This window comes from Pseudonaja textilis, chromosome 2 (assembly GCF_049901715.1).
Source record: "Pseudonaja textilis isolate UNSWEBS1 chromosome 2, rPseTex1.2, whole genome shotgun sequence".
In the NCBI taxonomy this organism is placed as follows: domain Eukaryota; kingdom Metazoa; phylum Chordata; class Lepidosauria; order Squamata; family Elapidae; genus Pseudonaja; species Pseudonaja textilis.
Window position 1 is genome coordinate 206,259,350 of NC_141991.1, and position 288,358 is coordinate 206,547,707.

At 37.6% G+C, this 288,358-nt stretch overlaps 1 protein-coding gene and 1 pseudogene across 1 annotated transcript; both read right to left on the reverse strand.

The window, feature by feature from the left end:
- Positions 1-34,574: 34,574 nt before the first annotated feature.
- Positions 34,575-156,434, reverse strand: PRR16 (proline rich 16). The gene is made up of 3 exons (XM_026720383.2): positions 155,464-156,434; positions 83,527-84,437; positions 34,575-37,199 (listed from the first exon to the last, which is right to left on the reverse strand). The coding sequence occupies exons 1-2, from the start codon at positions 155,644-155,646 to the stop codon at positions 83,679-83,681; spliced, it is 942 nt and encodes a 313-aa protein (XP_026576168.1). The 5' UTR covers positions 155,647-156,434; the 3' UTR covers positions 34,575-37,199; positions 83,527-83,678.
- On the reverse strand, positions 37,167-45,258 carry LOC148127339 (uncharacterized; annotated as a pseudogene).
- Positions 156,435-288,358: the final 131,924 nt, after the last annotated feature.

The window sequence follows — 288,358 nt, forward strand, 5'->3', positions numbered from 1 at the left end:
TACCCAAAAATTTTGGCAAAAAATTAGAAAATGGTTGGAGGAGATAACTAAAGAACAAATAGACTATAAACCAGAGTTCTTCCTGTTAGGGATCTCTGATAGATATTTATCCAAAAAGACAAAATATGTAATAATCCATATTCTAACCGCAGCTAGATTAGCGTTTGCTCAATGTTGGAAATTACCTCATACACCCTCAGAGCAAATGGTTATTCAGAAAATTTGTGAGTGTGCTGAAATGGATAAATTAACGATAGCATTAAAAAACAAAGAGTCCTCAACTTTTTACAACAACTGGGACTCATGGTATAATTGGCTTACACAGAGACAAATTATGTAAATGATAAAAAGTAACTTAAACATAATGGAAAAGAGGAGTAGATTGGATATGATGAAGAGAAATGATCCTTACAGACTGTCACAAAAAGATATCATTCGTTTTTAATTGTATTTCTACCCTATTCTCCCTCCCCTCCCCTTCCCTTCTCTCCCTCTATATCCTTTCTCTTTCCCCCAACCAGCCTTTATCCGATGTGCTAGGCTGGGTGTTTTCCTTCTTTCCCCCTACCCGTTTTTCTTTCTACTTTGTAAATGTATTGTCGATGTGTTTTTAAATTGTAAATTTAATAAAATCTATTTTTAAAAAAAATCTTTAAAGGTTTTCCAACAAAGATTAACATTACAGTCTCTCAGATTTCATAGAACCTATCAAATCTATTTAAATTTGTTTACCCCCTCGGAGTATAATAAGAAGCTATATCTTGAAATATATATTGATGCCTTGATGGCAGCAATGAGATGCATGTGTTGGTTTATTCTTGTCTGCCATTATTAATGCAATGATTTTTGCAACCCAGATATAATAATCCTACCGAACCATTCTACAACATATTATATCAGCTTCCTTCCTGTAATTCATAATGATCGGAGAGTTCTGATAACACTAAATAAATGTGATTCAAATATGATATTAGATTTATTAACCAAAAACTATACTCAACAGCTGCATTTCTGATTAACCTAAGCAAAATTTGAAAACCTTAGAGAATGTCAATTGGAAATGACAAGTTACTGGGTTCAGACAAAAGCCAGTAAGATAAGAAATCAACTGAAATGATAAATCTTAACCATCCTGATTGAATCAATATACATATGAACACAACATGTTTGATTTTATGATTGAATTAACACATATAGGATTGTGCTAACTAAATGTTATATCATTCAGATATAGGTCAAAAATATATACTGGTACCTATTATCCCTGAGATTGTGCTTAAAATTATCAATTTATCTGTACCAAAACCATATCAAACTTGAATAAATTAATACCAGACAGACCTAAAGGGAGAATGCATGCATAAGAGAAAGATTGAGTGAATTCGAGACAGAGAAACAGAAAGAGATGCCCGTTTACAGATGTGTTTACAAATATTCATTGCCATGGAATTATTAAAATGCAGTTAATAATTAAATGCTCTGTTGAAAATCTACTAGACTAGGGTAGAAGGAAAGATCTTTCCAGACCCAGGAAGGGACTAGTCTCAGCTCCAGTCACAAGTTGTTCCAAGCAGGGGTGAAATTAAAATTTCTTAACAACTGGTTCTGTGTGCGTGGCCTAATTTGTGGGTGGGGCTTGGTGGTCATGTGACTGGCTGGGTGTGGCTTGTATGTAAATATTGTAAATATCTATGTAAAGATTGAATTTTTTATTTTTTTAAAAAAATAGCAACTTTTACCCCAAATCAGGCAAAGCAGGCAGGCAGACTGAGCTGCTTGCAGAATCACAGCTTCACTTCCAGATCTACCTTTCTGCAATCTGCTGCCTGAGTCTGCACTGAAAAATAGAAGCTTCAATCCTAAGAAAGGTCCAGCTCTGCTCTAAAGGCCACTTCTCCCTCCCCCAGCCCCTTGAATACCACCCCTGACTGGGCCTCAGAAAAGCCTCCTGGGCGGGGCGTGTGGGGAGGGGAGGAGCCATCCAGTGGTGTGATCTGCCGATTCTCCAAGCTGCACAGAATTGTAACAACCGGTTCTATGGAACTGGTCCGAACTGGTAAAATCCCACCCCTGGTTCCAAGCCACAAGGTCCACTGGGGAAAATGCAGCATTAGCCATTGATGATAAGCATTGGCAACTGGACATGACAGGATCTTCAGGCACTGTTTCTCTGTGGATCAGAAGTTCCAATCTAGAAAAGGAGAGGTACTACAGCTGTATGTATCATCAGCTTTCTAATGGCAGTCGGGAAAACCACACATGATCTTTCCTAGCAGCTTCTTATAGATGATAATAACATGAGAGATAATGTAATATAAGGTTAAATATTGTGAATTTCACACCCTACTTGAATAGAAATGTTTGAAAACAAATGTTCCAGCCAATTTTCCAATTACTGCAGCATTTCCAACTGCTTTTCTGGGCAAAGACTAGCTGGGTAGATAACTGCTTTTCAGAATCAAATTTTGTTTCCTATCTGGTTTCTCTATATTACTTGCTGAAAGTGTCAGCTATCATGAACTACAAACTCATACTGAGTGGTTTATTATGATTTCCAACATACAGAACGCCATATAGAAAGTATATTTCTGCCTGATGGCAGGAGGCTGATGAAATCAATCATCTTGTGAATATTGAAAACAGATTGCTTGCTAAATGAAATAGATTTTGAAAATATCTATTTTGGAAAACATCCGCTTCAGTTCCCCAATTGTGCTATTCTTGGCTGGTTTGTGAATGTGTGTATACTGTGCATGTGTGTGCATGAGTCTTTTTTTTTTTTTTTGTCAAACTGCTATATCTAATTGGATGTTTCCAAATAGTGATGTTAGCAAGAAACTAGGCAACCAGTATCTGCTGGTTGCTGTGGAAGAACCATGTTGAATAAAATTCATTTTGCTTGCAGTGTGGATCAGTACTGTTTGTTCATCTGTATGTTAATTGGTTTCTGTCCTTTGCACATTGTTGCATTTCAGCCAGCTGTTTCTGTGTGTTTCCATTCATTTTTGCTTTCATTTTTTTTCCAAAAGTACTTGGTTTAATGACGGGAAAGTAGGCATGGCAGTAGCACTTTTATGTAAAATAATGTAGACGCACTGAGCTTTCAGGGCAGTTATATAACACTGGCTGCTTCCAACTAAGTACGTCACAACTATGCTGGCAACAGGAAGTTCTGCTCTGTTGTATAATTCAGTGGTATTTTAAGATGGATAGTACTAATATTGATCACATTAAAATCTGACATATTGTGAAAATAGAACATGTGATAGTTTCAGTGTCAAAAAAAGAGAGAAGCAGCTGTCCTTGTTTATTTATTATGTAATAATATATTTTAAGAATCTAAACTTCAAGATGTTATGAAATTTAGAGAATTTTGGATTAATTTAGCAGGAAATTCCATATGCCAAGCCTGAATATTGTTAAAGAAATTAATAGTTTAATGGATTGTAGGATATTGCTAAAGGACTAGAATAATTTCTCCCAATTTAGTTCCCTAAGTATGGTGGACTGCAGTTTCAGAATAATAGCGAATTTTAATAAATCTTGAGGGGATTAATTCTGAAGGGATATGCACTTTTCTTCTATTACTATTGCAATAATGATGTAATCTATGTGTGCTAATCTGGCAAAAAAAATCACTTTAACTTTTAAGAGACTCAAGAGAGAAAACAAAAAAAAAGCAAGCCTAAAAAGTGGCTTTTTGAGGAAAAGCTGCTTATGTAAGTCAAATTATGCTAAATAATGCCTAAGGCTCATCTACTCAAAGTTTGATTTCCACAGTAGTCAAGCAAGTACCAATTTGGTGTAGTGGTTAAGGCATCAGACTAGAAAGCAGGAGTCTGTGAATTCAAATCCCATCTAAAACCATGAAAGCCAGCTCCGTCGCTTTGGGCAAGTCACTCTGTCTCTCAGTTCAACATATCTCATAGCATTATTGTGGGAAAAACAGGAGAAAGAAGGTACGTTGGATATGTTTAAAATAAAATAAATCTGTCAAAAGTCCACCTGGACAATATACCAATACCCATCACATTACTCCAAAGGTACTCTTTGCCTGAAGGTTGCAGGTCAACATATTTGCAGGACACCTAATTGGGAGAAGGCAATTTAACAGCTGTTAGTGATACTCTGTCATTGTTCTTTTTACACTAGTACCAGTGTACTTACTAGTACCCACAAAAAGTGGCTATATAACATTAACACAAAGTTTCTCCTGTAATCACTGATTGAAGTATGATGCCTTTGTATCTTTCCCCTAAATTTAACACTTAAAATAATATATAGTTTCCATTCTGATTCTGCTTAGTACATTCTAAAGCTACATACTATATTTTAAAATAGGAAAATGATAAGTTTATAATATAATTAAAACAGTAATCCATAACAAATTAAACTCTATCATTAAATCTTAAGCATCTTACACATTCCTTTTAATATTTTATCCCATTTTATAATCATATAGTGTTCCAGTTTTCTAACATTATTTCAAATACAAATACAACAATACAGCCTTATGTACTTTTGCAGAATCTCTTTTAAAATTATATTTTTACCCATTATCTCTGAATAAATCCTGTTTCTTTACATCTTGTTTCAAACCTTTGTAACTTCTCTTCATTTTTCCCCTCCTTTCTTCTCCAGTCTAGCCTTTTTACCCACCCCCATCTCTTGATCTCCACCCTCTTAATCTCCACCCTCTTCTGTATTCCTCTTTTCTGTTGCTTTGACATTGTATCGATTTTTCACCTTATTTTTCCCTTTTTTGGTTGTTTTTTTAGGTCTTAAATTCTCCATTCTCTTTTCCCTCTTTCCCTTTGTGTTAATGAGAAAAGATAATAGATAATTGAAATAGAACAGACAAATGATACAAGCATAATGATTTAAATTGAGATGAAATAAATAAGATAGAATTAAGAGAGTAAAAAGAGAGGAGAAGCTATATAGAAAATGTAGAATGATGAATAAGATACGAAATGGTATATAATGTGAGCATGAATTTGATTTATGTCTGTATAAAAAGATGTAACCCGGGACTAAGCCGCTTTCCAAAAAGAAGTTTTATGTTTTTATGTTTTGTGTTTTGTTTGTGTATGTTTGTTTATTGAAAATTAATAAAAAAATTATTTTTTAAAAAAGGTGGCTATATAACAATAGCATAGTTGAGGGTAGATATAAATTGTTGTGAGAATCTTTTTTTATCCAAGTGCAAGCGAAATGCTTGAAGTGCAAACTTGTGTGACAGATCCTGACACAAGGTAAACCCTGCTATGAGGAACAGCAAGGTGTATTCTTCAAATAAACAATAATTAACATTATTAAAAAGCAGCACATAATTAATTACTTCTATATTTTTACTTCGAAGAAAGAATGTTTAATTTCAGGTGCTGTAACAACTTTCTGTATAATGTATTTTGGCTGGTAAAGAACTGCTTTTTTTTCTCAATAGCTAATAAAAAATTTGGTATATTCTTGTTGACAAAGATTGAAAATATATGGTCTAATGATTTGCAACTTGGAGGTTCAGAATATATATTATACCATTCATTCATTCCCATTGGAAACTAACATTTTTGAGATTTTTTAAAAAATTAATTAAAATTTAAATTATACATAAAGCAAATTCATATTTTTCCTCATTTAGGGGTATTTTTTTTTATCATGGATCTTGGTTCCTTTATCAGCAAAAGAGCAAACTTGGACTGAAGGAATATATGAATTAATTGTTAAAATTAATATCATCACTGTAGCCCCAAATATTAAAACATGCAAAACTAAAGTTACCCTTGTACGTTATATGGAGATGAAATATGGGGTTTAAAGCATGCACCATTACAAGAGCAAATTCAAAATACTTGAGAAGTATTTTGAGTGTGAATAAAAAATCTCAGCTGCTGTAGTTATAGCCACACTTGGAATGTACACACTTTATTTTTTGTAAAAGGGCATATAATTATTGGTGCAAAATTATTGCTATGGTAACTGACAGGCTTCCCAAATTGTATCTGATCGAACAGACTAAATCTCACTCAGAGGCATCTTGGATTTTACAACCACAAACTATATCAGGGACTCCATGTTTTTTGTCCAACTACCTCTGGAAAACAAGTTAAAAAGACTGCTTCACACACCCAAAAATTGAATATAGAAGCTTAGAGAGAGATAAGTACTTTTAGTAAGGCCAGCAAAGTGGGCCAGATTTAAGGACCCCTCTAAGGAATTCAGCCTGCAGGCCTTGAGTTTGACACTCCTGATGTAAACACACCTTCAAAATTGCAAATCATTTAAACATATAAAGGTCCAAGCATCTTAGGGGGACATTTACTCCAGCAAAACTAACATAATGATAAAATAAGGAAAGTTTCACCAAGTTTCTTACAACAAATGTACTTGTATTTGTGGCCCTCAAGAGATAGAAAACATATATTATTTGATTGTTAATTGTATAAGAGACAAATTAATATCTTGGATTTCACATTGGATAAATATGTTACATTAAAATAACATTTCATATGCAATCAGAATCCAAATATAGCACAGTCCTTCATCTGCACAAAATGTTACAATTTAGAACTACTTATGTGGATCTGATTGGGTGTCACAGAAATATGATTTACATTTCCTTTTTAGTTCTGTTTTGTTTCACATGTTCTTATTATTGCTCTGTATTTTGTATTTCAATACAGCCTAAGAGCTAATCAATAAAATATTATTGTTATAAATAAACCCATTTAATTTCATTTTGGAGATGACTTTTAGGGTTGAAAAAATCAAATGTACTATGGTTTTCATGGATGCTACTTTAAGGACCAGGCAGGTTTACATGGGAAGCCTCAAATCTTTGGATGAAGATTTAATGGCCCATTAAAGAAAGTATTAATAATCCTACCTACACATTTTATCCTGTTTTAAGAGTGAGATTTCTCTCTATGTGTATTTGAATAAATGGGGAGGGGTAGGAGGAGAAACACCCTAGTTATAGGTTTGTTTCCCCAGAAACACAGTAATTTACAGCCTGCTATAGTCTGTCTTGCATTAAAACATTTTCCCCCATTAAGTTTTTCATTCTCTGTCAGGAATATTATATATATATCTGTGACTTCATTAATGATCTCCCAGTTTCAGCATTTGGAAAATGTAAATGTAGTTATTGCGGCTGTATGGACCATTCTTCCTTTCTAATTGTGAATTCTGCAGGTTCCATATGAAGAGATTTTAGATCCAGCACAGTACCCTGTAATCTAGATTTTCTCCTTGCAAGCGTCTATGCAGCTTTCACCATGTTCTTCCACGCTTGACACATGGTTTCAAATCTAGCCCTCCTTTTTAATATGCTGACTATATAACTATCAATCCCATTTATGGCTTTTCGGCGTTGATTAGAGTTTGCAAAAGGCCTCTTATAATTTCTTAAAATTTAATTAAAACCACATTTATTTCTTCTTGCAGCATAGTAATGGAGAAATTAAATAATCTTGGCTTCAGTTTTACATCTCTGTGTACTCCATAGTATTAGCTTTAGACTCATTTATCTATTAATTCTTTTTTTTCTGGTCATTTAAAAAGTAACTAGTGCAGAAGTTGCTTGCTCATAATTTTAAAAAAAACCCTTATGTTACAAGGAGCATGTACTGAGATATGTTAATTGGAAGCATAAAAAGGAGAATTGTTGGAATGAAAAGTTAGAAAAGAAGTACATCCATTAAAAACATTTGCTTGGTTTTAATTCTGGAAAACCTCTTAGAAGGATCTAACCTTGTAAAAGGATTGCCGTACACTAATGAAAAAATCTAGGGAATTGATTTCCTATTCATTTCTAGTTTTCTGTACTTTTAACTTTTTGTAAAAAAAAGTATTTAATAAAATTATATACGTATAAAAAGGAAGTATAAACAGAAAGACTATGGCGACTGTAAAAAGAAAGACAAAAGTAATATGCATAGATAGAAAAAGAATGAGGTTGTAATGAAAATAATTTCATTACCAGAGATTCACTGAAACCCAAATCTCTCAAACCAGGTAAATGGGTAGAGAATGAAAGCTTGCAAAAATAAACTCTGAGATACCAATCAGGACTTGAAGTTCCCCTTTCAGAGAATTGAACAGACCCATTCTTGCTTTTGTCTTGTATTTCTGTCATTGTCCAAGGTGTAGTCTGGGTTGGGAATCAGATAAACTCCAAACCAGGTAGTGAAGATGTAGATTAGAACTTGATTCTGTTTGAAAGCCTATGATTTGAGCTGTCAGACTTTTTGTGCATGGGTGTGTCTTAAATTTTCTTATGTGTGTGTGTGTGTGTGCGCGCACGCGCGCATGCCCATGTCGGACAGAGGGAGGAAGAGAGAAGAAGAAGAAGAAGAAGAAGAAGAAGAAGAAGAAGAAGAAGAAGAAGAAGAAGAAGGAGGAGGAGGAGGAGGAGGAGGAGGAGGAGGAGGAGGGATATTCCATCCTGAGGAACTGCAAATTGAAATCACAATTCATTTCTTCTGTTTGGGTTTCCTTTGTTCCTTTCAAATTCATTCTAGTTTTTTAACCTTAATATGCATAATGGAAAGACTTAATGAAATACATGGTGTTCATGCTGAAAATAAAGGGACCAGCACATACCTTTCCTGGTCTGATCAAGCAATTGAATAGATAGAGTTGATGTGCAATTTATTTATTGTTTGATGTAATTTATTAGATTTTTATTCTGGCTTTCACGGGGCAGGGTCTTCCTTGATTCATAACTTCTGCTAAAGGAGTAAGTGACAACCAAGGTTAGGGGAATCACCATGCCCTGGTCACATCCAGTTGGGCCATTGCAATATCCTCTAGGCGGGCTTCCTTGAAAGTCTTCCAGTTGGGAATACAGAGATACATACAATTTAGGTTACCCCATGGTTTCCCCAAGTAACACCATTGCTGCATAAGCTATATGATTCCCAGGTTTTTTCCAGGTAAAATTCAAAGTACTGGTTATTAATCTGAAACCTTAAATGGCACATGCACTGGTTATTTGCAGGACTGAATCCTTGAAGGTATCTGCCTGCTCCATTAGGTCAGACAGGGTAGGATCTTTCAACTCTCTTCTTTCAACTGTTGCTACCTAGCAGGGTTTAAACAGCATGCCTTCTTCTGCCTCTATATGTGGAATACTCTGCTTTCTGAGGTCCACCTGGCCCATTCTCTCCTAGCCTTCCAGAAGGCCTTTCACATCCCCATTATTTTTCTAGGTTTTATGTTTTTACTTTTATTGTTTTGTTATTGCTTGTAGGATGCCTAAGGTTATGTTACATGAGATGTTAACTTTGAAATAAATAAATATTAAATGAAAAAGGACCCTCCCTCGTTCATACTCAGTAAATAATACAGAGATGGAACTTTCTAAAGAAAATGTGACTGGTGACAGAATTACTACAGCAGTGCTTACCAGGAAGTGTGGAGAAAGTGCGGTAGGATTGTGGGTAGAGATTGAGGTATCAGCTAATAGGTGTTGGTAGCTTAGTTCTCTATATCCTAGGTCTATATGAGTGTATATGGCACATCAGAGTTGTAAAAAGGAACAAAGAAAGATTAAATTTAAAAGAAGCAAAGAAAATACAAATCAATTTTGAAGGCAATAAAATACTCTTGGGAGAAAAGAACTAAACAGGGACCCTCTACAAGAACGATTGGCAATAAAAATAATAAAATTATTTGAAAGAAACTGAAATGACAAAATTCTGGGAAGAAGCATGTTGAAGGTTTGTATGGGCGTGACAGTGATATGTTAAAGAATGGCATTGAAATGAATGCTATAAACATTGATATCCCAAAAATAAAGGCTGAAATTATTTATGAAAAGTCATAAATACTGGGATAAAATTTAAATTATAAGACTACGAATGTAGAGGGCATAAAGGGAGTAATGTGGAGTGGAATTTGGCTTGTTCAATATATGAGTGAAGACTGCATTCAAGTGTGATGGCTAGGCTATTATATTATACAAAGAGAAAAATGACAGCTAATGCAAATATTACAAAGCAATTTGCTAAGCAGTATTTGATAGCTATTTGGTAGAATTTTGATTGAAAGGGTATGAGAGGTGACAATGAGCAAAATTTGGGAAGTGCAGTGCGGCTTTATATCAAGCTGGGATTATACATAAAAGATTTTTGCTTTTCAGAAGGTCATGGAGAAATGCAGAAATGTGAGATTTTATTGCAAGTTGGGGGTGTACATTAAAGATTTTTGCTTTTCAAAAGGTCATAGAAAAATGTAGGAATGTGATATTTTACTTTGTGTTTGTTGATTAGACAGAGCATAGAGAGATTAAATGAATAAGGTTATTTTATAGAAGTTTTCCATGCATATGGAATTGGGGGTACATGATAGAAATACAGCACGTCTTAAAGATACAAGGAATACTTAGTGAATTGATCAACACTGAGCAAAAAGCAAGACAAGAATGTGCATTATATCCTTGATCATTTATGTAGTCATGGATAAGATATAAGGAATGTCTATGATGATACTGGAAGAGTATCTATCAGGGATATATGTGTATATGCTACTTGCAAGTAAGGCTATATTTTTGGCAGAGAATTATAATAATTTCCAGCAAATGTTAGATAAACCGTAGTGAATAAAGACCTGAAAATCAATGTGTCCAAGATCAAGGTAGTTATATGTGACTGGAAAATGGGAAGGATGATTGCAACTTGTATATGAATTGTGAAAACTTATTACAAGTAACTGAATTTGTGTACCTTGGTATCAGCCTAAATAGACAGTATAACAAAAATAATATAGATAGGTGTTAGATGTTAGATAGATGATAGAGACAGAAAGACAGACAGACAGACAGATAGACAGACACACTTGATTTGACTCAGTGACTCAGGTTATTGCTTCAGGATGAGATACTAAAAAGGAAAATTTTCCTTTTTTGAAAGCATTAACAATGGGAATGACTGTAGATTCCAGTAGTATGCCATAATCGCTCAGTAGTAATATTCTTGCTGGAAAAGTCAAACTACTTTTCAAAGCAAATGGACAACTTCCCTAATACATACACATTTTCCTTAGAACCTTAAAATTAAAAGAAAGAGATTTAGGAGGGCTATGAACACAATTTTCCTCTAAAGAAAAACTCCTGCCAATAAAGTCATATACTTTCTGTTTGTGGGTAGGGGAGGAAAGGGAAATAACAACCATAGACTGTAATATGCCAGTTGTTAAGATTTCCTTCTTAGTGTTTCTCTCTGAGTTTCCTGGAATTATCAAATAGGCAAATTGTGAAAGTCTTTGGCTGAATGCAAGGTTGTTCTATGCTGATTTAGGAAGACAATTTGATTGATTGCTTTTAGCCAGTATACAATAGCATAAGCCTCTGGGGATGGCATTTGCGCTAAAACTATATTTTAAAGCCATTTTAACAAACTATTAAAAAGGCATTAACTTCATGGAGAATAGGTTTTATCGTCTGAAGGAATGAAGCTGCCCAGGCATCTTGTGTTTATTATAAATTACAAAGTTGTTGTTTTCCATTTAGAAAAAGAGTTACTTGGTGTTTAGAGATTCTTCTTAATTGGAGGTTTAAAACATGATTAAAACTGCAATGGGTCAGTGCAGAAAACTCATTCCTGAGGAAGGAAAGGAAACTGACTGACCTTTTGATTACCTAAAAGCGTTGAAATAGCCTAGGTGAAACTGATTAGTGGAGGCGCTGATAGAAATCAAAAGATGAAATTAAAATGGAAGGCCTAGACTCAGTGAATAAAAGAAGAACTGAAACAGAAAGCCAAAGATTGCATTAGAATGCAATGCGGGGTTCTCTCTTTCCCTCTTCCTCCCTCTCCCTCCCTCCCTCTCACTCTCTCCTTCTCTCCTTCCCCCTCCCCGTCTGTGTGTATGTGTGTGTGTGTGTATACATATACATACATACATACCTGTTCTGTTTCGCCTTCCCTTTCCTCCAAAAGGTGAAGGAGTACACACACACACAAACACAGGCAGGCAAACTGGCTCGGACTTCACAGAGCTAATTCTTTGGAACTGATAATATTCTTGGCATTCCACCATGTCCTGCCTGTCAAGTCCGAGCTGGCAGCAATTATAAAATAAAGTTTTAGTCACAGAGATAAATAGTTCTTTTACTTCATAAAAACCACAAGGTAGTCCACAAAACAATCATTCACGAAGAAAATCTGAAATAAGGTTAAACTTTGTCCCGTACAAAGTTTAAGGAGAAAACACACCCACTTTTATCCCCTGTGGGGTGTGGCTCAATGACTCAGCTCACTCTCTGACCCTCCCATGCCTCCTACGTTGCTGCTCACGTTTCTAGGGATGACACTGCTTGGGGTCAAGCCAATACTCCTCCTCTTCACTCCCTGTCAGGGGCTGCTCCGACATGCCTTCCTCCTGATTCATCTCAGGCTGTTCATCTCGGTTGTCTGATGGAACCTGAGGCATTACCAGGGAGGAAGGTCCTGGGGAGGAAGGCATTGCCAGGGAGGAAGGTCCTAGGGAGGAAGGCATTGCCAGGGAGGAAGGTCCTGGGGAGGAAGGCATTGCCAGTTCCTCCTCTCATCTTCCAGGTCCTCTTCCTCTGACAGCATAGGCTCAGGAATCGGGGCCACAACACATACATATACATACATACAAGACAGACAGACAGACAGATATATAGATATAGATATTGCCAGGAGTTCCTGTACTGAATAGATTTTGCTATTAATATTTGATTGATTGATTGATTGATTGATTGATTTACACTGTTATCCAAACTTTATTACTTTATAAGGCAGGAGTCCCCAACCCCCAGTCCACTGTCTAGTACCTGGCCTTGGCCCATTGGCAACCAGGCCATGCAAGCAGTAGGTGAGCATGTGAGCATGCAGAACTGCATTTGCACAAGTGGTATGCAGATAAAACCATCCACTCCACCACCATCACCATCGTTGCTGCTGGTGCCAGTCTACAGAGTCATAAAGGTTGGGGACCGCTGGTATAAAGAAAAATGTTTTGGAAAATGCCCTGTTGCCAGAGACTTGTTTATCCAGAGGATGAGGTAGGGCTTTCTCCTTATTTTCTCCTGGGAATTGCATTTAGATTCCACACCTGGTCCTTCAGTATTCATTAATGCAAATAGACTTAGGTCATAATTTAGATTTTATGTTCAGCATATTATATGTTATTTTTTTTTAGCCATTCTGAATACTCAGATGGCATAAAAAGACAGGAAAAGAAAACTTTACTTCATTTACTCCAATATGTATAATGACAGAATTTTGTTTGTCAGGTTGACTTTCATTAAAAGCAAGCAAATTTTAACCTCTTGAATTTATTTTAATGCTAATAACTCAATTCATATACTATAGTCTGTGATTACTTCTTATTTAATGGCTCTAGGTATAGCTTCTTAGTTTTTTGGGGGGTGGAATATATAGCATTTATTAAAATAAATACAGTAAGTGAATGTGGGAAAATACTGTAAATGCTGCAGAATAGAAAGAGGTTAACTCATTTGTTCCATTCAGCAGGTGATTTTGGTGCATTCAGTAAACACAGAAATACCTTAAAAGTATTGAATTGGGGAAACCACTACATACATTAATTATCAATGTAGTTATGATTAAATCTCATGGCATGATTCACTCTCTAATTATAAACAGTGGTTTTAAAAAAATAGATTACATAAATTCAAATAATTGGATAGTATTTATATCTTTGTTCTAATTTACCAGCAGTTTTGTTCAATGTAAGGGTGATTTTAATTTTTGTGTAAACTATTGCTGCTTGCTATTCATACGTACTTTTTGAAAATGAATATGAAACTACTGGCACTAAATTAATTCTGTTGAATAAGAGTACTGGACCCAATTTATGTATTACATAGATAGTAACAACACACAAACAAATGAGAATAAAAAGTTGTTCATTCAAATCCCGATTTCTTTTCAGGTGAATCAACCAGACCACAATTCAACACAAGGAAAATATAGTAGCATTGTCTCAGTTTATGAGGTGCATTTACTCAAGAAGACATGAACCAATGATTTTCACATAAATAGGTTGTAACTATAACTGATGCCTATCCTAGGTAACAGGGGGCATGGAAATTTATATTGTAAATGTTTTGATGTTTCAGAAGGAAGAGAGAAATTCCTGTTTCATATGCCTCCAAGGCAGCAAAAGATAGGAAACTTTTGATAAATCCACTGCATCATCTGTGAAAACAAGGATTCTGCTATTCCTGAAACCAATTTTGGTCTGAGATTTTATTTTAGTTTGTTTGAACTTTTAAATGAGTCATTTATCTCTGAGCCTATAAGTCTGCAGTCCGTGGAACATGTATTGAAATAGAATATTACCTGTTCACATGTTTGTTCTAATTTTAGAGGTGAGAATCTATTTTTTCTCCTTCGGGTGCAGTTATTTTTATCTTTCTGTCTTGTGGGAAATGGATGTTTGTATTAAACTTTGAATAATCTGAATAGAAAATGGCAACCATCAGGGACATTGCCCACAAGATAGTTGCAAAGAAGTTGGAATTCTTAGATAGGAAAAAAGTATAGACACAAAAAATAATCTGGAATAAGGCACTATAGGCAAAGTTATGAATGTGTATTTATGTAAGTCTGCAAAATGTGGCATTTGCAATAGATCTCATTACACCTCATAGAACAAGTTGCTGCCAATCAGGTTCTTTCATGGCTTGCCTTGGAGTATCTTTACTAGAAGCAGCAAGTGGAGAAAAGGAACCAAAGACAGACAAATACGTGCTGATCTCTATGATTCCTCAATGGCGTTTTCGTTACCGCACTATTGCCAGTGATTTTTTTTTCCTATCTCATGCTGGGAAAGAAATAATTAGCAGCCACATGCCCAGAGGGAAAAGATGTCCTCCTGTTTCGGGCAACTGCATGCTTATTGATTCCACTACAATAGAGAATAAATTATTCTTTTTTTTTTGCTCTCTTTGATTTGGCTGCCTCTTGTAGGCACCAGCAGGAATTTTGATGGGGAAGGGCTATGGGTGCCAGAAAGCTGCAGTGTAGACTATTGGAATTTGTTTATAGAGTAGGCCTGTGCAAAGTAACACAGATTGACTTTGACAAAGAGATCACTAGGGTGGCAATGTTTTTCTCTATGTCAAAGCAAATCAGCAATGAGATTTGCCTCAAAGAAGCAATTTGTATCATCTCAATTTGTATCAGCTATGGAACAACGCTGAGGGAGAAACCCTGCTCCTCCTGTGTTCAAAATGCTTTCAGCACTGGGTCATGCTGAGGAATTCTTGGCTTCTTTTTCTTACAACTAGATTGATAATATTTCATTGAAAATTGGTTGATAAATTTAAAAAAGGAAGTTTTGGAACAGTACAGTAAAATCTGGTTTTAATGGACTAATCTAGGGAAGGAAAGGATCATATCTTCATTAAATGTGAAAGTGTGTCACTCTGGTGATTTGCCTCATTTGCATAATGGCATAATTATGCAAATGAAGGAAGTAACACTGAAATGTGGCAGGGTATGATGATGTTCGTACTTAAATGATTCAAATTATGTAATTATATAATGACACAAATGGATGACAATTTTTTACAATGATTTTATTAAAAATTACAATTAAAAATGTACAAACTAATGCAAACTTAAAAATAGAAAGTGTGGAAAACATAAAATCAAATAAAAATTGAGAAGAAAGAATATAGTAAAAAAGAGAATATATATATATAAATCTATATATAAAAGAATATATATATATATATATATATATATATATATATATATATATATATATATATATATATATACATACATACATACATACATACATACATACATATGAATATATATATAAAGAGAATATATATATATAATATAAATCTCCACATCACTAGCCAGGCAAACACCTGGGCACAGATCCCCCCCGATGCCTCCAGCTCAAACACACCCCAACCAGGCACCCAGATGAAACCGAGCTTCCTAATAAATAATAGCCATCCATTCACTCGGAGCCAAGCTGTACTAAAAGCCTCCAATACAGGAACACAATGTTGCCACCAAACCCCACACACACAAAACAGACAGAAGATATTAGAAACACCAATCAAGCAGAACACAGCAAACTCCAAGACCAATAAACACAGACCAAGACTCCCAACCAATCAGGATGAAGAAAAAACCATTCTGGCACAGCAGTAGGCTAGCCTCAAATTTAAAACGGAAACAACTGTAGAAGTCTGACTCCCAGACAAGCTTTTAAAGTCGTAGCAACATTTCGGCAGAATCTCATCTGCCATCATCAGGCTTCTGTATTGTGTTTGTGAGTCAGACTTTCACAGCCATTTTTGGGGCTAGCCTGAAACTGAAACGGCTGTGAAAGTCTGACTCACAGACGAACACAATACAGAAGCCTGATGATGGCAGATGAGATTCTGCCAAAAAAGTTGCTACAACTTTAAAAGCACAACTATAATGATGTGGGAAAATACCTGAACAAAGCTGAATACCATACATGGAAGTACCCACGAAAACTTAAGAAAACAAACATATATATATATATATATATATATATATATATATATATATATATACACACACACACACACACACACACACACACACACACACACAGAGAGAGAGAGAGAGAGAGAGAGACTTTGTCTTTCATCTCAAGTGTAAACTATTTTAGTAATTTATCTTTTTTTAAACACAATGGGTGATCTTTTCTTCATATATCTCATCTCTTATCTATAAATCAATCTTTATAGCTTCATCATTCATTCCTGATCAACAAAAAGTCCATTAAGCTTTACTAGAAGTAACAACATAACAATTTTTATGAAATAAAGGAAATACTCCTTTGTTTTACCTTTAATTATTTTAATCTCTATTCCCCCTCAACCAATATCCTAGAAACAGAACTGAATGGAAACCACTGTCAAGCAACTGTTTGGAGCACTTGTGGATGATCTCAAGTCCTCTTCTTGTCTAGGAAGGAATTCAGAAGAGCTGGTCTACTTGACAGCAATTCATTCTGTTAGGGTGGTTAAACATGACCTAAAATGGCACCATTTTCAGTTCATTATTTCTTCCCTGAAAGTGTGAAGTTTGATATAGTTTGGATTACATTTAACTACATTATGCATTCCCTACCAAATTCGAAACAGGGTGTAGTAGAAAATTTCATTCACAGAATACAGGTATGATTATTGTGAATGACATATATCACTAATTTTATTTTGTAATATACATATATAGATGGAGCACACAAGTCAAAATGACCAGAGCCCTTTGTCATCTTATAGAAAAGATGCAGGGCTACTGTAATGGCTGCCATCTTGCTCTCACACCTCACTCCTACCCCAAGCAGTTATGAACAGAGCTCTACATGCGTTTGTTTCAGTTGTAACTACAGTTGAAATTCTTTCTGCTAAAACAACATTTCCAAGCCTGGGCAACTTCTTGGTGCAGAGAAAAATTAAAGAGAGGCCATGATGTCTGGAAATTCTAGGAACTGTCTAGTGGTTGCTCAGGTTCAGAAATACTATCATAACTTAACCATAGTACTAACTTTATTATCGATCCTGACCATGCATGAACAAGAGTTTGTATTTCCTGGCAATTTAGTCTCCTTTATCGACTGGATTTCTCTAAGGGGACTAGAAATGTTGCAGCCACAGAAGCTTTGTTATCTTAAAATATATGATCAAAATCCTATATAAGTATACCACAGAGTTTTAAAGAGGACCATACTAGCCATGAACAAAGTGGTGATTTAATCCAAGCCTCTTACACAAGAAAAGGTTCAACATTATAGCTCATTGAATCACATAAGGATCTATGTACATAAAGGGATTATTTTATAGCTTCATCTCAGAAACCAGGCTGTTTAACTATAGTGGTGAACCTATACTAATAAGAGGTTTTGATTCTGTCATTGATGGATGTAGCTGCATATTCTGCACCTAAACTGTCATGCCGGAGGCAATGTGATACAGCTATTAAAATTTTACTAAGTTTATTACCATGCCTAAATAAACTGTGGAAGCTCCAAAGACAATTTAAAATCTTTTATCAGTAAATAAATAAAAGGAAATAAAAACCATTTTTTTTCAAAGAAATCATATAAAAATAAAAGATCAGGACTGCTGTGAAGTGCCAGAAATCTCCTTAGGGCTCCTTCTACAGCACCCTGGCCCATCTTTCCAGGAACTGTCTCATAAGAATTTTCTTCTTTCAGCAACGTCTCTCAAGACCCAATCTTACAATTCCAGGTAAAGGTTGTATTATACTGTTGGATTAATTAAAAAGTACACATTATTGATTCAAGAGACCAAAGCAATTCAGGTGCATCTAACCATGAATGGATATAAGTCGACAGAAATGATGTATTTTCAAAAATAACGTAGCTCCATAATTATTAATCATTAATTTGCTTCATGGTTTTGCCACACAAATAACATACATCAGCATGAAAAACTGATCCATTGTATGTGGGGTTTGAGACAGGCTATTAAATCAAGGTGTCACTGCATATTTAAAAATCATTCAGGTATGTTTCAAACAACGGTGGCATTTTTCTTCTCTTTCAGTGAAGGGAATATTTGTTCTTTAGGTCATCAGCTACCTTATAATAATTTAGCATAAAATGTGTGGTGTGTGTGTGTGTGTGTGTGTGTGTGTGTGTGTGTTTGTCTATGTGCTATTTCATTAAAGCTATTTTTATTCATGTCCAAAGCTATAGAATTTCAGTTGATAATTTAATGATAAAATCATCATTTTAAACAGATAATGCACTTCTAGGATTTCATTATTTTGATCAAAAACCTGTTATGTAGAGAATATGCTGTTGACCCTCTCTTTTATCTCACTTATGAATTTCTATTGTTCAAATCCTATCATTTCAGTTCACTTTCACTAGAAAGCTTAATACAATGTCAACATAATTTCCATTGGGCTTTATTCCAAACAGCCAATTTGAGATGAGTCTGTCAGAGGCAGTTATTATGCACATCTAATATCACACTAAAAGATACTCTGTTGGCTAAAGTATGTGGGGCATGATCTAAATGAAATCTTGTTCTTTTAAGGATCTCTGGGCAGCATTCCTACCATATATGCTTTGTGACACTGAAAGCAGTTACCATTTCAGATTGCTACATGCTGCTTCATTAGAGTCCTCTTGTCTATATCAGTTCGATTATTTCCTCTCGTCTTTTGCAGCAGGAATACTTGCAGTGCAAGTTATAATAATACTTTATTTGCGGTCACAGACCAAAACACAAGTACAACAAAAGAAGAACATGCGAAAATTAATCATGAGCAATTGGTCACAAAAACTTGACTAAGGGGAATTACAGCATTCTCCTCTGATGGCTACAGCTCTTAAAAAAAAATGGAAACCAAAGAAGTGATATATGAGGAGTCATCCCCGAGACAATATAAGAACAAATCATTAACATTGGGTCTAGGAGGGTCTGTTTCAAGAAGAGACAGTAACTTAGATCTGCCTGCGTTATACATAGGGCAATATAAAAGGACATGCTCCACAGTTTCAACCTCAGCTCTGTCACAGGGGCATAGCCGCTCGTTAATTGGGAGTCTCTTAAATTGCCCATCCAGTAGTGCTGAGGGCAGAACATTAAAGTGAGCTAGGGAAAAAGCTCTTCTATACTTGGGAATGGTTAGAGTGTAAAAATAGGAAGCCATACTCAGTCCATAATTATTAAATTGGCTGAAGATCAGAGGGGAGCAATTTTTGTTAGCTCTGGCTCATAGATATTACAAGTCAATGTCCACAAGCCATTGGACTACCCTAAACTGGGTGTCCTTAAGGCCATAATCTCCCAGGGCATCCCCCGTAAAACCTGGCAGGTGTAATTTCTTCATCAGCTCCCTCTCCCAATGAGAAATATGAGAGTCAGCAAATGCCAGGGAGAGGTAGCTACCAGGAACTGCCAGAAAGAGCACCCAAAACCACCATTTAAAGGTGTTAATCCACATCATACATTCGACTGATCAAGTGCCCAGTTCCAGGTACATCAGAGCAAAACCAACACAAGGAGGAAGACCCAAAAGCTTCCTAAAAAAGATAGCCTGGGTTCTTTCAATACAATCCTTGAAGCCCCGTATCCATATGGGAATTCAATAAAGAGTTTGAGCCAAAGTTTTGGCTTTGTAAATACGCAGCGCAGAAGGAATAAACTGGCCTCCTTGGGTATAAACAAATCTTAAAATCTGCTGGTGACTACAGGAGGCCGAGTTCAGCATCTGGGTTTGATGTCTAGTCCAAGCACCGGTGTTCTGAAATTGAATACCTAAATACTTAAAATGGAAAACCTGCTTAACAGTATTACCATTGATAGCCCAGTTATACAATTTCCAGGCTCTAGAGAACACCAATACTTTGGATTTGTCATAATTAATAGACAAGTGGTTCTCAGCACAGTAGGACCTGAATGCAGAAAGTAATTTTTTCAGACCTCGCCTTGACAATGAAAGGAAGGCTGCATCGTCAGCATAAAGGAGAAGCGGGATCTTCGTAGTTGACAACTTTGGGGTGTGGGACTCAATATGTCCAATGTGAAAGGCCAAGTCAGAATAAATTAAACAAAAGAGGAGCCAGAACACAACCCTGCCTTACTCCGTTCTTAATAGGGGTAGGATTTGAAAGTTCTCCCTGCAGACCACACCTGACCCGACTAGAGGTCTGGTTATACAAGGATCTAATTAGGAACAGAAGACGTCTATCGATAGAACTTTTGAGCAGTTTTGACCACAACAGTCCCCTAGGGACTAAGTCAAATGCTGACTTTAGGTCGATAAAAACAGTAAAAAGTTTGCCACCAGGTATGGTAGTATATTTATCGACCAGATGCGCTAAGACAAAGCAGTGGTCCAGTGTGGCACAGTCCATTTTAAACCCAATCTGTTCAGCACCAATCATATTGGATTCCTCAACCCAGGTGAGGAATCTACATTGGAGATATTTAGCATACAGTTTTCCAATAATGGAGAGCAGACTTATGGGGTGATAGTTGGCTGGATTGTTCCTATTTCCTCATTTAAAAACTGGAACAATAATTGCTAAACTCCAGGAGGTAGGGATCCTGCCAGAGGTATTGATATGCATGAAGAGTCTTGCTAAGAGAGGAATCCACCACTCGGGTTTGGATTTTAGAAGATCAGGGGTTTTTGCATTAGGGCCAGGGACTTGCCTGACTTGAGTTCGGAGATGAGCTCAGTAATCTCAGCATGAGTCACGGGTTGCCAGTCAGGAACTACAGGAGGCAGCTGTGGCCCAAGCACAGTCAAACTTGTTGACGCCTGGAAAATTGCCAAGAAATGGTTTTCCCGATCTCTGTTGGAAATACAGCAGAGAGGGAGTTCTTGATGACCTAGCAAGGAGCTGGCAACAATTTGTCAAAATAATCAAGTGTTCTTCTGCTGGATGGAGAGGAGAAGTAGGTCCCACTTCTCTCTCTCTTTAGCTTTCTTTTTCTTAGCAATTAGTCCTTTATACTCCCGCTTCAAGCGATAGTAGTCCTCTGGTGGGCATTTATCCCCTCAATTATGATAGATCAGATAAACCTGATTAATCTGGTTCCTGAGCATCAGACACTCTTTGTCAAACCAAGAATTACTTCTTGAAAGATATGGACTACTCGGCCTATGGACGGCTCCAAGCTCCCTTTGAACACTATTAATTAGTGATTCAAAGGCCGAGATTGTCCCTGGGCCACTACTTGTTAGGGCCTGATTGTATAGGCTGAGACACTCTGGAGATGATAAAAAGGAGTGGAACTTTCTTTCAGTATTAGAAAACCATTTGATCCTCCTTGTATACGAGGCCACATAGGGATCTAATATCTGGGGACCCCTAGGGAGATGTATATTTGAGGAAAGCCCAATGATTGTAACCAGGGGGTAGTGGCCACTCTCTGTAAGGCAGTCCACATCAAAAGCATGGACTGCCTTTCTAAGAAGCTGGGATACCAGCACAAAATCAATAACTACTTCCATGTGAGGAACTAAAAGTAAAATCACCAGCTAGATCACCTAGGGTACTCCCATTAAGAATTATCTTATTGTGTTGGGCTGCTAAAAGGGCTAACTGAATGCCAGCAAAATTTGTTAATTCATCCTTAGAATGTCTGGCTGAAATCAGGTGTCCTATGGCCTGGAGCGTTTCTTGGGAGTAGAGTGCCTCAATTGATGGGGGAACTTGGATTCCCAGTCGGGTATTAAAGTTGCCCCCTATAAGGATGTACAGTGCTAAGAATTTAGTTTCCATACAAGTAATGTAATTCTCCAGCACGTCCCATTGAGCCTTAGTATCAGCTTGCCTCATCTTCGGGGGAAGATAAACATTGAATACTAACAGTTTGCTGCATCCTTTCTTAATTAGGAGCGCCATAGCTAAAGAGCCACAGGAGGGCAGCTCCACTGTCTCCACTTTCAAAGCAGTAGAGACCAAGCAAGCTAGACCACCCTTAGGCCTTCCTGTCATAAATTGTCTGGTGGCGGCCAAGGAAATGACCGTAAACCCTGTAAGGGATGCTCAGGTCTCCTGAAGCAGTACCACATCAAATGAGTGAATATAGTTGGTGAATTCTGTGGTACCACACCTTCTCCCCTAACCTGCTATGTTCTACGAAAGGCACATAAGTGTGCGAGGTTTTTTTTTTTTTTTGCCAGATTTAATAGGAATTCTGTGTGATTAGTTTTCCCCAGAGCGCCCTTTGGATCTGAAAAGATATACCCGTTGTTAAGTGGCAGGGTCACCCGTTGTTAAGTGGCAGGGTCATCCTCTTAGGAGGCAATGGCAGGGAAGGAGGGGGGGAGGTGAGCCTTGTTCATGGGGCTGTAGGACTCTAAGTGCACTCCAGTTCGTACTTGTGGCATTAATTGGTTGCTTAGCTGGCAAGTATTCAGCAGAATCAACAGACGGAGTTTGAAGTAGCCCTGGATCTTCAAATTTATAAATTAGATATTTTGGAGAGAGTGCCAAGGGAGCTTCCATTGGTAAATTAGTAGATACTCTCTGGAGTCCAAGGGAATCCTTATCAGGTAGTGAAAGACTCCAGAGCTTAGATTTAACTGCATCCAGATGCTTTATGATTTGGGCCCTTTCTGGTTGTGGAAGTGCACAAAAGGAGTCGAAGAGCTGTGTCTCCTCCTGGTTCCAGAAAGTGTCTTGACATAAGTCAGTCTCATAAATAGATGGAATCCCAGGGGCACTGACCAAGGGCTTACTTACTAAGGAACCATGGGTGCCCTGGGCTGGTGTCACTTCCTTTGGAGCTATTTCTTCCCAGCTGATCAAGTCAAGCAAAGTTTCCTGGTAAGAAACTCACTGCGGGGGGTTGATTTGACCGGTTGTAGGAAGAACAGTCAGGCTACTATCTGAGAGGACGCCAACTGGAGGTTTTGCGAAATAGGTGTATAATTAGTATGTAATATAGTATCCGATATGGCATTCAAGTTTGGCACATTAATATGTGCTGCTGAGGATCTTTTGGGGGCAATAAATCTCCTGCCACTCACAAATTGTCAATTACTCAAGAGTGGCTTAAACGACATATCTTTGAAGACTCTTCTTGGCAGAATGCCGAAGGATCTTAACAAGGATCCTCTTCTGAAAAATAGTTTTGAGTGTTAGAATTGTCAAAACTGAGTAACACTCTAGTGCAGTGTTCAGAAGACAGTAAAAATTCAACCTTCTTCAAATCGTCAGCTTTTAGCCCCAATAACTGTAATATATGGCCCCTCACCAGCTGTGTTGAACCCCAGTGAGGTAAGTTGCCGTTAATGGGATTAATGATGAGGGCCACCTGTTTTGACTGTAAGACCAGGTGACTGTTTGTGTCAAAAGATGTAAAGTTCAAACTATTGATAGGATTACGTTGGCCAGTGCTTTTGTTGAGGCTTGGCAGGGAGAACCCTGCTGCCGCATCAGGCTGTCGAGCAGTCAGCCCAGGGCACCCATTGGTAGTCCAGGAAACTAAGTAGTTAAAGTACTTATTATTTTATCAAGCTGGAGCTGAATCCTTGCTGTAGTTTCTGCCACCAAGAAATATTGCTGAGCTAAAAGTTCTGTAAGGGTGGGCTCATTTAAGGATTGGTTGGGGGTGTAGTTTAGGTAAGCCTTTGTTCTCAACTTGGGTGGGGGGGATGCCCTCAACCGTCGGAAGATCGAGACAACTGGCAGCGGCCAGACAAAAGGGAGCAGGAGCTTTCAAACCAAGAGGCCGAGCTAAAACAAAGTCCTCAATCTTGGATTGCTTCAGAGAAGGTTGAGGAACTGGGTCAGTGAGAGATCTGCTCCTTTTCCTTGTCTTCATTATATTAAGTAGCACAATAAAGGAGAACTGTATAACATAGCATAGAGTCTAGTCACTGAAACACGTCCTTAATCCAGAGGAAAAGAAGAAACGAGTCCTAATGCAAACAGTGGCAGAGCTCCTCACAAGTATACCAAGGATCCTGCCCTCCCGATAGAGCAAGGAACATGAGTAAATAAAAATGATAAAATAATAAAAAATAGTGGATAAAAATAGAATAAATTAGATAAGAGAAATCACATCAAAGCTAGGCATTGCTAGATTTCCAGCTGAAGGAGTAAGATGTGTAGAACAACAACAACAAAGAAACAGCTGCAAGGCCCTCCTATAGCTGAGGCCCACCTCGGGTTTTTTTTTTAGAAATTCAGCTAAACCATAGCTGAAATATAACTAAAAGTGGATTAGTAATCACACTGCAAAAATTTCAAAAATATAAAGGGTTTAAAAATAAATAAAAATTTGAAGACTAAGTTATGACAGAAAAATAGCCTTAAAAGCAGGTAATAATTAGAATAGGCTAATTTAATCTCAGTTAAGCAGAGATTTTACTTGCTGCAGCAGGAATACATAAGCAACCAGGATTCTACCAGTTCGCACCTATTCACTAGAACCAGTTGTTAACTTTCTAAACAGTTCAGAGAACTGGTTGTTAGAAGAAATCTCCTTTTGTTTTTTTCCATTTTAAATGATTAAGCTTTTAATGACAAGGAACCAAGGTGAGTGACATTCAGCAAGGCTTCTTGGCTAGCTAGAAAGATTGACATTCAAATGTTAGTTCCTTTCTGAGTTTTGGTCTAAAACTGGCTTTTGGTGAAGTTTAATGCTGTGCTTGGTGACATTTAATCCTGTGTTTATTGATGGGATAATTTTCCCTATTCAGCTTTGTTTGGAAGGAAAAAGGTTAATCTCTGTTCCTGAAAATAAACTGGCTTGAGAAATCTGGCTAGTTGCTGTGTCTCTTTGTTCTGGTAATTGATTTAACAAGCAACAGCTACTGTTGTGATTTAATTATTTGTATTGTGTTTGAATTGTTTCCTGACTCGTAGTTTCTTTTTCTATCTGGGGAGCAGGGAGTCTTCCTTCACTGCTTTAGTGATATCTGGCACTGTCCTGTTGGGGTGTACTTTCAAGAGGCAGGATGCAAGCTTGGCACTGTTTTTTTTTTTACTGCCTTTGTGGGGAGCATGTGATCTTTCCTTAAATCTGGATGATTTCCTTAGGATATCTTATGAGGCGAGTGAGACCAGCTGGTGTCTTTAAGTGGTGCAAATGGATCTAAGGATTGCTTCTCCTGGGTGTGCTCTTTCTGGAGAGCTTAAATTATCTCTCTGAAAAAGGGTTTCATTTTATGACCAAGAGTTGGCTGCTGATAGTTATCATTGCATTTTAACTATTTTAATTCCTCAAGATGCTCTAGCACCCTGCCTGATTTGTAATTCTGGCTTTCAGGTATTTTTAATCTAATGATTGGTATTTAGAGCAGCTTTTTGCAAGCAAAGAAGCTGTTTGTATTTTTGTACAGGTAATCCTTGACTTACTACAGTTCATTTAGACAATGGCACTGAAAAAAGTGGTTTATGACTGTTTTTCATACCTATAACCATTGCAGCATCTCACGGTCATAAGATCAGGTGAGGAGAAGTGCCCCTTGATGTGAGTGATGTCGAGTTAGCCACACCCAGACAGTCACATGACTTACCAAGCCGTGCCCACCAACTAAGCCATGCCCACAGAACCGGTTGTTAAAAATTTTGAATCCCACCCCTAATCATAACTCACTGCTTCCTATTGTTCAAGAATAATCATGTTCCAACTGACTACAGAATCTGAGACATTGGTCATTTGAAGCCTACCTAGAGATGTTTGGGATAAAGCATGGAAGATGATAAAACATGATAAAACATCAGTGAGTAAGAAAGCACTGTAGAAGTCAATAACACTTTCATAAATGATAACTGTCAATCATATGAACAAAACAAAATTAAATTCATGTGAGAATACAAATTTATCAACATTTTCCAATAGATAAGTCAAAATGTTCTTATATCTTTTATTATCTACCTTAAGATCTGAAGATATTTATTTTGGTCTGAAGAATAGATTACTACAGTATACTCCCATTATTGTCCTAACATTGGGAAGTTTCTCCTTCTTCAGGAAACAGGTAATAGTGTGGTTTATCAGAGTTTATGAATGGTAAGATCCCATCTATTTTTTTCAATTTAATTGCAATATTTTATTTGGTTGAAAAAAAGGATGTGTGTGTTCATTAAATTTTCCAACTAACTTGAAGGCATTCAGTTTGAATGGATGATTTATTGACTCAGTTTTGACTCAGAATTTAGAATTTAATATATAATGCCCCTCTCCCCAAGCTATGGGCAACTGAAGGAAATAGACATTGTAGTCTAATATTTATATAAGAATGCCAGAATGGAGGAAAAAATACCACCAAGTAGTCCAAGACAAAAGCTCCATTGAGATTACAAATCAATTTGCAAAATGCTGAACCTGAATCAGTCTTCTTTACCAATTCTTCCAGGAAGACATTGCTAAGGGAGAACTTTCCACAATATATTTGATTTGTATTCTCCTAACAAAAGAACTATGCAGCCAATTAGGGTTAGAGAACCTTGGAATTTGTTGCTTTCAGCAAAAAGGCTGCCAACAAAATTGCTTTCAACAAAAAGGCTGCCGTGGTGAGGCCTGACATGATGAGCATGAACATTCATTAGAAGGTAAAATTATGATTTTGCTGCCCTTCTCCTCCTCTAGTCTTAAGGTTCCTGGCTTATTCCCTTTCTCCCTCATTCCTTCCCAGGTGGATATATTTCATGTTTTTTGTTTGTGTATGTGTTTCTAAAAGGATTTAGAGATGACTCTGGAAATACGAAAGGAATCATCAAACTATTAAGGTGGCGGGATATGGGTTCATAAAAGTCGGCACGATCTTGAAAAACAAGGAAAGTGAGAAATAAACTCAAAATTACCCTACTGTCATGCCCCTGCCAGAATCTGATTCGGAGGGGAAGACTGAACAGCTGACAGTAAGTGGGAGTGTGGCTCCATTGGTTGTGGAAGAAACTGGGGAAGGCGAAGTCCAGCTGAGAAGGAAGAGGTAGAGCAAGGGAGAGGGAATTCAGAGGAAGACCCAGGCCCATCCCCTCTTCATCCAAGGGCACACAGGGAAGAAGGGAGAAGAGAGCATGGTGAGTTTTGTGGCTTATGGGGGCGGAAAGGGCCCAGACTCCCTTCATTTGTTGCAGCTGGGAACACAGTGTTTAAAAAGGGCAGCTGTTGGGAGCAAATCATGAATTTATCTGGTATGGTCATGGCTTATCTGTGTTCCTGGCGTCTTCCCAACTGTGTGAGTTTTGCTGTGCTTTCAAGTCTAAAATTCCTTCTCCTGCCCTGTCAATTACTGCAGCTTGGTTTGATTGGTTTGTTTGGATTTTTAGTTACAGTTTGTATGTACCTTGTTTGGACTGAATTTTCTCCAGTTAAAGGCTTTTCCTGGGAGAGCTTTTCTCCAGCTGAAGGTAACCTGGACATTGGGGGCAAAGTTGGAGATAATAAAGGGACTCTTATTGCTTGTTTGACTGTGTTGCATTTGCGCTATGCCCTGTATCATCATACCTATCATGATTTTCTTTCGTCAAAAAATGAGGCAGAGAAAATCTTGGACAGTTTTGTTCCTCATGCATTCCAAATATTGTAGGAGGCTGCAGCAACCTGCTTGTTATTTCTATTTTATGATAAAAGCTTTCTTTCTTTTTTGTAGGTTTCTGAAAAAAAAAAAAGTTAGATGGACAGAGAGCCTGGTAATACCTTAAGAGAACAATTTTCTAATATCTAAAGACATCAGGTTGTTTAGCTTTAAACAACTTTAAAGCTGTTTAAAAAGAGCTTTATAGATGGTGATAATAGTGTGGGATGACAAAACTGGAATCATTTAAAAATAGTTCTAATGTTTGGCAGTTATTTTTAAAAGAGTCCTGGCCTTTGCAAGTCTACTGTCTTGTCAATTTTTCACCAGTTTTCCTGCTATGCTACTATTTAGATTTAGGAAATCAGCTTCTCCAGATGCCTGCAATTATGAAGCAAAATCTGTTTTGTCTGTAAGCAATAGTTATAGTTTATGTTAATTTTTAACAGGAAATTATCAGTAGATTTAATCAGCGACACCATCAAAGTAAACAATAAAAACCCACATGGGGTAGAGATGCCCAGCTCATAAATCTGAAGAATATGGGATTCCATTCTATCAGACAAGCCAAACTATTTTCACAGTGGTCTATAAGGCTAAATTAAACAAGACTGGCCTGCTTGCATTTTTGGAGCTAACTCATAGAATACAACTGACTAGAAATGGGTGCATACTATAAAGTGGTGGAACCCAATACTTCTTCTGAAGATGATGATAACGAGTGGGATGAGAAGGTATTCATCCAATGGCAAGGAAATACTTTGTGGTTAGTAGAGGGGGCATGCATAAGTGCACTAACGTGCCTATCGTTCCTGCCATTGTATTTTTTTATTCTTTTATTCTTGTTCTCATTTTTGTTTGATATATTCTAGTAAATAAATAAATACCCCTTAAACTCTATATATTTACAAAAAAATAAATATACATTTTTGAAGTCAGAGTGTGATAATTTCCCTATAATCTGTTTATGGAAATTCTCCGTCATCTGGGTCTTGGTTGTTCCAAAGGTGGTTTTTCAAGAGAAACCTGGACTTTCTGGTTTTTCTTTGAAGATGTTTAGCTAAAGAAGCTTCTAGGATAAGAAGCAAAATGTTTTCAAAGAATAACAAAGTCCAGTTGCCTCTTGAAAAACCCCTTTGGGATTTCCCTATAATCCTTCAAGATCTTGGGTGTAAACATATTCTAAAGTGCATTTAATTACATGACTAATCTTGTAGAGAATTATAGGACTGTGAATTCTCTGTTTCAAGAAGCCAAAACACATCTGTCCAAGAAACAGGTCAAGACATAAGCCCACAAGCCTACATTTTCCTAAAAATACAGCAGTAGTGCCCAATCTAGATCAGTAGTGGCAGATTGGCCTGATAGATATTTCAAAATTTTCCAAAGAAAACAGTGTAAAAACATTCATCTTATTGTTGATAAATATTATCAATTTATGTACATTATAATAGTTATCACTGAGATATAAAAATGTTTATCTTCAAAATGCTTGCTTTCTAGCCTATGTTAATTTGGAGACTGCAAAATATAAATCATATCCTTTAGAGTGATGTCAACTAGAAATAAAAATCAATTAGATACCCACCAGGGGTTTTTGCAGAGACCTAGAGGGAACGGCTGTTCACCATTTCAGAGTCTGTCTGTTAAAAATTATATGATACTGCTTTTGTTTTCTCTGTTTTTCATTAGTTCCATCAGTATTTTAACACCACTTATGTCAAGCAAATCAGATTGGCCTCAGCAATTTTTCATTGTTTTGTTGCATTTTTTCAGCAGCATTCAATTCTTCCATAGAGGCTGTACCTTGGCAGGTCCCAAAGAAGCTTGAGTTGCTCCAGCTGCTGGAAACTTCTAGCAAAGTGGGTAGAATTTTAGGTTTTTGGGGGGATGTCATCTTCAAAATGTAGGCTGTTTTCCGAAAGCACATAGCATTTTCAAAAGTCAGAATGACTTTCTGGGTTTACCAGGGTATTTAACCAATTCCCCTTTTACTAAATATCAAACCATTATTCTCGCAAAATACTCGCTGCACAATCCATAGAGTAGCTACTCTATGGTAGCCTTGCTTGCCGGACATATTTTGCACATCTCTATTATGATAGTGAGGATGTGTCTGTAACTACAATTTGCACATACAAGTTTATTTGCCTTTGGAAAAGCAAATAGGGTATGCTAACTATCTTTATTTTTAAAATTGGTTGCTGAAAGTTTGTGTGTATGTATGTCTGTGTGTTTTCAGTGTAAATTTTCAATTAACTTTGAAAAACTATATGGCTTTAACCTTCAGAAAATATTTTTAAAAAGCTCTTCATAGCTTAAAACCCCTTTTTCCATATTTAATGTAGTGGTTTTTAAAAACTCCAGGAGAATAAAACACTAATTCAGCTTTATTTTAAAAAGTCAGAAAGAGGTTTGCTTTAAAATAAAAGTTTTCAAGAGAGTCAAGCCTGAGGGTTAACAGAGATCAGTGCAATCAAGTGGAGGCTTATGCTATTGGTTGACTTTAGAATTTGCAAGTAGCATTTCCTAATGGATGAGGTAACACATATCTGGTAGTATTTGTAACCTGGTGACATTTCTACCTTGTGCTTTGATTGTTTATTTTTATGATGCAATTGATTAAAGCTACTAATAAACTCGCATTAAAAGTTAATATATATGATTACTATTGGTGGCAAGCAGTGGCTATCATATTGAAGGTTTGTAGAAGAACGTTTTGGAAATTTTGAGTCACAAATGAGCACAGTGGATGACTGTAGTGGACGATGGTTTGACAGTGTAGTATGTGATACAACTCTCAAAGGTGTCCATGGGCAAAAGGGCTAAAGGCAGTAATAGTTATGGTAAAGTTGTACTGGTGTTTGAAAGGAGTGTGGACATTTTGGTTAGGGTGTTTGTTTTGGGAGATGTGTGAAGGCCAGCAGAGAGGAAATACCACCTTTCACCTCCCTTATTTTCTTATTTCTTTGTGTTAGAAAGAATCCTTATTTCCTTAACTGGATAGTTGTTGAGGGAGGAAATTTGTCATGTCCATTCCAAGAGATTTTAACATCTTGAAGGGATTTTGCTTTCTTATGTTTTAATAAATTGGTATTTAGTAGATGCTGAATGGCCCCTCCTATAAGGAATAAATAGGAGCAAAAGGGATGTTTGCAGGAGATAATTAGTTCACTTATTATTGTGAACATTTGCTTATCTGAGTTCTGCCTCAAAGAGGCTCCTTGCCAGGTATTTCCTTTTACAGCATTGTGACTGGAAGTTTTTGGCCTGGCAACTATCTAAGGACTGATAAGATCTGTTTTTGCACTTAAACTTTGGAAGGATTATTGCTGGGATTTTTCTGGGTGTGAATGCCAGAAAGTTACATTAACCAAATAAAAAGAATTTTTTTGGGGGGGGATGAGAAGTCTGCTTCGTGATTCTGTGCAGCCTGGATCAGAACAGTCTGCTGAAACATGAACTGACATATAATTTCATAATGTGAACCACTGTAGTTGGTCCTGTTTTTACTAACCTGCCTTCAGAAATGTGCTTTCCTCAGTGGTAGATAAAGAATATCAATTGAGTATAGTTTTTCAGTAAAGAATATATATCTGTGCCTGAAGACTACGAGCTGAATTCATAAGCCACCTGCAGACTAACTGCTCTTTTTTTTTCCAGGCTGGAATGAAGAAGACAGCAATCTTTGTTGATTCTTTCCTCTACCTGCAAATTTTTATGTCATCTGCCTCCCCATCTGTTCTGACGTTTTGGGTAATTTTCAGAACACTGGAGGAGATTGTGTTAATGGCTCCAAAGGGAATCAGTGAAAATTGCTTTGCACTTTTCCAACTGGAGAATATTCAGAGTGGAACTTATCTTTAGAAACTCCACTGCTGGCAGAAAAGTTGCTGAACATAGAAGCTCATTTAGTTGTTTTGAGGAAACAATACTACAGTACACATTTGATCCTTAACTAAAACAAGTCGAGGATGAACAGTAGGTAGCTTTAAATGATTACTATTGTTGCAACTTGCACTATTGAGTAACATCTCAAGAACTTTCTGGAACTGGAACAAATAGCTAGTTAGAGTGAATACAGTATTTATCAATATGAATGTGCATGAAATGGTTCTGCTTTTAGTTATAACGATGAAGAATATGATTTGGAAGACCTGAAAAACTAAATGAGGGACAGGCTATCATGGAGAAATTTATTACTGCAATACACTGTACATGGGGCTGCCCTGGAAGTGCATTAGAAGCTTCAGATGGTGCAAAATGTAGCAATGCAGGCAGTTTTGAGTGCATGTTGTTCAGCATGTATGACATCTCTGCCTCATAAATTATAATTCTATAAGTATCCCAGCCCTAATCTATGAAGTACCTTAAAAGGCTTTAAATCAGCAAATCAGCTGCATCCATTAGATCTGACAAGAATAACATGCTCTGGGTCCCATCCGCAAAGGAGCGCCATCTATTGGAACACTGGAGGAGAGGTTTTTCTGTCCTGGTGCCCACCCTCTGGAACAACATACCCTCAGAAATTAGATCCGCACCCTTCCTCTAGGCTTCTTGCAAGGCACTAACTTTGCCATCTAGTCTGAGTCCTTGATACTGTGGATGAACTCAGGGCTTGTTTGAGTCTTCTCAGCTGCTGGTTTTATGTTTTTTTTTAAAAAAAATCTGTTTTTATTGTTTTTTTTTATTCTTCTAACTATGAGTTACCCAGGGTCATATATATATATGAGTTGGGCAGCCTGTCAATTTACTAAGTAACTAAATCTAGGTGTTCAATTGAGTTAATGATGTGATGGCCTACAATCAATTGTTTTGATGAAATTAATATTAGTTTATGCAATAAGCTATTTTGGAAATGGCGCTATGACTGTTTTCTCCAATGCTTTTTAGAAAGGCATTTTTGGTAGCTTTTATTACAAATTTGTTTTAATTTTACTTTTAATATTAGTAATAATATTACTAATAACAGTAGTCCTTGAGAGTGCTTATCAGATGGAAAGTCAGCAAACGTCAATCAAGAACATATTTTTGTGCTTCAGTGATCATCTTGGCAAAAGAAATAGACATGTTGTTTGTTCTAACATAATTACTAGCACTCATAAAACAAGCAAACAAAAATAAAGAAAAAATAAGATTCACATTTTAAAGACAATCTGACCATTGAAATTGCTGGTGATTAGCAGTGGCCCCAAATCTGTCTTTTAAAAAATAAATGCTATGTGAAAGTAGCTTCATTCTTTGTAAAGGAAAAAGGTTTTCCTAAATTCCTTTCAGTGGTGTTTTTATTTATCATTGAAAATGGGAGAACATTATGTGTTTTGGTCTGCAGCTTATCTTTTCATTAGTTTGTAGCATTTTTAGCTGCCTCCCTTTCTTGATGTTAAATCAAGATTTGTTCCCTTGACTTTTTACTAAGCGATGGGAAAATTGGCTGCTACAAATTGCTGTAGAGATGATTGTACAATCAGATAAAACACAATCTCTGCTCAATCCATAATGGAGGCAAGTGCAAAATTCCTGCACTGTCACCCATAAAAATTCAACAAGAACTTTCTATTCCTATGAAAGGTATCTCAAAATCAGTACCTTTTGTATCAGAATTAAATGAGTGATCAAAAAATGTAGAAGAAATTCCTGAAGCAACTTTAGATCTAACAACTGATCAATCTGTTATAATTCAGTTAGGGAGCAAGAGAACTTTCAGGCAGAATTCAAGTTTTTATTTATTTATTCAGAGATTCACATTTCCTATGCCATGTTGGCCAATCAAAGACCTATTTATCTTGAAAACACCATTCATGCAATTTATTATCACATTACTAAGAAAAACACTGAAGCTAGGAATCACTTTAAAGTAATTAGGAGTTTCTTACACATTACTAGCCTTGTGTGACTTAAGCTTTAGAAACTGTGAACTGATGTCTGGATTCATTGCTAGTCTGGAATACATTTAAACAAGGGGAAGGAAAACTATCTTAAAAGGGTGTTGGTAACTGTCTTGTTTTGGATGGAGTTGGATTCAATTAGCAACTTCATTAGAATTCTGAGATAATGGAAAATAACAAATGGTTTGTGGTATTTTTTGTGAAGCTGTATTCATGGATGAATATATTTGGGTGTATAAAAATTAGTCAGTTCCACAAATGGAAACCCTTCATACAAAAAAAATAAAAAGATTAAAAACTGCCTGTGTTTTTTTCAACAAGCAGAAATGTATACTTTGGGCATGTGATTCAAACAGATGACAGACTAGAATTTCACAAGATGAAGGGAGAAGAAACAGCACAAAATGTAAGGTGGACAGCATCGAGAACCTGGAATGTCCCTGGAACTGCTGTAAATTACCTACATGGTCATCAGAGGTCAGACTCAACCAGATGGTGTCATTCAATAAAGCCTGTTTCTATTTTCTTAAATTGTATGCCTAGTACATTCCACTGTTGATTTAAAAATGCTTGGTATCCAAAGGTATTTTAAATGTCATTTATTCTATGTGTGTCACTCTGCATTTGTATGTGGAAAATTATACACAAAATAGAGAACTCTGGAAAAAGGAAAATATATACTTTATTCAAAACAATTCTGGCATCAAAGGAATTTATGAACTAATAACAAAATACTGCACTGAATGAGTACAGCAACTCTTCCAGTTTGCAAATTGTATTCAACAATCTTACCCAATTTCTCATTCTCTCATTCCCCAAATTGTAACTCATTCAACAATGACATGTAGTAAGAACTGTAAGTTACAGCATGGAAATAAATTCCTGCTAGGTAAGAATTGCATGGTATCATGTGTTATGTTTAAGAATCAGACTACTTGAAAGTTAATTAATTTTCTAAAACTAAAACCAGATATACAACATCGAATTGCATTGCCATACAGATTCTTACATTCTATTTTTGCAGTAAGTGGACTTTTGTTAGAATTTAGGGATTCTCGGATAGCGTGCTTTTGTTTTGTGTGTGTTTTAATAATATTGTATGAAAATAAATATTCAAGGCTTAAACTATATGATCGGAAGTAACAGAATCAATTTTGTTTGCATTCCAATTTAACTTTTAAGAAAATTTAATTGATAATTGATACTAGAATGTTCTGTGTCAAATGAAATGGCTGTCTTGATAGATTAACTTGACTTTCACCTGTTTCTCTTCCAATGAAGAAAAATGCAATTGTAAAGCTGCCTGAAATTTACTGTAAGACTTTCAAGATTTGGATTTTTTTAAAAAATGAAAAATACATTCAATGCAATGCAATGATTCTATTGTCTTCTTGAAAATAAATGCAAATTGGAGACCAAATCCAGCCCTTCATTTATAAGCAGAAAGTGTAGGTATAATTCTACCTACTGGTCCTGTATCAATCCATTTTTGGATTACGGCTAAGGAATTGAATGGGATAGTCTTGGGAAGGAGAAACAGTGGGGACCGAACAGCTTATATCGGAAAAGGAACAATTTATATGACTCCAAAACTTTCAAAGCTGAAGTGATCCTTTTTATATTTCCCTTGACATCACATACATGCCCCGAAGGAATGGAGTTTGCAGCCCTCTGTTGCTTTGGTAACTGACAAAAACAGGAAGTTTCTGTGGATGCCCATCGATATATCCATTATCTTCCAGTTCCATCCAAAATGCCATACAATACCTGGAGCTGAGGCCTAATATATGGGAATTATTTTTGGAGATGGATACTAACACTCACTGTGTTGTATATTACCCTCAGATCCTTTGACCGTGCAGAGATCAGGTACTGGATCATGTCTTGTGTTATGCACATATAGCTTCAATATAAACTATAGCAAACATAATTAATCATATCTAAGACTCCCCAATAAACTATGCTAACTAAATACTTCCTTGGAATAGTAAAAATAACCTATGTATTGAAAGTAAAGTTTAAAATACAGAGTTTCTTACTTTCCATATGCATTTACCATAGAAATATACTTTATAATTCTACAAACAACATTCTATATTAAAGCTTTCAGTCTGCAAATCATTCTGATTTTAGCATGGCAAAACCTATGTTTTGGTTCTTTATGTTTCCCTTTTTAGTGAAAGAGGAAATAGTGGTTGAGTAATGAAAATCAGCAAAAATAATTAAATGCAAATGATACAAACACATTTATTTAGAAAAATAAACTGAAAATGCCTATTTATCTGATACATTTTCCATGTAGAACAGATTTTTAGCTATAAAAATGTCATATGTCAAATATGTAATACAAACATGTTTTCTTCCTTTATAGTAATTGGGAAGTTTCTGTCAGTATTCATTAGGAACATATCAGTTATCTTGGTTAATTTCTTTGTTGTTACACTGGTACAAAAATGTATTAAAATTAGATTGATTCTAAAATCCATGTTAGCTTGTTGATGCTTTTTTTGTTATCATTATTGTTATCTCAGTTCTAAGAGCAAGTATTTGCTTTCTCAAAGATTCCAGCTGCAAAGTGATGGAGGGACTTTATGTTTTCTTCATTTTTGTACACAAATTTATTTATTTTTTGCTCTCAAACTCTCAACATACATCTTCTTGTTGGCTAAAATTTCATGTGGCCATCTGTGCAAATAATGGCTTACATCATTCCCCTGAATGAAAGCGACAGTGCAAATATTAGAAGTGCATTGAGCTGCATGCTGTAACAGTTGAATTGTTTCAGCAAAGGACAGGAACCAACCTTTTCCAAGCATTTTAGCATCAACTTCTCTCTTCTATGGCTTTGAATTTGCACAGGAGACAATAATAGCCTTCTCTTCCACACAATAGGCATTGGCATCGCTTGATCCATTTAAGTGCTTCCAACTTTCATTTTGCTACATCTATTTAACACATTTGGCTGGATCACAGGAATGCTGTTCGGCAATTGTTGTTTCTGCAATGGGTCACAAAAGTAACTGACTTCCGTTTCTTCAATCAGAGTGCATGGTGCTTAAGGCTGTGGCTTTTGTCAGGACTCAGCTCATAGCTGCTAAATGAGGCCGGTGTAGTAATGTAGATGGCACCAGATATCAGTTGTGCTCAGGCTCAAGGGTCCTCATGCTCTAAGGAGAGTCGATGTTGTTATTATGTAGTATTGCCTGAAAGAGGTTGCACTGTCAAATCTGTCATAGGAGAACTGGTTATTGTGTCATCAAATATTCAGATACCTTCTAGCCTGAAGGAGCTGCAACAGAGAAAATAAAAAATAAAGTTAATGATACCAAATAAACCAAATAAATAAGAGGGTACCATATGATCAATTACATTTATTTTCCTTTGGAAAATTACTGCTCATGTTGCTCAGAAAAAAATGCAAAACTACTTGGAATCCTTTGAAATATGTATATGGCATGAAATAGTAGCTTTATTCTTACTGAATGTTTAACTCAGTAGCAGGGGCATAAGCTAGGAACATTAAACTAAGTAACGGAAGACCACAGTTGCTTTTCAGTCATCTAAAGCATAGATGTCTTAAGAACATGCCTTTATATTCATAATAATAAAATAGTTATTGTCGAGTGGCAGTGATAGGAGCACAGTGGCTCACATGGTTAGTAGCTGGATTGATAAGCAATAAGCCCGTATTCGAGACTTGAATGCTGCTGTGGGATGGAGTGAACTCCTGTCATTCACTTCAGTTCCTGCTAGGACATGAAAGAGACCCCCAACTGGGCATCCCCCCATGAAAGGTTAATCCTTTCAACCTAGAAGCTTCTGACAAGAGTGCAATGAGAATGGCAGTCATAAAGTACTAATACTATTTGAATGTACTCAAGAATAATTATTTGAGAATGTTTCACATGATCTCTGGGCTCAGGAAAAAAAATCTTCACATTAAAATAATTAAATAAAGGAAACATAGCTTCAGAATAGCAGAAAAGTCAACCCTATTTTTTTACTATGTCCTATTCCTATCTCTAATAAAATGCTACTATTTTGTCTAGTATAAACAATTCAAAAATATTTGTATGAAATTTACATCTTGATAGTTACTTTTTCTTTTTTGTTTCTGTAAAAATACAATGTTGGAATGTCGCATGAAAGAGCATATTTACTAAGACAATATAGTCTATCTATTCAGTTGAATTTTTTGAAAAAAATGTAATCACCAGTCTAAACTTCAGGAAAGAAAAATAATGCTTCCAATATTCTCTAAAAGAGATAAGACTAAATTTCTCTCTCTCCCTCCCCCCCCTCTCTCTCTCACACACACACTCACACATGCACAAGACACAAAGCCCACATACTAAATACTCCACAACACACAAAGTGAATGTATTTTTGAAAAAAATTAAACAAGACAAGGACCAAAAAGCTAGCATTAGCATATCTGAGCAATAGAAATCCAGAAAACCACTGAATGGCAATAGGTAAAGATACACACATCTGGCACATTCTGATGCCTCACTGTTGAGAACAGTCAACTTGTGTTAACTTCGGGGGGGTTGATTCATAATGTCTTATATTTTTTTAATTCTAATACTTGCCATCCAATATTTTCTACTTATATTTCCCTTCATTCTGCCTTCTAATAGTCACTAGCTGTACTGTGAATTCTGCAGTCTTTAAATCCTTATTTATTCAAGAAACAGTCTTTGTATCAAAAACCTTTGAATGTGCCTTTGGGGGGGGGGCAACTTCTGCCAATCCACTTGCCAATTCCACTTGAATGGTTCAAGTGGAAACATGGGACTCTTAATCTTTTTCATGTCTTAAACCTTCCTTTGAAGTGTTGCTCATTCCAGCAATATCCTGTTTTGGTACACAGTCTCCCCCCCAAAAGTACAGCTGTGGTTGTAAATTATCTTGTCTAACTTATGGGTATTTCTCTCCAATCAGAAGATTCTAATGATCCAAGGATACAAGTCAGAAATGAAGGATGGATGGAACAAAGAAGTCAACTTTTTAGTATTGGACAACTTTGATACTTCCTATCAGTTTTAAATGGCTGATGAAAGTTCAATTGTCCTGGCTACAGGATTTTTTAAAAGTGTGATCTTTACAGCTCATTAAGTATCACTAATAATGAATTTTGATAAATGGATCTTGATTAAAGAATTTATTGCTGCAAAAAGCCTAAAAAAATCGCATAACACTTCCCCAAAGCTATTTTGGTTGTTTTTTTTTACCAAAGGTGTAACGGGGCTATATTTAGTTCCATAAAGCAGACTCTTTGAGTTTCCCTGCAAGACAATTTTTAGAATATAGAAATCTATTGAATATTTTTTTAATTATTGTTTTTATACAGCTGTTAAATGCACTGTTGTCTTAAACATGTGATTTAGATTTCAGTGTAAGAAGGATTTTAATTAATTCATTGTGACATTGCAAGTATCTTAAAGAAAGTTTCATTGTTCATTGAATCAACCCCCATGCAGGGGTGGGATTCTACCAGTTTGCACCTATTCGCTAGAACCGGTTGTTAACATTCTAAGAAGTTTGGAGAACCGGTTGTTAGAAGAAATTACTGGCATAATCCTGTAAAAGAAGGCAGGAAGGAAACATTCTGGTGTTTCTTACAGAAACTGCCTCTCCATTAACCCTTTTTTACATTCTTGGCAGGACTAGACTTTCTGTCTCAGGAACTTTTTTCCCCTCCTTTGCTGGTACTTTGCTTGTGTAGAGTTCAAAGTTACAATGGCAGTGAAAAAAGTGACTTATGACCATTTTTCACACTTATGACTGTTGCAGCATCCCCACAGTCATGAGAGGACAGGCAAGGAGATGCGTGCCTCAATGTGAGTGATACTGAGTTGGCTATGCCCAGCCAATAACATGACCACCAACCCACGCCCACCAACTAAGCCACACCCACAGAACCGGTTGTTAAAAATTTTGAATCCCACCCCTGCCTCCATGGAATACACTTTCTCTTATTTCATATGTAAAGCAACTGAATAGACTAAAACATAACATATGTAAGATCATCAACACAACATATATAATATGCTTTCATTTCTGAGGAGCTTTTTTTCACAGTGGAAAAATCCAATAATAACACCTGCTTTTCACGAAAGCCATTTTGTTTATTTTGCAGTGCTTTTAAGCAAATAGAGAGAAAATGATAAAAGAATTGCATAATAAAAAGGAACAAAGAGAAAATAGGTCAGAAAAATGCAAGCACACATAATAGAAATAGGGCTACAATAATGCAATAAAAGTGTAGCGATGATAAATTCCATGCACTTATTTTGAAAAAAAAAAGTGTGCTAAATTATGGAACAAAAATATTCCTAAATAAATAAATGTGACAGATGTAAATAAATGTAAACTGTATGAAATTATTTAGCAATTATTGTTGCTAAAGAAGAATCTAACATGGAATAAGTTTAGCCTTGTCACTAATTGTACATGATGGCTCAAAGATACCTAAATGATTACCTAAAATTCTTGCAGTTATACGAATCTGTAAATTTGTCTCACATCATTGATGCTTGTGGTCCAGGTTATAGACAGTGACTAACTTACTCTCTCCAGGAATATATGAAAAAGTTTTTCCAACTTTGTCTGGAGATAACACTGAAATATGGGCTGGCATTTTACCAATCATTTTCCTAGGGAAGGAAAATCACACTACTTATTCTCATCAGTAAAGTATATGAAAGAACCATCTAGTTCTCATATCTATGTACAATCCATATAAGACTTTTACAAATTTGTCATAACTTGTAAATGTGACCAGTTTTTTTTAGTTTCCTTCTATTATCTTCCTCTGCCTTGAAAGTAACATTTTCAGAAGCCTCTGTCCATTCTACATTTCCAGTTTTACATATTCATTGAAATATCTAAGACTGGATTGATCCATAAGCCTATTCCTTAGAATCTTATAACAGAAGGCTGCTTTCCCAGCATGAGAAATAGATCACCCCAACACAAGCAGCCTCAATACATTATTTTGAAAAAGAGCGTATCAAATTCAAAAATACAACCAACAAATAATAGGGAAAAAGACAAAGCGAATATGTAAACAATCTAAGCATATCATGTTATTAAATAGTAACAATTTATAAAAACTTCATTTTTTTAAAATTGACCTTTGTTGTAAATCAGGGGTGTAAAACTGGCAGCCCATGCATCATGAGCAGGGCATGCCCAAACCAGCTCCACAAAACAAAAAAAACATCACGATATGTCACGTGACAGCAACATGATGCCAGGAATTTGACACCTGTGTTGTAATTGAAATCTATGCCAAACAGAAACAAATTGTAGTATTTTTTTTTTTGCTTTGATAAAAAAGATTGCCATTTCATGTATTGATGTCACATATTTCCTGAATCCAGCCCTAATATCCAGGATACTATTCTGCTGATTTCTCAAAACTTCGTAGTCAAGTGTACAGCCCTGGAGGCTAATTCCTAACCATTGGTGAGGGTTTTTTTTCCTCATCCATGCACAGCCAATATGCATGGATGAGTTACTACAATAGATATGTGTTACTACAACAGTAGTTGTTATGCTCCATGGAGATGTAGCCAATCTCTGATAACCCTGCAGATAAAACTCTCCAAGCCATCCTGTCTATTGTCACATTATATGAGCCACGATTGCGCAGTGGTTAGAGTGCAGTACTGCAGGCTACCTCTGCTGACTGCAATTTGACAGGTTGAATCTCACCAGACTCAAGGTTGACTCAGCCTTCCATCCTTCCAAGGTGGGTAAAATGAGGACCCAGATCGTTGGGGGCAATATGCTGACTCTGTAAAAGACTTAGAGGGGGCTGTAAAGCACTGTAAAGTGATGTATAAGGTACATTTCTGTGACTTTCAGTCCTCGCCCTATTCATTTCATGCACTGCCAATCCTGTCTTCTGCTTCTTTCATCTTACCCAACATTATAATTTTGTTCATAGACATCATCAGTTCTCATGATATCCCCCTTTTTCATGTTTCTTGCTTACTTTCTGATCATCAATTCAAAGATATGTCCTTATCTATATAGAGAAACAGAATGACCACGGCTGGGCAAAAATCAGTGGGAATGGCTTCTAACTTCCTGTTGACTTCCCCATTGAATTTCCTTGTAGGAAGCTGGCAATGAGTATCAGATATCTTCCTTTCTTCCTTCCTGTTCTTTCTTTCCTTTTTTCCTTCTTTCCATCCTCCTCTTCCCTTATTCCTTCTTCTTTTCAGCATATGCTTATTTCAGATTAATTCAATTTTTATTAAGTTTTTAACAGCTTTGCTTGACATGCTTCTACTTTATAAAAGAATTACTTCCTCTTATTGTTCATAATCTCCTCACATATAGCATAAATGGATGAGCAAAATAATAATACTGAAAAGTAAGTAAACACTTCATAATTTCCTATTAATACATATGTTTAACAGGTTTCACTTCTTATGAACCTTCTTTCAACATCAGAAAAATCCAACGTACAGGGATTAATTTTGTCCTTAATAATTTCTATTTTCCCTATTGTGCATCTTCTCTAGTTTTATGCTTTTTATAATCTACACCTTTAAAAGTATAACATCTACCTGATAGAGGAGAGAAATATATTAAAGTTATCCTTTAAAGCAAGGGTCACCAACCTTGGCAACTTTAAGACTGGTAGACTTCCCATGCTGGCTGGGAATTCCTACAAGTCTTAAAACTGCCAAAATTGGAGACCATCACTTTAAAGAACTTAAACATTTAAAAGTTTGTGAATATTTTTAAATAAACTGTTTTAATTAATGGATACATTTATACATTTATACAGCTAACAATATCTACAGTCTTGGACATGGGAACGGAATTACTACAAATTTCTGGTGGTTCTGATGAATTTACCACTACTCTGTTAATTTCTTCTAACTTTTGTTTGGAAACCTAGTGCTTCTTCACATATGGTAGAAAAAGCTGTTTGTTATTCCAATAAACGGGCAGCCAAAATAATAAGTTTTATATTTTTCATTTTGCAAGAAATGATATTTTATTCGTTACATCAGTACAAGCTCTTCTGTTTCAAAATCCCTTCAAAACATTTAATTCCCTGCATGAGACAGATAGCTGGCTCAGTCAGTAGATTTTGACAGAGATTTGATTAACGAAACAGGTTAAATGGCAAAAATCAATGTAGCAGCATAGCTAAGCTGCTACGATGAACTGATAGTACAGATTGATAACTATTACATGCCTTTGAATCCAGAAATAGATTTGTTCTGCTAAGAATAAATGGAAACAATGATTGTTCACAAGAAATGACAGCTGCAACTTAAAAGCATCATTTGAAACTTGGTGTCTCTCAGATATATTAGAGTTCACTTCCTATAATTGTGTTGATCCTGCTGACTGGAAGATTACTGAACAAAGTTATCGTGAATGCAGGGACAAAATCCACTAAAATCAGTCTATGCTACTGTTTGGGGAAGGCTAACTTAGAACAACTATAATATTAATATAATGTTAATACTGTTAAAATCACTGAGTGTTGATTTAAAGAGTTGTAATAGTTTTTTAAAAAAATCTGACACAAGTAAATCCAGATTTAAATGCATTTGCTAATATAGATAGTCCTCAACCTACAGTTATAACTTGGAAAATTCCATCATAACTCATGATGGTCATTAAGTCAAGACATCCATGTGACTGACTTAATTTTATTTTCTTTGTAACACTTAAGCAAACACCATAGTTGTAAAGTGAACACCATGATTGTTAAGTAAGTCAATGGAAAGCAGCCAGAAGAAAGCAGATACACAAGTTTATTTACTGTATTTTTGTGTAATATATTGCGAAACTTGATCCATTATACATTATTTGTATAAGCTCTTGTACTCGACCATTCTTGTGTGACTCTTCCCTCTGATGTCCATTGATAAAACAAATCACTAAACCTTAATGCTTAATCCAAACTTGGCATCTTGCCTTTTTGTTCTCTTTTCAAATGCTTCTTAACCTGAACTTATTCTTGTTTATCCATTTTCATTTATTTAAAATCTACAAATTACAACTGTATGTTTCACCAATGTGCTTTTTATTTACTCTATCACACAAATAGGACTAGACATGCAGAAAAAAACAAACTAGGTCCACTTGTATATGGCTTATGATTCTATGTGAATGCAAAGGAAAAATAGAAAATATGGTTCGTGTCAATCTCAGGCCAAGATAGGTACACAAAAAAATTAAAGGGCATGAGAACATATTTAATTTATTTTATTTTAAAAATGTTAGCCCTTTATGCCTTCCATTAATCTGAAAGTAGGATATCATAAACAAACTAACCTGATCAGAAGGGGTGTTGGTACTTACCTGATACACCCCCCTAAATGGTCTTTTTCCCTGTCCCCCAATACGATTTCTGTCCAAAAAGTCCGCTCTTTCAGAGTGCTGGCTGCTCCAAAATCCTGATACTCTCTGACATCTAGGGGAGAAATGTCCCTGATAGTAGGGACAAAAGGAGCCTCTCCGAAAGGGCTGATAAATTCTGTTGTCTGAGCGATGAAAAAGGGAGGGGAGAATCTTCCTTTTACTTCTGGTCTCAATCAGAAGCGGATCCAGAGCAGCACCAATTTGTCCCCCGAAATTGGGGAAGAGGCAAGTTTCCATTTATGTTTGGTATTGGCTTGCCAGTGCTTGAGCCAGAGCAATCGGCGAGCTGTGACCTGCGATGCCATAGCTCAAGCTGAGAATTTAACTGCATGAAATGTAGCGTCCACTGAAAACTCTGCGGCTGCAATCAGTTTGGCGTTGTCTTGATACGCCCTGATGTTAGAATTTGGTATAGAGTCCCTCAGATGATGGAGCCATCTGAGGGAAGATCTAGTAAAAAAGGATGCGGCTGTTGCTACCCTTATGGCCCACGCATCAGACTGATGGGCCTTTTGGAGAGCTATCTCCGCTTACTTTTCCTCTGGTTTAAGGGCCTCCGCTTTGGTGGGAATTGCAGAGGAGGATGCTAATGCCACCACTGGTTCATCTACCTCAGGAGTATTGAGGGAATTTGAAAAATATGAAGCCAAATTGAAAAACTTTTTGTCAAAACTAGTGGGGGCTGGGTATGCTGCTGCTGAAGCCCATTGCTTCTGGATTAGATCTGAAAACATTTGCGGGACTGGGATAACATCCACTTAGTTAATGGGTTGTGAGAAAATCAAATCATCTGATTCCTCTGGGGAGTCCGGTTGTTGGACGGAGGAAGATTTTTCAAGGCAAGCTGTGTTTTTGGCCTTAAAAAGGAGCAATTTGAAAAGTTGGGGATGGAATAACCCCGTAAAAGTAGGTTGGTCAAGCTTGATGCCCTCATCATTTGACATTCCTCATTCCAGGGGGTCCGCCTCCAATAAGACCTCACTATTGTGTACTGAAACAGCTTCTGCTTGCTCCATTAGGTCCTCTTGTTCCTCCTCTTCCTGTAAATTGTGTGAAGGCATGTGGGAAATCATAGAAAACTCCCCTTGGGGAGGTACCTGAGGGTAATGCAAATCAGTTCTGCATGGAGATTTTACAGACTGTCAGTCACATTCCGATGCTGGAATCTGTTTGGCCATCATGGTTTGTTGTACCCCTGCTGTGATACCTCTGCAGATTGCTAACTCCATCCATACCTTCATTGTTTCTGGAACTTCATCTAGAAGGAACTCCTCCTGGCATAGGGCAGCCGCTGTTGGTGTGAAGGTTGCTTCAGGGGCTCGTCTCGAAACCTGTAAACCTGATGTTATGGTGCCAGGTGGCCGAGATGGCATGGACAAGTCCAAGGGTATAGGGTGCACTGAATCTGAGGCTGTGGAGTTGGAGTACAGGACTGGGAATTCCTCTCAGCCTCCCTTGCGTACCTTTCAATTTGCTTTTCCAACGCCTTTTGGTGTCAGGTAGCATCCTTGTCTGTGGCCTTTTAAGGACCCTTATCTCTTTTAGATTTGTCTTGGGTCCCTGCCTTAGCTCCACCTTTATTTGCCATTGCAATTCTTTAAGTTACCTCAGACATATGAGGTAACTGTATCAATATAAATGTGTGTGTGTGTGTGTGTGTGTGTGTGTGTGTGTGTATGTATGTATGTATGTATGTATGTATGTATGTATATATCTTTGGTTATTCAGGTTTTCTCCCACGTAAAATTGGAAGTATCTAGGCGACGTTTCGATGAAGTCTCATTCATCATCTTCAGGCAACCCCCACAAGCACATCCTAGATCTGGCCAACCACTGCCTATCCAATACATACTTCACCTACAATGGACAAAAATACAAACAAATAGAAGGAGCACCCATGGGATCACCCCTCTCACCTGTCATCGCAAACCGCTACATGGAACACTTTGAAACACAAGCTCTAGAAAAATATGATCACAAACCCAAACTCTGGCTCAGATACATAGATGACACCTTCATAATCTGGCCACATGGGAAAGAAAAACTGAACAACTTCCTCACACACCTCAACAGCCTACACCCAAAAATACAATTCACCATGGAAACAGAAGCTAACAATCAACTTCCCTTCCTAGATGTCTTAGTATACAAAAAATCCAATGGCTTCCTAGGACACACCATCTACCAGAAGAAAACACATTCAAACCGCTATCTACACGCACTCTCACACCACCACCCAGCACAGATCAATTCCGTAGCCGAGACACTCATCTCCAGAACAAAATGTTTAGCCAAAGAACAATACCTAAAAACCAAACTACACACTCTCACTAATGTACTAACAGCCAATGGATTCCAAAGAAAGAAGATTTCCCACCTAATCCAAAAAGAAACCCCAACCAAAATCCAAGACAGAGAACAAGAGAACGGCAAAGCCCTCCTCCCATATATAAAAGGCACTACAGACAAAATCAGCAAGATCCTCCAAAAACACAACATTAAAACAGCATTCTGCACAAACAAAAAAATATCCACCATCCTAAGAAACCCTAAAGACAAAGTTGGAAAACCAAGGAGTATACGAAATCCCTTGCACCGCCTGCCCCACCACATACATCGGACAAACTAACAGAAGAATAAGTGCACGCATTGAAGAACACAAGAACTCAATCAAAAAAGAAAAACTGACCTCTTCCCTGGTCCAACACCTCAAAGCCACAGGACATGAGATTGACTTTAAAAATACCAAAACTATCACCAAAACCAAACACTTCAACAACAGAATAATCAGAGAAGCCATAGAGATAGAAAAACGCCCACACAGCATGAATAAACGAGATGATACCTCCCGCCTACCAGCCATTTGGAAACCTGCCCTCATGAACAAACGAGTACCTAACATGAAGAATGACACCAGACCCATACCCACGAGGGCCACACTAGATGCTACCACCACACTTTCACGTAGAAAGCAGACTCATACCCACACAGAAGATGAGACATGACCACGGACCAGAAGCCATACTGCAGCTGCATCACTACCCACTTCAAACTCCTCCAACCCATACATGAAGCAAATTGATGCCCACCATGAAGATGCGGCACAACCACGAACGCGAAACCTAACAGCAGGATCACAGCTCACCAGCTCAAATTCCCCAGCAACTAAGACTAACCTGAGCACAACCAAGACCCCACCTGAACAGAACACCCCCCCACCCAATCAGAACACAGCCAAGCCCCCACCCAATCAAGTCACACCCCCACTAGCAGTTAAAAGGAAGAAGCAGCTGCAAGCTCACATCACTCCGAGAAGCACAAAGCCGAAGAAACAAGCCTGAAGATGAATGAGACTTAATCGAAACGTTGCCTAGATACTTCCAATTTAACGTGGGAGAAAACCCGAATAACCAAAGATCCACATACAAATACCCACGAAAACCCCCGAAAATAAATAAATAAATAAATAAATAAATAAATAAATATATATATGGAGCTTTGGTTATTCAGGTTTTCTCCCACGTAAGATTGGCAGTATCTAGGCAACGTTCGATGAAGTCTCATTCATCATCTTCAGGCTTCTGTCTTCGGCTCTGTGCTCTCAGAGTGATGTGAGCTTGCAGCTGCTTCTTCCTTTTAACTGCTAGTGGGGTGTGACTTGATTGGATGGGGGCTTGGCTGTGTTCTGATTGGGTGGGGGTGTGTTCTCATTGGTAGGAGGTTTGGCTGTGTTCTGATTGGTTGGGGGTTAGCCATGTTCTGATTGGCTGGAGGCGTGTTCTGTTCAGGTGGGGGCTTGGTTGTGCTCAGGTTAGTCTTAGTTGCTGGGGGATTTGAGCTGGTGAGCTGTGATCCTGCGAGAACCTCAGAATACCCGCGAGAACCTCAGAAAACAAATTTTATTTATATATATATATATTAATTCATTCATTTATTCATTCATTCATTCATTCTTAAGTTTTCATGGGTATTTTACATGTATGGCATTCCCAGCTTTTTCGGGTATTTTCTACGTCATAGTAGTTGTGCTTTTAAAGTTGTGGCACATTCGGCAGAATCTCATCTGCCATCATCAGAAGCCTATACAGAAGCCTGATGATGGCAGATGAGATTCTGTCAAATGGCTGCACAACTTTAAAAAAGTACAACTACTATGACGTGGCGCAAAAATCCTGAACAAAACTGAATGCCATACTTGCATACATACATACATACATACATACATACACACACACACACACACACACACACACACACACACACACACATATATATATATATATATATATATATATATGAATATATTCGTAAATTTTCATGGGTACAGGTATGTAGGTCAAGGTGTGTTTGGGTCTTTTCCTGTGTAAGATTAAGAGTATCCTGGTGACGTTTGCGAGGTCCCACTCTCCATTCTCAGGCTGGTGCTTTTGGCTTCATGCCAGTGCAAGCAGTGTGTGAACGGAGCTGCTGTCTCTATAAATACTGTTGAGGGGGGCTGGTGTGCTGGGCTGGTTGGCTGCGCTGCTGCCTCTTGATTGGTTGATGAAGTTGATGTTGGTATAATGGGCTGTGTGATGGCCTTGTGGGTTTTGTTGTGGAGATATCCTGGATCTTGTGCAGTAATCTCCTGGGTCGTTTGTTTTGTAGTGATCTTTTTTCCATTAGCCTCTCGTGTTTTAACGGCTTGGGTAATGGGTTGTGTGATGGGCTTGTGAGTTCTTTTGTTGTGGTATCCTGGGTCCTGTGTTGTAATCTCCTGGGTCGGTTGTATTTTGATCTCTTTTCCATTAGCCTTTTGTGTAGTAAGGGCTTGGGTAATGGGTTGTGTGATGACCTTGTGAGATTAATTGCTGTGGTATCCTTCACCTTGTGCTGTGATATCCTGGGTCATTTGCCATGTTGCAACTTCTTGAGTTCTTGTGGTGTAATTTCCTGAGTTTTCTGATGTGATATCCTGAGCGGGTGGCTGTGATGTAGCATTCTGGGATTTGGTCTGGCTTTGAGTTTGGGGTTTCTCTATCTCAATGGCTTTCCTGATTATTCTCTTGCTGGAGTGTTCAGTGTTGGATATTAATTTGGTTCCTTCTAAATTAATTTCATGTCCTGTGGCTTTAAGGTGCTGGAAGAGGGAGGAAGAGGACCCAGCTGCCTATTGAACCAAAGGCAGAGCAAAAACTGGGGGATGCTAGGGAGGAGTCAGGGAGGAGTAAGAGCATCCCAACAGTTAAGCCCAGCCTATCCGAGCAGAAACTAAGCACCTCCCCATTCTCTGCATGCTCGGAGCAGCTCAATGAGAATATTAAGTATTATAAAAGAGAACTATTACAATAATATGCAAGTGTGAAAGACTGTATACAAACTTGAAAAGTACAGAAACAGCTACAATGATCGAGCATAGCAGTTAAACCTAGACCAATAGCCAAGACAGATGGTCCAAGTAGTATTTCTCCCTGAATTTTATTATTTATTTACTTATTAAATTTATTGGCTGCATATCTTACCACAATTTTGTCCTTGACCTCAAATAGAGGCATTTGAAGTTCAACTATAAACATTAAATATACAAATAAATTCAACAATCTGACCAATACTTATTGGAAGTATGTAAATGCCAACTCATGAAATATTTCTACGGTCTTTTTAGAGTTGCCAACAGAAAGGGAGAAGAGAGCAGGTGCAGCAGCTTGCAAACTGAAAGTGTATTCCATAAACAGTTTTCAATGATAGAAACTAGGTGACTGAAGTTTCTGCCATGCAAAATTCTAACTGGAGAGCATGATTTTTGACTCTTGGCTATGGATGTGTCCCATTGGAGAATATGAATTACGATATACCCAGGGGGCTGGGGGGAAACCAGGGTCAAGGGTGACAATGAATTATGTGTCTCGGAGTTGGCTACACCTAGGCAGTGCCGGACATTTTAACTCCCAATTTACATCCTTCAGAAGTTTTCGAAGTTTGGCTTGAGACTCATGGTGGGTAACTGCTGAAATTCTGGCAGTAAGTATGTATGCATATGTATGTATTTCTAAATCAGAGTGGATGTAAGTGATTTCATTAGTAAAATATGTTCAAAGCATGTCATGATGCATTTGTGGAAATTTTTCATTGGTAACTTGATATTTGGAATGTAATAACTCAGCTACCTCCAAAACAAGACAGCTGGACATGTTGTGCTGATGCAGGTGAGGCAGAGAATAAAGATTTGTTTGTTCCTCCATCATGGGATAAGCTGTAAACTATGTTCATCTATATTTCACTCATATACTTTCCCACTGACACCTTCATAGTGATATACATGCACAAATATAAAATGAATATTTCTGATACATATTCATAAGATTGTGAAATTGTATTACATACAGAGTACACAGAGTTGGGGGTTATTTTTGTTTTTTTGTTTACTGTTGCCAGGAATGTTTTCTTCAGGAGATGTTTCAATTACTTTTCCCCCCTAAATAATCATATAAAAGTAAGTTCCTTGAATTAGTGCCAACAGCAGAGAATAATCTATGCCAACTGAAGTGAAAGTTAGCAAGCTAAGAAAGCAATAAACAAAATGTTTCATAATTTCTTTTCTCCAAAAGACAGGCATTCTTCTAAGACAGGGATAAGCAACTTTTTAGAATCTGAAGAAACCACATTTTTGATTTTTGCCTGTATGGCAACCATTGGTGATTGATACCATTTGGTTGGATTTTTAAAGTTGAAATTGCTCTTTAAGTTCCACAAAACTACCGAAATAGTCATGCCAATGGGCTGCTCTAACATACTAAAAAAAAGCATTAGGTTTTATCACTTTATAACAACTGTCCCTAAACCTTTCAGTTTGGCAGTCTGGCTTGAGGGATAGTTCCATGGGAGTGGTGGGCGCACGCACCTGTCACTCATATAAATGGAGCTTCATGCATGACTACGCCTTCCAGCCACTCGTACAAGTGGAGCTTCGCATGCAAGAGCACCTGCCTGCTATTTGTGCAAGTGGAGCTGCACTTACGCATGGCAATGGGCCATGGCTCAGGGGTTGGGGACCCTTGCTTTATAGAAAGCAAAGTCCCTTAGAGGAAGAATGAAAACACATTAATGCTTGCCAAATATCTCAGATATCACACAACCAACTATCTCTCCCTCTCTCTCCTCCCCCCCCGCCCCTCATTCAGACACACACACACACACACACACACTGGTGTACATATTTTTAAGACCTACAAAGTCCAAAATAAATGACAATAAAATAATACTTGGTTAATCATTAAATATTGTGATGAATAGGTAATAACAGACTGCTTTACATATCACTCTTAATCAAGACATTTTCATAACAATCTTGTGAAGTTAATTCTGCCTCATAGCTTTCCTTTTATGTACTATCCTGTCATACATGTCAAACTCAAATGGAGAGCCTTTTTAGACAAGTTATTTGTTATTCCAAATGAAATGTTGACTGCCGTTGAAAGGCAGTTTATTGTTAAACAGGGAGAAAGTGAATGAAGCAAGAACTAACTATAATATAATAGTCAACATGTACTACATATTGATTTACAGTATAATCAAGATTTCTATAAATCATAAAAGGCACATGGTTTTTAACCAAAAAAAGAAGATAATGGGGGGAAATGTGCTCATCAGTCATGATGGTTTGGATGAATATCCTTTAAGACACAGAAGAAAATAACTTTGATACACTAAGTTAGATTAACAAATAAACTGATGCAATAAATATGACAATGTAAGATATGATGTGATATAATTGGTTTGCTAAAAACTATTCATTATTATAGAATTCTTTATAAAATTCTTTATTGGCCAAGTGTGATTGAACACACAAGGAATTTGTCTTGATGCAAATGCTTTCAGTGTACATAAAAAAAAAGATACATTCATCAAGAATCATCAGGTAAAACACTTAATAATAATCATAGGGTACAATAAGCAATCAAATCATACTGGAAACAGTCAAAATAAATTGTAAGGATACAAGCAACAAAGTTACAGTAATACAATCACAAGTGGCAGGGGATGGGCTATTATGAAGAAGAGCTGTAGGACTTGCTGCACAGTATGTTTATCATCAAAATATGTACCTGCCACTAATATTTAGATTTTAACACATCAACATATTGTATAGCATTATTACCTACACAAAGGTTGTCTATGTATGGAACATGAGAAAAAATATACTACACTACTCTAATAATATATTTGAAAAGTTCAGAACCAGCTTCTACAAACTTTCTCAGTTTATGCATGATGATCTGAACTTAAAAATAATGAAATCCAGATTTAATGCACTTTTAAATTACCACAAAAATATTTTAATTTGGAAAACAATCAAGATGGAACTGTTATATAATCTTTGCGATTTGCATTCCTTCTTGCCTAAAGCATCTGATCCAGTGGTGGGATTCAACATTTTTTACTACCGGTTCTGTGGGCATGGCTTGGTGGGCGTGGCAGGGGAAGGACATTGTAAAATCTCCAGTCAGAGGTGGTATTTGCCGGTTCTCTGAACTACTCAAAATTTCCACTACCGGTTCTCCAGAACTGGTCAGAACCTACTGAATACCACCTCTGGACTGGTCGTTAAATCCCTTCATTCAGCACAATGGTAACTTTTATTGCTAAATGAATGGATGTTAAGACAGGACTACCTAAATCCACAAACATCCAGCACTGAAGAATCCAGTACTTTTCAAGGCCGACTGTTCTGCTTAACAACAATATTCCAAAGTGTCCAAGATTACTCTCATATTGTCTTTAATTTGTCTCTTTGGCAGAAATCCATTTTGATCAGGATGAATAAAATTATTTAAGTATTTTTAAGTCTTTCTGCCAATATTGAAGCAAAAATTTTATAATCTGCGTTTAGTAGAAAAATAGGTCTATAGTTCTTGATTTGTAATGAATCGGCCTCCTCTTTTGGAACAAGTGTAATATAAGCTTCTGACCATGATTTAGGTATCCTCTTCTTTAACATAACTTCATTCATAACTTCTAGCAATGGAAGATTCAACAATTCTTGTAATGTTTTGTAAAATTCTGCCGGAAGTCCATCTGAGCCTGGTGCCTTTCCATTGTTTTGCTTCTTGAGTGCTTTAGTTAACTCTGTTAGTGTTTGGGGATAAACCCCCTAGCAGAGTGTGCAGCAGCAGTCAAGCCAGGCAGGCAAATGAGAGAGAGGCTGGGCCCAAGAGTATACACACACTGGAGACAAAAACACTGTTTGTGGTTTTAAAATAGTTATTTAATTCACACAGTGATTAAGAAGTGTCATTCAGTCCATATATCATTATCCAGTATATCCATCCAGTTATCAAGTCCATTAACAGTAAATACAATGTCTTTATCTGCTTGTAAATCTTCTCATTCCGATACCTTTCTCTCAAAGACAACGCTGAATCCTCAGCTCACCAGGCAAACAGTCCTTGTGTTCAGTTGAAATGGTATCTGGCACAGTAGCCATCCAGAATAAGCAGATAGACGTTCCAACACAGCAGGCAGCAGACCAGGAACAGAACCAGGTGCATCCAGAAGCCGGGGCTATTACGTTTCCCTTCCTACCTATATTGTTGCCTGCAACCGCACCCACAATGACATTGCAGTTTCTTGCTTAAAGCTACATAGACACTTAATCCTAGGTTTACATATTTATTCAACCCAAACCTGGTTGGAGTATCCATATACCCAACATTCTCCCCTTTTGGGTGATATAAATATGTAATGCCTTTACATTCTAAACCCATATTTTTCACAACTCTCTAGATGCTTAATAGCACCTTGGGCTTTAGTAAAATGATCAGCTATATTGTCCTCCGACATGCAGTACTCTAGCTGTATCAATTTACTCTGTACAGATTGTCTTACATTAAGATACCTCAAATCTGTATGTTTACTTCTCGTTTTAACTACAATATTAGTGGCCATTTGAATTGCTGCCTGATTATCTTCATGTACAACTATAGGGTAATGTACAGTTATACCCATATCCTTCAACATTTGTTTGTACATAATTAACTCAGTACACAATAAAGATAAACAGGAGACTTCTGCCTCCATAGTAGACAAACTTATATGCTGTTGCCTTATAGACTTCCAACCAATTAATGTCTTACCCAGCATTATGGCTGTTCCTGAAGTCGACTTTCTAGTATCTCTTTCTGCTGCAAAACTAGCATCTGTATAAGCACTCAATATGAGATCACCTTTTGGTTCTAAATACAGTGCATGGTGTAATGTACCTTTAAGATATCTTAGGATTCTTTTCAATGCTATCCAGTGACATTGAAGCGGGTCATTATTGTGTCGTGCCAGCTGATTAATACTAAAAACAATATCTGGCCTTGACCAATTGCTAATATATGATAAGCTACCAATCAAAGATTGATACAGTTCCTTATCACATTTGGGACTTTGTGTATCCATTTTGCAAATATCCTGACTCATTGGAGTCTTTGCAGGCTTACAAAGTTCCATCTTATAATCCATTAGCAATTTCGATATCTTATCTTCCTGAGATATCTTAAAACCTTTCTGTGTTTTCAATATATTCAAACCTAGATATCTCTTTATCTCCCCTAATTGCTTGATTTTTATTTTCTTGGCTAATGATGCAATTATTTCATTTGCTTCATCATTAGTCTTAGTTATCATAGCAATATCATCAGTAAACAACAATAATAATGATATTTTCCCATTCTTTTCTCTCTTAAACAGACATGGGTCGGCTAAACCAGCTTTAAATCCTATATTGGTCAGTTCCTTCACAATATACTGGTTCCATTCGTAGCCCGATTGTTTAAGACCATAAAGGCTCTTCTTTAATAACCAACAATCATTATTATTGTCTCCTTTAAATCCATTAGGCCTTTTCATATACACAGTATGTCTTAGTGGAGCATGCAAGTAAGCAGTTCCCACATCAAGATGGTTAACTATATATTGCTTGCTTGCTGCCCATACTAATGCTGCCCTTAAAGTTGCTGCTTTAAGACTAGGTGCAAATACTTCATCATAGTCTTTTGCACTTTGTCTAAAGCCTTGGGCTACTAACCTTGCCTTATGGATTGTGTTTCCATCCTTATCTGTTTTTATTTTAAAAATCCATTTACAGCCAATGGGTTTTTCATTACTAGGTAATCTCACGTTTTCATATACTTGCATATCCTTCAAAGATTTCAATTCCTTATTAATAGCTGCATACCAATTTTCTTTCTCTTTAGAAGGATATCTTTTAATCTCATCCACAGTATTTGGGATTCTATTTACCTGGCACACTGTGTTAGCCTGGTATCTTTCAGGCGGTCTAGAAATACGTGTAGTCCTTCTGGGTATTACTGGGCTTGGTTGAGTTACTACCTGTTCCTCATCTTCAGCTATTTCTTCCTCTAGGGGCTGTATTTCTTCCTGTACTTCTTGCTTTACATTATTTTTAAAGTTACAGGGATACTTAATGGGATTTCTATATGATTCAATAACCACTTCGTTATTGTTATCCTGCTCTAACTTATCCCATCCTACGTGCTCTAGAAATTGGGCATTAGCACTACATAACACCTTAGATGTGCCTTTCTCCCAAAATCTATATGCCCTATGGTTAGCTTGGTAACCAACGAAGAATAATTGTTTAGCTCTATGTTGCCCTTTACGCCTGAGTTGTGTAGGGATATGCACCCATGCTGGTGCACCAAATGTGTGCAGGTAACTCAAATCAGGCTTCCTGCCATGCCACATGGTGAATGGTATTTCACCAGTGGTTGAGTTAACAACATTATTTAATAAATGATTAGCACACATTGTTGCCTCCCCCCACAAAGAATCAGGTAACCCAGAATCAGTTAACATAGTACGGGTCATTGCCTGCAATGTTTGGCCTCGCCTTTCAATATATGCATTGTGCTGTGGTCTGTATGGTGCAGATGTCTTATGAGCTATTCCAGCTGCCTTTAATCTACTCTGGAATTTGCTATTAACAAATTCCATGCCATTATCTGTCACCAGGGTTATAATTTGCCGTTTGGTTTTTCTTTCAGCAAACCTTAACCAATTGAAGAAATGTTGATATGTTTCAGTTTTGCTTTTCATTAGGTAGCAAAACCCATATCTAGAGTAATGGTCCATAATGCTCAGTATATATCGAGCACCCCCCATACTGGGTTTCTTTGGACCTATAATGTCTGCAAATACTACTTCTAAAGGTTCTTTAGTTTTGAAACCATTTAGTCTATTTGCAGGCATTATTTTACTCTTATCTTCACAACAGACATTACAACGCAAATACTTATCACAGGGTTTTAACCTTATTCCTTCAGATAACTCTACTGTACGTTTTAGCATTTTAAAATTTACATGCCCCAAACGCCTATGCAATAAATGGATACATTCATCATGAGGCTTGATATTATTAAATACAGTCTGTGCCTCCCCTTTCTTACTGTCATGTAAGACATATAATGTTCCATTTAAAGCTGCAGTTACCTTTTTGCCATCTCTTTCCAGTATGCACTTATTATTCTTAAATGTAACCACATATCCTAGTTTATCTAATACTCTTACAGAAAGTAAGTTCATCTTTAACTGTGGTACATATAACATTTTTATATTCTGGTTTAAACATGGACAATAAGCAATACCTTCACCCTTGGCCTTGAGGTGCCAGCCATTGGCGAGTGATATACGTTGTGAGCTTGTAGACATTTTTATAAACTTTGTCTTATCTCTCGTGATGCAGTGGGATGCACCACTGTCCACCACCCATATATCATTCTTCATATCACAATTGCCAAGCATGGCCAGTTCAAAGGATTTCTTTGGCTTCTTTAAATTCTGGTGTTTTCCTTTTCTGCAGAATCTTGCCAAATGTCCTCTGCCTCCACAATTAAAACACTTTTTAATTGTGTATGCCGTTGAAGATAACTTCTCTTCTTCCGGGTGCTTTCCTTTACACAGCTGGTTTCTCTTAAGCTTTGAAGATAATTTCTCTTCATTAGGCTTATCTGCTCTCAGCTGGTCACGTTCACTCCTTCTCCTGGCTTCTTCTAATAGCCTGCCGGTAATCTCTGTTACTGATAAACTGTCTTTTGGCAATACCTCTAATGCAGTCACAAAATCATCATAGCTTCGATCCAAAGAAGACAGTATGATGTATACTTGTTGCAACTCATTAAAAATAAGCTCTTTTTCTTGCAATTCTTGAAAAATGCTTTTCATACAGTTTAAATGAGTTAACATGTCTCCATTTATCTCAAGATGTGTTCTAAACAGCTTCCGTGTAAGATTGATATGAGCTCCTACACTGTCTCGAACATAAATCCTTTTAAGATTCTCCCAGCAGTCTGCAGCATTTTCCACTCCACGGATATGAATGAGTTGCTGGTCAGACAGGGTGAGACCTATGATGCACAAAGCCTGTTCATTCTTTCGTTCATAATCTTGTATCAGTTTATAATCCTCTTCATCATTAGGATTTAAGTTTGATACATCTGGTGGGTTTGTTATTATATTCCACAAACCTTCTCTTCGTAGAAGTAAACTACATTTCATTGACCATGAAACATAGTTTGTTCCATCTAGTCTGGCTATCATGGACAGACTTGGCAAATTGACTTGTGCCATTTCTCTTGAGAAAAATAACTATTTAACAAACAGTTTGTACTTACAGTAATGTGCAACTCACCCCAAAATTCTCACTGCTATATCCTGGTTAGCTAGACTGTGCACACTGCTGGGCCCATAACCAATGTTAGTGTTTGGGGATAAACCCCCTAGCAGAGTGTGCAGCAGCAGTCAAGCCAGGCAGGCAAATGAGAGAGAGGCTGGGCCCAAGAGTATACACACACTGGAGACAAAAACACTGTTTGTGGTTTTAAAATAGTTATTTAATTCACACAGTGATTAAGAAGTGTCATTCAGTCCATATATCATTATCCAGTATATCCATCCAGTTATCAAGTCCATTAACAGTAAATACAATGTCTTTATCTGCTTGTAAATCTTCTCATTCCGATACCTTTCTCTCAAAGACAACGCTGAATCCTCAGCTCACCAGGCAAACAGTCCTTGTGTTCAGTTGAAATGGTATCTGGCACAGTAGCCATCCAGAATAAGCAGATAGACGTTCCAACACAGCAGGCAGCAGACCAGGAACAGAACCAGGTGCATCCAGAAGCCGGGGCTATTACGTTTCCCTTCCTACCTATATTGTTGCCTGCAACCGCACCCACAATGACATTGCAGTTTCTTGCTTAAAGCTACATAGACACTTAATCCTAGGTTTACATATTTATTCAACCCAAACCTGGTTGGAGTATCCATATACCCAACAAACTCCATCATCGTTATATTGCTTTATAACATTGTTTCAATCTCTTTAGGCATCTGGGGTAACTTAGCATTCTGTAAGTAATGTTTGACTCTTTCCTCATCAATATTCTCTTCTGTGTATAGTTTTCCATAATAGTCTCGAATAATTTCCTTCTCTTTACTACCATAGCAAACTTGGCCTTGATCATCTATTAATTGCAATATTTTCCTTGATTCTTTCTCCTTTCTCAATTTATATGCTAACCATCTACCTGGTTTATTTGCATCTTCAAAGTAATTCTCTTTAGCACCTCTAATTTTCTGTGCTAATTCTTCTTTTTCTATTAGACCCATTTTATGTTTAGTTATATCAATTTTTAACTTTTTCTGTCCTTTTTCTGTGGCATTTTCTGTAGCTCTTTTTCAAGTCCTTTATACTCATCCTCTAATGCCTTAGAAGCTAGTATTTTCATGGTATTTCCTTTCCTTGTATAGTCTATTATCAAGCCTCTAGCATATGCCTTCATTGTATCCCATACATTCTGGATTGATGTATCTTCTTTTTTGTTTTCTCTAAAGAAAAAAGGCAGTTCTTTCTCCATCCACTGTGTGAAGTCCTTTTCCTTTAAAATCTTATTATTTAACGTCCATCTAGATTTTCTTCTTTGTCCTTTCCATTTAATTGTCATTGGATTGTGATCTGCCCAAGTACTTGTTCCAATATTTATTTCTTGAATATTAGTTAACAATTCTGTTGACATCCATATCATATCTATTCTAGACCATGATAAGTGTCTATTTGAGTAGAAGGTGTATTATTTAGTTTTGGCATTTCTTTCTCTCCATATATCTTTTAAGTTTATTTCATCTACCATATTAAAAAAAAGATTTAGGGAGAGTCTTTCTGTTTTGCTTTATTGTTTTCTGTGCTGTATAGTCCAGTTTGTTGTCTACAATTTCATTAAAATCTCCCATCATAACTATATTAGCATAGTCCAGTTCAATTATTTTGATATGTAATTTTTTTATAAAATTCTTCTTGTTTATCATTTGGGGCATAGATTGCAATCAGGAGTGTTTTCATATTATTATCCATTATTTCCAACATTAGTATTCTTCCGTTGTCATCAGTATAAATCAATTTCATTGGAATGGTCTCTTTAAGATATAAAACCACTCCTCTTTTCTTCCATTGTGTCAAAGAGATTAATATTTTCCCTAGTTTTGGCTGTATCAACAATTGTTCATATTGCTTTTTAATATGTACTTCTTGTAGGCAGATTATATCAAATTTTAATTTCTCTAATTTATAGAAAGTTTTCCTTCTTTTAATGGCTGAATTAAGTCCATTTATATTAACTGTAATCAATTTTTTCTCTTCCATGGTTATATTTTATAATTAGGTTTGGCAGCTCTCATGGATCTTGGTTCACATTGTCCTTTGGCTTCCCCCTTTCCACCTATACTCCACCTTCCTCATTTTCAGTCGTCATTTGGCAGTCCTCTTGGAATTCAATTAGTGAAATTTCTTTTCCTGCCTCTTCCTCTTTCCCTCTGAAAAATTCTGTATAAGATGATTCAGCTTTCTCAATTGAATCAATTCTGTATCTCTGTTCTTGCCATGTGAACATTAAACCTTCTGGAATCAGCCATCTATAATTTACCTCTTTTTAAGTAGCAATTTGGTCAAGAATCGGTATTCTCTTCTCATCTCTCTCACTCTTCTGGGTACTTGTTTCAAAACCGCAATCTCCTTATCTTTATATTTCAATGTTTTCTCTCTTGCCACTTGCAATATTTGCGTTTTAATAGCTTTCTTTGTAAATCTGATGTGAACTTCTCTTGGTAGGCTATTTCTCATTGCGTATCTTGTGAAGACTCGATAAACCTCATCTATTCCATCCATCATCTTCTCTTCAGTTATTTCCAAAGCTTCAGCCAATATTTCTATCATTATCTCAGCTAGATTTTGTCCTTTTTCTTCCTCTATGTTTTGGAATCTGTCCTTTTTCTTCTTCTATGTTTTGGAATCTGAGATAAAATTCTGATCTGTCCATCTCCCATCTCAGCATACCACTTCTATCTTTTTCAACCTTTTAATCTGGTATCAATGTCTCCAATCTTCTTATCTCTTAACAATTAACAGCAGATAGTGCTAGATTTGGCGAAATGGGAAAATTTACAACTGTCATTAATAGGGCAAATATCAACAATCGAGATGAATATACTACCCAGAATTTTATATTTGTTTCAAACAATTCCAATTAGGCTTGGAAAAGACTATTTTGAAGATTTAAATAAAATTGTGTTGAAATTTATATGGCAAGGTAAGAAAGCGAGAATAAAGTTAAAACTTTTTCAAGATGCTAGAATAAGAGGAGGATTGGTTTGCCTAATTGGGAGTTGTATTACCAAGCTACAAATTTGATGTGGGTTAAGGAATGGATAACATTAAGAAATACTAGATTGTTGACATTAGAAGGACATGATCTGTTGTTGGGGTGGTATAAAGGAACTAAGGTATAAAGGTATAAAGTGGTATAAAGGAACTAAAATACAGGGGTACTTTAGAAGACATTATATACAGGAGTCTCTGTGGTTAAACTGGGAGAAGTTTAAAAGACAATGTTATTTGAAAATTCCAGTCTGGTTATCGACTATTGAAGCATTTTCTTATCCTATAATATACAAAAAGGAACAAACAGATATGGTGAAATATTGAATGAAAAGGGTGAACTTAAATCTATACAAAAACTAGAGGAACAAGGTATAAAGATGAATTGGTTTTCATATGCACAAATACATTCAAGGTATGATAAAGATTCTAAAACAGAAGGTTTCTATGATAAATTGACTGACTTAGATAAGATTTTGACAGGTACTGTTGAAAAGGTGATTAAAAAATTGCACAGGTATTTATTAGAAATTAAACTAGAACAAGTTAAAGAAACTATGATTGCTTGGGGGAACAATTTTGGATATGGGGTTGATCTAGATAAATGGCAAAAATTGTGGTCTCAAAATTATAAAATGACAATGTCAACAGCATATAAAGAAAATTTGTATAAGATGTTTTACAGGTGGCATTTTCCCTGACAAGAATAGCAAGAATGTTCAAGAATAAATCCAAAAAATGTTGGAAATGTCATCAGACACCTGACTCATATTACCATATGTGGTGGACTTGTGTGGATGCTAAAAAATACTGGACTAAAATCCACACGTGGTTGGAAAAAATGACAAAAAAATATATAGACTTGAAACCAGAGATATTTTCATTGGGAATTTTACCTGAAATATATAGTAAAGATTTGAAATACCTGATTGTAAATATATTAACAGTGGCTAGGATTGTATTTGCTAAAAACTGGAAAAATGAGAAAATACCATCACAGGAGGAAATTATTAGGAAAATATTGAAAGGTGCTGAAATGAGCAGATTGACATTTGAAATTAGAGAACAGGATGATAAACAATTTTATAAAGTTTTGGATCTATTCTATCAATGGTTAGACAATAAAGTATAGTAACGAAATATGTAGACTTTTAGAAAATACTAAATATATAAAGATGTATTCTTTTCTTATTATATCTACAAAATGATTTTAGGATAGATTTGGGATGATAATATGAATTGTCACAAAACAGATTAAGTAAAATATGATTATTTCCTAAAGCATGAATGAATAAAAGTATAGTCAAATGATTGATTAATAATGATACCAATGTATTTAATATTGGATTGAAAATATGAGATTATATACAATGTAATTGTAATTGAAGACTACAAAATGGAAGCACAAAACAATTTGTAAACCAACCGGCACACTGTATGTACATATATGGAAGATGGCCTGATGCTTTTATGTTTTGTTTGTTTATGTTTGTTTTAAAAACCAATAATTTTTTTTAAAAAATGTACTTTATAATGAGACGGGAATAAACAAACTTCACTTGTAATCATCTTTGTAACTTTCCTTTATTGGTGACATTCTTTAAGTAAATGTGACACTATTAAGTGCTGCCCAATATTCCTGTTGTAATAAAATATGCTGACATTACTAAATTTATTGTGAATGTAATTTTCCAAAAATTACCATTGTTTAGCATTTTATGATAATTTCTTCTATTACCTTTATTAGATTTTATTAAATATTTATTGAAATATTGAAATATTTTCCTTCTTACTTGTTTATTGTTCCAGATGTTTGTTATTTCTTTTTCAAAAGTATCAACTGAGTTGATAATTTGGCCTTGTCAGCCAAGGTCAGCCAAAACAGTGTGAAGCCTTGTTATATAATCATTTAACTCCTGAGCAGCAATAGGAATATATGGTATATGGACTAACATTATCATACTAGATAAGCTGGCCTGAAGATGCCAACGAGTATGACTGGAGCAATTTTAAGGTTTCCCCAAATTACAATGTTTTGAAAAACAGGTTGATATAAACTATCTTTATATAGATAGGTTTTGTTTTTAAGTTTACTTAAGATTACAATTCCAAGCTTAATAGGAATAATCCTCATTGGAAACATGCCCTAATTTTTGAAGGATTTTCATAGACTAGATAGATCTGTTTTTAAAAAGAAAATTAATTCTGAAGATACTTTACTGTTTCTAAGAGATTACAAAATCCTTACTTTAAGCAATTTCCTTAAGTTAGATACCATCTGTTACCATACCATGCAAGAGTTTATTTTTTGCAGCAGCCCTAAAGGAATTGCAATTCGTCCCCAGTAGACTATTCTGTTGCTAATGAGGTAAAATTAGATGGAGCTACATTTAAGCAACATTGCCTTTTAATATAGGAACCTAGCATATTATTGGTGCAAAAGCTCATTTGAAATGAGATGGGGGAAGGAACCTATATAGTGCTTGTTATTCTTACTATTTAGTAGTAAAACAGTATACAAAGTTAAGTAGCTTTAAAGATATGGTCCACTACCACCAGCCTTGGATTAATTATGTTTGGAAACTGAGTTTATATAAGTCTTTTTCCCCCTTCTTTCTCCAAACACTGCATCTGCCAGTTCTAGTACAGTTATATATAATATGAATACATGCAGCCCAAGACTAAAACTGTAAAAGCTGTCTGAGAGAAGTTACTAATATTTGAGTTTCTAAAATTCCTTTCTACGTGGTTCCAGAAAGTCAGTTCTGTCCTACAGAAATTGAAGATCTCATTGCTTCTGAGCAGATGCAGTTAGGTAGAATGGGAGTAAATAAGGGGTGACTCGAGGAGCCTCTAACTTGTTGAAGGGGGTTAATGCAAAATAATGTATTTTATATTTGACCTTTGTAGGCAGCCGCCTTCTTTTACATTTCCACTCAGTATGAAATGAATGGAGAATCTGTAGCTTTACTTTGTTAAGTAAAATATCACAAATACATAAGGATAAGTCATACTTGAGCATTTTATTGTGTTAACTATGTGCTATGTTTTTACAAGCTTTTAGCACCCAGACGTTTTGTAACTATAGAATTTTTGTGCTAATAAACATCAATGAGTTTTAAAAATTCATTAAGGCATGAATGAAGAATACTTTTTAATTATTTTTTTTTCAGAACAAATTAAACTGACATATGATTTGTAAGGTTAGTTTTTAAAATGTAAAATCATTTACAGATCTGACAGTGACTTTAAATGAAATTTCAGTATCCATGCCGGCAGTATCTAAACATCTATTCTCACTAAAAGTTTGTCTAAAAAATCTATATTTCTTTAAGTATGGCATGACCTACATAGTATCACCCAAGCAATTCTGGATGGCATGCAAATATGAAAACAATCTTCAAAAAACCAGAAAACATTAATAAACAAAAAACCAATGTACTACACTAGGTAAGAAAACTCTAAGAACTAAGGAATCTGATTATCCATCTAGGATTACAAATCACCATGACACAAGGCCCACTGTAAAAGTTATATTTTAGATATTCCTATAAAACAAGGTAATAGTTATGCAAACTTGGAGGATGGGATACAATCCTATAGGGAAGGCATTGCCACAGAAAATGTACATCTCAGCTGTCATATAAGATGACATAATTTTAAGATAGGACCTGGGACATGCCTTCATTGCTAGAACTAATAGAAGAGAATCAAAGAGATAAATTCCCATCATTATTAAACTAGGATCAGAGGAATTGAAGCCATGAATAGCAATTGCCTGGGAGCGAGTGTGACTGGCTAGGGTAATTATGTAAACCTCTACCAACCCTACAACAAACCATTGAAACTAATTGATTTTAAGTTGGTCATTGATTTCTAGTTACTATATATCCTTGGTACTATCATGAAATAATCAGTTTTATATATAATTTTCAGTGCCGCCATTATTTTTTTTATTCCTAACAACCACATACATTTCCTCCATAATGAACTATCTCTAACTTGTTCTTCCATGTCTTTCAACAGAGTACTCATTACCATTGTATTTCCTTCTACCATTCCCAACCATTCCCACCATTTCCTTCCACCTATTTACTTCCACCATTCCCAACATTACAGTCTTTTCCAGAGAGTTAGACCTTCACATAAAGTGTCTGAATTCGGGTAATTTGAGTCTGGTCATTCATCTCTTAAGCAAGAACTCTGAGTTGATTTGTTTGATGATGCATTGATTGTTTCCACAGTATTCTCAAGAATTTTCTACAACAGGGGTCCCCAACCCCCAGGCTGTGGCCCATTACTAGGCTATTCAGAACCGAGCCACATGTCAAGTAGGCCAGTGCACATGCATCTCAACGTATAAAAGCAGTGGGCCTGTGTGCACACGCATGTAGCTCAACTTGTGCAGTTGGCCAGTGCACACACAAATGTGCATGCAGGTCAATTTGCAGTTGATCTGCATGAGCATGCATGCTGGTCCACCACTTATACAGCTCAATTCTCCTCTCCTCTCCCCTCCAGTTGGGCTGTCAAACTGCAAAGGTTGAGTACTGCTGTTTTACAACACCAAAGTTTAAAAATGCCAATACTCATCGTGCTATGCAACCTTTGCTTGCATAGAGTGTCTTGCTTGCATAGATCCCTGTTGCAGAAAGGAATACTATGGTTTGCCTGAGTCTGATCTTTATCATATATAGAGCATATGAATATCTTTTCTAAGGCCTTCACCGTTGTTCTACCAAATGTTACAGGTAGTTTGCAGCCTATTTCTTATCAGCTTGTTCCTTTATTGGTAATGGTTAATCCTAAGCTATGTTCTACTTTTATATCCTTATTGCCATCTCTAAGATTTGTTGTTTTACCTGTTGTCATCAGCTTGGTCTATTTTATATTTTAGTCTTAATTTTTTAATTCAGCCCTTAATTTTTTATTATATCATATTTTTGGCTGTCAGGGCAGTCATCAGCATTGCACAGGTAAACTGATGCTCTTCCAATTTTAAAACCTTTCTCAATTATTCAGCATGCATCAGAAATAGTTGGGCTTCCGGTTTGAGCTTCTTCGGCGACAGACAGAAATCTGCGATCGTACGCGGTTTCGGTCTGGGCTTGTCACTGGAGCACCCCAAGCCGGCTGTTTTCAGGGCTAAGCCACCCTGTAGAGGTGGTGAAGAGGGGGGAGACTGCCAGCAGGGTTGAAGAGAGCCGCATCTCTCCTCCTTAGCTGGCCATTACTCCCTTTCCCGAAGGCGGTTGCAGCGGTGGTCAGAAATGGTCACCTCAAAGAAGAACTCGACCAGAAAAGAATGTGCAGGAGGAAGATAAGAAGTGAAAGTTTCGGCTGACTGGGTTAAACTGCAAAAGCAACAACTAAAGTACCCTGGAATTTAAACTAAAAAAAAAACAACATCATTCCCAAAGAAGATTCTGAAGCAGCGAAGGAAAGTGAAAAGGGAAAAGTTTGGGTTTTTTTCTTCTCTCCCTTTCCCTATACTGACAACTAAGAGACTTAAATAAGAAATCGGAAAAAAAATCTGCTTTGACATCAACAGGCAATTAAGCTGAAAATAAAACAAAATGTCAAAGGGATAATACAGATTTCTGAACACTAAAAAAATTTTATAACCAGGAAAGGAGAAAAAAAGAATAAAAAGGCAGGATCTGGAAAAAAAGGGAGGGGACTGCCTGGAATTAAAAGGAATCTACAGTTAAACTTCAACAAGACTTCTAAAAGATACATTTTAACTGAAACTTGGCAACTAAATAGTAGAACCCCAGAAAGAGAAAGTGAAAAAAAGCAAAAAGAAACAGCTTGCATGTATTATGGATTACTTGGTGATCTTTGAATTCTTGGTTATTGCATTTGAATGACTAAAATTAATTGGGTGGTTGTTTTAAAATTTATACAATGGCAGTACTTCTGAATGAATTGAAAATGGAACTTAAAAAGTATAAAGAAGATGCACAAGAAGGGAGGGGTTCTTTTGGCTTCATTTTTCAATTCTTAGAAATGGAGATTTGGAACTATGAGAAACAACAAGAAATGTCTGCAAAACAAGAAGACTGGGACAAAGAAGAAGCCATCTTTAATGAACAAGTAATTCTATGTGGGGAAGAAAAAGGAAAGGGGGGGGTGAAAGAGAATGGAGAATTTAAGACTTAAAAAAACAACCAAAGAAAAGAAAAATAGTTTGAAAAATAAGTATAATATTGGAAAGCAACAGAAGACGGCAATACAGAAGAGAGAAATGGAGGTAGAGAGACAAGGGGGTAAAAAGGGGAGAGAGAAGAAGAGAGGGAAGAAGGAAAGGAAAAGAAGTTACAAAGGACAGAAACAAGGTATAGAGAAACAGGGCCTTTTTTGAGATAATGGGTGAAAATTTAACTGAAAAAGGGATTCTGTAAAGGTACATAAGATTGTATTGCTATATTAGTAATAGAAATAATTTTAGAAAATTGGAAACAATGTATGATTAAATTGAGGGATGAAATAGTTACTGTAATCTAGTGAAATGTTTGTTAATAAAATAAATGAAATAAAATAAATGAAAAAAGGGATGGGAACATTTTAATTAGTTAATGTTTTATAAAATATAAGTGAAGGGGGGGAATTAATTTTGGAAAGTTTATAACTTCCCATAGAAGTATGATATTTAATTGAAAAGTAATGTTAAAGAAGTTAAGATTTTAATGAATATTAACATTAATGATAGAATTGAATTAGAATGGAATGTGTTGTTTTAATTACATATATTTATAATCTTTTTTTTAAAGAATATAGTGTGTATTTTAAGAATGTACCAAGCAGAATCCGAATGGAAGTTATGTATTATATTGAATGTTATAACTTTAAGGTATATATTGAAGCTTAAATAAGGGTTAAATGGATAAATTTAAAAGATATAAAGGTGTCATACTCCAATCAGCAACTATAGGAGAAAATTTGTTTAATGAGAAAAGAGAATATGAAATTGAAACAGGACAGCCAAAAAGTATAAATATAATGATTTGAATTGAGACGAGGTAATTAAAATAAAATTGAGAAAATTAAGAGGGGAGAAGTTTTGTAGAAAATGTAAAACAGTAATAAGATATGGAATAGAACATAAAAATGAGCATGAAATTCAGTTTGTGTCTGTACAAAGAAATGTAACCCGGGATTACGCTACTTTCAAAAAAGATGTTTTATTTGTATTTTTCTTTATGTGAAAACTCAAATAAAATTTACAAAAAAGAAAAAGAAATAGTCTATGGCAGGGCTATCAAAGTCCCAGCCATGGACCTGATGCATCATGCACTGGCAATGGCCACACCTGGTTTAGCAAAGGGGAAAAAAGTCCCAATACATCACGTGACACTGCTGTGACAACATGAATTTGATACCCCTGATCTATGGAGATGCTCAATCATGATGCTTTTTCCCAAGCTGCTTTTTCAAGAGGCAACTGAACTTTCTGGGTTTTTCTTTGAAGACGGTTTCACTTCTCATCCAAAATGCTTTTTCAGCTGAAGAAGCTTTTCGGATGAGAAGTGAAACGTCTTCAAAGAAAAACCAAAACATCCAATTATCTCTTGCAAAAGCATTTTTGGGACAATCAGAAATAATTTCTTGCATTACTTGACCTTTTTAAAACCTAGCTTGAACATCTGGCATCTCTTTTTCTATGTAAGGCTCTAATCTGCATTGGATAATCCTAAGTATTATTATGATAGTATATAAAACTTAATATGTTTCTGATTTGTGTTTTTCAGAATTCTTTTATATTTCAGTACATTTTAAGAAAAATTGGCATTAGCATGTAATTATAAACAGTGGTTTATGAACCTATTTTCTGTATTTAATGTTTTTAAATTCAGATTCTCCAATTGATTGAAATGATTTCTCAATAGGTTACACTGTCAACTACTATATAACTGCCTGAAAATATAATTTCTGCTTAGCTATAGAAGTGCCTCCACTAGTTTTCCTAATGACTTTGTACTTAACCTGATCTAAATCCAGAGAAAATGTGAAGTGTTCCTGCTGGGTTCTTAAATGAGATTTAAATTAACTACACAGATTCTTTAACTTGAGTGCACGGACTACTTAATATAGACAGATAAGACTTCTGTATAATTGCTAGACAACCATGAAGAATTACCCTCTAGGATAAATCATTCCTAGAGTTTTTGTTTTGTTTTTAAATTTAAATGTTTCAAATATATTATGTAGCATGAAGTGTATATTATAAACGGCTTGTGTTTTAGATGCACTAATTAACAAATGCAGGTTGAAAGGATTACAAAGCTCACATGTTAAATACAAAAATAATCCAAGCTAATGGGAAGTTTAACAAATGCTTCAAACATAAAATTGTCTGTATATGTAACATTGTTTGAATTAACTCTCACTATATGTTAGATTTAAACTTAATTATAGGAACACCATAACAGGATTTCTCTTGATCTCATACTTACTTTTCAATAGGGATATACCCTGCATCTATAAAACCTCAGCATGTTATATTTTAAAATATCTTGATTATGAAAGCAAGCTATCAGGGTTAGTTAAATAAGTAATTCTAAAATTTAGTCCATCAAGACTGAGGTAGCTTCAATATTGCTAAAAAATACTGCTACCTTTAAGACTTACATTTAGTACCAGAAAAAAACGGCCTCCCTTTACAATATAGTTCATGAAGTAACTAATACAGAAAGCCTCTTTCTCAGAGTACTGGTTGTGTACTTTTCTTAACACATTTCTTTCTTTTTAATCAAACATAATCTACTTTTTGTCCCCAAGTTCCATGGTGTTTCCATCTAAATTGTACTCTACCGTTTGCTATACTGTATATTCGATGTTCTCTGCTATGTTCAGAGCAGGGGTGAGATATTACAGGGTTAACTACCGGTTTGGGATATACGAGCTTCCCTGCCCACTGTGAGTGCACATGTAAATCATCATTAGCATGTCATTAGCATGCTGCCAAGAAGCAGCCTTTGAAACAGCCCTCTTTTCTTGTTTTTTTAACTGCAGCTATGCCTCGTTCGCCAGCTGAAGTTGAAAAAAATCAGGAAATAAAGATCAGGTAAGAGCCCAGGTGGGCAAAAACATCAGCAGACATAGAACCGGTTCTATGTCTGCTGCTCTTCAGAGCTACCGGTTCTACAGAGGTGGACAGAACTGGTAGAAACCCACCCCTGGTTCAGAGTAACAGAATAATAGAGTTGGAAGGGACGTTGGAGGCTTCTAGTCAAACCTTCTGCTCAAGCAGGAGATCCTGTACCACATCAAACAAGTGGCTATCCAATCTCTGCTTAAAAACTTCCAGTGATGCAGCAACTTCTAAAGGCAAGTCTTCATTTTATTTCTGTCTCCCTTTTGGTTTTTAGCTACAGGGAGTTCTTGATTTATGACTGTAATGGAGCTTTCTCACTATAGTTGCAGGTTGTGTGGGTTATTAAGTGAGCAATCCTGCTCACCTTCTCCAATATGGAGGCATATAATAATATATAATAATATAAAAATAAGGGGCGTGTATAAGCGCACCAACATGCCTACCGTCCCTGTCCTATTGTTTCTTTTTTATTTGTATCCATTTCATGTACCTATAACTATGTTCATACTTATACCTGTTATCTAATAATTGCTTGACAAAATAAATAAATAAACAAGCAAACAAACAAACAAATAAATAAATAGAAATAAATAAATATGAGACCTGCAGCAGAGGACACTCACATACTCCTCCTCACCTCTGTCACCAATCACTCATTTATCCTCTGTAGATTTCCAGAGCTCACATTGGGGTAAGAGACCCAGCTGCTCCACCATTCGGACTGCTTTGAAAATGTTGCCTGCTTTCAGGATGGATCCATGCGCCCAAGGAGTGGAAAATCCCGATCTCCTTACCCTATAAGAGCTCTAGAGCTCCTGAGATCTATAGCACAGAAGGTAAAGGAGTGATCAGTGACAGGAAGGTTTGGGACCCAGTAAGTTAGGAAGGAAGCTCAAAGGCTGGGGGACTTGGTAGGGTTTGAAAGCAAAACCAAGGCCTGAAGGAATCCAGCATGGTGGGATGGAAGGGAGATAGGCATTAGTTGTAAGGGAGAATCTGGCCAAAATTTGTTCACATTATCGTAAGTGCTCTGCAGCAGCTGTAACTTTGAAACTGGTTGTAAGTAGCTTTAGAGGATCCATTGTAACTTCAAACAGTCACTAAATGACTGGCTTTAAGTTGAGGACTATTAGTGCTGAGGTTGTCTTCAGCCTATATGCCACCAAAACTCATTGTTGAAATGGAAAGCCTTAGAATTCTAAATCCTAAATGCTGAAACAAATATTATACTATGAAACATCTGCAAGAAAGCCACCAAAGAGCACCAGAAACCACTCAAATATTGTTCTGGATTACATTTGCCAGCAATACCCTGTCAATGTAGCATTACAGGCCCTCACAGTATTTCAACTATTTTTAATCCCATTTTTCCAAAAACAATACAAGTAGTTCTTGACTTACAACAGTTTTTTTTTAATGACCACTCAAAGTTAAGGCAGCACTGAAAAAAGTGACTAAACACTGTTGCAGCATCCCCACTGACACATGATTAAAATTCAGATTCTTGACAACTGACTCATATTTATGACAGTTATAACGTTATAAAAAAGCTCTACTTTTTGAATTTTCTGACAAGCAAAGTCAATCGGGAAGCTGGCAAGATATTTCAAATATCAAACAATTGATGCTTAACAACATTGCAAGAGTTCCTTTAAAAAAGCAACCATGACATCTTGCTTTACAACTGCATTAGCATTATCACATTAATGATAGAAATTCCGGTTCCAATTACTAATTACATGAGAACTACCTGATATGCTAAAAAATTAACTACTATCATATACATATGACGAATAACCTTCATCATTCACTTAACAACAGTTCATATTAACAACTTCCTAAAAAAGTTTCTTATAAATAAATCCCTAGCAGTCATGTGGTCATAATTCAGGTGATTGCCAGTTGATTTTCATTTGCACCTAACTGCAATGTCCCATGGTCCTGTGATTGCAATCTGCCATTGTTAAAGTAGATTTGAATGCATGACCACCTGACTTGACGTATGATGTGGTGACTTGATTTATGACTCCATATAGATGGTTATAAAATTGGATCTAGTCACATGACTTGATTTATTACTGCATGCATTATAACATAAATTTTGGTCCGGATTGTGGTCATAAATCAAGGATTATCTGTATTTCAGAATTATTCCTGAAATTCTATATACACTATCAATTCTCATTGGAGTATAATGTCGTCTATTATCTGCTTACAAATTATATTCCTACATATATGTATACATGGAATTTATGTAACTTATAGTGCGCACAAACAATACTCATATCTCCTTTCAGAGTGAGCCACAATACACAAAGCACAGGAAAAATATATTACGTACAAAAAAGTAAAGGCAGAAGAATAAAGGAAAACATATCTTAATCTATTTTACATCATAATCATCCCCTAGATGTTTTTCATGTTATATTTGCAAATGCTACCTGATTCTACCACTCTAATGACTTCTTTTGCATCGGTCACTTATTTTCATATTTAATCTACTTTATTTTTTCAAAAATATCAGTTTGATGCTTTTTTATTCTTTCACTGAGTTATGGGCTAGATCTAGATTTCTGGTAAACAGAATTATTTTCTCAGTTCCAATAATAAACAGTCAGCTTTATAGAAGATACTATTTGTGAGGGAATGGAACAGCATCATAAATTCTTCACTTTTGTAAACAGGTTTTACTTCCTTTCAAATCCTCTAAGTACAGCCACACAGTTTTTCATTTAACTTAAAAAGATTGACTTGTTCAACTCCTATTTGACATTCATCAGAAGAAGAAAAATCTAGGGAGTCAAAAAATAAGTTGATGAAATAGCAACTCACAGATGATAAGCACATAAGTGAGCCAAAATTTTAGTGGAGCAAATAAAAATGAAAAGTCTGGTAACTGTAACTTTGTTTGGAAAATGTGATCAAAAGATACTTAAAAACAACAATACTACTGTATTAATTTAGGCATCAGTACCTTATTGCAAATATAAAATTATTGTGGATGCCTTTTTTTCCTATCCATATTTAATTATGTTGAGAAATGAAAGCTGGCTGCTGTTTTTTTATTTTTTGCCAGAAATGTAGACCATTCGTTGCCTAAGCTAGAGCAGCCAGGGTTGATCTGTTAATTCAGTATAAGTACACAAACCATAATATAAAGTATACTGAGTATACTGTTTCTCCTTTTGCCACATTCCATCAAAAGATACATCTCTTCAAAAATCAAACAAAATATATCCTTAACAACTATCATTAGACATTACTCTAGTGAACTTCAACTGGGTTTAATATTTATTTCATAAGATTCAAGATGAACAACTATGTGCCTACATCACTTTATGGTAATGGTGTAGGGTTTCCTGCCTCAGTAGAGGGCTGGACTAAAGATCTCCGAAATACTTGTTATTCCATTATCTGTGTCCATCATAGTTAGTATAAGTAACTAAGAAAATAAGATGAAATAACATCGCCAAATATTCAAAGGTCAAATACTATTATGTGTTAATGAAATTCATGAAATCATTCCTGTTCATCTTGGCAAAGGCAACATTTTCAAAATCTGAAAGCTGCCAGATAAAATATACCACAATAGATGAAAAACAAGAAGCAGAATGACATCCATTTTCTCTCTGGGAATTGTAAAATGTTCAATTCATCTGAAAACATGATCTGTCATTCTGTTTATACACAGGTACAAGTTTCTACTCTGATGTTCAGAAAGTAGATTTTTAAAAGTACAGAGAATTATTTTTGTAGTTTAAAACGAATTAGGAAAAATCCACTTTCAAAAGTTATAATCCATTTTTAGAAGACTGATTAGTTGGTGCTGTATTATGATGTTGTATATAGCTATAATGCCACATATTGTCATACAGCAAGTTCATTCTACACAGGCATGTTTTTAAATAATTACAAAAGCATCAAAACATATATAAGAGAAGATCCACTACAGAAATCCTCAGTTTGCAGAAGAATTTGAAATGGGATTCAAAGTACCATAATAATATGCTCAGTAGGCACAGAATGCTGACTGCAGGCAGAAAAAAAAAGTGACGCACTGCAATTGAGTATCTGGAAAGCAACAAAGCACAACTAATGTTCTGCTGCTTTAGGAGAAGAGTGGTAAAGAAATCAAGAAGTGGCTGGATTTTTTTTTATTATTGGAAACCTGGGCCAACTTTGGGCTAGCACTGTTGTATTTAATCTGTTTGGGATGTACAGTAAATTAAAAGTTCTTGGCTCTATCATACTCTGTTCCTTTTTGGTCTTCTGCTTTTTGTCTTGGGAAGTTTTTGTTGTTGTTGTTGTTGTGAGATCTTGTATCAAGTTCAGGTCCTAAGAGGGTAATAACACATGGATTTTTAAATGAATATCTTCATTTTTTTGAAACTCGGGGGTTCATTTAATTATTTTGTTCATTTTCAAATATGGACTTAAAAATTTGGAACTGATCCTCAGTTTTCAAACAAAAATAAATCCTGCAAGATGTCATATAACATAAAAATATTTTGCAGTCAATCTGATATATATCCCCACAAAATAAGCATCCAATTAGATCAATGTGACATCACAGCAGAAATTAGTTTAAAAAGTATAGCATTTGGGGCACAAAAAGTGTGGTTATTTGGTCTCACACTATTAGTATCTGTTCTGAGTCCTACAGAATCCTACATTTTGTGTTTGGAGTTTACAGAAATATTTTAATGAGTGAAAATAAAGTCTTCAATCCTTTAAAAGCCTGCCCTAAATTAAGTGATTTTTGCTCCACTCTTCCCCATTTTAGTGTTTAATGGAAGAAAATGCAAAGCTTAATGAACTCATTTTACTCTTTGTTCCTGATACAAAAAGGGGAAATTTCAATTCCACTTTTTGGATAACTTCCACTTGTTATCCCAAAAGAACTTTTAAGGGATAATTAGCAATTCACAACCTACCCATAGTAAAATTAAAAAATAGAATTAAATTTAAAAAGAAAAGAAAAAAGAAAATCTGCCCTATCCAGATTGGAAAGTGACCATTAAAGCTAGTAGGACTCTCAAATCAAAATTCTTGCAATATACCATTATGAAATGCCATGTTTATTTCTCTTTCCCCTTAGTAATCCTTTTGCTTCAGCTTTCATATATTTATTCCTATAAAATTCACAGATAATTTCATTGTTTTGCTGTCAATTATAAATGTCATACACAAAATAGTGACATTTCTGAATACAACTGTCTTCTGTTCTATCATTACACAGTTATGTTTTTCTTTTTTATTAAAGCAGAACCATTCTCTAGGGAAATATGGAATATATGATGAGCACAGCAAGCAATCCTATGCTCTAATAAATAAGCACACATGGAAGCTTTTATATCTGTGTCAACACAGCTCAGTAAGAATTGGTTCACCAAAATGTATGCTGTCTCAAGACGTTTTCCAAAATGAAAATGAAGTGGGTATCTAATAAGAGCATACACACAAGAAAAGTAACTAGCTAAATAAGTTCCGTCCATGAACCTTTCCAGCTGCTTGAAAAGTAAACAGCAGTTTGTAATGTTTGCCATAAAATGAATTTGTTATTAAATCGCTTTGCAATTATGTAGATTGAGAAAGTAGTATCAATTTTCAACTCTAGACATGTAAAATTTGGGATTCAGAAAGACATGGCAAAAGAAGATATATCTTTAGAAAGGACAAAACCTTTCATAAATCCCAAACAGCCTCAATGACAATAAAAGTCCTGAAAAAATAGTTTTCAATAATTTTTCTTCTATCCCTTTTTGCAAAACACATGATTTGAAAAATGCTTTTATGGCTGGCTAATGTTATTGTTATCTTCAACCACTCAGATTCAGTTTTTTAGTCTCAGGCACACCATCAATATTATTCACATTGGCAAAAATTTTGAAATGCAATAAATAGATGCTAGATAAATTATTTTTTAAGCATAGAGATTTGGTGGTGTCATATTTATGTGAAGGGTGTAACAGATGCCTGTTCCATATGATGATGAGCAGAGTGAAGTAGCTACATAGCAATGAATTATGTTCATAAACTTAAAACATCCAACTGAACCTATATTTCACTGAATCTGGTTGTGATGGTAAGAGCTGAAGTACAACTTTCTCCCCAATTTTTGTTTGCTCTGTTTTAGATTGCAAATTCTCTTGAGATGACATGCTTATAAAGCTTTTAAAAAGTACTACACAGTAACAGTGGAAATACATAGCCTACAAGAATTGTGACATTCTTGTAGGCTATGTATTTCCACGGTTACTGTGTAGTACTTTTTAAAAGCTTTATGAGCATGTCATCTCAAGAGAATTTGCAATCTAAAATTTTATGCAAATAGGGGAAAGGAAATAAAGACAAGGTTAAAAAGGGAAGAAATACAGAATTACTTCACTTGGATATATTGGAGTTGCTTACAGGCCAGGTATCAGTAAACCTCCCCCCCCACCCCCGGCAATCTGTTAGAATTTAGGGATGTCAAAAATGGCTGCCAAGGTAGTTACAGCTAGTCACAAAAAATCATTTATCAGAAAGAAAAATGTGATGTTTGTTGCCTGTTATGTTCCATCTGTCTAAGGAGATGGGGCATTAAAAGAAAACAGGAAAAGGAGAGCAGGAGAGTGTGAGCAGGGGGGCGGAAATGTAAAGATGGCAGTTGTGGTAAAACATTTAATCTCCAGTGAGTGCAGTGTTGATTCAAAGCAGATTGCCCCACTGCTGCAATGGCCATGTTGTCATATTTTTACTCTATTTCCGACCCCGCCACTCCCCAGGATAGCTCTACACAGTGCTGACCAGTAAATGTATATCAGGAGAATGAGAAAGAAAAAAGAGCAACAATTTTGCAGGACTATAAGGGTCAAATATCACAAAGGTAAAGTAAATGTCATAAGGAGGACAGAAGTAAAAGATGAAGGTCAGCCTAGGTTCCACTTCATCAAGGTAGTCAGCGACAATGTCAGTGAATTGAGGGGGAGAAACCAGAAAGCAAAATATACTGTTTTATTTTTTTTAATTTTACTTTTTATCCCACTTTTATTATTTTTGTAAATAACTCAGGCAGCGAACCTACCTAATATTCCTTTTCCTTCCCATTTTCCTATGAATAGGTTAGGATGGGAATGATTGACCCAAAATCACCCAGCCAGCTTTCATGGTTAACAGTCTCTTAGTTTTTATCCTCGTGCCATAACCACTAACCTCGTTTGTTCCCTGAAGACAAATCTAATCAAATATTGAGGAAAGCTAGAGACAGTGAGTAGAGACAGTTTGGCATATTAGTTAAAGTACAGGTGGGCATTACAGCCCATTGCCCACATCTGGCACATGGGCAATTCAGTCCAGCAATCCCACTTGTTAGAAGTGGGGTATTGGCAATGATGGGAGTTGGATGTGGTGTCAGCAAACGCTGGGGTGGCAGTGGCACGAGGTGGAAGTAGTGGGGGCAGGGCAGCGAAGTGGCCTGGGTTCAGGCATGTGTTTACAAACTAGAATATTTTGAGCTCTAGCCCAGCCTTAGATTCAAAGCCAGGTGGATGACCCCATTGGACTAGTTACTCTCTCTCTCTCTCAGAAGGGGGCAAATCAGGGGTGAGATTCTATCAGTTCTATCCGGTTCTATAGAACTGGTAGTTAGAAGCAATCTCCTTTGGGTTTTTTTCCACCCTTATTACGTTCTTGGTAGACAGTCTACACTTACTGTCTCTGGAACTTCTGGGGCTTGGCTTTCTTGTTGTTTTAAGATTTTTACACTGCTGTTAGGAGGAAATACTTCCCTGGACAATCAGCACTTTGAAGAATTAATTGAATAATGAAGCAAAGCTTTTAGTGACAGGGAACCAAGATGAGTGACATTCAGCAAGGCTTCTTGGCTAGCTAGAAAGATTAACATTCAAATGTGAGTTTACATACCCTGAGTTTTGGTCTAAAACTGTTTTTTGGTGAAGGTTAATCCTGTGTTTATGATGTGATAATTTTCCCTATTCAGCTTCAACAAGCAACAGCTACTGTTGTGATTTAATTATTTGTATTGTGTTTGAATTTTTTCTTGCCTCATAATTTCTTTTTCTATCTGGGGAGGGGGTCTTTCTTCACTGCTTTACTATATGGCACTGTCCTTTTGGGGTATACTTTCAAGAGGCAGGATGAAAGCTTGGCACTGATTTTTTTTACTGCCTTTCTGCGGAGCATGTGATCTTTCCTTAAATCTGGATGATTTCCTTAGGAGATCTTGTGAGGTGAGTGAGACCCTCTGCTATTTTTAAGTGGTCCAAATGGATCTAAGAATTGCTTTTCCCTGGTGTGCTTTTTTTGGAGAGCTTAAATGATCCCTCTGCTAAAGGGATTCACTTTATGAGCAAGAGATGGCTGCTTTATCACTGCATTTTAGCTATTTTCATTCCTCAAGGTGCTCTGGCACCCTGCCTGATTTGTAACTCCGACTTGCAGGTATTTTTAATCAAATGATTGGTATTTAGGGCAGCTTTTTGCAAGCAAAGAAGCTTTTTGTATTTTTGTACAGGTAATCCTTGACTTACAACAGTTCATTTCGTGACCATTCAAAGTTATAATGGCACTGAAAAAAGTAACTTATGACCATTTTTCACACTTATGACCATTTTTAGCACCCCCACTGTCATGAGAAGCCAGGCCAGGAGAAGTGCCCCTTGACATGAATGATGTCAAGTTGGCCATGCCCACCCAGTCACATGACCACCAAGCCACACCCACCAACTAAGCCACACCCACAGAACCAGTTGTTAAAAAACTGAATCCCACCCCTGGGGAAATGGCAAACCACTTCTGAAATCTTGCCAAATAACATGAAAAGACTTATCAGTCAGTTGTGAGGAGTGAACAATGACATGAAGGAACACCATCCAAAAATGGAACAGTGTATCCTTAATCTATATAGGTAATTATTAAATATAGAATATAGATAGAATAAGAGTATAATTATGCACAAATTAATATTTGTAAATATTGCACAAATGGGTGTTATATGATAAGCACCACAAAAAGCTGTTATTGAATGATATATTTTTTAATGTTTTTAATGCAATAAAAATTCAATAAAGTTTATTTAAAAAAATAAAAATGGAACAGTGTAGGAAGGCAAAACTTGTGGTTTTAAAACTATGAGACTCAGTACGTAATCCTTCATATTTAAATAAGTATATATTCTCCAAATATACCATTTTGTAAGCATTTTCATTACAAATTGAGATTAATGATCATTTTCTATAGATTTATATCATAAGAAATGTAAAGTTTTTATGCCACTTAAAAGATTTTTAAATAGCATAGTTATTGAAAAAATGTTATTAATTTCCAGTATCACATTTTGCAGCCTATCCAAGTGAAGGGATCAATGAAGAATAAATTTGGGGAAACACAAAATCTCTTATTTCACATTTGTTCCTATGTTCTCATTTCAGTGACTTTCTAAGTAGTATTGTTGTAATGAGGAATGACTATCATCTGTCTATTTAATCTTAGTCCAATTTGATGATACAAATCTATGAATTTCCAACTCTTGGTAAATCTCAATTGTTGGAATTCAAAATGGATACAAAAAATATTCAGAAGTATATTTTTCTATTTTTTTAATCTATTCTTCACAATTCCTTTTCTAATTCATTAAGTAAAATAACATGCTAGAACTAATTCTGAACTATTTGCTTCTAGTACTGAAAGAACATTTATTAAAAAAACAACAGATTAAATTTCATTAAATTCTCATGGGTGAATGTAGTCATTTTTACATTTATCTCAGCTGCAAATGGTCAAGTGAAATGTTCAATGGACATGGCTTCTAGAATATAATATAATTGCTCCAGTAGTATGCTGTCTCTCTGGATCTGTTGCTTTCCAATAAAAGAAATAAAGAACAAATTTCTCCATTGGGCTTCTTTAACTAGAAAGTATAAAGAATCAGTGAAACTTCAAATTGATAGAAAATGAATATGAATATGAATATGAATATATATATATATATATATATATATATATATATATATATATATATATATATATATATATATATATATATATATATATATTTTCACAGCTGAAAGTCTGACTCACAGACGAACACAATACAGAAGATTGATAATGGCAGATGAGATTTTGCCAAAATGTTGCTACAACTTTCAAATCACAACTATAATGACGTGGGAAAATACCCGAACAAAGCTGAATACCATATTGGCTAGGCAATTCCATGCATTTTTATTCTTTACAAACCATCCTTGTTTCTACCACAGCCATGTATTTCTTCATACCATTGCCATTTGTTATTCACACTTCTAACACCTTTCTTTCTGAGGATCTCTTCACCTCTGTGCAGTCACAACTTGGTTAGTCTTTCCTTTCCTCTTAACCCATTCACTCTTATTTCACATGTTGTGTAATATAATTTCCTACTCTTACTCAAACTTAACAGATTTCATACAGATATTCATTTTTATATTCAATCTACATTAATTTAACCTACTCTTGCCTTTATCATGCACATTTCTAAATGCACCATTCTGATACACTGAACTTATTTTTAAGTTTCTTTTGATAAGCTGAATTTTCACAGTACAAAGTAAGCAAGGACATGCTCTTATAAACAGCTTTCTTAAACATTCATTCCTTAAAACACGCGCTATGCTTTCTAGTGTTACTTGCACTTCTTAATTTTTTTTCCCACCCATCTTCAAATAAACATTCTATGGTACCAAGCAGTGGTGGGATGCTGCCGGTTTAACAGCCGGTTCAGTGAATGTGCGCTTCATGCTTGTGCACAAGCATGAAAATGGAGCAGAGCTGCTTATCTTCCAAGTCAGCAACAGTAACTAGAACAGCAGGGGGGGGGGGGGAATCAGCTGTGCCGCGTGATTGAAATGTGCTACAAAGGAGGAAATAAAGGACAGGATAAGGCAGGAGCAAGTGGGCAAGGCCAGCTGACTATTGGAGCTACCAGTTGGCCTGAACCAGTCCGAACTGGCAGCATCCCACCACTGGTACCAAGCTACAAATTCACCATTTGCCTGTTGCAATTGTTCACTCAGTTTCCCCATTAAAAAAAATCCAAGTCCTTCAATATGTCTATTTTCACAACCTCTTCGTATACTTCTCTTTGCATCACATGTTCTTGGCAAATCATTTGATATCAGCAACTTATTTTCACATACTAACCAATAGATTTCTTACATTATTATCATGATTCCTTATACATTTATCATGCATGAATACATTAAAATAACCAAGAGTACATAACAATTCCTCATTTCATTCCCTGCTTCGTGTTCAACTATTCATTAAGAATTCAATTAATTTTCACCATGTTATACTCTTATCGCATTCTGCAACCAACTTTTAACTCAATACTTATGTAAAACATTCCATAATTCAAGCCCACTCACCTATCATACACTTTCTCTGAATCAACGAATGTACAATAAATGTTCCCTTCACATTCATAAATCTTAACTTACTTTATAAACAACAAAAATGATAAGTGCATGCCTCCTGCCTGGCATAAAGCCACATTACAGTTCCTAAATTTTACTCAATGTCCCTTTCTATCAAAATATACTTTCCCAGATCTAGGCAACAAATTAATCTCCCCTCAATTTTTATGTTCCTCTTTTACTTTGAATTGTGGGACAATACTAATATTTTTTCTATCATCAAACAGATTTGGTTTTCATACAGATGTTAAATAATTTATGTATCCTTTCCATTAACAAACCACATTCCTGTTTTAACATTTCCTCGTCCATACCATCTATACCTGCTGTTACTCTTCTTTAGCATTCTTACAGAATGAAACTGAACTTTTCTAAGCAGATACTCAACAATTGTTATTTTCAAACATTCATTCATTGAAAGATTTCTCACAGAAAACAACCTATAGCTGCTTCTAGAGAGCTTCAAAATTCCAAGCAAATCTGAAATTCTCAAGGATCTTGATGTTAAAATAGAACGATTTTTTGAAAAAATATGAGGCACACTTTTCCAGAGCACTCTTTTTAATAAATAAGTAGATTCTTGTTTTTCTTGTTCATATAGAAAAATATGAAGCACAATCAAAAATGGATGTGAAACAAAATCATCATCATGATAGAATTATTAAAAAAAATTAACTTATGTCGCCAATTCTGATACTAAGATTGAAGTTTCCATTTGGGAATGTTTCACCAACTTTAAAAGGAATCTAATGAAAATATTTTTATGCAGCTCAGCTATTTTTGTAAACCACTCCCATTATATTGCTTATCTGCTAAGCTGAAAATCTTGATGTAGCATGCAGAAAGTTATGACACGGACTTTGAAGTAAAAGTATAATTCATAATAGTTTTCAACTATTATGTTGAAATAATAACATGTACAATAAATTAAGACCACCACCTAAAAAGAATTATGTATTAGATTTTAATATGTTGCCTATGTATTAGCACTGTTTAGCATTTGAATACAAAGATGTAATTTGATTGTGCAATGGTACATACCACCTGCAAGGAATCTCTCAGAGACGTTGCTGCTTTGAGCACTCCTCAAAGATGATTATGAATGGATACCAAAGCTTAACAGAAAAGCAAGTGAGAAAGCCCCAAGGTTCCAATAAAAAATGATTCAAACAAATGACTAGTATGCAAGATTGTTTATAAAAAAAGCTTATCATACGATGTCTTCACTGATTTGATATTTTTCTTCTAACCAGCTTAAATAAGTACTATTTATAATATTTCTAAATATCAGAAGATCTCTTTGCAATAACTGAGAAGGTCTAGCATGTTATCAAAATTGGGAGATGGGAAGATATCTCCAGAATTCAAATATTTAATATTCAATGTTTTTTTTTTAATATTGTTAATAACTTTTTTCAAATGGTCAAGCAATTAATAAGTAAAAAATAATTTATGGCAAAATTCCTAGTGTTCCCAACTGAGTTGTTATAAGCAAAAAATTGAAGTCTTAAGCATGACCTACAATTAACTAAAATTTATTTCATGTTTTCAGAATGGCAGCAGAAATTGAGTGCCTCTAACATTGCCTTCTGAGGAATTACCTTTTTTGCATTCATTTTCCTGGATGCAGAAAATATTTTGGAATATAACACTTTAGGACATTTCTTCACTGGAAGTAAAAACTCTATTAAAACTACTACTTAGATTTTCTTAATTAATTCTGACTAATCACTAATTACATTCCAAAAAATATCCTAAAAGTATCACATACTATAAAATATATTGTGCAGTACACATGGTTTTCTATAGATTAGATGTCACTCCTAAAAGTACTCCACAATTATAGTTTCCCAGCGAATTGCTTGTGTCACAGCTATGGTATCCGTGATAAGTACCAGAAAATGTTATGAGGTGCCTAGAGTTTAGTAACATCAGTTTTCAAACATTAAACAATGTTCTTTCTACTTACCATGTAATTTTTTTGCCACTTCACAGAAGAAAGGGTGCAATATATTTGGGCTTTTTATTGCTTTTGTAGAAAGTGCTCTTTACCTTTTTTCAATATTTGTACATAAGAAAAAAAAAAACAAAAGCGAAAACAGTTTTCCAGGTGGGGAAAAATCACACTGTTGTTGTGGTTGATTTCCTCAGGATGGTCTTTTGGGGTTTTGGTGCAGTTGGTGGAGGCACAGTTGCAGGTCTGAGAGGGGGAAAGCTATTACTGGGACATATGCCCACCCCACCATTTTCTAATTGGGGAGGAGGAAGTGGTGAAGGAGGTGGTGATGAGGGAGGACACTGCTGAGGAGGTTTTCCTGGGTTATGAGCAGGCTCATTGTGCAAATGAACCTCCCTGTTTTTAATATTATACCGCATGTCACAATCAGCACAATAGCCATGGTACTGCACCTTTTCATTAAATCGTACCCGTTCCCGTGTTCCAGCTTGAGGACATCTGTCTTTCTCAGTTCTGTGCATAAGAGGTTGTATCGGAACTTTGTCCAAATTATTATTTGATATACCATATGTATCTCCATTTGGAATTTTATTAGGTCCTCCTGGTAAGCTTCCATTTCGTAGCAGAGTCCCATTAGTCTTTACTGGATTGGCAGAGATAACTGGCCTGTGGGTGTCTTCACACTTCACTGGAGTCAATCGTGGAGGAGGTGGGGGTGGATTAGGTTTCCTTAATACTGTTAGAATAGCAGATGGATGGGCCGGAGCCCTGATGAGTGGGGCGCTGCCTTGAACCTTTATTTTTTCCAAACTTGATGCTGTTGTGCTACTTGAACTGCTATTCAACGTGTCTGTTTTTGAGCTGTCAGTCATCTCATCTTCCAGTTGCAGATCAGAAGTGAGTGTATCAATCTGGTCAACCACCTGCATGAAAATCAAATGCAAATAATGATAAGGATTTATGACAATTAAAAACAGTAGAATTTGCAACCATTTTATAATAATTAAGCAGTATACATCAACAAAGCACCATTTGATGTAAATGTATTGACACATAAAAAATAGGAAAGAGTCTATCTTTTATGTTCCTTGATGTAAATTAGACATTTTCATGTTTGAATTATAATATTAGAATGGCAACTACCAGAAAATTGGCATAACAGGAAGGTTAAGAGGATCTTTAGAGCAACCTGCAGTAAATGGAACATCAGAATTATTGCAGAAAATGTTTGAAGAATTAGACAAAAAGTTGTCCAAATCAGTACTAAATTGACAAGTTTTGAATATAGAAAGGATGAAAAACTTGTTAAGATGAAAGAGGAAATGAAGAAGTTAAAAATATGGAGAAACTATACTGAATGCGCGTATGAAACAAATTAATGACAAAGTAGTAATTTTGAAACATAAAATGGAATTTATAGACATGGAAATAAATTCAGATAATCTGGCATTTAAGTTGAGAAAGAAATTTTTTTTCTTCAGATTCAAAACAATTCTAGAGGATTTTGGAGAAAAGGTAATTGAAGTTTTATCAGTTTTTTTGGATCAAAATGAGAAGACAGAAATTAATACAATTTATAGACTGAACACAAACAGTATTTATGAAATTAAGAAATGTTCTGAGGGATATTCTAGTATACCTTTTTCAGAAGAACCCATCCATATTCTGCAACAGAATTTTAACACAATATTGAAATTTGATGATAGAGATATAATTGTGCTTAAAGAAATTTTAATTACGGTAGAATACTGTGTAAGAGAAATAATGCTTCTTTCTTTACTGATAGACTTAAACAAAAAAAGATTTCATTTAGATGGGATAATTTTTACTTTTAAATAGAAACTTAATTTAAACTATTTGGTTTTGATTGAATTCTATGAAGAAAGCAAGAGAATTTCCAGAAAAATTCAAAGAACCAAGGATAACACAAATGGATGTGACAGATAAGATCGCACAAAAGTCTCCAAAGGTGCAACAGGAAAGTGAGAGGGATGATACTGAATTAGGAGCCACAGGTATTGAGTTTTCTCATTTTGGGCTGGATTATAGATTACAAATGCTTAACAAGGCACGTTAATGGAGATAATTTTCCAGAAAAGAGATTGTTTTCATTATTTTAAAGAATTAACATATATATGCTTACAAGACACACATATTAGAAAAGAGGAAACAAAATATTTGGATCAATTTATTTCAGCAGGGAAAAAAAGAATTATTTTGTATATGAATCCCCAACTAAAATTAGAATTTATATTGATTGATACACATGGAATATATGTTGTAGTGGAAGTTATCATTACGACAAATGTGAACAGTATTTTGTTTCAAAATAATCGTGTTAAGACATGGAATGAATTTTAAAAAGATATGTTAAGTTAGATGAATTACAGTTGTTATTCTTGGGGATAATTTCTGTAAAAAACTTGAATATTTTGTCTAGAATAACATTTTTGTTTTAGATAATACCAGTCTTGGTAATTGATGCACCATTTAAACAGTGGAAAAGTATTTAAGTTTCTATGGCAAAGGAAATTAAATAATGGTCACTAAACAACCGTTCAAAGTTATGACAAACCTGAAAAAATGGGATTTAAGATCTCCTCCATAGCCAAGTGACCAAACTTTGGGAACTTGGCAACACAGCTATATTTACAGCCATGTGCAGCATTTTGTCGTTCAGATGGTTTTGTTGAAAACTGGCACTTCTGGCTGTAGACAAAACCACATCTATAACAAACCATTCATTTGCTTTATGACTATGACATTCACTTTACAACTGCCACATTTGCTTAACAAAGGACACAAAAAAGACAGGTAAGTGTCTTTACAATATGTAACCATAATGAAAGATTCCATTATAGTTGTATGTTGTACAGTTTAAAGTCATCCTTCTACTCTATTTTGGAACTCTGGTAACTAATACTATGGTATATTGCATCTTAGCAGCAGGGAAAGGAGAAATTCAGTGGTTTGGAGATAAAATGAGGTAAATGTTCTGTCAATGAGAAATGGCCTATCCATCCCCAGATCTATGGAACTCCAGCTTATATCAGTTTCATAAAGAAGTGTTTGTAAGTGTTCCTGATACAGAGTTGAGCCAGATATACATCACTTTAGTTCAACTGAGATAATAGTAGAGGATGATAACAATGTGATGTCATCTAGAACTGGCAACAAAATCCCATACATTTTTGTTGTCTAAATAAATACCCTAAATACCAGTTTACAATTGTTTGAACACAAAGGATATGTAAACTTTTTGCTTCATTTCTCAGCATTGCCCAGCATTTTAAAGTCAGATTTAAAAGGACATGTACTCCATTTGTGTCATAATGGTTCTATAGGTTTTATCCACCATTTGTTATGTATAATATATAGTTAATAAACAACTATTTATAATTTACATATTTTCATAAAAGTATAAGGACCTCAAGTCAGAATTTATTTAATTCTTTTGTCTTGCTGTTAGGCTCCATTCATTGCAATTAATTAAATTAAAACCACAATGCTTTTTAAAAATTATTGAATATACTTTGCTATGATTAATTTTATTGTAATAATCACTACATGCTGCATTTATCTTACAACTATTGTGCCCTAAGATCATTTATGTTGCTTAAAACTCTTTGAAAACCCCAATATTTTCACATTAAACTTGTGGCCATGGCATTCAACAAAATATCATTCCATACATGTGCTTTTGGATTCAAATTTTAAACTCAAAAACAAACAATAACCTAAAAATCAAGCTTTAACTGATTCTTAATAAATTGGGTCTCCACCATTAGTGATCTACCAAGCCAAACAAGTCAATTATTTTAACCTGCCAAGTTTTTGACAAATCATTTTTGCAATCTCATGTAGCAGAAAAACAGCAACACTAACATTAATTGACCCAACATGTCCTTAAATCATTAACTGGCAGTGGTGCTGCAATCATTATATATCTTTGAATTTAGTTCAAAATAGAAAACTACATTTTCAAAACATCATTCCAAGGTCCAATTTCAATATAAGCAGAAGGTTATCATTTCAGCTTAGTTTTGTACTAGATCAAATCTTGCCTAGTGTCGTTACTGAAATGAATCTTTCCAAGGTCTACTAATGAGATATGATGTGGATCAGTCATACATAAAATAAACACATAAGAAGTATATGTATATTACTAACTTAGTATCATCCATATTAGATATGTTCAGTGTGTTACTTTCTGTTCCAAAATTCCAAGTCAGAATCTGGGAATTGAGAACCAGAGTCCAACAACTGCTACTTGGAAATTTGGGAAGCTGTAATTAAACAAACATTCAAGACGCAGATTGGGAAAGGCTGGTCTGCACTAAGGTTGCTATTTTCTAGTGTAAGCATCACATTTACCAGGAAATATGAATCCTTTAAGATCTAATGTAGAAACATATTATATATAGAGATAGCTATGGAGGTTTTTTTAAATAACCATGCATAAATACTTATTTGATTTGAGTATATTTCCTATGCAATAACATATATGTTTATTTAATAATCTTATATTATTTTAACAATGATCATGTTATTTTTTTCAAAATATCCATTTACCTTAACAATAATTCTTAAATAAAGAATTGTGAAAAAGAATATTTTTGTTGTATTTCCACTGTATTTCTTCTTATGCTACAGTACAACAGATTCGGTAAAGCAGTTTGGCTATTTCTGTCTTTCATGTCCTTACAGGCCTCTTATTGTAACCATGTAAGCAAATGATTTAAGTGAATTGTGTTTTATCTTTGGAAAAGTGATTGGATGCCACTGGTTTTCATAAGAAATCTGTGTTCTGCCTTTGCAATACCATCTAATTAATCTGGGTGAAAGGTTATATGAGTTTAAAACTGAGACAATAAATATATGGCCATATTAAGTTGCAAAAAATAAAGAAGTAAAAAAGTAGTCTCCTTACATATGACAGGTGGTTTTTAATATATAATCAGAAGACTTTCAGTGTCTTCCAAGAGTATCCTTTCTTCATTAAAGTATTAATTTGAAAATAAATGTACAATTATAAATATTATTTGACACTCTAGATCATCTGTTTTGAGATAATCAAAACTATGTGCCTCCAAGTATTAATAACCCAGGTATTAAATGGCCATTAATATGATAAGATGTTAAAAGTTTAGGAAAATGAGCTGGATCACTCTCATAAATTATTAGCAAGAACAAGGAAATTTTCATCCAAGTATACAATTTATGAATGAAGGTCATGAACTATCTTTGTGATGACCTAGGGTGTGGCACAAAAGCAACAAAGTCACAAAAGTAGTAGTCCATTTAATACCTCCAACTTGGCCCCCAATGTCCAGTTAACTCTCCCAAGAACAGTTTTTAAAGGGAAGAAATTCAGTCCGAACCCAAAGTACATATAAATTATAAATAAAAACCAACACAAACTACACTGCAGCAATTAACAAGACAGGCAGGAAGATTAAGGAATTGCAGACACACACACAGTTGGGAGGACGCCAGAACCCAGACTTGACAAACAAAGATAATTCACGCTTTGCACCCTTTTAAAATCCTGTTTTCCCAGTTGCAGCTAATGAAGGGAATCAGGGCCCTTTTCTCTCCCGCAGGTGCGCTGCAGACCACTAGTGAAGACCACTGGTTGGAGACCTCTGTTTTAAAAGATGTGCTTCATCCAACATATGACTTCCAGGACATTTATATTGAAGGAGGAAGAGGCCCTTCAGCACACCATTGTGAGGGTAGGGAAACTGATGTTCTTATCATGGTACTGCAACTTTGAAATACCTGTTTTTTTTACATTGTCTGTTTTGATGTCACTACTTTAATTTGAATATAACTTCATAGCTATATGCTGTACTACAATTTTCAATTTTTCTGCTTTATATTATTCTATTGTTTTTAACCTTTTAAAATAGTTTTTATTTCATTTTCTTGTTCTATCTTATGCACTTAATGAGATATAAGTATATAAATAAACAAACCATCAAACAAACAAACAAATATGACTGAAGAATAACACATTTTGACAGCTTTATACTGCTGTGGCTTTCACTGAGTTTTTTTTTAATGTAATGCAAATTACAAATGCCATAAATAAAAAAATCCTATGTGCAATTAGAAAGTGCATAAATAACATTTAGATATTTTTTGCAACAATGCATCCAAGTTAGTACTAAGTAAATTTTACAGTAAAGCTCTACTTAGTGAAGCTAAGCCTAAAAACTGGATCCCAAATTTAATAAAAGCTGAAGTAAAATATTTTTATTATAAGTTCTTATATAAATTCCACAGAAGACTTGCACTCTTCTTATGCCAAAGAAATATTTATTATTCACAAACGTATGTAAATAATGAGAACACTGCAAGTTTCGCTCTGTAAAAGCCATTTCAGAAGGACAGGTGCATTTTAGGGACTAAGCTAGGAAAGTCACCATAAAACTGGATTATCTTCTACCACTTTTTATAGCTGGTGATTTTGTTATCTTTCATTCTTCATAAATATTTCTGTCAAATACCAATTGAATTTGTCACCTTATCTTTTACAATTAATTGCCTTGGCTGCTGTTATAGATTCTTTTATCTATTTCAAGCGCAATAGTTCGCTTCATGTTTGATGTGCAAATATGATGGCTCATTTTGTTTTAATTCTGCTTTTCACTACTCATTCCTTTTGTTCTGATAGTTGTTTTGACATTTATGAATGTATGGAGTAGAACAAAGCATAAGTGTCCATGAACACAAGACAGAACCTCCATTGCTTTTATATTTATGTTCCTATTATATTAATTCAGATTTAAGTTGTACAGGTTCTGTTAACATCATTTTTCTGTAAAGTTTATCGTACGTTTTACAATAAGAAGGCCTTTTATCTGTTAAGAAATCCTCACATGAGCAAACCACAGGGGAAAATAGATTTGGATCAGGGTTGTGCAGCTTTCTACTGAAATCCAAATGTAGCATAGAATTGGTGATTTGAGGCTTTAACTTTATCAGTTGAATCAGAAAATGTATGCCAAATTACTCTATCTGTGATTGAAAAATCAAGATCCAAGAGCCAGCAAAAATAGCATTGCTTGCCAAAGAAAGAAAAAGTTTAAAAAGGAAGTATAATAACTACCTGAAGGAGAAGTGGGAAGTATTTATTTATTCAATTGCTGAAAGGTCTGCCAGTGATCCTTTTGATCAGATTATTATTAGTTGATTCAGTCCTTCTGTCTTAAAGTTGGTGGTGGAAAGATCTTGAGAAAGTTTCATTGTTTGTACACCTTACTTTTTTTGTATTCCATCTACTGACTGACTCAAAAATTACAGTATATTTTCTTTAATGGTAAAATATCTCTTACATTTGTCTTTGGCTTTTATTTATTCTATTCACAAAAAATATTATAATTCTTCTGTAACATCCCTTTCTCTCCTCAGCAGCAGGAGAAAACAAAAGGAAGTGTAGGAGAAGACATTGTGGAAGAGTTCTGGTAAGACTGAGGAGGAAGGGACCCCTCTCCCATCGCTTCACCTAACAAACCCACATTCATTAATTAGTAAAATGGATGAGCTGCTCCTTCTAAATCAGAACAACCCTGATTTTCTAACACTCTTGGCTCAGTGAGACTTTTGAAGATAGTATAATACAGATCCCTGGGTTTCAGAATTCAAAGGGCTGATCGGGTTACAGAGACATACCTTAGGAGAAAAAGAGAGTAGAGGGTATCTGCTTCTATGTTAATAACCGATGGTCAAGGATGTCACAGTATTAAAGAAATTTTGTGATGTGGACTTAAAGACACTATTCATCAATTGCAAACCCCTTTATGCTCCATGAGACTTTTCCTCATTCATCTTCATTGCAGTTATATACACCCCAGGCTTACACAAGCAGCACAATGCAACCCCTGTTGATCAGATTCTGTGCACAGAATGGAAATACACATGACTCTCTCTTGCTTCAATTGCATAGACTGGAGTATTTTTGAAGATGCTTCAGCAGACTTGGATGAATTCACTGATACTGTGACATAATATATTAGCTTTTGTGAGATCATGTATGTCTCTACCAAGAGCTTGCGTACTATGTATGTATGTATGTATGTATGTATGTATGTATGTAGGTCGAGGTGTGTTCGGGTCTTTTCCCATGTAAGATTAAGAGTATCTTGGCCAACACAATACAGAAGCCTGATGATGGTAGATGAGATTCTGCCGAAACGTCGCTACAACTTTAAAAGCACAACTATAATGACGTGGGAAAATACCCGAACAAAGCTGAATGCCATACATGTAAGTACCATGAAAACTTTAGAATGAATATATATATATATATATATATATATATATATATATATATATATTCATATATATATATATTCATATATATATTTGTTTTCTGAGGTTCTCATGGGTATTTATATGTGGATCTTTGGTTGTTCGGTTTTCTCCCGCGTAAGATTCAAGTATCTAGGCAACGTTTGATGAAGTCTCATTCATCATCTTCAGGCTTCTGTCTCCGGCTCTGTGCTTCTCAGAGTAATGGAGATTGCAGCTGCTTCCTCCTTTTAACTGCCAGTGGGGTGGGACTTGATTGGGTGGGGGCTTGGCTGTGTTCTGATTGGGTGGGGTGTGTTCTCATTGGTAGGGGGTTTGGCTGTGTTCTGATTGGTTGGGGGTTAGCCGTGTTCTGATTGGTTGGAGGCGTGTTCTGTTCAGGTGGGGGCTTGGTTGTGCTCAGGTTAGTCTTAGTTGCTGGGGATTTGAGCTGGAGAGTTGTGATCTTGCTGTTTGGCTTCTAGTTCGTGGTCCTGCTGCATCTTCATAGTGAAGCAAATACATGAAGCAAACCGACACCCACTATGAAGATGCAGCAGGACCACGAACAGAAGCCAAACAGCAAGATCACAACTCTCCAGCTCAAATCCCCAGCAACTAAGACTAACCTGAGCACAACCAAGCCCCCACCTGAACAGAACACGCCTCCAACCAATCAGAACACGGCTAACCCCCAACCAATCAGAACACAGCCAAACCCCTACCAATGAGAACACACCCCACCCAATCAGAACACAGCCAAGCCCCCACCCAATCAAGTCCCACCCCACTGGCAGTTAAAAGGAGGAAGCAGCTGCAATCTCCATTACTCTGAGAAGCACAGAGCCGGAGACAGAAGCCTGAAGATGATGAATGAGACTTCATCGAAAGCGTTGCCTAGATACTTGAATCTTACGCGGGAGAAAACCCGAACAACCAAAGATCCACATATATATATATATATATATATATATATATATATATATATATATTTTCTTAATTTTTTTTTCATGGTATTACATGTATGGCATTCAGCTTTGTTTGGGTATTTTCCACGTCATTGTAGTTGTGCTTTTAAAGTTGAGCGACGTTTGGCAGAATCTCATCTGCCATCATCAGGCTTCTGTAGAAGGCTTCTTCTACAGAAGCCTGATGATGGCAGATGAGATTCTGCAAACGTCGCTACAACTTTAAAAGCACAACTACAATGATGTGGGAAAATACCCAAACAAAGCTGATATATAATATATATATATATATATATATATATATATATATATATATATATATATATAGAGAGAGAGAGAGAGAGAGAGAGAGAGAGAGAGAGAGAGAGAGATAGATAGATAGATAGATAGGATCTTTGGTTGTTCGGGTTTTCCCGCGTAAGATTCGAAGTATCTAGGCAACGTTTCGATGAAGTCTCATTCATCATCTTCAGGCTTCTGTCTTCAGCTCTTGCTTCTCAGAGAACAGGCAAATACCACCTCTGACTGGAGATTTTACAGTATCCTTCCCTTGCCATGCCCACCAAGCCATGCCCAAAGAACTGGTAGTAAAAAAAATTGAATCCCATTACTGGGATTCAAGTAATATAGCATTTATAAAAGTTTGTAAGCAATTTCAAAAAACAAATATAATAAATGCAGCAACTAGCTTCTCTTTACCTTCTTTTTTTAAAGGAGAAATAGAAAACAAGAACAAAAAAAGAATCAACTTGCTTATATGGTGCCTACAGCAGTAGGAAATTATAAACTGAATTTCCACAATAGAATTCTGATAAATAATGTGCAAATGGTTCTTGTGTTGAAACAAGATTTTTATAATTAGCAAAAGACACTAGAAGTATCTCCCACTTTTAAAGCCAAGAAAATACTAAGATACAATATTCACTGGAAAAGCCATTTTGTTTATGTTTAAATATTTAGGCAATCTTATTAGAACCTCGTTTATAGTCTATATTATCTTCAACAGTCTGCCTAATGTATTTTCAGGCTTGAGAATCAGAATGCCATTACTGGCGTTACAAACATTACTCAGATTTCTGTGAGCCGTTATTATAACTTTTAGAATGCATGGTACTCAAAATGGGTCATTAAAATGAAACAAGATATTTAGGTTACACAACACATTAACAGAACATCAATATCTAGTCCTAGTTTAGCAAATACCTCATTTTGCAGCCATTCTAGTTATGATGGTGATGAAAAAATAATTTTAAGACCACTCTTTACATGCATGATCTTTACATGTCTGTAAAAGCAAAGGAAAGCTTAAGTAAAATCATAAACACAATTGTGGTTTCGCTTAGCGACCACTTTGCTCTGTGACCTAATTGAATGTCCCAATTGTAGTAGCTAACTAAAATCTGTATTTGTTGCTATAGGAAGAGAAAAATGAATTATTAAAATTATTCCCAACGCTTCCCAAGCAGAAAAGCAGGATTAACATATCCACACACCCACACTATTATATAAGTAGTCAATACATCGATATAACAAAAAGAAGATACTATTGCATTAGAGACTTGCATTGTAGAAGATTAATTATCCTGTCTGTTCTTCTTTCAGATTTCTATTACTGTGCAACTTTGGCCTCAATTCACTAGGAGGATAAGATAAAGTATAAAATAAGTGTTTATATACAATAAAAAATATTTAGATTTCTCTAGTTCTAATATATAGTTCTGATAATTATTTCCCCAGAAACAATATGTAAAAGATATGGTGGGTAACCTTAAAATCTAGTACATAATACTAGATCATGTTGTGTCTTTTTTTTTTTCATTTTTTCTGAAGACACATATCATATCAATTTCTTAAAGCTGTATAATTAAAAACCAATTATTCCAAAGCAGGAAGTCTGTTATTTTATATTTCTGTTTTCAGAGATTCTGTGTATTTCATGGATGTGTAACATAATTTTATCTATTAACTTTAGAACATCTGAAAAAGTCAGCTTTCACTTATGAATGTAGCACATAAAACAGTTATTTATTGAACAGTGTAACTGAAAATATATCTACTCAGCCATAAATCAGAACAGGTTCAACAGGATTAAAAGCAAGATATGCATAAGCAGACATGGGACCTTAATTCTTTTAATAAAAGATTTAATGTATTACAAAATTACTTCTAAAATAATCCAAAAACAAGTGTAATCTTTTTTAAAGTTTGCCTAAACCAAAGCTTCTTTTCAAATGTTTGTTGCAGGCAAGCTACTCTGTTTCTTAAATTAAACAATTCAGTAGCTAACTTTTAGAAACAATCACATCAATTAGAGTTACAATTCTCCATACTAATATCTTTTAAACTCAAATACTTTCACTTACATTTGGAGATGATTTTTTATATTGCTAAAAATCTGGTCCAAACATTACCTATTAGGTTAATTCTTTAAATCTTGATTTTTTTAAAAAAAAATACAGTCTTTCATAAAGCAAATGTTCAAAATATTTTAAACAGAATCCAAGCTATTCATGTAAGGGAAATTCAACTATAATAGTTAATTGTGCTTCTAAATATTAAGAGTTGTTAACCTAATCCTACATAGCTTTTTCTTGGTAATATCACACTACTAACTAGAGCATACAAAACATTTGCTAGACCAATACTCAAATACAGCTCATCAGTCTGGAACCCACATTACGTATCTGATATTAGCACAGTTGAGAAAGTCCAGAAATATTTCACAAGAAGAGTTCTCCACTCCTCTACTCGTTGTAGAATACCTTATGCCACCAGACTTGAAATTCTAGACCTAGAAAACCTTGAATTATGCAGTCTTCGGTCTGATCTAAGTATGGTATATAAAATCCTACATTGCAATGACTTACCTGTTAATGAATACTTCAGCTTCAACCATAACAACATAAGAGCACACAATAGATACAAACTCAAGGTTAACCGCACTAAACTTGATTGCAGGAAATACGACTTCAGCAACAGAGTGGTCAATGTCTGGAATACTCTACCTGACTCTGTGGTTCCTTCCCCAAACCCCCAAAACTTTAACCTTAGACTGTCTACTAGTGACCTCACCCCTTTCCTAAGAGGTCTGTAGGGGGTGTGCATAAGTGCACAAACGTGCCTACCATCCCTGTCTTATTGTTTCTTTTATTTTTCTTATATGTACCCATTTCATGTATTCATAACTATGTATATACTTATACCTATTATCTTGTAAGCGATTGACAAATCAAATAAATAAATAAAATAAAATAAATAATACTGTGAAATTACTTGATGTGATGACTTGTGAAGCATAGCAGCTGTTTGCTAAGCAGTACACATATGATGGCTATTCCTGCATATTATAAGCTATAACTTTGAAGAACAAAACATATAAAACCTCACCAGATATTTTGTGAATCTTGTAGACATATTATATCTTTCTTTTTTACTATTGTAAAGAATTTGACATATCTTAAGTCTTTGAAGTTTTATTCATGCTAAGCATTATATTGATTATTTCTATTCTTGAGAACATTATAGAATTTTCTGCTTTTATATATTAAGCTCATATATTTCAGAGGGGCTGAAATAAAACAGAACTGTGTCTGTTTTTAAGAATTCTATATTAAAATAAGTACATTTTTAAATTTCCTTATTTAACAAACATTCCTACTAAACCAGCCTCCTCTCATAAATAATGAAATCTAATATATTTTCAAAAAATGAACCTTGATCAAATGATTCTGTGTATGTATGCTGTATAAATACAGAGAGGGAAAGAGAGAAAGAAAGAGACAGAGGGAGAGAGAGAGACTTAATGGAAAGTGTCTAGAGCCCAAGAAAACTATTCTCTTTTGAAACATTTTGAATATTTAAAGCCTGTTGAATTTCTTCCAACCCTTAAAAAATTCATGAAAGCAATGGAGGAAAAAGTTAGAAGGAATTAATCTAATTCCAAATTCAATGCAAATCAATGGCAGTTGAAATTCTCCTGATTTTCCCCCCAATTCTCATTCACTTTAATGAAAAAGTTTTCACAATTCTTTCCAAAGAGAAGAAAAATTTGGAAACATTTCCACATATGGTATATGATATTACTTAATGATGAGGTGACCAAGAGGTATATCAGAACCACTATTTCCTATCAGTTTACGTACCCTTTCTGAGTTTTGGTCTAAAACTGGTTTTGGTGAAGGTTAATTCTGTGCTTGGTGATGTTTAATCCTGTGTTTATTGATGGGATAATTTTCCCTATTCAGCCTCAACAAGCAACAGCTACTGTTGTGATTTAATTATTTGTATTGTGTTTGAATTTTTTCTTGCCTCATGGTTTCTATCTGGGCAGGGGGTCTTCCTCACTGCTTTAGTACTATCTGGCACTATCCTTTTGGGGTATACTTCCAAAAGGCAGGATGCAAGCTTGGCACTAATTTTTTTTACTGCCTTTTTGAGGGGCATGTGACCTTTCCTTAAATCTGGATGATTTCCTTAGGATATCTTGTGAGGTGAGTGAAACCAGCTGGTATTTTTAAGTGGTGCAAATGGGTCTAAGGATTGGTTTTCCCGGGTGTGCTTTTTCTGGAGAACTTAAATGACCTCTCTGCTAAAGGGTTTCACTTTATGAGCAAGAGTTGGTTGCTTGATAATTATCACTGCATTTTAATTATTTTAATTCCTCAAGGTGCTCTGGCACCCTGCCTGATTTGTAACTCCGGCTTGCAGGTATTTTTAATCTAATGATTGGTATTTAGGGCAGCTTTTTGTAAGCAAAGCAGCTTTTTGTATTTTTGTACAGGTACTCCTTGACTTACAACAGTTCATTTAGTGACCATTCAAAGTTATAATGGCACTGAAAAAAGTGATTTATGACCATTTCTCACACTTATGACCGTTGTAGCATCCCCACTGTCATGAGAGGCCAGGAGAGGAAAAGCACCCCTTGACATGAATGATGTCGAGTTGACCATGCCCATCCAGTCACATGACCATCAAGCTACACCCACCAACTAAGCCACACCCATAGAACCGGTTGTTAAAAAAACTGAATCCCACCCCGTGTATATACGCAATGGTAAGTTTTAAGTAATCCATATGCTATCTCCAATGTGTTTAAATTTAGCTTTGTAGAAACAAGATCAAGTACTTTTAGAAAAGGAATTCTTCATTTACATAGCCCCCTCCAACACTTCATTGGCTCTACTACAGAGATCTTTTAACTGGAGAAGGAAACATCAGCTTAAGTGTGCTTTGTTATTCATGCTCCAGAAAAGCTGCCACCAGCTGTTATTATTGTTGCATTTCAGAGATAAAGGGAATGCAAAATAAAAAAGATACAGTAGTACACACTGAATTTTAAATCCATGTATAAAAACAAATGGTATCCACCACGTATTTGTTGTTAAGTTTTAACATTATGAAATCGACTTACAAGCTGAACTTGCAGTAAACTAATCATAAATGTTTATTTGCTCTGGTGTTATTGACCACACACTAGAGACCTGTAAACAGTACTCTGTTGGTGGCCTAATTGTAGGTTGAAACAAGGATCACCGTTTTTTTCACATTTTAGCCTCAGCTATTATAGTTATCATTTTTACCATCCTAGGACTTTTCTTCCTTTCTGTTCAACACAGTATTTTTGCATTATATATTATACCTATATAATGTGATTGGGAATTAAGTCATAGTTGGGCTAAATGTTTTAGTATTCAATATGGATTATCTGAATCCCTTTCAGTAAGATTTCAGACCAGGTTATGGGAAAAATAACATTGATAGCAGTTGAGATGATATCTGGAGAGAATAGGATGTAGGTAGTAGATTCATCCTTCCTCTCCTGGACCTTTCAGTGGGTTTTGATCCTTGGTTATTCAAGCAATGCTGTGGCTGCCTTTTCTCAGGGCCTGGAGGTTGTATGGATTTGGATGGAGGACAGTATTAACCTTATTATGATTTGCAAGCTGCCCAAAGTCACCCTATGGAAAAATAGGTGGCATGTAAATTTAATAAATAAATGTTTTACTAGCTGCACAAATGCTACATACTTTTTAATACCCTCTTATATTCATCCATGAAAATTAATTAGAGTGAATGTTGCTTCTATGGAAGCTTTTCACCAACATGTACAGAAAACTTTTGTTCCAATATACTTTCCCCCAATTATTTATAGCCTTAATACATAACTGTTTTAGTATTAAACTCTTAAGCTGACATACTGCTAATAGCACTGTGAGAACCAAATGGAAAGTGTCTTTCACATAGTCACTGATCACAGCTGCTGTCAATATTTCTGTGTTGTCTTTCCTATTATTTTTCATCTTCAAAATATTCCCTAGTCATTCATTTCCCTAAACATATGACAGAGAGCACCTGTGCATTTTTATGGGACAGACTTAACATCAATGGAACAGTGCGCTATAAAACATTCAAATTATGTTTAGTTTGGTCTCGCTCTTTTTTAACACAAGGGGGAAAACAATCCAATGCCTTCCTATGTTACTGTTTTTAGGTACTAGAATGTATCACTTATTTCAAGCCCAGAGTCAACAGCTGCAATGTGTGAATTTAGAAAAAAGGTTCCCCAAATGCCAGTTTCCAAAGAAAAAAATGCCAAACCATTTTCAAATAAATGGGACTTGCTTGCAGACAGTTCGGTTTATAAAGTATCCCACAATGATATATAATGGCTTGTCTCTCACAGTGAAATCAATTTAAGATCATTCATAGAAATTTATATATCTATTCCTTTTCTCTCTCCCTTTATAGCTATTTGAAAATCCAAAGTTAGGCAGCTGGATAAGAAGATGGGATAAGGAGAAAAATCTTTCTCCTGCTGCTTGCTGAATTTTAATTGCAAAGCATTCCAAACTCATATCCCTGAAACCGTACAGACTCCATTATTCTCCAAAAGTTTACACTTCATAGCTGGTGGATACTATGGAAGACTTCAGATTTGCCCCTGTAGCAGGAATAAGGTGGTTTAAGTGTTTGTTTAAGAGAATATTTGTATGTTGACTATATTTCTTTGACTATTCTATGTTTTGATGATATGAGTTCTAGTGTAAGTTATTAGAAAGTATAGGCTTTCTAATGACATTTGTTAGTCTATAAATAAGTTACCAGACATTTTCTTATTCTGCATATCTAAAGTAGAAATATTTCCTTTTATTTCTCATGGACCAGCTTTACAATACCAGTGGTTTATTAGCAAATATTGTACTGCAACATAGAATAATGTATGATATGAGAAGCATGAGAGAAAATAACCACATCACTGTTAGGTTCTACAAAATCAGAAAGTTGTACATATGTAAAATATTTCAGAACAGCCCTTCTCTTCCTCTCTATACACAAACACATAGATACACACTGAAATATTTTTAATTTTATACTTCTTATTGAGTAAAAACAATATTGATTTTAAGTTAAAGATAAAACAAATATATAAAAGTAATAAAAAATAGAAAAAGAAAAAAGAATAATAAAGAAGCATATTCCACTCTTCTTAACAGCAGTTATATTATTTATACTTTACCTCTCTCTCTAAGATTACATTAAACTTTCCTTGTTTCCATAGTCTATCCTTTCTAATAATACATAAGTCATCAGCTTTTTTGGCAAAAAGTTTACAGGGGATTAGAAGAGCTTATAAAAAAATAAAAACTGGGATCCCATTGATAGAAATCCTCAGGTCAAAGGAACCACAGGAATATTAGCGAAGTCTTTAGTCCACTGGGCATTCCTACAGAAATAATAGGGAGTTATATGAGAGCCCTCTGGGAATTGCTACTCCTACCAGATCTTTAAATAATTAGGAACTCTTCTGTTATCTTCTGTTAACAAGAATTGGTGGAGTTTGAGGATAATATGGAAGGGCTTAATATGGCATGATATGTATAAAAATGTATAATTTGAAAGGAAGCAAAAAAATAACAGTTTCAATGGTGTTATTGGTAAAACAAAGAGAAAAAAAGGTCTGGGTCTCCAGGGGTAATTATCTCTGGGAAAATCCTTGAGAGTCATTAAGATAAAAGATATGTCAACCACCAAAAGAATAGAGATAGAGAAAGTATCTCAGAAATGACCCTTTATAGCTTTTGGAAAATAAAGGCAAAGGAGAAGACATGTGCTTTTAGATCTTCAAGATGCAGTTATTGTAATGTTACAATAAAGGCAATGCTATTAATTGGTTTCTGGTTTGGATTATGCCGAAGGGCAGAGACCAGCACCAGAACAATTACATCTGAAAGCAAGTAGATGTCACTTCAGAGCCCCATTATATGACCTCTGAGTAATCAAGGAAGATGGACATGGTCTTAGATATATTTAAGGGCAAATGTTATTTCTAACTTTAGAAAAGGGAGAAAGTGGAAGCAAGACATTAAAGACTATATAATGTACATACAATGAGCAAAATCTGAGAAACAATTATTAAGCAGTCAGTTTGACAGAATTATTAAAAGAATGTATTATTTGGGAGGAGGCAGCAATTTAATCATATATTTCTTAAACATGTGCATAAATCTAAATGTTTTATCTTCTATAAAGATGTGTAAATTATACACATGCATATTTGGCAATTCAATGCCAAACCTTTATTTCTGACAGAAATCTGAATAATTTTTTTTAAAGTATATGCTAATGCTGGCTATGATCATACCAATTCAGGGCCAGCTTAGTAGTGAATAAATACACCCTGACATGCGTAGTTAGGTCTTTAATGTTATATTTTAAAACAGATTAACTATATGATGGTTTTTACAAAAAGTTTGATTTAGATATACAATCCACAACAGTGCCTATTGCTATGTCCCCACTTGCATCACAAAAATATTCCCAGTGTGCCCATTAAGTTATTTCCACCTCACCACTATACTATATGTGAGAAAGGCTTAAGCTATCTTTAGCTATTCGTACTGGTGATTTTTTTTTTACCATGACCCTATCTGGGAAGAGTATATAAAAAAAAACCATACAATGTAATTGGTTTTTCCTTTCCCACAATGAATATTGAAGGTGAAGTTAGATAACCAACTATAGAAACAGTGCCAAGTAACATCCACGGGATGTTTCAGGCTGATGCCACTGCAGATAGACCTTGACTTACAATCATTCATGTAATGACTGTTAAGAGGTTACAATGGCATTGAAAAAAGTAACTTATAACTGCTTTTTATAGTTACAACTGTTGCAGCATCCCCAGGGCCACATGATCAAAATTCAGGCACTTAGTAATTGGCATGTATTTATGACAGTTCCACTATCCAGGGGATATGAGATCATCATCTGAAACCTTCCCAGCTGGCTTCAGGTAAGCAAAGTCAATAAGTGAAATCAGATTTGTTAAACAATCATATGATTCACTATGATTAAGCCTCTGTGGCGCAGTGGTTAGAGTGCAGTATTGCAAGCTACTTCTTCAGCCAACTGCCTACAATTTGGCAGTTCAAATCGCACCAGGCTCAAGGCTGACTCAGCCTTCCATCCTTCCGAGATGGGTAAAATGAGGACCCAGATTGTTGGGGGCAATAGGCTGACTCTGTAAACTGCTTAGAGAGGACTGTAAAGCGCTATAAAGCAGTATATAAGTCTAAGTGCTATTGCTATTGCTATCTGTAATGATTCACATAATCAATGTGGCAAAAAATGGTGTGCAACTCACTTAAAAAACTGCCTTTCTTAGCAATAGAAATTTTGAGGTTATAGATTGAGGTCTGCCTGCATACTGTCTTTGGTCTTTGTGCAGCATCTTCTGTTTTTTATGTTAAAATAAATGCTTATAAACTACTTCCTGTAGGATATTGTTTAGGTCTGAAATAGCGCAACAGGTTGAAATAGCATAGCACTGAAATGTCAGATCATATTCTTACTTTAGTGCCTGAACCGAGAACAGAAGAATTTACAGATTGGCAACATTAGAAACTATTGTATATAGAAAAATGAGTAGGGAAGGAGAGAAATCTTAAATAAAACTCCCAAAATGGTCATCAACTTCCATTCATGAACTTTTTTTTTAGTCTTTATACAATTTGTGTTGTAACAGAATGTGACCTAGGAGGAGAGGCAGACACAACAGCTGAGAGATCCCCTCAAGTCCCATGTACCTGCCTCAGTGCCGACATTGGTACTGAAGATTTTTTTTGCTGCTGGTCGATGATATACTGAAGTGGGAGAGCAGCTTATTTTCGGGAAACAGTATCTCTTATTTTACCTATCATGCTCTGCCTACACCAAATCAGGATATAAGCATTTGCTCTTTGCAAATCAGAGTAATTAATTCATTTTCAACAGCTTAACATATTTATGCTGTTACAATACATACAGAAAATGTGCCAAGAAAATTCTACTGACTTTACTTCCTAAGCATGATCACAATGATGTTGGTAGTTCTTTAATTACTTAATTATTTCCCATCTTTGTTCAGAGTAAAGATTTACAATGCTATCTAGCATGATAACTGTTAAATTTTAATTACAAGGGTCTGAAGAAAACAATTCCAAATACTGTATCTTACTGTCAGAGACTTTTTCTCTAATTCAGGAATTTTCATAATGAGGTCCAACATTTGTAAATAGTTGCCACACAGATACAGCCTAGGAACTGACACTGGTACAATAACAAGTAAAGTTATCGTGTACTGGCAATTCAGTTTATTTAGAATATTTATTGGGTACTTCTGATGTTAAGCAATGGATAACAAATTGAACAAAGATAATCTTTTATAATCTATAAATCATATTACATTCTTGGCAGTTAAGCAGCAGAGCTTTTCAAATAGGCCAGAAATTGATGTGTAAAAGAAGATCCTAGAAGTTTATTATTGCAAAAAATAATTATGACAGTCATACCCAACCTATATCTCCTAGAAATATCATCCTGCAAATTCTAAAATTTTCCAGGATACAGCATTTGATTATAATATCGAGTAAGGGAGTATTCATATTTCTACTATATTTTAGTCTATATATTTAATTTACTATCACAGACAAAAAAGAAAACAGTACTATAATATGAATCAATAAATTAGGAATTAGTATATTAGAGGGACATAGGTAACTGACAAATATTAAATGTTGGTGAAATTCTACGCAACACATTACTAACCAGAACACCAAAACTAGAAACATAATTCAAAGTTTACTTCTTTTAACAGCAATCATAACTGAGCAGAATTTAACAGCACTCATAATTGTGTATTAAAAACAGCTTTCTATTTCACATAACTAACCAGATCACCAAATTAGTGCATAATTCAAAGCTTGCTTCTTCTAACAGCAATCATAATTGAACAGAATTTAACAGCACTCATAAAAAACTTCAACAGATTTATTGAGCCACTGGTTTTTTTAAAAAATTTCTATTTTAGGCCTGTGAAATATGGGATGTTGTTGAACTCTCTCACACACCAACCTGAAGGTATTTTCAATCAAAACTTTATTTTGATCATTACCAGGATAACATAAAAAGCTAGTTTAGTCTAGTGGTTAAGGCAAGGGGCTAGAAAGCAACTCTAAGTTCAACTCCATCTTCACTATGAAAGCTAGCTGGGTGATCTTTGGCCAGTCCTCTCTTTCAGCCAATCCACTTCACAGGGTTGCTGTTGTGGGGAAAATAGGAAGATGCAGCTATGTTGGATAGATATGTTCCTTACCTTGAACTTTTCATAAAAATAATAAAGGCAGGATATAAACAAACAAACATATAAATAATTGACAGGTAAACAAGTAAAAAAAGATGCACAGCAGAAAACAAGAGACCAAAGTGATTCCTTAAATCTAAATAGTATATATATGACAAAATATCAATAATTGTAAAGTCTAATTCTAAAACTAATACTTAAGAATCTAAAATACTTGTAATTATCACCAAAACACTGAAACTCGAGCTAGTATTTATACCATCAAAGAGAGAACATGAAACCTCTTACTGTGAATACGCAGCAGCAATGTCCTTTGTCATCAATCAATCAGTATTTTTATTATAGTCAATGGATGACGGAAATCAAATGGTATTACAATATAGAAAAAGCAATCAGTCCATGTCTAGTTCTGTAGGCAGAATAACAAAATTTGGCACATTCTAAGGATGAAGCTATTATCATATTTACTCAGCACATTATCTCTTCATACCCTCTGGCAAGAAGTCAGAGCCAATGCCTATTATATTCCAGACATTATAAGAAAGGGAAAATATGAAGAGCCTGCTTCTGGATTTTCTTCCAAACCCTTAAAAGCAATTCTGCCCTGGGACATGACTTAAAAGAAAAAGCAAGAGGTTATTCATGGAGCCACTGACAACATTACAAATCGCTGCCCATTGCTGCTCCATAGAGAAAATTCGGAAGTGTTGGGGGGAGGGCATCTGAGTTTTTTTTCACAATTTCCTGTTACAGATAGTCCCAGATCCTGGCTATTTTCAGAATTGATTCTTCATTTATGTTTCCTCTCAGCAGACCAAAGGTAGTCCTATTCTGTTTAATTTTACCTTGCTAACAGCAAACAGCTAGGCAAGAAACCTTAGCAATTTTACATTATTATTTTTAGAGAGACATTTTAGAAAGAACAAAGTTTATGCTTGAAACCTGTATGTGGATTTAAGATTTCCTCTTTTTTCTTTTGTTTATTTTGCTTAAATAATGTTATGATGGGCAAATGTAATGGTTCCTGTATTTTTAATTATTTGTAACAAATGTTTATTATTATTTTAAATAACTCAAGATGGCAAACTTATCCAATAGATCTTTCTCCTACTATTTTCCCCACAATAACAACCATAGGAGGTGAGTTGGGCAGAAGAGAGTGCCTGGGCCAAGGTCAATGACCTAACTTTTATGGCTAAGGTTGGACTAGAACACATAGTCTCTTTCTAGCCTGGTGCCTTAACTACTAGATCAAACTGAAAATTACACCCATTTTGTTATGACCTCAAAATCACAATTCCATTCCAAGATATATACCTATTTATCTTAGGAAACTATAGTAAGTCACAGTGACTACTGTTTTGTGGTAAATCATATTTCCATCATTAGGCTTGAAACTCAAAACATAATTTCAATTAAATTGAGGCTAACCATTTCCTTAATGTGTGGATAATATATTTATGAGGCTGGTGATATCATTCAGAAGCATAAGCATATCTCTTCCTTTGATCTCTCCCTCACACATACAGATTAGTCGCTTAACATTTAAAAATTGCATGACATTGCTTATAACAGAAGCATGTGTTACCTAACATTATTCAACTAAAAAGTTTGAAAAATACATTCATGGGCATAGCTTCAAAATTATTTATTGTAGGTGCTATTTAGAACCCTCCTTTCCAATACAGACACAGTATAGAACAGGATGGAACAAGTTATGAATTTGTTTCTGTAATTCACATTTTAATTCTGTGGTTATTAAGTGTGGGTCATTAATGGAGCATGGAATGGGATGGGGGTGAGGTGGGTGGGGAAGGCCCAGGCCTGCATCTCTGCACTGCCGCAACTCATATAAGGATTGCCCTAGGCCCGTGATAGTAAACCTATGGCACGTGTGCCGGAAGCAGCCCGGAAAAGCACCACTGTGCATGCGTGTGTGCCGCTCGCCTACCAGCCGATTGTTGGGAATCTGCCGTGCACGAGTGGGGGGAGGGGAACATGGGAGATGTGCACGCATGTGCAGAAACATGCGGGGCATGCAGAAGGGTCTTGCACACATGCACAGAGAAGGCATCCACATTGCCTTCTGGATACTGCCACACAAGCGCGCAAGTGCAAGCATGCACATAACTTTTGGCATGGGAGCCCAAAAAGGTTAGTCACCACTGCCCTAGGCCTTCCAAGGCCTCACCCACCCCTTGAGGCATGCCAGACTCTGCTTCTTGCCCCTCTGGGTTCCTGCAGACCTTGGGTCTGCATCCCATGCCCCTGAGTCTCACATCCCCCTCCCATATCTTATCATCGAATGTTCCTAAGGATATATCTATTCAAATTCTGGAACATATATAAGCAAAACATAGCAAGTGGCTTTTGTAAGAAACAGCAATTACAGGCAGTCTTGCCTTACAAATCGCTGCCCATTGCTGCTCCATAGAGAAAATTCGGAAGTGTTGGGGGGAGGGCATCTGAGTTTTTTTTCACAATTCCCTGTTACAGATAGTCCCAGATCCTGGCTATTTTCAGAATTGATTCTTCATTTATGTTTCCTCTCAGCAGACCAAAGGTAGTCCTATTCTGTTTAATTTTACCTTGCTAACAGCAAACAGCTAGGCAAGAAACCTTAGCAATTTTACATTATTATTTTTAGAGAGACATTTTAGAAAGAACAAAGTTTATGCTTGAAACCTGTATGTGGATTTAAGATTTCCTCTTTTTTCTTTTGTTTATTTTGCTTAAATAATGTTATGATGGGCAAATGTAATGGTTCCTGTATTTTTAATTATTTGTAACAAACGTTTATTATTATTTTAAATAATAAACAGCAATTACAGGCAGTCTTGCCTTAATTATGCTAATTAGGGGACCTAATTCTGCAATTCTGCTCCTGAGCGAAGTGGTCATTAAGTGGGAAATCACATAACTATGACTGTTTTTCAACTGGAAAGAGACAAGTCTACTCAGTTTAACACTTAACTTTTGTTTGACTCAAAAGCTTTTGGTGAGATTTTTTTACTACCAGTTCTGTGGGCATGGCTTGCTAGGCGTGGCAGGGGAAGGATACTGTAAAAACTCCAGTCAGAGGTGGTATTTTCTGGTTCTCTGAACTACTCAAAATTTCCACTACCAGTTCTCTAGAACTGGTCAGAACCTGCTTAATACCACCTCTGGTTTGACTCCTAACAACTACCATCATCCTTCGGAATACTCAACTGCCTGTTTACTGTCTTGTACTCATTGAAAGCAAGGTGATTATGTGCAGCCCACCGATGAAAGCTGTGGAATGCTATGAAAAGAGCTGACAGTATTCTCTTGAAATCTCCTCTTCAATCTCTCCACTCTGCAATGGGACAGAGAAAGGGAAAAGCAAGCAATTTGTGTAGATAATCTCTTATTTGCCTAATTTTTTTCCTTTCCTGCTGCCAGCATGGGGCACATTACCTTTAAGTTTTATAAGACCAAACAGCTTAATCTATTGAAATCCGTTCTCCTCCAGTCTCTCTGTTCTGTGGGGGAGGAATGTGTCAGGTAAAGGAGAGATTCCGTTCAGAAATTACTTCCCCAACCGCTTGCAGAGATTGCAAGAGAGTACTGTAAGATGTTCGCCTAGCATGTCCATGGCTCTCAGCCTTGGGCTTCTGCTACAACCACATTGCTTTCTATGTTAGAGATCAAATAGCTTATTCTCTTGCAATCCCTTTCTCTGTTCTGCAAGGGAGGAATAAAACATTGTACAGGATAACATGTCCTTACTGGAATAGTAATAACATGATTGTGGAATGCTGTGAAAGTCATCTGTAGTCATAAATAGACTATTATTTTTTTCAGCACTGTTATAATTTCAAATGGTCACCAAATGAGCGATTGGAAAGCAAGGACTACCTGCACATCAAAATGACAACGCATTCATAATTACATCTTCATGCCAAAGAGACAATTATGCCTGTTCCACATAACTATACTTTTGTTGTCATTTGCCCCCCATTTCTCTCATAAATACTTATGAACTTAATTAAATAACAATGCACATTAATTCCTTTTAGGACCACAATGCACATTAATTCCTTTTAGGATCACAAATCAAAACATACAAAACAGATTGTATGCACACTGCAAGGTAGCAGTGGCAAAATATTAGCCTATGACATTAAGATTATACATAATGGCAGTTCTACACAACTCTTTTTCCTCCCAAAACATTCAAATTGCTACAACCAGCTATTCACCCATGAGATACTGGTAGTGAATGGTTTACAAAGAAATGAAGACTTTGTTGATTCTTTACTTTTAATAGAGTATTTCTTATACTAAAATGACTTGTATTAATTATATAGCATGAAGCTGACCTTATTTATTTACTTATCTATTTAGAGGTGGTCCTCAACTTATGATCACAACTGGGACCTTTTGCTAAGCAAGGCAGTTGTTAAGTTGCACCCAATTTTATGACCTTTTTTTGCCACAGTTGCTAATCAATTCACTAGTTAAGTGAATCATGCTGTGGTTAAACAAATCTGGTTACTCCCATTGATTTTGTTTTTCTCAGAAATCAGTTGGGAAGGTCACGAATGGTGATCTCATGATCCTGGCACTTTACAATAGATGTAAATACACAACTGCCAATTGCCTGAATGTTGATCACATGACCATGGAGATGTGCAGCAGTCGAAAGTGCAAGGACCACCCATAAGTCACTTTTTCCAGTGGTGCTGTAACTTCAAAGGTCACTAAATGAAGAGTTGCATGTAGAGAACTACCTGTACTTACATATTGTTCTCCTCTGGTTTTGTAATAGAAGATTCAATCCTCAACTACTTTATCCTCTAAACCTTAGTCCACTGATTTCGTTAGATCTGGGAGGATGGTTCAGAAATGGAGGCAAGACTCAGATAACAACAACAGCTCTTTATTAGTGACTTCAGATCTGAGCAAAGAATCCCAGCTGCAGCAGCCCCTTGTATAGGGCTGGCTGTGGCTAGGCAGCCAATGAAAGTGATTTGAGTTTGCCGCTCTTGGCAGGGCCAATCGCGGCAGCCCATTTATGAGCCAATCACATCAGTCTGTGGTGACCAATCACGATCTGCTATTCGCGGGCCAATCAGAGTTGCAGGCTTTCGAGCCTGCTAGTCCGGAACACCCCTCTCCTCTTGGTTCCGTTTAAGGGGTGAAGTTATATAGTCTCACAGGTAGGCAGGTCTTCATACCTGTCTACCCGATTTACGCAATTCCAATTGTCCATGTTCAAATTCAGGTTCGGATGGACTGTTTGCTGGATCTAGCAGGAACGGTGAACCGGTGCCTTGGTTGGGGCTCTCCTCTGATGCCCCCGGGGTGATTGAGTCCTCAGCCTCGTTGCTACTGCTATGGCTCCCTGGGCTCGCTGAACCTGCTTGGCTGCTGCTTCTTGGTGAAGTGTTCATCTGCCCAGGTTCAACTACAGCTGGTGAGTATTGCAAGCTATGGTGTGGTGATCTCGGTGTTAGTTCTGAATAAACAGGTGTTGGTTCTATTTCCGGGCTCACAGCTTCCCCTCCCCCCCGGTGTCAGGTTGGGGTCAGGGATGGAAGTTGTGGTCAGTCTGGAGCGTAGCTAGTCAATATGGCATTTCCACGCTCTGCCATCAGTGGTCAGTAGACAGTAGGAGCGGGGACCTGTGACTTGAGTTATTTGGGCAGGAATCCAGAGGGGATCCCCAGAAAATTTTTTTGCAAATACAAGGTCTCCTACCTTAAAGGCGCGATGCTTGCTGCTGGAACCCAGGGGCTTTTCCGGGGTGTAGGCAGGGTGTAAGCGGTCTAGAGGCGATCTGAGTTTCCTGGCCATCAGGAGTTCAGCTGGGCTCTTGTTAGTCGTGCTGTTAGGTGTGATGTGTTGAAGAAGCAGCATTCTAATGACTTTATCGTGGATATTACCTTGTTCCATTTTCTGTAGGGTTTTCTTTGTGAACTGAACCATTCGTTCAGCCCTACCATTCGCCGCTGGATGAGCCGGCAATGTGAGTGCGTGTCGGATGCCCTGTTCAGCTAGGTATTGTTCAAAGGCTAAGGCAGTAAATTGGGGCCCATTGTCAGAAACCAGGACATCAGGTAGGCCTTGTGTGGCAAAGAGTCTGTTCAATTTCTTGATGACTGCCTCAGTAGTGGTTGTTTTCATTTTATTGACCTCAAGCCAGTTAGAATACGCATCTACTGTTATTAGGAAAGTGTGGCCTCTAGTAGGTCCCGCAAAGTCAATATGAATGCATGACCAGGGACCCCTGGGTGTTTCCCATTCTGCTGGTGGAACTTTTGGTGGGGCTCAGTGGTTTTCCTGGCATCTGTTACAAGAGGCGACCCAGGTTTCAATTTGTTTGTCCATACCTGGCCACCAGGAGTAACTTCTTGCCAGCGCTTTCATACGCACAATGCCCGGGTGTCCATCGTGTAGCATTTGGAGGACTTTTTTTTGTAGTTTGGTTGGTATGACGACTCAGTCTCCCCATAAAACACACCCTCTTTGTGAGAAAAGTTCTGTCTGTCTGTTTCTGAATGGTTTAAAGGTTTCCTTGGGCTCGTATTCTGGCCATCCCCCCTCCACCCAGCCAAGAACTCGTGCCAAACATGAGTCTCTTTTGGTTTCAAAGGCGATGTCCTGGGCCGTTAGTGGAGGTGAGGGAATTGTCTCGATTTGTAGTATTGGGAGCGTGGAAGCTGGGTCTTCCTGCGGTTCGGGTAGTGGCGAGCGGCTCAAGGCATCAGCGTGAGGAATAGATTTCCCCGGGCGATATTTTAGTTGATAGTCGTAGGCAGCCAGGAACTCCGACCATCGGGTCATTCTGGGGGAGAGAATGTGTGGGGTAGGTTTGTCGCCTGCCAGAATGCCAAGTAATGGCTTATGATCCGTGATAATAGAAAATGGTCTCCCATATACATATTCATGAAACCTTTTAATCGCAGAGACAATAGCAAGGGCTTCCTTACCTAGGTGGCTATAGTTTCTTTCTGTTTTTGACAGAGTCCTTGAAAAAAATGCAATTGGTGCCTCTGAGCCATTTGGGAGGACGTGGCGCAGGATGGCCCCTACCCCGAATGGTGAGGCATCACAAGTAACAGTCAAAGGGAGTGTCTCATTATACTGAATTAACACTGCATCAGAGGTAAGGAGGTCTTTTACTTGTTGGAAGGCATGTTCCTCCTGATGTCTCCAAATCCAGGAGGCCCTTTTATCGAGTAGTCTATAAAGGGGCTCTGCAACAGTAGCCTTCTGGGGTAGGAAAATGTTATAAAAGTTAGTAAGTCCCAGGAAGGCTTGGAGGTCAGTTTTGTTTTTAGGTCTTGGGGCATTTTTGATAGCTGCCAATTTCTTTTCTGTAGGGTGGATTCTTGTTTGTCAAGAAGGTAGCCAAGAAACTCCACCCTTTCTGTGCATAGCTGGCACTTTTCCTTCTTAACTTTGAGACCAGCATCTTTGAACCTTTGTAGGACTGTTCTGAGGCGTTTCTCTAATTGACTTTTTGTTGAGGCTGCTATTAATACGTCATCAAAATAGGGCACGACCCCTTTTATGCCTTGTAATAGTCTCTCCATCAGGCTTTGAAAGATGCCTGGAGCTACGCTTACTCCAAACTGGAGCCTGTTGCATTTGAATGCACCACGATGTGTGACTATAGTTTGGGCTTCTGCAGTCTTGGAATCAACTGGCAGCTGTTGATACGCTTGAGCCAGATCTAATTTTGTGAATATTCTGCCACCCCCAAGTGAATGTAGGAGATGCTGAACGACTGGTACCGGATAGGCGCTCTGCTGCAGCGCGTGATTGAGGGTGGCCTTGTAGTCACCACTGATTCTCAAGGACCCGTCAGGCTTTATGGGGATGACAATTGGTGTCTCCCATTGGGCGTGGTCAATGGGTTCTAACACGCCTTGTGCAATTAATTTGTCCAGTTGCTCATCAATTTTTGGGTTTGAGAGCAAAGGAAACTCGGTGTGGCTTTAGGCGAATGGGCGCAATGTCGGGGCGAAGATTAAATGAAATGGGGGACCCCTTGTACTTGCCTAAGTTTTCGCTGAACACTTCCCGGAAATCTTGGATGAGGGCTGCTTCCCAGTCATCGTCTTCAGTATGATGGATGCCAGCCATTCCGATTCCTAATGGCGCGAACCACTGAAGGCCCAATAGACTTGGCCAGTCTCTGTCTACAATGGTGAGCGGTAGAATTGCATTATGTCCTTTGAAAGAGACCTGGAAATGGCGGGTACCTGCGACTGCAATCCAGTTGCCTTGATAATCTTTCAGTATAAGTCTCTGACTGCTGAGGTCTTGGTGTCGGATGTTGGGAATCAGTTGCTTGAGCGTTTTCCAGGATACCATGGATAGTGAGGACCCAGAGTCTACTTCCATGATGCAAGGTTTATTTTCAATGATGACCTTTACACGGATTTTTTTAGCATCTAGCGATGAAGCGTGGCCGATGGTGATGGTTTGGTGAGCCTCTTCTCGTCTGGGCATACCACTAAACCTTCGGGTCTGCTGTACTGGTTCCACTGGTTGTTAGGGCAGTCCCTCTGTGTGGTGGGGTTGCCATCACTCCTCCTCGGGCTGCTCCCTCTCAGTCTGGGGCTGGAACCTCTTTTGTTTCTGCATACTTTCGCAATATGCCCTCGTTTTTCACAGAAACGACACATGGAGTCTAAGAATCTACATTCGGATCAGGGATGGTTTCCCCTGCATCCGGAGCATTGGTAGTTGGGTTTACGACCCCGCTGGTTCTGTTGCTCACGTTCTGACCGGAGTCTGTGGACTTCTTCCTCCTCACTGTCTGAGGATGACTCGACATCTTCATGATGGGTGGTCGATGTGTACTTGTCTGAAGGTTTCCCAGCATCATTGGTGGGTTGGGGGTTGGTTCCGCTGGTTCGGCGCATTCGTGCTGCTGATTTACGAGTGGCTTCAGCTGCGGTGGCGTCTGCTATGGCATCTGCAAGCGAGATGTCTCCCTTGGCCATGATCTTGCTCTGGACAGTTGGATCTCTAAGGCCAAGGACGATTCGGTCTCTCATGGCTTCTTCAAGGTTGGCGAAGCCACATAAACTGCCCAGGTTCCTCAGGTCTGCCACGAAATTCCCAACGCTCTCACCTTCACGCTGGTCCCTCTGATAGAACTCGTGTCTGCAAATGAGAGTTGGCACTGCTGGGGCGTAATGGTTGTGCAGGATGGGAGCAAGGGTGTCCCAATCCATCGTTTTAACTTCAGCTGGTTTTGCTAATGCTTTAGCCATCTTAAAAACGGCTGGTCCACAATGGGTTAGAAAAACGGCTCGTTTCTTGCTGGGCGTGGCATCTTTGAGGTTGTTGGACTCTAGGAACATTTGAAATCTGTCTATATATGAGTCCCAGTCCTCGCTAGCTGGATCGAATGGGGCGGGGGGTATAGCGCTGCTGGCCATGTTGCCATCGTTGCGTTCTGTCAGCCATGTGCTCCTTCAGCTAGCTCAGTTCTAGTAGACTTCGTTGCCTCCGCATCCCACCCTTGTTCCCAGTGTTAGATCTGGGAGGATGGTTCAGAAACGGAGGCAAGACTCAGATAACAACAACAGCTCTTTATTAGTGACTTCAGATCTGAGCAACTAATCCCAGCCGCAGCAGCCCCTTATATAGGGCTGGCTGCGGCTAGGCAGCCAATGAAAGCGATTTGAGTTTGCCACTCTTGCAGGGCCAATCGCGGCAGCCCGTTTACTAGCCAATCAGATCAGTCAGCGGTGACCAATCACGATCTGCTATTCGTGGGCCAATCAGAGTTGCAGGCTTTTGAGCCTGCTAGTCCAGAACAGATTTTTTTTTTAAAGGCCTGGGATTTTCCATTGATAGTAGCTAAGGTAACATGGTAAGCAGTTATTTGAAATGAAGAGTTCAGTGTGAATATCTACAAGATAAAAATATTGGTGCATACAACATAATACGCAAATATCCATAGGAAGATGACATCATTTGAGTGACCAGCTTTCTATGAAAATTTGCATATCTTGAATGACATCAGTGTAGGAGAGAGTTTACCAGAAAAGTTCCCACATGTGTATTCCCAATATCAGAACACCTGAACAGAACTTAAAGCATCCATAAGAGGTGAATATTGGAACTTTTGTCTTAAACATCTGCATTTACATTTTTTCCACCCTGCAATTTCACTTGACATTTAGGCTGAAGTTCAGAACATGCATTTTACATTTTTAGCATCCAATGCTTTGTAAAATGGGTTCCTTCCTTTTTGTTATTTTATGTTTTACTCTATAATGGTTTGTATATCAGAATGAATACAAGCTGACATTCCAAAATGTGGTAAAAGTCACATAAACATATTTCCTCTCATCCAAAACAAAATTGATGCATTTAACCTACTCCAGCATACTTCAAATTCTCTGCCAGCTTTCTATTTTTACTGTTTTAAATTCTATGTCATTCAGTCATAACAGAAATCTATCACCTTTGGGTTAGATTTCTGTCTCACCGGCTATCAATAGAATGTATATCTATTACAATTTTATACTCACAGTCACCTTCTATTACTCTTTCTTTCTTTCTCCCCTTCACACACACACAGAAACAGACAGACACACAGATTCAGACATCCTATAGGATGGGTGTCAAACACACATCGTTACAGCGGCGTCATGTGATATATTGGGACTTTTCTCCCCTTCACTAAACCGGGCACGGGCATGGCCAGTGCATGACACATCCAGTCCGCAGGCGGCAAGTTTGACAGCCCTGTTCTATAGCATTTACTCTATCAGGCTGATTTTCAAAGCTACACAAGTGTGAGAAAGGACAGTTTAATTATGACCCTTTAAAAGAGAATTTGATCAAACAGAATGTAAGAAAAATTTCCTGGCAGGTGTAAAAAGAACATCAAAGTTTTAACCATCCTAGTCTGATGAAATTATTAATAGAAGTTTGAATATAGTTTATTATTAAACTATAATTTCTAAATAAAATTTAAGAAAGTTTATCAAAAAGGTTTCATCTTATATTAAAAGTTTTATTGGAAAAAAATTAAATGAAAACACAGATGTTGAAAGAAGAAAGCAAGTAAACTAATGAATAAGTGTAAAAGTGCAAAGAAAAAGAAAGAGGAAGATAATTCCCTTCTTTCTATAACCTACCATTTTTAATCATCAAACCCATATATCACAAGTTCATTTTTTTCCCCCAGCAAAATGTTTATAAGGGGTTTCCAGTCAACTAATAAATGTAGTAATTGTCTTTTTCAAATCAAACAAGTCAATGTTGCCATCTCTGCTACTGCTGTCATCTTCATTAGACATTCCTCTGGTGAGGGTAGTTCAGAGTCCTTTGGGGGTAGTGTTGCATATAATAGTCTTGCAGCAGTTAAACTCTCTTCTGTCTATCCATTAGTTCCAATAAAAACTTTTTAAATTTAATTAAGGACTCGGCAAATCAAGAAAGTGGTGTCATCTTTATGCAACATTAGATACGCATATGAAGGGGTGGAGCTTGTGCCACAATGTCTCAACTCTACTTTTGTGATGGAAGCCTTCTATTTCCTGATCTACTCAGCTTGCATGTATGATCCAAGACTTGCCCCTATAAACCAATAGGGTCCATAATTGAAATTTTAATTGAAAGGCTTCTTTTTAGCAAGATTCAGTGTTTTTCATTAAAAGATTTAGAGGAAGAATTGATCATTCTATAATTAACTGACTTTCCTGATGCTGATGGATTTCAACAACCATTAATAGGACTGTAGCTTTCCTCACCCTTGCTTTATTTCAGATTTCCACAATTGGAATTTGGCCATTGACACTTTCTCCTAGAAATTAAATAAAATGCATATAACCTGGAAATGTGGTCAGCTGCTTATTTTATTTTCCTTTTCCTATTAATAAGGACATATGTTTTCAGGAAGCAATGTAACAGACATTTTAATAACCCATCTATTTTGTTCAGTCATTAGGGAAATCTATAATGACCATAGCAGTGAAGTATTCTTTGTTCTTTTAAGTTACTTGTTACAAGTGACATAAGTAAATGCACTAATTGTATTGTAACTTCCCATAAAATCAATTTAAATAGAATCAATTTCTTCACAGATTTTTCCAAACATTTTTCATTATAAAATTGTCGATATACTTGTCTTATTTTAGTTTCAGAGATCACTGCTGGAGCAGGACTAAATTAGTAGCAAAGTTATAAATTCAAGCTGTAGAAGCACATTACTGTTCCCATAGTTTAATTGTGTGTTGGGCACAGCATTGTATAATACATTTTTTCTACTAGCACTACAAGAGTTATTTATTGTCAAACATCTTTACTCATCCAGCCAGGTACAACTTCTGAAAAATCAAAAGTTAGCCTTAAAACAATGTATGCTATTGATCAAAACAATTGTTCTCAACTCAAACTCCACAACCACCCTCCACTCAGTTCAAGAACAATGCAGGCTTCTGATAGGTGGTAGCACAGATATTTGTGATGACAATTAACCCACATATTGCTCTTAATGATTTTTATCAGCTATTCATCATGTTGGTATATCCAAAATGCAATGCTACTAACCTAGAATAGTATACTACATTTAAATCTTACATTACATCTTACATGGTTCATAGCCATTATGTTTGATAGCTGTCCAATTTGACTCCTTTCAGAACCATGGCCATAAATATAATACAGAACCCTATCCATTCACACTGAAAGCAAATATGGAGCTTTCAAAGTCATTAGCAGTTGATCAATCATGCCATCCTCTAAATGCCAGCCTGATCAAGTAGGTAGTATCCAGGGATGGGATTCAAAAATCCCAACAACTGGTTCTCTGCCTGGTTGCTAGGTGAGCATGGCCATGATGGGCATGGCCTACCAGAACTTCCAGGAGGGCCATTTTTTGCTTTCCCCAGAGTCCAGCGGCTTTCCCCGGGCTCTGGAGGTCCTCCAAAGGCCAGAAAGAGGCCCCTTTCTGGACTTCCGGAACTTCTGGGAGGTCCATTTTTCGCCTTCCCCAGAGTCTAGAGGCTTCCCTTGGGCCTCTGGGAGGGCAAAAAATGGCCTCCCCCAGGCTCTAGAGACCCTCCGGAAACCAGAAACTGGCCCATTATCAGGTTTCTGGAACGTCCAGGAGGGGCGTTTTTCTCCCTCCCAGAGCCTCTGCACGGACCCTGCACTTACCTGCATCCAAAACAAATTGCATGGAGACTCTTGGGAGAGGAGGGTTGGGCAGGGCCAGCCAGTTGGTTCAACTACCAGTTCAGTGAATCAGATGTAAATTTAACATAAGGTTTGCCCGAACCGGCTGAATCTCACCCTTGGTATTACCCTCAGCAGTTTATCTGAAGGATTCTGTTCTTGAGGTCAGATGTCCTGTTGGGTATAAAATAAATTATTATTCTTGAATCTTTTTATCAAAAAGTATATTTTATTGAAAAATTGTTCTTCAATAGAATTTGTTCAGATGTTAGCAACCCTTTCATGTAACTTTATGGGTTTTTTTCCCTCATTTAGACAAGTAATGTTAGAATGAAGAACTGGGACCTCTAGAAAATAATGACATTTGCTGAGTTATTAAAGGACATACTATAGCACTGCCATCTGAAAACTACAGTAAGGGAGGTTAAAATACAAGTCAGGAAGCAAAGACCCAACCTTGATTTTTACCTGGGACATTCCTCAAGAGACAATGTTAGCATTTTTTTGAAAATGTCTTTTCTAAGGTGTTGCTTGCTACATGTCAAATGCATTATTAAATGTTTAGATAATAACTACATATTTATTAAATTTATTTATATTTATTTATTAAACTTATTTGCTGCCCATCTTGTTTTGAAGTGACTCTGGGCAAATAAATGTTCTAAAAAAATTTCTAAAAATATCATATTCATTTGGGACCTCAGACATTACTGTTAAATTTCACATATATTCCATCAAAAGATTTACTTATTCTGCAAAATAAGTTTGAGGTGCCACATTTTTGCTATTTTTTTTTCTCCTTACCAGGTTGCAGTTTGTCAGAAAGAAATTGCTTTATTCTTCTCACTTATCTTGAATTAAAAACATCTAATATTCATTCAGAGATGCCAACTGCAAATCAATCTCCAAAGGCAATTAAGGTGGAAGCATTTTGAGTATTGATAGATACTGTAACTCCACATTCACAAACTCATGGGACATTTAATCACTTGGGGGAAAGGACAGAAGGTATAATAAGCTTGTATTGGGAAAATACAAGAATGATGGCCACAAGGGCTGGAATAGACATACAGGATAGATTTTTGGCTTTAGGCTATCGCATTTTACAATGCAAATCTTGAAATTTACAAGGCAACTCTAATGGCAAACAAGTTGAAGGTTTGGAATAAATCTTTACTAGTAGGACAAAGAAAACTGTAAAAACAGCAATTTATTGTAAAGAAATGCACATTTATTTTAAAAATACACTCTATTTCCTTAATTAAATTCATTCATTTAATAAAACTGTATTGGAGTTTTACTATTATGGTGGTATTGAAAACATCATAACAATACAGAAGCTATGGAAGTTCGTATCTCAGTGACCCAATTCATCTGACAAACGGTATTAAGCCCACAAGGATTGAAAAAAGGGATGGAAAGGCTAATCTCAGACAGAGCAAGAATTGGATTTCAGTTTTTATGATCCTGACTCTTGCCTTTTTTTCCCAAGCTTCTCAAAGCACATCATCCATCTGAAGCAGAACTTACTGGGTCCAGTTCATAACCTGAGATTGTAGTTTGAAAGAAGGAGAAAGTCTTACTTCCATAATCTTTAACACTGAAAAAAAAATATTTTTGTCTGTTCTTTCTTCTTAAATTTTGGTATTTTGAATGCATCATTCTCAAACATGCATTATAATTGTTTTAACAAGAAAACAAAACTAATGAAAAATAAAAAACATATATAGCACACAAAAAATAAATATCTAATGTTTTATAATTTTACATATCTTTTATGACTAGGAGATTGAGCTTCAGCTATAGGTTTTGTATTGTTTTTGCCCATCCATATATTTCTCAAACCTCAGTTCCTCAAACCTCAGGTCCTCAAATCTCAGTTCCTAATATTTTAGGATATTTCCAACCACAATTACCAAAAAACCTGACAATAAAACATCACCGTGCACAGAATTTAAATAATCCAAGGGGGAAGGAAAGATACTAATTTCTTAATTCTCCCTTATTTTTTTGAGATTTTTATTTAGTACTTTCAGCAGACTATTTAACAGACATATTTAAACAAACTCTTGAGAAAAATGTGCAACAAGTATTCATAAATGCTGAAGAGGAAACCCTTTTCTCCAAGTTCAATTAAAAGCAATTAGCACCAGAGCAATTGCCAAGAATTGGTAATTACTCTCCATCATGCAGGCACATTGACATTTTATCTTATTAACAGACCCAAAGTATCCTGCTAAATATTGAAAGCTTACAGCATAGATTAAAAGATCGTGGCTGTGGCAGACAGCATTTATTGCATGTAAAGTCATATGAAATTTTGAAGTCCTGCCATAATAACCAAATTATTATTTTTTATGATAGCAGCTGTGTAAAGATCCAAGCACCTTCTGTATACATCTTCCTAACTATTCACCTTTAGCGGGGACACACACACACACACACACACACACACACACACATATTTTCATAGATTTCCACGGGTACAGGTATGCAGGTTTTAGTGTGTTCAGGTCTTTTCCCATAAAAGATTGAGAGTATCTTGGCGATGTTTTGACAAGGTTCCACTCACCATCTTCAGGCTGGTGCTTTTGGCTTCATGCTTGTGCAAGCAAAGCATGATCGGAGCTGCCGTCTCTCTATAAATACTGGTGGGCAGGTGTGGTATGCTGGCTCTGTTATAAGCAGGCTGGTTGGCTGTGTTATTTCTTGATTGGTTGATGGAGTTGATGTTTGCAGATTGGTTGGCTTTTTTTAAGAACCTGTGTGGCTGAGATACTGGCTGTATGTCTATCAGCCTCCTGTGTTGTAACGACCTTGGTAATGGGCTGTGTGATGACCTTTTGAGTTCTATTGTTGTGATATCCTGGGTCTTGTGCTGTAATCTCCTGGGTCATTGGTTGTGTTGCAACATCCTCAGGTTTTGTGGTGTAACCTCCTGAGTTCCGTGATGTGATATCCTGAGCAGATGGCTGTGATGTAACATTCTGGGTTTTGGTTTGGCTCAGAGTTTGAGGTCTGGCTATATGTCCATGGCATGTGTCAGTTTGCTTAGTTTGGGGGTCGGGGTGTGTGGCAGCTGGTGATGCAGCCGTGGTCTGGTTTCTGGACGGTAGTTGCCTTTCATCTATGGGATGGGTTTGGGTTTGAGTCTGGTGAGGGAGATTGGTGGTGGCGTCATTTGTTGTTTGGGGTCCGGTGTTGGTTTTCATGGCTGGGACTCATTTGTTGATAAGGGCTAGTTTCTAGATGTCTGGTGGCTGGAGGGATCATACCATTTATTCATGTTATGGGGGTGTTTCTCTATTTCGAGGGCTTCCCTAATTATTCTCTTGTTGAAGTGTTCAGTATTGGGGATTAATTTGGTTCCCTCAAAATTAATTTCATGCCCTGTGGCTTTAAGGTGCTGGAAAAGGGAGGAAGTATTTTCTTCTTTTCTGACTGCGTTCTTGTGTTCTGCGATACGTGCATTTATTCTCCTGTTGGTTTGTCCAATGTATGTGGCTGGGCAATTGTTGCATGGTATTTCATAAACTCCTTGGTTTTCTAGCTGGATCTTGTTCTTGGGGTTTCTTCGGCTATTTTTTGTTCAGTGCTGAAGGCTGTCCTGATATTGTGTTTGTGGAGAATTTTGCTGATTTTATCTATGGTGCCTTTGATGTAGGGGAGGAGGGCGATACCGTTGTCCTGTTCTGTGTCTTGGTTTTTTGGGGGTGTCTCAATTACGATTAGGTTGGTAATTGTGTTTCTTTGGAATTTGTTGGAAATTAATACATTAGTGAGAGTGTGTAATTCTGTTCTCAGGTGATTTTTGTTGGGTAGGTGTTTGGTTCTGGAGATGAGGGTCTTGGCTACAGAATTGATCTGTGCAGGGTGGTGATGGGATTGTCTGTTTAAGTAGCGTTTGGTGTGTGTTTTCTTCTGGTGGGTGGTGTGTCCTAGGGAGACATTGGGTTTTTTGTAAATTAGGACATCTAGAAAGGGAAGTTGGTTGTTGGCTTCTGTTTTCATGGTGAATTGTATTTTGGGGTGTAGGCTGTTGAGATGTGTGAGAAAGTTGTCCAGTTTTTCTTTCCCATGTGTCCAAATTACGAAAGTGTCTTTTACATATCTAAGCCAAAGTTTGGGTTTGTGTTCGGATTTGTCTAGAGCATTGGTTTCAAAGTGTTCCATGTATAGGTTAGCGATGACGGGTGAGAGGGGTGATCCCATAGGTGCTCCTTCTGTCTGTTTGTATCTTTGTCCACTGTGGATGCAGTATGTGTTGGTTAGGCAGTGGTTGGTCAGATCTAGGATGTGCTTAGGGGGGTTGTATTTGTTTTGGATGGCTGTCAAGACTTCTTTAATAGGTACTTGGGTGAAGAGAGATATGACATCGAAGCTCATGAGTAGGTTGCTGGGTTGTAGGTTTTGTTTCTTTATTGTTTCTATGAAGAGGAAAGAGTTTTGTATGTGTGAGGTGATGGATTCTGTGTAGGGTTGGAGTTGTTTGGCGAGAAATTTGGCAAGAGTCTGTAGAGGTGAGCCTATGGAGCTGACTATGGGTCTTAGTGGGGTTCCTTCTTTGTGTATCTTGGGAAGGCCATAGAGCTTAGGGCATTTGGGTGATTTTTCTCTGGGGATGATTCTTTGCTGGATCTCTTCACTGATGGGAGAGGCTTTTATTTTGGATTTAGTGTTTTTTTCCAGGTAGGTGGTAGGGTCTGTGTTTAGAGGTTTGTAAGCGGGGTCTTGGAGTAGGTTGGATAGTTTGGATTGGTAGTCCGATGTGTTCATCATGACCGTGGTGTTGCCTTTGTCTGCTGGGAGAATGATTATGCTGTTGTCTTTCCTCAAGTTGGTGAGTGCTTTTTGTTCTTCTCTGTGTAAGTTGTTTCTGGGTGGACTGCTGGAGCAGAAGACGTTGGTGACTTCAAGTCTGATTTTATTGGCTACATCTGGGTAAATTTTGGTTAGGCTGGCTTCAATTTCGCATATGATGTTTTCAGTGGGGATGCATTTGGGGGAGACTGCAAAGTTGAATCCCTTGGAAAGGACATTGGTTTCTGCTCTGATGAGGGTTCTGTCTGATATGTTGTGTACTGTTTATTTCATGCATTGTTGGGGGGGGGGTGGGCTTCAGGCATTTCTCTAGTCTGTGGAGTTTGTTGGTGTGTGTGTTTGTCTTGTGGGAGGTTTCTGTTTCGGCTCTCCAGAGTGCTAGTTGTTTGGATTTGTCCCAGAGGGCGGGGTGGATTTTGTTACTGAGTTTGAGGTGAAGAGTGAGTAGGTCCCTATTGGTTTGGTCTAGTAGGAATCTTTTCCTGTGGAGTTCGTTTCTGATTAGGGCTAATTCTGTTCTTTTCAGTATCGTTTCAGTGGCTGAGGTTTTGGAATGGAGTTGGAGTTGGAAGCATGTGGGGATCACTTTTTTGTCTCAGCAATTGCGTAGGAATGTGAGATCACATAAAAGGTGGCTCTTCAGACTTCAAGTTTCTCATAGGTCCTGGTCAGCCGGAAGGTTTCCTCCCCATAGAGGTAGGATATTTGTTTTCGTAAATTTTCATGGGTACAGGTATGCAGGTTATGGTGTGTTCAGGTCTTTTCCCATGTAAGATTGAGAGTATCTTGGTGATGTTTCGATGAGGTCCCACTCGCCATCTTCAGGCTGGTGCTTTTGGCTTTGTGCTTGTGTGAGCAAAGCATGATCGGAGCTGCCATCTCTCTATAAATACTGGTGGGGAGGTGTGGTGTGCTGGCTCTGTTGTAAGCAGAGGACCTACGAGAAACTATATATATATGCTACAAACTCTTCTGCTGGACCTGATGGGAGGGGCAGTCACTCAAATATTCCAGTCACATGCCATATAGGGCTTCATATGTTACTACCAGGACCTTGAATCAGAGCCAGAAGTGAATCGGTAACAAATGTGCACATCTAGGCCCAGATAGAATTGTCCATATTGCTGCATTTCGTACCAACTGAAGATTCTAAATACTTTCAAAGGGCAACTCTATATAGAATGCATTACATTAATCCACACAGGGAATGAGTGACTCAACATACAACCCATGATCCAGGAATTAGAACAACTGTTGCACAATTGGAAGCTGTATCTTCCTAGCCATGACTGCCACCTGCTCTTTGAGCAGGAGTTGGAAGTCCAGAAGGACCCCCAGATTGCATACTAGTTCTCTCTCAAGAAGTACAATCCCATCCAGAGCCAAAGATAGTAAATTCACAGATCCATGTGGCCCTGAAATCCAAAGCCATTCAGTCTTTCCAGGGTTCAGATGAATCCTGTTATTGCCCATTCAAATCCCTGCAGTTTCCAAACAGTGCATTGGCAATAGTGCTTCCCCAGGGGAGAAGATATATAGCTGGTATCAGTGATACTTCACCCCATGATAAAGGATGACCTCATCCAACAGATTCATATAGATGTTAAATAAAAGCAGGGAAACACTATAGCACCCACAATTTTGGGGCCAAAGGGGGGACCTCTTGCCCCACTCAACACCAACTGAAACTGGCTTTGGAGGAAAGAAGAGAACCAGCTTAGTACCCACTTTCAACTTACACAGCCAGACCAGAGGAATGTTAAGATTGATGGTATCAAGGGTTACTGGAGGTCAAGAAGGGTAAGGATGGATCCCCTAGTCTCAATCTGCTCTTAGCACAGGACTTTGTCAAATTTCTCAAGAAACACACACCTTTTTAGTTATTTTTCATTTGTTAAGCATAAAGTTTAAAGTTAAAGTTACCCTTCAAATGAAAATGTGTATTTATGCTAATTTTTTCTAATATGCCTCAATAGAACTATAAAGTAAAAAAATCAGTAAAGAACAATGGGGATATAGGGAATATATAAAAACAAAATATTATTGCTATTCACTAGATTTACATTCCAGTTTCAAAACTTGGGATGGCAGAAATAGGATTTCCTCCATCAGATTGCTTCAAAGCAACCTATGAAGTTGGATAGCCTACAGAGAAAGTCACCCATTCAAAATCATCCAATCAGCATCCATAATTGAGGGTGGACTTCAACCTCATTCATTTTATACCAGACTAGGTTTCATCACAGAAATGGCTAATAATGGTATGAAAAAAACAGCAGAATCAATTTATGAATTATCTGAAAAAGCAGATAATGATATAGCAGAGGTGCAATAATTATTAGAAAATTTGTTGAAGTCTAACCAGGTATTCTTTGATTTACGATCACAATTGAGCCCCAAATTTATGTTGCTAAGTGAAACATTTGTTAAATGAGTTTTGCTCTATTTTATGACTTTACTGGCCAGTTTTGTTAAGTTAATCATTGCAGTTGTTAAGTTAGTAGCACTGTTATTAAATTAATCTGGCTTCTACATTGACTTTGCTTGTCAGAAAATCGCAAAAGGTGATCATATGACCCTGGGACACTGCAAACATCATGAATATGAACAATTGCCAAGCATCTGAATTTTCAGCATGTGGCCATGGAGAGGCTACGACAGTAGTAAGTGTGAAAAACAGTCATGTCATTTTTTTCAGTATCATTATATCTTTGAAGGGTCACTAAATGAACTGTTGTAAGTTGAGGACCACCTCTATTCTCATTAATGAATTAACGGGGGGGGGTATTTTATCTTATTTTTACACTAAATTATTAATGTCTTCCTAAAACTACAAGTTAGAAAAACATATTTATATTAAGTATCCTGTTTCCTGTCTACCTTTGGCTACACACATTAGAATATATTCATTTCAAAGGTACTAATATTATTTATTCTGAAGGAATCACTTTTCAATTTCCTCCCACTAGAAAGAGTACAGAAACATATTTAATTGGGAGTTACCTATTGCAAACCATAATGAGCTGGATCCAAACCAACATTGCAATAAAATCAATGGAATAAATTAGTTATTGCTTACGTCCATTGATCTTAATAAAACTAATGTAATCTATACCCTATAAAAAGTTTGTGATGAACCTTAACACAAACTGTCATCACAGCATTGCATTATGAAAACCTTTGGTTATACGTTTAGCAAAAAAAAAATGATATTACATCTCTGAATTACACCACTGGATACTAATGTTTGCCTGCAAACCATTCATAGTGGTTGTAGTGAATCACAAGGCAGTCTTCAGGCAGCGCTCGGTATTTTGTGACACAATCAATAGGTCATTCAAACAGCTTCATGAGAAAAACCCCATGAAATGAAGAAATCATGTGAACCATATGAAGCAGACAACAAGGCTTGAAAAAGTCGGCTGCCTTGAGGAGGCCACATGAAACTACCAAGAGCCACTGTATTCAAGCAGCAAGAGGAGAACATGTAGGTACATAGCTTATAGGAGGAAGACGGAAAACTAATAGGTGGGTTTATAAATTTAAATAAATAAATTCCCTTAGAGAAAGACTTGCTATTTGCAGTTAAGTTACTAAAGTTTTACGCTGGAAAAGACTCCCTGCACATATTGATTACCTTTCAGTAAAGAATTCTACAGGTAGTCCTTGCTTAACTACAGTAATTAGAGGTGGAAACATCATCACTAAGTGAAATGGTTGTGACCACACCAATTTACGATGGAAGTTGTCAAAGGTCTATTTACCATTGTAAGGCAGATCCTGCATAGTAGCCATATCACATGATTACCATTTGCAATAACCTGTCAGATTCCCCATTGATTTTGCTTGTTGGAAGCCAGCAGTGAATATCATAAAGGGAACATGATCACAGACAGTGCAACCACTGTAGTTGCAAGTCACTTTCCAAGTGCCTGAATCCTGAGCACATGTCTAGGGTAACACTATGAAGCCACAACTATGAGAAATGGTTGTATGTCACCTTGTTCGGTTCCATTGTCAGTCTCTCAATGAGTAATTAAGGGTTACCTGTGCCAAGCATATTTTTTCATTCTTTCCCATAGCATAACTCCACATATTTATTCAACATTTATCTACGCTGCATTAAAAGCAACTTCTTATTTCCTTTCATCTACTTTCAATTTTGGTTGGTTTAGAGATAATTTATCTTACATTTCTTCATTCAAGACTTATATTTTATCTTCCTACAAAGGTTCTATTATAACTCTCACTTCTTTTCTTTTTCTTCCATGCCCATTTTATCCCAACATTGCCATTCAGAATTTTTCTTCCCCATGAATTCTGCACATTTTTTCAACTGTTCATTTCAACCGTTCAAATGAATCACATTTTTCAGTTTAAACCCAGTCACTTATCATGCATATAGACATCTGCTTGAATTGTGTATTCAAAACAAATAGATCTATTTCGAAGCAATATTCAAGAAGCAGTCATGGTTCTTATTTGTTTTTAGGTGTCTTAATAAACCAATCACTATTTCAATACTCTCCTGTCTTATCCCTATGTAAGTTCTGTGTCTTAAGAAAATAGTTTTTCACCCTAGATAGGTTCATTTACAAAGTTGCACATTTTTTCCAAAATTCACCTGTAGTTCATTATCATCATTTAATAGAATATGCAACTATCACCTACTTGTATATATATATGAATTATTTCTCTCTCCCTCCCTCTCTCCCTCCCTCTCTCTCTCTCTCTCTCTCTCTCTCTCTGTGTGTGTGTGTGTGTGTGTGTGTGTGTGTGTGTATACACACATTATATTGTATAATGTACTACTCTTTTATGGGCTTTGGAGATGTATAGGTGGATTGACCGCAGCTGTCACAAATGTTTCACAAATTGACAAAAATACAATAAATAAATTATTTTTTCATGATGATTGTGCTGCAAGCAAAACATGATACAACAAACGTAATGTTGCCATTCAGTATTATATCAGGATTAAATGCGTTTGCAGGCTAATGTATATCAGATAAAAATGGATTGAGTAAACATTCTCTTTCTCAACAAATATGTATGTATATCATAAATGATGCATAAAAGGACTCCTTATGATCTTTATATGTTCACATTAATGCATGTCTAAAATGTTTATAAAACTGAAATTTTTATATGTCATGTCATATAAATCTAGCTAGCCCTAGAAATCCAAAAAGTTTTAATAACGTGCATTCAGCTAAATACAAGAAACATTTGTTTTTCATCTGCTAAAAGATTATATATATATACATACATACATACATACATACATACATACATACATATATATATATATATATATATATATATAATATGTAAGCAGATAGAACAGCATAATATATTAAAGGCTTATTAAGCAGTAACCACATTTAGCTACAACAATATTGGCAAGCCAAGTTTTAGGGATCATACAGATCAGCCTAGAAACACAAAGATCAGAGCCTAACATGCATTCTATAAAGGATATATAAAATATTAGTAATAGCTTTCTTAAAACATTCAGAATTCATTCAAAACCAAGCACACTTGTCATGAAAGCTCACTTTCAAATAATTTTTGGAACCACTTGAAATACATGATATTGCAAAGCCATGACCGATATACTTTGAATTTGTTCATTTCACCTTGTTCCATTTCAATTAGAACTGAAGTTACACACCAAATAATTAGAAAGATAAATGAATAGTAAGAACAGTGTTTCAGTATTCTACTTAAAATATTTCTATAAATCATGCAAGCATACATAACAAGAACTTCAGAATTACATATTCTGCTTTTATTACATATTAATAATACAAAATATATAATCCCCAACATTATACAATTTATGATAAATGGCTTGAAATTAAAGGCAGCACTGGTACGTTGCCAGAATTCCTTAAGTATTCTAGTTCCAGGCCATTTAGAGCTGTTAAATTCATTGTTAGGTTTATGAGCAAACTAGTAGCCCATGAAACCAAAGGAAGATCCATTTTGCATAATCTAGGAATAATGTACATGGTTATCATCACAGTTACATTTTAAACCAAGTAAAGTTTTTATACTATGGTCAAGCCCTATATAAATCATATGATGTAATTTGGAAATAAAAAAGTGAATTACCATATGCAAGCTTGATTTCTCTAGAAAAATGAAAACAAAGTATGTTTAGGCTGCAGTTAGGACTCCTATCTCAGTTGGACATTTAAATATATGTGTACTCAATCAGAAATGTGAAGAGCAGAAGCAGTCTAAATATGGGGGGAAATTGAAGCTATCAAAATGAGAGAAAAAAAACCAACTTCTAGTGGATTTAGACAATATTATACACAAATCAAAGATACTATGGATATAACAATAAATGTTCCAAATTAGGTTCTTTTCAGTGCTGAAAAGAAACTATGAAGAAGTAAAAATGTGTTCTATTATTAAATAAGAGCAAATCATTTACAACATTAAAGAAATAAATACATTATGAGATCCTATTGTCAGGCACTGAATAGATTGGGCATTGCTATAAAATTACCTGAGAACACCCTTTCTATCTATGCTGCAAGAGAGTCCAGAAATGGGTATATGACTCCTCCCTTTTATGTCATTGAGCTGAGTCTGCTACTATAAAAACAACCAGCCTTGGCTGGCTCGCCATTATTTAGGCGAAGATTCTTGACAGACGTAACAAATCTCTGGAAGATAAACAATGAAGTCAGGTTCACCCCTGCTCCATCTGGACCAGAAGTACCAGGGTGGGGCTGGACTCACTTGCAGCGTAGATAAAAAGGGCATCTTCTGTTAATTATACCAACACCCATTCCCATCTACGCTGTGACAAGAGTCCAGGAATGGGACATCCCAAAGCCTGCGTGTCCATGGAAGGGAAAACGTCTGGGTCAGTCACACCGACTGTGGTACCATCTGTTGAAGCACCCTCTGTCCGAACAAGGCATCCATGGGAGTGAAGGAATCCAGCCATATAAACAGCGGAGATGCCCAGATAGCTGCTCTGCAGATTTTCTCCAGCAACACCTGAGTGGACAAGGTGGCAGAAAGCAGCATTCCTAGTGGAGTAAGCATGACGTTCCTGGGAATCGGCAGGGACAAAGTTTGGTAGGACTTGGAGATGCAAGTCCTAATCCACCTACCAATCACTGATGCAGCCACCTTTGATCCCAAGAAAGTGGGATGAAATGACATAAACATGGCCTCTGACTTCCGAAAAGCTGCCATCCATTTAATTTAGATCTTGAGGGCCTGCCTTACATCCAACTTATGCCACCTGTGCTCCAACTCATGTTGTGGCCTGGGGCAGAAATTTGGTAACACAATATCCTGCACCCAGTGAAACCAAGAGTTTATCTTAATAACAAATGTAGGGTCTAACTTTAGAACCACCCTGTTCTCATGGAACACACAAAGATCCTGTCTAATGGACACAGCTGCTAATTCCAACACTCTCCTGGCCAAGGTGATGGCCACCAAAAAAGCTACCTTGATGGTCATGAATTGGAGAGACACTGATTCAAGGGGCTCAAAGGGAGGACCCGTAAAGGCCTGCAAAACTTTTAGGGAGATCCCATGTGGGAAACCTATATACAACAGGAAGGCGGAGGTTTACCGCCACCCGCAGCAACCCGAGCACCGAAGGGTGATGAGATAAGGAGTCAAGACCCTCCCTGGATAAAACAGAAGAAAGGGGCGACACCTGACAGTGAAGAGTATTAGGTGCGAGGCCCTGATTGAGCCCATCCTGGAGAAACATTAACACCTCTGCAACTGATGTTGAAGAGGGATCTATCGCCATCTTAGAAGACCAGGAACAGAAGACCTTCCAGGTAGCATTGTGGATGTGTAGAGGTTTTTTTGTGGATGTGTGGAAGTTTTTTTTGTCTGGAAGTTTTTTGGGAGGCCTGAATGGTATCAATTACCCTATCAGGGAAGCTGGCCATCCTCATAGATTGCTGCTTAAGTGCCAAGAGGCTAAGCGGAACCACTGAGGGTTAGGGTTGAGCAAAGCCCCCTGATGCAAGGAGATCCTGTTGGCCGGGATCCTCCATGGCTGGGCTGCAGATAGATTCACCAGATCTGCAAACCAGGGCCTCCAATTGGGAGCTAGGACGCATTCTGGCTCCGTCATAAGGGCCCTGGACCTGGTCCCCCCCGTTGACATGGGCCTTTGTGGCCACATTGTCTGTCATGACCAAAATGTGGTGATCTGCCACCCTGTTCTGGAAGTGCTCCAGGGCCTAGAGGATGGCCCTGAGTTCAAGCCAATTTATGGGACATGCTCTGTCTACTTGAGACCAACTCCCTTGAGCTATCTCACCGGCTAGATGCCCCCCCAGCTGTGAAGACTGCCATCTGTAGTGAGCAGGATCCTGTCTGGTTCCTTGAAGGGAAGATGCTTCCAGACTGCTTGGGGTTGTCACCACCTGAAGGACCAAAGGACCTTCCAGAACAGGGTGGCGGACTGCCAATTCCACAGCCAAAGGTGCCATCTGGCTGCTACTGAGGATGCCATGGCCCTGGAAGCAAAATTGGCAGAATTCAGGGTAGCGTCTGCCATAAATTCTGACACCACAATTATCTTGTTGAGGTCTTGATGAGCCCTGAAATCAGTGGCCTCACTTGCAGTTGATGGAGCCAGCACAGTGAAGATCTCATGAAAAACGAAGCCACCGTAAATATCCTGATAGCCCAAGCTGCAGCCTGGTGGGTGTGCTTGAGGGTTTGCTCCAACCTTTTGTCCTCCACCTTAAGCACATCCTCTGGTTCAGTGGGGGTGCCTGATGAGGAGAACGAGGCCACCACTGGGGTATCCACCAGAAGCACAATCAGGGCGTTGGCCAAGGCAGGGCCTACATTGTAAAATCGCCTATCATGCGAAGAGGGCCATGGCCCAGACCCAGGGGAGGCACCCTGCTCCTTCACTAAATAAGGAATATGAGAGGGGAAGAGACAACTTCAGAGTGGACCATTGGTTTAGAGAACAGAGATTCACTGTGGCCAGAAGGGGCCACCTGAGGTTCTGGGGCCACTTCCTCAGGGGTTATTTGTGCAGTGACCAAAGCCTTGTGCAAAAGTGGTTTGAATAAGGAAGGCTTGAAAACCTTAGATGAGGAAGATTGATCAGATCTAAATGTTCCCTCCTCTGACTTATTGGGATCCCAGATCTCAGCTTCTTCCTCCTCAAAGTAAGAGGAGTGGCTGTGTCCAGAAGGGTTGGTATAATCCCCTTCCTCCTCCTCACCTCAGTATGACTGAGCAGGCTGAACACTGAACTGTTGTCTAGATAAACTTCTGTGGGATAAAGAGGCCCCTTGGGACAAGGTAGGAAACAAGGACTGTCCTCCCCACTGAGGGCGAAGGAGTTGTTGAAACCCCTCAGCCAGTCCTTGCCTTATGGCAATAGAGACCATTTCCCTGATGTCATCAGGCCTGTTACCTGTAGGAGGTCCACTGGGGGCAATCCTGCAGCAGTGGGAGTATAGGTTGCCTCAGGTCTAGGCCTGTGACCCCCTTGGACCAGTTAACCTGTGGGGAAAGAGGGACCAGCGTCCTAGGCTGCCTGTCTGAATGATGGGCCTGATCTACTTAAATCCTGGGGCATAAACTCTTCTTCTACCCTCTCAGGAGACCAAGCTAAAAGGTGAGCAGAGCTGGGAGCATTTCCACACACTCCTTTTCATAAATCCCAGGGCAAACCTTTGTCTCCCCTGACTGAGAGGCCTGTTGAATCTGGTCTCTCATCTGTGCCAATGTCTTTGCAAACTGCTTTTCCAAAGCAGCATGCCTCCTCTTCTCAGCCCTCAGCCCTCAGCTCTGATTTAGAAGTCTTTCTGGGAGCTAGGACTTTGGCTCTGATCTTAGTTGCAACATCTCTATTCACAGAATGGCTTCTTTATCTCCTCTTCTTTCTTGGAGGAGCTGGAGAATCTACAGGTTCTTCTGAACCCTTAAGGACTATCTGGGCAGCTTCCTTCTCCATCACACAAACAGGGCAGGCACAAGAGGTGCTGTGAGCATTCCTATTGTTAGTGCTTTCTGTAGTGCAAGCCAGGTGAGCTTTAAGCTGTGAGTCCCAATTCACAGTCACTTTTGCTGGGAACAAAATGGCTGGCCGGCTTCCCAAAATGGCCACCCACCATGTGCGGCAGCCCTAGAACAGCCTCCTTCACTCTCTAGGTTCTTAAAAGGCCCCGAGTGATCCACACTAGCCAGGAACAGCTGTGAAGCAGCCAAAACGAGCTCCGGAGTCAGCTGTGAAGCAACTAGAGAAGCGGCAGTTCAGAAAGGCTCCATGATCTTCGGCACCGCGGGGGAGGCTCAGCAGGATGCTCCCTGAGCCCAAAGTCCCTCAGTGAGGCAGTGCCGAAGCCTTAGCACTGCAGGATAGTGGATCCCCGCCCTCCCGGAGTTAAAGGTCAAACCGGAGCCCCGGGAGCAAAAACAGAAGAAATCACTGAGAAAGGTATGCTTTTAAATCTCTTTTTAGCTCAATTACTACTTCTTCCAGAGACAAAGCTCCAAGACAAGAAGCTGAGTCTAAAAGATAGGGAGCCAGCCTAGGATGGTTGTTTTATAGTGGCAGCTCTATGACATAAAAGGGAGGGGTCATATCCCCATTCCTGGACTCTCATCACAACTCAGAATCAAAAGAAATAGATGACCATTTTATTTATGTATTATTATTCCACATGTATTAATTTTATAAATAAGTCATAATAGTCCTTCCTATTTTCTTCAGTACAACAAACCTGGGAGTTGGGCTATGTTGAGAAATAGTGCCTGGTACAAAATCACCCAGCTTCTTTTCATGTCTAAGATCTAAGGATTCAAAAATCTCCAGATTTGTTGTCTGGCGCCTTAACTATCTCCTAGACCAAACTGGCTCTATTAAGAATAGATCTTAAGGATCTTAAGGATACTATCTTAAGGACATAACTAAATCCTATTTCCTTAGATCAGAGGAGGTCACTGAATAAAGAGATCTACCCATCAGAAATATTCAATGTCATAAAATAAAATACTTTGACATCTCATTTTCAGCATTCTATAGATTTTCTAGGCATTCTATAAAATGCCTAATATTACACACTGACAGTAACATATATAGTATGTAAAAAGTAAAATAAGGGTAAAAAAAGATAAAAAAAGAATTTTAGGTGCACACAGAAAGCATATGTAATCCTTGCCATATTGGATCTTCCCCTCAAAAATCTGTTGGAAAACAACATAGATGGGAGGGATAAATCAGAAAAAAATATATTTGATTCAGTTTGGAAAAAAGCAATCCTTTCTGCAAAGTATAATAGACCAAACTTCATTTTGTATATCCAAAAAAATGTATATGCAACATTTTTTGTATATACAAAAGTTGCTACTGAGATCTTGACTTGTTTTCAAATTGTTTTAACATTCCTGCTGGCTTTTAATATTGGTAAGGTTAAAAAATATGCAGATAGAGAGTTAAGGGTTTGCTCTGTCACCTTTATTTGTTAATTTCAGGCCACTTTCTGCTACCTGTTTTAGGTGGATGTGAATCTTTGCCTGAATCTATTCAACAATGTACTTGTTAATTCATTTCTTCTATACTTATAAACTCTGTTTCACTATTCATTGTTCAGGGTACCCTAAATCAGTGGTCCCCAACCTTTCTGACTTTGTGAACCAGTGAGGGTGGGAGATGGTTTTGTTTGAGCAGCAGGTACGTGCGAAACTCTATTTGCATGAGCAGTAGGTACTTGCTGCATGCGTGAATGCCTGATGTTCGTGAACATGGAGCTGTGTGTGCATGCACGCTTGCCTGCTGTTTGCATGGCACAATTCTGAATGGGCTTCAGTCCAGAGGTGGTATTCAGCAGGTTCTGACCAGTTCTGGAGAACCAGTAGCAGAAATTTTGAGTAGTTCAGAGAACCGGCAAATACCACCTTTGACTGGCCCTGTCCCATCTATTCTCTGCCTCCCGAGTTCCAGCTGATCGGCTGAGTCTTCTTTTGTTGCCCCGCATAGGAGAATGAAGCTGGAAAGCAGGTTAGTGGGGTGGGGAGGGAATGGGATTTTGCAGTAACGTTCCGCTGCCATGCCCATCAAGCCACGCCCACAGAACCAGGAGTAAAAAATTTGAATCCCACCACTGCTTCAGCCCAGTACTGGTCTGCGGCCCTGGGATTTGGGGACCCTGTAGGTTGGGTTACTCTGTCATAAGTAACACATATAGAAACAGAACTTTGACCAGTTGCTATGGACTGTGACTAGGCCCCCTGCATGTGAGGACTACATCAAATGAAACAAACAAAATGTTAAAAAGTTATGATATTCATGTAGTTACTTACCAAGCACATCTAAATTATATGAAAGTAACCAAAATATTTTTATTATCCCAAAGGCATGTCACAACTTTTGAGCACTCCTAATGTTTGGAAATTGAAAATTGAAAAATTTGACACGCCTTAGACTTTATAATTAAGCTAACAATGTTCATATTTACTGTTCCTGGAAAACATCGATGTTACTATAGGAATTAAAGCTGCTAAGAAAGAGAATAAGCTCCACATCCTCCAACTGGTCATGTACGGAGAATCCATTTTTACTATTTTCCACAATATTAAAATATATGTTGCATGTTTATTAATTAAGAATTGTCAATAGTTTTAAGATACGCAAAAATGATTCAGTAAATCAATCAAAAGGTGGCAGGTTTGATGCATAAACAGATTCAGTGATGCACAAAAACTACAAGTTTAATGGCAGGCAATCAACTAAATAAATTGTTGGCATAGACAAATTTGAATGAGGCTAAAACAATTATGCACACCAACCACTATTTTTCTTGCATATCATACAATACAGATAATCTCTATTTGGAGAGTTTTCTGCTGATTACTGGCAATCCCTATCAGGTTTATTTTCCTTTGATAAAACACTAACACTCACTTATTTGTTTGTTAAAAATTATGCAAATAAATTCCAAAATATGTTCTAGCAGATACTTTATATCCATAATAATATTTCCATGTGATACAAAGCAAGAAAATTCTCTGGAATTACCAAATCAAAATGCATGCTAGCTATGACCTTATTAGAAAATTCAGATGGAAAACATCACTGTTAAAAAGACTGCAAAATGTCTGAATTATCTTACTTGTCTCTTTCTTTCTCTTCCTGAAGCTGTCTACAATAAAATAGTTTAACAAAGTCAGTTGTAAGAAGACAATGCTAAATTACCGCATTTCTATTTTTTCCTCTTTTCCATACTTGATTGTTCTCTGTCTCTCTCTCACACAGAGAGGTAGCCAGAGGGAGAATATCAGTGTGTACTTATCAGTGTATGGACAAGGTAAATGCAGGAAAAGTTTTCAAAGACAGAAAGCTATGGAGAGGTAAATGGTTTTAATAGAAAGCAAGCATAGTTACATTTCATTTTTTTCCTCTTATGTCCTATCTTTGTATTAGTTTTTTTGCTCAAAAGTTACTATTTTTTCTGTTTTATATGATATTATTTACCCTCAAAAAGAATATGGTTATGGGTATATGTGGATTTTTCTGGTGGCACAGAACACAAACAAAAGCAAATCAATGTTCTCTGCTTGAAGAAACTTCATAAAACAACATAATTTTCTTTGTATGTAATTCAGGTCTGCCAACTACTTATGAGAAACAGATGTGCAGAGAATCCTGAAGTGCTGTATATTCACATAAGTACATTCTGTTGCATGAATTCTGTAAATGCTGTTTTTCATAAAGGGAAACCAGCAAGTGGACCTGCTTAAATTATTAATAAGTGTAAGAAGCATGTTGTTGCAAAATTTGGTATTCCTAATCAATATGGATGGATGAATTATTACTATTATTATTACTACTGTAAGTATGGTCTAGTGAACAGAACACTAATTTGAATATTTGTTTAACTGTAAAGTTCCCCGGGTGACGTACAGCAAATAACTTCAACATAATTGTTGTCAGTATGAAAAGAAGGAAAAACATCTATACTGCCTTAATTTCTGTGAGAAACTCAGCATGGAATTTTAAAAAGTAAGTATACTCACAGCTTTTCAATTACAATGTAGACTTTCTTGCACCAATGTATTTTTGTGTGCTACTATATGTATTATCAATAAAATCTTTGATATAAATAGAACTGTTGTAGATTGGATCAAGTCTTTCTATTTTAATGTTCCATGTACCTAGCTGTTAGGATGACATATATAAAAAGGCATGAACTGAACATGAGAGCAATAGTAACCCCCAGGAATTGTTACAGGCAATCATATAATCCCTAGTATATAGTAGATAGCATTCGGTTAAGTTCAATATAAATCCAGCAGATATTAATTATAATTTAAATCTATAAAATATTAGTACCATAATGTAGAACTAGACACTAATTCTTCTATTCCCCTCTAACATCACTGAAGCTGATGCTGCTACTCTTATATTAATTCCTTTTACTGTTCTCACATAATACTAGTGTTATAGAGCGGCGGAGGAACGAGGCTGAACCAGAGTGCAATGTAAAAGGCTTTATTACAATGAATAAAGGGTTGCCGCGTCTGCCTTCTCACTAGGCAGACTAGCTGGTGGCGACAGGGCTGGCACTGCTCGACAGCCGCCTTTTATAGCCGGCTGTCAAACGGTGCCAGCCAATGGGAGCGGCTGGTGCTCCCGCTCAAACAGTGGACCTGGTTGGGGACTCCAACCAGTTCCAAAGACATAACACTCCTTTCCCCCCAGCTGGGAGCATGCGTAGTCCTTCAGATAAGTTGGTTGTCTGCGCTGGCGGCCAGAACGTCGCAACCCGGGCAAGCTGCTGGCTGGCGTCAAGTCCTTGCCCCCAGGCATCGTCTCGGAGGTTGTTGGGAAGTGGGTTCGGTCTGGTGTGGTGCTCTGTGAATTAGGTAAGTCCCCATGTTCGGGCTGACCTTGGGGAGTTGCTTGGTCCGGCCGACAGGCTGGTTCGCTTGGCTGTTGGCTCGGTGTCCCTTGTTGACAGCTCGGACCCTCCAGCAAAGTCTCCTGGTCGATGGGGTAGCTCAGATCCTGCAGGGAGCTTCCATCTGGGTAGGCTGGTACCGGCAGGGAGTCCCCGGTGCTAGGAGGTCGGGTTGCGTTGGTATCAGTTGTGCTTCTCCATCGCCTTCGGAGCTGGTCCACGTGTCTACGCCACAGGCGTCCATCTTCCAGGAGGACCCTGTAGGATCTAGGACCTGTGACTGACACAACTTGACCTGGTACCCACAGGGGATCCCCTACATAATTCCTGGCGTACACCAGGTCGTGCAAGGTAAAGTCCCTGACCAAACTGTCAGATCCTAAAGGGGTGTCTGGGCAGTAGTGGGGGTGCAACCTGTCCAGGGTGGTCCTAAGGCGTCTCCCCATCAAGAGTTCGGCAGGGGATTTATTTGTAGCGGTGCATGGCATCGTATGCTGGCTCAGGAGGTAACGTGACAGTTTGGAATGCCAGTTTTCCTGGCCAAACCTGGCAAGTGCCTCTTTCGCTGACCTGACTGCCCTCTCAGCCATCCCGTTGCTAGCGGGGTGAAAGGGGGCTGTAAGGATGTGTCTGATGCCCAAGTTGGCAACGTACATGCTAAACTCACATGACGTGAACTGGGGGCCATTGTCAGACACCAGTGTGTCAGGGAGCCCATGGGTAACGAAGAAACGGGTCAGAGCCTTAACAATTGCTTGAGTGGTTGTCGAGGGTAGTAGGGCCAAGTCTATCCACTTGGAATAAGAGTCTACTACAACCAAGAAGGTCCTGCCATGTACTGGTCCAGCCAGGTCGATGTGCAGGCGAGACCAAGGACCACTAGCACTCTCCCACTTGGTAGGCATGGCTGCTGGTGGGGCAGCCCTGGTTTCTTGGCAAGGTTGGCATGAGCTTACCCAGTTGGAGATTTGGGCATCCATGCCGGGCCACCAAACGTAGCTGCGGGCCAGAGCCTTCATCCTTACGATGCCCGGGTGGCCCTCGTGAAGTACCTTCAGGATGGGTACACGAAGAGTGGCTGGAATGACTACCCTTGTCCCCCACAGCAGACATCCTTGTAGTTTCGACAATTCCTGCTTACGGGTTTTGAAGGGAGCAAAGTCAGCGGTGTATTGTGTTTCCGGCCACCCCCTCCCCACCCAGTCCATAACTTGGGCAATTATTCTGTCTTTTTTTGAGTGTGCAGCAATGTCCTCGGCTGTAACCGGCAATTTAAGTTCGTTAACTTCAAAAATGGCATGAACAGGTGCTGGGTCTTCGACTGGGACTGGTAGGGGGCAGCGACTAAGGGCATTGGCGTGACTCAAGTTTTTTCCAGGGCGATGCACCAACTTGAATGAATAAGCGGCCAGGAACAAAGTCCACCTGGTCATTCTAGGTGATAGTACCTGTGGGGTTTGCTTATCCCCTGATAACAGTCCCAGGAGTGGTTTGTGGTCAGTTATAAGTTCAAAATGGTGTCCAAACAAAAATTCATGAAACTTTTTTACTGCCGCTACTGCAGCCAAGGCCTCCTTATCAATTTGGCTGTAGTTCCTTTCTGCAGTAGAGAAGGTCCTAGAAAAGAAAGCGATTGGTGCCTCGGAACCGTTGGGAAGCCTGTGGCTCAGAACAGCCCCAATCCCAAAGGGGGATGCATCAGCAGCTAGAACCAGGGGAAGTCTTTGATCAAATTGGATTAAAACTGCATCAGATGTGAGTAAGAATTTGACTGACTTGAAGGCATGGGCTTCCTTGGGTCCCCAATGCCAGGGGGATTCTTTGTCTAACAGTCTGTGTAAGGGTTCAGCAATAGACGCTTTGTGCGGGAGAAATGAGGGGTAAAAGTTTAGTAGCCCCAGGAAGGCTTGGAGCTCCGTCTTGTTAGTTGGTGTAGGCGCCTCATGGATGGCCTTTACTTTGGATTCGACTGGGTGAATGCCAGAGGCATCTATCCTATACCCCAGAAAGTCCACTTGTCTAGTGGCGATGGCGCACTTCTCCCTTTTAAGTTTGAGGCCATGCTGCCTAAACTTCTCTAGGACTGCTCTGACTCTCTGTATAAGCTGGGGTCTGTCAATTGCTGAGACTAAAATGTCATCGAAGTAAGGGACAACCCCTGGGAGACCTTGGAGGATCCTTTCCATGAGGGATTGGAATATACCCGGGGCTACACTTACGCCGAATTGGAGGCGTTTGCATTTGAATGCCCCTCTATGTGTGACTATGGTTTGTAACTCAGCTGTCTGATCATCCACAGGGAACTGCTGGTATGCCTGGGACATATCTAATTTGGCAAAGATGGTGCCGGGTTCGAAGGTGTGTAACAGGTGTTGAATAACGGGGACAGGGTAGGCGCTGACCGGGTTCGAAGGTGTGTAACAGGTGTTGAATAACGGGGACAGGGTAGGCGCTGACCTGTAGATAACGATTGAGGGTGGTCTTATAGTCTGCGCAGATTCTTAAACTGCCATCCTTCTTGAGTGGGGTGACTATGGGGGTCTCCCACTTGGCAAAGTCAGTTGGTTCTAACACCCCTTGCTTAAGTAACTTATCTAATTCTAAATCCAACTTGGGATGGATGGCGAAAGGCACTCTGCGTGGTTTAAGGCGAAGAGGGATTGCCTGGGGGTCCACAGAGAAGGAGATGGGGGTGCCAGAATAACAACCCAGCTCGCTGCTAAAAACATCCGAGTAATCTGAGAATAGGGCGTCTACATCAGAAGTTGAGACAGCATGGATCCCAGTTACACTAAGGCCGAGGGAGGGGAACCAATCTAGCCCCAACAGACTAGGGAGGGCACCATTAACAACCACCAAAGGCAAACGGCCTTTAAAGGCTTGGAATTGAACTAAAAACTTGCCTTTCCCGAGGACAGGGATGTTCTTGCCCTGGTAGTCCCGCAGTGTCAGGTGGCATCTCTGCAGCTTCTTCTTCGCAAATCTGGGATGAATCTTCTTTAGGGTTTCCCAGGAGATGATTGAAAGTGCAGATCCCGTGTCTGCTTCCATCCTGCAGACCTTACCTTCTAAAGAAACGGAAATACTGATTTTATTAGGAGTCTGGGAAGTTTGGTTAGCGTGGTAGCAGGTATAGCAGTCCTCCACTTGCCTTTGGAAAGTAGTAGGTGGTGGAGGTCTTTGAGGAAAAGTTCGCCCTGCTTGGCAGATTCTAGCGAGGTGACAATTCAGGCAGATGGCGTCCTTAAACCTGCAGGATGCCCTAGAGTGGGAGCCCCCGCAAGTTAGGCAAATGGGAGGTTGCTTGGGGGCGAAGTTGTTTCTCTGCCCTGCTCCTACCTGTGAAGGCTTTTGTTGCTTAAGGCGGTTAATGTCTGTTGAGTCTATGGGGTCTTCTTCAATGAAAACTTCCTCTGAATGGATGGTGGAACTGCTGGGTTTTACAGGAGTTCCTTGAATTTCAGCTGCTGATTGGGCAGAGAGCTCAGCAGCTTGGGCTTCCTCCACGGCTAAGGCTAGGTTTAAGTCCTTTTTTGCTAGCAAACGTCTTTGAAGCCTAAGGTCTCTAACCCCACAGACGATCTGGTCCAGTAACATGTCTTCTAGGTAGTCTCTGAAACCACACTGTAAGGCAGCTGTCCTCAGAGCTGCCACATACTCATTAATTGACTCTCCCTCAGCCTGTTTTCTGGTTCGGAAAGCATATCTCCTGGCTATCTGGGATGGCTTAGGTGAGTAGTGGTTGGAGAGGATCTCTTGGAGTTCATCCCACGGAATGCTCCTGATAGTGCGAGGGGCGACTAGTGCTGTAGCGGTGTCAAAAACCGCAGCCCCACAGTAGCTGAGGAAGTAGGATTTTTTCCTGTGCTCAGCAGCATCTGCTAAACCGATGGCATCGAGGAAGTAGCTGAAACGATTTTTGTATGAGTCCCATGTTTCCTCGGCTGGCTTGAATGGCGGGAATGTCGGATTGGCATTCATTTTGGAAACGGCAGGGCTCGTCCCTTCAGTCTTGATTCAAAATTCGCGCTCTTAGAAGAGCGCTTGCGGCTGCGCTTATCCGGCGGTGTCTGTCTCTCCGGCTACAGAGGCTTTTTTGAATTTCGCGCCCTTTGTGAGCGCCGGCGGCTACGGCTTCAACGCCCGTGACTTCGCTCTAGTGACTACAGCTCAAAACCCGGAGGCTTTTTGAATTTCGCGCTCTTTGTGAGCATCGGTGGCTTCAGCTCTTCAGAATCGCACTACTGGTAGCCTCTGATCACATCCCATCCTCGTCGCCAGTGTTATAGAGCGGCGGAGGAACGAGGCTGAACCAGAGTGCAATGTAAAAGGCTTTATTACAATGAATAAAGGGTTGCCGCGTCTGCCTTCTCACTAGGCAGACTAGCTGGCGGCGACAGGGCTGGCACTGCTCGACAGCCGCCTTTTATAGCCGGCTGTCAAACGGTGCCAGCCAATGGGAGCGGCTGGTACTCCCGCTCAAACAGCGGACCTGGTTGGGGACTCCAACCAGTTCCAAAGACATAACAACTAGAACCCAGACTTAGCTATTCAGCCTCACTGAATAATAGCTCACATTCAAACAGCAGCTCCTATAAGAACCATTTTCTGAGATACAATTTATCAGATTTGAGATGTAATATTCATTAAGAAAATCCACCTAAATTCATAACTGGGATTGTTCAAATATTTGCTGTATTTACGTGTATTAGATAAAACCATCCGTATATTGCTACAGTACATAGGATTCTTACACTGTCACAAAAGTTTGAAGAACTCTCTTAAATCTACTCAATCCTAAGTGATTGACTTAGGCAGTTGGCCAAGTTCCTTGACAATTCAAATAGCATATTACAAAGTTTGAGCTAACAAAGCCAAACCCTGATGCTGTTAAAGGCTGAGCCAGCAAAAAAATTTCACTGATCATTTCAGTTCAGAGTTAGCAGTCCTTTGAACCTAAATTTACAAAGCTTCTCATTTCTAATTTGTCTAACAGAAAAGATCTAAATCTCTTGCAGAGTATATATGGATAAACCCTAGGTGACACTATAAATTATACAGCTGATAGAAGAGGATATATGAGGTCGCAGATTATTCAGCATGATGCCTTGAACAGGATAAGATCTATTCAGACTTCCACAAATTTTCATTTGATCTTTGTTTAGTAATAAAAATATGTATACATGTGTGCATACATATATATGTATACATACATGTACAGTATGTATATGTGTATACACACTCTTTCTATATACCACACACACATTTTATATATACCTAACAATGTAGAAAATAGAGCAGAATTTGAAAATATGCAGGCTGAATTTCTTTTCCAAGTCAGTCATCTCAACAGGAAAAAAGCTTCAGCAATTTTTGTGCCTTCTCAGTAACAATCAGAATTCACTGTTGAAGGATTTTTCTTTTGTATTTTCTTTTTCTTAATTTTTGAATCTTTTGACGGTCCTATTTTAAAATTAAAGGTATTTAGAATAATATTTAAGAATATTTAAAATAACAAAGGTGATGCTGATGAACTGAACATCATCAGTTGATGTGCCATTTACGATGGAGGTAGTCACAAAATGATTGCCCAGGTATTAGTTACAAGTGCTGAGCTTTGCAAAGACTGCACTTTGCAAAGCGGCTATTGAAGCATTGAGCCAGCCTCATCCTATGGAAGATCAACTATGGCTTTTCCAGGTGGTCTCCTTACCAATCAACTCTTCCACTGAAACTACTAGCAAAAGGTACAGACTATGCATGAATACACAAACATCCACAGAGGAACAATCTATGAAAGCCCTCAAGGCAGCCATGCCAATATTTCTAGAAGATGAATTTGACTAAAAGCTTTGAGAGGTGCTTTGCTGACCCAGAAGCTTTGTGTCCCCTGAGTAGCAAGAACATCTCCCAACTTCTATGGAAATATTTGTTCAGTGATAAAAATTCACCTGTATCATTTAAGGTTTTAACACAATAGTTGATGGCCATAAAAATAAGAGACTATTTTTAATGAAGGATATGTCAGCCCATTTCCATATGTACTGTACAATATAGCATAGTTCAACACATTTCATTTTTGCTGCATGCAGGTGTGGGATTCCGTTTTTTTAACAATTGGTTCTGGGAGGTTGTGGGTGTGGCTTAGTTGGTGGGTGTGGCTTGGTGGTCATGTGACTGGGTGGGTGTGGCCAACTCAACATCACTCATGTCAAGGGGCACTTCTCTTCGCCTGGCCTCTCATGAGAGCGGGGATGCTGCAATGGTCATGTGTGAAAAATGGTCGTAAGTCACTTTTTTCAGTGCCATTGTAACTAATGGTCATTAAATGAACTATTGTAAGGATTACCTGTACAAAAATACAAAAAGCTTCTTTGCTTGCAAAATGCTGCCCTAAATACCAATCATCAGATTAAAAATACCTGCAAGTCAGAGTTACAAATTGGGCAGGGTGCCAGAGCACCTTGAGAATGAAAATAGTTAAAATGCAGTGATAACTATCAAGCAGCCAACTCTTGCTCATAAAGTGAAACCCTTTAGCAGAGAGGTCACTTAAGCTCTCCAGAAAAAGCACATCCAAGAAAAGCAATCCTTAGATCCATTTGCACCACTTAAAGATACCAGCTGATCTCACTCACATCACAAGATATCCTAAGTAAATCATCCAGGTATAAGAAAGGTCAACCCAGAAAGGCAGTAAAAAAAATCAGTGCCAAGCTTGCATCCTGCCTCTTGGAAGTATACCCCAAAAGGACAGTGCCAGATAGTATTGAAAGAAGCAGTGAAGGAAGACCCCCTCTCCAGAAAGAAAAAGAAACCACGAGACAGGAAAAAATTCAAACGCAATACAAATAACTAAATCACAACAGTAGCTGTTGCTTGTTGAAGCTGAATAGGGAAAATTATCCCATCAATAAACACAGGATTAAACATCACTAAGCACAGAATTAACCTTCACCAAAACCCAGTTTTAGACCAAAACTCAGAAAGGGTATGTAAACTCACGTTTGAATGTTGATCTTTCTAGCTAGCCAAGAAGCCTTGCTGAATGTCACTCATCTTGGTTCCCTGTCACTAAAAGTTCTGCTTCATTATTCAATTATTCCTTCAAAGTGCTGATTGTCCAAGGAAGTATTTCCTCCCAACAGCAGTGTAAAACTCTTAAAACAACCCTTCCCCTTTAAGAAAGGTAAGCCTCAGAAGCTCTGGACACAGGAAGTCTAGGCGTACTGGCAAGAATGTAATAAGGGTGGAAAAAAACAAAAGGAGATTGCTTCTAACTACCGGTTCTCCGAACTGCTTGGAAAGTTAACAAGGGGTTCTATAGAATTGGACAGAACCGGTAGAATCCCACCCCTGCTGTACTGGCCATAATACACAGGTTCCATCATCAAGTAACTTGTAAACTAAGAACAGCTAACAAGTAACTGAAAACAATGAAAGCTATTTAGATAGAGAAATAGATGATAGATAGATAGATAGATAGATAGATAGATAGATAGATAGATAGATAGATAGATAGATAGATAGATAGATACCGTGTTTCTCACAAAATAAGGTCAGGCCTTTTTCTTTTTTTTTGAGCCCCCAAAAATGGCTAGGACGTCTTTTTGGGGGTGAATTAATTTCTACCCCCTCCCCGTGCACCGGCACCATCTCCAACAACAGCATCTGAGTTGCTCCCGTTTTTCCCCCATCCCCGTAACAACAGGAAAAAAAAGATTTTGAGGTACCTGGGAGTGCCGCGCACTGTTTTGGTTTAATCCCAAGCAGCTGGGTGGGTGTGAAAAGAGCCAAGCGAGCGTCTCTGCTGCTGCTACCCTTGGTGCTCTAGCCTCGTGTTCTGCAAGTTTGCAAAAGTCCCGGTGCAGCAGCCCGTTCCTGCATTCCAAACACCCAGGCCGAGCTGCAGCTGTCCCTCTCTCACCAGCGCCATCTCCAATAACAGCAGCAGTAGCGGCGGGAACCATAGAAGTTACCGAGGTGGCTCCCCCACCCGAGAAATGGCTGAAACGCTTCCACGGTTCTCGCTGCTGCTGCCGCTGTTATTGAAGACGGCGCTGGCAAGAGAGGAACAGCTGCAGCTAGGCCTGGGTGCTTGGAATGCAGGAATGGGCTATGCACCGGGACTTTTGCAAACTTGCAGAGCCTGAGGCTGGAGCACCCAAGGGTAGCAGCAGCAGAGATGCTCACTCGGCTCTTCTCATGCCCACCCAGCCACTCGGGATTAAACCAAAACGCAGCGCGTGGCGCTCCCAGGTACTTCCAAATCTTTTTTTTTCCTGTTGTTACGGGGATGGGGGGAAAGCGGAAGCGACTCAGATGCTGTTGTTGGAGATGGCGCTGGGGAGAGGCGCCAGCACCGGTGGGAACTATGGAAGCTACGGAGGCCTGAGAAGCGGCTGAAATGCTGCCGGACATCCACACCTATGCCACCCGCCTGCTGACCCGGGTAAGGGAGGGGTAAGGGAGCCCTCCGGCTGATGGTGAGGTGTAGCTGCCCGTGGGGCACTCCTAATGGCAAGTTCCCCCCCGCCTCCCCCCCCCCCAATTTCGTATATTTTAAACTAGGCCTAAATTTGGGGAAAGGGGCTTAATTTCATTTTATGTCTAGAAAACATGCTGGGTCTCCCTATGGGGGGGGCGTATTGTTGGAGAAACACTGTAGATAGATAGATAGATAGATAGATAGATAGATAGATAGATAGATAGATAGATAGATAGAGGAGAGGGAGAGATTTCAATTGCTAATAACATATTTTACATTTTAATTGATTCTCACAATTATTTATTTTCAATATATGTTTAACTGACATTTCTGAGAGCAGAAATAAGTGAGATAAGAGATCTAAAACAAGGTGACAAAGCTGTTAACTCAATGTACAGAAAATGAGTTTGTGATTAAATTCTCCCACATAGGCAATGGTAATTGTTTTGTAAACTATTTCATTTCCAAAGTTCTTTGCAAAAATTTGACTAAAGATTTATCAGGAAAAGCATCAATTCACTTCATTATGAATTTATATTGATAAAAATTATTGTATATAATATGTGTGTGTGTGTGTGTGTGTGTATAGAGAGAGAGAGACAGAGACAGACAGAGAGACAGAGAGAAGGGGAGGGACAGAGGGAGAGAAAGCAAGAGAGATAAAAGGGGGAGGGAGGGAGGGAGGGAGGAAAAGAGAGATGTATCCTTGAATTCTAATGGAGGCTTAATTTTATTAAAAGGAATATCTTGTAAGGATTTACATTTTGATGTTTCAGCTGGCATTCTCCATGAAGCTAATTATTATAATAGCATGAAGACTCAGAATCGCCCATAATCAAATATAAACAATATTTTTCTGGTATTATTAATGTTTAATATTTGAAAGTGGAACAAAGACTGTAAATGAAAGGTGATAATATAAGTCAGGCCACACTATTGTCCTGTTTTTGTAAGTTATGTATTTATTTGTTCATATATTTATAATGTATATATCATTGATTCCCAAAGGCTCCATCTTAAAATCATGTCAGCTTAAAATACTTAAGAACTTAAGTATTTTACTTAAGAATAAACAAATTGAAAGTAGTAACAACAATAAAAATAGTGTCATAAAAAGCCAGTCAGTTCAACCCCATGTTGAAAGCATGTTTTTCTCCTGAATGTGATGAAAAGTCTTATCTTAACTTCTATGCTGATATTCAGATGGGAAAAGATAGACTATCTAGCCATTTGGAGATAGTTTCAAAGTATGGGTACAGTGATTAAAAAATCCTATTTCTTGGTCCTTTGAGAGGGCATTCTTGGACAGTCAAAACTTACAGGAAGTTTGATCTGTTTGATCAAACCAGTCAGAAGGCAGTCCTCCAGTTACAGAAACAGATAGAAATTCAGAAGACAATGTCAAGCAATGGAACTCTTGAAGATCATCTGGGCATAACGAAGGAAACCTTCTCAAGCAATTGCATTTTCTATTAGCTGTAGCATCCCAATATTTCCAAAGACAGAACCATATGCAGCAATATTACAGTAATGCAATAGGTCATGACCAGAGTATGAATACTGTGAACAGTTTTTTCTTTTCAGGAATGGCTACAAATGTTGCACAAAATGTTAATTGTGCAAAAGCTTTCATAGTTACAACTCTCGCTTCTTCAGTGGGATCTGTGAATCCAGGAGTACCCCCAAGTTGTACATTACTTTTGACTAGGAGAGCATATTTTCAGATCCAAAGATGGTGCTGCCCCAGAATAATATGATCCACAAATGCTTATCTTGAATGATTTAAGCCTTCCCCTCTAGACATAGGGCCAGCACTTCTATTGCATCATCTCTTTTTTACAATAGCCAAGATATATAATCTGTCATTTGAGCCCATGCTGATGAATGATATTTTCCAGTCATTTTATGCCGATGTTAAAGAGAAGTGGGAATAGATAGCCCTGGAACTCAATATAGTTCTCTTTGGAAGATATCACATCCCCAACCACTACCAATTGGAATCAATTCCCATGAAAGAGAAAAACCACCAAAGAATGGGACTTTTAAGTCCGTCCAGTCTCTCAGAGCTGTTCCATAAATGATGGTAGTAAAAGTCACTGAGGTCAGGATGGTCTTATGGGTTGTATTTTCTCTCAGTTCAGGTATTTCCAAATGTTACCCACAATATAATGAGTTCAGACTGCTGCATCCCACTTCTTCTAAGGTCCTATGACGTTACAATCCCATCACTTTTTCTACCACGTTCTCACAAAAAAGATAGTTAGAAATTGGTCTAAAGTTGTCCCACTTGTGATAACTTCTTGAACAGAAGAAATACCACCGCTTCTTCCAGGAAACATTTCCTTGCTAAAACAATAAGGGGAAGATTTCCTATTTTAAATCTTTAAAAATCTATTTTATATCCTATTTTATGTCAACATTTTTTTAATTCCAAGTTTTAAATGATAAGAAATATGGAAAAAGTGGATTTAAATCTACAAGAAGCCCCACTGTTTCAGAATATTATCCCCAGATTTAAATCAATGAATATATTTCTTCAAAACACATTTAGACATTTCAAAAGACATTTGCTATATGAGAATCCCAAAGTTCTTACTGTGGCTCATATAAGGCATCCATCTTAGATAAAAGAAAGAAGCACAACAAAGGCCTTTACTGTTTTTCACTCATGCCCCATCACAACTTGATTTTTCCAGGAAAAAGACTAAGCAGCTGTGGTTAGGAGTTGAACCTCTAGACACAGATTCAAGACTCTCAAAAGATAATCCCATATGCTGTCACTGCACCCATTAAAAAAGCCTATTTTAGAAAACATTTCTGGGACCATCATCTAATTTATGCTGAGGACCTTCCAGCTAGAATTATTTCTTCGATACAAACAGATACAGAAAAGTCCACCCATCTAGTGGTTATTAAGAGCTTTATCCTACTGAAACAGGCTTTCATGGGTCCAAAGATAAAACAGAAGAAAAATTAATGGTATGAAGAGAGGAAAAGATCCCTAAACTTTTGCCATACCAGAGAATAGTAATACGAGGCAATTATTATTATAAAGAGAAAGAAAATAAAGCCGAGTGCCCAACATTGATCTCATTTTCTGATCAATTCAATCTCAAATTTGTTCTCAAATATATTTGAAAAGCAAGGCCCTTTCACTGACCTCTCCTTGCTTCAATTCCTTATCTCTTAATCATTAAAAATCTCCTTTCTCCCAGCTATTTTTTCACATTCTTATTTCTGGGGTGACTATTAACTCACTTCACAATTCTGCCACTTTCCTTAGCCATCTAGTCCCTAGGCTCTCAGTCTTTAGCTTTTGTTATTTCTTGAATTATTCACCCAGGTCTTTCTAAATTGCCCATGTCATTCTTTCTTTTCCTAGGGCCAACCCAAATAAGATTTTTTTTCTCTTACTCTTTTACTCTCTGCAGCAATGATGGAATATTGTAGACAGTCTATTCCTATCAGCTTCATCCTCTCATAAAACAGATTCACTGACATCCCAACAGTTAATTCAATTGGTAACAAAAGTTTTGCTTCATTCACTAAAGTCCTTGAGGTACAACAGGTTGATTTAATGACTGTTCAAAGTTACAACAAACCCTTCAAAAGCAACATACAGCCCTGTTTCAAAGTTATGAATTCTGCAGAACTTACCTAGTCATTTGCCCTTAATGATTGACTGCAGAGACACTGCAGCGAACTCACCTATTTATTTCTGCTTTGTCTTACTGAATCAAGTCATCATGGGTCCAAAGGTACTGTACTTCAGAGGGATAAAGGGGGACAACCTGTTTTCTCTCTCCCTCTTGAGATATATAAGATTTCAAAACACAGAGGTATGTCGGAGAGGTGGGGAAGGGTGCTTTGCCCAGAGAAAGCTCGGATTTCAAAATGCAGAAGGCTGCTTTGCTAGTGAATTAAACATTTCTTTGCAAAACACAGGACTTACCCCGATTATGCTGCTCAGCTGCTTCATTGCTATGTTGCACCAATGGCTGGATTGAAAAAGATGATGCTTACAGAATTCTCCCATGTGGCCCAGCAAAGAGGCCTGATCCCCTTCCTTTCCCCATTCCTGAGCTCTGCCGATTTTCACAAGGTACCAGTAAGTGGATGATTGTGAAGTGCAGAGGAGGAGGCCCAAGTGTCTGTGGAGTGACAAGTGAAGCATGGGGTATATCAGGGGGTGTAGAGAGGTCTTGGGAGGCCCAAAGCATGCATCTGCATTAGGCTCTCCAGGATCAGCCCTGAGGTATCCATGCACACTTAACAACCCATGCATTGGTTTAACAAATGCACTGAGAGAGCAGGGATGGGGGTGCCATTAATGGAGACAGTAATGGACAAGCACCATTACTGCTGCAACTCATGGATTACCTGTATGCAGCCTTCATTTTTTTAAAAAGAAAGAAAAGCTAATGTAAGCAATAAATCAAGCACACTGCACTTATTTAGTATAAATGTGCTGTATTTAGCTTCAGTGCTGGTGCTGTATTAAATCATATTCCCATTTACATACAACATTTCCATCATTATAATGCAAGACAAATATCTGAAACTATAAGTATACTTAGGGCACAACATAACTGAATACACTGTAGTCATAATTAAAGTGGATTTATTGACACCAATTAAACATAAGTGAAAAGTTACTAAATAAAACCACATTAATTGCCATGTGAAATATACCTAAGTCTGAATCTAATCCACTATTTAAAATAAAATATTAAAGACTGCTAGGAAAATTGATACATCATTGATAGAAATTACATCTGAAATAGAAACTTTCATTCATATTTATACAGTATACCACATGTGCATAAGATAGACAATGCTGCTCTTAAAGCTGCTTGCTTAAAAAGGTAGGTAATCCTCTTTTTTAAAAGTTTCTAGTTGCATTGGACCAAACATGACTCCACTGTTTTCATTGCAAAAGGGAAAGGACAATGGATAGCAATTATCTAGATGAACACCATTCTGAGTACAAAATATATTCTTACCCTTAGCTTAGAGCTGTGCCTCTAGATAATTAAGAATGTGTTGTTATTATTTATAGGTAGAAGCTCTTTTTTAATTAGACATTTAAAAATATAAAATGCCATATTATATCATAGCCTATTTAGTCTATCTTCCTGTTATCAACCAGATGTCTCCTGGAAATCTACAATTAGAACATGAATTAAAGAGGATCTCACATATATGTTTTCCAGCTACTAGTACTGGGAGATATTATGCTACATTATTGAAAGGAATATACAGAATTGTACATTCTACATTTTGTATTAATGCTTTCATCAAACCATCCACCTGCGATCTCTTTTCTGGTCAATCACCATCACAACTATAAATACGATATTAGGATTTCATTTTGTTTTAATAATGTACTATTTTTTATTTTAAAAATGAATTTGCTTTATTAATTCTTAATTCCTACTTTAGAGAGATTTATAACTCTGTTTTCCTTCATTGTTGTAGTCACCCTACTAATCCTCTGTTGTCATTAACAACCATCATAACTCCTTACTTCAGACCATTCAATACTCAAGTCACACCAATAACAATTTAGTTCCTTAGGGGAATACTATATTTAACCTACTTACTCTAAGAAGATTCCTATATTCCTATTCTTCATTTCTGTTCTTTTACCAGTTACAGATTTCTAACTTTGATCCCATGACTACTAAGTTTGTTCAGAAATATATAGTGAGAATCAATCCTTTGGAAAGCTATGTAAGCAATGTTCTATAGAGTTACTTCTTCCATAAGTTGTTGATATTTTCCAAAGATTTTGACAGAAAGGATTTACCTTTGTTTACTTTCAGCAAAAGTAACCCTTCTATATGGTTGTAACTTTCTATCAGCTTTACTAAACAGCTATTGAATTAACCAACCTATATTCCTTCTTTGGAGCAGCTACTGTATATTCCCGCTTATAGAGTGAATAGCAATAACACTTAGATTTATATACTTCATAGCACTCTCTAAATGGTTTACAGAATCAGCATATTGCCCCCAACATCTTCAACTACAGGTAGTCCTTGACTTATGACCAGAATTGAGTCCAAAATTTATGTTGCTAAGAGAGAAATGAGAAATTTGTTAAGTGAGTTTTGCCTCATTTTATGACTTGTCTTGCTACATTTGTTAAGTGAATCACTGCAGTTAAATTAGTAACCCGATTGTTAAGTAAATTTGGTTTCCCCAATTCTCCAAATTGACTTTGCTTGTCAAGAGATCTCAAAAGGGGATCACATGACCCAAGGACACTGCAACTGTCATAAATATGAGTCAGTTGGTCATGCATCAGAAGGTAAATCATGTGACCATGGGTCATAAGTCATAAGTCTGAAACATCATCATAAGTCACTTTTTTCAATGGCATTGAAACTTGAAACAGCCACTAAGTGAACTGTTATAAGTCGAGGACTACCTGTATACTTTTGTACTTAAAAGACACAAGACCAATATATTTTTAGAAATTGGTTTCATTAGTTTAAAACCCAATTTTAGAGGCATGATATAAAGGCATATTATATATTAAAAGTTATTGAACTAAGGCAGGGGTATCAAACTCCCATTGTCATGGCAATGTCACATGATGTATTGCAACTTTTTTCCTCCTTCACTAAACCGGGCATGGGCGTGGCCAGCATGTTATGCATCCGGCCTGCGGGCCATGAGTTTGACAGCCCTGAACTAAGCAGTTTGTCTCTGATGACTGGATTCAAATATACTATTTGCATGACTGGGTTTCTCAAAAGAACAATGAAATATACATGAAACATACCATATGAATACAGAAGTTAATATTAAGTCTACATTTTTTCACTTTTTGCTTAGCATTCAATAAGCTTTGCAACATAGGTTATTGAACAAATTAGGCATTCTGCAATTTCAAAGAATCTTGTGTGTCTAAGACAAGGCAGAATTTGTATGATAATGGCAATTTACTGCAATAATCATTACATGATTAGATACAGATATTGCTTTAGATGTATAATATTATAATTTCAAGCTTTATATTTCCCTGATACATTTTTATACTATAGTTTCCTTTCTATTAAAACCGTCATAGTTAGAGGCAGTTTCTGGCAGCAAGCACTAACAGCAATATTTATTGCAACTGGATTTAGTGAAGCAGCCAATAATAATAGATCCAAGTCATAGTAAATGCCATGTGACTTCTACTTACCGAAATCCTGCTTAGTTTCTAGAAAGAAGCCCTTGGAAACCATAAAACACATTAGTGTGATAGGTTGGTTGCCAGATCCTAAAATGTATATACACTCTGGCAGAATTAGTGGTTAAATTTAAACACTAAAAGATAACATTATTATACAAATTGCTTACATGAAGATAACTAACAACCACATATATTTAAAATGTGCATTGAGATTTCTCAGTTAGGATAACAAACATTTTGCCAAGAAGAAATATCTAACAGGGTGAAGGAAGGGTTACCATATAAAAGTTATTCCTGCACTATTCAAAGTTCTTCAAATTAAAAACTGTGTTTAACATCTCTTAGAGACAAGATCTCTTAAAAATCAGAAAACAAAGGAAATGACTTGTATAATGTAATGAATAAAGAATATGAACAAGCTTGCATTCAATATGCAGCGCAAAACCCAAACATTTATCTACCAGTTTCGCTAGCAAAACAAAACAAAATAATCAATTAAAACTAAACATCTGAAAGAAATGCAGAAGCTCTGAGAAGGACAGATAAGTTGCATTATTTGAACTGTAGTGTTTGCTACTACAGAACATCTCCACTGTAATTCTCTCTGCAAATTAAACTAAAGGAGTTGACATTTGCTTGGCTAAAGGTTATATTATATTGGTTCCCAAGACATCTAAGGCCAGCAGATATATAACATGTATTCTGTGATTTACAATTCAGATTTTCCAGCAATTTCATTTTCAAAGTATGAAATGATATTTATACATTTCCAACTGCCACTCCCCGTATATTTACAGCAAGCAAATCTCTATATGTTTAGTTATTAAAAATCCTTCCTTGATGCTATATGTTATCCATCTGCTTACCTGAGCAATATCGATAGTATTTAATTCAAAGAGCTAAGTGTGACTTAATTCCTAAGGCAAATTATAGATCTTTCCTAATGAAGCCTTAAGTTAGGTCTGCAACTGATTCTAATTCCCTCTTGTCATTTAGGCCTACCCAATTCAGGTAACAATTCCAGAGTGTTAAACATTAAGAACACAATATTAAACAAGGTGAAAGGAAAGAAAGGTCTTTATTCTTTGTCATAGCATTAGTCAGATCAGTATGTATATATTTGGATGAATAAAAATCCATATGCTGATACCTTTTAATTATATCCATTTCGACTTACATATGTTTGAATATAAAAGTGTCAGATGCTACATAACTGGATCTACTACTTTTCCTATTTCTACTGCACTGAAAACTACATAATCTATCACAACCTATTAACCATCACAGCACACAAGAGGTCCAAAAGCTGGAAAAAGTCATTTAAAAATGGCTCAAGAGTGCACTGCCAAATTCTACTGGATCACATGGAACACTCTACTGCCTGAAGTTTGAAAAAATGAGGAAAGCTGGAAGACGAAATATCAATGTGTTTTGAAAGTGAGCAGTTGTGAGGACTTTGGGAATTGAGGAATTATATTCTTATTTACAAATCTTTGCAGGCAGATTGCCTTTGCTGTTTTTGACAGAAACCCAAGAAACATGCGCATATATAACATAATTTAGGTTCTTAAAAATGTTATCTGGCCCACCTAAATTCAGCATAATCCCTCAGATTTAGATCACTTGCTTTATCCTAGCTCTTCTTTGCTAAAGACCAATCTAATAAATTTGTCCGGCTCAAAGCTGCGACCTCCCCCGACCTCTTAAAATCACATCCACAACAGAAAGAAGTGAAATTAAGTAACCACCCACAGAAAAGAAGCCAAGGCATCCAGTGGCGGCATCGCCGGCTGTCAGGAAAGGAAGTGTCTCCGTAGCCAGCGAATTGCAGTGACTAAACCTAACACCCAAGTTACCGGGTAGGGAAGGCGAAAAAGAGAGAGAGAGAAATGCCCACACATGGCTTTACGTGAAGAGATGGAGAACAGCAACTTTGGCTGCTGCAACTGACGAGTGGGTAGCTATGGGGAAAGCATCCAGTGCTCCCCCGACCCGCCAGTCTCAAGCCCCCCTCCCGAACTCGGAGGAGGTACTCCTTTCTCTGTTCTTAGTCATCCCCCAAGAAAGCCAAAAGACTGCGCCGCCGCGCCTCGAGCCCATCTTCTCCAGAGCCTCGGAACCAAGAGCCAGTTTGAGAGGAAGCCAAACGAGCACCCTAACCTTGCCAGCCCGCGAAAAGCCAAAGCCAAAGGCAGGGGCGAGGCGGGCTTGTCCACCCCAGTTCCCAAAGAGGGAGACACTAGTTGATTTCTGGCCGCCAGGCAAGCCTCGAAAGTGTAACAAGTCTGGCGCAGTCCGGTCCACTCCTGCCGCCGCCGCCGCTGCTTCGGCCACAGTTCCCCAGGAGTTGGGGCAGTCCGGGCTGAGGGAAGCGGGGCAGGAGGACCGGGCTTACCCTGGGCGATCCAGACCAGGGGGTGGCTTGCCTTCTTTTCCTAGCCACGCCACCCAGCTGGCGCTTCTCTCACCTCCTTCAGCTCCTTGGCCACGTCCTTCAGGTCCCCCAGGACTAATTCCAAATCGTCCACGATTATCTTGATCTGTTCCTTCACCTTGGCTTTGGAAGCTGGCGGCACCCCTTCGGCTGGAGAGGACACGGACGAGGAGGTGGCGGAGGAAGAGGATGTGGTCCCCTTCGACTTGGCTGACATTCTTTGGGGGGAGCGCCGGGAGGGGCGGGGGAAGGACGGCAGGCAAGTCAGGAGAGCAGACTTGCCACGAGCGATGGATGACACTGTCGGTCCCCGTCCCTCTTTCGAGCTCCGGAGCTGCTGCAGCCGCTGCCTCTGCTCGGCTTGCACATCTTGGGCTCCGGTCCCCGGGGCGTTGCGCTCCCGGCGGGCGCCGGCACTGCCATCAACTGCACTGAGCGAAGGCGCCCCGGTTGCAGGCAGGCGAGCAGACGGGCGGGCGTTGCGCCTGCGCTGGTCTCCCTTCCCCCCCGCCCCCCCAGCCCCTCACACAGACACACAGGGCGCTCCGCTCGCCCAGGGCTCCGTGTAGAGGCGGGCGGGCGGGCGAGCGCCGGCGGCCCGCGCGGCTATCCTCAAAGCCCCTGTCACATGGCGCGCTAAAACTCACAATTCGCTCCAATCCTTCGGACCGGGTGAAGGAGACTAAGGAGAGGGAGGAGAGTCGCTTTTTGCAAACTTTATCCCCGCCCTGGACCTTAAAAAAAGAAAAGAAAAAACCGCTAGAAACGCCCCTCCCCCGGGATGGTTTGGCCCAGACTCTGGAAAGGCGTCAGGAAAACGTTTATTTTCTCTAGTGACTGCGGCGGGAAAGAGGTGTAAGTGCGTAAGAGCCGAAGGAGGCGGAGAAAGAAGGTGGGGATAATTTTTCCACAAGGCTCGCTTTTTTCTCCCCCACCCCACCCCATCCCCCATCCCCCTCCCCGGAATGATTCTCGGTTTGCTAGGCAGGGCGCAGTTTCCAATTCCATCCAGAAAGGGCGTTTGGATACTACGGCGGGAGACACTTCGGGGCACCCCTTGCGACGCGTCGGTTCCGTTTATTAGGGGTGGGGGAAGCTCCCGAGTCAATCAAGAAGCAAAATTGGCGATGAGATTGTTGGCTTTGATTGTTCGGAATAAATGGGCTTGTTTAACCCACATCGCTACCTTTTTTTCTGTTTCGGTTTTTTTTTTTTTAAAGAACCGTTCTCTGAAAGGGGCGGCGGATGGCGGTGTGCTCCGGGCGCGTGCCACGCTGTGCCTTTTTGGCGAGGGAAAGAAATGCGCCTAACTTCTCGAGTGAGACCTTTATGACGGTGCTTGATTTCTTCTGAGCAGAGGAGGAGTGTGTTAATACTAAATTATGACATAACAGCTACTAGGAGTCAATTACCTTTATTTCAGCGAGAGGGGGAGAGAGGGAAGGAATCCCCTTAGAATATAACATTGTGAAATGACTTTGTAGGAACGGACCGTAATAAATAAGAAAGACAAAGTGGGCAGGCTAGCAGCCGTTCAGTGGGTTTAGTATTTCATAACACAGTGTATAAAAAACATTTGTATGGAAGTCCTGATCCAATAAAGCAGTTGAAAAGGGCTCAAATGGAACTATAGTCTCATTAGGAAACCAACTGGGTTCTGGATTGTTAGTAGAAAACCAGAACAAAACTTATATAATATAACGATTATACATAAAAGTGTTGATTAAAAACTATGTTAAGTTATTAAAAGAAATTAAACTACTGCAGATAAGTGTAAGTTGTCACTAGGATGCCTTTAAGACAAACACGTGAAGTGGTTATAGAATCTTACAAAAGCAAAACAGAAATATATTAGAGACTAATTGCAACAAGTGGCCCAAACAAAAAAGAAAAAAAAAGTACCTTACTTAAGAACTGAGCCACAAAAACTGAAGAATTCAGAGTTGCAAAACTGTATTGACAAAAGATAACTCTGCCTCTTTTTTTCAGCACTCTAACAAATAGGCAAGGAAGGACAATTGCCTTATTTATTATGCAGATTCAATTTGTGACTATCTTATAATTTATTTTCTCATATTGTCTCGAACAGGATATATGTGATTTACTCAGGAGATTTATTGTAAGTGCTTTTCATCTTTACCTAAGTTTCTAGTAAACCCACTATTTTCTAGTAAAAAATTCTATGTGGTTGACTAATCCAAAACAATATACAATGATTTCTGAGAGATGAAAAACATTAAACTATTAGTGCTCAAATCAAGATTTTGTTGTTCTGGTTGTTTTATAATAATCCACTTAGATAGATTGTGGAGACCAGCCTTACAATGATCAGTAGTAGTATGCATACTTCCATTATTCTGCTTAAAATTAAAAAATGGTATACTTTGGTTCTTAATTCATCATAGTTTCTGTATGTTTCCTATTTTCAAGTTATTTCATGTATTTGCACTCATCAATAATGTCATTTCTTTAAATATCTTTACACTCTTTCTGCTTTGCTTTCACATTCTAAAATTAGTCAATGTGTTGTTTTTAACTCAAGGCAATCTGTTAGATATCTTTAAGCACAGAAGGTACAGGAAAAACCACGTAATCATATCCATCTATAGTTACATTTACAAGTTAATCTCACAAAGACATTCACAATTTCTTTGACATATTTAGGTATTACATAATTTAAAAAATGTCCCAGAACTCAAATCAGCAATTAAAAAAAATAATTTATAACAGTTGAGCATATATTACATAAAATATATGAAATGAATAAGGAAAAAACATAATAAAGAACCAGATGAAGTAAAGATTGCTGCATGTTCAGATCAATTTAAAAAGGCTGAGCTTGATATTAATGCCACCACAAATTCTAGAGATCCTTTAGAACAGGGGTCACCAACCTTTTGGACCTCAGGGACCACCAAACTCATACTTTTAAATCCCAAGGCCCAGTAATATGACTTTAAAAAAAAAGATAATATATTTAATATAAAATTTTTATTTTTTATATTAAACATAAACATAAATGGGAATTCTGGGGCAGAGCAAAGGGAAAGGAAGGACTTCTCTCATCCTTTGGGTTTGGGGGGATCCAAAGTCCTGGTGTTTTGTCTTTGTTAAGAGTAATGTATAACTAGTATTTTTTTTTCCCTATACTTTACACTTATGAAAGTTTGTCAGCAAGCATGAAATACCCATTTCCACTCCATTTTCATTCCAGTCATTACAGGACAAACATTTGAATGCACAGTACTATGTCCTGAGATAGGTCACTCTGTAGTAGTCAAGCCATGCAAACCCCCCCCCCTCATGAATTTAATTCCCCAGCAACGATGGATCACTCCCTCCTCTTTCTCTCTCTCTCTGTCTTGCTTCCACCCCCACCCACCTTGTGGCTGGAAAGACACAGAGACATGCAAATTCCCCCCCCCCCCATGAATTTCCCAGCAGCGTTGGATCGCTCACACACACATACACACACACACACACACACACACACACACACACACACACACACTCAAACACATCTCTCATACACCCCACCTCCTCCAAGGCAGCCCCATTCCTAGCCTGGTTTGAGTTCCATTCTCAGGCTGCACACAAGGAAAGCAGCAGAAGCCTTTCTTTTTCTCCCCCAAACTCCGCCAGAAATGAGTCTTTGCTGGTGCAGCCTCTTGGAGCAGGATGCCTTGCAGGGTCCCAAAGACTCATTTCTGGAAGAGTTTGGGGGATAGAAAGAAAGACTTTTGCTGCTTTCCTTGCATGCAGCCAAAAGCAGAAGACGAAAGAAGCAGAAAGAAGCAACCCAGTGGCCAGGCAAGTTCCCCCTTCCTCCCTTTCCCCCCTCCCCTCACTACCTCCTGTTCCTAATGCAAGTGATGCAAGCCTTGTGTTCCCGGGCCATGTGGGCAGCACAGCCTTGTGTTCCCCCACAGCCTGGAATAATTGCTTTGGGGAGGTGCTTTGGGGTGGCATTCCTAGCCTGCTTTGAGCTCTGTTCTTAGAGGGAGGGGGGAGGGAGATCGATCTAACCTGAGGGCTGGTGATTTTCTTTCTCTCTCTCCCTCTCACACACACCCCACCCCCTCCAAGGCAGCCCCATTCCTACCCTGCTTTGAGTTCCGTTCTCAGGCTGTATGCAAGGAAAGCAGCAAAAGTCTTTCTTTCTATTCCCCAAACTCTGCCAGAAATGAGTCTTTGGGACCCTGCAAGGCATCCTGCTCCAAGAGGCTGCAAAGACTCATTTCTGGCAGAGTTTGGGGGATAGAAAGAAAGACTTTTGCTGCTTTTCTTGTGTGCAGCCAAAAGCAGAAGACTAAAGAAGCGGAAAAAAGCAACCCAGTGGCCAGACAAATTTCCCCCCCCCTTTCCCCCCTCCCCCCCACTACCTTGTGTTGTTTCTAATGCAAACCTTGTGTTCCCGGGCCATGTGGGCGGCACAGCCTTGTGTTCCCCTGCAGCCTGGATTGATTGCTTTGGGAGTGTGGTGCTTTAGGGTGGCATTTCTCTGCGGACCACCAAAATTTTCTCATGGACCACCAGTGGGCCGCGGCCCACTGGTTGGCGACCGCTGCTTTAGAAGGCATAGAAGTGAGCATGCTGAGCAAAGACTGATGAGTAACTTAAAAGGGGAAAGGGTAAAAAAAAATATATACAATCAACAAAAAATCTTAGATGAGCAAGTATAGCAGCAACAGGGATTTCAGTCATCTGTTCAGTCACCTGAATTAGGAAGAGAGAACTTTATCTTTTTCTCCCATGGCTCAACATCATATTTTCAAGCATCTTCTAAATACACCCACCACTCTAGGCAATCTTCATATACAAGTAATACTTTTTTCTGCTGCTGTCCAAGCAAAAGCTGAGACAGCAGACACTTAAAAATACTTTGCGTCTGCAAAAAAAGTAGTGGCCCTTGAGTTGCAAGCTCTGCATCTAGATTTTGTTTCACTCAGTTAATGAAAGGACAAGCAGACACATTGAAAGAAGAGAAGCAGGCTGCCCAAACTAGCAAGACCTAGTGCATTCAAGAGCACAAGACCAGGATGCTGTATGACGTTCTTGAGTTGCTAGGTAAAGTGGAAGTAGCAGAGTTATCTCTTGTTCTGTGATTCTGTATCCATGAATCACATTGATGGCCATGAGCTTGTTTCAGGGGGTGAGGGTGGAAATTTGCAGTACTTCCCAAGTCTAATAACTGCTACCAAAGATCCTGGCCCACACCAGTAGATTTGTCAAATTAGTTTGGCAATAACATCCTTTGAGAAACAACTCTCCTAACACTTCTTGAGCCACATGCAGCTCTTCATGGCTCTCAGCATGTGCATGCCGGATCTTTTCATGCAGCTAACAATGGGAGAGCTTGTGATTTTGCAAATTGTGAAGTTCAAAATTTTCCTCAAGAGTACACAACTTGATGGAAAAGCTGATAAGCTCCATGAAACCCACCCCTGCTACGTCTATCTCAACTTCCTGATAAAATGACTAGGATAAGGCAAGCAGAAATGATGAAGTCAAATTTGACTGAATTGCACTGAAACAGACTGAGACTGGAATCTCAATATATTGTAGTACATTAATCTAATAAAGATAACTCTCGTAAAGAGCCTGAGAAACTCCCCTAAGATAGCACATTTCTGTGGCACCTGCACGGCGTGTTGAATGGAGTTGCTACTGGCCAGAAAGGACTTGCACTAATAGGTTTTGCTAGCCTTGTAATCTTCAGCCCACAATGTCTTTCGATTAAGTAATAGCTGTACGAAAGAATAGATTCCTGCAGTCATAAACTACAAAGGAGACCACCAGCAGACCACCTATTTTTCAACATTTTTATCCATTTTATCCAAATAAACCTGACAAAAGAAGAAATGATCAACTGACTTTGTTAAATCAGGTTCAGTCTCTTCAAGTCAGAGAAAGAGAAAACTTTTCACAGACCTAAAGCAACTGTGCCAGTGCCAAAGATGCAGGTCATTCGTGGCTAAAAATAAGTTGGAGCCTAAGCCCAGAGGTACTGAGGGGACTGGCAAGCACTTGTTTATCCACTAAACAAGTGCAGAGGATTTAGGTAGAGATTAAAACTTTGCTGAACAATTATCATACTTGGTTTTCATGATGTGCCACTATAAGCCGTTCCACCAGAGGTGGAAATAAAGTGCAATGACTGCAGCAATGAAAGCTACATCTGCCTCCGTGTAGACTCATGCAAATAGAATATCGCCCCATCTGCAGATCTGGGATTGGAACTCTCTCATTAAGTAATGTGGCCATGAGGTGTGATGTCACATGACCATATTGACTTACAACAACAGTTCTAGCTAACAGATGAATCCCAAAAGGTCGCAATATCCCATGATGACATGACCATCATTTGCAACCATCTTTCCATTTACTTTGTTGTCAAAAGCCAGCAGTGAAAGTTGCAAATGGCAATCATTTTACCAGAGGATGTTGCAATGTAATTGCGAGCCAATTGCAAAGTGCCCAAATTGCAATCACATGACCATTGAGATATTGTGACAGCCACAACTACTTTTATACCGTAGCATTTTTACTATCTTCTCATCTAAAGCAACCAGCAGCTTTTGTGATTTGGAAAAAAAAAAATCCTGCATTTATATCCATGTGCTTTGTGTAAGTCAAAACCCCTGTTGTTCGTCTTCTCTATAACAATGAAACTTATCCTGTGGACAAAGGGGGAAATGTGATGATATAAGTTAAAGGCTGTATGATCAGCCGAATTTTAGAACCATACCTCATACCTAACATTGTTAACAGTAATCCATGTAAAATCAAATTTATACACATTATTACCGATAAATGAAAGGTCTATTTTCAAAGAAGTAAAGGGCTATAAAACTGATTACAGAAGCCAGTTTCACAATTTAAATGATAGCTTGTAGACTGAGCCATCCGAGTTACCATAATTGCTAAGTTCATACATTATGCCAGAACCAGCCCAAATTATACAATGGCTTAACATGAGTAAATTTAGCAGGTAAGTAAAAAGTTATATAGTCCATAAGGATTCCGAATTGGAATTTTCTATTTCCATTTTGCAAATGGAGAATAAAGTTTGGAAAAGTAAATAATATATGAAATTCAGATGAGCTATTTGACTAAATAGATTATTATGAGTTAATATTAGGTTGATCATGATATGAAGGGGTGTGTGTGTGTGTGTGATATTTTCAAGTTCTAGGTCAGTAATCTGGCAATACACACAAACACACACTAATTATACTGAACAATTCTCTCTGTGTTTTTGTGTGTGTATGGCAGGAGATTACTGACTAGCTCTTGACTTTTACTTCAACATGGCAGACTGATTCATGGAACCTGAGGGCAGCAAAACAACGTTGGAAGGGTAAGATAGGCCACTCAAATTGTCTTGACTCCCAACATTTCACCTGCAGCAGCATCAGGTGTGTTGTGGGCCAAGTGCCTGTCAGTCTGAATTCTGAAGTCCCACAAGATTTTGACTTTTTCATTCTCCAGAACCTTTTCAACCTGATGTTCCCAGTAGTTGTTACTATACTCAAATCCAAACTTTTGGCAGTTTCCAGTCAATGATTTTAGCAATTGTTTGTGGTGTTTTAGGTAGTCAGTTTGTTCAATTTTGCTGCACCCACTGATTAAATGGTCAACTATTTTATCTTTTTCATTACAGAGGCGGCATTCGCTGTTGGTTGTTGTTGTTGTTGTTATTATTATTATTTTTATTATTGCCATGATTCTATTCCTCTCTTTTACAAATGAATGTAGCATTACTGAAATCTGAAGCGATATCCAAGGAGTACAGGTTACATACACAGAAGTGTCTATTACTGCTATGGAAACATTCATGCTTTTCAGACATAAAAATATGCTGGGTGTGTGAGAAAGTGAGATATCGTCAAATAACTACTAAAACAATTATTCATCTCTGTCTGGTTCTCTTAGGGTATTGGATACTAATCATGATATAATTAACTAGTATAGTAGCAGAAATCCAAGTTCATTAAATCGTAACGTTCATAAAGTTAATAAGCCCTACAAATTGTGATTGCCATATATGAGCTACAAAAATCCAGACCATCAATAGATGGCAATTTAGAGAAGGATCTTCTGGATTTCAGTGATGTCATCTAATGTTTATATATACTTCAAGTAGCTCTACTATTTTATCACAGGCTGTCTGGTCCATTTTTTCAGCTCTTTGACAGGACTTATACACATTTCTAGCCTTATTTTAAAATGTCAGAATAAGGAAGAAAATTATCCGTTGTCATTTTTTTACATTTATCCCCAGAATTGTTTAGTATAATTAGGCTACACACTTATTTAAATGCTATCTAAATGCCACCTATCTTTCTGAAGATAGCTAATCTAAGGCAATATAATGGAAATAGTGCAGCAGTTTAATCAAAGGTGGATCTAAATACAGTAGAACTTACTAGTTCTCAAAAATCCATGAGTGGTGAATATATCCATGAAAAAAAAAACCTAGATATCTGCTACTACAAACATAAATGTCTTTGTCAAGGTCATATTTTGTCCTGGTTGTAATATATGGGATGAAAGCTAGCCCCTCAGAAAGGCTGAAGGAAGAAAAATGGATACATTGAATTGTGACATTGAAGAAGATTACATGTATTGTGAATACCTTGGACTACAAGAACAACAAATAATTCACTATTAGATGAAGTAAACACAGACTGCCTATTGGAAACACTATTAATGAAATTGTAACTAATATATTTGAGACACATATAATGTGAAGGCAAGAGTCACTGGAAAAGACCCTAATGCTTAAAAAAATAGAAGGCAATTGAAAAAGAGTCAGACAGGAGAGAAAGTGGCTAGATGTTATCTTTGATGACACAAACATGAGCTTAGAAGAATTTTAAAAAAGCAGTTATTTATAGGCAAACTGGTGAAATGATTGTCCATAAGGCCATGAAGACTCAGAAATAATTGAATTGAACAAGAAGTGACATGTCTATAGCAATCTGTAATAAAAGCTGCAGGGTTCTGGAAATTTATGAATTGTTACCTAAAGATACAGATAGTCCTTGATCTAAAACAATTCATTTAGTGACCATTCAAAGTTACAACAGCACTAAAAAAGTTTTATGACCTTTGTTCACATTTAAGACCATTGCAGCATCTCCATGGTCATGTGATCAAAATTCAAACACTTGGCAACTGGCTTATATTTCTGATGTTTACAGTATCCTGAGCTCATGCGATCACCTTTTGTGACCTGACAAGCAAAGTCAATGGGGAAGCTAGATTCTCTTAACAGCCATGTTACTAACTGCAGTGATTCACTTAACAACTCTGGCAAGAAAGGTCATAAAATGGAGCAAAACTCACAACTGTTTTGCTTAGCAACAGAAATATTGGGCGCCACTGTAGTCATAAGTTGAGGACTACTTGTATTCTCACAGGCAACTTCATGGAGAGCTTTATTTAGAATTTCTTTTTTACACTTGCTGAGTCTTGCTCCCTAACTTAATCCAAGGAGCAGATCTCTACCCATATTGTGCTATTATGTACTACGGAGTATCACTGCATAAATTGTAAAGTTACACACATGCATCCAGTTTTCCAAGCTCATTCATTTTAATTAACTGCATACGTAACTGAGTGTAGTTGGCTTGGACAAATTATATAAGTACTCAACAATTAGCATTGAATACTTGTGAAACATCCATGTTACAAATCCCCACACACTTTATTTCTAGTCAAAATCCAAGTTATTACAGTATAAGTTGTTTGCATTTCAAGGAGCATTTCCATTTGCCACAACTTGTCAAAGTTTAATATAGATTCCTAGTTCAATTTGTTTGTTTGTCTAGGTTGCAGAAACCAGTACATGCTGAGATACCACAATCCATATTTAAAACATAGAGTTTGGGACCATTATCACACTACTTGATTATTCAACAAAATTATAATGTAGAATTTGTTTCAGATTATTAAATCTTTATTTCTAGCCATGTTTAAAGGAAAATCTACATTTTCTTTTAAAATAGTATTTAATGGTGTGTCCATGTCTGCATTTATTTGTATATAATATCTAAGATAGTTAGATTTGTCTTATATTTTTTCTTGATTTAAGTCTTTGCAAACATGACTGAAATGCTAATAAACTTTCAAATATTTCCAGAAACAAAATTAGGGCTGTGCTAGTAGCCCACTTAACTTTGGATGATTCAGCAGTACAAGTCTGTCAATTCAGAGAATTCAAATTCTTTTATCTCCTGTCACCTTAGTGATGAAAATGGCCATAACTTATTCTTGTGGATGGAGTTGAGTACATTTGCAGATATAATAGCCACATTCCAGATAATAGATGCAACAGTTTTTATATTTGTCAATAATTTAATATTTCTTGAAGAAACTGTATTAAATTTATTTGCAAAACATCACAACTGTCGCATTCCATACAAATAGCATGAGCTTGCAGGTTTTAAAATGTGTTTATTAGTATTATTCAATTATTATGTAATTGGCATATCATAGAGTTACTGGGCTACTGGTAAATACTTACAAAAAGCACATAGCCAAATATGAAAAACAACTGGTCTATAGCTATGCTTATTCTCATGAAGAATAAATTACAATGCATTATTTTTATGTTTGGTTTGCCTCATAATTGTAAAATGATTGTTAATCTATTTAAACTTGTTTAAGGTGTATTTGCCCTCTACTCTATTTCTCTACTATTGTAGAAAGAACATGTAGGCAGTAATGACATTTAGTTGTATTACAATTAATTTGTTTTTTGCCCCAATATCTTGACTCCCTCATCAAAATTTACATGCGAACTAAAAAATAAACATACTAAATCAGTGAACAGAACTGAATATATTTCCTATCTATACAGTATATCTACCTGTTGTTTGGCAAGTCTCAAATCTGAAGATTCATAATCATATTTTTTATTAGGTAATACTATGCATGCTTCAGAAAATATTCAGAAATACACCAGGCCTTACCAATCAGAGATTATTCATTAATGCTAGTCATTAAATTGTCCTATTTTTTTTCCAGTTTCTGTTATATCTTCTTAAAGCAGCTACATTAGCTCCTTAAAACAGCTACATCTTTTTTCAGGTTTTCAGGCAATGCTTATTTGACTAAGGTAAAGGTAAAAGTTCCCCTCGCACATACGTGCTAGTCGTTTCCAGCTCTAGGGGCCAGTGCTCATCTCCGTTACAAAGCCGAAGAACTAACGCTACCTGAAGATGTCTCTGTGGTCATGTGGCCAGAATGACTAAACACTAAAGGCACACAGAACACTGTTACCTTCCCACCAAAGTGGTTCCTTTTTCTACTTGCATTTTTACATGCTTCCAAACTGCTAGGTTGGTAGAAACTGGGACAATTAATAGAAGCTCACTCCGTTACGAGGTGCTAGGGATTTGAACCACAGGACTGCCAATCTTTCTGATCGACAAGCTCAGCGTCTTAGCCGCTGAGCCACTGTGTTTCTTATTTGGCTAGAGAGAGCCATTTTGGTATAGTGAAGAAAGTACAGGCTAGAAACCAGAAGATGATGAGTTCAAGTCCCACCTCAGCCATGAAAGCCAGCTGGGTGACTTTGGGCTACTAACTCTCTATCAGCCCAATTCACCTCATAGGGTGGTTGTTGTAGGAATGTAGGAGAGGAAAAGAAATTAAGTACACTCACTGCCTTGAATTATTTATAAAAAAATATAAAAATAATAAGAGCATTCTATACAGTAAATAACATATTTTAATATAGTGATTCTATTCTAATATCCTAATATGAGAAAAAGATTCATATTAAAATTTCTGTCTTTGTTTCCTCACTATGTGCAAAATCACAACTCACATATAACCAACCAAGTATAATACATTTTTGCTAAAGTATAATTTGAAGCACATCACTGAATTTGCACAAATTATTAAAAATAAACACTTCCCCTTTGGTAAGAGATTATAACCATTCCTTATTATCATGATGCCCTATTTGTGGCTTCCAGCAACACATTAGAATGGGGAGAAAGTAGTCAGTCTACTTTTTCCTATGTTCTTAGTATCTTTATCTTCCTAGTGGTGTCACCTATGGCCTCAAACTGCTTAAGAATTACTGCCTCTGAAATTACAAATATGCCCATTCCTGCTATAGAAAATGTAGCCTTCTGAGCAGAGGTGGTATTCAGCAGGTTCTGACCAGTTCTGGAGAAGCAGAAGTGGAAATTTTGAGTAGTTCAGAGAACTGGCAAATGCCACTTCTGACAGGCCCTGCCCCATCTATTCTCTGCCTCCCAAGTCTCAGCTGATCGGCTGGGTCTTCTTTGGTTGCCCTGCACAGGAGAACGGAGCTGGAAACCAGGTTAGTGGGGTGGGGAGGGAATGGGGATATTACAATATCCTTCCCCTGCCATGCCCACCAAGCCACACCACGCCCACCAAGCCACGCCCACAGAACTGATAGTAAAAAAAAATTGAATCTTACCACTGCTTCTGAGTATTCTGGAAATAGAAAAATTGGGTTCCTGGAATCAATTGTGCCACTCACTCAAAGCAGTAATCATTGTGGTCCCAACCACAAAGTAGTTAGCATATTCTGGGTTGATTCTGATGTAGTTGCTTAATTCTGCATTTCCATTCATAGCATTTGCCTTTTGAGTTCTGTTCATGCTAATTATCAGTCTTAACGAAGGAATGTAGGCTGTATACTTAGAATGAACTCAAGATGTGCCTTACAATATTTGCTAGTCAAACCATTATGTGGATAATGCATATAAAATGCTGGAATGTTGAACTTATGCACTATTTCACTGCATGAAGATTTATACAAAATAACCAACAGCTAAATGTCTAGCCTAAATATAAAATGAAAGACACATTTTTTCAAGAGGCATTGAAACATGGATAATTCACAGAACATCCATATAGACAAATGAAAGACTTTTTTTTCTGAACAAAATGTAAGTGGACATTGTACGAAGTTGGACTTACTTCTTAACAATTGGTTATGTTATATAGTACCGAAGGACTTATACTGTATTTACTTTCCTTTAAGACCTCAATGTATTTGTACAGACTTTTTCATAAGTTTCCTATTATTCTCTGAAAACAAACATACTTGTTCAAATCAGTGCTTTTTACAAGTCTGTACATGTGCATTTAATTGTTTTATTTTTTTTTAAAATAGAATTTTAGCATGGCTATATGTCTTATGTTCATCTCCTACTTCTTTTATTTCTTGGAATTTCAAAAAAAATTTTTTCTCCTTTAGCAATATTATCCTTTAGCAATATTAGGAAAGGGAGAAAAAAGTATAATTTTAATGATTAGCAGGTAGACACAGATAGAAAACCTATCTGTTTGCTTGACTGCCTCGCCTTGAGGATATCTGTTCCTCCCACCAGGTTAGATAGAATTGCCATGCTCCATGTCCCTTCCTTTAAATGTCTTCTAGTTCAAGGGGTCGCCAACCTCTTGGGCCTCAGGCACCACCAAACTCATAATTTTAAATCCCACAGACCAGAGACCCTGGGAAAATCCCTAAAAAGTCTGCAGGAAAATTCCCCATCCCGTTTTCCTACCTTTCCATTCTTTATCTGGGATTGCAGGAGACTGTCTCCAGCTCTGTTCTTGGGGGGGAGGAGGGAGAGAGAGGCTTTTGGCTTCATGCAAGGAACGCAGCAGAAACAGCAGAAGTCTTTCTTTCTCTCCCACAATCTCTGCCAGAAATAAGTCTTTGTGAGACTTGTCACACCGGCGCAGCGTCTTGGAGCAGGATGCCTTGCAGGCTCCCAAAGATTCATTTCAGGTGGAGTTTGGGAGAGAGAAAGAAAGACTTTTTCTGTTTTTCTTTCATGCAGCCAAAAGCAGAAGAAAGAAGCGGAAAGAAGCAGCCTGGTAGCTGGGCAGGTGAGGCACGTAGGGCAAGTTCTGCCCTCCGCCCTTTTCCGCTCCCCTCACTATCTTGTTAGCAATGCAAGTGACACAATCGTTATGTTCCCATGGGCCATGTGGGCAGCGCACCCTTGTGTTCCTGTGCTGCCTGAATTAATTGCTTTGTGGGAGGGTGACATTTCTCTGCAGACCACCAAAATTTTCTCATGGAGCACCAGTGGTCCCCAGCCCACTGGTTGGTGACCAATGTGCTGGTGGAATATAACAGATAACAGATAATCAGAGTTCAAAGGGACCTTGTAGGTCATCTAGTCCAATCTCCCACCCAAGCGGGAGACCCTACACCATTTCTGACAAAAGGCAGTCCAATCTATTCTTGAAAGTCTCAAGTGATGGTGCTCCCACAACTTCCAAGGGCAAGCTGTTCCATTGGTTGATTGTTCTCACTGTCAGAAAGTTTCTCCTTATTTCCAGGTTAAATCTCTCCTTGTTCAGTTTCCATCCATTATTCCTTGTCTGGCCTATAGGAGCTTTAGAAAATAGCTTGACCCCCTCCTCCCTGTGGCAGTCCCTCAAATATTGGAAGACCACTATCATGTCTCCCCTGGTCCTTCTCTTTACTAGACTAGCCAAGCCCAGTTCCTGCAACCGTTCATTTTATATTTTAGACTCCAGTCCCCTAATCATCCTGGTTGCTCTTCTTTGTACTTTTTCTAGAGTCTCAACATCTTTTTTTATCATGTGGTGAACAAAACTGGATGCAGTACTCTAGGTGTAGTCTTACTACTGTGTTTCTCATAAAATAAAGCTGGGTCTTATTTTTTTTTGAGCCCTGAAAAAACGGCGAGGACGTCTTTTCGGGGGTGACTTAATTTCCTCCCCCAGATGCACCCCAACCTAGAGTGCCCCATGCGCACTCACCTCTCCACAAGGCTGCTTCTATCAGCTGATGGAAGCTGTCGAAAGGCAGAGTTACCAGCTGCTTTTATCTGCCGGTAGAAGTGGTGTCGTGGAGAGGTGAGTGCGCATGGGGCACTCTAGGTGGGGGTGTGCTTGGGGGAGGAAATCTATCAGTTGGTACAAGCAGCCTTGGGGCGAGCACCCATGCACAGTCCCTTTGCCACAAAGCCATTTCTATCGGCCGATGGAAGCTCCCCAAAGGCAGAGTCACCAGCTGCTTCTATCAGTCAATAGAAGCAGCCTCAGGGCGAGCACCCCACCCACACTCCTCTCATAATGAAGCCACTTCTACCAGCCAATAGAATCGGCTGGTGACTGCCTTTGGGAAGCTTCCATCGGCCGATAGAAACAGCTTCGTGGCGAGGGGACTACGCATGGGCACTCACCCCGAGGCCGCTTCTACCAGCCAATAGAAGCAGCTAGTGGCTCTGCCTTTGGGGAGCTTTCATTGGCCAATAGAAACGGTTTCATGGCAAGGGGACTGCACATGGGCACTTGCCCCGCGGCTGCTTCTACCAACTGATAGAAGCGGCTGGTGACTCTGCCTTTGGGGAGCTTCCATCGGCCAATAGAAGTGGTGAGGGGAGTGCGCGAGGGCACTCGCCCCAACGCCGCTTCTACCGGCCGATAGAAGTGGCTGGTGACTCTGCCTTCAGAGAGCTTCTATCGGCCAATGTTCTATCGGTAATAGATTGGGGTATTCTACCTGCAGGGCAATCCTAAGGGCAAGTTTTCTCCCTCCCCTTCCCCCCCCCATTTCTCTTCACCTCATGTAGTTTTAACGAACGATGTGAGAAATGGCGGGGAAACACATGGATTAAATAGGCCTAAATTTTGGGGGCGGGACTTAATTTCACCTCATGCCTAGAAATCATGCTGGGCCTTCCTATTGGTGGAGGCCGTATTGTTGGAGAAACACGGTAAGACCACACATGCCTTCTTGGTAATAGACCCTGGCCATTGGAACAAACTTCCCCCTGAGATTCAGTGGCCCTCAAAGCCTGCTTTATTTATTTTTGTTTTTGTTTTGTTGTTTTGCTTTTTTTTAATGGCTTGGAGATTCCTATCAACTGTCTGCTGTTTTCATGGCATTAGTTTTCCATTGCCTGCTTCTTAGGACTGAGAAAATGTGACTGGTTCAAGCTAGCTTTATAGCAATAGCTCTTAGATTTATATACCATACCATAGTACTTTGCAGCATCCTCTGAGTGATTTACAATGTTAGCATTTCCCTCCCATCAATTTGAGTTCTCATGTTACTGATCTTGGAAGGATGGAAGACTGAATCAACCTTGAGCTAGCCAAGATTGAACTCCAGATTTTGGACATAGTTAGTCTGCAATACTACAATCTAACCACTGTGCCACTAGGGCTCCTAAGATGGGACTAGATTCACAGTCTCACAATTTCTTACCAGATATCATAACCACAATACCAAACTGGCTCTCCTCCCCTATCAGGCTTCTGAAAAGCATTGAAGACCTGACTTTTCCCCACAAACGTTAGGGTGGAGTGAGGCTGGAGTAGAATAAAATTATTGAACTCACAACTTCCTGATTGTAAGGTGAGAGCTCCACCTCTAGACCACCATACCACTCAGGGAACATAAAGGGAATAAACAACTATAAACCTGGAACATTTTCCTTAATAAGTGTATAAAGTGTATAAACCTCTTCAGTTAAGTTAATTACATTTAAATGAATATATCTGAAAAAAACTGGTGGATGTGGAAGAGGGATAAAAAATTGTTCCAGAATTGGAACAATTCTTCCTAAAGAATAACAGTTTCTGGTGGGGTCATGAGGAATGGAGAATTTTATAGAATCCAGTCAACAATATAGAATCCGGAGCCCTCCAAATGTTGGTAGATTCCAGCTTCCAATATGCTATATACTATACTATATAGATAGCATGACCAAAAACAGATAAAGACTGTGGTCCAATTATTTCTGTGGTCTAATTATTTCAGGTCTATTTGTTTTGTTATTTAAAATACTTATATAGCAACCCATATTATGCACCATAACCCTAAGGCGGCTTATAAACTAAAACACAATAAAAAGCATGACCATCATAAAAACTCTTGGCCCACCCACATGCATCCACAAATAATTTTATTGCATCCCACCCTTGCAGCAGACATTTTTACTTTGCGCCTAGTGAAAATGTCTGCTGCAGGAGTGGGATGCAAATATTTTTACTACCATGTGGGCATGTCTAGGTGGGAGTGGTTAGGTGGCATGGCCATGTGACTGGGTGGGTGTGGCTTCTTTTTTGTGCAGCACGCCCCCTGGCCCTCTGGTATTTTTGGCCTCCTGGGCCTCAGGGAAGCCTCCTAGGGGACGTTTTTGCTCCCAGGAGGCTTCCCTGAGGTCCAAGAGACAATAAAACGGAGCATGGGAGGGCATGAAGTCACCCTTCACTCCATTTTTTTTGCCTCTTAGGCCTCAGGAAAGGCCCTTTGAGGTTGTTTTTGCTCCCAAGCTGCTTCCTTGAGGCCCAGGAGGCAAAAACAGAGCATGCCCTCCCACTCTCCTTTTTTTGCCTCCTGGGCCTCAGGGAAGCCTCCTGGGTGAAGCAGTAAGACAGTGAAAGGAATCCCAGCACAGCTGATTGTCAGAACAGCTGGAGGTTGAAAAAAAGGAATACCAGTTCGGCCAAACAGTAGCATTTTTTACTACCAGTTCACTTGAATTGGGCCAAACCGGTAGAATCCCAATACTGGTCTGCTGTGAACTCTGCATATGTATCAGGAAGGACATCTGGCCAATAAACGATCAGTTCCATTCAGTCGCCCCAACTCCACCCTGATGCAATAGATTAACAGGATCATTAAAAGAAAAAAAATACCTTTTATGTTCCCTTTCAAGTTTGCTGTGATCAAGTGAACCAACAAGGCTTTAGACTCAGTACTTGATCCATCACAAAACTCCATGAGCCTCCTTCTCTTCCCTCCAGGTCCATTAAGATTTCCTGTAAGATACTTTTTCCATTATAAGTATAATCTATAATTTCACTTGTAAACTTTATTTGTATGTGCAAATGTCAGATGAATACAATTCAAATTTAGAGTGAGGTCAAAAAGTAGAGGAAAGATACAGGTACCTTTCTTGAGGAAAGATACATATAGGTACTTTCCTTGAGGAATTTTTAAAAAAATAAATGTAAAGATTTTTGCTTCATAAGTACTTGCAAAAAAAATTTAAAATATCCATAAAGTTGTGTAAAGTTCATAACACGAAAACTTTATTAAGGAAGCATCATCACCATTTTGAACTTTTCATTTTCGAGCAGTGAAGTGAAAGGTTTATACATTAACTGGCTGACCTACTATTTCCAAATTAGTTCTAAAGTATTAAAATAGTTGTGACTGTAAATTAATAGCACATTTTATTGCTGTTCCTGCCTTACACATCCATATTGTTTATTTTGTTAAAAGTAGCAAGCCTTAAGCATTTTAATTTTCTTGAATCATATTTGCACTGATTGAAATTCTCATTTGCACAAAAGAGCAATAGAAAATTAATTTAAAAACACATTTGGTTTCACATATGTTTTGCATAAAGCTGTTATTTTAAATTGGGTTAATTAGAGACATTTGTCATACTTACTGGAAACTGGAGTAATGGCATGGTTTCAGCCACCAAATTTCGACAATGAGAAAGTAGAGTGAAAAGGCAATGTACTCTAAAATGTATTTCCCAATAGCCATTGGAAACTGATGAAAACATATTGTATTCTGCTTAACTGGCCTTAAAATGAATAAATGAATGAATGTGTTCATGTCATCTTGGCTTCAGTATATGGGCACAAAGGTGACTTTGTGCCCATATACTGCATATACTGTAGTATGCATATACTGCATATTGAAGCATGATATACTTCATGCTGCAAACATCCTCATTAAAATTTTATATGATTGGTTGATAAGGTACCATGAAGTTACATAATTCTCTCATAGATTGTTTCAGTAAAGTTGATCTGTCTTCAACATAGTCTTTTAGGTCTCTTTTAGGTCTCTTTGATTCATTTATTATTGAAGTAATTAAATCTATCCACTTTGCTGCTGCTTTTCTTTCCTTCAACTTTTACCAGCAATAAAGACTTTAGTGGAACTGGATCTTCATATAATGTATCCAATGTATGATATTGAGCCTAGTGATTTGTGTTTGAAATGAAAATTCTACCGTAATTTGTTCTATGATCCATTGGTTTATTCTAGTGGCTATCCATGTTTTTCTGAGGAGTTTTCTTCAGCACTAAAGTTCAAAAACATCAATACTATCGCTTTTTCTGCCAAACATTGTTTATTTTTTTAGAAAATTAGAAAATCTAGACAAAATATCAAAATGCACAACAATAACAAAATTAAACAATCCCCCAAAAAGTAAACTATTAAAACAAAAGGGGGAGATGAAAAAATGAGTCCTTTTCCCAAAAAGAACCTTAAGGGTCTTAACAGTTTCAGTGCATGGAAAGTGTGGGTGCCTAGTGGGGAGCAACAGGCTTCAGCTCAGCTCTAGAAGATCAAGTGGCTTTTGGTTTTGGGATTCCTGGGGACTTTCCATTTCTTGTTCTCGGTCTGGTTATATTTCCCCAGCTACTTCCTGCATGGCTACTGTAATGAAGAGAAGGACCAGGGGAAACATGATAACAGTGCTCCAGAACTTGAGGGGTGCCACAGAGAGGAAGAGGTCAAGCTATTTTCTAAAGTGCCTGTAGGCCAGACAAGGAATAATGGATGGAAACTGAACAAGGAGAGATTTAACCCAGAAATAAGGAGAAACTTTCTGACAGTGAAAACAATCAACTAATGGAACAGCTTGTCCTTGGAAGCTGTGGGAGCACCATCACTTGAGACTTTCAAGAAGAAATTGGGCTGCCATTTGTCAGAAATGGTGTAGGGTCTCCTGCTGGGTGGGGGGTTGGACCAGATGACCTACAAGGTCCCTTCCAACTCTGATTATCTGTTATCTGCATCACCAAAATGGAAAATAAGATTGGAAAATAAGATCAGCATATTAGTATCAGATGCAAGCAATCTATAAGAGATTAAGGAAAAGAAACTGAAGAACAAGAAGACAAAATCAAGACAAAATCAAGGTAGCACTGGAAATAATAGAATACCAAATATCAACCATAGCCAAGAAATTCTGCAGATATGAAATTCCAATTGCACACTATATGTAGAATTGCCGATTTCAGTCAAATTACAAATGGAAAGTGAACAATGAACCAGACAACATCTGATGAAATAATGAAGAAGAAATAGTTCAGTTCTGAATCTGGTTGTTGGACAATCCAAATAAATACAGTAAGAAAGCAGTATGGATAAAGGAGATAGTGAAGGGGAAAAAGAAGTTATAAGAACTTGCAATAACAGCAGAAATGGTGGGAAAAGGACAAGGAGATCAAGAACTGGTCAGCACCAGGTGAAGACAAACTGCATGGTTTTTGATTAAAACTCAATGCTAAGCAATTTAACAAATACTGAAAAGAGATGAAATTGAAGATTTAATTCAGATATTCATCTGGAAAATAATTGTTATATTTTCAAGATCATATTATGGAAATTAGCCAGCTTTATTCTTCTGCTTTAGCTTAACTTTGAACGTGCACATGAGCAATATGTTTATTTTACTTTAATCTATTAATATTCAATATGATTTTTATGTGCTCTGTCTGATGATGTCCATGCATATAGGCATCATTTGTTTGTTTGAAGAATATACAGAAATGAAGTAGTGACTGAATTAGCAGAAACTAATGCATCGTTCTTCTACTTCATTTTTGTTTCCTAGGCAAGTCCAACTACATTTTTGCTTTTACTATTTTTGGCATTTCAGTCTCAAACTAGAAACACATCTTACTTGTACACTCTGTCCACCTCATATTGAACTTGCTCATGAAACTCATCAACTTCTCCTTATTCTGAATCAATGGTTGGGATGTAAACATGAATTGGTGTCATGTCCAGTTCCAATCCATTTCAATTTATTGATGCCCAAGATGTCAATCTGTAGTCAATTTATTTTATCTTTTACTCTCACAAGCTTTTTCATGTTCATGCTACTTAACATTCCATATTTCCACTACATTTCCACCTCTGCAACTTCAATTTTTCTTTTCCTATATGGTAACTTGAGAAAGTAGATACCTAAAATAGTATAATCTACTCTGCATCATTAACATTATTAGTACTATGAAAATCCCCAGCTTTTTCCTCAATAGAATATTCAGTACAATTTCACTTCATCTGTCATCTTTATATTAACAATTTCTACCTTGTCTATCCATGTGTTTTCCATGGTAAAATATAGGTGTAGTTTACCATTGCCTTCTCCCATACAGTATGAAAAAATGTCTTTTTCGCTTTCATCAAAGTGGTTATCCGCTTCCAGCACTTTCCTATATAATTCCTTTTCAATATACATTGAACAGGCCTGCTGTCTTTAGCTGTCTTGGGTGATTACTAGGAATGTATACTAGGGTAATATACTTCCAGCATGTTTGATTCATGCCTCCCAGAAGCACTGCCACTCCATTATCTGTCTGCATAACAAGACTTGAAGAGGATATTGCATATTATATATTGTATAATCCAAAAACTATGTGTTGAGATTATTGACATAATTTCCATCTAAACCAAGTAAATCTGGAAATTACAAATTCTTGCCCTGCTTCATAAGTCTGAAGTTTCCAAATTCCCTGGGATATATTTTGCACTTATTTTCCACTTAGTTCTTCATTGGTGTCTACAATGCCTTTGCTGTATTTAATGTAGAGAGGATCAACCACTTTTTTGTAATGCTGAGGTAATACAAAGTTGTAACTGAATAGTAAAAATGTTGACTTTTGTGTGAGGATGGTTAAGGGGATTTAAAGATGGAAATGCATTACTTCTGTGCACAGAGGATTAATCCCTTTAATATACAAATTATAGTAAAAATCACATTGAAGAAAATTGGCTGTTTTACTCCAAGATATCATCTGTATTGTATTTTGGGGCACTTTGGGGTCACAAATAGGCAGGAGAGCTGTATGTAATCCAGCCTAAAAGACTGGAGGATCATGTACAGTCCCATACTATTCCTATAGAATGCAAGTTGTCCACACCATTTCAGTCAACCTACCCCTCTAAACAGGGACAAATAAATTGATAGTACACTTTTTGTTTCTACCAGTGTACAATTACAAGTTGGTGAGGTTGCCACCTGGGCAAAAATACTTTAACCTACTGTATTTTGAGTTTTTAGGAATAAACATTTGAGAAAGTTGGTCAAAGAACTTCCAGCAGTGACTGAAGTCTTCAGAACAGAGGCTCAGCTCTGCAGAGTATAGTGGTTCTAAGTGTTCCAGCAAGCTGTCCATAACTCAGGATCATCTGAAATTGCATAGAAAGAAAGTAGCTCTTTAATAAAATAATATTCCAGGAAGACTAAAAAGCCTGACAGTTGCTTCAGGCCAATCCTTAAACTATATGTAACTAACAATCTTGAACAAAAGCCAGCAAATATTAGGCAATTTTCTCTGTATTTCAGACCTTTTTGTACCTTAACTCTTGGGGATGACCAAAATCCTGTTAATATCAAGAGTTATAGATTTCAAAATATTGAGACTATTCTTTCTTTGACCCAAATAAGAGTTTTGGCTCCACAACATTAGGCATGGCAGCATATTGGACTTGCCCCTTATGTAATTAATTGGTAAGATTTCTGCCCCCATGCTTTGTCCTCAGAGACTATTGTATTCCTTTCTCCACTTAGTTATGTTGGAACACCCATTCATTTTTTTCCTGATTATAGTTCGGACATTTTCCAATGAAAAATAAGATTTAGTCTATTATTTCAACAAATTACAGAGTTACAACTGGGAATTACTTCTTTAGGATCAGCATCACTCATTTAAAAATCATATTAAACATAAATAAGTTATTTTGTAACTTTGTCAAACTAGCGGGTACTTCGTAACCTTCTCAACCCTTTCTTGATCCTGATAAAGAAAGCTGAACCTTAATATAGAGTTCTTCTTCAGTCCAGACTAGCGTGAGATAAGATTGCTGCACAGAGCATCTATGCAATATAATGTAATAATATTTATTGTGGTTTTTATATTTTATTTTTCTATAAACGGACACGACCCAATTGAACTAACTATACTTTGGCATCTAGCCATGCTATCCAGGAATTCTGGGAGTCATACAGAAAATCCAGAGTACCAATTTAGCAAGCTCTCGTATAATGTTTTTTAGATGTAATTTCAAAGGAAAAGACATTCCTACTAATGTTACCTTTTTCATTTTGATATTTTGAATCAGAAACCTAAAGAGATGACATGGCTTTGTTTCTTTCCATTTATTAGTTCTAATTCTTATTTCAGAAAATAGAATTTGAAACCTGCATCACATGAGGATGCTCAGCATATGATTCATACCATCAAAAGCCTTTCTTGTTGCCTAGGCTTTATAAAGTGTAGGCAACTTGTGCATACAAAGCAAAATATTCTGCATATAAAATATAAACAGTGAAAGGATACTATAACCACTGACCAGTTTGTAAAGTAATTGAAAACAAATAAAAATCTAAATGAATGTTATAAAGATTATATTAAAATTATACCACATCCATTAGATAATTACTTTAAATATTAACTTCATTTGTTATGTTATACATCTTACACATGTTACATTATACATCTTGCACATTTAGCCATTATTTCTTTGAGCATATTTTGCCTTAATATAACTGCCGCTGTTGCACTTAATGAAATTCTTGCAGTAATTTGTTCTGCTAGGTTTCTAAGCAAATGAGTATTTTAAACTAATATTTTTTTTTACTACTCTTTTCTAACTTACTATTCTAAGAATCAATTTTGTGTAGTGGTAAATACACCAGGCGAGATACTGGGAGATTGTAAGTTCTAGTCCTTTCAGCACAAAATCAACTGAGTGACCTTGGGCTGCTATTTTCTTTGAATTCTAGGAACAAGGCAGTGGCCAGCCACTTCTGAAATCTTGTCAAAAAATACTTCTCCAGGAAGTTGTCAGGAATCAGCACTGACTTATAGACACCTCTCCCCACTCCCCAGAAAATTAGTTAATAGTCATTATAAATGTACTATGTTTAAAATATCAGAAAATAACCAAAATAATATCTATAACAAAATACTTGTAATACAAAATTGGAATTTTCAGTTAAAAATTGCAATTAGCAATTAAAGGATGAAATCTTACTTTCTGATAACGGAGAATGGTTAGGAAGAGCTTAAGTTTCTCTTTTCATGCAGATCCATTTTTGCAATTCTGGGCTTAGACACAAGTTACTTCCTAGTATGATTTCTTTGTTAGTTGATTTGTTTTACTTCTCAAGTATACAAGAACTACATTTCTCTAGGGTGATGTACAAATCCTTGTTTTCATAGACTGTAACACTAGAAAAGTAAGCACATTTCTTAGAAATCAATGTGACAAGACAAGTAATGTTCTTTCATGTACACAACTCCAAAATCCTTTAGCCATGGGTAAAAGCAATGTGCATTTGTTGCTGCCAAGCCAAGCTGAACCTCAATATCCCGCAGGCTAAAAAGAAATAAACAAACAAGACTAGCTTCAGATGAATTGAAACATGGTTCATCAGGTAAAAAATGTCCCTTCAAAACATTCACTCCCTTTCTCCTTCTTCTCCCTTTTCTCCTTCTCTTTCTTCTTATCTGACTTGCAAATATGACTTCTTTTCAGGTTTTGTCTTAATGAGCTTTATAGGTCAAACTATATTGGTACATACTCTGCACTTCCAACAAAGACATGAGGCAGCAATCCTACTTAAGCTTATCAGGCAGTAGAAATGTATTCTTAGGGCTCAAATTCCATAATTTTGCTAGACATTAGATACGATGCTGCTTTCATGACAAGTAGAGTGGAAGTATAGTGGTGAAATTGGTTTCCCAATACCTTTTGTCACCCCAGAGTGCTACAAATGGAGTAGAATCACAAATAGTATGATAGCAATAAGGCAGAGAACCACACATATCATATCCCGTGTTCTTTTTTGGCATCATTAGGATTGGATAAATCATCCCACATACTGGGGTGCTAATATAATGAACCCCACAAGGAAACATAACTGTGATGCATTATTAAAGGCAAACTGTTAGTATAGCATTATTTTGAAAAGGGTAATACAGTATATACAGTTTTGGTGCACTGAAATGGTTTAATGAAGAGAAGGTTCGGGGAAAAACTCTCTGAAGGAAGGAACTATTGACCCTAACCATGATCCTTCTTTGATTTTAATAAGAAAACTAGCAGCAAAATACATTATGATTATGAAAACACAGCCAGCTGTGCTTGCCATTATTTCTATTTTGAGGTGCAGCTAATGTAAGAAATTTTAGTACTATGCTATAATAACATACACCTGAAACAATTATAGATTAATCCAGTATCCATAGTTCAAAGCTGTCATCATTAAAGAATGAGGCACTGAATTTATAATCTGTTTTTGTCTATAGATCCTGTAATTGCACTGATTTTGTTTGTCTCTTGAATTATCAGGTTTGTGGGTTGAAATTCATGGTTTAATTGTATCTTGCTATTTTTGCTCAAATAAGACATAAATGAAACATATCTGGTTGGCATGGTGTTTCAAGATGATTTCTAAAGCAGTGATGCCATTCTGTTAATTCATGGAAGATCAGATTTCTATAGATCGGACTTCAATTATTTGTTTACTTGTTTATTTGTGGCCAATATCCCCATTTAAAAAACAACAACACATAAAAATAAAGTAAGTTAAAATTTAGAGGACAGTTAAGGTTTATGACTATATTCAAATAGTAGAATAATAAAATATTGTTAAACAGTGAGGCAGTAGACTAATTTTTTTCTTGAATAAAAAAATCAAGAATAAAAACAAACAAACATAAAATGACATGCCATCCACTTGATTAGAGTACAGAAGCAAGTGAATCTAATGAAAACTGGGAAGAAATTTCCAGATGAATTAGGAAGTAGTGCTTAAATTCTGACTACTATTTTCTTCTGGCTTTTCTCACCTTTTTTTGTGTAGACAACTCCCTTCTCTCTAGAGGTGCCCAAATCTGAGTTCCTTACTGACTTCTGACTCTCTTTTTCCAGGTACAAAATTGGAAGAAATCAGTTAAGAAAACTAGAAGCAGAGAAAATAAGATCCTTGGAAATAGAAACCAAGGTAGTGATTAAGGGATATGATAAAGTTGCAGCTGGCAGACATCTTGGAATCACTTAGGAAACCAGAAATGGGGACTTCTAGAGGGGAGGGAGTTGTCCAGACAAGACAGTCAGAAAAACTACAGAGGCCAGAAAGACAATTAAGAGACAACTAAGATATAAAAAGTTGTGGATACAAGATAACCCCCTGCACAAGGGAGAAAGGACTAGAGAGGCAGTCAGGGCTAGAGAAATCAGTGAACAAGAAGAAAGAAGAGGAAAAGCTTAGCCTAAGAGACAACCTAAAGAGATCAAATGAATAAAAAGCAACACTTTAATGCAATAGAGACAGACTACTTGTGGGTAAACAACAGATAAAGAGGGGGAAATGTGGGTCTTTTCTCTCTGCCACAGGTTGCCTGGCTGGCTTTCTACTTCCGGCAGCTGGAAAGGAGAGCAGGACATCTTGGGGGCTGCAGAGTTTTCAGCAACACAACATTGAAATCACAAGAGATTTGAGGAGTTGATCAGAGGAGAAGCAGACCAGATTTAGATGAAGCAGTTTGAAGAAGCTAATCCAAGAGGAGGGGGGTCCTACAACCAGAACAGAGAATCTGCTGCATGAGAATTTTACAGAAGCAACTATGATTGCTATGGGCATTTTCCATAAGAGACTGCTAGTAGGACTGATTTGTTAAAATGCATACTGTGCTTTAAGGAGATTCCTCTATCTATCCAGTGGTGGCTAACCTTTGGCTCCCATGCTGAAAATTGAGCTTGTGCTTGCACACTTGCATGCCAGCCCCCAGAAGGCAATGCATGTGAGGGGAACCACGCCCCCTGCGCATGCGCACATGACCCCAACCACACGTACCGTGTCTCTACGCATGCAACCCCACACATCATGCATCTGCACATGTGTGTGTGATCCCCCTGCACACCCCACGCATGCACACCAGATACCCAACAATCAGCGGACGGGCGAGCAGGCGGCACATGCGCATGCACAGTGGGGCTCTTCCGTACGACCTCTCAAATGCTGGCAGAAGTGGCTCTGTGTGCACCTTCCAGCATGCGTGCCATAGGTTTGTCATCACAGATCTATTCTGTATAAATGTTGGTTCTGAGCAATCTCCTTACAACACCCAGGGAGATCCACTCCAATACTGTCAATGGATTATTTATCATTTAACGTTATATTTGTATTGCATGATACTGTCTGTGTATCTCTATAATGGTTATTCTAGTGCAAGAAGAAAAAGTGTTCTCTTGTCATAACTAAAAGTTTAATATTTTTCCAGTTAGTGCCTCAGGAGAAAGGGAGAAAATTACCCTTTATACCACTTCTTCCCTACTGGTTAGAGACTTGACATTAAGTTTCTTTGAAGTGAATATGAGCTGGAAAATCCTAAGATCTTTGGAAAGCCCATTCCTTGATCTCAGTACAGTTTCTGTGTTAAAGCAGAAGCTGGAAATAATATTAAGAATCTGGTCATTGCTTCTTTATCACACTAATAACAAGACTTAGAACTTTAAAAAAAGAGATATCCAAACTAAAGGGAAACTACACTAGTCATCACACAGATATTTCTTCATTACAATATAATAAAAATACAACTCCATGACCTGTTTTCTAAGAAAAATACCTACTCTTCTAGGTATTTTTCACATAAATCCACTTATTTATTTTTCACATAAATCCACTTAATTCTCATGCCCATATTAGCAAGTAAATTTTTGTATTTGGTATTTGTTCCAGAGGTTCAAAATAAACAGGTTACAAAATCCTTGAAAAGCTAGAAGTTCATAGTGATAATAAATGGAAAAGCACCTGACTTTACATATTTATTTAAAGTCTGATGCTCCTATTATGCACTGCATGCTCAAACAAAGTTAAGCGAATGTTTCTCTCAAAAAAATCCATGAAGGATTGGGGAACTGTTCTTATTTTTAGTTAATAAAGATGCTAATGAAATAAGGCTGAAGATTCTACTTTTTTTCTAACCTTTAAAAAGATGTTCTTACAGAAGGCTTCCCTTTTCCTTTCCTTCTGTCCTGGAAGGTTTACATGGCATGTAACATTGTCATATGAATAATATAAGAAATTATGTACTGTGTATCTAATGCATGTCTTGCTAAAGCTTTCCCTGAATGAAATTCTCAAGATCTGCTTCCAAAAATATTTGTGGTAAAATTATTTTACCTTCCTAATGCTTTCTGGCAGGTGTTTAATATATTTTTAACAAAACATTTTGACAGCTGAAGCATTGGGATTTACTGGCAACCTAGGAGGCTGTTGATGGATGGGTGCTGAGTAGAAGCTGAAAACATTTGACTTCAGAAAATATTGTGGCTGTAGCACTGACAGGACAAGAAATAGTTTATTGTCAGATGTTCTGGTTCAATGTAGGCCATACAGTTTCAATATTTTTTTAAAAAAAATCCAAGAGTTTAGAAACAAATAATAAATAAAAGCCTGCATCAGGGGTATCAAACTGGTGCCCCATGGGTTGGATGCATCACATGCAGACTATGCCCACCCTGGCTCTTCAAAGTCAAAAAAAGTCACAATACGTCATGTGACATTGATGCAATCGACTTTGCACCCATGACCTACATTGCTGTCTTTTCATTACTTCAAGTCCTAATGGGTATTGAAACACTATATTAATGCACAACTACATAACTATTGATTTAATAACATTCAGTGAAAATAATGCCAAGTGGCTAGAATTTCTATTGTCTAGTCTTAGACATCTGCTGGACTCCCCAACAGACTGTAAATTTGGCAATTGGGTAAGCCAACTGAGAGCAGCTGAAGTAAGAGAGCATCCCAGAAAGTTCTTTGCCAATGTTACCTTAAATCTGAAACTATTTTATTTATTTATTTTTAAAAAGGATTTCTCTATTTTTTAAAAAAGGATTTCTGATTTCCCCATACAGTGCTCCCTGCTAAAAGTAAAATTGTGAGATTATTCCAGCTACCAAATTATTCATTAAACACAACTATATTCCATGGGATGGAAGGAGCTTGAATTAATTAGTGAGGTTTGATATAGTTTGGAGATAAAAGTATTTCTTTGAGGTCCTGGATCTTGTTTTTAAAATGTAGTATACCATAAATGGATTATTTCATAAATGGACAAAGATTTATAATTTGTGGCCAAACCAAAACAAAGCATACAATGCAGTTATATCTGCCATAAATCTATTAAGTTTTCTGATTCATAAATTCCCACAAAGATCCCAGTGCATAGTCATACTGTATATGCATATATTCCCGTACTGGTCTTTGAAATCATCAGTCAGCCTTAGCCTAATGTATTGCTGCCTTCCCCTTCAGTTTGTCCCTCAGAATTCTGACTTTCTTCCAAAGGAAATCTTTGACTGCCATTTCTAAAGTGTTTGGCTCATGAAAATGTAGAATTTTAATTAAAACATGATTCACCATAAGAACTTGAAATGTAGGACATGGAATCTGTCTGTTGCTTTTCTCTCTTTTGTGAAGAACTAATTAGAGCTATTATGTTAAAAAGAACATTTTTCCTGGTTTTCTGCATGAATGTTACAAGTTTTTATTAACCCTCCACTTGCACCAAAAAGCTGTCTTTAGGCTATGATTTTAAAGCACAGAATAAAATGGAGGCAAAGAGACTTTAAGGTTGCACATCACATTTTATTTCTATGAAGATGGAGCCAAATGAACAATAGATTTTTCAGCAGGAATAGACATCAGTTTAGAATGTTTCTGAATAAATGCATACATTCTTATTATGTTTTCACTATGACAACTGTTTTACTACTGAATTTTCTCCAAGGATTTTCTATTCCAGTCTAATATTATATTTTAGCAGCAGTTGGTTAGTGGATTTAGGCCATTATAATTTTACAGTATTATTTCCATTATGACTATATTATTATATCTATTTTTATTTTATTCTAATATTATTTTTTATTATTTTATATATATTATTATATTACAATAATATATTATGGGGGGACGTGGTGACTCAGTGGCTAAGACACTGAGCTTGTTGATCAGAAAGGTCAGCAGTTTGGCGGTTCAAATCCCTAGTGCCACATAATGGACTGAGCTTGTCCCAGCTTTTGTCAACCTAGCAGTTTGAAAATATGTAAAAATGCAAGTAGAAAAATAGGGACCACCTTTGGTGAGAAGGTAACAGCATTCCGTGCACCTTCGGCATTTAAGTCGTGCCAGCCACATGGCCATGGAGACGTCTTCGGACAGTGCTTGCTGTCTGGCTTAGAAATGGAGATGAGCACCACCCCCTAGAATCAAAACGACTAGTGTTAAGTTTGAGCAATGAGAGGCTGAACCAGAGCATGAGTGCAACAATACTTTATTATAGCAATAAGGGGCTGACCGTGCTTGCCACGCCTGGAACTGGCTCGCAGCAATCAGCAACTGGTTGGACCCCGCAGCCTGCTTTTATAGCTGGCTGCTGGGGAGAACCAACCAATGAGGAAAGGGGAAAGAATGCCCACTCAAAGTGAGTGGACCTGAGTGAGAACTCCTAGAGTTCTCAGGACATAACACCCCTTCCCCCAGCTGTGAACATGCATAGTCTTTGAGGTAGGCAGGAGGTTTATGTTGGCGCCCGGAACGGCGTAGTTCTGGAACATCGTCTGTCCGTCCAGGGTCTGCCTGGGCAGGCAGAGTCGGCAAAGTGTCACCAGTGTGCCCCTCGGTTTGGGCCTGCCCTGGGCTCGTCGGGTTGCTCACTGGGGATGTGCTCTTGAAGGCTGGATCGGGCTGGTCAACTGTCTGGGCGCCGCTGTCCGTGTTCGGGCTTCGGAACCGGCTGTAGGTGTGAACTGATCGCCGGGCGTGATGTGGATGTGAGGCTGAGGATGAAGCCTCCCCTCGTTTAGTGCCTCTGGGTCCCTGCTGGCGATGGTGCTGAGGCGTCTGCGCAGTTGGTCTATGTGCCTTCTCCAGACGCGGCCATCCTCCAGTCTGACCCGATACGACCGCTGGCCCGGTGATGGCTACGATCTCGCCCGGGATCCAAAGGGGTCTCCAGCGAAGTTCCTCGCGAAAACTGGCTCCTGTAAGATAAAATGTCTAACCCCCAATGAGGAAGCGAGGGGAGAGTCAGGGCAGTATTGTGGGTGTAGTCTGTCCAATACAGTCCTCAGGCGCCTACCCATCAGGAGCTCAGCTGGGGACTTATTGGTGACTGAACAAGGAGTTGAGTGCTGGCTCATCAGGAACCGCGAGAGTTTGTGGTGCCAGTCATCCTTGCTGAACCTTGCCAGGGCTTCTTTAGTGGTCCTGACGGCCCTTTCAGCCAGTCCGTTACTGGCAGGGTGAAATGGGGCTGTGAAAATATGGCGGATACCCAGGTTGGCAGCGAAGCGGCTGAACTCAGTCGATGCGAACTGTGGGCCATTATCGGAGGCGATGGAGTCGGGTAGCCCGTGCGTAATGAACAGGCATGTTAACACGTTGGTGATTGCTAGTGTGGTGGTCGTGGATAGCTGTGCTACGTCAATCCATTTGGAATAGGCGCCCACAACCACCAGGAACATCTTCCCATGCAGAGGGCCCGCTAGGTCGATGTGAATTCTGGACCAAGGAGCGCTGGCGTTTTCCCATCTAGTAGGGGTGGCAATGGGGGAGCAGGACAGGATTCCTGGCAAATGTTGCAGGAACTTACCCAATTGACAATGTCCTCGTCTAGACCCGGCCACCACACGTGGCTGCGTGCTAACGCTTTCATTCTCACGATGCCAGGATGTCCCTCGTGCAATGCTTCCAGAACTCGGGTGCGCAGTGAGGCCGGGATGACCACTCGAGTGCCCCATAGTAGACAGCCCTGCAGACTTGACAATTCCTGCATGCGAGTCTTAAAAGGTGTGAATTTGTTCTCAACATTGCCACCCGGCCACCCTCCTCACCCAGTCGAGCACCTGGGCGAGTGTTGGGTCTGTCTTGGTTTTAGCAGCAATGTCCAGGGCAGTGATGGGTAGGTCCAACTGGGTGATCTCAAAATAGCGTGGACAGGAGCAGGGTCTTCAGCCAGGGGCAGGCAAGGGGCAGCAACTGAGGGCGTCAGCGTGGGACAGTGTTTTACCCGGGCGGTGTATAAGTCTGTAGGAGTAGGCTGCTAGGAAGAGAGTCCACCTTGTCATCCTAGGGGAGAGGACTTGAGGGGTCTGCTTGCCCCCGGCTAGGAGGCCCAGGAGGGGTTTGTGGTCCGTGACCAGCTCGAAAAAATGGCCAAAAGGAATTCGTGAAATTTTTCACGGCTGCAACAGCTGCTAGGGCTTCCTTATCGATCTGGCTGTAATTGCGCTCCGTGGCAGAGAGCGTCCTTGAGAAAAAGGCGATGGGAGCCTCGGCGCCATTGGGAAGCCTGTGACTTAGTACCGCCCCAATTCCAAAAGGGGAGGCGTCTGCTGCCAGTACTAAAGGGAGGTTAGGGTCGAATTGAATAAGTACCGCCTCTGACGTGAGTAGTGATTTGACGGCGTTAAAGGCATGGTCTTCCTTGTGCCCCAGTGCCATGGTGACTTCTTATCCAGTAATCTGTGTAGGGGTTCAGCTACTGATGCTTTATGGGGCAGAAAGGATGCGTAAAAGTTCAATAGCCCCAAGAACGCCTGTAGTTCAGTTTTGGAGGTTGGAGTGGGTGCCTCGTGGATTGCCTTAACCTTGGACTCCAGGGGTGAATGCCAGAGGCGTCAATTTTATAACCCAGAAAGTCCACCTGTCTAGTGGCAATGGCACATTTTTCTTTTTCAACTTGAGGCCATGCTGTCTGAACCTCTCTAACACAGCTCGAACTCTTTGGAAGAGTTGGGGTCTGTCCCTGGCCGAGACTAAGATGTAGTCGAAGTAGGGTACTACACCAGGGAGGCCCTGCAAAATCCGCTCCATGAGGGATTGAAAAATACCGGGGGCAACACTTACGCCAAATTGGAGACGCTTGCATCGGAAGGCACCCCTGTGAGTGACAATTGTCTGGAGTTCCGCTGTTTGGTTATCTACAGGGAACTGCTGATACGCTTGAGACATGTCCAATTTAGCAAAAATGCTGCCTGGTTCGAATGTGTGTAATAAGTGCTGGATGACGGGCACAGGATAAGCGCTAACTTGTAGAAATTTATTGATTGTCGTCTTGTAGTCCGAGCAAATTCTCAGGCTACCGTCTTTTTGAGGGTGTGACAATGGGCATCTCCCACTTGGCGAAATCTGTTGGCTCAATGACCCCTTGTTTTAATAGTTTATCCAATTCTGCATCTAGTTTTGGCGAATAGCAAATGGGACCCTACGTGGTTTTAGCCTGATTGGGACTGCTTGGGGTCAACTGAGAATGAGATGGGGTACCGTTATAACACCCCAGCTCTTCGCTGAATACATCTGAGTAATCAGCGAATAAGGAGTCAGTGTCTGAGGTTGAGACAGCATGGACTCCTGTTAGCCCTAGGCCGAGATGGGGAAACCAATCGAGCCCCAATAAGGTGGGGAGATTGCCGTTAACTACCACTAGAGGTAGGTGACCTTTAAAAGCTTTAAAACTGACAAGAAACTTGCCTCTGCCGATTACAGGAATGGTCTTCCCTGGTAGTCCTTCAGGCCAAACTGGCATCTCTGGAGCTGGCTAGTGGATAGGCTTGGTTGGAGCCTCTTAAGGGTGTTCCACGAGATAATTGAGAGCGCTGACCCTGTGTCAGCCTCCATGCGGCACGGTTTACCTTCTAGGGAAACGGAGAGAGAAATTTTACTAACAGTGTGGCAAGTGTGCTTGGCAAGGTGATGCGTGCGACAGTTCAATACTTGCCTCTGTGGTCCCAAGTGCGAGGGAGGGTGCCTTTGTGCTGCGCTTTGGGGGCTTGGCAGACTCTCGCAATGTGTCCCCTTTATGGCAGTTATTGCAGGTGGCTCCTTTAAACTTGCAGGTGGCCTCTGATGAGATCCCCACAGGCTAGGCACAGGGTGATGTGCTTGGGTGGACCGATGTTTTCTTGTTTGGCTCCTACCTGCGGCCGTCTGTCGTTGGATAGGAGGTGGACTTCGTTTTCATCACTGATGGGTTCCTCTGCTACCACCTCCTCGGAGTGGACTGGAAGTGATTTCAGCTTGGCACTTGGGCCCTGGATTTCGGTGGCTGAGTTTGTTGCCAGCTCAGCTGCCAAGGCTTCCTCGACTGCTTGTGCGAGGTTGAGGTCTTTTTGCGAGTCGCCTTTGCAGGTGGAGGTCCTTGACCCCGCAGACTAATTGATCGAGGAGTATGTCCTCCAGGTAGGTTCCAAACCCACAATGCAGTGCTGCTGTTCTGAGAGCGGCCATATATTGATTGATGGTCTCCTTGCTCGATTGCTTCCTCATACGGAAGGTGAATCTCCTGGCAATCTGTGAGGGCCTGGGGGAATAGTGGTTAGTGAGAATTTCAAGTAACTCAGACCACGGGCGTTTTTCAACTCACGAGGAGCCACGAGCGCTGCGGCAGTATCGTGAGCGGTGGCTCCGCAGTAGATTAGGAAATACGATTTCTTCCGATGCTCCCCGCATCCGCCAGGCCAACTGCGTCGATATAATGATTGAAGCGGTTCTTATACGATTCCACTTCTCCTCGTCTGGTTTAAACGCCGGGAAGACTGGATTGGAACTCATGGTGCTGGGACCGGTTGAACAACCTGAGGAAAAAAATCTCTCTGGGGCAGCAGACAATGTTTTAGTGCCCGTGGTGGGCAAGTGATTTCAGCTCAGAGAGGCTGTTTTAAATCCTCTCTTTCTCTCTGGGTTAACCACGTTAGGCTGTTAGCCGTTGATGGCGTTTGGATTCGCGCCTGAGTGGGTGTCAGTGACTGGCTACAGCGCTGTGCTGTACCTTTTAGGTTTGAAATTCAAATGACAACCGTTTGAATTTCGCGCCTGATACTGAGCGGCTGCGGCTCGCAGCGCTTCACTTTCCCTGTAGCTGGGCTAACAGCGGCTACAGGCGCTCTAACTTCGATTCTGACCGCTCTCTCTGGCTGCGGATCAGCGTTCGCTTCTTATCGCTTGCTGACCGCTTTCTCTGTCAGCGGATCAGCGTTGCTCTTTTTGTTTGCTCTTTTTGTTGGCTGACCGCTCTCTCTGGCTGCGGATCAGCGTTTCCTATCGCCGGCCGATCGCTCTCTGGGCTGCGGATCGGCGGCTAGTGACTCAGCGGTTGCATGGTGCTTCTGGTAGCCATCCCACCTTCGTCGCCAGTGTTAAGTTTGAGCAATGAGAGGCTGAACCAGAGCATGAGTGCAACAATACTTTATTATAGCAATAAGGGGCTGACCGTGCTTGCCACGCCTGGAACTGGCTCGCAGCAATCAGCAACTGGTTGGACCCCGCAGCCTGCTTTTATAGCTGGCTGCTGGGGAGAACCAACCAATGAGGAAAGGGGAAAGAACGCCCACTCAAAGTGAGTGGACCTGAGTGAGAACTCCTAGAGTTCTCAGGACATAACAACTAGCATGTATGTGCGAGGGGAGCCTTTACCTTTTTTATAAATATTATATTATTATAAAATTATTATTTTATTCTTTTAACTGCTATTTGCTTTTTGATTCTTAATTAATTGTTGTTGTGGGTATATTATACATAAAATTAGATTTGTTAGTTTGCATTTATTGATTTGCATCTTGAATTTATCCCCCCCCCCCAAAAAAAATTAAAATAGGAAACAAAAGAAGTCATTTGGCATGAAAAATGTACTTTTCATTATTGGTTTCCATAAAAAACCTTAATTAGAGTAAGATTTGTTTAACTATTACTACAGCGCTTTCATTTCCTAAGACATAATTAATGTGCTTAAGACTTCTGCATTTGTATCTTTTATTAAGGTGTGTATTACTTTTTGCTTTTTTCCTAGTAGAGCAATGTACTTCAATTTATCGATGTATGATGAAATGACGACCATAGTTAACATTTGCCCATGGTCAACAAAATGGAAAATATACTTTACATTATGTATTTTGATACAAACATTACAAATTCTCTATTTCTATGCTCAGAACATGAGGCCCTAAATCCTATATGGATTGACCAGTGGATTAAAATCAAGAAAGCGATATTTATTCAATTTGTGGTCAGAGACCAAAATGCAAAAAGAAAAATGTTATTGTTGATTTTTAACTTGACTAAAAGAAAGGCTGGCTTTGGACAGTGTTGGCTCAACAACAGAAATGGAGATGAGCACCAGCAGCTTGGCTATGACTAGCAGAATAAAATCGGCAGGCTCACCTTTTAAAAGAAAAAGAAAAAAACAAAGAACAGCTAGAATTTTATCTATCTCTTGCCGGATAAGAATTTGGCTTCTGATGTTAAAATATTACACACAGGCAGCAGGTGATCTAACTGTAAACACGTATTTGTTATGAGGACATACTTTATGATAATGATCAAATCTACTTTTATACAAACAAAAGCCCAAAATCCTGAAAATTACTCAATTTTCAATGCCACAGAATATGATTTTTGTGAGAAACTGAAGCATCCATTTAAATTCAAATTATAAAATTGTATCACAAATGAAGTTGAATATGTGTGTCCCAGAATAATGTTGCAGGATCCAATCTGGGTCAATCATCAGGACCAGAGGTTTTGTCTTCTGAGCTTTCAGATTTGAGCTGGAGCCCATTCTCAGGGAACTTTTCTCTAGCAGAGTGGGTCACACACAGACGTTCCTTGAGGATGGCCTCCAGTATGTGTCCGGAAGGGTAAATCTCTGACCCCGGTAACTGATCCAGAATGAATCCTAATAAAAGTCTATCTCAATTCAAATCAGAACCAGATTTTATTGTAAATTGTAAGATTCTCGTAGTAGCTGCATATTACAGCTAACAAAACATTGCAGCATACAAACAGAAAATAAATTAGTGGTACCTTTGTTAGCTGTAACAAATATGTAGAGTGTTTAATAACTTGTAATAATTAATTATCATAGTTTTCTAATAAGTAAATCAAATTGCTAAATAAAATAAAACACACTGACAAATAATACACATGATTCAATCATACATCCTTAAAGCTCTTTCATTGGTTTCAGTGAGCTTCTCAAGGATTAGTTTTGGACAGATTATTTTCTTTGTTTCTGGATTAAAACCTGCATGGTTTAAATACAGCATTTTAAACAAATGGCCAAAAACTTTCCTGATTCAAGTAAATCTTCTTTATACATAAGCAATCATGTAAGAAATGAAATAAAAATGTTTTGATTGTAGGCAAAAATAGTCATCAGAACATGAAAAATAAAAAACAGAAGTCAATTAATGGACCATTGTAATCTTGTGAATCATTTCATAAGTGTATAGTGATAGAAGAAGTAACTAAAGTCTTATATTTTGCCTAATTATATTGTTATATTGCTATACTTTAAAATTTTAGCCACAAATTTGCATTAACATCATAATCATATAAATGTCAGAGCTTAAATCAAAGTTTTTTCAAAGTTACAGCCAGATATGTTTGTCTATTATGCATGACTGAAAATAATATTTCTCTTAAGTTTTTGTAGAATTGTTATTAAGAGACTTCTCACATTTGAAGGTTTGCCATATGACTGTGATCTAATACCATTTACAATTTGATCATTTAAGATACAGCAATCAATATTTTAGGCATTTTATCCTTCTATTTTTTTCTTCCATTAACTCATTTTCTTAAGGCTAATCACCACATCTTTAAAGAATCTTTTGTATGTTTGTGACAGATGAGGCTTACAGCAAAACTGTGGACATTAGACAAAATGAATTTTGAAAGCAGAATTGAAAAGATAAAATCATGAAGCAATATCATCAGCAAGATGAATCTAAAAATTTGAAGAATGTAAATGAATATTTTAAAAAAGGGCTGCAGCAGAACCTCAGGAAATCTAACGAATAATATCTTCATTTCATTTGTTTGCATCCCTGTGACAAACAGAGTTTTTTCTCATAATTTTGAACATGTTTTCCACAAGTTCTGTCTAGCACATTTAACCTCTTTTTCAAACACTCAAACATAGGTGACTTTAGAAATGGAAATTTTATCTTCTTAAGATAATGTTAATTAATATAGGAGATGAAAACAACCCTTGTACAGGCTTTCCTTAACAAATTAATTGCAAAGAATATTTGAGGGGGGGGGGGAGTATACTTGTTACTTGGGAGAAGATCTGACAGACAATTCAGAAATACCACCGAGGGAAGAACTTGGCTGAAAAGATAATTTCCATTTTCTCACTAGATAATTGTGCAGTTCCAAATAGGATGTGACTAGTTGGGTGAAACAACGTTTAGCAGATTGTTAACTATGATTCACAGACTTTCTTTCTCAAAAGTGGGCAATCTCAGTATAGCCATTCACTACAGTTCTTTTTCCTGAAACTGGTCAGATTGACAGATGAACATTTAAGGAAAATATATTTTCACACTGAAAATGTCAGTAGCACAATCTGGTGACCCATAGTTGTCCCACTCTTGCCCACCTAGCAGCTGTTCATCATAGTTAGCATTATCATATGTATGCCGCACACACACCATGTCTTCATTTCCAGCCTTCAGCTCTGTTCTTGCTGGGGGCATGGTTTGCACATTGAAAATTTGTGTGTGTGTGTATGTATATATAAAATTCAGCATGTAGCACATAGAAACAAGAGACTCTTTATCCTTGCTCTTAATCTGAGCTGTCTTTCTTCACTATTCCTGGTTTGTTGCCATAGATTCTGCTAATGAAACCTATTGTCAGCCTTCAGTCCAGACATGAAGCACACCCCTAAATACTAGGTTTACCTTTATTGTAAAGTTACATTAACAAAATCTTGTCTGAAAGTCCATCTCTCCTTCCAACAAAGTCTGAAAGTCCATTTCTCCTTCCTTGCATTTACAATCCAAGAAACTGTGTGTGTGTGTGTGTGTGTGTTCCTTCTAAGATGTTGGATATTCCCTCCTATCTTCCAAGATCATTTTGTTACAATGCTTCTGCTTCAAAAAATTTTTTAAAAAAGCAGGCAAGAACAGGATGGGAGTCAAATTAGAATCATATATTAGTAGGATTCTGGTAGTGCTTTTTCCAACTAACATGCTATAATTATCCTATATAATCCTCCAGAAAAAACTCCAGAGACATTCCTGAGACAGGAATTCTAGTCCTGACAAGAATGTAATAACGGTTAATGGAGAGGCAGTTTCTGTAAGCAACACCAGAATGTTTCCTTCCTGCCTTCCTTACAGGATTAGGCCAGTAATTTCTTCTAACAACCAGTTCTCTGAACTGCTTAGAATGTTAACAACCTGTTCTAGCGAATAGGTGTGAACTGGTAGAATCCCACCCCTGAATATAGAGAAGGGAGGAATGAAAAATGTTAATACACTTGGAATAATACACATTTACAGGAAAAAGTGAAAGATTCTCAATTCATTGGATTCTGCCTTACAAATGACAGTTCCATCCTAGGGTAGTTCTTTCATCTTCTTTTTGGAAAGTTCAAGCAGGGTAATCCTATCCAGGAGAATCAGTCTGAATACAGATGCAAATGTTAATTTATGTGAATTTTATAGATAGCCCTTGACTTATGACCGGTTGCCTAGTGACCATTCAATATTCCAATGGAGAGAACTTATGTCCTGGATTCAAAGTTTAATGGTTGCACACACCCCTTGCAGTCACATGACTGCACTTCAGGTGCTTGGCAACCAGACTGCATTTGCAGTGCCCTGCAGTGACATGACTGTGTTTTACTTTCAGTTTTCAGCAGACCTATGCTCATAGCAAACCACTGATTTGCTTAATGATTATGGCATTTGCTCAATGACCACTACAAAAAGGTCATACATCGAACAACTTTATGACTATTATGACTTACAATCATGATAGGCAGCCTCCATTATGGCCATAACTTGAGAACTACCTGTATATAACTCTAATATGAACCAAGTGAGAACCAATGGCCACACAATCCTTTATCCTAAAGGAACAACAAGTTACACTGAAGCTAGATACTGTACTTTTTGTTCACAAATCTATATACATTATTTCAAATACCATTTGAAAACTACATTTTGTTCAAAATGTGACTACTAAAGGTTTATCTGCCAAGACTAATATTTACATAGAGTATTTATGTAAAACAGTTTTGGCCTTTTCTATCATAAAATTGCAATATATTATCTCAATACTGGCCTTTTCACTTTCAACAACAGCAAAAGCACTTAGTCAACTTTGCCTGATACTTGGAGAGAGAATCACTTTAGAACAGTGGTTCCCAAACTTTTTCAGTTCACCGCCCCTTTGGTGCTAAAAAATCATCCTCAGTGCCCCCCACCCAGGAGTGGGATTCAAATTTCTTAACAACTGGTTCTGTGGGCATGACCTAATTTGTGGGCATGGCTTGGTGGTCATGTGACTGGGTGGGTATGGCTTGCTGGCTGGGCATGGCTTGGTGGTCACATGACTGGATGGGTGTGGTTTGGTGGTCATGCGACTGGGTGGGTGTGGCCTTGTGACTGGCAAACCAAATATAAGTGGTCCTCACCTAATGGCCGGTTGCTTAGTAAGTATTCTAATTTATGACTGACTTCCCCAGAGCTATTTGAACTTTTTTGGGGAGTTTTGACAACCATGCACCCCCCCCCACACACACACTCCCTTCGAACCCTGCTGGAGCAGGTGGTTGGACTAGATACCTCATTCACTTTCTCCTCCCTCCCTCCTTCCCTCCCTCCCTCCCTTTCTTCCTTCCTTTATTTTTCTTTCTTTTTTCTTTCTTTCTCTTTCTTTCTGTCCCTTCCTCCATCTCCCCTTCTTTCTTTGTCTATACTTTTTCTTCCTTTCTCTCTCCATTTTTCTTTCCCTTTTCTCTTTCTTTTCTTTCTCGTCTCTTCCTTCTCTCTCTTTCTCTCTCTCTTTCCCTTTCTCTTTCTCTCTTTCTCCATTCCTCCTTCCATATCCCATACACTTTCTCCTCCTTCCCTCTTTCTTTCTTTCTCATTCCCTCTCTCTTCCTCTTTTTTTCTCTCTTTCTCTCTCTCTCTCTTTCCCTATCTTTCTTTCTGTCCCTTCCTTCCCTCCCCCTCTCTTTTGTTCTCTATCCCTTTTCTTCCATTCTCCCTTTTTCTTTCTTTACTTTGTCTGTTCTTTCTCTCTTTCCCTCTCTTTCCCTCTCTCTTTTCTCTCTCTTTCTGTCTCTTTTTTCTCTCTCCCTTTCTCTCTCTTTCTCTCTTTCCCTCTCTTTCTTTTCCTCTGTCTCTTTCTTTTCTCTCTCTTTCTTTCTCTTGTTCCCTCTCTCTCATTCCCTCTCTCTCTATTCCTTCCTTAACCTTTCTACCTATTTTCTGCCCAGGCAGGCATGGACTAATCTTTCAAAGCCCTGGACTAATCCTGTATTACCCTGTTTCCCCTTTCAGAGGCCCAGCCCTTAATCTCCCTGTTTTGTCCCCCACAACCGCCTCTTTCATCATCCCATGGCCGTGACTTTACCTACCTTCTGTGACTGGCTGCCAGGGAAGGCAAGCCAGGACTAAGCCATTATTGTTGCTGGACTTCCCACCAGCCCACATTGCCTTTGTCACAAATGCCTGCAGCTGCTGCGTAAAAAAAAACATTCGGTGACTGGAGGTTTTTTGCAGCGAAAATTACTGACCTCTGGCTTTGCTCTGCTTCTCCAATGCACCGCTGCAGCCGGATTTTAATCACTGGCCCCGCAGGTCCTCCCCATTGAGCCTGCTGCACTGGAGGGACTTGCCCAAACAAGTCTGAGTGGAGTGGTGCAGCAGTCAATGGGGTGAGGCTGCATGGCCGGTGCCTAGAACGCAGCGCATTGGAAAAGCAGACTCCAGCTGCACTGAAAAAAAAAACATGGCGTCTGGATGCTTTTTGCAGTGAAAATTACCGACTCCAGCTTTGCTTGATCCGCTTCTCCAATGCATCGCTGTGGCTGTCAGCTATTGTTGCGCAAGCATGCAATGTCACACATACGCAATAAGGACTGACTGGGCAGGGAACAGAGGAGCGGGTGGAGAGGAGCAGGGCCAGCCAGGGGCCCAAACTACCAGGAACAGTAATGAACTGGTAGAATCCCACCCCTGAATTACATCCTGTGAAGAGCCCACCTCCAGTGCCCCCCTGCCACCTGTTAGCACCCTCCTGCTGACCCCTTTGCCTCTTAGTGCCCCACTAAGGCATCCCACCACCACCCAGTACCACCCACTTTGGGAACCACTGCTTTAGAATATCAGAGTTACAATTCAGAGATGTGTTCTCAAACTGTGGTTCACAATCATGTGGAGGTTGCAAACAAGGAAGGGGAAGACTTCTAATTTTTTTTTAATATAACTGATTAGGCTTATGCAGGCAAAGTAAAAATACTGTCAAATGCTGCTCTTTCCTTCTCATTTTGGCTCTGCAAGGCAGTGCTGCCAAGTTGGAAAACTCCTGCGATATATACATGAAAATAGAATTATTGTTTTAGAATATATTTCTTATTCAACTCCAATCCCATGAAATCATTTTTATTCATGAAAGGGGATTGCAAGTTTATTTATCCTTTGGGGTGTCGGGCTATGCAAAGTTTGAGATCTCCTTGACGAGACCAAAAATTGGAAAACTTCCCAGCAGAAAGCATTGGCAAAGCGCTCTTGTAATACTGTGAAGAACATTATATATCAATCTAAACAAGACTTTAGAATGGCACATTAGCTAGCAGTTGTTTTCTGGGCAAAATCATACTTGCTGTTACCGATAAAGAAAACAATTTAAAGGATTTACTAGTTAAATGGCATTAGATGCAATCCTAAATTCACTATGTGGATGGAATTGAGTTGATATAATCCAATTGTAGGAGCATAAGTACACAGAAAAATTGGAAGCAATATTCATCCGTAAACCACTGTTATGTATATTAAGTCTATTCAATAAGAATCAAAAGAAGTCCTAGTATTTTTTATGGAATTAGAGCCCAAGCATCACATTTTGGGGGAAAAGCAAGGCTATTTCAATATTTTTGGCTTACCTACTGTAATGCATGAGAAATGTAACAACTGGGTCTTACAAACTATATTGAACTGGCTTGATAAAACCACGGTTTACAGATCTTCTTCACAATAAATTTTAATTAAATTTGTAAAAAGAAGTTTATTTTCATTAGTATAATATTTTCAATCTTTAGTGTTCCAATAAAAATATTTGAAAAGAATTAGATCACTGAATTGAAGATGTACATTTTAAAATTAATCAAATACATGTTTAATTGGAAGTTTGTCATAGTAAGTCTTATATGCACATAATCAGACATTTAGACAGATGAACAGTTAATGGTATCGTAAAACTCCACATGTAGTAAAACGTTTTTATTGTCTTTTGTCTATCTTCATTTAACAGATCTGAGCATGAAATTGAAAGCTGTACTACACTGACAGTGATTTCAAAACAATATGCATTGCCCTTGAAATATAAGGTTAATGGTAGTTGACAAATAAAAAATGAATGATTTGATATATTATGTTAATTGAATTCAGGAAAAGAAGATATATCCTTCTGATAAACAGTTAACAACTGGTTCTAAAATGAACCAGGCTGAAATAGTATTAACAGCTTACAATATTAATACTGGTAGTTTTCAATAAAATGAAATTTATTATCTTGCACTTGGCACTGAAAAACTATTATGCTTGAAAAATGACTATGCTACATATCAAACATAGTCCCTTGATTACATCAATATTACAATATAAAATAATAGGTCAGGGTTGCACTATAGAATCCTTGGTGCATGTTTGTTTATTTACAGATATTACAATGAACCAGGCTGAAATAGTATTAACAGCTTACAGTATTAATACTGGTAGCATCAAAAAACTACCAAGGGAAAAACGATATCCCCACTAACATTGGCAGGGCTAGTTACTGTATGTATGTATGTATGTATGTATGTATACATGTGTATGTATGCGTGTATGTATGAATGAATGAATGAATGCATGCATGTATATATGTTTTTTCCCCTTGGTAGTTTCTTGATGTTACCTAATCAAGTAATGTCTGTAAACAAACAATGATGCTCCAAGGATTCCACACTACAACCTTGAGCTATTATCTTCTATTGTGATATTGATGTAATCAAGGGACTGTGTTTGATATGTAGGAGTGTGTGTGTGAGAGAGAGAGAGAGAGTGAGTGTGTGAGTGTGTGTAAAGTTTCCCTTTGCACATATGTGTAGTCATTTCCGGCTCTAGGGGGCAGTGCTCATCTCCGTTACAAAGCTGAAGAGCCAGCTCTGTCCCAAAACGTCTCTGTGTTTATGTGGCCAGCATGACTAAACACTGAAGGCGTATGGAACGCTGTTACTTTCTCACCAAAGTGGTCCCTATTTTTCTACTGGCATTTTTACATGCTTTTGAATTGCTAGGTTGATAGAAGCTGGGACAAGTAATGGGAGCTCACTCCATTCCATACATAAATACATACATATACACAGGGGTGGGATTCTACTGATTCTGACCGGTTCTACAGAACCCCTTGTTAACTTTCTAAGCATTTGGGAGAACCAGTAATTAGAAGCAATCTCCTTTTGTTTTTTTTCCACCCTTATTACATTCTTGCCAGTATGCCTAGACTTCAGAGTTCTGGGGCTTGACTTTCTTAAAGGGGAAGGGTTGTTTTAAGGAGCTTCTGGGGCTTGACTTTCTTAAAGGGGAAGGGTTGTTTTAAGATTTTTACACTGCTGTTGGGACAAAATACTTTCCTGGACAATCAGCACTTTGAAGAAATAATTTAATAATGAAGCAGAGCTGTCAGAAGGAAGCTTTTAATGACAGGGAACCAAGATGAGTGACATTCAGCAAGGCTTCTTGGCTAGCTAGAAAGATTGACATTCAAACGTACCCTTTCTGAGTTTTGGTCTAAAACTGTTTTTTTGGTGAAGGTTAATTCTGTGCTTGGTGAGCTTTAATCTTGTTTATTGATGGGATAATTTTCCCTATTCAGCTTTAACAAGCAATAGCTACTGTTGTGATTTAATTATTGTATTGTGTTTGAATTATTTCCTGCCTCATGGTTTCTTTTTCTATCTGGGGAGGGGTTTTCCTTCACCACTTTGGTGGTATCTGGCACTGTCTTTTGGGGCTATACTTCCAAGAGTCAGGATGCAAGCTTGGCACTGGTTTTTCTACTGCCTTTCTGGGGGGCATGTGACCTTTCCTTAAATCTGGATGATTTCCTTAGGATATATTGTGAGGTGAGTGAGACCAGCTGGTGTCTTTAAGTGGTGCAGATGGATCTAAAGATTGCTTTTCCTGGGTCTGCTTTTTCTGGAGAGCTTAAATGACTTCTCTACTAAAGGGATTCACTTTATGAGCAAGAGTTGGCTGCTAATAATTATCATTCCATTTTAACTATTTTAATTCCTCAAGATGCTCTGGCACCCTGCCTGATTTGTAACTCTGGCTTGCAGGTATTTTTAACCTAATGATTGGTATCTAGGGCAGCTTTTTGCAAGCAAAGAAGCTTTTTGTATTTTTGTACAGGTAATCCTTGATTTACAACAGTTCATTTAGTGACCATTCAAAGTGCCTTATGACCATTTTTCACACTAATGACCATTGCAGCATCCCCACTATCATGAGAGGCCAGGCGAGGAGAAGCACCCCTTGACATGAGTGATGTTGAGTTGGCCATGCCCATCCAGTCACATGATCACCAACCCAGACCCACCAACTAAGCCACACCCACAGAACTGGTTGTTAACAAATTGAATTCCATCCCCGCCTACACACACACACACACACACACACACACACACACACACACTATAAGTATGGTATTTATAAATCACAAGTACAGTAACTCACAGAAGTGAGTAAACCCCCTCACATTTTTCAAATATTTAAGTATATATTTTCATGTGACAACACTGAAGAAATGACACTTGGCTACAATGTAAAGTAGTGAGTATACAGCTTGTTTAAGAGTGTAAATGTGCTGTCCCCTCAAAATAACGTAACACACAACCATTAATGTCTAAACTGCTGGCAACAAAAGTGAGTACACCCCTAAGTGATAATGTCCAAATTGGGCCTAAGTAGCTGTTTTCCCTCCCTGGTGGCATGTGACTTGTTAGTGTTACAAGGTCTCAGGTGTGAAGAGGGAGTAGGTGTGTTAAAGTTGGTGTTATCACTCTCACTCTCTCATGCTAATCACTGGAAGCTCAACATGGCACCTCATGGCAATGAACTCTCTGAGGATATGAAGAAATGAATTGTTGCTCTGCATAAAGATGGCCTAGACTATAAGAAGACTGCCAAGACCCTGAAACTGAGCTGCAGCATGGTGGCCAAGACCATACAGTGGTTTAACAGAACAGGTTCCACTCAGAACAGGCCTCGGAATGGTCAACCAAAGAAGTTGAGTACCCGTGCTCAGTGTCATATCCAGAGATTGGCTTTGGGAAATAGACGTATGAGTGCTGCCAGCATTGCTGCAGAGGTTAAAAGGGTGGGGTGGGAGTCAGCCTGTCAGTGCTCAGACAGTATGCCACACTTTCATCAAATTGGTCTGCAGGGCTGTCGTCCCAGAAGGAAGCCTCTTCTAAAGAAGATGCACAAGAAAGCCCACAAATGGTTTGCTGCAGACAAGCAGACTTAAGGACATGGATTTCTCGAACCATGTCCTGTGGTTCGATGAGACCAAGATAAACTTATTTATTTCAGATGGTCTCAAGTGTGTGTGGTGGCAACTGGGTGAGGAGTACAAAGACAAGTGTATCTTGCCTACAGTCAAGCATAGTGGTGGGAATATCATGGACTGGGACTGCATGAGTGCTGCCAGCACTGGGGAGCTACGGTTCATTGAGGGAACCATGAATGCCAACATATACTGTGATATACTGAAGCAGAGCATGATACCCTCCTTTCAGAGACTGAGATGCAGGGCAATATTCCAACATGGTAACGACCCCAAACACATCTCCAAAATGACCACTGTCTTGCTAAAGAAACTGAGGGTAAAGGTGATGGACTGGCCAAGCATGTCTCCAGACCCAAACACTATTGAGCATCTGTGGGGTATCCTGAAATGGAAGGTCGAAGTGTGCAAGGTCTCTAACATCCACCAGCTCTGTGATGTCATCATGGAGGAGTGGAAGAGAACTCCAGTAGCAACCTGTGAAGCTGTGGTGAACTCTATGCCCAAGAGGTTTAAGGCAGTGCTGGAAAATAATGGTGGCCACACAAAATATTGACACTTTAGGCTCCATTTGGATTTAGGGGTGTACTCACTTTTGTTGCCAGCAGACATTAATGGCTGTGTGTTGCGTTATTCTGAGGGGACAACAAATTTACACTGTTATACAAGCTGTATACTTACTATTTTACATTGTAGCCAAGTGTCATTTCTTCAGTGTTGTCACATGAAAAGATATACTTAAATATTTACAAAATATGAGAGGGTGTACTCACTTCTATGAGATACTTTATGTTATTTTTAAACAATCCCAACATGAATTAAATTATATTATAATATAAAAAAGGTTTCTGTGAGTTTAATGCTTAATCAACATTTGTGTTTCTGTAGGGCATTAAGATGGTCACTGTTAAGCCAATATGGGGTCTGAATGACTTTGCTATGATTCACAGAAGGCAATTCATACATTCTTGTGGCTTGCCAAGTTAGGCAGCTGGGTTGGTCAGAAGGCTAGCAGTCCATGACTAATCACAGCTACATAATATGACAAACTGTTTTGCTGTGTCACTGAAATAATTCATGATGTTATAGTATTCATAACATAGCTAAAAACTTTGCTACACAATTTCTGGTAAGAAAGTGATAAAGTGCACTCTTGCCCCATAAAATTAATTTATATAATGAATTCTCTCTTAACACTCATTATGTACTTATATGGCATCAAAACTGCAAGATTTAACTGCAAAATAATTAAGATATTAATTATTTATTGTTCCTAAGCATGATTCCAGGTAGAATCCTATATTGCCACACAAACAACAGCCTTTGAACAACCCACTCAAAAGAAAAAAACTATACAACAGCAGTCAAGTGCAGATGCTAAATCATGTTAAACTTGATTCCTGCAACATCATAAAGACTTCTATGAAATGCAGGGAAGGCGGAGCTGGCATCATGGTGGTACGACGCGCGATCTTTATCCTCCAAGATCGCCGTCAATATCTCAGCTGCTAGATGGTCCTGATGGACCTAAATCATCCCATAGAGACAGTGATTGATAAGGGCATGTCCTGTTGATCTCAGGGACATTGCAAAGTCCCTGGTTGATCTAGGAAAAGCCCTTTTTGCCGGCGGCGGAAAGGCAGCCATTCAAGCTGCTGTAGCTGGGACAGCTCCAGAACGGAAGAGATTGAAAGAAAGTGTGTCAGTTTGGTAAGAGGAACTTTTACTTATTATTTCTTGAAGAGAAATACTGAAACACTTAAAGTGGAATTAAAAGTGAAGAGAAAAGAGTTTAAGCGGTGTGATTACGCTTGTTAAGTGAAAGGGGTTTTTTTCTTTTTCCCTTTTTATTTGAATTTTGAACTTGGTAAAGCTTCTTAATTCTAAACTGGACTGGTCCTTTGTAAATTTCCTATTCCTGTTGGTATTTCTTTTTTTAACAATCGTCTTGAAATCTTGTTTTTGATTGAGACTCTTCCTTCTGATTTGAGATTTATTTCTTTTTAAAAGAAAAGATTTTACTTTTTTTATGTTCCTAGCTTTGGATATATGAGGGGGAAGTGAAAGTGAAGAAAAATAAGTAGCACTGCCACCTAGAGGCTTGGATACATTGTTTTCTTTCTTCTTTTACTTGTTTATGTATTCGTGTTATAGTCAAGGACTCTGAGCTTTGCACTGAAAAAGATAGTGGGATGAGCATGGCAGTTTGCTTACACAGGTGCCCATCTGTGAAACTAGAGATAGCTGAGTCCGGAGTTGAAGTTGAAAGAAAGAAGATTGAAGTGAACTTGAAAACATTGAACTGGAAACTTTGCTGATTTATCAAAGAGCCTTGGATATTTGGTGGCAGAGGCTTGCTTTACATTAGAATTGTTTGTTACTTTTTGCCTTCCTTTCTACTTCCCCTCTAGTTGGGTTTTTCTTTATTTGGATTTCGATTTTTTAAACCAGGAACAGAATGTAAATTTTTTATTTTTGCTTTTTTGTTAAGAGAAATACATAGACCATTTTTTCTTTCTCTTTTTTTATTTTTGTTTTTCCTTTCCCATCCTCTTTTTCTTTAAAAGAAAATTTCTTTTAATCCCATTTTCCATATCTTCTCTTGCTTTTTTATTTTTTTATTTTTTGTGTATACTATTGCAACTAACTGGATTAAGATATACAAGTGCCTGAAGAATTTTTTTCCCTCTTTCTTCTTGGAATGGCAACTGTTTGCCTGCATTCTTTTTTTTTTCATTTTTTCTTTTTTTCCCCTCTTTCTTCACAGATAAACATCACAAGATGAGTAGAAAAATAATGGCCCCAGCTTCCTCGATACCAACCTCCTCACCATCTGGAGGACAATGATGTATACAGACAATTTTACAACAGGAGAAAGAGAAAGAGAAGGAAGTGACGTTGCAGATGATCATGCAAGGAATTCAGAAGATCCAGCAAAAAATTGAAAAGACAGATGAGAACGTGGAAAATATTCAACAGATGATGATGAAATATGAAGACAGATTCAAAAAAATTGAAGAAGATATACAAAGAGATAAGAAAATTGAAGAGATTGATACTCGATTGAGCGAGTTGAGAAGGGCAGGAGTGAACCATTGGGATGGGAAATCGATAGATAGGAATTTTATTTGAGATTTCAAAATGTGGAAGAAGGAAAAGGTGAAAATCTTGCTGAAATAATGACAGAAATATTGGCAGAATCATTAGAGATAACCAAAGAGAAGATGATGGATAGGATAGATGAAGTGTTCCGTGTCTATACAAGATATGCAATAAGAAACAAGTTACCAAGAGAAGCACATATTAGATTCACCAAGAAAATAATCAAAACACAGATGCTACAGGTGGCAAGAGTGAAAACATTAAAATATAAAGACAAAGAAATTGTGGTGCTGAAACAAGTACCAAGAAGAGTAAGAGAGATGAGAAGAGAATATACATTTTTGACTAAAGAGTTACTTAAAAGAGGAATAAACTGATGCCAGAAGGACTCTTGTTCACTTGGCAGGAACAAAGACACAGAATTGATACAGTTGGAAAAGCAGAGTTATTCTACTTAGAATTTTTTAGAGGAAAGGAAGAAGAAGAAAGAAAAGAAGAGTCACTAATTGAATTCAAGAGGATTGTATAGCAGTAATTGCAAAAGGAAAAGAAGAAGGTGCAGTTGGTGATGTACCCAGAGAGCGAGAATTAAGTCTACTAGAGCAATAAAACCCTCTTATAAAGCTTAACATGGATGAAAGGAAATTGATTATGATTAACATAAACAGACTTAATTTGGCTGCTAAAAGAAGAAAAGTATTTCATAAATTAGAGAAATTAAAATTTGATATAATTTGTTTACAAGAAGTACATATTAAAAAACAACAACAATATATATTGAAACAAAAAAATTAGGGAAATTATTCACTTCGCTGACACAATCAAAAAAAAGAGGCATGATCTCATATATTAGATATACAATTGCAGCAGAATTAATTTATACAGATGATGATGAGAGGATTTTGATGGTGGAAATAATGGACAATAATGTTAAAACACTTTTAATTGCAATTTATGGTCCAAATGATAATCAAGAAGAATTCTACAGGAAATTACATATGAAAATAATTGAATTGGACTATGTTAATATTTGTGAGTATTATGAAAATAATTGAATAGGACTATGTTAATATTTGTATGATGGGAGACCTTAATGGAATAATTAATGATAGGTTGGACAGAAACACAGAAATCAACAAAGAAAGCTAGAAAGATATTACCAAAATCTTTCTTTTGAATGATAGAAGAATTAAACTTAAAAGATGCATGGAGAGAGAGAAATGTGGAAAGTTAGCAATATACTTTTTACTCAAACAGACATGCATCATGGTCTAGAATAGATATGATATGGATATCAGCAGAACTACTTACTAATATATGAGAAATTGAAATAGAACCAAGTACTTGGGCAGACCAAATCCAATGACAGTTATTTGGAAGGGATATAAGATGAGATCTAGCTGGACTTTAAAAAATACGATATTTAAAGAAAAAGACTTTAAAAAGAAAATAGAGAAAGAATTGGTTTTCTCTTTTAAATAAAATAGAAAAAAGGATACTTCTTTACAGAATCTCTGGGACACAATGAAGGCCTACACAAGAGGTTTGATAATTGACTATACAAGGAAAAGAAATATAAAACAGAAAAAGAGTTTTAAAACTTTGGAGGATGACTATGAAAGACTGGAAAATGAGTTATAGAAGTTCCCACAAAAAAAAGACATTAAGAATAAAATGGATATAATTAAACATAAAATGGGACTAATGATATAATAATAAAGAGGAACTCACACAAAAAATTAAAAATGCTAAACAGAATTACTTTGAAGATGCAAACAAACCAAGCAGATGGCAAGCCTATATAGTAAGAGGTTAGAATTAATAGTTTAATAAACTTAAGTGCAATTGTGATCCCTGAAGCAATAAATAGACTCCTTTGCAGGTGAAACATTTACCTAATTCTCTGAGACATTCAAATTTACCTAATTCTTCAACCATCCAAAATGTCTATCAAACAGGGTAGAAAAATTCCACAATCAATTCTCACAAGCAGAATGTCCTTCCTTTAGCAATAACTAATTAATCTTAACCTTTATAACCCATAGAATTGGCTTTCATCTATAAATACGTTTTTAATAGTAGTCTTTAAATTTTGGTGGTATTCAGGAGTTTCTATTGTTTCATTTATGATAATTAATGTTTTAATTTGTTTTATGATGCAATAAAATTAATATATAAATGATGTTTGGTATCATATTGAAAAGTTTGCCTTCTTCTTCCCATTGTCTATTTCCTGTTGATTGATCTAGAATTAGATCTTTAGGCCATTTTGTTCCATTTCTGTTAAGGACAGAAATACAAGTAAAAACATCCCAATCAGATAAATGGAAACACTGCTAAAATGATGTTGGTTGGCTTTTAGTTGGATTTTATTCCACATTTTCACATTTTCACAATTCTCTTCATAGGATTTCGATCTCTGACCATAGTCATTACTCTGTTCTGAACATATTCTGATTTGTTTGAATCTCTAAAAAGGAATTGGTACAATACTCAAGACAGGATCTGATCAACAAAATGAAACTATCACTTCTGGTGATTTGGAAACTATTCCGTTGATGATAGCTAAAATTTCATTTTTTTTCCTTTTTACTGAAACATCATTCTGCTAAATAAATGTAGATAAATTACTCCTATTCCAAAAAGATTTTCACAAGTACCATAACCTAGCCATTCTATATTGTGCTCATTTGGTTTCTGTTTTTCACTTCAAACACTCTGCAATGAAAATTTGTCCCATTACTTTCAATACATTTCACTAGCTTACCAATATGCTAAATTTTAATTTTGTCCTCAAAAGTATTAGTTCCCTAAAGTAGTTTTATGAATATTTGATAAGCACCCTTAACATAATTATTCAGGTCATTGAAGAGTGAAGGAATCCGGAGTGAACCTTTCAGCACCTTACTTGATTATCATCCAGTTTGATGAGAACCCATTTATGAGTACATTTTTGAATATGATTTTCAGGTCAGTTTATTTGATTAGTTTGCTGATCAGAATGTCATGAGATACTTATCAAACTCTTTTTTAAATTTGTGATATCTAATGTCACAATCTCCAAATGAATTATCTAATCAAAAAATGATGAAAAGTATATGTAACAAGGTTTATTCTTAATTCATCCTGACATCTGGTAATAATTGTATTTTTAAAGACACTCTCAAAAAAGCTTTGTATTATACCTTAAAATTTTCATGAGTATTAATGTCAATTTGACATTAGTCTGTAGTTCATCAGAATCCCCATTTTCCCCTCTTTTGAAAATATAGATAACATTTGTCTTCTTCAAGTCAGTCGGCATCTATTCATCAGAATTCCTCAAAGGTAAAACATAGAGTTTTGGACAAGCAATCAATAACCTAGGATGCAATTAATCTGGTCCAAGAGGTTCAAAGTAATTAAAATTAAATAGATATCCCCTGCCAAGATAACTCTCACTTCTATTACTGCCTCTTTATCCTTTCTGCTATTCACAATTATCTGGTGAAATATGTATTCTCTTGGGAAGACTGAACTAAAATACTTTTTCTTTGTCTGTTAACCTTTTGCCATATTCAATGAGCAGTTTGTATACTGATCCCTTTTTTTTCTTTTGAATTTATCTGAAGAAACCCTTGTTGTTCTTAGAATCTTTTGCTAAACTCAGCTCCTTCTGGCCACAGTGTCTTTAAAGTTTCGTGCTACATATAGGTACTTCTCCAGGTAAAATATAACTTAAGGAAATTGCAATATGATTCCCTATTAGGGGAAGAATGCTCACTTTCCTTTAATAACGCTGCTGTTGTATCTCCACTTTTTTGATTGAATTTTCCTTATTGTTTAGTATCAGAACAAAAATAATTGATCCTATTGTAAATTCCTCTACACTCTGAGAACAAACATTAGCAATTCAAGTTAGAAATTTCCATTAAGGTTCATGAAAGATTCTTATCTAACAGATGTTAAGAATATTTAAAGTTTAACTATAACTAATTTTTCCCATATGCTGAGCATTAACTCACAAAGAACAAAAACCTTATCAACAAATGTTCTTCCACCACTTAATTGGCTTAAATGACCAGGAAATCTTGCTGGTCCTACTTTGCTTTCCTACTTTTTCTTGGAATTCATTTTTTTTTAATGGCAGAAAAATTTGCCTCAGAATGGTCGACTCAGATAGTCTTCAGTTAACAATCAGTTGCTTAATGACCATTCATAGTTACGATGAAAAGCTACTTATAACCAATTTTTAAATTTTTGAAGACTGAACCTCCCCCCTCCCCACTGAGGTCACATCCAACCATTTGGGGTGCTTGGCAATCAGTTCACACATGTATTATTTATTATTACTTACTATTATTTTCATGCCTCCCATCTCTCATATAAGGCAACTACAGGATGTTTGCAACATCTTGCTATAGTATCACTTCAATTTTTGCCATATTTTGTTGGATTCTGGCATTTCTTTTTTCCTGCAAAAGTATCCATTGGGGAAATGGATTTGTTTAATGACTGCTATGTTGACTTAATGATAACCATAGCATTTGCCTAATGACTGCGGTATTTGCTTAATAACTGCCACAAAAAGGACATAAAATTGGACATGATCACATGGTCAACCACTTAACAGCCACCATAATGTATTACCATAACTGTGGGTTTGATTCCTACCTCATTAGTCTGTTACCAATTGCTGTTTTCTTGTCATATTGGAATTCTGACATTTGTTTCTATTTTATCTTGCAATATCTACCAATCTTCTTTTAAAATAGGCTCTCAAGATGATGGCAAAATAACATACTGAACATAATAATGCTAAATAATGTAAGTTACTTTTTCTTGATAATGTGGCGCTGAAAGATGATGTCATGATGGCAAATACCACCTTTGACTGGCCCCGCCCCCATCTATTCTCTGCCTCCCGAGTCCCAGCTGATTGGCTGGGTCTTCTTTTGCTGCCCTGCACAGGAGAACAGAATTGGAAATCAGGTTAGTGGGGTGGGGAAGGAATGGGAATTTTGCAGTAATCTTCCCCTAGGAGTGAGGTGGGAATGGAGATTTTACAGTATCCTTCCCCTGTCATGCCCACCAAGCCATGCCCACAGAACTGGTAGTAAAAAAATTTGAATCCTACCACTGATTTTATCCCTGTGACTGTCCTGCTATATGTATGTAAGTGCAAAAGCATCTGCCAAGATTTGAATCTAGTCTAGCAGGTCCTTTCCAACCCTTCCTTGAAATATTCACTGCATTTGACATAAATTCCAAACAATAATACTTGTCAACACAGACTTTTCTATGCTTTTAATGTAAATGGTCATAATAATAGCTTCATGCCACGTGAACAAAAGCCTTTTCCCAATTGCAATCAATTATATTAAAAAGTGCTTTGGCAATCTTTTTCCTCCGGCTCCCTTGTCCTCATAACATTGCCTTTATTTTGTCCCCAGTATTTATTTTGTCCCCTTTATTTACCAGTATCAATATTAAAACAGTCTATCATCTTTTTATGCACTGTCCAAAATAACCATGGTTCACTACTGCAGCTCTGGAACAAGCCTAGTCCAGAATTAAAGTTCAGCCTACCAACTAAGCTGGAGGAAGAGAAAGAGCTGCAACAGAACTGTTTGTTGCTTTATTCAGATAACATTCCTGCAACTGGGACATTCAAGATGAACATAATATGCTTCCCAAGAGCACCAAATATTTAATACAATTTTCAAAGCAGGCACAGAAGGAAGAATTTTATCAATCTAAGGGGGTAATCATATTAATTGCACTTAATCAATAATATTTAGTTTTAATTAAATTTAACCAAATAATGTTTTTGGAGTAGGCCAAATTTAATAAAATAATGTAGGACAGTAGACCATAGGACAGCAGCAGAGGTCAATACTTGCAATAGTGGTGAAAATCTATAACTCGGGTGTAGTATGAGGAGGAAGTTTTGTTCTCTGAGCTTGTTGATTGGTTTCCAAAGATTTCATTACCAGGTTATGTTCCCTAGCCTGGTAACAAAACATTCAGAAACCATCCCACAAGCATGGAGAACGAACCTTTACCCTCAGAGCTCAATGCATCAAATCACCTTGGGGAAGAGTTATAAACTTAGTTGTCAAATTTAAAATGACTTATATATTATGAAAATTGGGTGCTAATTAATTTTCGAATTTGTGTCTTGTATTTTAGTCATTTACTTCCAGTTATTCTGTGTAGGTGGCTCTTTATAGTCTGTCATCGTTTTCTCTCTCTCTCTCTCTCTCTCTCTCTCTCTCTCTCTCTCTCTCTCTCTCTCATTCTCTTTGGCTTCCATTGTGTCATTACTGAAGATGACAAATCTATTCTTTCTGCCTATGTTCATTTACTAAGCCTGGAAGCAAAATGAAAGCTGCAGGAAAGAAATGTGGCAGGCTACTGCATCACACTGTTTCTCGGGGAATTTGAAATTAATACTATGGACTGCAAAATCAATCGTGCATTAGATTATGCACTGAAAAGCACGTATTAGTCAAATGCTACCATACTAATCCTGTCCAAGATACTTGCTGCAACATTTGAAACATTTCTTGCCAATACTGCATCCAATTTTTTAAAAAATATTCTTCCTTCACATTATTTATTATCTAGATGTATATGTGCCTACATGTGCATGTATATGTGTACACACAGGGAGATACATACTGTATATGCAAATATATATACATTTAAATATAAGTTTCACTGAGTTAACAATAGAATCCTTCTATTCAAAACTCACTGATTCAATGTGAATTATATAAAGGTAATTGGGCACAGATACAAAAACAATCTTTTTAAAATGCCAAATGGGCATGGGAAAACAACCAGTATTTCTAATACAAAATCAGGATGGAAAAAAGATAGAACTGTGACACAACTGGATTTTAAAAAAAGAAAGAATAAAAATTCTGTTTCATTATAGTTGATGTGCTCATATTGTTTTGTATTGTAATGTATTATTAATATTTTGTGAGCGAGATATTTTACCAATACCATGTTATTATCTACCATCATTGTTATCTTTCGCTTTTTTTGTTCTGTTGTCATCACTAAATCTTTCAAGGGGTTTAGAGATTTGTTAACTCTCAAAGATAATGTAATTGGAATGAGGAAAATAAATATGATAGGATAGACATTCAATTAGCAAAAAAAAAGGTGAAATTTGATTAAATCATTAAAGTGTTTTAAACACATTTAACATCAGAGGTGGTATTCAGCAGGTTCTGACCAGTTCTGGAGAACTGGTAGTGGAAATTTTGAGTAGTTTGGAGAACCGGTAGCAGAAATTTTGAATAGTTCAGAATACCATCTCTGACTGGCCCTGCCCGCATCTATTCTCTGCCTCTGAGTCCCAGCTGATCGGCTAGGTCTTCTTTTGTTGCCCTGCACAGGAGAACAGAGCTGGAAAGCAGGTTGTGGAGTGGAGTGGGGAGGGAATGGAGATTTTGCAGTATCCTTCCCCTGCCATGCCCACAAGCCACACCTACCAAGCCACGGCCACAGAACCGATAGTAAAAAAATTTGAATCCCACCACTGTTTAATATATTCTATACTCTTTAACACAACTTTGCCTTAGCACTAGAAATGTTTGTAATTTTTTCTCTGTGGTAGCAGGAACTGATCTTAGCAAATAAACACAAGCCTGGACTCTGCACGTCCTTCAGACCTCTCCTTCTATTTGCACCATTCAAATTCCTGACACTGGTTGTCTCTTAGCGCCCTGGTTTACTTCTTTTAATTGGCATTTCATCACCCACTCATCAGAGAGGTTCATTCTGGAAAGAGCTAGGGATAAGATAATCAAATGTATGAGAGATATACACTTTACCTTCCATTTTTTCTAGAGGTTATGATTTATACTAGAATGTCTTTTTAAAAGAAAGTAAAGAAAATAATAACTGATTTCTACACTCAGTTAAAACTCTAGAAATTTTTTAAAAGTTTGCTAGGACATGAAGTATACAAAAATTAGATAGATAGATAGATAGATAGATAGATAGATAGATAGATAGATAGATAGATAGATGATAGATAGATAGATAGATAGATAGATAGATAGATAGATAGATAGATAGATAGATAGATAGATAGATAGATATGCTAGAACTCAAACATGGTTCAGAAACAGAAGCTTAGTCAAGCAGAGTTAAGATCATACATGCAAGAACATCTCTGCTTCACACTTCCAACTACATGCATAGAAGTTGAAAAAAGAAATGGTAATATTGAGCAAGAATGATCCTGTATTCAACCTAGCCTGAAGCTTTCGTACATACATATAATTTCCTAAACAAGGCATCAAGTATACATGACAAATGTATATTTTCTTTTGTGTATTCTGAGAGCCTTTGCACCAAGACAAATTCTTTGTATGTCCAATCATACTTGGCCAATAAAGAATTCTATTCTATTCTATTCTATTCTATTCTATTCTATTCTATTCTATTCTAATCTATTCTATTCTATTCTATTCTATATGTAGTGCTTTAAGGCATCCGTTAATTTATTCACTTTACAGAATTGTTGGCAATATTTGATTTACCAGTTATGATATTTAGCACTCTGAAACTTTTGAAAGATAATTAATTAATTTCAATAATTAAATGATAATTCTTCAGATCAATGTCATGGCATGAAAGGTATGGGTTTTTTACCAGTACAGGATGAAAAGGCAGGCAGGTGGGAAGGAAGAAAGGGAAGGAGGGAGGGAGGGAGGAAGGAAATTTTGCTATTAAAATACTGTTCAGATGTAATTGCCACTTTAGAATTAGCTCAGGCAAATAGTACTTCAATTTTAAGTTCAGACAAGAAAAGTGAAAAGACTATAACTGTTTCACACAATTTATTTTATGTGGAATGGTGATTTCATTGTAATGCCAATAACAGTGTTAATCCAAAGGGTCAGTACTTCCTCCTCCTCCTCCTCCTCCTCCTCCTCCTCCTCCTCCTCCTCCTCCTCCTCCTCCTCCTCCTCCTCCTCCTCCTCCTCTATGTTCACCCCCACCTTCACCTTTTCTTTTTTCCCTTTAGCTTATCACTGCTATGGAAGATCTCCAGTGTGTCTAGCGTATGTCACAAACAATAGAACAAATTGTTGATATTTCATCAACTATGTATTGGTCATCAACACCAAATTAAATTAATTAAGGAAGGTGCTCAAGTCATCCAAAATCAATCCATGTATTAGTTTCTATGGAGATTTTCAGTCATCCAGGTCATAGTTGTCCCAAAAGTGCTTTTTCAAGAGGCAACTGAACTTTCTGGTCCAGTTGCTACTTTAAAAAGCACCTTTGGGATATCTATGTATTACTGGACCTTTTTTCCTTGGTCTTACCTCTCTATAAGGGATGTGGAAACTTTTACTAGGAAAATGTGAATGTGAGTTCATACTGTTACAAAAGCATGAAGGTTAAAGAAACAAAGACGAGAGAAAAAAATGACACCCAACAATTTTGTGCATTCCTATACACTCGTTTGATTCTTTCATTGTGTCTGCTGTAATATAACTTGATTTCTTTCTTGATCTAAAATAATTACAGACTAATTGGAGTAAGATCAATGTATTCGCAACTGAAGTTTGTTTAAATTGTAGTTTTCACCCTGAGATCAGATTGCTTTTGAGAACGTCTTCAAAATACTTTGGAAAATGGGTTGAGCAGTGTTTTTATTCATAAGAAGGATAGAAAGTATAAAACCTATGGATAATTCACTGAAAAGGGGAATCAAACATTAAAAAGAGACCATATTATAGAGCAAGTTTTATTGCTGACTTACATATAAATTTATTTGTTCATATTATTGGTATTGCATAAGATTGAACTGGACCACTAGTTTTCTATTAGTACTACAAGAGTGGAGTCTTAGCATAAAGGTGGAATAGAACAGAATAGAACAGATTGTTCAGTTCTTTGTGCTTGTTGACAATACTGATGATGTATATTTGATCATCTATGAAAAGTTGTACTACAGTACATATGGAAGTAATTGGGATAAAAGCCAATGGATTCTGAAGCATTTACTCAGTAAAATAAATAAATAATAATAATCACAACTTGTATGAAAGAGCAAAAGTGGGAAGTGAAAATAATTGGAAACATAATATAAAGCAGAAAGCTAGAAAGTATCTTATTACTTAAATTGTACAAAAACAGTGTAATTGGATACATGTTTCCAGTTTTTACATTAGACACAGCAACAAAATAACAGAACTTTAGAACTTTTGCCAGAAATTAATTTCAGACGTAACAGTATGTATAATCAACTTTAATATCTTTGAAACTCCTAAAGTGTTATGTGTAGAGTTAAGTTCTTTGTCATTTTTTCTGTTGCCTTTGTTGCCAGGATAACAATTATTAGTTTGATGTTTTCTGGCACATCTGAGTTAATGCAACCATATGGGACTCATCATGTTTTAAGTTTTCCATTTGTAAATGCAAGACTATTTTAACATATTTATAGAAAACAAAAAGTGTACATTTCTAGGTACATTCTGGTTTGTTTTTTTTAGCTACTTCTTCTTTAATAGCTTTGTCTGAAATTATCCTTCTTTAATTAATTGATTTTAGGGGAGGAGCAGCAAGTGTAGAGTTTGTCAGTACTTAAAGGTTTAAGGGCAGTGTTTTCTGTTATCCTTTTTAAATTATTTTTAATTGTGAAATATGAAGCTCTATCATATGAAGAGTGGATGGATGACCATTATTTTTCTTGATCTTGTCTCTCTAATGAAAAGGAACAGCAGCAAATCTTCAAGGGTTTTAATATATAAAAATTGTCAGTAAGATTCAACAATATACATTTTTTTTAAGTTTCAGAAGGTAGAATTTAATGAATATATTAATCTCCAAACGTACCCTTCATTTTAGCTTTGCTTTTTTAAAAAAACTTAAAAGTTCTGCATGATCAACAGTTAAATCAGAAAAGATAGTCTTGACAAATAGCCCCGATTGGGACTGGAACACTTGAGACTTTCAAGAAGAATTTGGACTCCCATCTGTCAGAAATGGAGTAGGGTCTCCTGCTTGGGAAGGGGATTGGATTAAATAACCCACAAGGTCCCTTCCAACTCTGATTATCTGTAATCTGTTATCTGTTTACCATCACTAAGTGGTTAAGTGAGTGATGCCCAATTTTACAACTTTTTTGCTGTAGTCATTAAGCAAATCATCATGGTCATAAGTGAATCACATTCAGCAATCTGACTCCCCTTTGACTTTGCTTATTGGAAACCAGTTGGGAAGATCACAAATGGCAATCCAGAAATCCTGGGATTCGACAACTGTCATAAATACATGACAGTGGCCAAGTGTCTGGATTTGATCGTGTGACCACAGGGAAGGTATGATGATGTTATTGCAAGGACCAGTCTTAAATCACTTTTTCAGCATTGTCATAACTTTGAATGATTGCTAAATGAACAGTAAGTTGATACAATGTCAATAAACATCATAAATTAAGTTTTAGAAAGATTTTTATTTATTTATTTTCATTAAACATGAGATAATTCTGGAAACTAAAAAAAAAAACCCTCAAAAATGGCATAAAATGTAGCTTGCCAAAAGTGAAGATTTGTAGAAATTAAATAAAAGGTTTATAGCACAGCTCCTAAATGTTTAGTGTAATCTTAATGTACACAAAATTTACTTTTAATAAAGACATTTTAAAAAAAATCACATCTTCATTGCAGTCTGCACCTCCCCCAGGGCATTAGACCATGCAGTCTGGGAATTCCTGGTTTATAGAAAGGCTGCGCAGATCATTTGTCATATTTCTGATACATGTTCCAGTAAAATAATGTTTAACAATGAAAACTAACACAGTAAGACAGCGTATATGAACATAGGTGGAAATAATTTTTATTGTTTCAAAGAAAAGAATTTTAACTGAATCCTAAAAAACATTCTGTTTACAATGTTGAAGACAAAAGAATGGAATATGATTATTCTAAACAAATTGCTAGTGTTGCAACACAGTTAACATTTTACTATTATTAAAAGTTTTCTTTTTCTCTCTTCCTTTCCTCCATCCATTTTTGAGGGTAAAATGAATAAACTCTACATTAACATTAACCCTCAGGCATTTTTCTCTAATGTGAAGGAAATATTATAGCAATGTGATGCTAAACATCTGGCAGTCATCTGTTTATTGCTCAGTAATGTCAAACAATGCTAACATCCTAGATGTTAACATAACCTAGCAGTGACTCCTCCATGCTAGAGGAGTAGAAGATATTATAATATATAATATATGTTATTGTAGACAATTCCAATTAAACACTGAAAATTTTCATATAGGTGGTAAATTAGAAGCATCCATGGCTGGATACATTTGACCTAAATATTTTTAATACAGTTTTTTAATAAGAAAAAATTAACCTGATTAAAAAATAAACATGAAAACATATATACATTAAAAGAAAGTTAGGAAAAAGAAAAAAAGGTAAAGAAAAGTGTGGGACTCAATACAGATAAAGAAAAGAAAAAGAGAGAAACATAATTAAAAAAACAACATCCAGTCTTCTTTACATCAGTTAATAACAGACTTATTAGACTGTTCCCTAAGATTATATTACATGGTTGCCATCTATCCCATATTCAACTGTTTTTAGACAACAAATCAGAAATTATTTTTACATTTTCAGCAAAAAAAACCCCATCCATAAAAGATGTTTAGTCCTTTAAAAAAACACCTATTGTTTTAGCCCTGATCCAGCAGGTCAATTTTCCATTTCTGCAAATTCTGCCATATGCACATTCCGTTCTTCCATTATGGGCATTTCACTATTTCTCCATTATTGTGCATATAATAATATTGCAGCCGTTACTCTGCATAAAATCAATCTTCCATAACTGTTTCTAAGTGATTATCCATTTGAACTAAACGTAATAATATAACAAGGCTGAAAACCTTCCTGGACAATATAAACATAAACTGTTACGATAATAAGTATGTTTAAAATTGCTTCCAAATAAAAATGTAGCTGGCTTGCCGGTTGTTGTGGAACTGCATGGTAGGGTAGGGTTCATGGCTAAATGGGTGGAGGCTGAGGATTTGTAGTGCCTACACAAAACTTGTCTTGCTGGTTGGGAAATTCTAGGAGTTGAGGTCCACATATTTTTAAATTGCCAAGAAAACCTGAAATACATGAATCCAGTGGTTTTTAGAGGAATTACATGTTCAGCCTTTTTCTCTTCCTATATTAATATACCCCAAAAAATGGATTCTTGTCCATCTAATTAATTTCCACTTGACTGTAGAGGCCCTCAAAATGACCTGCAATTAAAGATAGCCTGGATTTGAATTTTAAAAATAGCTTCTGCAAGGCAGTTTTACAATTTTACATAATACATATATAGCGTTTTGTTGTACCCTGTGAACTGTTATAATACTGTTGTTAGTTACAACATTAACTAATTAATTAAACCCCATAGGGCTTTGTTTCAGTGAAAGGATGAGTTTTTCATACATAAAACTTACATAAAAGTGGCTGTAAGGAACCTCTTTTGAGCAGAAGGATATGGTGAGTTACGTGCATCTCTGACACTGGGATTAATATTGTTTATCTTACTTTGGTAAATTGTTTTAGGTTTCTTACAGGACTTGGACTACCATTCAACTGTGCCTCCAGGAAAAATTACAATGGGAAAAACCATGTCACCAATTTCTTTCAATTTCTGAAATTTATCTTAGTACATTTACTTAATATTGCTGGATATATTTAATGTTTTGTTTGTGTACAACAAACAAAGTGGATTCTGTGGACAAATTGTTCTATGATGTGCCGTTAGGTAAAATTCTTTTGGTGTTTTAATCCCTCAAAGCATATCATGGAACATTGTATTCAAATTCCAGTTGATAATGCTAAGAAATGGTAGCTTCCACTTTCCATCACCCAAAATAACAAAGGCACATTATGAGGCCAGTTACTGCAATTAATACTATTTATTTCTCCCTGCTAGTTGGGAAGGGATGAATTTCTGCAGCCTTGGAAAAGTAACACCAGTAACTATTACATGTTGTAATTATCCCATTTCCTTTTTTAACGTTTTTGAACATGCAGATTAATTAGAAATGAAATCAGGAAAGAAGCAGAAGCCTTTGAGTAATCACATTTTCTGCAAATAAACTGTAATTACCAATGGAAAATATTTTATCTTTGATTAATTACTTGTGAATTGACTGGTCTTGGGCATAGAGAATTTACCCTAACAATGGGCACTTATTTGTGTACAATTGCTTAAAATCACCAGCTTATGAATTGTTGGAATAAGATGCAAAAACAAACTTCTGTAAGTGTAGAAATAAAAAGAAGCATTCTGGAGAGGGAACCTTCAGAAGAAGAAGAAGAAGAAGAAGAAGGAGAAGAAGAAGAAGAAGAAGAAGAAGAAGAAGAAGAAGAAGAAGAAGAAGAAGAAGAAGAAGAAGAAGAAGAAGAAGAAGAAGAAGAAGAAGAAGAAGAAGAAGAAGAAGAAGAAGAAGAAGAAGAAGAAGAAGAAGAAGAAGAAGAAGAAGAAGAAGAAGAAGAAGAAGAAACAACAACTTCCTCCCTTTTCCAGCACCTTAAAGCCACAGGACATGAAATTAATTTTGAGGGAGCCAATACTGAACACTTCAACAAGAGAATAATCAGGGAAGTAATTGAAATAGAGAAACACCCCCATAACATGAATAAATCGGACGATACCTCCCACCTACCAGACATCTGGAAACTAGCCCTTATCAACAAACGAGCCCCAGCCACAAAAACCAACACCGGACCCAAAATAACACATGATGCCACCACCAATCTCCCTCACCAGACTCAAACCCAAACCCACCCCATAGACAAAAGGCAACCACCGTCCAGAAACCAGACCACAGCTGCATCACCAGCTGCCACACACCCTGACCACCAAACCAAGCAAACTGACACATGCCATGAACACATAGCCAGGCCTCAAACTCTGAGCCAAACCAAAACCCGGAACATCACATCTCAGCCACCTGCTCAGAATATCACATCATGGAACTCAGGAGGTTATACCACAAAACCTCAGGATGTCACAACACAGCCAACAACCCAGGAGATTACAGCACAAGACCCAGGATGTCACAACAATAGAACTCAGAAGGTTATCACACAGCCCATTACCAAGGTCATAACAACACAGGAAGCTGATAGACACACAGCCAATACCTCAGCCACACATGTTGCCAGCCAATTTACAAACATCAACTACATTAACCAATCAAGAAATGACAACACAGTCAACCTCCCCACCAGTATATATAGGGAGACAGCAGCTACGATCATGCTTTGCTCTCACAAGCACGAAGCCGAAAGCACCAGCCTGAAGATGGCGAGTGAGACCTCATTGAAACATTGCCCATTATCTGATACAATTACATCGGGGAGGCCGTGGGTTGAGAATAGTTTGTTGAGTTCTTTGATAACAGCCTCTGTGGTGGTAGTTCTCAGATTGCTTACCTCCAACCAGTTGGAGTAAGAGTCTACCGTTATGAGGAAGGTGTGTCCCTTTGTAGGTCCGGTGAAGTCTCTATGAATCCTGGACCATGGCCCTCTGGGGGTTTCCCATTCCAGGATTGGGGCGGTGGGAGGGTTCGGCCTGGCTTCTTGGCATTGCCTGCACGTAGCCACTCAAGCTTCGATTTGTTTGTCCATCCCTGGCCACCAGGCGTAACTCCTTGCCAGGGCTTTAGTCTTAACGATGCCTGGGTGCCCCTCATGCAACAATTCCAAGACCCTCTTCTGTAATTTTTCCGGTATAACAACCCTGTCCCCCCCACAGTACACATCCCTTTTGTGTGAAGAGTCCTGTTTGTCGGTTTTGGAAGGTCCTGAATTGTTCATCGTCGTCTGATGTGAGTAGGTCTTTTGTCCAGTTGAATGTGTCTTCCTCTCACCTTCCACAGTTCCAGGTGGCTGTTTTGTCCAGCCTATGCAACGGTTCTGCCACGGTTGCCTTCTGGGGGCAGGAAAACATTATAGAAGTTAATCAGTCCAAGAAACGCCTGCAGTTCGGTTTTATTTCTTGGTCTAGGGGCTTCTTTGATGGTCCTGATTTTTTTTTCTGTCGGGTGGATTCTGTGCTGGTCTAGGAGGTACCCTAGGAATTCGACTTTCTTGGTACACAGCTGACAATTTTCTTTTTTTGACTTTCAGCCCTGAGTCTTTGAATTTTTGTAATACCTCCCTTAGGTGGCTTTCTAATTGTTCCTGGTCAGTCGCTGCCACCAGCACATCATCAAAATAGGGCACTACCCCCTTAATCCCTTGGAGTAGCCTCTCCATGAGGCTTTGGAAGACCCCCAGTGCTACGCTGACTCCAAACTGGAGTCTCTTGCAGCGAAAAGCCCCCTGGTGGGTGACTATGGTTTGCACCTCTGCAGTTTCTTCGTCAACTGGCAACTGCTGATAAGCCTGTGCCAGGTCGAGTTTTGCAAAAACCTTGCCTCCCTCCAGTGAGTGCAGAAGGTGCTGTACCACTGGGACGGGGTAAGCACTCTGTTGCAGGGCGCGATTGAGGGTGGCCTTGTAGTCACCGCAGATTCTCACCAACCCATCTGGTTTTACCGGGATGATATAGGGGTTTCCCACCTGGCATGGTCTGTTGGCTCGAGTACCCCTTGCTTGATGAGCTTGTCTAACTGCTCATCGATCTTGGGTTTGAGTGCGAAAGGCACTCGCCGGGGTTTCAGGCAGATTGGGGCAATGTTAGGGTCTAGGCTGAAGGATATTGGGGCTCCTTGGTACTTGCCTAGGCTGCCGTCGAAGACCTCCTGGAAGTCCTTCACGAGTTGCTCCTCCCAGTCCGCTTCGGCGATGTGGTGGATGCCCGTCACCTCTATTCCCAATGGCACGAACCATTGCAGTCCCAAGAGGCTAGGGCGGTCTTTGTCCACAATAGTCAGGGGAAGTATCTCGGTGCGCCCTTTGAATGTAACTTTAAAATGTCCAATTCCGACCACGGGAATGCGATTCCCCTGGTAGTCTTTGAGGATGAGTTTCTGGCTTTCCAGTTCATGCAGGTGGATGGTAGGCACCAGGCATTTGATTTCCCGCCACGCGACCATGGAGAGGTAGGATCCAGAGTTCACCTCCATTTTGCATGCGTGGTTTTCAATGTCTACCTCCACGCGTACCTTTTGGGCATCCCAGTTCGAGGAGTGGCCTATGACGACCGTTTGGTGGGTTTCTTCTCATTGTCAGGCCTCGTGGAGATGTCTGTTCCTTCATTCCCGGCTCCATTGGCTCTTGGCGTACTGGTCTCTGGTTCTGGGGGGGTGCCATCTCATCCCCGGGGGCTGCCGTTTGGTAGTTGGGGTTTTTGGTTCCACTTGAATCGGCACACCTTGGCAATGTGGCCCCGCTTGTCGCAATTTCGGCAGACTGCATCGAGGAATCGGCTTTCTGATCGTGGATGGTCACCCCCATACCCGGCACACTGAAACCCTGACTTACGACCTCACTGCTCATGCCGCTCGCATTCTGCCTGGAGCCGGTGGATGTCCTCCTCCTCGTCCTCAGTGTCGGAGAGGGAGCTGAAGTCGCCATGATGGGTGGTGGTGGTTGCTCAGCGGCTGGGTTCGGGGTGCTTCTCTGGAATCGGGGTCACCTCGGCAGTCATCAGCCAGTCCGCTGCACTCGTCTGTCGCATCCGAGCCGCCGACTTCTTGGTCGCTTCCGCTGTGGTCACCTCGGCGACGGCATCAGTGAGGGAGATGTCACCCTTCGCCATTAGCCGGCTCTGCAGGACCGGGTCTTTGAGTCCAAGGACGACACGGTCTCACAGGGCTTCGTCCATGTCAGTGAAACTGCACGTGCACCCAAGGTCCCATAGATCAGCCATGAAGTCGCTGATGCTCTCACCCTCCTTCTGGTCCCTTCGATAGAAATCGTGTCGCCTGATGAGGGTGGGCACAGCGGGTGCATAGTGGCTCCACAATAGTGGTTCGAGGTCGGCCCAGTCCATTGCCTTCACGTCCTCAGGTTTGGCGAGGGCTTTCGCCATCTTGAACACTGCGGGCCCACAGTGTGTTAGGAACACGGCCCTTTTTTTCTGTCCATTCGCGGCCTTGAGATTGCTGCTCTCCAGGAACATGAGGAATCTATCGATGTAGGATTCCCAGTCCTCTGCAGCCTGGTTGAAGGGTGTGGGTGGCGCGGTGCTGCTGGCCATCTTGTTGGTCGCTTGTGCTGCAGTACCACGTGTGTGGTGGGTCTTTGTCTCACGATCCCACCTTCGTTGCCAGTGTTGTGTTGGCGGATTGGCCCAAGAACAACATGGGAATCGGTGACTTTTTAAAAGCTCTTTTTATTGCATGTTAAAATGACTCCCCCGGCTTCGGATTGGTGGCGGTTTATATTGAACTTGCTCTTGGAGCTGCGGCCATTGACATCGTTTCGAATCTCCCACGATCGGTTTCATCCAATCGCGGAGATTCGCAACGGGCCAATCACCGCGGCTTACTCAGCCAATCCAAGCATGGTGCGTCTTGGCCAATCAGGGTTGTGCATTACAAGAATGCTAATGCTGCAATACAGAACAGTATGTATGTATGTATGTATGTATTCCTTCATTAAGTCAAATTTGAGTCTTTGAGATCTCTTGGATGACAATACGCCAGATCCCCCTGTTCTCCAACATCTCTCAGAGCCCACCAAACTCATGCCTACTGCATTAATGACATTGTCTTTTTGTGATTGACCTTTCCCAATGTCATATCTTGTCCAATGAGTTAATGATAATAGATCACAGTCAGATGATTACTACTATCATATCTTTAATGATATTGAAATCATTCTGTTGGACAATCACTTCACAAATCTGATTATCATGGACAAGGGAATCCCTCTCAAAATCTGTGATGTCAATTTTTCCCAACTTCCTCACATGGGAAGCAATTTATTATCTGAATTGATTTTCCTTTTGTAGGTAACATTTTGGGAGATATGCAGCATAATATTTTTCATTTACACATATTAAAGCTGAACATATCGGAGACAAGCTTCATAGCATTTCTGCGAAGTTAAAAATCTGTTATTGTTAATCCAATCATCATTAAGGGATTTGGTTTGCCTAGCAACAAATCTTCTAAGCTCGAGGCTAATTTTCCTTTTTCATTCTACTCTTGGAAAAGCTTATATAATACCCATCTTATACTATCTTCAGTTTTATTCCCTTGTGTTCCTTCCTTTCCTTATTGCCTTGTTTTATCTCCTGGCCTGCCAACTCATTAAGAATATTTTCAAGACACCAGAGTCTTGTACCATCTACACCAGTCACTTTATCCTTGATGATTTTGTTGTTTTCTTCTCCAACTAACCGATAGAAAACTCCTGGTTCTTTTTTCTTGGCTGCTAATCATGTTCCATCCTCATTTGGTATTTTTATTATTAAGTTTGATATTTATTTGTTTATTAATTTGCAACCTTCCTAATTTCCTAAGTGTAGTGATATTTCCCTCTTTTTTCTGAGTACTGACTCCTTCCCTCACATCACTTTTGTCTCTTATCAGAATTCTGGTGATCTTTCCAAATTAGGAGTGACATGTACAAAAGAAAAGCAATTATATTGAAAACTCAGCATCTGGGTTAAAGCTAGCTGGGAGGGATTTTTAATGTCTATAAACTAAAAATGCTATGAAACAAACAAATAGACAAAGTGATCATCAGAAGAATTTATAATGAAACTCTTTGCTTTTCTTATTACCTATTTGGTTTCGGAAGCTTTCCTCATTTAATCAGTTGACATATTTGTCTGCACATTTTTTGGGATATTTGTTTTGTTTTTCTTTTTTCAGGCAAAACTTGAAAGCATCCAAGAAGTCATAATTTTCTTTTGGGATCATTAAAAACCGCTTAAAAAGATGTTTGCCTAAGACCATTATATGTTAATTGGTTCAAGAACATGGGATAAAATTAGGTGCATATTTCATAAATAACCATATGGATGTAGCTAATTGGCTCTTGCAAATTGAATAAGAAATTTGACATCCTACAATTATTCTTGTACTTGAAAAGAAATTAATGAATATTTTCTATACATATGCATATGCAAACTCAAATGTATATGTGTGCACATGTGACACATCAGAAAAAGTTATCAATTGTAGTCAATAAAATAAAAATAGATTTCTAAAGTAGAATATAATTAACTTAAATTATCATGAAAATGGAAAATAATAAACTTTATTTTAATGCATACAGAGGAGTATACAATAAATGATAGCTTATGTGTTATGTTAGTTAATTACTCACCACAGTTGAACAACTCTCATCGCCTTGCAGTAATATCCAATATTTTAAAATATCTACAATATAACATTAATAGGTAAAACCTTAAAAGATGCATATAAGAAATAGACAAACAACTACAAACAACAATAATTTAAAAACTAATAAACATATAAATAGAAATAACCTCTGTAACAATTTATGAAATGTTAATTAAATGTGGAATAACTTGAACAGAAGTTTATATCTCCTCATGTAACAGAAGAAACACTGACAAAATTGCAGGGCAGAGATTGTTATACAGGGGCACCATTTGAATGTCAAAAATGATTAGTTATATGACTAGAAAAAAAGAAAGAGAATGAATAAGAATAGAAATAATTAGGTTGATCTATTCCATAATAAGCTGAACAACTTTACTCCCCAACTGATCACAGGAAGCTAGGACAGAAGAAATACAACTGGTATTTTGTTAGTGAAGATTCTTGTAGTGATGATGGTGATCAGTTATTAGGAACCGCTCTTTAGCACTCTTATGTTTTTCTGGACGATATCTCTTGAGCCAAAATGTCCTGGTAACAACAGCAAAAAAATACAAGACTTCATTACTGTGCTGTGGGAGGAAACTTGCATTTGCATTGATAATGGCAGTTTGCAGTACAGAGACCTACAGCGCTCCTCATCAAGGCAAATAGCCAACATAATTTGCATCAAGTCCTCTTTGGCCCCTGATTGAAAAGTCAGAAGAGGCCCTTCTACATATGCAGATTGAATATAGGAGCCTCTTCTACCTGCGAACCCTATGAATGAACCCTTAGTAGTAAGGTGAAGTGGAGCAAAAAGGTTATTTTCATTTTAGAAATAGAGAATGAAGTGGAGGGGGGGATGTTGCTGTATGAACAGTGCTTTGCTTGAAATATCACTGAAGTGAAAATCCCTTTCAAGCCTTGCATAGTCCTAAAAATTATGCATGCATTGAAAAAACTTTTGTGTGTGTGAGTGTGTGTGTGTGTGAGAGAGAGAGAGAGTAAGTGTATTACTTTTCATTTAAAATGTTCAATCTGATGCGTGCATGACTGCCTCTTTCCATTTTATCATTACAAGAAAAGATGACTTCATAATTCCTTGGGAATTTTATCCTATGTCATCTCAGTCCATAAGATGCCTATCTGACACTGTAAAACACAAAATATTGATTATTTGGATCATTGGTCCAATCCAGTAGTGTTACACTTGTATTCTTAGATCTTTCATTTTAATCCAACACTTGAAACAGCACACTAACTGCAAGTCTTGCATTTTACCACTCCCCACTTTGATTTAATCTTGATTTAAACTTTATAGTAACACATTATCTGATCTTCCCACTCTACCCTAGAGATTTCAGGAGTCAGTATACCGGTTCTGCATGCTAATGATTTGGTTATTCTTTCATTAACAATCAAAGATTTTACTCATTTCAGATACCTTCTAGTTTTAATATGATTTTTTTACCAGAATTTCCCAAAGGTTTGAATATGTGATCAAGTTGAAAGAATATTTGAGGGTAATGCTCCAGATCACAGGTGCCTGAAAGATACATATTGATCATCTTGTTCATAAACATGATAGCAATCACAAACTTTACCTTGACAAAGAGTAGGGACAATACTTTATAGTACTCATTATATATCATGCAAGTCCTTCAAACACTCTTCCAAATGCCTAGACATGCATTTAATATCACCTTGAGAATGGAACCAGGAAACAAAAAAGAAAAGGGTCATGATTATTAATAATGACTGTTGTATATAGACATTTACATACTCATAATACAACGTTCCGATTGGACAATCACTGCCACCTAGCGATTGGTGTTTAACAACGAACTACGATTGGCCGCCTAAATGGCGCGAGGTTTAAAATGATGCCATTGCTTGCGAGCCGCGAGCAGCTGCTATAAAAGAGGCTGCTGCGGCTCGAGTTTAGCTGAAGTTACTGACAGTTAAATAAAGAACTGAATTCAACTCCGGCCTCGAGTCTGCTTTGTTCTGGCGATAGAACAATGACCTATTGGCTTACATTCTACTTTTTTTCATTGAGACTGAAGTCATTAATTTCGGCAGACCAATTTCAATCTTTATGATAAGAAAAACTTACTTTGGGGAAAACTTACATTTTGACATTATCTTTTGTCACTTGAACAATTGTTCCTTTTGTCACCTGAACAACTGGAATATATCCAAGCAAAAAGAATAAGTACAAAAACTGTCCCAGATACTGAACTTCAGAATAAGATTAATCATATTTCAGTTTATATTACAAGTCACATAATTTACTCTAGATGGGAACCAAGAAGATATTTAACTACACTGATCTCTTCTGCCTCCTGCTTTTTGCTTAACTAGGCCCAATGTTTTATCCTTCTGAGCTCTTAATGTGAGAATTGCTCAAATCTTTTTAGTAAGAAAAAGCTTGTGTCCTTTTAGCACAATTGTTATAGGCATTATCACACGCATTCTTAATGCTTTTACTACCAGGGCACTCAACAAACCCCTAATATCTCTTTACTGACTTGTATTTCTGCTGGTTTTCTTTTCTCAGACAAAAACTTTACTATGTGTAACATTGCCAGATTTTACATTGCAGCAATTTAAATTTTGAAAGTGATGGACGTGGGGGAAAATACACTGAAGATTCTTTTCTTTTAATTGTTCACATTGTTTTATGCAAATACTTTTTAAAGCTGAGGTCTACTCTTAATTTATTTACAGCTTATTTCTTTTTAGTCACCAGTCAAATCTCATTGATTCTATGGAAGTTCAGTTGCTTTTCTTAAAATCTGTTGGGAGGTTCTTGCTTTATAATTGTTTCCTAAGCACATTAATGTTTTAGTAGGCCTTTAATTTAGTTTTGAACAATTAAGTAAATTTAACTTTTATCACTATTTTAGTATTTTCATATCTGAATATTTTTATTATTTTAATGTTTGTATATTTATACTTTTGATTTCATTTATGCATATACAGTAGTCCTGTTTCATAATTTATATTTTTTCTGTATTTTTCATAATTTCTCCTATATTTGTCTTGCATTTTAGATTTTTGTTAATTAATTACTACTAAGTGATCATATTAAATTAGTTGAGATACCCAATATTATATACCAGAAATAAATGTAAAATATATGCATAGGGCCTCTAGCCAGCTCTAAGCATAAATACCCTAACCACATTACCTACTTTTTCTGCTCCTGTATGTAGAACAGGAAATACATTTTTCATGTTATTTCCACATCATTTATTCCCAAGGTCTAAGAAGGAAAAAAAGAGTGTTCAGCTGAGTTAAATGGAGCATAACAGCACCTCCATGCATTTATTTTCTTTATTAGGAATAGACTATGTTCTTTTTTATTTTGCTTTCATATTTTCAAGAAGCCTAGCAATAGACCATTCTAGAAAATGGCTGCTGATACTCTCTCTCTCTCTCTCTCTCTCTCTCTCTTTCTTTCTCTCTCTTTCTCTCTCTCTTCCTGTCAGTTTGCCTGCCTGCTTGCCAGCCTGCCTGCCTGCGTGCGTGCGTGCGTGTGTAATAAAAGTGTATTTAAATATATACCTATCAAATAGCAAGACTTTGTCCATGTATGCTTGGAAACAAAGACAGAAGAAATGGCCAAAGACTAATAATCCAATAAACAGAAATGGTAGAGTAAAATATATGATGGCATAGAGAACACTGTAATACCTACCTATATAGAAGGATAGAAGTGTCATTATGCAATTGGCACACCATGTCATCTGCATCAGCTGATATTATTGCTAATCATAATATTGTTATACACAAAGAATATTATTGACAAAGTTTTTCTAGATAGAATAGAATAGAATAGAATAGAATAGAATAGAATAGAATAGAATAGAATAGAATAGAATAGAATAGAATAGAATAGAATTCTTTATTGACCAAGTGTGATTGAACACCCAAGGAATTTGTCTTGGTGCATATGTTCTCAGTGTACATAAAAGAAAAGATACATTCATCAAGAATCATAAGGCACAACACTTAATAATAGTCATAAGGTACAATAAGCAATCAAATCATACTAGGAAACAGTCAATATAAACCATAAGGATACAAGCGACAAAGTTACACTCACAAGTGGGAAGGGAAGGGTGATACGGAGTGATGAGAAGATTAATAGTAATAGTAATGCAGACTTTGTAAATAGCTGGACAGCGTTGAAGGAATTGTTTGTTTAGCAGAGTGATGGCATTCAGGAAAAAAGATCAGCATGTATCTGTAGCTATATGTATTTCTTTTATCAATTTTTTTGTTTTATAGTAATAAAAGTTACTATTTGCTTTGCCTATGAAATTACATGTTTTGGGATCAAATAAATTAACACTTTAAAACCACAAAAGTTATTCTGATAACATATCAAATACCAAATTTTATTTCTGAACTATAATCAACGTTCAATGTAAAACCAATTACAAACATTAACAAATTAACTGTTAAAGTAGAAACTATTTAAATATTTGACATGGAACATTGCCAAACTATTAAATATTAATTCTATTTAAAGTTTCCTCATATTAGTTATGACTGAACAGTATTTTAGTTCCTTGTTTGAGATTTCTAAGTGTTTATCTGCTAGTGGAAAAATTGTATTCTCTTTCATGGTACATTTGAAGTCATTTACAAAGTGGAGTAATATTAACACAGAGCAACATTTGTGGTACAATGTATAACTCTGAAGAATACATGATGTTTATTCAATGACATCTTGCATAGACCTGGAAGGGAATATCTCCAATACATAGTGCTTGGGTAAGAGTAAAATTTATTCCCTGAGGGACATAAAGAATGTGGTAAAAATAATTAGAAGTTTTAAAAGGCCTTTTCCAAAAGTCAATGTTACAGTGGTGAGAAATTATCCTTGTGTCCTCCTCTAAGTTTAGTTCCAAACTATCCTGTTTGATCTCTTTGAGGTCTATTCAGATCCTAGTGTTATCAGTGTTTGAACAGAGAATCCACAATAGCCCAAGCCTAAAGTTATGCTTTTTGAAAAGGATTAAATAGGACAAAGACATCTTCTCCAAAATGGTATTTTATCAGTATGTTAACTGGCAAACCTTCAGATAAATTCTGTAGATCTGCAACCTCCCTTCAGCATTAAAGTTGCATTTGAAATACAGTGAGAGAAACAAACAGTCTTCCTAAGAACATGGACTGAATTTGTCAAAATGTTTTCTAGGTATAATATTAGCTTGGTATAACATTAGTTTGGCCCTGAAAAGTCGACTGTAATGGGAACATAATTGTTTCTACGGTGGTTAGAAAATCTAATTATTGTATGATAAGTATTTTGTGCATGAGAGGAAATAGTTTTCTTTTGTTTTTACCAAGTATTAAAGGATTGAAAAATTGAAAAACAATTCTTAAGTATAAAGACCTTAAATTTTCTTAATCTGATTGCTGTTGATTTTCCATTTAGGAAGACTTTAGCCCAGTACTTTTGTTGTACCATCATTTACTACAATTTACTATAATTAATTTCTAATTTTTCTTCTTTATAATAAGCATTTAACATTTGTAAACTCTGACCAATGTATGTCAAGGAAAATGTGACAGAATCCATGCAAATCAAACAAATATAGGCTTATTTGCAATCATTGGGGGAAGAAAATGTTTCTTTATTACAGCTTGAATTATCATGAGCTTTTGGGCATCTTACCAGAGTAATCAATATGTGCTGAAGGGCGCCCATACAACATGGTACTTTTCTCTAGATATTTGGATGTAGAGATACATTTAATTAATAAAATCCTCCCACTAAGTTTTATAAATGAAAAATATTATTTATATAATGAATGACATAATAAGAAACACTATATGTGTCAGCCACACAGCTCCTTTTTCAAAAGATGGAATATAAATTTGTTGTGTTTTGCAAAGACTCACTTTGGGTCAGAAAAACAGCTATATTTGTGTAGTATAGTGTAGTAAATGAATAGCAAGGATTGCTTTCATGTTTTCTTTTGTCCATATAAATGCAACATCTGAAAGCTATATGTTTTAGTGCTGATTCTTCAAATTTCTTGCTACTTTAATACCTTTCTTATGCTGTTGAGTTTTGAAGTTTAAATTGATGGATTGAATTTTACTCCCGCTTATAATTACTTCAGAAGTCACCAAGGGTTATTGATTATTGGTAGCATACATCTTCCTTAAAGTAACAGATAAATACAAATCATACACACATGTGATTAATATTTAGTGATGTATCTGAGACACTGCAATATTTACTAAGTTGTTTTAGCTATTTTGTAACAGCCACCATTTTATTGTTTTGCAAAGCTGTCCAGAGGGATGCATGGATCCTGGGAATAACAAATGAATTTTGCAATAAATTTGCAATGAATTTTGCAATACATTTCTCAAACAGCAGATTTGAAGTGATTTGATTTATCTTCAGCATGGAAAGATGGAAGCAAGAAGTCCAGTTAGCATTCATCCTTCCCTCAAGGTGGAGATTATAGGTATCTTTTAAAAGCATATGTTTAATGCTAAAATATAGCCTTTTAAAAATCTTTCAGCTTGTTTAAACTTTTGAAAATTTGGGACACATTCAACAGTGCCAGATGCTTCAGAGAAAATTCTTTTTATCCACCACTTCCCTATGTGATGAAGTACCATTTTGTGGTTATACAATCCTTTCCAGAAATACAATAAAATGTTTCTTTTTGTGCAAAATGTCCAGCGCTACTATAAACACCCAGCCTTTTAAAAATACAAACAAGCTAGGGAGAAAAAAACCCTCATGCATAGTAAATGCAATCTTCTGTCTATTCTATCCTGTCTGAATATTTATTTATTTTTTAATCCACAAAAGAAATCCAAACCTAGACCAGAATTCAGTCTGACAAATGAGCACTAGAATGAAGTAGATTTCCAATCTGTTTCACTCCTTATGTAAATGAAATACATAGACTCCTTTTTTATGTCTACTCTTTGTCGTGGTAATTAATAACATTTTTAGACTAAACATGTCTGGTTCTTTTAGTGTATCCTTCTATATATCTATCATTTTAGCTGTTTCATCTTGAACCATAGCCAGTTTATTGGTTAGGTTAAAGTAATAAAATTCAGTGGCAGTCTGCCAGATGCCAGAAATTTACTTTAACGGAAGGAAAAAAAACATTCAGTCCATGAAAATAAACTACAATAGCTTACTACATAAGTAATCCTCTGCATATGGAATTACTAACAAAAGCAGAAAGAAATGTTTTTCGGAGGTGGAAACAAAATCCTTTTTATTTTTTAGAATTAGAATTAGAAGAACTTTATTGTCATTGTACAAGTACAATGAAACTGTGGATGCACCCCAGCAACTGTTCGCAATACAATAAAACCAAAGCACTTAAAAATGAAGATAAGGAGTACCCACATCTCCATTTGCAATTTGAGAGTACAATATCTACGAATATACACAAAATATACACCCAACATTTCACTATCCTATGACCTCTTTTTTTTCTAATAAAATTATACATTGACTAGGGGCAAAAGGTAGAATTTTTTTTAATAAATGATAGAACTCTAGAATAATTCTGGAAGTCTTTCAAAAGTTCTTAAAAGCATAAAATGCATTTTTTGTTTCATATGCAATAATTTTATTCAACTGATGGGTTCATTTGATGGGTTTTGTTTTCTTGCAGACATTTCATTACTGAAACTAGGTAACAATTACCTAGTTTGGGTAATGATATGTTTGCAATAAAACAAATTAAGCTCAGAGAGCATCAAGGGCCCTCATTTCAATCCTGAGCCACAAATATTCTCCTTTATTAGTAAAATTCATTTCTTGGGTCTTTTGATGAGCTTCATAAATACTGGAATAGAAAGTACCTGTTGTACATATACTTGAGATTCTCAAAGAGTGTATAAGGAATATTTGTATATTTATGTTATATAGACCATTTGTGATCCTTGGGTCATTGTTTCTAAAATATTTCAGAGATAAATATTTTGATAAATATTTATAAAGATAAATAAATATTTTCCTACCAGTCAATGACTACTTCAGTTTAACTGTAACAATACAAGAACACACAATAGATACAACTCAATGTAAACTGCTCTAAACTTGATTGCAGAAGATATGACTTCAGCAACAGAGTGGTCAATGCCTGGAATGCACTACCTGACTCTGTTGTTACATCCTCACCCCCACCCCACTCCTTTATCCTTAAACTATCCACTATTGACCTCACCCCGTTCCTAAGAGGTCTGTAAGGGGTGTGCATAAGCACACAATCATGCCTACCTGCCTGTCCTATTGTCCCCATTTATTTGTACCTATTTCCTGTATTCATACTCATGTTTATTATTATTCTATTATCTTGACAAATCAAATAAAGTGATTGGCAAATCAAATAAACAAACAAATAAGCAGAGAAATGATCATGGAAAAGCAAAAATAATAATAATCCGTGGGATTGGGATGAATTTCCTGTTGACTTCCCCACTCAATTGTGGAAAGCTTGTAGTGAGCACTGGAAATCTTTCTTTCCTTCCTCCCTCCCTCCCTCCCTCCCTTCTTCTTCCTCCTTATTTACTCTTCCTTCCTGTCTTCTCTCCCTTGTGCTCCCACAGACTTGAGGAAAACTGTCAGAGAATGTTGAAAATGAGGATCACCTTTGGTAGCAGTGAAGCAATAGTAGCCCAGAAGCTTGATTTTCCCAAATGTTATTCCCTTAGGAGTCAAGGGTCCCAGAATTCTGCAATGTAAGCCATTTGAGATACCCTGCTTGAAAACATGCTGTCCTGTTATGTACCGGTTTGCCTCTTTAAAGGTTACCAACATGAGAATGTTAGTAGTATGTAAATATACAACCAAAATTATCATGTTAGTGGTGATCCTTGAATTTTTTTTAACTTTTAATCTTTAATCTCTATAAACTTTCAAAGAGAGTCAACCTGTATAATTGGTACTACAAGTGTAAAATGCACACTTACTTTATTATGAATTCAAATCTTTGTTATTTATATTGCATTTCTGTACCCATTTACTTTAAAACATAAACTCCCTGTAACATTATAGAAATCTGTATAGTTGATATTCATATTTATCAATGTTACCAATGTTGTTATATTATAAATATACTTTTCTCACTTATTTTAGAAAGCAGAAATTAGACATTTGCTAACTATCAAACATATAGGCATTTTAAACATTTTATGTTTAGAACTGGAATTAGTAAGTAGGAAGTTATGTTGATCTGAATGGTTTAAATAATCTTAAACAAGTAATTGCTGCTGCACTGTTTGTTGATTACATTACAGAAGGAGCTCTGAGATAATTTCTTTTTATTCCTCCTCTGAGGATTCAAACCATATCTACTGCAATATATCATTGGTCATTGGCGTAATTATCAGTTAGAGTATAGCTACTTTAGAGTACTATGCATCAATCCTTGGGTAGAGAAAAATTGCTCTCCTATTGCTACATCTATTCTGCTACAATGAGGAGACCAGCAACTGGCCCTATCTTATGTTAATGGAGGGCAAATTAAAATGATTGGTGGATCCACTCAGAGTTGTTTGTCTTCCTATTAAGTATTTCCTGCCAGGACAATAACTACCACTCACTGTTCCTAATGCAGGGTGTGGCAGGGATTGTTGAGTATAAGCAAGTGAATGGAATGGCATTTTAGCCATGAGTAAAGTTTTTGTACTAGCAACTCAGTTACAGAAGTGTTCTACTTGGTCTATTTCTAATTAATGATCAAACATACCTCTAAGATAATGAATGAATTGTAACACCAACTAATGTTTTACAGGTATGGCAATTGATAACAAGCCCAGTGCTATTATTGTGAAAGCAAAATGTGGCAAGCAAAATAGCAAATAGTCTCCACAGATAACAGAACAAAATAAATATGGTGTGTAAAATATCTTTTTGACAGAACCAGAAAATAAAGTTACAATAGTTACAATATATTCAATGATGACAGAACCTGAGACTCACAGCTTCTAGAACCTAGCCCTGTATCCTGATTTGAAAAGACTGTGTGCAGCTTAATTCTAGGCCTATTTTTTAATACTGGGCTACACAATTTCAAAAGAGTGCTAAATCCATTACCATAAGGTGCAAGATGTGACAAATCAGAAAATGGTGGTTAAGGTGAGGCTTCAATGAAAAATAGGCATTTGGGCACTTTTTGTAAAGATTAAAGAAGATGACCTTGATGGAGACAGGGAAGACACTTTACCAAAGCTATAATGACAGAACTATGGTTTGAGTCTAAATGATAGAGGAAGAATACAAAAACATCTTGACCAACACCCTCTAAGGTACATGACTATAAAAGAAGGAAGAAGATTTTAACGAGATAACTATAGTTTACTTAATTTATTTTGCAATAAATCATAAGATCATACCAAATCTATCTTGATAATATTTTATAAAGATAATATCAAGAAAAAAAAGGAAAAATTTTTTATGCTAAATCTGAATATTCTATTATTATGTTTTATTATCTAAACATTGAAAAAAGGTTCCCAAACTTCATAGAATTGTTTATCTTCTTGTTCTCTAATTTCAAATGTCAATCTACTCATTTCAGCACATTCCAATATTTTCTTAATAATTTCCTCCTGTAATGGTATTTTCTCATTTTTCCAATTTTTAGCAAATACGATCCTAGCTGCTGTTAATACATTTACAATCAAATATTTTAAATCTTTACTGTATGTATCAGGTAAAGTTCCCAATAAAAATATTGCTGGTTTCAAGTCTATATGTTTCTTTGTCATTTTTTCCAACCACATGCGGATTTTAGTCCAGTATTTTCTAGCGTCCTCACAAGTCCACCACATATGGTAGTATGAGCCAGGTATCTGATGACATTTCCAGCACTTTTCAGATTTGTTCTTAAACATTCTTGCAATTCTTGTCGGGCGGAAATGCCACCTGTAAAACATCTTATACAAGTTTTCTTTATAAGCTGTTGACATTGTCATTTTATAATTTTGAGACCACAATTTTTGCCATTTCTCCAGATCAATCCCATATCCAAAATTCTTCCCCTAAACAATCATCGTTTCTTTAACTTGTTCCTCCTCTAATAAAATTTCCAACAAATAACTGTATAATTTTTTAATCACTTTTTCATCAGTACCTGTCAAGATCCTGTCTAAATCAGTCAATTTATCATAAAATCCCTCCGCTTTAGAATCTATAAGATACCTTGAATGTATTTGCGCATATGAAAACCAATTCATCTTTATGCCTTGTTCTTCTAGTTTTTGCATTGTTTTAAGTTCACTCTTTTCATCCAATATTTCCCCATATCTAACTGTTTGTTCCTTCTCATGTATTATAGGATAAGAAAAGGCTTCAATAGTTGATAACCAGACTGGGATTTTCAAATAACATTTTCTCTTAATTTTTTCCCAGTTCAACCATAAAAACTCCCTTATATAATGCCTTATAAAATAGCCCTGTGATTTAGTTCCCTTATACCACAGAAAAGCATGCCATCCCATTAATAAGTCGTGTCCTTCTAATGTCAACAATCTAGTCTTTCTTAATGTTATCCATTCTTTAACCCACAATAAATTTGCAGCTTGGTAGTACAACTCCCAATTTGGAAGGCCAAATCCTCCTCTAATTCTAGCATCTTGTAGAAGTTTTAATTTTATTCTGGCTTTCTTACCTTGCCATATAAACTTCAACACAATTTTATTTAATTCTTCAAAGTAATTTTTACCAAGCCTGATTGGTATGGTTTGGAACAAATATAAAATTCTGGGTAAAATATTCATCTTGATTGTTGAAATTCTACCTATCAATGACAATTGTAGATTTTCCCATTTCTTCAAATCAGATGCTATCTGTTGTTTAAGTTTAATATAGTTATTCTCCTTCAATGTAGTACATCTTGACGTCAAATGTATCCCCAAATATTTAACCTTATTCGTAACTTGAATTTTCAATAAATCTGCCAGTTCATCTCTTTGTTTTAATAACATATTCTTTGTCAAGATCTTTGTTTTATCTTTGTTTATTTTCAAGCCCACCATCTCATCATACATCTCTATCTTTTCCAGTAGCTTTAAAGCTGTTCCTAGAGGATCTTCCAAAATAAAAACCAAATCATCCGCAAAGGCTTGCAATTTAAATTCCTCCTTCTTAATTTTCATTCCTTTTATATTTGGGTCCTCTCTAATGTTTCTATTCAGCACTTCCAAAGTCAATACAAATAACAAAGGTGATAATGGGCAACCTTGTCTTGTGCCTTTTCTTATATTAATAGAAGCTGTAAAATCTCCCTCTATCATTACTCTTGCCGTTTGTTTATCATATATGGCTTCTATTGCTTGAATAAATTTTCTAGCAAAGCCCATCTGTTCCAATAACAAAAACATGAATCTCCAGTTCACATTATCAAATGCCATTTGGGCATCTAAAAATATCAAGCCATTTGTTTTTCAGGATGCGCCTCGTAATATTCCAAGGTGTCCAGAATTACCCTCATATTATCCCTAATTTGTCTCTTTGGAATCCATTCTGGTCAGGATGAATAAAGTTATTTAGGTATCTTTTGAGCCTTTCTGCCAAGATGGAAGCAAAAATTTTATAATCTGTATTCAGTAAAGAAATAGGTCTATAGTTCTTAATTTGTGATGGATCGGCCCCTTCTTTTGGAATAAGTGTGATATAAGCTTCTGACCATATTTTGGGTATTCTCTTGTTTAACATGGCTTCATTCATAACTTCTAACAGTGGAGTGCTCAACGATTCTTGTAATGTTTTATAAAATTCCGCCGGGAGCCCGTCTGGGCCTGGTGCTTTTCCATTATTCTGCCTATTAAATGCTTCCGTTAGTTCCATCATTGTTATAGTACTTTCTAACATTTTTTCAGTCTCTTCAGATATCTTAGGTAGGTTAGCATTTTGTAGATAAAGCTTAATTCTTTCCTCATCAAAATCCTCCTGCTTATATAATTGTCCAAAAAAGTCTTGGATAATTGTCTTTTTCTCCTTATTACCATAACACATTTGGCCTTGATCATCTATTAACTCTACTATTTTCCTAGATTCTTTCTCCTTTCTCAATTTGTATGCTAGCCATCTACCTGGTTTGTTTGCATCTTCAAAATAGTTCTGTTTAGCACTTCTAATTTTTTGTGCCAATTCTTCTTTCTCTGTCTGACCCATCTTATGTTTAATTATATCCATTTTGAATTTAATATCTTTTTTCTGTGGCATATTCTGCAATTCTTTTTCCAGTTTTTTATAATCATCTTCTAAGGCTTTAATAGTTTGCCTCTTCCTAATATTCTTTTTCTTTGTATAATCCATTATTAATACTCTCGCATATGCCTTCATTGTATCCCAAACATTCTGCATTGAAGTATCTTCTTTTTTATTTTCACTGAAGAAGAAAGCCAATTCTTTGCCCATCCATTGTGTAAAGTCTTTTTCCTTTAAAATAGCATTGTTTAATGTCCATCTAGATCTTCTTCTTTGTCCTTTCCATTTGATTGTCATTGGATTATGGTCTGCCCAGATACCCGTTTCTATATTTATTTCTTGGATGTTAGATATTAATTCTGATGAAGTCCAAATCATATCTATTCTGGACCATGATGAATGTCTATTTGAATAAAAAGTATATTGCTGGGTTTTACCATTTCTTTCTCTCCATATATCTTTTAAATTTAATTCATCTACCATTTTAAAAAAAGGATCTAGGGAGAGTCTTTCTATTTTGTTTTAATGCTGTCGCTGTATAGTCCAATTTATTATCTACAATTCCATTAAAATCTCCCATCATAATTATATTGACATGGTCCAGTCCAATTGATTTCATATGTAACTTTTTATAAAATTCTTCTTGTTTATTGTTCGGACCATAAATTGCAACAAGCAGTGTTTTTATATTGTTATCCACTATTTCAACCATTAATACTCTTCCATCTTCATCAGTATAAATCAATTTAAAGAGAAAAAGGAAATTATTCGAGATTTCTATGGGCAACTATATAAGCAAGAGAATATTGATGAGGAAAGAGTCAAACAGTATTTACAGAATGCTAATCTACCTAAGATACCTAAAGAGACTGAAAAAATGATAGAAAGCAGTATAACAATGATGGAATTAACTGAAGCACTTAAGAAGCAAAACAATGGAAAGGCACCAGGTCCAGATGGGCTTCCGGCAGAATTTTATAAAACACTACAAGAATCGTTGAGCCTTCCACTGCTAGAAGTCATGAACTTCTAGCAGTCTTCTTATGTCAAAGAAGAAGATACCTAAAACATGGTCAGAAGCCTATATTATACTTATTCCAAAAGAAGAGGCTGATCCACTCCAAATTAAGAACTATAGACCTATTTCTTTACTAAATGCAGACTATAAAATTTTCACTTTAATTTTGGCAGAAAGACTTAAAAAATACTTAAATAATTTTATTCATCCTGATCAAAATAGATTTCTGCCAAAGAGACAAATTAAAGATAATATGAGAGTAATTTTGGATACTTTGGAATATTATGAGGCACACCCCGAAAAGCAAATGACATTGATATTTTTAGATGCACAAAAAGGCATTTGATAATGTGAATTGGAGATTCATGATATTATTATTGGAACAGATGGGTTTTGCCAGAAAATTCATTCAAGCAATAGAAGCCATATACCATAAGCAAACAGCAAAGGTAATGATAGAGGGAGAATTCACAGATTCTATTAATATACAAAAAGGTACGAGGCAAGGATGCCCTCTATCACCTTTGCTATTTGTATTGACTTTGGAAGTGTTGAATAGAAATATTAGAGATGATAAAAGCATAAAAGGAATGAAAATTAAAAAGGAAGAATTTAAATTGCAAGCCTTTGCGGATGATCTGGCCTTTATTTTGGAAGACCCTTTAGAAACAGCTCCAAAATTATTGGAAAAGATAAAGTCATATGGTGAGGTGGCCGGTTTGAAAATAAATAAAGATAAAACAAAGATTTTGACAAAGAATATGTTACTAAGACAAAGAGAAGAACTGGCAGACCTATTGAAACTTCAAGTCACGAACAAGGTCAAGTATTTGGGGATATATCTGACACCAAGATGTAGTACATTAAAAGAGAACAATTAGATTAAACTTAAACAAAAGATAGCATTAGACTTGAAGAAATGGGAAAATCTACAACTATCACTAACAGGGAGAATCTCAACAATCAAGATGAATATCCTACCCAGAATCTTATACTTGTTTCAAACAATACCAATCAGGTTTGGAAAAGACTATTTTGAAGAGTTAAATAAAATTGTGTTGAAGTATATATGGCAAAGTAAGAAAGCGAGAATAAAGTTAAAACTTTTACAAGATGCCAGAATTAGAGGAGGTTTTGGTTTGCCTGATTGGGAGTTGTATTATCAAGCTGCAAATTTGATGTGGGCCAAGGAATGGATAACACTAAGAAAGACTAGATTGTTGACATTAGAAGGTCATGATTTGTTGTTGGGCTGGCATGCTTTTTTATGGTATAAGGGAACTAAAACGCAGGGCTATTTTAGAAGACATTATATACAGGAGTCTTTGTGGTTAAATTGGGAGAAGATCAAAAGACAACGTTATTTGAAAATACCAGTTTGGTTATCGACCTTTGAAACATTTTCCTATCCTATAATTTATAAGAAGGAACAAACAGTTAGATATGGGGAAATACTGGATGAAAAGGGTGAACTTAAATCGATGCAAAACTTAGAGGAACAAGGTATAAAGATGAATTGGTTTTCATATGTGCAAATACATTCAAGGTATGATGAAGATTTTAAAACAGAGGGATTCTATGACAAATTGACTGACTTAGATAAGATTTTGACAGGTACTGATGAAAAAGTGATTAAAAAATTGTACGGTTATTTATTGGAAACTAAACTAGAGGAAGAACAAGTTAAAGAAACTATGATTGTTTGGGGGAAGAATTTTGGATATGGGATTGATTTAGAGAAATGGCAAAAATTGTGGTCTCAAAATTATAAAATGACAATGTCAACAGCATATAGAGAAAATTTGTATAAGATGTTTTACAGGTGGCATTTTCCCCCGACAAGAATTGCAAGAATATTCAAGAATAAATCAAAAAAATGTTGGAAATGTCATCAGATACCTGGCTCATATTACCATATGTGGTGGACTTGTGAGGACGCTAGAAAATACTGGACTAAAATCCACATGTGGTTGGAAAAAATGACAAAGAAACATATAGACTTGAAACCAGCAATATTTTTATTGGGAACTTTACCTGATACATACAGTAAAGATTTAAAATATTTGATTGTAAATGTATTAACAGCAGCTAGGATCGTATTTGCTAAAAATTGGAAAAATGAGAAAATACCATTACAGGAGGAAATTATTAAGAAAATATTGGAATGTGCTGAAATGAGTAGATTGACATTTGAAATTAGAGAACAAGAAGATAAACAATTTTATAAAATTTGGGACCTTTCTATCAATGGTTAGATAATAAAATACAATAATAGAATACTTAGAATTTTAGAAAATAATGAATATATAAAGATGTATTTCTTTTCTTGTTATCATATCTATAAAATGTTTTTAGGATATATTTGGGAGGATTATATGAATTGTTATAAAATAAACTAAATAAATTATAGTTATCTCACAAAGTATGAATGAACAAAATTATAGTCAAATGACTGATTAATGGTAATACTAGGGTATTCATTTTTTGATTGATAATATGAGTTATTATGCAATGTAACTAATTGAGACTATGAAGTGGATGCACAAAAAAATTGTAAACCAACTGACACACTGCTTGTACATTTATGAAAGAGAGTTGGATGTTTTATGTTTTGTTTGTTTTTGTTTGTCTTAAAAACCAATAAAAGAAGGGTAGAAGGGTAGCATAATCATACTTTCATATTTATATTACTGTAGCAAAATCAAATATAGTTTTTAGTCTTTTGTAGAGATTTTTCCTTGGCCTGGTTGCCCCTTAGGGTAACACTTTTATAGCCTAAGCTAAAATACCATCAAAGATCTTTAGTATGTCTTCAGTAGTTTAGAGTGGTCCAAACCATGGGTGTCAAACTCACGGCATCACATTGCTGTCATGTAATGTTTTGTGATGTTTTTCCACTTCACGGACCTGGGGTGGGCACGGTCTATGTGTGACGCATCCGGCCCATGGGCTGCCACTTTTAGACCCCTGGTCTAAACAGTAGATATTGGACAGCTGCAATTCCTGATTGCATTAACAATACCTTGTTGATTATATATGCTAGATCATATGCATGTCCAAATTGTTGGAAGAAGAAGATGGAAAATATGAAATGCTATAAATGAATTTAAGTTGCCTCAACAATGTGATGTGGACATGAGATTAAAGAAACAGTTTTTGGAGGATGTTCATATTGTAATTTAGGTGGATATGATGATGAGTCTTTAGAATCCAAGAACAATACATTCATTTGTTCAAAAACTCAAAACAGCATATTGGAAGAAATGGCTTCCTCAAAAACATATGGATTTGAAAATACTGATTTTTATATGTTTGGTTTATGTATTGCATAATGAAAATGATTGCATTTCAAAAAGAATCATTTGGAAGAATACTCCTTTTTTGTGGGTGGGAAATGGTTTTGCCATTCATAAAGACTTCTCACAAATCAAGTGCACCATATGTCTCACAAACTTCAGAGGACATAATAAGTCAAAGCTTGAACTTTTATGAAAGTGAAAATTGTGGGACTGAATGGATTTTTAAATATGCACACACTTTTAAAAGAGTTAGGTCATGAACATGCTGAAGCACTTAAAAAATAAAAACACATCTAAAAATAGGTCAAAAATGCACCATACTGAACACAGCACTCCTTTTATTACATATTATTTTGCACTTATTTTACTTCATTTTTTATTTACATGTTTATCCTTGTTGATCAAACCCATTGCTAAATATTGTATGTATAGTAATTGTGCAGATCATCACATTAAATGTGAATTGTGCCCTTGATTAAGTAAGGAGTAGGTATCATTAGAAGTGTTCCTGTTAGTGGATCAAGACCATATTTTATTCTATTTAACAATCTTTTGTGTGTATTTGTATATGAGTTAATTCAATAACACTTGAGAACAAAAATTATAAATTTTATTTTAAACTATTTAAAATTCTATCTGCTGGAAAAAAAATCTAATATAATCTACAAAGAAGGGAGAAAGAAAAGAAGAAAGCAAACACTAAAATTAATACTAATTAAAAATATACCAATGATTGTTTTCATGCTTTGTTGAGTTATAACCAGCTGTTATTGATTCTGTGGATAAAACTATTCAACCTAGCCTATCTCTCATTGCATTATTCAATTCTTGCTATTCAATTTTTTTGCTTTCAATATTCTGTCTACCAGCTATATTCACTGTTGACCTCTTCTCCTTTGGTTCTCCTGGCTAACCTTTAAGTACCCTAGCTCAAAGGAATCAACCTTTTCCTCATTGTCACAGATGCTATCCTTTGCATCAGTATGTTCTAGCTTTTGTCTTCATTGAATATTGGACACTAAATGAATGTACATCTGAACCCATTCATACAACTCTGTACAATGCCATTACCACACTAGGACTGGAACAATTAGTAACCAACAATACTAAACTTAACAACTGCCTCAATCTCATCTTCTGCAACAGTTTGAATTCAATTTATGGAATACAAACCCTTTTCCAACAGTGACCACAGCATGATTGACTTTTGTCTCAACATATGTCCTCACAAAAATCACCATAATGACAGGATCCCCAATTATAACTTCAAAAAAGCCAACTATGAGCTTATAGACAACGATCTCTCATATCTTGATTGGCAAATTCTATTCACTGGATGCAATACTGTAGAAGACCATTACAACATATTTTTACTTGAAGTCAAAAGAGTCATCAAACTATATATATGTACCAATAACAACTCCCAAAACCAGAAAAAACAAATTACTCATAACAATAAGGAAGCTCCAATTCAAAAAGAAATCCCTTTTGTGAAAAACAAATCTGGTCACATTGCCAACTTTAAAAGCTGATACAAAAATATATGCCACCAGATAAAGACTGAATGCACCAATTATCACACTAAACAAGAGGAAAACCTTCTATGCAACAATTCCACCCACGCTTTCTATAATTTTGTAAACAACAAACTAAAAGACTCAAGGTCCATCCCACCACTAAAAGAACCAAATGGTAAAGACTGCAACGATGACACCATTAAAGCCAAATCTCTTTAACACATTCATTGGCTCAGTATTTGTAAACAGCAATGGATCATACCCAATATTTCCTAGTCGAACCACAGACAACTACAATGATCTACATATTGATTTTACAGTAGACAGTGTTGAAAAAGCACTACACAATCTAAAACCATCTTTATCTATTAGACCGGGCGGAGTTTGTGCCTACTTCTTAAAAAAGCTATCCACTGCCATAGCTGAACCTCTAAGCATAATCTTTGAAAAATCTTTCAGGACCAGCTCCTTGCCAAATCTATGGTCACTAGCCACAGTCATTCCCATCTTCAAAAAGGGAGACCCCATCCTAGTTGAAAATTACAGACCAATCTCTTTATGCTGCGTCACCTGTAAAGTCATGGAATCAATTATTAACCAATCCATTATCCTCCACTTAGAGACAAACAACCTACTTTCTAACAAACAGTTTGGTTTCAGAAGGAAACTGTCCTGTAACCTGCAACTCTTGCACTGTAAAAACATATGGACTACACAACTTGATCAGGGCAAAGCAATTGACACAATTTACATAGACTTCTGTAAAGCCTTTGATTCAGTGGTACATGACAAACTACTCCTAAAACTAAGGTCTTATGGTATCTCTGGATACCTGCATAACTGGATAGAAGCATTCTTATCAAACAGGCAACAAATGGTCAAAATTGGGAGCATCCTATCAAATCCTGTACCTGTCAACAGTGGTGCCCCCCAAGGCAGTGTTCTAGGACCAACTCTCTTCATACTCTATATTAATTACCTCTGTGATTATATTAAGAGAAACTACGTTATTTTTGCTGATAATGTAAAGCTATTCAACACCACTGACAATGCTGCTACCCTTTAAAAAGACCTCAACTATGTGTCAGAATGGTCAAACAAATGGCAACTTCAAATCTCAACAAATAAATGCTCTATCTGACATATTGGCAAAAAAATATCAAAAAATAAAATACAAGCTGAATAGTCAAGACCTTGCTGATGACAAAAACTTTGTCAAGGACCTTGGAGTACTCAGCTCAAATGATCTAAGTGCTAGAGCTCACTGTAACTACATAGCCAAAAAGGCATTAGAGTTGTTAACCTAATCCTGCATAGCTTTTTCTCCAGTAATATCACTCTACTAACTAGAGCATATAAAACATTTGCTAGACCAATACTTGAATACAGCTCATCAGTCTGGAATCCACATTATATATCTGATATTAATACCATTGAGAAAGTCCAGAAATATTTTATGAGAAGTTTCCTCCACTCCTCTATTCATAGCAGAATACCTTATGCCACCAGACTTGAAATTTTAGATCTAGACAACCTAGAACTACGCTGCCTTTGATTCAATCTAAGTATAGTATATAAAATTATATATTGCAATGTCCTATCTATCAATGAATACTTCAGCTTCAACCAAAACAATACAAGAGCACAAAAAAATACAAACTAAAGATAAACCACACCAAACTTGATTGCAGGAAATACGACTTCAGCAACAGAGTAGTCAGTGTTTGGAATACTCTACCTGATTCTGTAGTTTCTTCCCCAAACCCCCAAATCTTCAACATTAGACTGTGTACTATTGACCTCACCCCTTTCCTTAGAGGTCTTTAGGGGGCGTGCATAAGCACATCAAAACATGCCTACTGTCCCTGTCCTGTTGTTTCTTTTTTTTTTCTTATTCGTATCCATTTCATGTATACTTATAAACATGGTTATAAATAATTGTTTGACAAAATAAATAAATAAATAAATACCTCAACCTCAGTCTTTCGTGAATCTGAATGACATGTAAATGCATTTTTTTAAAAAAAACTCATTGTTATTCTTCCCTGAATCCCTTTGCACACCCACCACTTTTATCCATTCTAGGAGTCTAGAAAATTTTAACTGTCAACATTGTCTGTTATCTTATTATTTATTTTAAATAGGCCCAATTATAATTTTCTTGACAGTCAAGGAAAGCCTTGCCTTTTACAATGAGTGTTAGGCTTCTTCAGTTTCTCAATCCAAGATAGTATTGCCTGCATGTCTCAGATTGTTGACATTCTTTATGATCCCAATCTTTAGGGTTTTTTTTCCAGCCCATACAATGTATACATTGTCTAGATTGGACAGATGTAGTGATAGAATGAAGCCCTGGCTGATTCTTTTTCTGATGGTAACCTGTTCATGTTTCCATATGTTGTTCCTACCATGGCTCCTTGATTATTGTAGAAATTTCTTATCAAATAAATCAGATGCTGGGATATGCTCATTGTTTTGAGAGACTTCCAAAGCCTTGAATAATCAAAAGATTTGGAGTAGTTTATAAATAACAGTACAGCTCCTTTTATATTTTTATGATGTTTTCAACCCACATGATAGTAATTTCTTTTTCTTTTCTTAACCCTGTTTGTTCAGTTGCCCTCTCTCTGCCAATTTAGAGCTCTCACCCGTTCTTTGGAATTTTCAGCAGTATCTTAGCACGTGGTATGAGAGCTATTGGTGGTGCAACAGTTAAGGGCAGTACTGCAGGTAAACTCTGCTCCACAGCCTGGAGTTTGATCCTGACAGGGCTCAAGGTTGACTTAGCTTCCCATCTTTCCAAGGTCAGTATAAAATGAGAACCTAGATTGTTGAGGGCAATATGCAAATAATGCTTATTTTCTAAACCACTCTGAGAATGCTATAAAGCACTTTGCGACAGTTTATAAGTCTAAATGCTATTGCTATTACTATTGCTCCTGTCTTGTATATAAAACGGTCCTGTTTCCCATACAGCAATGTGTATTGGGATGATAATTACTACTGTGATTTGGAAAATTTTGAAGTCATTTCATTGAAAATGTCCCATTTATGTCCATTTTAGTTCGATCACTCATAAAACTTCTGTGTCATTTCCATTTTAACAATATCCATTTCCCTTAGCTTAAACTGTGGATGTTTCATGTCCCCACTCTAAATGCTTTCAACAAGCTCTGAGCTTTTATTTTTAGCTAATCAGCAAAGAAATTCCTGAAGGCATTTTTTCCAGTCATGTTAGACTGCCTAATCTTATTTTACAAAAATCTGTGCTCTTCCTCAGTAGCAAAAAATAATTTTCATATCTTAGACTCTTATCTTTCACTGGGTGACTCTTTTTTAAGTTGTTTTCCATGACTTTTCTTGGCAGACATGTGGAAGTACAACAGTGGTGGGATTCAAATATTTTTACTACGGTTCTGAGGGCTTGGCTTGGCATGGCAGGGGAAGAATACTGTAAAATCTCCAGTCAGAGGTGGTATTTGCTGATTCTCTGAACTACTCAAAATTTACACTACCGATTCTCAGAACTGGTCAGAACCTGCTGAATACCACCTCTGAAGTACAAGTAGTCTTTGATTTACAGCAGTTCATTTAGGAACTGTTAAGAGTTACAATGGCTCTGAATAAAGTGACTTGTGACCATTTTTCACAGTTACGACCTTTGCAGCATTCCCATGGTCACAGGTTCAAAATTCAGATGCTTGGCAAATGGTTTGTATTTATTATCAATGCTGTGTCCCAGAGTCATGTGCTCACGCTTTGCAACCTGATAAGCAAAGTCAGTGGGGAAGCCAGATTAATTTTACAACTAAACAACTTCAGTGGTTCACTTAACAGTTGAGGCAAGAAATGTCACAAAATGGAACAAAACTCACCTAACAAATGTATCACTTAACAACAGAAATGTTGGGCTCAATTGTGATTGTAAGTCGAGAATTACCTGTCTTTTGCCACTGCTTTCTTTTCACCTGTAGCTTCCTGTCATAAGCCTACCTGATTTATTTCACCTTAGCCAATCCCAGAATTGACTGCAGTGTTGCAAGAGTTGGGACTGAACTTTCTAGGTGGCCCATATTTATTTTCTCACAGTCCTGCAGAATTCAACATGTCCAATTATTCATGGTCTACAACTGTTTGTTCATGAAAGTGTGACCTACCATATCACAGCCACCTGCATATCCCATCCCACTGTCCACTACTTGTGCATGCATTCTGGATCTTGAAGCTAGCGCATGGGAAAATTGATTAAAATAGGTTACGTTTTCATGATATAAAAATAATAATCTATTCGTATAGTGTTTTTTTATATTTAACAGTACTCATTGAATTAATATTTTCTCCAAAGTCACTGCAAAGTCCCTTCGAAGATTGAAAACTGAAAAATCAGGTTTTCACTATTGATTTTGTCCTTTGAGGTAGGCCATGGAAGGAAACCACACGAGTTTGACAGGAATTATATTTTATTTATATAGGTCATGCTGTAAGGACAGAAACTCAAATGATTGTCTTTTCCCATCTCTCCCTGTTATATCCCTATAAAATTAAGATTGAGCAGGTCTCAGATTTTCTTACTATTTTCCTGCTTCCTGGGCTTAATAACAAACTTTTGGGTTTTTAACTCTTTCTTTATATTTGCTCCAAGTTCCTCTCTGTGGCTTTCCACAGGCATTAAAAGCCTAATATTTAAAAGCCAAAAAATGTTGCACTTTTGAAAAGCGATAAAAGAGCTAATACCAGAAAATTAATGTTACATCAATTTAGCCTTATTTAAAAATTCTGCCTATAACTAATAAGCAGTTGCTCTCTTGGATAGATTTATATACAAATAGAGAATATATACACAATGAATAGAGAATATATACACAATGAATGAAAATAAGCATTTCATAAGAACTTATTAAAATTGCACATTTATTCATAAGAGGAATGAAAAGAATTTGAGCTTCAAAATGGATTAGAAGTGGGAAAAGAAATATTGATAGATGTATCCATCCATGCACATTAAGCCCATTAAAGTCTGGGTTTGAAGCTGTGCATTTAACCACGGTTATGCAGAATCCAGTTTGCCACTTTTTTTTTTCACTGACATGCTTCTCATCTTTAGCACCAAATGCTAGGCAAGAACATCTGCTGGTTTGGTTTTGAACTGTATTGTACTGTTCTGTTCGTTTTTAATTTTTTAAATGCAAATTAAAATATTCACAACTAATTTCATCAACTAAGTGGAATGAATTTAAGACTTGTTTTTTTTTAAAAAAACCAAAACTTTAATCCTTAAACAACCCTAAGCTGATTGTTTGGATTTTACATTAATTTAACTCCTTGTTAAATTTTGGCAGGAGAGTTTTTAATTCGATATTTTTAAAGACTGTTAAAGTTTAAAAAATATTTATGAGATCAGATAAATATAGGAATTAGGGCGGGATGGAGGAAAGGTAAAATTGTGGTTATTAATTATCAATTTGATTTTTAATCAAAACTGGGAAAGTATTCACTTTTCCATTCTAGTGGTAAAGATCCAAATTCTAAACATGATTTTGTTAAATAAATTCATATATTATCTGAGCAAAATATTATTTCCCATTAGAAAGTATGGAAATGAAATAATCTCTATCTGTATTTGGAGTGTTTGAGAAGAAGTTGGAGGCAATGTGATATTGTATTTGTAGAACTAATTTCCAAGAAAATCAGGATAAGACAATATCAGTACTTCTTTAAATCTTGGTCTCAGTCCATTTTTTTTTTTTGTAGGAATATTGCAAAAGACCTGTTATCATGAATCTGTAAGTAATTTATACATTTCAATACTGCCAGGATATATACATTGTGAAACACTGCCAAGCTAAGGTCATTGAAAAGTCTTCTTCAGTGTGTTTCCAAGTTTTTCATAAAGAGTGCTCCATTCATTCTATGTCAGAAATAACTCTGCCAAACTAAGGTCATTCACTGTGAAGGCCAAATCTTCAGTGTTCCATTTCTTCAAAAAAATCATTTCAAGGATTTAACAATGAAAGCCATGCTTCTTCTACTTGTTCAAGTAGAATTGAACTTGCAGAAGAAGGCATGGATCATGAACCCTGCACTTCTTGCCTGCACATTGTGCATGGAGTTTACAATGCACCGACATAATACTGCTTATGTCATTTGATAAAAGCATCAGATTTTGCAGTGATGCCTGGTGCTACTGAGTAAAGGAAAGGCCACATAGTAGCTGACTCTATTAACTTTAAAATTAGTATATCATACTGATACAGCCTTTAGTGTAGTGATGCATTTTTCAACAATTATATTCAAATATATCTCATGATTAGTGAGCTAAATACAATCTTGAAATATAAGGTTGCCAATTTTTACTGTGTCATGATACACCGTTTACAAATTATAATAGTTATATATATGTATAATGTGAATCCAAAGCTGAAAAAAAATCATGTTGCACCTTAGCACAGTGTGAGATTCCAAATAACAGAGACTATCTGTTTCACTATCTAGATACATTCACTATCAAGAGGCATGTTAGTATGCTTCCAAGTCTAAAGTCTCATAGAGCCTAGGCATTTCCCATTTTGGTAAGCAATATTGTATAAAGTGTGGAAAAGGGTTAGTAGATAATGAACAAAAATAAATTGAAGGCATAGTAGGAGTAATCTAACTAATTTACACTAACATCAGTCATTATACCTCTCCATATTTTGCTCTTTGCAAACTATCCCTGCTTCTACTACACAACGATGCCAATTCATACTTTGTTTTTATTAAGTACATACCTTTCTTGCCAATAGCTGTGTACAAGGAACTGACAGCAAATTAATGCTTTCTTGCAGGCCAGTAATTGAGTGACTCATCTTGTTTCAATCTGTCAAGTTTGCACCCATTTTTTAAATTTTTCAAAAAATATTTTTAATAGTGGAATACAAACAAGTGCAACATTAACAAGAAAAAATACAGTATTGATTACATAGTGAGAAAGGAATCTTCATACATTGATGGTGGTTAAAAAGGTAAAGGTAAATTAGCATATACCTGCTAATTATTTCCGGCTCTGGGGGGGGGGGGTGCTCATCTCCATTACAAAGCCAAAGAGCCAGCGCTGTCCGAAGACATCCCCATGGTCATGTGACCAGCATGACTAAACAAAACGGTCCCTATTTTTCTACTTGCATTTTTACATGCTTTCGAACTGCTAGATTGGCAGAAGCTGGGACAAGTAACGGGACCTGGTGGTGGTTACAAATCAACAAAGATGGAAGAGAAAAAAGTATAGTTAAAGTTTTAAAAAGATCCATATAAAATCCATATAGTATTAACACAGAATTAATTCAGTCCTTAAGCATCATTACATCTAGATCACTGCTTCAGCTTCTCATTTTTAGAAGATAAAGGCTTTTCAAAAATAGATAACAGACTCATATCCTGAATCCATTCTTTTGATATCAAAAGGATAAATTTATTTTTATTTACATGAGATTATCCTCTTTGCCCAGCCCAGGCTCAATGGAACAGTATCTATTAATACAATGACAAATTCTATATTTTAGGAATATGATTTAACATCATGTTTATATACTTAACTTCAGTTCAATATTGCTAAATAAATTAATAATTTGCTGTTCAGGTACAGAATATCTAATTCATATAACTGAATTATTATATTATAAAAAAATAAAAAACTAATGTTTAAGCTCTGTCTAGGTATATAAGTGACCCTTGCTGACCTGAATTCAAATATAATATTTTGTTGTTTTGTGATTTTAACTGGCGAGACAGTAACTTTCCAATCTTCTCTCCAATAATTTTGGTTAATGCATTTGAAAAAATATTCTATTTCTTATGAATATTCTAGTCCCGAGTTAATTACACTATAAATACATGATATTATTCATCTATGATTGCAATAGTGGATCCTGAAATAAATGCTTAGACACACTCTAAAGCATTTTTTACTGATAGATTTTCTACCTACTTTTGAAAAATATATTTACTTTTTGTAAAAGTGGTATTCCAGTAATTTATAGTTTTTAAATTTCAATATGAGATTCACTGCAGTATGGCCTTTAATTGCAGTGAGGCTTATTCGTCTATCCATGCAGTAGAAATTAATAATATCATATGGTATCATCCAAATTTGATGTGCACCTCCAAGATCTCTTCCAGCTCTGTTATTTTGTTATTTTTAAAAAAAGCCAAATATTTACATAGTTAATTCCAATTTTATATTTGTAGTACTGTTGGCTAGAGTAAGGTATGGAAACCCAGTGTGAAGAAATCAGTGTCCGCAACAAGATAATATATGGAAGCTTTTCCAATCCAGCTTCTTTTTCTTAAGAAAAAGGTTGTTCATAAGGTAAAATATACATTTCTTTCAGCTTAATATCTGGCTGTAATTTTTTTCTGGCTAATTGTCCATCTCAACCTTTTATTAAAAGACACCCACTTATGTTCCACCTAATTCATGTATATAAAATAACTCTTAAGGTTAATTTTCTAGCATTACAGACAGCCCACGGTATTGTTACCTTAATAGGTATTAGATACATAATGAGAAAGCATTTGCATAAGGACTGTGGCTAAAAATATGAAAAAAGATGAAAAAAGGTATTAAAAAAGAAAATATACCTGGAGGAGAAGAGTGGGAGGGAGAGGAGGGGAAGGAAGGGGAGGAGGCTTCTAGGCTTAGGCTATCTCCCCCCCACACACACACACACACACATTCTCTTGTCTCCAACCCTAGGGATAAAATATAGTACTTTAATGAGTGGCAGTGATAGCTAAAGAAAACAAAAAAAGATAAAAATTATTACTCATCTGATAAGCACAGAATTATAAGAATTCCTGGAGCTCATTCTGTAAATAAGTACATAACCTCAAAAACCAATATAACAAAACAAAACAGAAGATTGTATCCTCATCATGTGAATACCAAATCAATCTCTCCCCCCTAAATTTAGCATTTGAGAAAGATTTTGGTACTGTATATCATTATTTTACTTTCATGAAATGTTTGACTTGGTAGTTTCTCTTGAAACTTACTAAAGGTAAGTCTGATGTTAGATTTCAAACATTGATCATTACAGGGACAGGTCTCTTGCTTTTAATCTCTAAGAACTCAGTATCCTAGGTTTAAAATCAGTGAGCCATGGGATTTCATGAATACATTCTTCCATGTAAATTAAAAAGTGTTCTGTTGCTGTACACCAAGACATAAATTTATTATTTTAAAATCACTTTTGGAAAGTTGAGGATATTCTTGTAATAGTTCAGTTCATAAGTTTGTGATGAGTTTATTGTTATTTCTTCCCCCCGCCCCCCTAAGATCTTAATTCTGGTTTCATGAGAAATAACAGTTCTCTTCTATGCTTCAAAATCTTTCTCAAATTTAAGCATGTGAATGTTCATATTGTTAAGATATACATGAATCTCAGAAAGACCACTTTCCAGATTCATAAATCTACTATCCCTGTAGAGATTGACTGAAGTTTTACTTTTAACTCAAATCTTGTTATTTTTTTCTTCCTGGATACTGATACATCAGTGGGTCAGTAAAACTCGACCTTATTCAGCAGAAACAGGGGAGACTTCCTCTCTATCTAGGATTTCAATAGCATGTATAAGGTTTTCATCCAGTTTTTCTCCCTCTCTATCTTCTGAAATCCTTGGCTTAAAATGATTGTGAGAGAGTTGTCTTTTAAAGGCCTGTTGTTAAAGTAATCCTTTTGTTCAGTTTTGAAAGGAAACTGTGATGACAAGTTCCCAGATGATGCAAGACAAGGCAAGCAAGGGCCACTCTGGTGAAATCATAGAATTCTTTTTGAGGATGATAATGCAATTCTATTTCTGGAGCAACCCTGCCAAAGTGAATACAACACATCTGGTTCAGGAATGTATCAAAATTATAGCCTCCAATGTAATGTAATGGGATCAGTAGAAAAATTAATCTCACCTGAGTATTGAACTTTACTTTATACCTTGAAGTTCTTCCTGATCTCTGCTGAAGATAGGAATAGATAAGAAGACAGCTTAAAGTATAGCAAAGCACATCTGCCTTATTATTATTATTTTCCCTTCTACTTTCACATGGAATTCATAACATGTTATGGAAAACACCTCCATTTCAACTTATTTATATAAAAAACTTAAGATGCTTAGGAAGAAATGGAGCTTATCATTTTATTGCTCCCTTTCTGACCTAAATTATCACATTTTCTTCAACACATATTATCCCAGTTTAAGGCTGGGATTGAACGTCTCCATGGCAGAGATTGAAGGACACAGCACTTGATAGACTAGGTTTCATTACAGACAATAGAAAAGCTATTAATGAAGTGACCCTGCAAATTGCGATCAACTAGCTATATAGACAAAATGGCAACCCAGTAACAGCAATCACTAGGGATGGGATTCAAATTTTTAACAACTGGTTCTGTGGGTGTAGCTTAGGTGGTGGGTGTGGCTTGGTGGTCATGTGACTGAGTGGACATGGCTTGGTGGTCATGTTATTGGCTGGGTGTGGCCAACTCAATATCACTCACATCGAGGCATGCATTTCCTCGCCTAGCCTCTCATGACTGTGGGGATGCTGCAACAGTCGTAAGTGTGAAAAATGGTCATAAGTCACTTTTTTCAGCACCATTGTAACTTTGAACGGTCACTCCACACAAGCAAAGTACCAGCAAAGGAGGTGAAAAAAACTCCAGAGAAGTTCCTGAGACAGGAAGTCTAGTCCTGCCAAGAATGTAATAAGGGTTAATGGAGAAGCAGTTTCTGTAAGCAACACCTAAATGTTTCCTTCCTGCCTTCCTTACAGGATTAGGCCAGTAATTTCTTCTAACAACCGGTTCTCCAAACTGCTTAGAATGTTAACAACTGCTTCTAGAGAGTAGGTGTGAACTGGTAGAATCCCACCCCTGGCAATCACCCCTAATCAAATGTCATGGGAGTGTGTCTGATGAGAGGTAGGGTTTTCTCATTTAGATCAGGATGAATTGAAAAAAAAATGCATGACTGGGAAGGAGGATCTTCAAAGAGACCACGTTGAACCAAGAGTTTCCTGAGTGTCAAATTCTTATTTTTCCCTTTTCATTCTACCAGTACAGTTTATTAGCTGACTGCCTTTTATCATCATTGCTCCATGTGTGACTTTCCTTGCAAAGTTGCTAAGCAAATTAGAAATACACAGCTCCCTTGGTTGCCCTTTTCATTGGCTGTAGCAAACTGAATGCAAAAGAAAAAAAATCCTGCTGAAATGTATTCATTTATTCATTTTTAGATTCTAGATTATTATAATTAAAATAAGCCTGCTCAGTATACAAAGTAAGACAAAGGTAAAACATAAATAAAACCATACAATAAATCCAGTAAAAAAGGCTATAAAATAAATATTGATACAGCAACATTCAGGGGAGGGCCTGAGCAATGAACGAAACATTATTTTAGCACTGCAAGTTTGGGTACATAGGATGAAGAGTTGGAAGTCCTCTAGAACTTACTTCCAGAGGAAGAAATGGCAGATATAAAAATATAAAGTAGCTTCCAATATTCTTCACAGCAGTTATAGATACAATTATATTTTAACCTCTCTTGCTAAAGTTACATTATGATTGTCTTCTTTCTATAATCAATCCTGTCTAAACATTAAAGCCATAAATCACATTACTTTATGCAAAAAATCCATAAGAAGTTTACAGTCACCAGCCAATATAGATATTGCCTTTTCTCTAATCAAAGAAGTCAGTTTGTCCATCTCAGCAAGTTCTGTCATTTTCACCAACCATTCCTCCACAGTAGGTAGGGATGAATCTTTCATCTTTGTGCATGTAGTAATCTCAGCACAGTAATCTGTGATGAGATTACTATATATGAATTTATGTACCATGTCTTTTTTTCTAGATTTTTAAAGCAAGAAAAGTTCTGGTTTCAAGTGAATATTAATTTTTAAAATTCTCTGCATCAGTGTACATATTTGAATGCAGATATTTTTAGCTTTTTTATGGGTCCACTAATCAGACTAAAATGCCTCTTCATCTTGAGTGGCAAACCACATTTCACTCTGTTATCCTAATCCATTCCAGGTTCCCTTAGATACACAAGCTTTTTCCAGAAGTTCTCATATCTTCCCGTTCTCCCAGCTTTCTGAAGTTTGCATTAAACAATTTTCCTTCCTAGAAAGAAGAGGGGCTGAAGTGATTTCCATTTCCATCTGCAAGTAAGCATTTATTCTCCTGCTTGAGATAAAGAATGTTGATTTGGGTCTGCTATAACAATGATTATACAGAAAGAGATTCATGTAGGGCCTTCCATAAGGTTGACAATGATTGAAGGAGTTTGCTACTAGGCTATTGCCATATGGCTGTCTACAAAATGTGGTATAATAAGTACTATCTCCCTTCGTAATGATTTAACAGGCTTATAAATCAAACCAAAGGTCCAACTTAACTATAAAATGAATCTTGAACTTCTACTACACAGAGAAATGAAGCATAAAACAATGTATTGAATTATTTTATGAGCTGAGTTAGGCTGCTTGCATTTTAATGAAAGTGAATAAATTATGATAAAAAGAATTATGAACTCCTCACTATTCATGTTATCAAAGTAGAAGGGAAAAAATCTTTTTTTGATCTGGCATCCTCTGTTAGGGAAGACTGTGGAGGGTGATAGGCTCCCTTAATCTTTACATGCTATCCACAAGGAGGAAGTGGCCACGAGTGTTCACTCTTTTTCCAGCTGGTGTACAGCCTGTGAATATTGGACTTGAGATGTAAAGTTCTGAATGCTGTAAGGCGCTTCCAGGTCTTCACATTCCATATACTTCTTTACCAATCTTACTAGTGTCATGATATCTGATGACTGGCAGGGTATATCTGTTGATGGTGTGGATCTTGTTCTTTCCATTGAGCAGGATCTTCGGGCTCTTTCTTATGCTTTTAATGTACATAGATGTGCTGTCTTCCTTGCCTTCTCACTGTGGTTTTATGTATTAATGTATAACACTGTTGTATTAATAACTGGTCTGTATGTCTGCTATGTGACTTCCTAGTAGTTCCACCTCTTCAGTCTTAACTACCTTCTCCCTCTAGACTATTACCTGGCCACGCTTCTACAAACCAAATGACTGTGTTAAGCTGGACAACATCCAAATGATAAAGTTCTTGGTGTTGGGTCTTGGAAGTGGGGTCTGTCCAATCCATCTTCAGGACACTCCCCCATTGGAGCCTCAGGTCAGCGGGCAGAGCCCTTCAAACCATTTTGCAAGGCCAAAAGATTGAGTGTGGCTGTTACCTTGGGGTGAAAGTAACACGTTAGGGGGTAGGTTGCCCAATGAACATTTGAACATTGATTTCTCATTGATTTTCCTGCATCAAAGGTAGTGTTGTAACTCTTATCTATCTATCTATCTATCTATCTATCTATCTATCTATCTATCTATCTATCTATCATGATCAGATCTCTCTCCCCCTCTCTCTCTGAATTGATTTTTCAATTTTAAAAAACATGAGAAAGAAATGCTGAAACTGGGAGTGTATGTATATTTGTGCATGATTGTTCTTGTGCAAAATAGCAAATCTGATTCAAACTTGATTCTGTGAGCTATCAGTTCTTCCTTTCCTTAGGTTTTTGTAGAGCTACAGAGGAAGTAGGAATGTAATAACAATTTGTTTCCCTGTTGTTTGATTACTACAACATCAGAACAACAAAGGTACCATAGGGAGGATTTTTAAAAAATGAAATGATGTGTTTTAGTGCCAACAGAGGCAAAGGAAGAAGGAAGAGGGAAGGCATTTACATTTGCAAACATCTGGTAAATAAAAGCTATATGGACTAGTGGGAAGTAACAATCCTTGAAGTGAAAGGGAAGGCTTTGGGAGATTAGTCCACACAAGGGCCAGACAGGGAAATTGTGTAGGGCAAGAAGCAGGGGAACAATTAGTAAAGTCTTGCAGTGGTCATAATTCACAAGCTACTGCCAACAAGACTGGAATTTCTAAAGTTGATTGAAGAATAGAAGGGATGAGAATGGAAGACCAGCAGACTAGGCTGCAGTGGAGAATTGCCCTTGGTTTCACAACATTGCATAAAAGACTTCAGGCTAGCAAGGCTGGAAAAGCTTCTGCCTGAAGCTCTGAAGAGGCATGTACTGTAAGACAGCATCCACAGAAGCAGGCAAATAAAGCAATAGTATAGAATAGAACTTCCTCTATTCTTATTTGCATGCAGTATAATTCTGAAAACCATATTAGAATGGGGGCTTACCCAAATTCAGCCCTATTTATGCATATGTACACTTTATAGAATATATATGGGGATTTTAATTCCAGAATATTTCAAAATTATCCTTCTTTGTGGATTGAATGGTGCAGTGGCCTAGAGGTGGAGGTCTCACCTCACAATCAGGAGGCTAGAGGCAGATATTTCTCTCTCTGGACACACTGACTGAACAAAATTCCACATTGGCAACAGGAAAGGGTTGATAATCCTTGTTTGCTGATTTGTTTTAAGTTAGTTTCCATTAACAATTTCAAGAAGAGAATAAATAATTTACCATTCCTTAATAAAGTATTTTTAAAGCTTTAACTTTTTGAATAATCAATATCTATTTTGTTCTAGAAATTTAGTTCACTATAAAAAGGCTAATGTACCATTTATTTCATTTAGACAAGGGGTCTCCAAACTTGGCAACTTTAAGATTTGTGGACTTCAACTCCCAAAAATTTTTAGCCAGCCATGCTGGCCAAAGAATTCGGAGAGTTGAAGTCCATAAGTCTTAAAGTTATCATGTTTTGTGACTCCTGATTCAGACAAAATTTATGCGCTACATTTACTTTGTGGAAAGATGTGTTATCCCATAGATAGGAACTGTCTACTTTTAGTCATGGGCTCTCTATCCCTATAGATTTTTAAAAAGAGGTTGGACAGCCACCACTGAAACATAGGTTAATTGGTTTTCAGCAACAATTGAACTAGATGAGCATTGTGGTTGGTTCCTGGTGCACAATATTATGATTCCATAAAATTTGGCATTAGTACTTTTTAAATTTAACCAGCATGCTGGTGATTTACTTTTCTCTTGAGTGAACAGACATAAGTAAAACCATTAAATGATTCAAATATAATATTGCTGAGTCTTCTCTCTACTCATATTACTCAAAAAGAAGTAAACTTAAATATCAGCTGAACAAGTGTAACTTAGCAATCACCACACTGATGAAAATACTATTTACATTAATCCAAAATGGATAAACAAGACATGGTTCTTCAGTTTTGACATATTTCTAATATGCTCTTAATGGCACTGGGTTGATAATAGAGTGAATTATAAAGCTTCAGAAAGTGTTTATGAAGTAATCGAACTATCTCATTTGCACCAATCTACCATGGAAACAAATTCAGTTATAAAAAAAGACTTTGGAAAAGCAAGCAATTAGAATGTCATGGTAATTAGTATGAATGAAAGGAGAAGACTAGGAAGTATACTGTGCATTAGAATTATTGAATAAATAATAATAATTAACATGCTTGATAACTAAAACATGTCGACACATATACTAATTTATTTATTCATTCATTCAATTTTTAGAACCTCCCAACCAAGTGACTCTAGGTGGCTTACAATTCTAAAACTATTTAAAAGACCTTCATACAATAAAAACATTCACAAAATAAATGTGTATAAATATCAGACATGATAATTAATCAGGTAATAGTAAAGCCAAATAACAGTGCCTTTCACACATTCCAAGCCCCAGACCCGGATACATACCCATGTTTTTAAAGCTTTGTGAAAAATCAACAGGATTGGGACCATTCTCATGTTGTAGGGGAGAGTATTGCATAAGTCAGAAGTTATAGCAAATGAAGCCCTTCTACCGCATTTCTATGAAAATAAGACCCTGTCTTATGTATATTTTGCCATCAAAAAAGGCACCAGGTCTTATTTTCGGTGGATGTCATCCACTGATTAATCTCACTTGTGCATGTCGCCCCCCCACTCCTTTTCACTGGCAGAGGCCTTCAGGCATTTCTTCTTCTGTGGCTGGCAAGGCTTTCTTGAAAGCCTCTACAGCCAATAATAGAGCTCTGGATCAATCCAGAGCTTTGTTATTAGCTACAGAGGCCTTCAGGAAAAACTTGCCAGCCTTGCTGTCTACAGAAGAAATGGGCCGGTAAGGCAGGTGTTGAGGTGTGTAAGGCCTGGCTACAACTGTCCAAAGATAAGTAGTAGGGCAGCTCCACTACCCATCCCCACCCTAGCTTAATTTTTACCTTCCACTCTGCAGTGGGCAGGACCTTAATTAGGGCTTATTTGGGGGGTAAGCCTTAAATGGAGGGTGCATGTGTAAAAATCAAGCTAGGACTTACTTTCAGGAGAGGTAATTTTCAGGAAAACAGGGTAATTTCCATTACTATATTCTTACTATCTTTATTTACTATATCCTGATAGATAATTTTTCACAATTAAAACAATGGTATATGATTGCTGAATAAAGATCCAATACATGGCACTTGCAGTTTCAAGGTTTGTTTTAAATCATCAATAAATCCAAAGACTATGAATATTCTGATGTGTTCAGATTCTGTACACTTGCCTTGGACATAAAGCAAGATGGAGTTCATCAACATTTCCAGTTTTGGTTGTTATTCTACAGTACTATGTATTGCTTAGGTCCCCAACCTTGTCCAAAAGAATTGTGAAGTCAGCAAAGCTCTCAGATGTTTCAAGGTGATCCCGCAGTCTAAGATTTCATGTAAAAGAATTGAAACTTTGCATGATATTGTACAAGTTCTTCGGCATGATCTTATCAATTTTTGATATTTCCATGTGAAGTAACAAGAGAAATTATGTTACTGGTGATCCTTTTTTAATTTGATTTTGATTGAAACTTTTGAAGAAAAGTAAAAACTAGTAAAAACTAATTCAAAACTAATATAAAGTAAGGAAGAAAAAAGAACATAAAACATGTTTTTTTTAAAATTTGGAAACTTAATAAAAAGTTATTTAAAAAAAGAAATCAAAGAAAAAGCAAAAAGTGCAAGAAAATAAAACAAAAATAGAAAAGAAAAAATATAAAAAACAGCATCCAATATTCTTCACAAGTTATAAATACAATTATATTTTCTCTATGTTACATCTTCTACTCTTCTTTTTAATAAACTTTCCTATCTGATCATCAAAAACCATAATTGCAAGTTCATTTTTTTCCATTTTTGTGCTAAGTCCATAAGAAGTTTCCAGTCACCAATGAATGTAGATTTTTTTCTCTAATCAAAGAAGTTAATTTATCCATCTCAGCAAGAATTTCACCAACCATTGCTCCATAATGGGTACTACTGAATCTTTCCCTCTCTGTGCATATAATAATCTGGCTGCAGTAAACTTATATTGAAATAATTTCCAATGGCTGTTTTCTAACTGATTATCCATTAGTCCTAAATGGAAAAGTTCAATTGGATATTGATCTTTAAAATTCTCTGTATCATAGTATGTATTTGAATCCATTTTAAGCTTTTTTTTATATTCCTACCAAACATCATAGAATCTCACTTCATGTTCTTTTTTGTTTTTAAACAATTTTATTTTGGTTTTCACAAAACACAAAAAAATAAAACATCTTGTCAGATGGTGCTCCATTCAAAATCCAAGAAAGAAATACTTAGACTCCATTAATTAGAGAAAAGATATCTTTTACTGGAAGTCAAGTGGTAGCAACAAAAGAATTCTGAATCTGAGAAAATGAGCACGTAAATCACATATACAAAGTGATGGCAACATTCCTACCCCCAATAGTTCAATTGGCTCATCCAATTAAAAGTTGTGTATAGCATCATGTGGGCATCTCCAGGTAGTAATGAGGCCTCTGTCCATTGACCTTGACATATTTTGATAAAGAATTGCGACTGCGCATAGCATAGGATAGAAGCCTAAGCAAGAACCTTCCCCGCCAACAGTTTTGTTTTGTAACACCTCCAGCTCACTTTCCATAACCATGTTCCCCCCCCCCTCATTACTTATGACAGCCAAAAGATGCAAAGCAAAGGAAGAAAAGTTTGAAGGCTGACATTCGGCCCTCCTGAAAAAGAGACGTTAGCCCTATAAAAGATAAAAATAGAAGACAACAGAAAATATACATGTAACACCATAATACTATATTTTAGGGTTTATCAGGATATTTAGTATGAAATGCTTTGATAAGCTTAGGAGCTCTAACATCCTTCTCATTCACCCATTCGGACTGGGAAGGAGGAAAATGTTTCCAAACAACCAAATATTGGAGTCGACCCCTTCGTTTTCGAGAATCCAAAATTTCTTTAACTTCAAAATGTTGTTCACCTTCAATTAGCAATGGCACGGGGGGATCAAACTGAGTCAGCCTCAAGTTGGAGGTATGTTCAGGTTTTAATAAACTAACATTGAAGACAGGGTGGATCCGTTGGAGGGTTTTAGGTAATTTCAGTTGGACTGCTACAGGGTTCACAATTCATTCAATTGGAAAGGTCCAACATACTTAGGTCCAAGCTTTTTTGACTTTTGTGTGGACTGCAAATACCTGGTGGATAAAAAGACCCTGTCACCAACTTGATATGGTTTTTGTGGATTTTTTCTTTTTATCTGCAAATTTTTTATGGGCTTGATGAGCATCATCTAATGCTTTATGGGTAACTGGCCAGGTAAGCTGGAGCTGTGTTATCCATTCATCTGATGACTGAATATTATGTTTCTCCTGTGGAAGTTCGGGTATGGGTACAAGTCTCTCACTTTTAACTTAATTTAACCATTGTCTCTGTGTTTTCTAGCTGAGCAAATACCTTTAATCCTAGTACATTTCCCCTTTTTCTTTATTTCCTGTTTTTGTCCCTCATAAGTTCTTTCCCTTTCTATGTTTCCCCCTTTTTCTCATCCCTTTTTTTATACCCTTCTCTCTCTAATTTTCCCTTCTGTAGTTTTCTTTTCTGCTTCTCCTTGCTGTTATACTTCTTTTTCAGACTATTTTTTATTTTGGCGTTCCCTTTGATCTCAAACTTTTAACTCCTTTCCCCCCTTTTCCCCTTATTACCACACTTTGCATTATTTGATCATTGAAAATGGCTTCTTCTTTGTCCTGCCCTTCTTCTTGCTCTTGAAGCTTTTCCTTTTGCTTTTCATAGTTCAGGATCCCCATTTCAAAAAATTCAAATACAAAGCCAAAGGATCTTCCTCCCCTTTCTGCATCTTCTTTCTGTTTTTTAAGACTCATCTTCAATTCCTCCAGGAGCGATGGTATTTTAAACACTTTTGAACAATCACCTGATTGACTTTAAGTAAAAACAGAAAAAGAAAGAAAAAAACAATGCCAAAACCTTTTTTTTTTAAATCACCAAATGATCCCAGACTGTTCCTTCTTGTTTCTTTCCTTTACTTTTCCTTTCCGTGGGTTACTGTATCTTTTAATAAGATTTCAGTTACAATGTATCCTTGGGAGTCTTTTCAAAGTTTCACTGTTAATCCTCTTTATTTTTCCAGGTGGCACTCCATTTTTCCATTATTCCAAGTCCCACCCTTTTGCCTCCACTCTTCTCCTTTTTAGGGCTTTAAAATGACCAAGAAAAAATCTTTATTCTCCTTTTGACACTTAGATTTCAGCTTAAGTGTCAGTTAGTGCCTATAAGTGTCAAAATAGATTAATATAAATTTCTTTCCATACCATTTGTAATTGTCAATATAAAGGTTAAAGAAGGGTTTTTAACCTCCTTTTCTCTCCTTCATCGCTTAAAGATCTTCTTTTAGAAGTATCCCTCTAGGTACTTTTAGATTCAGGGTACCTTGCTTAAATGTTCTCTGTTGTTTAGCCCAATCTGTCCTGCTTTCCTCTTTGTCTTCCTCTTGCACAATCTTATCCAGTCGGATTCTTATTTGTGGTGGCCATTTCTGACCACCGCTGCAACCACCTTCGGGAAAGGGAGTTTAGACCAGCCAAGAAGGAGAGATGCAGCTCCCCTCCACTTGGCTAGCAATCCCCCTCTCTTCACCACCTCTATGGGGTGGCTTCAGCCCTGAATCCAAAGGATTGGGGCACTTCAGCAGCGAGCACAGATCAAAACCATGCACGATCGCGGATTTTGGTCTGTCGCTGAAGAGACCCAAACCAGATGTCCATCTATTCCATATTCTTAATATGGCTCTTTAATAAAATTATTTTTGAAATCCATACTAACTTTAACTTCATTGTAAGATACACATCCATGCCATCTAAGTCTCAGGTCATAGTCTTCTAATTCTAAAGGTCTCTTTCTCAACAACATCCATTCATTCATCCAGACCAGGATAAGAATAACAGAATATTGCAAAACTTGGAATAAATTTTATATATGGCTGCAAAAAAGAAGGGAAGTCAGAGCAAAATCAGGTAGAAGGATTGGAAGCAAAATGTAAATGTTGTATCATTAATAGAAACATTAATGGGTTTGACTACATCTTTGATACATACGGTAAAGTAATGCCAAAATGGCTGCACTGTGTTTTGTATTTATAGTTGTAAACAATAAAAATATATATCAAACTGTAACAGAATAACAGAATTGGAAAGATTTTGGAGGTCTTCTGGTTCAATTCCTTACTCAGGCAGGAAACCCTATACCATTTCAGACAAATGATTGTCCAATCTCTTCTTAGAAACCTCAAGTATTGGAGCTTCTGAAGGCAAGTCGTTCCACTGATTAATTGTTCTAACAATCAGGAAAATTCTCCTTAGTACTAGGTTGTTTCTATCGTGGATTCATTTTCATCCTTTGCTCCTTGTCTTGCTTTCGGGTGCTTTGAAGAATAGGTTGACCTCCCCACTGCTTAGATATTGGAAGATTGATATCACATCACCTCTGGCCCTTCTTTTCATTAAATTAGACATATCCAATTCCTGCACCCATTCATATGTTTTAGACTTGAGTCCCCTAATCATATTTGTGTAAGAAGAGGGATGTCTTAATTTAAAACTATAAATATAGTAGATATGTTTCATTGGAAATGATCTCCATAGCTGAGAAATTTCTCTCATTTATAATCTTTTCCCAGACATACCATTTCAAAACTGATCATCGCAGGGCTCACATTTGATACATGAAAGTTGCTGGAATCCAATTGCAATGGCTTCATGTATTTGCTACAATAAATCTGCTTACCTGAAGTTTCAATTTCTGGTAACTTTAAGCCAGTGGTTCCCAAACTTTTTCGGTCCACCACCCCCTTGGTGCTACAAACTCATTTTTGGTGCCCCCCACCCAGGGGTGGGATTCAAATTTCTGTGGGCATGGCCTAATTTGAGGGTATGGCTTGCTGGTCACATGACCTGGTGGATGTGGCTTGCTGGTCATGTGACTGGGTGGGCATGGCCAGGTGACTGGCAAACCAAATACAAGTGGTCCTCACTTAATGGCTGGTTGTTTAGCAAGTGTTCTAATTTATGACTAGCCTCCCCAGAGCTACTTGACCTGTTTTTTGGAGTTTTGACAGCTTTAGATCAGGGGTCTAAATCCCACCCCTGCCTGTGTGTGTGAGAGAGAGAGGGAGAGAGAGAGGTTGGATCAGATCTCTCTCTCTCCCACCAATGCCAGAAAGCCACCGTCAGTCAAAATTCATATTAGTGGTCTCTGGGATTTAAAATTATGAGTTTGGTGGTCCCTGAGGTCCAAAACTTTGGCAACCTCTGATCTAAAGGGGTGAGCCTGCGAGAGGGAAAGAGAGAGAGAAAAGAAAGAGAGAGAGAAAAAGTGGAAGAAAAGAAAGAGAAAAGGGAAAGAAAGAAAGGGGACAGACAAAGAAGGGGGGATGGAAGGAAGGGACAGAAAGAAAAAGAAATAAAGAAGGAAGGAGAGAGGGAGGAGAAAAATAATGAGATATGTATTCTAGTCCAATCACCTGCTCCAGCAGGGTTAGAAGGGTGTGTGTGTGTGTGTGTGTATGTGTGTGTGTGTTCTCCTTGTAATTTACCAGTATATTTTGGTTTTTCCTTCTTCAGAATTGGCACTGTAATACATTGGGGAAAAGTAATTTTTAGGGTGGAGATCTGGTCCAATGGATCCCGTTTAAAGCCTCAACAAAATGTGAGAGCTTCCTGATAGTCTTGACCATGTTTCATCCACAAAACCTTTAATAGAAGCCAAAGAGGTTTCAGTGTGCTGGCAAAGATGTTGCAATGTGGAAAAGGGCCTCGGGCTAAACTATGCCTCATTCAATCTGATGCATCAAGTCTCTCTCTCTTTCTCTCTCTGTCTCTCCCTCCCTCCCTCCCTCTCAGATTGGCTTTGTTCTACTTTCCCGATGTGCCTGCGGGGCTGGAGCTTCGAACATGGATGGATGGATGGATGGATGGATGGATGGATGGATGGATGGATGGATGGATGGATAGAGAGAGACAGACAGGCAGGCAGGAAGGAAGGAAGCTTTTGGATGGATGGATGGATGGACGGACAGACAATGTGACAGCAGCGGCACTTTGGTAAAGTGGTGGCAGCGGCTTTTCCCAATGTGCTGCCGCATTGGAGCCACCGGCTCCAGAGTGGTGCTAGTCAATGGGTGAACCTGCAGGGCCAGCCGGCGCCTTGAATGCCCCCCTGCCGCCTCTTAGTGTCCCCAAGGGGGCTGGCAGAAAGGCGTCAAGAGGCAGCAGGGGGTGTTCGAGGTGCCGGCTGACCCTGCAGGTTCACCCATTTACTAGCACCACTCCGGAGCCAGCTCCTCCAACGCAGAAGCAGTGGCACATTATGTGCCACTGCAGCTGTGTTTGACACAATGCCCCCCTGCTGCCTCTTAGTGCCCTTCTTCTGCCCCCCTTGGGGATGCTAAGAGGCAGTAGGGGGGCATTCGAGATGCCGGCCCTGCAGGTTCACCCATTGACTAGCATCGCTCCGGAGCCGGCGCCTCAATGGGTGAAACTGCAAGGCCAGCCAGTGCCTCAAACGTCCCCCTGCTGTCTCTTAGTGCCCCTCTGCCAGTCCTTGGGGATGCTAAGAGGTGGCAGGAGGGCGGTGTGTCGATTGCGCTGGGGGCAGCACATAACGTGCCACCGCTTCCGCATTGGAGGTGCTGGCTCTGGAGCATTACTACAGTCAATAGATGGACCTGCAGGGCCGATGCCTCAAACGCCCCCCTGCCACCTCTTAGCACCCCCCTGCCAGCCCCCTTGCCTCTTAGCACCCTCTAAGGCATCCCACTGCCCCCTAGGGGGCAGTACTGCCCACTTTGGGAACCACCTCTTTAAGCCATAGTATCCATATCCATAAATGCCCAGATATATATTTTTGCATTCATTTCTACAAAGAGAAACAAATGATACAGACATTTGAAGAATAGTAGAACCTTACAATCATGAGCCATTACTTCTTCATGGAAATTTCCTGGAGGAAGGTCATACTAATTTTTCTGGTGTACATATATAAATATACTTTGTATAATAGCTTTGTATGAATTTATTTGTATGCTGTATTTACATTGCTTTTTATCATGTATCTTCTAATTATATCTCTTATATCCATTGTTGCATTAAATTCTTAGAATCTTTTACTTACTGCTTACTATGGTGAAGCCATTCCTTATTTTGCAGAGTTTGTTTCTGCAATATATAATACAATAATAGAATGCTCTAAAGTATTGTTCTTAATTTTCCATTCCCCCAAGATAAACAATGTTCCATAACATTATTTAACATTGTTTTTTGGGACAATGCATTTGAATTAATGAAACATACATGCACATTTTATAATCCAATGCTCAGTGCACAAGTAATAACTTTAAGTGAATGTTTGAATGAAACCGCCTTAGTTTATTACAGAAAAGTTTCACAATGGTCTAAATATGAAACATATGAGAAGTTAATTTCTTCTAGGGTCATTAAAGGAAGATTGAGGCAGTTCTGTTAGTCCATGGGGGAAAAGACAAAAAGTCCTAATTTATACTCAACCATAATGTCACACAAATGCTATTATTAGAGAGATCATATGGTCAGCCAGAAATAGAGTGGATTTGGCATTTTTGTTCATTCATTGAATCCTTATTATGGTAGTATCATAATCAATTATGTGTTTACACTAACACTGGTATTTTTGTCCACCTCTTGCCCTACCCTAGGACATGGGATAAGCAGATGTTATTTGATGACATTAAATGTATTGTCACAGGATGTAAGCTGTTCCAAATAAAACAGCCTTTTGCAACTGACTGATGAGGCAAAATGATTGTGTCTGTGCCAATGGTGTTTAAGTGTATCTCCAGATATTTCTGGATTTTATCCAAGTTGCCTATTACTACTAATATAATATTTGCTTTCTTTTGCCATAGTTATTTTATTTCTATGTTCAAGTCTTCATATTTTGTGATGTTCTTTAGTTCTTTCTTTATACTTCTGCTGTCTCCAAAGTGCTACAACATCCACTATAGGTAAACCTCAACTTACAACTGGTTGTTTAATTATCATTCAAAGTTACAATAGATTGCACCAGAGCTACATATGACTTATTTACAATAACAGCATGCACGCCTGTGATTGTGTGATCATGCACTTGGCAACTGGCTCATCTTGATGTCCATTGCAGTGTCCTGCAGTCACATGATTCGGATTTGTGATGTTTTTGCTTGTTTCCTGCTTTTACATATAATTTTTAGCAAAAAGGCTCATTAGGGAAAACAGACTCATTTAACAACTGCTGTATTTCCTTAATGACAACTGCATTCACTTAACAACAATCATAAAAACATTGTAACTTTGAATCTGGTCATGTAATATCTCAGCTTACAGTTGCAATGACTTATGACATCATTCTGGGTTCAATTATGGTTGCACATTGAAGACTACAGGTATCCAGACAGGTTTGTTTTTCATAACAATTTATTTACAATTGTTAAATCTAGGTTATAATATGGCAGGTGCTTAACTGAATTATAAATCCCTAGAACCCTTTAATTTTTTCATTTGTTATCACTTTGTCTATTTTATGCTCTGCAGGCAAATTGTATTTCTTGCAGATATTCCAATCATTATTGTTGCTACTTCAATCATGCCAATCTTCTTGCAGCAACTAAGTAGTTCATGGTTCCTCAGCTCCTTTGCAGAGGTAGCATTTGCTCTCTATTGCTAAATTCTCCATTCTGACCTTGTGTGCATTTGTTCTTAAATGGTCTTGTGCAGCAAAAATTAGTTCTTCTTTCTCTTTCTTCAACTTTCCTACCCTTAGCCATTGCCAAATCCTGTTGTTATCTGCTGTCAGTTTGCCTGATTTTTTTTTAATGTACTAGTTATATAGTACTTGAATTTGCCATGTCTCTTTTCTAGTCTTCATTCAGTCTTTCTTGTAGGCCAGTTCGGTCTCTTTAGTACTCAGTAAACCCTTATGATATACTAGCTTCAGTGCATCTTCTTCAGATATTCTTCCTATGCCCATTTTTCTTCTTCAGCTGTCTGTGTACTTGCAACATCCATGTGCACCTGTGGTCCTTGGTAAACAAAATCTGCTGACATTGCTGTGTGGGTGAAGATAATAATTTATTAAGATTATTGTTTTGGTCTTTCTATCCAGGTTTTCAGTTCTGCTTGCCTACTATGCTCTCTTTGTATCTAATGACTGGAGTTGACGGTGTGTTAATTGCCTTAATGATATTTTCTCCACTAAATTCAGACTTTAAGGTCTTCACTCTCACAATATATTTACTTTAACCTTCCTTACTTCAGTGTGCTTCAGGTTTTCAGACTGAAGGATGCCCAGGTATTTGTAGTGATTGTCTTTTTTTAGATTCTCAATGTTTGGATTGTTATTTTATTATTCCATCTGTAACAGTTACCAAAGCAATTTACCAATTTAAAAGGCAGTCCAAACTAAATGAAAAGCAAAACATTTTCAAGGAAAAAAAACAAGGAAGTCCAATTATCTTTTGGAAAAGCACCTTTGGGACAACCATGACCTGGATGACTGAGAATCTCAATAGACAATTAACATGAAAGCAATTAGAAAATGGCATTCAATTTAACATCCAAATTAATTTTTTAAAAAAGTAATAATGGACATGCAGATGTTTACATTCCCCTGAACTCCTCATCAAATTATGTGATGAGAAAACAAACAAAAATAGCAAAAATAGAGAAATACTGTATTTTTAAGCTTGGTAAACGTAGCTTATAAACAGTGTTAACATAAGTTCATTGCTGCCATCATTCTGTTTAATATATGATTAAGGCATCTTCTGAAATTCTTTATTGTGAAGTATTATTAGCATTTCTTGCTTTAACTTAGGTTTTTTTTTGTTATTCCTCACTCTTTTTTATGTAAGATAGTACATGCATGACAAGGACACCATCCTACACATTTTTCTTATATAGCATACTTTTATGTAACACAGTTTATCCAGTTTAGGGCACCTGGGTTAATTGGCAGGGATTATTAATTACTGCAGCAGTTGCATTATTCTGGTTTTAACATTAGAAAAGAACAAGATTGTTTTGTTTGAGCAATGAGAGGCTGAACCAGAGCATGAGTGCAACGATACTTTATTTTACAATAAAGGGCTGACCGTGCTTGCCAAGCCTGGAACTGGCTCGCAGCAATCAGCAACCGGTTGGACCCCGCAGCCTGCTTTTATAGCTGGCTGCGGGGAGAGCCAACCAATGGGAATGGGGGAATAACGCCCACGTAAAGTGAGTGGACCTGAGTGAGAACTCCTTGAGTCCTCAGGACATAACACCCCTTCCCCCCAGATGCGAACATGCATAGTCCTTGAGGTAGACGGGGGGTTTGTGTTGGCGCCCGGAACGGCGCAACTCGGGAACATTGTCTGTCTGTTCGGTACCAGTCTGTGATGGTCGAGCCGGCATAGTGTCGCCAACACTCTCTCTGGACTGGGCATCCTCGGGAACCACCGGGTTGGTTACTGGGGTCGAGCTCTCGTGGGTTGGATCAGGCTGGTCAACTCTCTGGGCGCTGTTGTCCGAGTTTGGGCTGACCGGAACGACCGCTGGTGCAGACTGGTCGCTGGGTACGATGTGGCTGGGCGGCGGATGAGGCGGTTCCCCTTCGACTGGAGACTCTGGATTCTTGTTGGCAAGGGTGCTGAGGCGCCTTCTAAGCTGGTCTATATGTCTCCTCCAGACGCGACCATCCTCCAGCCTGACTCTATACGATCTCGGCCCGGTGATGGCGATGACCTCGCCTGGAATCCAAAGTGGGTCCCCAGCGAAATTCCTTGCGAATATCGGCTCCTGTAACAAAAATGTCTAACCCCCGAAGTAGAAGCGAGGGGAGAGTCAGGGCAGTATTGTGGGTGCAATCTGTCCAATACAGTCCTCAGGCGCCGGCCCATCAGAAGTTCCGCTGGGGACTTATTGGTGACTGCACAGGGGGTTGAGTGCTGGCTCATCAGGAACCGTGCGAGTTTGTGGTGCCAGTCATCCCTGCCAAACCTAGCGAGGGCCTCTTTGGTGGTCCTGACGGCCCTTTCAGCCAACCCATTACTGGCAGGGTGAAATGGGGCTGTGAAAATGTGGCGAATGCCCAGGTTGGCAGCGAAACGGCTGAATTCTACTGATGCGAACTGTGGGCCATTATCGGAGACAATGGAGTCGGGTAGTCCATGTGTAACGAACAGGCGCGTTAACACGTTGGTGATTGCTAGTGTGGTGGTCGTGGATAGCTGTGCCACGTCTATCCATTTGGAATAAGCGTCCACGACCACTAGGAACATCTTTCCATGCACGGGGCCTGCCAGATCGATATGGATTCTAGACCAAGGGGCGTTGGCGCTCTCCCATCTGGTAGGGGTGGCGATGGGGGGAGCAGGATGGGATTCCTGGCAAATGCTGCAGGAACTTACCCAATTGACAATGTCCTCGTCTAGACCCGGCCACCACACGTAGCTGCGTGCTAATGCCTTCATTCTCACAATGCCGGGGTGTCCCTCGTGCAACGCCTCCAGGACTCGGGTACGCAGCGAGGTCGGAATGACCACTCGAGTGCCCCACAGTAGACAACCCTGCAAACTGGACAGCTCCTGCATGCGAGTCTTAAAGGGTGCGAATTTGTTATCAACGTTGCCTCCCGGCCACCCCCTCCTCACCCAGTCGAGCACCTGGGCGAGCGTTTGGTCTGCCTTGGTTTTAGCGGCGATGTCAAGGGCGGTGATGGGCAGGTCCAACTGGGTGATTTCGAAAATGGCGTTGACAGGAGCTGGGTCTTCAGCCGGAGCGGGTAAGGGGCAGCGACTGAGAGCGTCGGCGTGAGATAGAGTTTTGCCCGGGCGGTGAATAAGTTTGTATGAGTAGGCCGCTAGGAAAAGTGTCCACCTTGTCATTCTAGGGGAAAGGACTTGAGGTGTCTGTTTGTCGCCGGCCAGTAGGCCCAGGAGGGGCTTATGGTCGGTGACCAGTTCGAAGAAATGGCCAAAAGGAATTCGTGAAACTTTTTCACGGCTGCAACAGCTGCTAGGGCTTCCTTGTCTATTTGGCTGTAATTTCGCTCCGTGGCGAGAGCGTCCTGGAGAAAAAGGCGATGGGGGCCTCGGCGCCATTGGGGAGTCTGTGACTAAGGACCGCCCCAATTCCAAAAGGGGATGCGTCTGCTGCCAGTACTAAAGGAAGGTTGGGGTCGAATTGGATGAGCACTGCCTCTGACGTAAGTAGTGATTTGACGGCGTTAAACGCCTGGTCTTCTTTGTGCCCCCAGTGCCACGGTGACTTTTTGTCTAGTAATCTGTGTAGGGGTTCGGCTACTGAGGCTTTATGGGGCAAGAAGGATGCATAAAAGTTCAGCAGCCCTAAGAAAGCTTGTAGCTCCGTTTTGGAGGTTGGTGTGGGAGCTTCGTGGATTGCTCTAACCTTGGACTCCAGGGGGTGAATGCCAGAGGCATCAATTTTATAACCCAGAAAGTCCACCTGTCTAGTGGCAATGGCGCATTTTCTTTTTTTAACTTGAGGCCATGCTGTCTGAACCTCTCTAACACTGCTCGCACTCTCTGGAAGAGTTGGGGTCTGTCCCTGGCCGAGACCAAGATGTCGTCGAGTAGGGTACTACACCAGGAGGCCCTGTAAAATCCGCTCCATGAGGGATTGAAAAATACCGGGCAACACTTACGCCAAATTGGAGACGCTTGCATCGGAAGGCACCCCTGTGAGTGACGATGGTCTGAAGTTCCACTGTTTGGTTATCAACAGGGAACTGCTGATATGCTTGAGACATGTCCAATTTAGCAAAAATACTGCCCGGCTCGAATGTGTGCAATAAGTGCTGAATGACGGGCACAGGGTAGGCGCTAACTTGTAAATATTTATTGATTGTTGTCTTGTAGTCCGAGCAAATTCTCAGGCTACCATCTTTTTTAAGGGGTGTGACGATGGGCGTCTCCCACTTGGCGAAATCTGTTGGCTCAATGACCCCTTGTTTTAGTAGTTTATCCAATTCAGCGTCTAGTTTTGGTCGAATAGCAAATGGAACTCTACGTGGTTTTAATCTGATTGGGACTGCCTGGGGGTCAACGGTGAACGAGATGGGGTTCCATTATAACACCCAGCTCCTCGCTGAACACATCTGCGTAGTCAGCGAATAAGGAGTCAGTGTCTGAGGTTGAGACAGCATGGACTCCTGTTAACCCTAGGCCAGGTGGGGAAACCAATCGAGCCCCAATAAGGTGGGTAGATTGCCGTTAACTACCACTAGAGGTAGGTGGCCTTTAAAAGCTCTAAAACTGACAAAGAACTTGCCTCTGCCGATCACGGGAATGGCCTTCCCCTGGTAGTCCTTCAGACCGAACTGGCATCTCTGAAGCCGGGTAGTAGATAGGCTGGGGTGGAGTCTCTTGAGGGTGTTCCACGAGATTATTGAGAGCGCTGACCCTGTGTCAACCTCCATGTGGCACGGTTTACCTTCTAGGGAAACGGAGAGAGAAATTTTACTAACAGCGTGGCAAGTACGCCTGGCAAGGCGGTGCGTGCGACAGTTTAATACTTGCCTCTGTGGTCCCGCGTGCGAGGACGGGGGTCTGTGTGCAGCGCTTTGGGGGGCTTGGCAGACTCTCGCGATGTGCCCCCTCTTATGGCAGTTGTTGCAAGTGGCTCCTTTAAACTTGCAGGTGGCCCTTTGATGCGATCCCCCACAGGCTAGGCACAATGTGATGTGCTTGGGTGGACCGGTGTATTCTTGTTTGGCCCCTACCTGCGACCATCTGTCGTTGGCGAGGCGGTGGACGTCGTTTTCATCGTTATGGGTTTCCTCCGCTTCCACCTCTTCAGAATGGACTGGGAACGATGCTAGCTTGGCACTTGGGCCCTGAATTTCGGTGGCTGAGTTCGTTGCTAGCTCGGCTGCTAGGGCCTCCTCGACCGCTTGCGCGAGGTTGAGGTCTTTTTTTGCTAGCAGGCGCCTCTGTAGGTTGAGATCCTTGACCCCACAAACTAATTGATCGAGGAGCATGTCCTCCAAGTATGTTCCAAACCCGCAGTGCAGGGCTGCTGTTCTGAGGGCGGCCATATATTGATTGATGGTCTCCTTACTTGATTGCTTCCTCATACGGAACGTGAACCTCCTGGCGATTTGTGAAGGCCTGGGAGCGTAGTGGTTAGTGAGGATCTCAAGCAACTCGGACCACGGAACGTTTTTCAATTCTCTCGGCGCTACAAGTGCTGCGGCGGTATCGTAAACGGTGGCTCCGCAGTAGATTAGGAAATAGGATTTTTTCCGATGCTCTCCGCATCCGCCAAGCCGACCGCATCGATGTAATGATTGAAGCGGTTCTTATACGACTCCCACTTCTCTTCGTCTGGTTTAAACGCCGGGAATACTGGGTTGGAACTCATGGTGCTGGAACGGCTGGGCTACCTGTGGAAAAAAATCTCTCTGGGACTACGGGCACTCGTGAGTGATATCAGCTCTGGAGAGGTTTTTTTGCTACCCTCTCTTTCTCTCTCTGGGTTACCACGTTGGCTGCTAGCCGTTGGAGGTGTCTTGATTCGCGCCAAAAAGTGGGCGCTAGTGACTTCCTACAGCGCTGTGCTGTGTCTCCTACTGGCTCGAAATTCAAATGACACCTGTTTGAATTTCGCGCCAAATACAGAGCGGCTGCGGCTCGCAGCGCTTCACTTTCCCTGCAGCGGGGCTAACAAGCGGCTACAGACGCTTCTAACTTTGAATCAGACCGCTTTCTCTGGCTGCGGATCAGCGTTTGCTCTTTTTGATCGCTCGTATTGTTGGCTGACCGCTCTCTCTGGCTGCGGATCAGCGTTTCCCTTGTCGCCAGCCGATCGCTCTCTCTGGGCTGCGGATCGGTGGCTAGTGACTCAGCGGTTGCAAGGTGCTTCTGGTAGCCATCCCATCCTCGTCGCCAGTGTTTTGTTTGAGCAATGAGAGGCTGAACCAGAGCATGAGTGCAACGATACTTTATTTTACAATAAAGGGCTGACCGTGCTTGCCAAGCCTGGAACTGGCTCGCAGCAATCAGCAACCGGTTGGACCCTGCAGCCTGCTTTTATAGCTGGCTGCTGGGGAGAGCCAACCAATGGGAATGGGGGAATAACGCCCACGTAAAGTGAGTGGACCTGAGTGAGAACTCCTTGAGTCCTCAGGACATAACAAAGATATTCTGAGCACCCAAACAATTTCAAAAACTAGTCTTTCTCAACCATGCTCCTTTTAAGATGTACAGATTTTATCTCCTGGAATTCTCCAGCCAGCATTATTGTCTTTTGTTTTTCAGGAAAATAAACACAACTGAATAGTCAGTGATACTTCAAAAATTAACATGTTACATATAATAGTGATTATGGTTATTCTCTGTATACTGTTTCTGAATTTGGAAACTATATATGTATTATGACTTACTAAGTTATAAAATTAAGTATTATGCAATCATAAATATTTTTATTTTGGTTTCCAAGTTAAAAACACGTACACACATTAAGGTTCTCTTTATCCTCTATGGTCAAGAAGTTCAGGTGGAAATTTATTTTCTGTATTTAGAAATACTTTCTTTTATAAAACAAAATGAAAATAAAATCACCTGTCAGAAATAGTAAAAAAATAAGCCACTTAATTCATAATAAATATGTGCAAGTTGAGCTTCATAGCTATACATTGCAAAGACATTTATGCCTTGTCCAACTTTATTGTGTGATTAACCAGAGTGAATTTAATATATTATTGATAGTCTCATAACACAAGATGTTCCTCACATGTTTTCTATCTTTTTAATCCAAAATATTTCTCAGCAATCATCAGGAAAGTATTATTTGCATAGGGTGGAAATATTTAAGCTTCTTTTTGCTTCAGAGATCTGTATTTTTCATCTACTCTTTTCACAGACTACGAGCCCTGTGCATGTTTCTCATCTTACAACTGGAGCCAGAAACCATGATTTTCCTACTAATGTTGTTATTATCATTGGTATGCTTTTTGCCTTTTTTTGAATATGATCCTTGACTGATTTGTCAACAAAATGGGCCAGTGATGGTGGGCATCTCTAACACGATAACCCAAAATGTGTTGGCATAATTTCTGAGAAAGCTTCAACAATTCTAATGTCTTTCAGATAAATTGAAAATGCCATTTGCACCATTCAATCCAATTGTGATTAAGCTAAAATACCTTACAGAAATCCAGAAGATATTCAAGCGAGCATGATCTAGAAATCAGAATATTTATTTCTTTTTCCCCACCTGTTCATAATTGTCAATTCAGACTTCAGAAAAGTTATGCAGCAGTAAATCAGAGCAAGCTATCTGGGCATGAGATCTCATATCTGCCATTCTTCCTCACCAGACAAGAGTATTTTATATCTTTTACTAAAGGTAGTATAAGTGCTGAAGCTATTCCAGTCTGAAGTCTGTCTCTTTACTGCCATCCACAATTTGCATTTCAAGATGTCTACCTCACAGGATATATGTTGTATAATTAAAATTCACTCTATAAATGTATTGGTTCATTTTAAAAGAGACAATATTCATTAATTGTAGTTTCACAGCTTATTTGTTTACTATGTTTATATCATATGAAGAAATAATTTAAAGTAATTTGTTTTATGCCAAACGACTATGGTTATATATAAGTTTAAGTTTACAATGATGGCTCCAAGAAAATCATTCTTGTTTCCTAACTCAAAAACTGGGAGTTAGATATAAATTAGAAAATTTTGAGAGACCTCATGAATTGAAGTAAATATCTGTATATGTCTGCTCAGCAGGGCAAACAGCTAGAATATTCTGGTTATACTGCTGCAACTACCTCCTTCAGGGAGCTTCAGGGAGTTACTCACACTGTCCACAAGACACACTGAAGTTGCACAATCTTGGAAAGTTCTTGCAATGTTCCAATAGGCTTTGAAATCACTGCCTTTGGCATACATGACAACACTACCTACTGCCTATACTATGTCTGCCAAGTTTTGGAGCTCCTTTGGCACAATAAGGAGTGGTAGGATTCAAATTTTTTTACTACTGTTTCTGTGGGTGTGGCTTGGTGGGCGTGGCAGGGGAAGGATACTGTAAAATTTCCAGTCAGAGGTGGTATTTGCCGACTCTCTGAACTACTCAAAGTTTCCACTACTGGTTCTCCAGAACTGGAAAGAACCTACTGAATACCACTTCTGGAGTATCTTATATTGAAGGAAAGCCAGGAGAAAAATTAGAGTGTGAGGCACTGCCTGTGTCTTGGAATCTACATGGCATGTGCACTTCTTTCAGAATGGCTATCAGAATGGATTCCTGAAGCCACCACCTTGGAAGTACTTTGGCCAGGACTAAATAGAATTCTGAGATGTGCTTTTTCTCTCAAACTGAACTGATTTGTTGAAGCAAACCTGTATCACTTTGCACAGGTTTAATATATATTTGTCTAGGTTTAGTTATGTACATTAAGTTGATCCAATTTAATCACTATGTTATAATTGAAAATAGCAAGGAACCCATATTTTCTTCCAGTAATACATTGTATAAACAGCTTGAATAGAACTGAACAAGTAAGCTAGTTCACCAGAGCTCCATGTTGCTAGGTGATAAGAGATGGGTGTTTCTCATGGTCACAACATATTATCTGTCTGTCCTTACCACTGAAACTTAAGAGCATCATTCCCTTCAATCAGGGGAAAATACAGAAGAGAAGGAAGAAACAAATAGCTTGTTCCTTGCTTGTTGTTATTACTTTGATACTCCAAGGGCAAATACAGTAAAAAAAAACAAAAGTATGTGCTTCTAAAGTTGCATCTCCAAAAGATATTATAAGATCAGAAAGTCTACAGATTAGGTAAGTTTGCATCATTTGCACTAGATTTACTTTCTCATCACTCATTCATATTAGTTTTAGGGGCCACCCAATCAAATGACGGGGACTAACATTTTGCTAAGAATACAGAAGTTCAGCAGAAGGAATTACGTGAGACGAATACCTAACATGAAGAAGGACACCGGACCCACACCCATAAGAGCCACACAAGATGCCACCACCACACTTCCATGTAGAAAACAGACTCCCACCCATTCAGAAAATGAGAAACGACCATGGACCAGAAGCTGCACTGCAGCTGCATCACTACCCACTTCAAACCCCTCTGAGCCATACATGAAGCAAACCGACACCCACTATGAAGATGCAGCAGGACCACGAACTTGAAGCCAAACAGCCAGATCACAACTCTCCAGCTCAAATCCCCCAGCAACTAAGACTAACCTGAGCACAACCAAGCCCCCACCTGAACAGAACAGGCCTCCAACCAATCAGAACACGGCTAACCCCCAACCAATCAGAACACAGCCAAACCCCTACCAATGAGAACACACCCCCACCCAATCAGAACACAGCCAAGCCCCCACCCAATCAAGTCCCACCCCCACTGGCAGTTAAAAGGAGGAAGCAGCTGCAATCTCCATTACTCTGAGAAGCACAGAGCCGGAGACAGAAGCCTGAAGATGATGAATGAGACTTCATCGAAAGCGTTGCCTAGATACTTGAATCTTACGCGGAGAAAACCCGAACAACCAAAGATCCACATATATATATATATATATATATATATATATATATATATATATATATATATATATATATATAAATATATATATGGTATTCAGCTTTGTTCGGGTATTTTTCCACGTCATTATAGTTGTGCTTTTAAAGCTGTAGCAACGTTTCGGCAGAATCTCACCTGCCATCATCAGGCTTCTCTATTGTGCTCATCTGTGAGTCAGACTTTCACAGCCATTTCAGTTTTAAATTTGGCGCTAGTCTACTGCTGTGCCAGAATGTTTTTTTCTTAATCCTGATTGGTTGGGAGTCTTGGTCTGTGTTTATTGGTCTTGGAGTCTCCAAGACCAATAAACTCCATGCCTGATGATGGCAGATGAGATTCTGCCGAAACGTTGCTTCAACTTTAAAAGCACAACTATAATGACGTGGGAAAATACCCAAACAAAGCTGAATACCATACATGTAAGTACCTGCAAAAACTTAAGAAAACAAATATCAGACCTCTACGGGGAGGAAATAAACAGCCAGACCAAAACCTATGAGAAGCTGGAAGTTAAAAGAGCAGGAATACTATGTGACCTCAAATTCCTACACAGCTGCAGAGACAACAGTGCAACACTAACCTGCTTCAAATTAACATTTCATCACAGGACAGCAGCTTCTAAATGTATCCTGAAAAGAACTGAAATGGTTGTACTCAGGAACGAGCTCCACAGAAAGAGATTCCAATTGGATCAGTTAAACAAAGACTTGCTAAAACTACACCTGGAACTGAGCAGCAAAATCTACCCTCTACTTTGGGACAAGATAAAACAACTTACAACTTGGAGGGCTGAAACTGAAACCACTTACAAAAATGACAAACTCTAGAAGAAACTAAAGAAATTAGAACATGACAAGAAAGCTCCCAACAACTCACAACAACACCTGAAACATTTAGTATATAATGTTTCCAACAGAGAACTCACCAAAACAGAAACAGATGTCCTAACCAAAGGATTCAATTATGCTATAGCACCCAAAAAAATCCCCAGAGAATCCATCATATGTGCAGTAGAATCCAACCTAACTAAATTAAATACAGATGAAGCTGACAGAATAAGACACCAAGTTACTAACATCCTATGCACAAGCAAACCACCCAAAAGCAACTTGCACAAAGAGGAACTAAAAGCCCTGCAAGCCCTAAAGTACGACAGCAGCATAATCATACTTCCAGCAGATAAAGGTAATTCCACAGTAGTAACGGATAGAAAAGATTATGAAACAAAATTGACAGACCTACTCCAAGACTCCACATACAAACCCATAAACACGGACCTAACCACATATCTGGAAAAAATAACCAAGAAGAAAATTATAACCAGCCACATGAGCAAAGAGATCCAACAGATGATCATCCCAAAAGAAAAATCTTCCAGATGCCCCAAACTATACGGCCTCCCAAAAATATACAAAGAAGGCATACCTCTCAGACCCATAGTCATCTCCAGAGGAGCACCACTACAAAACCTAGCTAAAAACTTAGCAAAGCAACTACAGCCCCATACTGAAGCAGTAGCTTCACATGTACAAAACTCATACCACTTCTTGGAAATGATCAAAGATCTACACGTGGAACAAGAAGATCTGCTTTAAGTTTCGACGTGGTTTCACTATTCACTCAGGTCCCGATAAAAGAAACTCTTGAAATCATCAAAAATATATACCAACCAGATAAACACCTCATGGAACTAACAGAATTTGTGGACACATAATGATTTTAGGCTGAGTCCTCTCTTCTCCTCATCCTGATTCTGCCTCTTCTTCTCCTACACCATCTCATTATTAAAGTGACCCTAAGCAATTTGCAAATAAAAACCACAAAATTGATCCAAAAATGCACCAAAAGACAAAATTAAGTTAAAAAGATGATGGGAACACTCTCAAGCTACCAACCTCCCCCAGGGTTGCATGTTAATATTGTATTCCATGTGCCAAATGCAACAAGGGAGCAAACATAATCTAGGACAATCCAAAAGTAAAATATCTGAGAAGTTAGTCAGCTGGGCCAAGTTAGTCAGGAGCAGAACAGAAAGAAGACATAAGTAGGCAGATCTGAAGTTGGTGACTATTCCCAACAAAAGACTGGCAGCTGGCAGATGCTCTTATGAGGGCCAGATGAGGATTGCCTTAATTATGACAATTACTGTCTTTGCTTCTTGAGAGTCAACAAAATGTTTCTGCTTGATTCTACGAAGCCGTTGGCATATCCTGGGTCTGGCCAACGCTTCTAATCATAACCATACTTGAATGCTCTTTGAAATGAGTGAATTGGAAAATTCCATGAACTGCCCACAATTCAAAGCTATTTTGGTCTACTGATGCTAAAGTTCAACAGGACCTAGAATTGTAACAGACCACTTCCACACGACACTTGAATTTTTACTAGCACAAGCAAACTTAAAACAAAAAGGGACAGGCTGTCATTGCTAATAAGTATCAAAGCATAACTTTAACCAAGGTGATATTACATCATTAAGAATTACAACTAAATGCTACTACTTCCATGTTGGAAGCTTCTGTGGTGAAAGGAATTGCCTGTGATATTGCTGTTAAAGGAAACGTGTCAGTGCAAACTACACAACTCTGAGGAAACCTATAACTCAGCAACCACTTTACAAACTTTCACAAAACCTATCAAAAGGATTTGCAGCATCCCCAACACCAAATAATAATGGATTCAGCCTATTTTTAAATTAGCAAATAAACCTAGCCTGAATCAGTGCACTAGATTTGCAAGAATAGATGTAATCTCTGCGCTATAATAGTGGTTAAGATCATAGTAGCCACATGTATTAAAGAAATTGATTTACCATTGACTGAAACTATGATTCTAACCTTTTTTTTTAGAAAATACTATAGCATTTACCTTATTGAAACCAAGAGCAGAAAGATACACACACACACACACACACACACACACACACACACACTGCATTGCAAATAGAGATAAGAACAGAACATACTTTTTTTGACAGTCAGCTAGAAAACCATTAGTGCAAGAAACATTCTCCACATTCATAGATGCAATCATATATTAACTCCCTGAAGAGAAAGAAGTGAGTTTAGTAACTTGGTTCTGTGATAAATGTACTTTCACTTCTCTTTTTTTTAAAAAAACCTCATCTCTGAATCAGAATTTGACACTTTAGAATACTTTTAAACCATGGATTGGTTAAACTATTTCCTTGTCAAGTTTTTCAGAAGTGTTTTGCCATTGCCTCCTTCCTAAACCTGAGAGAACATGATTGGCCCAAAGTCATCCAGGTGGGTGTTCCTTGAAGGGACTAGAATTCACAGCCTTCTGGTTTCTAGCTTGATACTTGGACCATTACTGACTCTTGGGGATGAATATTGCTCAGTTAAATCTATTCATCTAATACTGTGAAATCTTAAAAATCCAACAATATAACTTGAGGGAGTGGGTGATTTTATAATCTAAAAAGGGATCTAAAGTTAAATTAAGATCCACTCTAATCACATGATTCACTGACTTAATTGAAAACAATTAGGAAATAAGTTTTACAGAATCAGTAGTTATTGTAAATTATCCACACCCTCAGCTGAACAATTTTCTATTTTCAGGTGACACTTTGGAAAATCTACTAATCAGAATTGCAATACATCTTATATATTTACAATCGTGGCTTATATAGTCTTCCAGCCCAAGCTTTCTGCAAGGTATCTCTTTGAAGGTTGATTTGTCCTTCTAAGGTCAGTAAAATAAAGAGCCAGATTGTTGTGGGCAATATGCTGATTCTATAAAATTCTTAGAGAGGGCTGTAAAGTGGTATATAAGTCTAAGTGCTATTGCTATTACTATCCCAACACAGCAACAAAAATGATTAATATTTGTTAATGGTAAAAATAATAATATTTGCAATCTTGCCCTGAAAAATGTCACAATTACACAGAGCATATTTTAACTGTCCCTATACAGTTCATCATAATTGATGATAGTGTCAATATTATATGAAATAACAGGGAATAAAGCAAGAAAAAGAAAGAGTACCATAGGTCTTATTTTTGTTAAATGAGCTGTTTAAATACATTTATTATTTCTAGGTCCAGATAAAAAGAGGAATAAAAGAGAAAGGGAAAGAGCTATCGCAATTGCAAAAGGGAGTTTGTATGAAAGTAACTGTCTATTTGAAAACTGAACACAGATTAGCAGAATATTTTGTTGGTGAGAACAATAATAAAACAAGGACATTTTTCAATCCCCTGAAAAAATTTCTTCAGGATTGGAAATAATAATAAGGATCTCGCCCATTATGACTTCCCATTTTAAGTGATTATGTATATATATTCCAAATAACTTTGTATGACACCAAATTCTAAGATGAAGGACATTCTTGAGGACAAAGGCTAATGCCATTTGTGCTCCTCATGACCTGAAGTTGTCTCTCTTAGCTTACTTTTCAAAAATGAAAATTCCCATTTGTAAATTTAATGATATTGTCAGACTAGTTATAAATCAACACAGAATAAATTGATTAAATACATAAATAGTCTCATGAATTGCAGTGCCCCAAATTCAATGCTATATCATGGTTGACATGAACATTTATCAGGGATGTCCATTCAAAATGAAATAACTTTATTATCTAATTATTTAAGTGCTGGTGAGTTAAGCACATGCATATAGTTCCTGCTGGCATCATTATTAATGCAGCACTTAAAAGGAATTTTTGGCTGGGTCATACTTATTGTTTTAGAAGGTCTTATTTAGTCTGGCAGATAAATCCAAGCTGCATTTTATCACATACACACATTCATTGTTGACTTAAAGAATTTCTTCGATTAAATGAAACTAGACAACCTGTGACCAACTGGGTCATCCTTTCAGAGATATTTCATTACATAAACAGAGACACCGAATGACCATAGGCTGACTGATTTATTTTAATGTTTTAAAATGAAAGAAAATGTAACATTATTAAAGAAGAAATATCCATAGCAAGACAAATATCCATGACAAAAGACAATGGATGTTTTTGATTACAATACTTGTAATGATTGTCATTCTTTAAGAAAACGGCTTTAGTTTTTTCCATCGGCTTAAAGCAATGTACAGCTGACCATGCTGTAATACCAGCTTCTCCAGATAAATCAACACATTCTCCATAATTTGTTCTATAAACTTTATGTATTATGAGCACAGTGTGACTGTATTGAGAAATGGGTCCCCTAATTCTTGGAATCATAACAATGTCATTTTTTGAACAGACCAATGTTTATCATTCGTCTACACTTAGTGTCCCATAGCCAGATGTATCTTGTCAGAAGGTATCCCAGTTGCTCTCTTGTCCTTCCTCTTTCCACATATAACATAGGCATGCACCATTTCCCTTCATCTCAGATCCTCAGGAGGTTCCCACCGTCTCCTCCTCCTCTGCTGACGTATGGAACTGCCTGCTACTTTGTTAGAGTATAAAGAGATACGAAACAGGAGGAAAACTACTCCCACTTCCCATTCTGGAATATTTCTGAAGGGCCCAGGGAGGAAGGGAGCTTAGCCATGGACCGCTGGTGCCTCCATCCAATTCTACCTGGCCATCAGGCATTCAAGTTGCTCATTGTCCTTCCCTCATTGACTACCACCATTAAGAGATTTCAAATTTTGGTCTTGTTCCAAAGCAACCAATGGCTATTTGCTTCTCAGGCCAGGCTGCCAAATGACTGGACACAGAGGACAATGGGAGGCCATAATGAGAGTAAGAAAGCACCCCTCTCATATTCCCTAATTTAATTTATTTATTTATCACAGTGTTGTATATTGTTGTTCATACATTAGTTTAGAATCACTGTTGAGTTGTAGGAAGCTGTCAGAAAAAGTTTAAAAATAGGATCATGTGAGCTGAGATCAGGCCCTATCTACCTGATTTCTAGAAGCTGACAGACAGGCTGAGCTAAGTTTCAGACTAGGAAGCAGTTGGAAAATGAAGCAGGAAAATAAGGCAAAATGGGCAAGGACTGTGTAATATATTTGCCTGATCCCAGAGAGATTCAATTTCTACTCCATCTATAGCCACAGCAGCTCGTTTGGTGACTATCAGCCCAATCTACTTCACAAGTTTGTTTTTTAAAAAATGCAGGAGGGTGGAACATTATGTACATGTTTTGAGTTTCTGAACAAAGATGAATATAAACATATATGCATGTTATGTGCCAAAGAAGGGACACACAATGCAATAAAAATATCCATCATTTCTTCCTGTACAGTGCCATAAAGTTGTTGCTTTTTTAAAAACTACACTAACTCTAACCCTAATTGTTATACTGCAGCATTTCACCCAGTTAAAGAACATGACAAAGAGAGTCTTACTAGTATATAGAAAGATACATATATAATGCCTTGTAAAAGAATGGGAATGAACCACATGGAGGTTCTTTTGATGGATCACTAATAGTTCTAACTTTACCCAACTCTAGATCTTTCTTAGTTAAAAAAACATTCCTTCTAATGCTTTACTTTATACATACATTTGAATAGACCAATGCTATTTACTTGTATTATTCACTGATAGGTCAATCAAAAGAAAAAAGAAACTCTACCTCTTGGCTACCTTACCAAATGGACTGCTGAACACCCAGATACAAGCAGTTACATAGATGGCCCTACACAAAACGTACCAGGTTTTGACCTTCCTTCCTCACCAACATTGGTCAACTCTGAACAGGATCCGTGCCCAACATGGTGTCTGCCAGGACTCAAGTGGGGTCTTGTCTCTACCCTTCAGTGAGACTGTGGTGCTCCTTGACAAAATATCCATCACATTGTGTCCGAATGTCCATCAAGAGCTTACAACCAGCCCAATGTCTGATTTTTTTCAACATAGACCAGCCCCTCCTTGATTGACTGGGTAGACTGGACATTAACATTTATACTACTATAAGTCCATGTATTTGCCATATGATAAATAAATAAACAAATAAAACCTCTTGAAAGATACACTGAAAAAAACAACAAGGAATTTTTAATATTTCTTTTCATATTTATTCTTAATATTTTCTTTGATTTCATTTCACAGTGGTTTTGGGTTTTTTTTTATCAATGAGATTTGGGAGTGATCTTCTCTTTGATGGTCTTTGTGAAAACAATGAGTATATGCAAACAGGTTGACCATGGAACTTGCACATGAGCAGTTTATGATTTTGGCCCCGGTGAGCTTTTAGTGATTTTACTGCTGTTAAAATGGAGCTTTTCCATCTCATAATGCAAATAGTTTTAGTTATTTAGTTTTTGTACACTCTATCTTGTGATGTCTATGCATATAGGCATCATTTTCTTTGTTGGAAGTCTGTCATAGTAATAAATTGCTGATTGCATGGGATTTGCAGAAATTGATAAATCATTTTCCTGCTCCATTTCAGTCTCTTAGGCGATATAGTCCAACTATGTTTCTCTCATTAATATTTTCAATGTTTTCATCCCAGCCTCTAAGACAATACATAACTTCTCGGCAGTGCATTTTGCTTGCATATTCTGCTAATTTCATATTACATTTTATCAAAATTCCCCTCTTCTGTATCTATAGCTGCAGCATAAACTTGAATAATCATCATATTAAAAAGCTGTCCTCCACATCTAATTGATATTTGTTCATTGATTGCATTGTGCTTATGTACTATCTTTTCTATATCTTTCCGGACAATGAAAACAATATTGCTCCTTTTGGGGGTTCTTTCTCTCCCTCCTTCTCCCTCCCCCTTCCTCCCTCTCTCTGTCTGTCTGTTTCTCTGTCAGTCTCTCTTTCTGTCTCTCTCTCTGTCTCTGTCTCTCTCTCTCTCTCTCTCTCCTCTGTCTGTGTGTGTGTGTGTATTTTTGGCTGAAAGTTTCCAATTCCAGCCTTTTTTTGATACCTCAGGTGTACAGTTGATAATTTTATTTTTCATAACATACAGCTGTCCCATTTTCATGTTGTTTTGGGTTCCATTTTCCCACCATAATTCTATCTTTGCAGCTTACACCCTGAAGGCTTTAACTTAGCCATTACAATACGCACCATGAATATTCTGAATGATCCTCTTTTGGTACACAGCAGCATGTCATCCAACCTGAGGAGGTTTGGCACATTACTGTTAACCACTTTATTTTGTCTGTCTGGTTTTGTTTCTAAAATAACAGAATAGATTAGCATTGTGTTCTCCATGCAGTATGAAATAACACCTTTATTTGTTGTTACTAAAATGATCATCCATCTCCAACATCTTTCTATATCACTGCTACCAGACACAGGTGTTCAGGCTGTTTGCCTTAACTAGCCAGCTGAGATGACCTTCATATTTTGGATTCCTTTGTGGTAAACATAGATTCTTGATGTCTATCTGCATTCTTTATTCATCCTTCCCAGGAAAGCACATTTACCACAATGAGACTGCACAATGTTTAAACTCAGCCTAAGAAATAGTTATAACAAGCAAGCTAAACATGTGTTCAACTGTAGTGTAGATCAGCCTTTTCCAACCTGGTTTTCCCAAGATTTATTACTTCAATTGAGTCAGTCATCAATTATGGGAATCCATCTGGAACAATTGGAAAAGCCCAGTTTTTATAAAAGGAAATCTACTTAATTTAATCTGCGCATTCACTGTCTCCAGTGATACCAATTATATATAAGGTTGCCATGTAGAAAGTTTGGTTAGGCTTTTTCCTTAGTTGATTTGAAAATGGAATTGAGGCAGCTTCAGCCACCTGGGCTGAAGAAAACCAATGTGAAACAATTAAGTGTTAAACCTTTCTAGAACCTCACTTAAGAAAAAATGTTATTTGGGTCTATGGTCTAGAAATTGGCAGACTTTCAGTTGTAAAAATGTAGTTCTGCCACAACATATTTTCCCTA

Coding starts and splice junctions, on each gene's coding strand:
- PRR16 (XM_026720383.2), bottom strand. CDS start 155,646: ATGTCAGCCAAGTCGAAGGGGACCACATCCTCTTCCTCCGCCACCTCC. Junction 84,438..155,463: donor TGGCCAAGGAGCTGAAGGAG/GTGAGAGAAGCG, acceptor ATTTTCATGCAG/GTGGTTGACCAGATTGATAC.